The sequence below is a fragment of the Mastigoproctus giganteus genome, chromosome 14 (assembly GCF_048544385.1).
Source record: "Mastigoproctus giganteus isolate SK-2022 chromosome 14, ASM4854438v1, whole genome shotgun sequence".
NCBI classification, from domain to species: domain Eukaryota; kingdom Metazoa; phylum Arthropoda; class Arachnida; order Uropygi; family Thelyphonidae; genus Mastigoproctus; species Mastigoproctus giganteus.
The window spans coordinates 101,294,557-101,566,316 of NC_143588.1; the positions used below are offsets into that span (position 1 = coordinate 101,294,557).

At 37.0% G+C, this 271,760-nt stretch overlaps 1 protein-coding gene and 1 pseudogene across 1 annotated transcript; one reads left to right on the top strand and one right to left on the bottom strand.

The window, feature by feature from the left end:
- Positions 1 to 3,452: 3,452 nt before the first annotated feature.
- On the bottom strand, positions 3,453 to 203,644 carry LOC150075446 (uncharacterized). The gene is made up of 14 exons (XM_090388307.1): positions 202,687 to 203,644; positions 23,437 to 23,578; positions 20,393 to 20,460; positions 20,092 to 20,181; positions 19,003 to 19,173; positions 15,993 to 16,102; positions 14,787 to 14,901; positions 13,615 to 13,837; positions 13,198 to 13,262; positions 9,792 to 9,872; positions 7,179 to 7,370; positions 5,720 to 5,805; positions 4,411 to 4,522; positions 3,453 to 3,948 (listed from the first exon to the last, which is right to left on the bottom strand). Exons 1-14 carry the CDS (start codon positions 202,853 to 202,855, stop codon positions 3,824 to 3,826), a joined length of 1,749 nt encoding a protein of 582 aa, XP_090244433.1. The 5' UTR covers positions 202,856 to 203,644; the 3' UTR covers positions 3,453 to 3,823.
- LOC150075447 (small ribosomal subunit protein uS5 pseudogene) lies at positions 30,654 to 31,241 on the top strand (annotated as a pseudogene).
- Positions 203,645 to 271,760: the final 68,116 nt, after the last annotated feature.

A 271,760-nucleotide genomic window follows, 5' to 3' on the forward strand; every position in this document is an offset into this window, starting at 1 on the left:
GCTTTGCTTAACTTTCACTAAGAAAAATGAACGAGAGCCTGCCTTGATTTAACAGCAGTTATGAAAGATGGACTTAAAGGTAATATTAATTATTATTCCTTACTATATATGTGCTACTTTCTCTCTCTCTCTTGATTCACTGCGATTTTCTTTAATGTTCAATATCGAACTTTTTTCATTAATCATGTAATCTTGAATGGTGTCGCCATCTTTAAAAGATAGTGTATGGTGATCAACACATTTCAAGATTGGTGCATGTATTAGTTAAATATTGCTGTTAAACACGAATCTATTTCTAACATCCCTGACCTCTGAAAACTAAAAAAACAGGTCTCCTCTCCCAAAACCCTTTTGCCTTGGTTTTCCCTCCCAAAACATCTCTTTTGGGAGAGGAATCCATGCTTTTGTATTAGAGAAAGGTCGTATAAAGCATGTATGCAACTTTTACTTCTTTCTGCAGTTAACTTACTTTTCAAACAGCCCTTGTAAACACACGTTGTAAAGATGGAGCACGCTCTCCACCTTTACAACGAGTTATCTGGTTATTGTACTACTAACATATCTCAAAAGAGGGTCACAGTATCATTTATTTATTGGATTTTCTTTTTGTTTATCGATGTTAAAACGAACAGAGTTGCTCTTATTATCAAGTTTAGTCTGGATGAACAACTACAAACTTTTCGCTGAATTTCTACGAAAAGAAAAGAAGATTCAAGTATAATTAGTAGGTGAAGTTCTACTGACGATCTAAAGATTCGGTTATGGTTTTTCAAACATTTTCAAGTGGAGCTATTTATTTATTTTATAAAAATCAAGTTTGGGTTATTTTCTGAATTTCCACTTGATGATATTGGAAAGTCGGTTACCAAAATATAAAATTTGTGTCCAAGTTTGCTGATGCCTGAATCTTTTGAGAGATGTTGGTATTAACGTGCCCAAGTTCATTAAATCACTTCGACCATGAAACATTCTTTACAAAAAAATACTCAAACAAACACGTGCACATCAGAAAGTGTAGGTATTAATGGTAAAGTGTACACTGAAATATAGATCAGTCCAAAAAAATAGAAACGTATATTCTAATATCAAAACCCTCAAGCTTAAAATGAATTGACTTTTTTTTTTCGTTTGTAATTGGATATTTTGGACCTTCTCTCCAAATATCTGTCATTTGTAATTGCTGTTGTATAAATATTAATACCAGTTCCTTTTAACTGTGGAATTGTTCCCATAGAAGATCTGAGTCCTGCTGTTGTAGGCGTAGTCAGATTCGTGTAATCCTATTAGGTGTTGGGTTGCTTTCTGAGCTTGCTTTTCTGTTTAGATACACTGCTCGACAAAATTAACAGAACAAAATGTTTCCCATGGATATTTTATTGTGAACAATGTCGCAGAAGGCGAATATTTGATGGCATCCTGGCATACAAATTTCGAATATCTAATAGAAATCGATCAACCACCTCACAGAACTGCTTATGATTATAAGCAGTTCTGTGACTTAATATTTATGACTATAAAAACACGGTTTGGGACCACACCACTTCATTCCCGTTTTTTGGCTTGATCAGTGGGAGAGCCACATCTCCAGTACTCAGGATGGCAAGTCATCGTCTTTTAGATCATTCTTTGAGATGGCGTGGGCCATTGGACGACTTGGAGCTGGGCAGTCGCAGGCGGAGGTGGCACGTTGGCTTAATGTGTTGTCTCGGCAGCTATTTCAGGAAAGAGGGACCATTACAAGAAGAGCTGGCCAAAGTCGCCCAACGGCTACGTCAACCAGAACAGCAAGACGGAGCCCTATGATATCCTGCCATAAATTTTCTCTTGAGGTTGCTGCGGCCACAGGTGGAAATTTCCAATCGGACTGTGTTAAGAAGGCTCAATTGAAGTGGACTCTACGCAAGGAAGCCAGGGATTTGTGTCCCATTAACCGCAAAGCCCTGACAACCAGGGTACGGTTCTGTTCTCAGATGAGTTCCGTTTTGAACTATAAAACATATTCTACACGTTATTTCATCTGGAGACGAGGAATATGGTACCATCTCTCTAATATCAGAGAAAGGGACACTTACGTTGGAGGTGGTACTGTCGTGCGGGGCGGAATAATGGTCAACGGCCGCATCAATCTGCATGTTTTGGATAAGGGTACCGTAAGTGCGCAGAGGTACCGAGAACAGATCCTCGAACCCTATGTACTTTTTAGGGGTGCGGTTGGCCCAGATTTTCTTTCCATGCACGACGCCAATGCACATAGAGCTCATTGTGTTGGAGGAATATCTTGAGACTGAAGATATCTAACGACTGCCGTGACCAGCCCAATCACCAGACTTAAATCGAATCGAACATGTGTGAGATGCCCTTGGGCTTCGCATTGCACGCCGACAGCCAGTTCCTCAATCACTTGGTCTACGCTGGTGGAAGAATAAGATTTGTCGCCACAGAATCTTACAGATCCCTTATATCGAACATAGTTCACCGCTCTCAGGTCTGTTTAGACGTTGAGGGGATCATACGTCGTACTGAGGTCATGTGACCATATTCGCGACCATCAACCTCTGTACTGTGATATTTTTGGTAATTGCTATACAATATATATTTTTTTACCCTATAAATGTCCCTTATACTTGTCCGAAGTTTCTCGCTGATTCCTCATTTCATCGTTATTCTTTGGTACACTACCATACTAAATTTTATCCCCCTTCATTGCAAGCTGCATGAGTTACATCACCTTTTCTAAGTGTTCTGTTAATTTGTGGGGCAGTGTAGCAATCCTAGTATAATGTAGGTTCTCATATCTACTTGGCAGGCGTACTTTTAGTAATGTAGTAAATATTTAATGATAAACTGATGAAGGCCATGGGCAGTTTTATGAGAGGAAGTCGATCCTCTTCGGGAAGGACCCCCATAAAAAATTATCCAACTTAGAATCTCCATATAGCGTTGTTCCATGTTGGTATCTGATGACCACTGAGTGGCCACTTAATTAGGTACACCTAAATAGTGAATTAATCCCTGTATACCCTAAAAATGCCCAATTCGTCTTAACATGGACTCAACAATGTCTGGAAATCATCAGTGTATATATGAGTAGAAAAAAAAAAAGTGCATATACGTGTACTGCTTTTGAAAGTGAAGCATTCCATGAAAAACAATTAAAAAATCAATTCTCACCCAAATCTTTTGTTTTAGCAGACATTTTAATAGCAAACTTTTGCCAGCTGTCTCTTTTTAATATGAAAACCAACGGAATCGGCAGACTCTTCCTATACAGAATTTCAAGTGAAATTTAATTCAAACAGTGCCATCTATGCAAACATGTTGTTAACAACATTTCTGGCCAGAATATATCGTACACATTGTGTCAGAAAGCTGCAGTGAAGAAATTTTATATTATTATTATTTATTATTAATTTATTTTATTTTTTATTTTTATTTTTAGACGTTTATCCAACTGGCGTCTTTATGTTTTACATCTTTCTGGTTTCTTATGCTCCTTCGTGTTCGATCGAATCCTCGAGTTACGAAGGCTTTCTTTTTCTAAGTCTTGCGATGCGGCTGCGTTTGGAACTTGAAACTCGTCTGTCAGGGGTGGGTCGAGGGTGACAGCGAGAAGTGGTCCAGAGAGAGAGAAAGACAGAGAGAAAATATATATAAGAAGAAAGAAAGGTAGTAAATAATTGATAGAATATGGGTGGGAGAAGTAGGCAGAAAACTGATAGAAGGATAAATATAGACTGACAGATGGTTTACATACTCAAAGTCCGTACCTTCTTCAATAAAAATGTGCAAATTGATGGGCAAGTGAGCAAAATCACGGCGCGTGTCACCGTAGACAATAAACAGCAGGAAACAAAAAACACAACAACACGTTAATGAATAACAACTTGAGCACACTGGTCCAAAGGATGATATGGCGATCGGCGACTCCATCAATGTCCCCACACACACCTAAAGCAAAACAAAATAACGAATTAACAAAAAAAAAAGACATTGAAATTTGAATTTGTTGCTTAATTGCCAAAAAGAATGATAAAAAGACATTGAAATTATATTGGTTGTATAATTGGCCAAAAAGGTTAAAAAAGAGACATTGGAATTTACAATTTGGTTTCAAGATTGGCCAAATAAAGGTTATATTGGATTTACATTGGTTGAATAATTGACAAAATCAAGTCAGAAAAAAAGATATGAAAATTTATACTGATTGCATAATTAGCCAAAAAAGTTGGAAAAAGATATTTAAACTGAAAGACATTGAAGTTGGTTGCACAACAACCAACTTCCATTTCTTCCAAAGACATTAAAATCCAAACCCGAAATCTAGAATGTTTTCACTATTCATCAACAATTTAATTTGTTAATTGTATCATAAATACTAAATTATTGATTAATTATATAAATCCCACTAACCTTTGCTGGTTACATTAAACGTAACAATGCTGTCTTTTTCTACGTAGTGGCTACGTAGACACATCTGCGAATTTCCTGAGAGATGCAGGACCTTATCATTTTCAAGGAAAGACTAAAGAAAAGGAAAAGAATCATCAAATTTCCTCTTGAATAAACACTTAAACTGCATTAAAACTATGACAATCAATAAATTCATTTATTTGAAAACATCAGTAGTTTCCCGAAATTAGAACGATTTCATAACGTCCGTGTTTGGCTCAAACTCAATTGATGCCGAGTTAACCCCCAGGCAGGCTAGATCTGCACTATACCTCAGCTATTTACTGCATGTGGTAGCGAAAATAGGACATTAACTTAATATAACGCCAAAGGCCACTGCGTAATGGATCAGCTTTCCTTGCGGGAGAGCAAGTCAGTGATTGATCCAAAAGGTGTGGATTTTCATCCATCTGAATTATAGATATTCACTTCTCTTGGTATTAAATAAGCAATAGTAAGAGATGCGTATTGCGCAGAATATTTTAAATGCGACAGCCATATAATTCGCCGAGATTAATCAAATTATGATATTTTAATAGTATAAATAATATTGATATAACTATAATAAATTGTTGTTCTAGTTGGGTTTTAGGAACATCAGCGACTAGTCATATTTCCCCTTATGTACTGTCTGTAAACTGTGTTCTGTGGTCGGTTTTCTGTTTGCTGGACGAAAAACCCGAGTTTTCGTGAGAAAAAAAAGCACCCTCGCCTGAGATCGACTAACTCAGCCACATTGTGAAAAAGGCCCATACAAATTCCTCTTGTCATCGATGGGACTCGAACTCAGATATTTTTTGCCCATACACAGTTTATTCTAAGAGGGCCATTATAACAAACCTACTTGACACCATCTTCGACATGCTAAAAATATTCAACAAGAAATCCCAGATGGATTGTGTCTTGGATATCACACCTGCATGACTGTACATTCCAGCTCTCGTCAACATCTTCGAACTATTTTCATTTGACAGACAATTTTCTGATGATACTGGAAACAGTCATTCCTCTTATCGTCACGCACCAGAACCTTCAATGGCACACCTTTGGGTCCCCGGGTGTCCCCCAGGGAGGACACCTCCCTTCTACTCTTTCTGCTGCCTTTCCGAAAACTTTTCCTGGAGGACCTGAATTGTCAATCGTATGTTAATGATCTAAAATTCTTTATTGTTTCGGATGGTCCGAATTCAACGAGACACACAAACATTAGACTGAAAATAAACAGCCAAAAATCAGTACATATCTATGACAACAACAACAACAAACTTACTATGCAATATCTCCTAGTAGAACCTACTGCTGTGGCAATTACGAAATAAGTTCCATTTTCTTCCCAACTAGCATGACACTGAAATCCTATAAGAAATATGGAGTTCTTATTTACAAATAGTATAATTAATATCATATAGTTAACTTTATTCTAATATCTATTTAAATTTCGATTTTTTTAAAATGTTATGATCTAATCAGGGCCGGTTTATTAGCAAAATGAGGATACGCTACATCGGGCTTCGTGTTTGTAGAGATTTTATTTCCTACCTTATTTATATTTAATTACATTCAGTATAAATTTACAAATTTTAATTTTTAGTAACGAAAAAAAAACAATCAAAAATCTCAATTTGTTTCAAATTTCAATTAATATAAAATCATAATAAATAATAAATAAATACATAATAAATAAATTTTAGTTGCACATAATGAAATTTAAAGTTAGATGTCGCTGCTATCTATAATTGCGAAATTCAATAAATATACATTTATTACCTATTTCTCAGCGACATCTAGCGTGAAATATTACTACTACAACTAAAATACAAATTGTTGTTAGGAATTCTTACTTATACTACTGGAGATTTCTTAGGATTCCAATTTTTCTTGTCGCAAAGAAGCGAGAATTGCCAAAGCTTTACAACGTATTTTCCCCTTCTTCGTTCCCCCCCTCAAAGAAACCCAGTGAAATAAGTGGAGTATGGAATTAACATTTAACACCCACCATGATATTGCAGGCTCACCTTATACCGTAAGTCAGTTATAAAATAGCTTTCGCAGACTGACATATGACCCTGCTCTCGACAGCTCAAATCCTTGTATATCGGCAAGGATTACAGCCAGGTCGTTGATTTGACAGTCCTAAGTACGTGTCATTAATCTTTAGATGGTGGATTGATTCTATCTACAGAACACCCCGAGATTTTCATTATACTTATTTACTCATAGACGCGATGAAACAAGGATGAATGGATTTTTGTTTTTATTTTATTCTTTTTGACATCAATTGATGGTTTTATTTATTATCTATTTTTATTTCCACAAAAACAAGACAATAAAAAAGGGAAAGATAAATTTGTCTCAGATAATAACACGTGATTAGGTAGAACACGTGATTATTTCAAAGCGTGTTGTAATTATAACGCGAAGGTTTCTATTGTTTATTTAAAATTATATTTTTTTCTATAAAATTAATTTGATTTATTTAAAATAATTTTATGTAATTGAATAAAAACGTATATTATTAATCTTATTAGTTAATTTCGGTAAGTTATTTAGACACCTTTTTTAGTTTAATCTTTGTATATTGGCAAGATGATTAACAAATCATTTGGAATGTTTCCGGTTTTAGACATTTTAACTCTAAAGATTGAGGATTTTAGTTCGAGGTGTTTTTAAACATCATGAGGTATTTTTAAAAATCATGAGGTTTTAATACTAATTATTTTTATATTTACGTTTTCTTCTGATGTCTGATGAGCATCTTTCTCTTAATTCCATTCTGTCCAGAGCTGAGCATCCAGACGTTAATGTGGAGTCTTCCGAACAAGATGGCTTCTCTATAGCATCTAGATGTGTCATCAAAGATCGTGGACCTTCCATCGTATAAATACCTAACAGGGGACATTCGCCTACATCTGGTTCTGAAGCTAGAAGAAAAAAAAAAAAAAAATATATATATATATTCCAGACGATTGACGCTTAATATTTTGAGAACTCAATATATATTCGAAACATTTATACGATCTACTCCTAATATTTTGAGAACCCAGTATACAACTTTTAAAGATTTTACTAAACAAGAAAGAAAGATTGAGTTATATGGGAAAAAATCAAAAATAAAAAAAATATATATATATGTATACGAGACATTTAGACGATTGGCGCCTAATATTTTGAGAACCTAGTATACATTTTTACAGATTTAACCCAGCAAGAAAGGAAGATAAGAATTGAGTTAAACCTCAATATATAGGGGGGGGGAAGGCAAAAAAATATAGTTGAAACATTTAATAAGATTTTACTAAACAAGAAAGAAAGATGAGTTAAGCCTCAATACATAGGCAAAAAAAAAAAAAAATATATATATATATATATATATATATATTTGAAAAATTTAGACGATTGATGCCTAATATTTTGTGAACTGACTGCATAATTTTTAAAGATTCTACCCAACAAGAAAGGAAGATAAGAATTGAATTAAGCTTCAATATATGGATGAAAAAAATTATACATGAAACATTTAGACGACTGACGCCTATTATTTTGAGAACTCTATATATTCGAACATTTACGATTGACGCCTAATATTTTGAGCACTCTTACATATTTTAAAAAGTTTATTAACAAGAAAGAAAGATTGAGATTTTTGCCTCGATATATAGACAAAAGAAAAAAATATATATATATATTTATATATTAGAAAAATTTAGACGATTGGCACCTAATATTTTGAGAACTGCCTATGCAATTTTTAAAGATTCTATCCAACAAAAAAAGTAAGATAACAATTGAGTTAAGCTTCAATATATGGTTGAAAAAATTATATATGAAATATTTAGACGACTGGCGCCTATTATTTTGAGAACTCAATATATATTCGAAACATTTACGATTGATGCCTAATATTTTGATAACTCAGTATACATTTTTTAAAAGATTTTACCCAACAAGAAAGATTGAGTTAAGCCTCAATATATGGGTAAAAAATAATAATAAAATAAAATAAATAAATATATATATATTTATTTTTGACACTTAATATTTTCAGTACTCAATATACGTTTTTTAAAGATTTTGCCCAATAAGAAAGGAAGATAAGAACTGAGTTAAGCTTCAATATATGGATGAAAAAAAAAATTACATACTGTATATATATTCGAAAAGTTTTGACGATTGACGCCTAATATTTTGAGTACTCAATATATATTAGAAACATTTACACAATTGACGTGTAATATTTTGAGAACTGAGTTCTTTAACATTCTTGAACATTTTTAAAATTTCACACAACTGGAAAAAAATTGAGTTAAGCCACAATATATGGAGGAAAAAATAATAAAATAAATAAAAAAATATATATATTCGAAACATTTAGACGATTGACGTCTAATATTTTGAGAACCCAGTGTACATTTTTTAAAAGATTTCACCCAACAAGAAAGGAAGATAAGAATTTAGTTGAGCTGCAATATGCGAGCTAAAAAAAAAAAAAAAAAAAAATCCTTTAAGAGCCACATCAAACCCAATTAAAATTTAAATAATAGTTGTTAGGGAAAAAAATTTTCTCCTACTGTAGTAATTCAATTTTGCTGTAAGACAACACACAAAGATCCTTCTCTTAAAATTCTGCAAATATTTTATTTGAACCACATTAATGTAATACTCCAACATTTTATTATCTATTCATAACCAACTATAAAAAAAATGGTTCTCTCGAAATACAACCCAGTTTACTTAAAAGCGAAATGGAAGCAAGATAAAATCACCTCTCGTATGAACAGCAGGAAATCCATTATCACATTAATGAAACTAATGGAATCCAAAAGCAGAGCATGAATTCAATCGAAAAAGCATGTCCGATCTTATTATCAGTTTGTTTTCTACTTTACTTTATGCAAATACACCTGCAGAGTATACTTAAAAGGTTTTTGTGAAGAAAACCATAGAAGTATTATGAAATTAGTAATTCTACATTAATATTTATTTCCTTCTTTCAATCATTCTATTTCTCTGGATTTTATATTTTTATTCTACCCATTCTGACTGCTGTGTCGCAATTTTATGCAATTATTAATCAGTGGTTAGTGTGCAGGTTGAGGGTTCACCTTGTCGCTTGTTCGAACCTGCACGACGCGACAAAATGCTCGATTCATTGTTAGTAGTGATATAACCTAATTTTTTTTCCCACTATTAGTGAACTACATGGTCTGAAAGTTCGATAAATAAGAATATTACGTTTCTATTATGTTTTGTCACATCACTTTTGGGACACACTGTATATAACTGAATTTTTTAATGAATTATTATATACTTATGGGATTTTCAGAGAACTAATCCATACTTACTAGTGATAGTCTCGTAGCTTGTCATGCGTGGAGAAAAATAATGAACAGTGCAAGCCTCTGAGGCATGTGGGGCCAAGTTACCTAAAGATTGAGAAAATATATGAATATATGCTTAATTCATAATAATGAATATGTAATGTAAATATACACTACTTCTTAAAAATATTCGGAAGCTATTTGTTATTTTTAATTTCGGGCCAAGGCGACCAAAGTCGTAAGGTGTCAATGTACTGTGGTCGATTTCCCTTTTTGCTGGATGAAATATCCGGCTACAAAAATTCTTCATATTTAGATGGGTCTAGATCCAAAGCATTCATGACCACCGAGGATGACATATATCGGGATCTGGTAGGTCGAGAAATATGATGGAGTAGGATTGGCGAACGCCGAACACTGTGCCAACATCATTCGCAAAGATTTCAATACCAAATTTGATATCGAGCTTTGAGATATGAATAGTCCATAAGATTTTGCAGTATTGGTAGGGAATTTCAAGGGTTTGGTTTTCGTTGAACAGTTGCACTTAACAAGTCTCACATAACTTAACGAATTCTAAAATTCATTTGAGTATTAGATACAGTTCCGTAGATCCCCCTTGCTGTTGTACCAAGTTCTATGGAACAGTGAGTCTAACTACTCAACTTTCAAGTCTGATAATTGGAACAGGAGCTTGGATTCAGAGAATGTCCAATAGATGCTACAACTTCGGTACATCATCCCAACAATAAAGTTCGGAGGTAGTTAGTATCAATGTTGGAGGAGGCAAAGGATCAGTGCAACAGGAGACACTGATATTTTAAACAACTTCATGTTACCATTAAAAGTGCCATTTCTATGAAACTGGGCCTTCTTGTACCAACACAATAATTTTCTGTCTCATAAAGGCATCTGGTATGCTAACTTCATCGGGAAAGAGCATTATTATGCTCGAACATGAAACGCCCAGTTTCCAGAATACTGATATGAATCCAGCAGAACATCTTTAGAACAAGATGAACGAAAGACCACATGAACTCAGGTTTTTCGTCCAGAAAACAGCAAATCGACTATAGGAACACGCGCAATTTACAGTCATAATATATATATATATATATACGCCGCAATATGGCCTAAGTTGCCGGTGCGCCTAAAACCCTACGCCAATAAGAACAACCCTCATATGGTTGAAATGGAAATAAAAACCTTACCCGAGAAGATAATCTGTGCGGGTTATAACCACTTCCTCTCTACGGGGTGGAACAGATCCGAGTTCATATCCCGTCAGTGGGGCAAGGAAATACACTTCGTGGCTTTTGAATGGGCTCCCAGAAGAATCTGGCCCACCTTTCGGAAAAATCAAGTAGGTCAGAGTCTGGAATTGAGACAGTGCGAGCTCCATTGGGACTGGTCCACCTTTCCGTGGTGTGGACGAGTACACAGAATCACTTGATGCTTCTGGGTAGCCAAGAGGCCAGAACAACACAACAACAGAACACAAACAAACCTACATTACCCCCTTTTGCAGTGGTACTGTCCTTCACAGATATACGAGGTGGAGTTGAACTGACGTTCCAGGTGCTGCCTTTTACAAAAGCACATGTCCATGTCCACTTCATGGCGGAGTCAGTCGGTCTCAAGCGTGAACGGCAAGATTTTCAATCCACCGGAAACTCAGGTTTTTCATCCAGTAAAACAGGCAACTATAACACACGCAATTTATGGACATAACACGCGGGTAGATGAGAGCGTTTTCGGGTGGCCCTGCAATCACAGTTTCATCAGATAAGATAAAAGTATGTTTTCTTGAATCCGTGAACTAGTGAAGCATCAGAAGAGGCCAATGTTCCATCATATTTTTCTTGGCACATTCTCCGTTTGGTTCGACTCTATCCCCAACTCCATTAAAGCCAAAGTGGTCCCAAGCCTCATTAATTTATTATAATCCAGATACTTTTGAGAGAGTAGTGTATTCAAAATCAGTTACTGAAATGCTTCAAGTTAATCGCAACCAAAGTGACACTTTAATCAATACCGTATATCCGATTTCAATACCAACCTTCTGTCCCCGAATAAAAGAATAGATGCTTATCTAAGACACCGGAAGTACTCTTCAAACGGTGTCATCTTTTCGAAGGCACAATCGGCCCTCTTGGAGTTAAAACTGGTGAAAGTACCTTAAAGAAAATAAAAATGTAAAATAAGAAGAAGTGCAGGTTAGACTTTCCATTTGAATCGGCACTGGGTAATATTTTCTCAAGGTGCCTCCTCTTATCTTGTGCACAGCGAGTCGAACGAGCCCACCGCATGTTTGGGATCAGTAACGGCTTTCTGGAACGTCTCTTTTTTACGTCTATTCAAATCGATAGTTGCCATAAATCACGAACGCATGCAGACCCAGTGACAACCAGAGGCGTTGTAAGTCCATTGCACCCAATAGCTGAATGTTAATTTGCCTACAAAGTCACGTTTCGTATTATCTTTAGAACGATTTCTATTCTAGGCATCTTCCAGGCAAACCCTCCCCCCATCTTCTCTCTTTCTCTCTCACCCTCTCTCTCTCTTTCTGTCGGTAGATAATTATGAGAGATACGATTTTTAAAGTAATTTTTAACCTTCTAAGAGCTTTTCTTTAGCATCAAAACTATCTTGAAGCATTCTTAACAATTTCTCTCGCCCTTCTGGTCACATACGTCGTGATATGTAATAACTGGGAAGGATGGAAGAGTTTTTCGTTCTTTTCTTTAGCTTAGAAGAACGTTAAAGAATAAATTCTGAATATTATCAAAAATTATCTTTCATTCTTTCTACCTCTGACATCTCTTTTGAAAGAAGAATAAAGAAAATAATTGTGCCTAGCATTTTACTGTAGCATTTTTCAAGAATTTATACTTATAAAGTAGGAGGGGAAAAAATCTTTATCACTAAGGGATGTGGCAGAAAGAAATAAATAAACAGAAAAATTAAACTAAAAGGAAAGTGAGTTAAAGCTTTTTCTTTATTTCGATTGTACGTAGGAAGAGGCAATGGAAAACCATTTTTATTAAAAAATTATTGGTTTTAATTATTAATTGTCATTAAAAATGGAAATTAACGATTAAAAAGAATTAAAAATGCCAATTAATAATTAAATTTTGTTTAAAAAAATGAAAATTAATAATTAAAACGAATTACAAAAAAAGTATTTAAAATTAAATTGTTTACATTCACTAAGAAGAACACTAAGAAACATGATGTGATCTGAGCATGCGCATTGCTTCATTATTCGGAATGAAAGTTAAAATTTAAATAAATTTAATTCCTTTTGATTTTTTTATATTACAGTAAGATCTCTTTAAAGAATGGTTAAAATATATTCATTTTATGTAATATTTACAGAAATTTATGCCAATTTACAAAAATAAAGCGAAAATTCATATTTTTAATTTACCTCTTTGAAACTCGGTAACATGTGGCGCCCTCTTGTGTATCCGTAAGCACATATAACCACTATTGCTATAAAAAAATCAAAATAAAAACATTATTATTATTATTATAAAATGAAATTATTCTTTAAAAATATATTGATTAAGAAAAATTAAAGTGTATAGTTAATTTTTTATAAAGATATAAATAATTATTCATTTTAAAATAAATCAAATAATTTAATTAATCAAATAAAATAATAAAATAATTATTAATTTAACGTTTAATTAATATAACACTAATTTAATATCTAAAAATGAATAAATAATATATTTTATTATAAATAAGATCTTTACTTGAAACTTTTTTTAAGATAAAGGCGATTAAACGGTAATAAGTAAATTAATTGAAACGATTTAATTGGATTTGATCGGTCACTTACCATCCAGCAGTTGCATGAGCAATTAGTTGAGTGAAACTGTCTGTTTGATGCCCCTCGTGCGTGCAAACCACCCTCATCACTAAATTTCCGGTTTTGGATTCTGTTACGCGAAAGGAACTATTTCGTTGACTGAAGTTATAGGATTGTCTTCTGTCTAAAGTTGTCCAATTCCTCGTGATTGAGGTCCACTCTGTAAATTGACATCTGGCATGTGGATGGCTAGCTACGTCCACACAATAAAATGGAATAAATTTATAAATATTCGTTATCCAAAAAATATTAAAAAATATATTCTTAATTGAAATAATGAAAGGTTACATTAAAATGCATGTTATCTATAGATGTATTGGGTATTGGGACCCTAAGATAAAGACAAGAATTGTCTTTATCTTAGCGTCCCAATGCTTTTGACAATGTCGTATATTTGAATTCCTGGCCACTGCTAGCTCTGAAAGGTATATTATATACGTATTACAATTTTAGTATACAATAAAGACACCTGTCAAAGAAAGTCGCATATTTTAGGTCGTTCAAAAAAGAATCGCCAAGAAGTATAAGGTTGGGACTTTGTAAAACATATTGTAAAACTACAATATTGTAAAACTCACTCGTGTTTTTCTTCTTTGAAGCTTTCACTGTCCTATTTTTGAAGATTCGAAGACTTGCAGCTTTGGTGGTAAATAAGGCATTCAGCTTTTTTCCCTCTTTGCCAACAGAGCACCACACTAAGCTTCTCTTTGGACAGTTTCCTCCTTTGCAATTCCTTTTCTCATAACGAAAGATTTTTTGAGAAAATCCACAAAAACGAAATTTTCCCAACATTATTAAATTGGTCTTTGAAAAAGTAATCTTTCGAGACAAGACATTTTTCCTGTTTTGACTTCTATTTTCTGGGAAGTTGTTAAGGACACTTGTTGATTAAAGGGAGAGAATACAGAATATAATGTCACGTCTTTCTCTCAAGGCCATCAGTGTGTGCCATGAAAGTATGTAGTTTGTAAGGTTGGATTCTCCCCCATTAGTCTTCAATTAACGAAATACAGTTATCAGTATTACAGCAGCCATAAAAAGAAAAATTGAAATATTATCCATTTTATCCGGAGGTTTGTGTTTGAAAATGTATTTTATTAAAAATTATCTATTAACATCATTAAATTTTATTTTTCAATCACCTTTAGTGAGTTTCAGGGTCCTGGAACCCTCACTGGCTGTGAAGAGCCCGTCACAGGTTGCATCTCCCGACTGTGCTACTAAATACCCTGTATGGTCCTTTTGTTTTTCATAGACCTGGAAAAAAAAAAAAAAAAAAAAAAAGACAAAAACGAGGTTAGTTTGTATTTATACGCAGATCTGAAAAATGGTGTCAATGGTAAATATTTATTTATAGGAAACAAGGCGCAGAATAAACACCACATTTACAGCAATGTATTCTTTAAATCACTCCCTTGCCCTCTGTCTTTTTTGTGTTCTAGAATCCTATTGTGCTGAATAGGGCTGATTTCCATTCCTTGTAGATTGATGTTCAACTTTGCATTTTCATCTTCTCGTGTCATTGGGTTGTACAGTGAAAATTGTCTCTTTTCACACATCTGAGCAAGGCAATTTGCTTTACCACGGACTCTTACTTGAACCTCGTGAAACATTTTACTTTAATTTGTGTCTACATGCGCAGAAAGAGAGAGAGAGGAAAAAATAAAACAAGAAGTAAGACAGCTGAAAAATACATTTAACCTAGAAATCAAGCCTGTTTTAGATACAAGTGTCTGTGTATATATGCGCACGTTTCTGTTATTTCATTAATTAATCCTTCCCAGGAGAATAATTAACGAAACTGGAAGATGACACTTGCATTTCGCGTGCTAAAAATGCTCACTCAGTCTACTTTTTTTTCTTGCTACAGTGGATCTAATGCTGACAATTCTTCCATAAAGCTTGCACCGCCTCTCTTTGCGTGTTCAGAAACATTTCTTGAAAAATTCTCTAGAATTTAAGAAAACTCCAAGAATTACGAATTCGCTGTATTTTTCGCACGTCGTAATTACAATATTGAACATACAATTAAAAGAGAAAGAAAAGAAAAGGGATTAAAATCGTTTTTCTTTAACCAACAAGATTTCTGGAAGTTGCTACATTTAAAAGTGGTTTGATCTGCCAAAATAACATCGCTATAATTTCAAGTTTTTTAAATATTTTTGAACCCCAGTGTATGTTTATTCAACCTCACTTCAATGAAAAATATTCAATGATTAACGCTGTAGAATACGTATTGTATTAAATAATGGACTAGAATATTTAATATTATACAGTTAAATAATATATAATAATCTATATTAATTAAAGGAAATAATAAATAAAATTGAATATCTTTGTAAACTTACAAAGCAACGAAATTTGTCTTCGTCTGTTTTCGTCATCTTGTGTTCCAGCTTTCCCACCAGGTAGCGGGTCGATCCTTCTTTCCATGATGCAAGACATACCAGTTCTTCCACTAAATAAATAAATGCAATTTAAATAATTGCAATTAAATACAATAAACGTTAACCATTAATTCATCTGAGCAAATTCTATAATTTATTTGATTATAAATAGCGTACAATAATTAGTTATGTTATTTATCAATTCATTTAGAAAACCATTCTAAATTACTTTTACGAAATAATTTGAAGTAATTATGGAAATAATGTTATTCTTAAGTATACATTAATAATATTGATATATGGTAATGTAATAATATAATATTAATAATTATTATTACATTAATTATAATAATATTATTATTATTAATTCGATCGATTAAACACAAGTCGCTAGCAGATGACCTATGACGTCAAACCTACTCAGCGCGTGCATGGATGTAAAAGTTCTAAAGCGTATTACGTCACAGTTTGGAGATTTATTTATTCTCAACGAGATTGAAATGAATTTATAAAATAGCTTAAAAAAAGCTTTATTAAAATAAATAAATATTAAATATTTTATTACTCTTTATTTTTATTTTAAAGAAGAGATGAAAGACTAAAGAAGGCGCTGCAAGACAGACAGTGACTGTCATTATTATCGTCACCAAATAGTGCGCACATTCACTCACTCAGAAACAAAAACGAATGTTTTGATTGAGTTACTGAATCACAATCAATCTTGTCATAATAAATTTGCCTTTGTGCGATAACAGTGCGGGGGGTTAGAGCTGACATTTTCATTTGTTTAGCTTTCAGTCCAGATGCATTTACAAACTTCAAAGGATGTATGGAATGGTTCAACTCCGCGGAGCATGCGCAGAGCACACTCCAGCTCCGAGTTCTGTTTTCTGTAACATAAGAACTTCTAACGCCTCATCAACCTAAGTAGGTGGCCGTTTTAAATCTAATTTTACTCTTAGATACATTTTTCTTTCTGTTACATTTTTGCCAAAACGCATATAAATTTAAAAGGCTGATGTATAACATTTGTTAGCAAAATGGCAGTTCTGAATTTTTAAATGACCGTATATAAATTCGAGAAATGAAATTATGATCCAATTAAGATTATTTCTCGTGCATTATCCTATTATTCGGTGACATGCTGTGCATTAGATACGATTATTAACCCAGAATAAGAAAAAACAGAATTGAAAATGTAATAAAAATGATAAGGCAAAAGAATTTTATCATTTTTTTAATCTGAAAAAAAAAAAAAAAAACCAGCTAAGCTTTTAGGGGTGGAGAGCCATTGCTACTTTTCAGTGCTATATTCAACCGCAGGAGGGTTACCATTTTATACGGTTCGCTTATGGAAATATGTAGACTTCTTCTTCAGTGTGTCGTCTCTTTGCAGAGATTAGCTGTCATCTTCTCAATGGACGAACGTCAAGTAGACGCCCTAAACAAACCCTCATTATTTTGATCATACCACTCTCGAGGTTTACCAACCAAGATGTCCTTTTTTTTTCCCCTCGACCTCTTTTTTCCATTGATCTTGCCTTGGATTATCAATTACAACATCTTATTTTTAACATTCCAATCCTAAATATTTTAGTTTCCTCTCCTTAATGGTGTTGTTACTTCTGTCTTTTTCTTCATCCATCTCATGATCTCATCATTCTTTACCTTATCATTCCATGACGCTCTAAAGCCTTTAACTTATTCTGGGTCCTTTTTATCAGTGTTCAAGCTCCAGCTCCATTAAGGAGGGGAGAAAATACAGAACATCACAATATTATTGTTCTTAAAAGGAAGAGTAAGATCACTGCGCGATAGAAGGTTCTTCATTTTAAGGAAGGTTGCACGTGCTTATTCAATTCTTGAGCGTATATGGTTTGGTATTTTCTAGCTTGTAAAATGAACATGGTTCATATAAAGTGGAGGCATAAGAAATCCAGAGGCCGGCCCTGGTTGAAGATTAGCAACCTCCACCTCTTTGGGGATAATGTTGTCAGGTAATCTCTGAAAAACCAGACTGCTGTCGGTTTCATATATCCTCAACTTCCGGTACCATTTATCGCAACTTCCTGTTCCGCATCTATACAGTTCAGCCTATAACGGTTGCAAAATTTATTAAAACTCTAGTATATTAACTATAATGAAAACTGAGTGTAAATATCCGTTATTTATCATACAGTAAGCCCAGATAAGGGATTCTTGGGGGTGAAAACCGGAAATTTTAAGACACTTTTCTAGAATTTTAATAAACCTAAGTGCGGTAGAGCCTAATAATGCAGCATCTGGGAAATAGTACAACTTTAGAACGAGTTGCCATGGTATTGCATTAGTTCCATATACAGAATCCTAGGCGAGAATCCATGGTTTGTTTGTATAAATGCATCAATCCAAGAAGTGGTTTGAAAATACTCCCTTAATACAGGGCTGTCGTAAATTTTCCATATGCCAAACGTTTAAAAGATTCTTTGGCTTTTATTTCTGTGGTGAGAATATGCAAAAACCGTTTAATGTTAAAGTAGAAATAGAGGTTTTCAGTCTATTTTTCCGATTGTAAAATAACGGAGCTTACTTTATGTTCAGGCGTATCCATGACAACCACAAAAAAAAGAGGCTTTTAGTGAGATACGAGAAAACGTAAACTAACGCCCCTGTGTCACGTGTGGATAGCGTTCATGGCAGAAAGAAAATGTTACATTGATCGAGCGAAGTATTTTCAAAGAGCTATGAGATTCTTTAAATAACACCAGTTCACCTGGTATTGAATATGAACAACAACAACAAAAAAAATCGCTTTTATTCATATCTGTATAACAGATGGAAGAAATAGTAAAATCTTGAGTTTGTACACATTTCTTGTCGTCTGAAGTCGCTAAGCCGGCCGAAGTGGCTTCCGATTTTTGAATTTCGTAGCGAAACGTACCCAGACGAAGGAAAGAAGATTAAAGAAAAAGACATGGGGTTTGTTTCCTACCTCTGCTTTCTGAACCAAGAACATCTGCGCAAGCTTGAAAACGAAAAAGAAGATGGGAATCATCGGTACATGCATCGATAGACGAAACGGGATAGATGCAGTCTCCATGGCCTCTGCTGTATGTGAAAGTGTAAGGACCTCTGAATGGACAAGGAACTGGTGCAGTGTCCACTGAAAGAAATTAAGGTGTCGTCAAAATATTTCTTTTAAATTATTGAAAAAAATAATAATTTATGGAGTATTTTCCTATAAAATAATAAGTAAACTATTTTTAATTAAATGATTTAAAATAAAAGTCATACATTAGAAATTTTAAGTGATTAATTATAATTTAATTATACACCATACTGGTATAAATATGATTGCTGTAGTAATAAATATTTCTGTCGAAAACGCATGAAGAGGTGAGATCTAATTTCAGAAGCACTAAAAGTGCAATAGATGGCCCAGTATCTGGCTGACTGTATATTAACAACTATTCAAGATGGCGCTTCCTTGAATAGCTATTCAAGATGGTGGTTCTTTGAACAAAATTTTGTTCAAACGTGTCATTGAGTTAAGTAGCCTTTGACAGATGATATTTTGATTTCTCTGACCACGTTATCTCGGGTCAAACGTAATTTAGGTTAAAAAGGGCTCTGACCTCTGAGCTTGCTCACATTATAAGCATCTTCATTCGTAAAAAGTACCCACTATGGTTGATCAGAAGTAGTGGCTTCCACCTTATAAAGCTAAGATGGAAGCCACTATAAGAAAGCTAATAAACTGCCTGTCCTCCTTGAAGATATATTTGTTTAGCCATTTGCTATTCGTTTGGATAGGTTCGATTATTCGATGTCCAGAGGACTATTTTAAGTACTTTTCCATGGAGGCTGTAGTTGGACAAGCAGAAGTAGTAGGGTTCCTCCGATTTTTCATCCCATATTACATACAAATCGACTCCGTGCACATACGCTTGTGCCGATATAATACACAACGGATATGGTCCAAGTCTCTGTTGTACCTAAAACCTAATAATGGGCATAATCGAGTCATTATCGATTATGAAATTTTAAAAGAAAAAACGACAGTGGAAGGATTCGTACTTACATCTAAACATGGAAAATAAAAGTGCATCTCCATTGATTTCTGAGCAAAGCGATTCTAAATTTTGATGCTGTTGTGGAGGGGAACAATAAGCTAAAAAAAAAAAAAGTAACGAATTTCACCATAATTTACATATCAATTTAAAAAAGGACAGTTTAAAATAATTAAAATTTTTAAATTTAAATAAAAAAATGATAAATTAAACGTTCTGAATAATTTTTAAATATTAGAAATTAAAGAAATAATTTTTAGAAACAAAAAATAAAATATATATTTTTTAAATTCTAAAAATTCCATTACTTACTTTCTTTATATTGTAATACATTAAGGTGCTTCTCATGAATTACAACACATCGGTAACAGGGTTCAGTCCTGCAATTAAAATTTTAAAAAAATCAAAAATCAAAAATCAAAATACATTTCAAATAAATCATTAAAAGCATATAAGTAATACGAAAATAAAGTCAAATTTTCGAAATTTATTGCTGTGTATGATATATATCTTAAAACTATGTAAAAAAATTACTTTCATTAGTTTTAAATAAAAGATAATTATTAAAAATTAAATAAATATATTTAATTTATTTATATACCATATTAAATTGACTTAATAGTTCTATATATATTAAATCAATAGGATTTGTTGTTTTTGATGCTGTCGTCTGATCGTTTAGTGTCTTCTGGTCGCTTGCAACGAAATAAAAATGGAGTATTCGGTTCAAATCAACACGCATTCGCGCACTGATTATTATTTTTTTATATATATATTTTTTACGTTATAATATTTTCTTGTTTGAAATGAAAGGTTGCGGTTGGAGTAAATTAGCATTTGGGAGGAAATTACCACACAGAAATTCTTTTGTCTTCAAGTTCCAAACGAAACAAGAAAGTAGGGAAAAAAAAAGCTAAAATTATAGGGTAAGTGAGAGTCTGGAAAACGGATGAAGATTACGTGCAGTATATACAGGTCAAGATAATCGTACGAAACTTTGCATTGATTTTTCCAGCTTGAAAAAGATGAACAGAAGCAGAAAGACCCGAGCTTATTACTCAGACAAAGAGAGATAGATTTGTATCTTTGAGCAAAAAATACTTGGATCGAAAAAAGCAATTCATGCAACACTCGCAAAAACAAATTGGAGATAACGTGTTCTGTTCATCCTTCGGAAACTTGCATTAAAATGTAAAAAAAGAAAATAAATTAAAAATAAAAGGAATTTCAGTTTTAAAGACGATATACGGCCTATCTTTAAATCATATAGTGTAATGAGTTACCTTTGTTATTAAGAGAATACATAAAAAAAAAAAAAAAGAAAATATGTCTGGAAAATGAAGTTTTAGACACAATAAAACATCGATTACAACGTAAAGAAACTTAGCGTGCCTAAAATACACAATATAAAGACAAGAAAATAATCTCACATATTTTCGATCATTATTTTCAATACTTTCATTAAATTAGGCTTAACTCTTTCTCAATTCTATCTATGCAGCGCCATCATGTGGCTGATATTATTTTCCAAACAATTCAATGCTTATTTTATTATCTGTTATTTATTAAAGCAAAATAAATTGATAATTCTAATAGGTGTCGCTAGTGTTCTCTTCCACAGTTAAAATGGCATTCTTTTAAACATTGAATTCACTAAACTAAATAATCTCACATATTTTCGATCATTATTTTCAATACTTTCATTAAATTAGGCTTAACTCTTTCTCAATTCTATCTACAGCGCCATCATGCGGCTGATATTATTTTCCAAACAATTCAATGCTTATTTTATTATCTATTATTTATTAAAACAAAATAGATTGATAATTCTAATAGGTGTCGCTAGTGTTCTCTTCCACAGTTAAAATGGCATTCTTTTTAACACTGAATTGACTAAAGTAAATAATCTCACACATTTTTGATCATTATTTTCAATATTTTCATAACAATTAGACTTAATTCTTTCTCATTCTATCTATGCAGCGCCCTCATGCGGCTGATATTATTTTCCAAACAATTCGATGCTTATTTCATTATCTAGGATTTATTAAAAACAAAATAAATTGGCAATTTTTAGTAGGTGTCGCTAGTGTTCTCTTCCACAGTTAAAATGGTATTCTTTTAAACATTGAATCCATTAAAGTTGTTAAAATTAGGAGATATAAATTCAAAGAATAAGAAAAAAAAGAAATCGAAAATTAGAACACTTTGGCGAATTTAATGTCTGCTATTAAACTGATGCGTAGATACCGAAAGAGGATCTCGTTAATAATATCCAGCAATTTCTCTGCACGGATTTACTGAATTTCTGTATTAAGTGAATTCTAAATCCTTCTCTTTGGAATAAAGACGTTTACGCAAATTTTCAGGCAATTGAATCTCCTTGATTGCCATTCATGCAACAATCAACCTGGATCAAACAGCTTTCCTAAGAAGGAAATATATTTTACGAGGATTATCAAACAAACGCTTTTCTGGACATGAAGATCGCACAAAATGGACCTTTATTTGCATAAAAAGAAGCTTAGGCTAACCATTGCTATTATTTGTCTAAGCCGGTTGCTATAGCCAATTATTTTTACGCTGAGATTCAAATCGACCATTAATCAAAAGCAGAAATTAATTATTTTTATTAGAAAAATCCTTCACATTATCTCGAAAGCGTGAATAAAAGTGAAAGCGGGAGGGTGGGAAGTTATCGGAAAAATTAGCATGCAATTAATAATAAACAAAAAGGAAAAAATGAAGAAGAAAAGAAAACATTTGTGGCCCTCTCATGTAGAAACAACTGATATCTGGCCTTAGGGGTCGTTTGCGAAGGCAACTGAACCCGCTGATGGTTGCACTCTAGAGATTTGATCATGTTTTATGATCTGCTTCATTTATTTCCCTTTTCTCTCCCTACCGGTCTCGAGCGTCGCTAATAAATTACTCGCATTAATTAACACATCCATTGAACGGAAGCAACCATCCTCGAATAAAAATGTAAATAAATTAGCCGAGCTCAGATAAAGTTTCTTCTAATATATTACGTAGGAAATTATAGCAAAAGCGTTAAATGTTTGCTAATTGTATTTGAAGATAGAGAGCCAGTCGAGTTTGATTTATGAGCTTTCAAAGGTTCCTTTTTTGAATACCAAAATTGCTTTTTAGGTCATAACAATAAAAATTAGTCACGTGAAAAAGAGCGCCGTCTATGTCACTTGTAAAATATACACTTCAATCGCGTGACTTCTCGCCATAAAGTCGCTTTTCATCCACTATTTTGCAAATGAAATGTGGAGTTTGTTTACTTCCGGTATTTGCAATCCGACTCTCCATACATAAATTATGAAAAAAATATGAAATATTCGTACCTGCTTTCGATTAGAAATTTGTCACCTTCCGCTTGGCGGCATATTCCTTTGTTAGACAAAGTACCGTTGTAGATCCGAATTGGATCCTGCACTCCTTTTTGGAACCAGCTGCCGGACCAACGGGCAGGAAAAGAGCAACTATCTGGAAAAAAGAAAAATGACATTGGAGCAACGTTTACAGAATTACGTATCATTTCTTTATTTATCTCATAAGTTACTGTTTTTAAATTATTTACAGAATAGTTTTAGAGCTAGAACGCGTGCTGTTATTTCAAATTCAGTATTTCTTCTTAGGAAAGACATAAGTGGGCTACTTTATTCGTATTAGATACTCATTATTCCGCTTAGAGAGATGAAACTGATTTACATGCTTCGAATGATTCTTTCCATCAGATATCAGCAATATGTGCGCCAATCCATGAATTTAAAACAGTCGAAGAGCTTAGTTCATATGAAATTTAGTAACTTATTTTGTATAACGCCTCAGTGCTCTTCCTTGTTCAGTTTATCTGACTTGGTTCTACGACATTCAATAAAACGAATATGAAAGATAATTTTTTAACAATGGCATCGGATTGCAAACGTCTTATTTTATTCAAAATAGAAGGTTGAATATTTATAAACTATCAGTTTATGTTTATCCACGCGAATTTATTACGATTACCTTCAATATCTGATTTTGTCATGACACCCTAATCTTTCTCTCCTTATATACACCTATCAGCAATTTCTGAACTTGTATATCAGTTATTATAGGTTTTTTTCCCCAGTGCATAAATTGGTAGCATTTAAACGTAATTGCCACTTCTCCGAAAATACATGAGATATGTCCAATTATTTTGGGTCACTCAAGGTTTGATGCCCCGGCACTGAACCTTGAGAGACTCACTTATAATCTTGGCCCACTATGAAGAATAATCATTTTTAACAACCCTTTGCCTCCTGTCCTATAACTCTCCCTCAATCCACCTCAAGCCTTTTCCCTTAAACCCAACATGCACCAACTGTATTACCCCCGTGGGTAGCACAATTGGTAGAATCGCTGTCCTCCCCACACAGGGTGGAAAAAACCCGAGTTCGAGTACCGTCGATGACATGAAGGATTTTATGAGCCTTTTTCACGATGTGGCCCAGTTAGTCGGCCTCAGGCGAGGACTGCATGATTTTCTACCAGAAAACAGAAAATCGACCTCAGAACACACGCAATTTACAGACAATATACACGGAACAATATGGCCTTAGTCGCTGATGCTCCTAAAAACCCTACTACAACAGCACCAGCTGGTACAGCACCCGCCCATGTAGAACTATTAAGGATAATTGCGCACCCTCTGTTCAAATATACACTGCATGCTATCTCTGCAAAATAAATTCCTTCTATCAATGAGGGAGGGTCTAAAACTAATCGACAAGACTGGAATCATTAAATTCCTCTTGTTGTTGACTTTCAGATATTATAAATCACATTGTTCTGACTCACAAGGGAAGTGCCAGCAGTATTTCTAGTATGAGTCATGCTCTGACATTTTTGTTTCACATTCCCTGCATTTACACAAAAGGCTTTGCACAAAAAAGAAGGTTCTGACTCACAAGGGAATCGCCAGTAGCAATTCTTGTCTAACTCATATTCCATGATATTTTAGTGTCACATTCCCTGCAGTTAGTAGACAGGAAGGAGTCATCAGTTGTACTGTCACATCTTCAAATACAAAGAACAGTCTGTACAAAAATGAGGCCTCGATTCACAAGGGAATTGGCAGCAGAATTTCTAGTCTAAGTCATGTTCTATGACATTTTTGTGTCACATTCCCTGCATCTAGCAAACAGAAATGAAGTCATCAGTTGTACTGTGACCACCTTCAAATACAAAGAACCGTCTGTATAAAAAAATTGGCCCTGGCTCACAGGGGAATCACCAGCAGCATTTCTAGTTTGAATCACGTGCCATCGCATATTTTAAAGTCAATTAATTATCTATTCCAATTACCTACATTTTTTTTACGATAGTTATTGAGTTTAATAAATTTATCTAAATTCTTCAAATAATATTTATAATGAGATAGCCGTTAACTACTTTCACTCTATTTTCTTAAATTTAAGAGAAATAAGCACTTCTTATTTTGGATAAATTTATTTAAGAGTATTTCAATTTATTTAAGAGTATTTCTTACAAAATGTATATAAATTCGAAAGATATTTCATTCGTGTGGTTTCCGTTCTTTAGTGACCTTTGTAAGTGAACATAGATAACAAAACACTGATGAAGAAGTAGCGAACCATACCACGAAACGTACTTTTTGAATCTGTATATTTGAACCTTAGGATACAAATGCCGAGCATAATTTAAAACTTTTATTTCCTCTGGCTGCTATCCAGATATTTCCGATCAAGGATACATTGAACTGGGTAAGGTATATTTCTCCAGAAGATTACGAGAAAAGAAAAAATCAACCAGAATTTTTTTTATTATTATTATTTTGTTTTTTGAGCACACAGACAAGTGAACGAATAAAAAAGTTGAGCGACAGCATCTTACAGTACACATCTCCTAAGGAGAAATATCCCAAAGGTAGGCATCTTTCGAAATCACCATCGTTGATATTAGGGGATACAACTTCAACGTTAGATGTGATCAGGTTTCTTTACATTTCTCGCGAATCCTTATCAGCAATAAGAAACCAAACAAGTTCTAATAGTAGCGAAAGAAGATGCAGTGTGTCACTAGTCTCGTTTATCTCTCAATCGGTCTTCACCCAATAGCTTTTTGTCATTTGTAACGCATTAATTTTAAGATTTATGCATCGCGTGATTTGTTTATGTATGCCACCGTAGAACATTTAAAAGTGCAGAGATATCCCTCAAAGATTATATTCATTCTTCTTTCTTTTATTCGCTAAACAGATATACAAAAGATGAAGTGTCCATAGGTTTTTGGAGGGTACTATTTATGTATAAGAAATAACTGTCAGTAGATGAAAAGTAGACACTGATCCTAGACATTAGAAATATAATTTTTTTTAGCTAATAATATAAATGTAATTAAGAGAGGCATTTGAAAAGTTCATTGCCTGAGTATGAAGAGTTTATTTGAGGAGCCTGGTAACATGTTACTTTTGAACATAGTCCCCATTGGAGTCAATGCACTTTTGTTAACGATACTTCAATGTGTTGAATCCAGCTGCGAAGAAATTTTTCGCTTGAGTTTCCAAGAATGCCATGGTAATGACAGAGCAGGCGTGTTGGTGGAACATCCCTCAACGAGTTTTCCTCGGCGTTGTTCTTTGATGTTTTCACGCAGACGCCTCACAAGGTCTTTATACTATATCTCCCTATGATTGTCTGGCCTTTCTGAAGATACTCATCTGAGTATCTTCATACTTTCTGAAGATACTGATGAGTATCACTAGCGATACTCATCAGCCTCCCAAAAAACTGAGCGCCTTGCCAGCAGAAGAATCGGTTTGGCTTTCTTTAGAGGGGGAGCATAGCCGTGTTTCCACTGTTTGTACTGTTCGTTTGGCTGAGAGTGATGGCCCCACATCTCATCTCGTCCATGGTTCACATGCTCTGCAAGGAAATTTGCTGGATCTGTTTGAAAACGATCCAAATATTCACTTGACTTGAAAACTGTTATACATTTTTGAACAACTTTGAGACCCACTCACTGAAAGCTTTTTCATAATAAGAACCTCTTTATTATGTGGTACACACATTCAGAAGAAATGTCCAAGACGCTGGGAATGTGCCGAACTGTGACTCGTCGATTACTTCTCACCACATCATGCACACTATCAACAACTTCTGGAGTGATGGACGTTGCAGGTCTTCCACAGCTTGAATCATCTTCCCACATTTAAATTCTGCTGTCCACCTCTTAACCACTGTAGAGAAAGCGACATCCTCCCCAATGTTGTAACCTTATCCTCATGAATTGCCTTTGGCGTTAGTCCCTTTTCCCCCATCTCATTGGATGACTGCACGCTGACTGATTTTGCCTGTCTTTCCTCATTCACAAAACTTTTATTGACTTCGGGACCTGTAATTAAAAACAGACATTATTGAAACTGTATAAAACTTGTTGGCTTACAATTTGACGTGTTATATATTAAATACAGAAATTTTTGTCACCGTACCACTACCCTTTCATATTCAGGTCACGAACATTTGAAAAACGTCCCTCGTACTTTTTGGAGATCAGCTAAAGTCATCAAATAGTGTTTTATTTTATTAGTAGTAAGACTGTTAGAAGAATTCCTAAGGAATGTTTTGGTGATCGGTCAGATTATTATTAGTAGTCTAATGGCTATACGATGCAAGAGAGCACACTTGTCATCCATCTCCCAACAGAAAAGAGGAAAATCTCCATCACTCATACCTACCCCGTCGCCAAAAACGTGGCCATCGAATTCTGCTTTGAACTTTACCAAACTCTCCGCATCAAACACTGTAGCAGAAAATTTATTTATTCAAATGATCTATAATACTCTGCCCAAAGGTGAATTTAATGAGACCAACCTTCTGTTACTCCCCAAATTTTTTTATATTTGTGTCCTCTCGTCCTTTTCTCCTCTGCCAAAGAAAATATACCTCCCTCCTTCATTTTACTGATCCCATTTAAGGCCTTATATACCTTAATCGGGTCCTCCACCTGAGATGTTTCCCGCCTTCATACGAACACCAATTAGCACCCGTTATAAATCTGTTTGCCTTTGAACTCTTTTCACAGCTGTCCATCTTTCTTCAGTTGTGATCTCCAGGCCTAAACGATTCTAATTGGAGTCTTACCATCTTATATAGGACAACAGCCTCTTTTCTATTTGCGAAGGTAGTACATAACATAGACAGTATCCATGTCTGATCTTAAAAAAATCATTCTAAGATCTCGTCTGATGCATATGACTTATAAAATACGTTACCGATATCATAATCTTCATCGAAGATCATTGTAATCATTGTAAAGGTCATCACGATGACATTCAAACTTTATCAATATTCATCTGAAGCCAGTACGTTTTCAGAAAATTACCCCATTCCTTTTGAACTGCCTGATTCTCCACTTATTTCCAAAAGGGTACTTTAAGATCACGTTCCGTGACTTCTTTTTTTTTTCTGAACAAGCTGTCCTCATTTGACTTCTGGTTTATCAGAAGGATGATCTTGCTATTACGTGTAGAGCAAGATGGTCTCATCATATAAAGTAATGTACCTCTGGGTGCAATTGCAGAAAGCTTCCGTGCCTCAGAAATAAAAGCAGTGGATGTTATTTTTATAAAAGGGTTAAAGGTTAACACTGGCCACTTTAATGTAATGTTGGTAATGGAAAAACGGCCCTCTGAAGGAATTTGAAGTGCTCAGAATTTTTTAAATTCTAGATAATATAATTTAAAATATATTTCTTATAAGTTTTCTATTAATAAATTCAATTTCTTTCTTTTCATTCAAGTCATAACATGGAGTGTTCAAATCAGAAATGGTATGTCATTTATTAGCGATTTTTGTGTATTTTTAAATAATTAATTTCTTTAATGTGCAGTATCAAATCTGGTATTAGATAGGATTGCATTAAACCCATCAAGAATTTCTCCTGGTGTCTCCTAAATCAATTATTTTCCTAGTCAATAATCTGATTAATTAGTTATAATTTCTAAGAGAGAAGTTAAGCCTATTTTTACTACACACCTCCACCATTATTTATAAGGATCAATTGCATGTTCGTCTTAATAGAGTGACTTTTGCCTTCATCGGGGCAAAAAGCCAAGCTGACAGCTAATTGAATTTTAATTAAGAACACTAAACTTGTGAGATTAACAGGACAGGGAACATCGCAAAGGGGCGATCGATTTACATCTAGTGGGAGGAAGCACAAAAGATGCATAGGTGGAATCTCATAGTTGAGAGAATTGGTGTTAATCAAACAGTAATTAGTCAAGGACAAATACGTCTCTTGAAGTCGCAGACAGATGATGCTACAACAGATCGTTAGACTAAAGAGGGTTGTATAAGGAGAGAAGAATAAAAGAGCCTACAGATTCCTCGTTTGATAAAACGGCACATTGAACTGCACCAGCTTTTCCATCCACGAAGCAACTTGAAGTAATTCTCATATGAATCAAATTGCAATATTTCTAAGCTACTTTTGGTCCATATATCTTGAACTAAAATAGCTACGATCGACGTATTCAACAACAAAAAAGAAATCTAGTTTAATTTACATCGGACTCGCTTCTTAAAGCCGATGCAAGAATGGTAAACACGCACAAACATCATTTGTAATCCAACTATGCTCACATATAAAATCTCTCTCTCTAATAATTTCCATTTTATTGGTGTAATGACATTATCCCAGAATTCCCGCTGATGTAATTCGTCACGGTTCAGTTATACATTCTTCGATTCTTTCAAAAGATTCTTATCTCAGCTTTGTTATCTTCTTCCAACCATCCTACCTTCATCACATCCATCTCAGTCTCCTTTTCTATTCAGACCCACGCAAATGATACAAAAAAAGTGGGGGAAACACAGTCTTACCCATTTACGTAGATCTTCTATTGTCGACATTGCATCTGCTGTGCGAATACCCCAAAAAAAACCCGGCCCTTCGCCTCCATAATTAAATTACCCAAGTACAGTAGTAAGCAAATGTAATGGAATATAACAAGCCGTGTGCCGACAATAACGTAATAATACCCTTCTTGGAAGGTTGTCTTCAGCCTTTTAGTACAAAAGCTAACGTTAGCTCACCTTCTCAGACCTCAGTATATATATCGGCAAAAAAAATAGGAAGATATGTGTATTGTATATCTGATAAATCCTATACCCCTTGAGATGGCCCTAGCTAAATGGATATTAGCTACTTCGAAGATAACGGGACTTTGTTTCTGTTGTCCTATCCAGCTAGCTTTCTCCACTGTGATCTAAGATGGAGAATCTAAGCCTTTTTTTGTAGCGAACTAGAAGAGACGAGAATGTTTGTAAATCTTTAGATCAGAGGTTGTTAAATATAGTGTTTGAATATTTTACTAGTCATTGGGTAATGCCAAATCCATTTACGATCTCTTCCGGTTTTGTGTCAAACAAAAATCTTCCACCGATGTTTTTCTACTGATTTTGTAACTTTACTTTCCACTATACTGACTTAAATCCTCCAGCCTACATTCAGAAAAAAACTTTTTCTCAATAATCCTTTCCCCTGGGGGCCGTGGTCAGAGTCTACGGACATGGCCACGGACAAGGAAAGGATACCAGTAACAAAATTCGGAAGGCTTGTGAAGGATGGGAAAATAAAAACAATTGAAGATATTTATTTGTTTTAACTTCCAATCAAGGAATTTGAAATAATTGACTTTTTTCTTGGGTCCATCATTAAAAGATGAAGTGCTGAAGATCATGCCTGTCCAGAAACAAACTCGTGCATCAGAGAACCAAATTCAAGGCTTTTAAAGTAGCACTTGGAGACTCAAATGGCCATTTTGATCTTGGAGTTAAATGTTCCAAAGAAGTAGTTACAGCTTTCGGGATGCCATAATCTTGGCGAAACTCTCAGTGATTCCTACGTAGAGGATACTGGAGAAATAATACTGACAAGCCACACAGTTCCTGGCAAGGTAACTGGAAAGTGTGGAAGTGTTTTGATGAGACTTATACCTGCTCCTAGGGGTACAGGTATTGTATCTGCTCCTGTTCCTAAAAAGTTATTTACCATGGCTTGAATTGAAGATTGCTATACATCTGGTAGTGGTTCAAACTCGAACCTTGGGAACTTTGGTAACGATCTATGGTACGAACTGTTTGAAAAGTGCCATTAAAATGTTTCTGACCATATTTCTAAAAATGATGCTCGTTCTAACAATTCTTACAAACCAAGGTTTATTGTGGAAAAAAAAAAAAAATTATGATGATTTAGCAAACATATTTTATGGGTGCATTAAGTCTGTGCCTTTGGCATGACACTACTTTAGATGAGGCATGGCTTCTTCGTTTGAAACAGAAATACAACACTCAAAATGCTTCAAACGGCTTGCTCTTGAGCCTCTTGAAAACCATGCGTGGTTAACGATGCGAAAATATGATATGTTCCAAAGCTTATTTAAAACACGATGTTGCAAATTAAGTTCAAAAATTTCTCATGGTTATACTGCATTCAGAATTGATATCAACATATTTCAAAGACCGTGGAAAGACAGAAAAGTTACCAAAAGGTGTTACTTCTTCCAGAGCAAAGTGTTCGTGATACATTGGACAGTTGTTTGATGATTTCTTATCACATCATACGATACACTATTTTGTTTCACCATGCGTAATGTGGAAAAGACTTCAGTTCGAATCCTGTCTAGAAAAGAACCTTAATAGGTTTTTTCTTCGTCTTAATTACGAGTTAGATGGTCAACAGCAACATTGAATGGGTTTCCCCACTTGAAAAACCCTACCATAAATACACATGGTTAACAGGTACAATAAACTAACGCCTCGCGGTCTTTATTGCCTTGGCACTTAAAACAACCCAATCAATCTTTGTAGAATGGAATTAGATATCATCGAAAGATTGATTGGGTTGGGTTGAATTTCTGAAATATGCAATTGCTAAAATTTACACTTGAACAGGGAACGAATTATACCTACCAAGGCATTTTTGTTCACTTTTAACTACCGCACGCGACTTTGTAGAAGAAAAATAATTTCTCAAGGTGGGAGGAGCTTAATTTTTAGTAATCTATCAAACCAACCAAACTACAGCAGACATAAAACAAATTATAGATTTCTCTGACTAATTTTCGTCTCTTTCCCCCATCTTTGTGCCATACCTGTTAATCTATTTCTATTAGGGCATGCATATAGCGCTGTATAATCTGTTAATGGCACTCAACAACCCTCCCCTGTCTACGTATTTCCTTAAACACGAAATAATCTGAGTAAGGTCTCCGGTCGCCGACTACGGTCCCTTCCTGGTTAATAACATTCCGTGCTCTGAGAACACACACACACACTCACACACCTGAAATTTAGAATAAACGAATAATCACGCGAGAGAGAGAAGGAAGGGTAGAACTGCAAATACTTTTCTCCACCCAGTCAACTGCGACACGCATCTTCTCCATGACCCACCCAGTGCGGCAAAATTGACATCAGGCATGGTTTCCGTCGAGGGGGAGCTCTCTTTCCCCCCCGATAGTGGAAGAAGAGTCCCCCTTTACACGTCACTGAAAAGCTGACGCTGCATTTTTCAACCAATTCGACTTCTTTTTTTGGCCCTTATGCTATTAGATGAAGTTTGCCTGCCTAAAAAGGATTAGTAGGATTAGTAGCCCCAAACGGACTCTTTAGAAATGTATTTTTATTGAGTTTCTACTTCTTCAATCTCCTGTTTCGTTCACGGCCTCCAGTAAGCCCTAAATGCACGAGCCATTGAACTAGAAAGTTGAAACAGGAATTATTTACCTTTCAGTTTGTAAAAGAAACGGAACAGTGCTCTCCTTCTTCTTACTGTAGCTGGATGAAAGTACTTCGTCAGCTACATCGACTTATTACATTAGCCATCAATATCATGACAGCTAATTCTATGGTCGACCATTCCCTCTTACAGTTCTTTCAAAAGAGATCGTGATGGGTATTTCGGTCTTGTGTACACACTGATGTTTTCTTTTTTTCTCCATCTCTTGGAAGGTTAGATTTTTAACTCTTAATTTAAACACTTAGGGATTTAGTTTTGATCCCATTTCTGTTTTTTTCGTTAGATATTTCTTTTTTCAATAGGCTGTTAAAACGTCACACAGGAAGGTATCCATCAGCGTGTTGCACCAGGTTTTAGACTTTTCCAAACAGCACACTCGTTTCCAGTACTCCAGTGTCCAACCAGCGTGTTGGACACTGCAGGATTGGAGTCTAACCAATGACCAGAGCAAATTATCACTGCTCTAGCGTAGGAAGCTGTTTGGCTTTTTATGCTGCGAGTTATGAGGCATAGTATATTAGGGATGGGGTAGTCATAATTCAGTGATTACTAATGTACAGGGTCACCAAGAAAAGGTGCAGCACTTTGAATTACCTGTGCTTTTATAAATTAAGAATCTTTCATGCAATCCTTCAAGGAATCGTTTCTGTAATTTTTGAATGAGCCATGCCTGTAGATATTCTTGCAAGTCCATGTCAATTCGTTGCAAGACAATTCTTTGTTAATTCGGAACACTACAGTTCGGTTCACGAGAAAATTTGATGAAGGACATATCCAATCCAATATCATCCAGAACATAAAGATGACCATAGCATTAAAATATTTCTTCAGGAAACATTTCAGAATAAGGATCCGCATTCGCAATATTTTTGGTCTTTCCCGTCCTACTGAAAAAATGCTTCTTTCTTCCATTTTTCAATGTATTCCATCTTGCTTATAAAATTGTCCCTGTAGGGTGCGTCGCTAACTGGCTAACTCCCAAATGTCTTGTGTTTAAAGACACCAGAAAGGTTAGGTTTCTAAATTGAGAGTCGTCAAGAAAGATGCAACAGTAAAAACTGTTGCATCTTTCTCGACGACCCTCAATTTAGTAAAGAAGAGAATGGATCCAGGTGAGTTAAATAATCATAGTTCATTGTCCGATACAGATATATCCTTTCAAGCATCCAGTCCATATCAATGAAACAAAACGTCTGTGTCTAGTCATTCACTCACGTTGTGTCAATAGCTATTTTCAGTTCGACAAAAAGAACTGAACCAACACGAAGAATTGAAAACTGCGAACTAGTTTAAATATCACAATCTTGAAAAGAATCTTCTTGTACCATTTCTTTAATACCTTTAGATTTATATAATCTACTTTAGCTGTGATTTGTCTATTAGTCTCGATCTGTCAATATGAACTTTTTCTTCTCCAGTGTCGTTCGCTAAAGCTTTTTATCCAAAAAGAAAAAAAAAAAGAATCTTCGATTTTTCTTTATCAACTCTGGCCATATTTGCAATATTTCTACACCCGGATATGGATGTATATGTCGTCCGTTGAGCTTTTCGAAATTTATAAAAGAATTTAAGGAGGATTAGAATTGTCATTTTGAAAATCCAAATAAAATATCCCACTATGAAAAGATGCGAATGAACCCCACTACAAATTGAACAGTCTGGAACAATAGCTAGGTAACAGAGATTGTACCTCAACTACCAGACTGAAGAAACCAGCGAAGTTTTTCTAAACTTTTTTTTTTTAGATGGATTGACTTGTAAGGCATGGTTCCCCAGATGGCTACATGTATTCTGATCGCCACGCCCTCAGTGGAATCGTTGTGAGTGACCACGTACTTCTATAGAGTTCCTGGATTTTTCAAAGATCATCAATCATATGACCTGCTTGCTAGACTGACTGAAAGTGATAAACCGGCTAAGGGCTGGAAAAGTATTGATCGATCGAAGGAAGGGTGGCTGATAGACATTTCTAAATCTGATTGTCGGGAAGGAATCACTTCGGAGGTCATGTTTTATGTATAGACACATTTGCAGACCTCCAGATGACCTGTAGTGATGTTTATCTAGAGATATCTCTGCTATATTGATTATTCCTTTTGCTCATATCGAAGTCAGACTTCTATTGTTCGTAAAAGTATTTTCTGGGAGGAAAAAAAACATCAAGAAAGAAATATTTTCTTACCATTAAGATGTTTTAAAATAATTGTAAGGTTCTTAGAAATTTATATTTAACATATTCTATTCGTTAAGGACACCAGCAATATTTACTTAAATCAAATTATTCGATTTTAAGGGAAAAAACCGGGTTCGCCACTATCTGCTAGTTTAAAACCTGCTGGAAGCTTTAAATGTACAAGCACTGTTGTAAAAATGTACACGCACCTTTTGTACAGGCACTGTACAAGACAGATTTGCCTAAAAAAACTGTATGCCTAACTGTGCTGTATATGGACGTAAACGACGCCAAACATTAATATTTGCCCAAAGTACGCATTCTTTTTAGAAGAGAAAATTTATTTGATGAAAACCTTGATGTACAATTACCAAAATAAGTTGTTTCTTCAGGAGTCACAAACAACATTAGATTTTTCGAGCGCCATCTGCCGGTAGAAGTCTGTATATGAATAAACTCATTCCAAGGATCATAATTCAAGTTATTTATATTCGAATGTGAAATCTAGGAGACAGCTGTAGTGAAGATAAAAAATATTTTGGGTTTTTCTCAGCGTCATATATATATTAAAATTAGAATTACTCGGAAAAAAAAACAAAAACAATACAATACTGGCTTAGTAACCACCACTATAGCATCCACTTTTCTGAGTTTCGTATAAATTTTGAATATCCTTTTGAGTAATATATGGAACAGTCTCCCTCTCTCTGTCTCTCCTTTCTTACTCCTGTTCTCCTACTGTGCATTCTGCATATAAAGTGAAGCAGTTATTTCCATGCTTGATCCAACCGCATTTCTATCTATTTCTTTTCCCAGAAAAGTAAAATAACCTTTGTTTGCTACTCAAGGATACGTTTAACGCTACCATTCTTGTGCGCATGCGTTCAAATTGTAATATATATTTAAGTGCAGATCATATTTACCTTCAGAATTTATAAGGTGATCTTACATCGACCAATAAGTCGCTTACCTCTGCATTACAAGAAAGAAAATTGAGTTCTGCGTGTGGTCTGTTATTATGAAAATCAGTGGAGCACCAGCTGGGATTGACCCATTTAAATCCAGTAATGGTAAAGAGCCCACAAAGTCTATTAACTTGATGAGATCATATCCGAGTGGCTGTTTAACGAGAAATGGCTTTTATAAGAAAGAAGAGACAGTGTCCCTTGCACCAATTCTATTACCATTCTTTGGAGAACTCTATCTATTCGCTTGTAGCACTTTAAGAAAACATTTAAACCATCGATCAAATTCTAAGAAAACGGACCCATAATTACCGATAATCTCAACCGGAAAATTGACTTAATAAAATTTTTTGTACTTTCGTATATAATGGGAGCTCATCAGAACCTTTAAGTATTGGATTTATCACTTTATCAGGAACACGTTTATAAAAATCAATTTAAAAGTCATTGGAAAAGGAAGATGGTTTCTTATTTTCGAAGATCAAGATATCTGGTGAGAAAATTTGACAGGTGCGCATTATTACGTAGGTATGAGTATAAGATTATGGAAAATATAAGTGGCTAGCAAAAGAAATATCCTTAATGCACATAATAAAGCAATCTTCATCTTTACAACTAGTTGCCTCGCTGTTGCATCACTTTTAAACAAATGCCAGTCACAATAACCATTTGGCGAAACAATTTGTTTAACAGTAGTGCAATACCAAGCAACTCGCGATAAGAGAAAGTGTGCTCTCAGCATTAAAGCCGATGTATTTAGCAGGTAATTTAAACCTTGTCATCTACAAACCACAAGAGAGGATAATAAAGTCTTCATCCTTTTCATAATTAAAGGGAAAAAGATCCATTAATTATTTCATAATTTCGAAATAGATATAACTTTCTGATGATTGAGATTATTGATTAAAAATAATGCAATAACAAGGCAAATTGTCATAAAGGTAAGGTTTGCATTGAGCATTAAAACCTTTGCATTTACTAGGCAGTTTAAATCCTGCTGTGGCTTAATCAAATCGGCAGGATTATCGAGACTTCAATGTACACCGCTCGACAAAAATTAACAGAACACGTGGTGTAACTTCTGCAGCTTGCGATGATGCGGAACAGAATTTGGTATGGTGGTGTACCATAGAATAAGGATCATGAGGAGACAGCGAGAAACTTTGGACAGGTATAAGGGACATTTACAGTTGTATAAGAATTACCAAAAAGGTCACGTTACAGAAGTCGATACAAGATGCTCAAAAATTTGGTCACCCCCCAAAGGCTTGACAGCGGTGAACTATTCATGATGTAAGGGTCTCTATAAGATTCTGTGGCAACAAATCCCATTCTTCCACCAGCGCAGCCCTTAGCTCACCAAGTGACTGAGGTGTTGGCTGTCGGCGGGCAATGGATGCCCAAGGGCATCCTTCATCATGCTGGCCACGGTAATCGTTGGATATCTTCGGTTTCAAGATATTCCTCCATCATTTGAGTTCTATGTGCATTAGCGTGCATGAAAAAAGAAAATCTAGGCCAAACTCACCCCTAATTAAGTGGGGTACAACCGTTAATCATTATTCCACCCTAAGTGTCCGTTTCCCTGATGTTGGAGGGATGGTACTGCATTCCCTCGATGTCTCCAGATGAAATAATGTCTAGAATCTATAGGCTAAAACGGGACTCCTATTTTATTGTGAACATTGCCTTCGACTACACTGTTCACAATAAAATATTCATGAAAACATTTTGTTCTGTTAATTTTGTCGAGCAGTGTAGTGTAACAGTAATCACATCGGCTGACCTTCCTTCATATTCACCCAAGATAAGCTTAAATGAAAGTTCGAAATGTCACCACAATGTCAGGACAGATAACTCCCTACGCCCTTATATATATAATGCAACTAGTTGTTGAAAAAGTCAAATCCATACTAAACAAAGCAATTATATTTTTTTTTGGAGGGGGGTAAATTTGACTCCGCGACACGCCCTATATTTTATTGCTGCTTTCGTTGTCTTCCACCTGCCATATCGTAGACAGCACTTGTCAGGTAACAATCTAGTGCACTATCGTACGGAAGCGAGCACTATTTTTATCTCTAAGCTTAACATGACATTCTATTATTATTTCATGACACTCCCTGTCACAATTTATAGAAACCGGTTTTTCAAGTGAACTCTCTCTTCTAGAATTGGCTGAATAAAATACCTATCCAATAGTGGGATTGCTATTATTTTTTAATGAACTGGCAATAAAGGCGTATTCCCAACTTGCAACTAAGAAAAAATAAAATAAATAAAATGAAATAAAAAAAAATACACGCCAGACCGATGTGATGAAACCGTCTTGCTATTGTTTACGAAGAAAAGAGTATTAACAGTTAAAATTTTGATAAGATGTCATCCCTTAAGGATTTAGCTTATATCTCTTATAGCTGTAAGGTGGCGCTGCTGTCGACTTCCTCACTCAACTGAATACAATTCTGTTCTATCAACAAATAAATGGATAATTTATTTCATTTGAAGAAAGATAATTAATGCTGAATAGTTTCTTGTATTATATTTTTTAAAAGATATATTCTTTATATTTTAAATAATAAAATTGCGCTGATTTTGTTATTTAAAATTGCTCTCATTTTATTATTTAAAATTGTCTTATTTTATTATTTTATATTTATTAATTTCTAAAAAAAATAAGGTAGCGCTGCTGTCGACTTCCCCACTCAACTGAATGCAATTCTGTTCTATCAACAAATAAATGGATAATTTATTTCATTCGAAGATAGATAATTAATGCTGAACAGTTTCTTGTATTATATTTTTTAAAAGCTATATTCTTTATATTCTAAATAATAAAATTGCGCTGATTTTGTTATTTAAAATTGCGCTGATTTTATTATTTAAAATTGCGCTGATTTTATTATTTAAAATTGTCTTATTTTATTATTTTATATTTATTAATTTCTAAAAAAAATGAGATGGCGCTGCCGTCGACTTCCCCACTCAACTGAATGCAATTCTGTTCTATCAACAAATAAATGGATAATTTAGTTCATTTGAAGATAGATAATTAATGCTGAATAATTTCTTGTATTATATATTTTTAAAAGCTATATTCTTTATATTCTAAATAATAAAATTGCGCTGATTTTGTTATTTAAAATTGCGCTGATTTTATTATTTAAAATTGCGCTGATTTTATTATTTAAAATTGCGCTGATTTTATTATTTAAAATTGTCTTATTTTATTATTTTATATTTATTAATTTCTAAAAAAAATGAGATGGCGCTGCCGTCGACTTCCCCACTCAACTGAATGCAATTCTGTTCTATCAACAAATAAATGGATAATTTAGTTCATTTGAAGATAGATAATTAATGCTGAATAATTTCTTGTATTATATATTTTTAAAAGCTATATTCTTTATATTCTAAATAATAAAATTGCGCTGATTTTGTTATTTAAAATTGCGCTGATTTTATTCTTTAAAATTGTCTTATTTTATTATTTTATATTTATTAATTTCTAAAAAAAATAAGGTGCCGCTGCTGTCGACTTCCCCACTCAACTGAATGCAATTCCGTTCTATCAACAAATAAATGGATAATTTATTTCATTTGAAGATAGATAATTAATTCTGAATATTTTATTGTATTATATTTTTAAAAATCTATATTATTTATATTCTAAATAATAAAATTGCGCTGATTTTATTATTTTATATTTATTAATTTCTTAATAATAAGGTGGCGCTGTTGTCGACATTCCTCTCTTAACTGAATGCAATTCAGTTCTCTCAACAAATGAATGGATAATTTATTTTATTTAAAGATAGATAACTGATGCTTAATGGTCGGTTATTATATTATTATTATTTTTAAATTACATTTTTTTATTTTCTAAATAATAAAGTTGATTTAGTATCTAAAAATATAAAGTTTATAATTCGAATATTGTGTTAAATCACTGCTGCAGTTCGCATTTTGACTACAATTCACATGCGCAACAGATTACGTTTATGACAACAGTGGCGCTACCTACCACACAGACTTTTCACTCTTGCAATTAATATTTAAAATATTATTATTTACATTTTTAGGCATAACTCGACTACAAAATAATATTATTATTACCAAAATTAAATTGATTAATTAATATCGGGAAATTTATCGAATTAAATTACATCTAAGATCAATAATTACTTTAATTTATAATAGAAGTTTATTGAACATTATTTAGATATTATTAACTATTTTATTAAAATTAAAATGATATTTTAATTTCTTGGAGTTGATTGTTATGTATAGTATAAGGTGAAATAAATAGGGAATTTTTGTTGGCTTTAGATACCTGGTTAGTTGAGATATTATTTATCGTTCTTGTAATGGAGATTTATGGGTGACATTTGGAAGTTAGAAATGTCCTAGGCGCCTGTGCTCTTGAGCGAAATGGGTATGTGTACAGTGGTCCGCCAGCCTAATGGTAGCATTCAACACCTGTAAAACACCCCTTTCTGTGTTTCCCCGTTTGTATATTGCTGTTCCTAATGGTGGTAAGGACTCGACTTATTACTAGTGACAAATAAATCAAATTTGTGCTCTTCGCTTCCCTCTATATAGTTACTGTAGTGGGTTTCTCTCTCTTTCTGTACTCCCTCCCCACGTTTTCATCTAACTCTCCTACAGAAACAGAAGTGGACATTTGTCTTGCAAGTTGTCTAGACTACAAGCAGAGATGTCAAGAATTCCTCTTACATATGGCCACTACAAACATCCCCTCTCTCTGATCGATCAAACACTTCAACGCTATGTTCTCCCATGTGCACAAGGCGTGATACTATTTTGTGTCTCCTACAGCAGCCTTCCTCTAGATGGCGCTGATGTTGGAGTCCAGTTTGCATGATTGTAATCGTAATTGTTTGAACGCATCTTTAGTGGACGCTGAACGCGTACACAATCCAGAGCTCACGTCTGCTAAATGAAGCTATCTGCTGCCTCATGATATGAATGGTAAATGTTATGAGTCTAATTACGAGTCATGTTAAGACACTACAATTATCACCTCTCCAAGCCAGACGATGTAACTCAAACAACTTCTCAGACAATTACCATTTACGAGTTAATCGAACTGGGATTTCTGTGTTATTACAAACAAACAACACTCTTAGATTAGAAAATGAGTAATGAATAAATAATAGAGAGATAGCAGTCGATCCACAAAAAAACAAGAGAATATTAAAAGTTATTGACATTTTAAACTCTCCTGGTTTTCTTATCTAAAATTGTGTTGATATAATGTCGGTATTTTATTTAAAAGGCCTTAAACGCACATGATATTTTCTGATTGGAAATATATCCATGTCCCTTGGTAAAACTTGACTATAAGTTGGTAACTTTCTCTTGTGGGTAGCTCAATTGGCGGGACCGTTTCCTCCCAATACGGCGTGGAAAAGACTTCAGTTCGAGTCCTGTCGATGACGGGAGGAATTTTCATGGGTTTTTTTACAACGTGGCTGAGTTAGTCGTTCTCAGTCGAGGGTGGCATGGTTTTTCTCCCGGAAACTCTGGTTTTTCTTACAGCAAAACAGGAAATCGGCTTCAGAACATGCGTAATTTACAGACAATATACACGGAGCAATATGACCTTAGCCGCTGATGCTCCTAAAACCCCACTACAACACCAATTAGTAACTTTACAAAATGCCAAATTAGTACTATTATTAATAATGTTAATTAATGATAGTAATGTTGTTATATAGAACTATATTTTATTACTAAATTTAAAATAATACTTTAAGTAAATAAATTAAAATATCTAAAACAAATAGATGATTTATTTTTAAAATTTACTTAATTAATTAAAATTTTATTTAAGTAAGAAAAATATAAGTTTCTGCCCATAAGAAAAAGCTTATTTCTCATTACATTTTATTCCTAAAGGAGTTTATTAAATTTCTTTCTTAAATCCTTTAAGAATAATTAAAGGAAAGATCATTCCTTTAGGACTAAGGAATAATATTTATTCTTTTAGGAGTAATTATTCCTAAAGTTTCTTCATAGTTTATCCATATACACTGGTGTGCAAAACTTAAGGACCAACACGATTTCTAAAGGTTACAACCACAAAATCTTTACTTAAGGTACTCTTTACTGATGAGAGTAGATTCAGTCTCAGCAGCGATTCTGGACGTCTGCTAATCAGGCGAGAGGTTGGCACACGGTATAACCCCGCAAACGTCACCGAAAGGGATCGATATGGCGGTCGAAGTGTTCTCGTCTGGGGAGGCGTTATTTTGGATGGACGTACACAACTCCAGATACTGGAAGGCGGTACTGTAACCGGTGCACGCTACTGTACTGAGGTAATCCTTCCCCATGTGCGTCCCTTCCGAGTTGCCATTGGCCCCGAGTTCGTGTTTATGGATGATAACGCCACACCCTATCGCACTGCAGCTGTTGACATGGTTTTGGAAAGTGAGGACATTGTTCGTATGGATTGGCCTGCCCGTTCTACGATCTAAATCCCATCGAACACATATGGGACGCTCTGGGGAGAGGCCTAGCGGCACGTCCACACCCACCAGAAAATGTTCACCAGCTGCAGATGGCGCTGACAGAGGAATGGACGATGTTATCGCAAGAACTTATCAACAACATTGTTCTAAGTATGAATAGGCGGTGCAAAGCCTACATCGACATTAGGGGTGGCCATATCTCCTACTGAGGACCACCCCTCCCTTTGTTCCGTCTTTGACAGTGATGCATCTGTATCATGGCAGACAGTGCTATGTTGCCATTTTTGAATAAAGTCCCTCTGTACCGTTTTGTTTCCGTTGTTGTGTCGGTGTTGTTTTCTTCATCATTTCTGTACCTCACGAGGTTCATTTGGTATGCTTTTCCCTTATCCAGGCCACTCCTATGAGAAGCTACAGATGAAAACCTGACTGGTCCTTAAATTTTGTACACCATTGGATAATATTCATACATTAATATGAATATTTGTATATGAAATTTATTCCTTATTCCTCATAAGAATAAGTCATAAACTGTATTTTATTCCTTATTCCTATTAGGAATAAGGAATAAAGTTTTCGTGTTTTATTTCAGTTTTTTTTTGGGGGATGAAAAGCCAACAATTGAAGGTTGGATTTTGTATTTTTTGGAATGAAAAACCAACTACTGGAGAAAAATATTTTAAAATAATATTCAGTAACGAAAAATTATGGAAAGCATCAATCCGATTCTGTTAAATGCTTCTCGGTTCATTCAGGGGGCTTATGTCAGACAAGAGGGACTTCCTTTTCTTGTGCACACAACTTCAAATTTCACATTAAAATATAAAAAAAATCGAAACCATAACGTGCAATATTACCAGACTTCTATAAGGGAAAAAATCTAATCTCAATGATCTAATTCCTACTCTCCAATGGCAAACTGGGTTTGTCCAGCAATGGCTTTAACAATAGTTTGTGTTGGCACCAATGTTTATACGAGCTTTATGAAAAATTAGCGAAATATTCAGCATTTCAAATAATCTCTTTGGGTCGTTTGTCACAGAGAAAACTGAATAATTAAGAATACCCGGACACACTGTGACAAATGAGACCGATTTAATCCAGTAAACCTATAGGAAACGAACTACCACTATCTCGTGATTAATAATAAACATCATCCGCCCTGGTACAGCACACATGTGGATCATTGTACAATCCAGATTAGTCATTCACTTAAGCTGAGGACAATAGGTTGGAGACAATATTATTACGTTTGACACAAAGAAGGTGTGACAAATATGTTATACACGCGTGTATTAATTACGCATGCGCTATTATTATAATAGTTATTCGAGAAGGAAACTCGCTGGACATTTCTCTTCATCCGCTGGTAATCCATAGGTACAAATATCCTGAACTGTGCTCATGTGCATTACGTGTTAGTAGAGTTGCTTGTAATCATAGTAGATTGCCTGGCCAATTTATTAGGAGCAACACGCTTTCAGCATGAGCTTCATCCCACGGAAGAAGTGAAAAGTCATAATCAATTCGTCTTGCAGATGCTCAATTGGGCTGTCCAGGATAGATGCTTGACGTCTTTCTTGATCCTGCAACGACTCTTTAACATATTTGGGTTGTGGTTGATTACGTTATCAACCACGTTCCCTTTTCTTAGATAATTATTATAACAGCTGGTCAAAATTATCGAGGAACGTGTCTAACTTTCCCATTGCCGAGTGAATGGAGTTTTTGTTATGCAAACTCACACTAAATTTTAAGATGTTAGAGCAAGTTTAAAGTTTTATAACTGAATCTCACGTATAGCTTCTAATGAATATTTTGACCTATATACATTGAGGGAAGAGTTATTAGAAACCCAGCCAACCAAGGTATTTCGGTAGTCCTGTTCCAATGCCTTCTGCTGTGGATAAAATCTGTTATTTACTTAGAATAACAGATTGAAATTGCCTCTCGAGAGCTCTTTAGACTGGTAAGAAATATAACAAGACTAGTTATGTTTTCAGGGCTTAGAAAGGGATCTTTAAAGATGAGAAAAAAAAGTAAAAGAGAGGGAAAGAGAGAAATTCTCCATCTTTTTCTTCCAACAGAGTTGCTTTTCTGTTGTGTACGTTGTAATGCACCTGCGTCAGTTGCAAATTATTGGTTGCTATCCAAAAGGATGGCATAAGACCTTGACAAACAGATAAATCTCCATTTCAGAAAGACGGCAAAATGAAAAGTAAGTAGATGGATAGAACGTAAAGTAGACAACGAAAGAAAATACTCAAAAAATTAAGGGGAACTCAATTCGAGCTCGTCCACCTCTTTACCACTTAAAGAAGCATCTGCGAGTGATCACATGATCGCGGATAACTATCGATGACTCCTCTTCCGATATCACAGCTCCAAATCAGTTTTGCTTCGGTTTTATTTATTTTCTGCTCTCCTTGGGTATTCGCAAACAAAGATGACAAATGGCCTAATGCACGCGCATCTCCGTCATACTCCTCTCTCTCTCTCTCTCTCTCTCACTCTATCTATCTTTCTTTCGCTCGTTTTCTGCAAATTTATTGATTTCTTTTAATCGTCATTTCTAATGCGAGCGGTACATAGAAAAGTTTTTGTGGAAGCGCCAATAATTTTCCGCCTTCAATCGAATAAAAGTCATCGCGCGTGGGGGCCCCTTATTTATTTTTCCGAGCAGCTTTTTGAAAACAAAGTTTGATAATAAGGTAGGAAGAGTGTGAGAGCTTCTCAGAAACAGCGTGTTCCTTCCCAAATTGCCGTAATGCATTCATTTGATGTTTCGCGATAGATTTCGAAAACTTTTCATGGAGACACGGAAAAAAATCCGATAAAGGAAAGAGAGTCATTCTCTCTATCTCTCTCTTTCTCTCCCTCTCTCGCATACTTTATAATCAGCGTCATCCCACGTCGGTTGAAAAAGTCTTGAGTTCAAATCCCGTTAAGGCAGCAAATATATTTTTATGGGTCTTTTTCATAACGTGGCCGAGTTAGGCGGTTCTCTCTTTCTCTCTCTCTCTCTCTCTCTCTCTCTCTCTCTGTCCGTCTGTCCATCTCTTTCTTTTTCTCTTTCATCCGTCCATCTCTCTCTCTTATATCTTTTCATAACTCTTCTTCTCTTTCTCCCTCTATTTCATTTTCTGTCTTTTTATCCTCTTATTTTGCTGTTAATCTCTCTCTCTCTCTCTCTCTCTCGGACTTTCACCTCTCTCTCTTTCTGCCCATCTCTCCATCTATCTCTTTTTCTCTTTGATCTGTCCGCCTCTCTCTCTTTCATCTGTACATCTCTCTCTTTCATATCTTTTCATCACCCCCTCTCTCTCTCTCTCTCTCTCTCTTTCTCTCTTTAATTTTCCTGTCTTTCTGTCCATCATTACATCTCAATCTTCTTTCTCTTCCTTTCATTTCTATTTAATTTCTTATCTTTTTATTGCTTCATCTTTCTTTCGCTCTCTCTTTCTCTTCTTTAATCACTGTTTTTCTCTCAATCTCATCTCTCTCTTCTTATTACCTCATCTTTTTACTCTCTCTCCCTTTCTCTCTATGATTTCTTTTCATCTATCTCTCTTTCTCCATTACTCATCTTTTCATCCCTTAATTTTCTCTTTGTTTGTATCATTTTATCTTTCTCTTTATCTCTTTGTTTCCATCTTTTTTCTTTCTCATCTTTTCTCTCTCTCTCTCTCTCTCTATATATATATATATATATTTCTCAGCTTTTTATCTTTCTATCTTTTTTCTCTTTATATCTATCTTTCTATCTTTTTCACTTTCTCTTTATAGCTATCATTTTCTTTTTATCTTTTGTCTTTTCATCCCTGCTTTCATCCTTTTTATCTCTATCTTCTCTATCTCTATTTTTCATAACTATCTCGTTTTCTCTTTCTTTCTATATTTTATATTACTTTCTTTTTCTTTATATCTTAGTTTCTATCTTCTCTTTGCCTTTCTTTCTCTCTTTTTATCTTTCTCTTCCTTCTCTTTCTTTCTATATATATCTCTTCATTTTTTTTGTCCCTCTATCTTCTCCTCGTTCTATTTACTTTTTATTATTTTTAGTTCAGCTTTTCATCTCTCTCTGTCTCTCTCTCTCTCTCTCTTTGAAAGGCTACAATTTATGTGCGTGGTGAGGCTTTTCAGAGAATTTTTCATGCAGTTAACAGACATAATACACTAATGCTTCGTAGCCTTTGTTGCCTTGGTCAACTCTGAAGACTCATCCATGTTGAGTGTTCAGAGTTTGGCACATATAAAGAACCTCACGTGAAGTAGGGGTTACTTTGTTTTCACTTATAAAAAAAAAATATGATGACCAGGGCCCTACTGATTACAAAGATACAAATTTTATGAGCGTGAAAGTGTGGACAGGAAAGAGACAGAAATAAAATGAAAATGGATGAACTCAAATCACAGAGACCAGCCCATGTTTATTGTTTTCCTTTCAAATGTTTTATTGTATTTACCTTGAAATGCAGTGAACGTTTCCTGCGAAGCGTCCCAGAGGGTGTTGAATCGTGTTGGAGCTGCATGCTAAAGAAACTCGACCAAAGAAATCGTCAGCATCGCTTTGTCTTTATTTGACACGGATCTTACAACTCCCCTGGTAGGCAGAACGGATGGTTACACGGCATGCTCCTGCTGATATCGATATGTTTCAAGGTTATGGGCATACAACAGGGCGTCTGGTGCCTCAAAAGGTGTCTTTAGACTTTGACCACTATTTCCACAAATTCTATCAGTCTATAGTTCCGCATCTTCCTTTCCCTCTAACTCTTGCATCGATGGTCTTGGTAAATGTCCTTCTCCCATACGAAACACACTTCAATGTCTCTTTTGGTCTTTAGAAAGAAGGACAAAAGAATCTTAAAGTCTTGATTCCAAGAAGTGATCTAAACTAGTTCTTAAAAATTGTGCTTCAGAGTTAACTCCAGTGTTGTGACGCCTCTTAACACTCCTTGTTTAAGGGGTTTTCCCTGGTGGGAGAGCACATAATTGACGGGACCCGAATTTGAGTCCCGTCAATTACGTAAAAAATTTTATGGGTGTTTTTCAAAACGTGGCTGAGTTAGTGGGACTCAAACGAGGGTAGCATGGTTTCTTCTCCCGGATACTCTGGTTTTTCGTCCTTCAAACAGAAAATCGACCACAGGACATATGCCATTTACATATGCCTTAGTCGCTGATGCTCCTAAAACTCTAATACAACAACAACATCAACCAGGGATGTTTTTCTTCTCTTTAAATTTGCTCATATTTAGTTCCTAAAAAAGGGTGACAACTCCCTTCTTTCCAAATATCGCCCCATTGCCCTGCTCTTTCCAAGGCAATGGAAAGATCCATCAATCCCCCAACTCTTGCTCTATCTTGCCATCGTGAAACTGTTCATCTGATCAAAAACCACTAATACGGATTCCGTCTTCATAGATCCACTTTCATATTTTGGTTTCTGTTACTCAATTTCGAAAAGATTTCTTGGATAAGTTGCAGAACACTCAAGGTCGTCTAAGTAGCCTTCCATGTTACGTGATGCTTGAGTTTCCCAAGTTTCTGTACTTTCATTCATTCCTTTCATCTTATATATAAATAACTTTCTTTCAATGGCTGAAAATCAAGCTCAAATGATTTCGCTCATAACAGCGCACTACTTTCCACCCTCCAGTTTCAATAAAACTCAAATTCACTCCTTTTAAAACTCAATCCTTCTCTTTATCTTCGCAAAATAGCATCTCCTAATCCTATACTCATCTTCAATGACACTAACATCAGACAAGAATAAACATCTCCATTAGGGATTATCCAGACTTCTAATCCTTCTTAGCTAAAGCACATCACATATTTCTTCAACTTCATCAAAAAATCAAACCTCAAATCCACTCTACCATGGAATATCGTTCCCACATCTCTGGTGGTCCCCCACCAAAAACCTCTCCCAAGCTTCTAAACTCCATTCAAAAGAGAGCAAGTAGGCTACATATTTATCTTTTCGTTTATTCCAACTTTTCCTCTCTCTCTCTCTTTGTGTGTTTGTTTATATATTCATATATGTACAATTACCATCTGTTTCTCTATTCATTCCTTTCATCCCTTTATTACTTCTCCAGGCTCATTTCTTTTTAAAAAATGTGATTATTCTTTTCATTGCCAATAAAGAAAAGAAATTAATATTCGGTCTAGGCCTTTGAATTAATTTTTACTTTGTACTCATACCACACTCATGAAGATTCTCTTTGTATCTCCTTATTTTCTCTTTGACAAACAGACTAAACATCTCAAAACACGCGAATCCAACAAACAAAACCTTTAATATTTAAAGCTAATAAATTAGAAATCCCAAGAACTCTCTCTTTCTCTCTCTCTGTGTACCTTAGCTTTCTCTCTCTCTCTCCGCGTAGATATTTCACGAATAACCAACACAAAGAATTCTGACTTCAATGTCTGAAAACAACAATGAATTCATTGTATGATGGAAGAGTTCCATCCTCGATGTTCAGCAAGTCCCCTTTTGTTATACTAAACAGACAACTTTTCACATTCTCATATCTGACAATACGCTTTTGTGCACGATGTATACCCATGCACGTTCTTCACTCTCTATACCATAAAAAAAAAAGAAAAACCTCCCAAACATTATTACACACACTTCTGATTTCTATATTCGAAAACTGAAGTTATTCCATCAAAGCATGAGATTAAAACCTTCTTCAGCTAAAGCGAAGGTTTATAGTGTGAATTTTCCGAAATATTATCTGAAGATTTTTCACAGTACGCTTCAGACGTTCAAAGATCAATCCTTCTCGCTGTAGTATGAAAGAGAGAGAGAGAAGGTGTATTATCATGCTGATAATGCTGTTACGGCTATGTGATTGCATTCAAGAATTAATTCGATGCTTCTCTACCCATTTAGAATGGTATAATCATGGAAAGAAAGCGTCGAAGATGTCGAGAAAGACGAATTCTGGGTTATCCAATAATTTTGCTATGCAGTGTACACTAACCGTACTTGAAAGCCTATTTTACAATATTTAAAACGCTCTAATAAATCATCTTAATAACGGAATTGTTAAAGATCTTTTTCCATTAGGATGTATAGTTAAAAATAAAAAGTGTTGGATGAACAACGACCTCTGACGGGTTCTTCCTCACTTTACAACCATTCTTGTGGTGTTTAATCAGTTTAACTGATCCTAGTAGGCCTCTCGAATGGAGCTATCATCCATCAAGAAATCAAGTTTCCTGTTTTTTTCTTTGGTTTTTTCCACATCTACGAAACAAATCTTCCAACCCCCATTCCCGTCCACCCCCCGAGCGCTTACACAGTAAAACAAATGGTACTCTTCTCTTCTTAACTACACCCCTTTTAGTCCTAACCAATCCAAGAAGTCTCGTGAGATTCGGACCATAATCAATCAACAGAAAAGCATGTCGGTCATTTGAGCTTAGCTCATGTGTTTTAGCGAAAACAAAGTTAAACCCAATACAGTAGATCTATCCGAGGACAAAGTAAGTGTAAGGGGGGAGGAGGGAAAGAATGAGACAAGGAGGGGGAACCTGCAGAAATTTAGCGACGCGTTGTATCTAAAAAAATACCCAACAACAAATGAAGATACTTTTTGATTCCAATTAAAAGCACATTCAGCTGCAATGGAACCTTCCATCTACATCTAATAACATATTCAGGATCTGTGGCGCCACTATCAAAGTATTATCTTACAAATCACGCGATATTTAAATCATTCATCTACCCACCAGTTATGAGTGATCGGGAAACTTATCCCTGTCAACAAATACCGGAGGGGGGTGGAACTCAAGCGTTTTACGGTTAGCCACCCTACCACGTGGCTAATATCTATAATAATTAGCCAACTATTAAAGTCTGTACAAATTTTCAAAGGTCAGACGAAGGTTGAGTTGAAAGGATTAGTTTTAAGCGCTGTTGTGGTAGATTTAAGATCGCCTGTGTTTTGTTGGGACCCCTTGATGAGTAATTTCAAATATTGGTTGGGAATTAATAACCCAATCAACTATTTTAGCGATCTAATCGGCCATTTTTAATTCCTAGAACTCCACTCGACACTAGATGGCGCGCCCATAGTGAGTTCGTTCGTGGGGGGTTGTTCGTCCCGACGCCTACTAACATAATTGTCCGCTTGAAGTACGCATCAACAATGGGAATTAGTAGAAGGGGAGCTCCCAATTCGTTGTAAATATTCAGAAACTGCTTTTCCAAAGACGCTGCCTAGAAAATTAACCATTAATAAGATTACTGTTTCCATTACTCAGTCTTAGGAGAGCTAAAGGAGCCAGTTTTCACCAGTAGAAGCTAAGTTAATGGTAAGTTTCTAGTTTTCACAAACACCACAGAACCCCTAATAGCATTAATCCTATTACGCACGAAACTAATGTATTCTCATAATGTAATTATAACCAAGTAAGGTATACCCACTAGGATTGTGTGAATACTGATAGTTCCAGTGGAACGGAAAGCTTGGCTGGTCCCCTATGTAAGGAGGGAACACGGAATGAGTGTAGGTTCGATAAAAGGTATTTCCGCACACCGAAGTATACTTCATTTCTTAGCAGCATGGTGTGAAATACGAAGGGATGCTAATGTTTCACACATTCATTAGAACAAACGAATGGCCAATTAAGGGACCATTATTGTCTTGCCAAGATATCCTAATTCTCGGACACAGACTCTGTAGATTAATTAAAACTAAGGAAAGAGTCGAAGCTGGATGTACGAAGTACTCCTACGGTTGTCCAGTTATTCAGAAGCGTTGGATAGCATTTAAATGTCTCAGTTACACATCACTTAGATTCCGATACACACACCAACCATTAATGTCTTTGATAAGGTAGTGAGCTAGGAACAATAAGTCTTTCCAAGTTCCTTCTTAACACTACTGAATAATAAGTAGGCTTTTTAAGGAACTTAGCGAAACGTGTAACTCGATTTTATAATCCTAAATAAGATAAAACTATCTAGAAAAAACTAATAGCAGTCTACTTATACATCTGACCTTTCTTTATTAAATTATTAAAATCTAAAGCAAAGCAAATAAATAACGTAAAATTTACAATAATAACCATTATCTTTAATTGAAATTAATTTATCTTGGAAAAAGCTCAAAAATTAAATTTAATATCGAGTTTAGTTCGCATAACGGCCACCAGGAGGAATGTGGCGCATGCGCTGAAACTATAAACTTCAGAAATGTTGAATATTGACTGCCATCATTGTTAGACATTTTTGTAAATAAATGAAAAACGTGAATAGCTCCAAGGACTTCCTGATATATTTTAACTTTTAATCTATAACATTAATAATTGTTACCAGACATCCCTGGAATATCCCCGATTTTTAGAATGTGCCCTTATAAAGGTGATTTACACGAACTGCAAATCATCAGATACTTCGGACTAGTCTTTCCAGCTCAGTTCGCTTTACTGCCAGTTGGATTTAAATTTCATTATTAATGCAGTTTGCAGCAGAAGAAAGTTTAACTTAATAACGAGTTGCCTTGTACTAAACAGATAAGTCCTGTCCGCAGAGAACAGAATAATCCTCCTAATTTCAGGTAATTTAATAATTATTTATTTTCTAATTTCATTAATACGAGAGGTGATCATTTAATACACGGACTGGTGCAAGATCTTATCTTAGTTGTCATTATGTGAATCTTCTGTGGACCGATTGGATAGAAATCATTGGATACCTACCAAGTAATGGGTTGGCCCGCCTTTCGCCCGGATAAGGGCAGTCATACGTCGAGGCATTGAGTCCACTAGTTCACGAAAGCGTTCCACATGTATTTCCATTCATGCTTGTTGCATCGCTGTCCATAATTCCGACGCATTCCTAATTCAAGGATCCAAAGCTCGAACAGACCTTTCCACTGCGTTCCAAAGATGCTCCACAGGGTTTATGTCCGGTGAACTGGGTGGCCATTCCATGGTCGTAAAATTTGCGGAATGCTCTTCGAACCATGTTCTAGTCATCATAGCTCTGTGGGGAAATGCATTGTCCTGCTGGAAGAGTCCATTGCCCTGCAGGTGCATGATGACCATGAAAGGATGCAGATGGTCTCCAAGGATGGACACGTAACCTGGACCGTTCAGAGATGCGTCTAGACGTGCCAGAGGTTCCAACGTGTGCCTGTTGAACATGCCCAGACATTACCGTCCGTCCACCTGCCTGAACAGTTCCTTGTTGACACGACAGGTGCATAGCTCGGAGCGGTTTCTGCAAGATACGCACCTTCTTGTCCGCTCGAAATAATGGGAAACAGGACTTATCAGACGAGGAGACACGTCTCCAATCATCCAAGGTCCAGTTCCGATGTTCATTCGTCTAGTTGAGGGGTAGAGTCTTGTGTCGTGGTGTTAGCAATGGGACTCTGGTGGGTCGGCGGCTCCACCGCCCACAGCTCTGTCCACGATGAGATTTTATTCTGGAAATGGCGTATTCCCGATACGGTCTTGATACTGTCAAACGGGGTTAGTGCAATTTCTGTACCACCTCTGTGATGGACTGACCCATGCGTCGGGCACTCACTATCCTCCCACTTTTTAACTCACGACGTTTATCCATACTGACATCGAATGTCCACGTGAATTCAGTGTACCTATATACCTGTCAAACGGTGGGTTCGTCCACTAGGGAGAGGGGTGACCGCGTCGCGTTGCCCAGGAACCAGATATCTCACGAATTCTGTCCTTTCAGTGTACAGTGATTATAATCAACTCCCTCTCACACTGCATGTAAAATGGTTCAGTTCGAAAGCCATCAGTGAAGTTAGGAATTTTTATGTGCTTCTTTTCACAACGTGGCTGAGTTAATCAGTCTCGGGAGACGGTTGCATGGACTTTTTTCTTCTTCGGGATTTTCATTCAGCAAACACCGAAGAAGATACACAAAATCACCCCAGTGGCTCACATCTGGTGAGTATGGCCTTGGCACACCCAGTGTCCCGAGATGGATATTATCATTCTTCTCTTTCTTGGTGATTCCCTGCTAATTCTGACCTGTTGTTTCTCTCTCTCTCAATCAGAGTAACTTAGCATTTTTATACTGACACCTCAACGCCTTAGTTGCGTTGTTACTTCACACGCATCTAATCTAATTCGTTCAATTTATTTTCTATATGTAAAACGTACATTGGTACCTGATGGTAAAAATCCCATCCTTTACAACTAAATCCCTAGCTGGATTTTTTAAAACTGTTTCAGAATTGATAACCAACTTGTAGATAATGTTTTCCATCCCACTTACTTTTTAAGTAATTCACCATAGTCTTCAAAAAGAGTCTCGATATAATCCTAAATTATAAATATTCTCTACTCGATTGATGTACTCTAACAATAGGACAAATTTATAAGCATTCCATTAAGGGGAAGAGGAGGAGGAGGAGGAGGGGGGAAATAAATTGGAAACAGTCGATATTTTTAGATAATATCCAATCTGCTAAACGATGTAGAACTGGTCCCACATGAAAATACAAATGCAAGATTGCTACTTATCGGGTGTACAGCTAATCAATCACAGAAATGAACGTCTCTCCACAAACCTATCCCCAGCCAAGCTTTTCACCGACTAAATTGCTTATCTTCCGTAGATCGTATATCGTGCGGTACGGGTCGATACTAATGTTACGATGGCACAGAGAGAGAGGCTAATTAACGGGAGATAATACTAGGTATATACAAAGTATCGGAGTTAGACCAAATATATTGCCTTATCTCTCCAATATTTTGTATCGAATAGGACTGTTTGGTTAAAATATGGGGAAAAGACTTAGTTGAGTGTATTTCTTGTTTTTTTTTTAATGTGTTCTACCTCAAACAAACAAATAAAAGACATTTCTTTACAATATTTCTAATAAAACAAACCAGCTAAGTGTTTTTGTAAATTCGCATGCGCAGAGATGAACTCTTTAAGTGAAATGGAATCTGAGTTATTTACATTTCAATAATTTGCTAGATATAAGTATCGATGGTGGCGCCACCTGAGATATTATCAATTCTTTAAAATAAATAATACCGAAAATAAAATTTTGACTAATTCAAAATCGATAGTACCTGTATGGAAAATATTGTTGTTATTTTTCAGAAATAAATATAACATTAATTTATGTTAAACAACAAACAAAAAATATTTATTTGCAATCTTTGTAATAAAAAGAACCAGTTTTTTTTTTTTTTGTAAATACGCATGCGCAAAGGTTAACTCTGGAATGCAATCTGCTAATTTACATTTGCTGTAAATATGTATCGATGGTAGCGCCACCTGAGATATTATCAACTCTTTAAAATAAATAATGCCGAAATTAAGATTTAGACTAATTTAAAATCGATAGTACCTGTATGGAAAATATTGTTGTTATTTTAGAGGTAAATATAACATTAATTTATGGTAAACAACAAACAAAAAAAATATTTATTTGCAATCTTTGCAATAAAACGAACCAAGTGTTTTTGTAAATACGCATGCGCAAAAGTTAACTCTGGAATGTATTCTGAGTTATTTACATTTCAATAATTTGCTAGATATAAGTATCGATGGTGGCGCCACCTCAGATATTATCAACTCTTAAAATAAGTAATACCGAAAATAAAAAATAGACTAATTGAAAATTGTATATGGGAAATATTCTTGTTATTTTAGAAATAAATATAACAGTTAATTTATAGCAAACAACAAACAAAAACATTTCTTTGTAATCTTTCTAATAAAACAAACCAGTTAAGTGTTTTTGTAAATACGCATGCGCAAAGATTAGCTCTAACTGAAATGGAATCTGCATTATTTATATTTCAATAATTTGTTGGTCATAAGCAGAGATTGTGGCGCCACCTAAGCTATTATCAACTCTTAAATTAAGTAATGCAGAAATTAAATTTAGACTAATTAAATATCGACAGTAGTTGGGAAATATTTGTTATTATTTTAGAAATAAATATAACTTTTAATTTAATATTTTAAAATACTTTTGAGCTGAATTTCTGAAGTTTTAAATTAATTTAAAACTGTAAATTATTATGTACAATTTTTAAGAGTCGTATTTAAAAGTTTTTAATAAGAATTGTAAAATCCTCTGAATGACTTGCTGGATTTAAGAAGCGTCAGTGGTGCCACCTAAGATATTTTCTACTCTTAAAAGCATTAATGCAAAAAATTTAGACTAAAAATCAATATGTTGAAAATATCGTTGTTATTTAAAAAAATAAAATAAATATAAAAATTAATTGAATTTTTCGAAATATTTCTGATCTGAATTTCTGAAGTTTTAAATTAATTTAAAACTGCAAATGATTGTCTCAAATTTTAGGAATTGTATTATATTTTATTATGTAACTCGTACTTTAAATCAAATTGATCAACTGATTTAAAATAAAATTTATGTGACTAAAAATATCACATCCATTATATTTAATATAATATATAAATAGTTAATAACGATATTTAATATTTTATATGATAAAATATGAATTTATATATGATACCACGAGGCAATTTTCAATGACCATGAAAAATAAAAAAATAATAATAATAAAAAACAAAACAGTGAGAAGGATAGACAAACCGGATTACTATCTACAGTTGTAGCTCACTCATCTTAAGGAACTTCGGGCGTGTCAAATGATAGCGACCTTTCTTTCAATGTGGCTGTCAGACTACCGAAGGATTTCGCTAACTCTCTTGAAGCCTAACATACAGAGCGCAGGTTCGTACGTGTTAAGAATGACGCATTAGCACGCAGTCCTCAAACCGAAAATACCATGGTTCAGCGTGAAATATTTAAGATCTACGCTATTCACCTGATTCCATTGACAAATTACGACTATCTCTATTCATTTTGTGAGGTATTTGTCGCCTGTATTCATTTCAAACAATAAATTCCTTAAAATGTATATTCTCCCTAAATGCCTATAGATTGTTTTGTTCATATTCGTACACTTTGCTCAATTTATATAAAAGTAGTCTAGCTACTATCATGCTATAAAAGAACGGTGCCACAAACCTTTTAAAATGACCGTTAGGTTCAACGTAACCTTTGCATTTAAGGTAACGTCAAAACAAAAGGTAATTTGTAAGTACTGAATGAATAAAACAGTAAAAGTCGATTTGGAGTAGAACCATAAACATTAATTTGTTGATGCATCGGTTCGGACTGGTTTGGAAATAAAGATGTGGGATTAAATTTTCTAATTCAAAAGAACAGTGACCATGAGCATGCTTATGCAACGAGAGAATAGAAATTAGGGTTATTCTCATTCAAGATATATATGCTGTTGTCTAGAACTCTGAGTGTTATTGAAAATAAGCATGAGAGCAGCAGTCAGGACAGGGTTTCAAAAGAAATGAAATGAACTGCATTTTAATTAAGTGAAAGAAAAAAATTATGTTGTTTGTCATCTTAGCACGAGTTAATCATGTAGTTAATGAAATTAAGATAAAGTATACTGTTGTGCGGAGTGAGAATTTTGTATAAGCTATTTATAAAACGTAACAGATCTGTATTAAATTCCGATTGAAATGATAACATTCCAATAAGCTAATGAAAAATTCTCAAGTGGTGTAGCAATGTCTTTTTTCTTAATTTTATTAGCAAGCTATTCTTCTTACCACTGAAGAAGTGCCTGGAAAAATTAAGGAACTGGTGGAGAGGTGGATATTCGAGTTATTTTTGCAGAGCCCAAAGTTTCTCAAACTGGAAAGTATTGTGCTACCACCTGCAGACCTGTGGATAGGATTTTAGTCAGAGGATGGTCGTAAATATACGGGATAAAAAGAGTGAGTGAAAGAACTAAACCCTGCGGAATAATAGCTGAAAAGTGAGATGTCTAAGAGAACCGACTTGTAAAAATTAGAAGACAAACCATATAATGGAAACTTGCTTAGAAGGTTTTATGCCATTCACAATCGTAATCCTTAGAAATATTCAGAGCAACCTACTGAATTTCTTATAACTTTTTGGTGAAAGTTCGAAGAGATTCAGTCGAATACTCTAAACATTTCTAAGGATTTCGATTCCTCTGTGGATATATGCAACTATATACCCACAGATGAATAACATAGGTAAGAATATCACCAGTGGATCTACCCTGACGGAATCCCTATTGGCGATCGTTAATCGATGGAAGGTTTCAAGATAGTGCAAAAGTTGGTGATGGACTTTTACATCACTTTGGAAAAGGTTGAGGAACTAGGACGATAACTGGGAGAAAGAAATTTGTTATACTTTCTGGGAATTGGAAACATGTGGGTAGAATTTTACATAAAAAACAAACAAAGAAAGAAAAGAAAGTGGAATGCCGTCAGGACTTTTGGCTCTCTCTCTCTCTCTCTCTCTCTCTCTCTCTCTCTCTCTCTCTCTCTCTCTCTCTCTCTCTTGTCTCTACGGCATCAAGATTACTGGTCTTTCTAATCTCTGTCTATTGGAAAACCAAGAATGACGGTGAGTGGGCTGTGTTCTGTACTATTTCTTTAACATTAAAGTGAAAGCTGAATCCATAAGCTGATGTGTTAATACGAGTGGTCTATCAAAGCGTTTTTCCCCTTACTTTCTTCTGTGTATATGAACGCATTTTTATTGACTGTTCTGCTTGTTTATTTAGTAATATGTGCCAGACGTTTCACTGCTCTAACTCTTACTCCAATGAGCCAAAACATTATGACCAGCCAGTCGTTATGTAAATCGAAGCAAATGCAGGCGCCGATTTTTTTGCGTGAAAAAAAACACCTGATACTGAGCTCCATTAATCAGTGTTACTCTTGTTCTTCAGATGGGAAAGACAGCGGACTTAAGCGAGTTTAACAAAGGCCAAATTGTGATGGCCAGACGACTGGGTCAGAGCATATCCGAAACGGCACTGCTGGTGGAATGCTCACGGTCAACCGTCGTTAGCACCTACTGAAAGTGGTCCGAGGAGGGAAAACCCACGAATCGCCGGCGAGGTGTTGGAAAACCACGGCTCATCGATGCTCGAGGTGAGCAAAGGTTCTCCCAGATGGTACGTGGCAACAGAAGGGCGACACTGTGGAGCAACTCGCCGGTAATTGGAATGCTGGTGACGGGAGTAATGTGTCACAATACACAGTACATCGAACCCTTCTGAAAATGGGGCTGCGTAGCCTCAGGCCGCTCCGAGTGCTGCCAGTGCTAACCATGGTTCACTGGCAACACAGGGGTGCCTCCGTAGCCAGGTGGGCAGGAACAGCAGTGCGTAGCACATGCTTCTTGATTAGACCGGGGTTCGAGCCCGTGAGCCACCAAACTATGGAGGATGCGGAAAGGTCAGGGAATGACCACCGCATATCCCCAGAGCAATATGGCCTTAGTTGCTAATGCTCCTAAAAACCAAATAACATTAGAACGACAATAAAAACTGGTGACACTGCCTACAATGGGCACGCGAGCATCGAAACTGGACCTTGAGTGATTGGAAGAAGGTCGTCTGGTCTGATGAATCACATTTCCTGTTGCATCATGTGGACGGCCGGGTACGTGTGCGTCGTTTACCTGGGGAAGTGATTGTGCATGGATGCACCATGGGACAAAACTAAGCCGGTGGTGGCGGTGTCATGCTTTGGGCGATGTTCTGTTGGAATACCCTGGGTCTACTCACCCATGTGCCGGGCACTCTGACATCTACCACTTACCTAAAAAAGAAAGGACTCTCAGTAATCCAACCAGTATGAGGACGTCCAGATCATCGCAGAACAAATAGATGATATGGAGGACGGTTTGGAAACCGTCCGTTTGAAAAACATCAAAAGGACGGTTCCCAAACCAGAATGGGAAACGCGATCCCAGACAGAGACGAGAGAGCATCTGGGTACAGCATGTCAACAGAAGGATATGAGTGAAGACAAGCAGCAGGACCCACCGCTGGATTCTACACTGCCAGAGGGCATCGTTTACCAGAAGTCCCTCTTACGGAAGACAGCCCATGAAAATCTGTTCAAGGAAAACGCAAGTAGGATATCCACTAGCCTTAGGGCCCAAATAGTCACAATCTTCCACAAAATGGAAACAAGATTAGTGGACACGCATCGCGAATGCAAAAGATACCATCACGAAGCATAAAAAGAATGTGAGCAAACCAAATGGCACAGCGCGCTCCCACATATGCCCAAGCGCTGAGGATAAATATGCAGGCGTCACCAGCAGCAGAAAGTTGATCTTCCTCTGAGCAGCATTCATAGAAAAGCATGCCACAAGCGAGGCGGTTAAAATTACTGTAATAACAAAACGGGTAGAAGATCTAAAAACAACAAGAATAAAATCTGTCTGCAAAATAAGAAACACTGGGGTCATAATAGGAACCCTGACCAAAGATGCCCAGAAGATAATAATAAACCCGAAAATTCAGACTCTAGGCCTGGAACCAGCGCTCCCTAGAAGTAAAGGAATAGAATAGAATAGAATAGAATAGAATCTTTAATTGCAGCATGATATACATACAATTAGTCCCGTCACGGCATGGTGGTGCCAGGGGTTTACAAAGCATATTTACAAAAGAGATATACATGAGAAAAACATAAGTTACATCAGATTATTGGAAGGCAACAAAGCACAGTTTTACATTTTCAGTTCCACGAGGATTCCCTTCCTGTATTTTTTATTATTGACCACTTCTTGGAGGTCCCCGTCAATGGCTTGCAGTGAGGGCAGCATTTGCTTTGGCAGGAATCTGTCGGTTAGTACTAGCCGGTTACGGTTTGCTAGCAGCTGTGCTGAAGACCGGAGATAAGGAGGAGGAATGCGCCCAGAGCAGTGATCCCAGAAGTTTGGCTCTGTAATTTTACCGGTGGCCATCTTGATGGTGAACAGCAGCCTTCTTTCTCCGATGCAGGATCGGAGCCTGCGTAGTTGAAGGGCTTCTGCTAACTGCGTTGATCTGAGAGCTGGGGGAAGGTGGAGTTTGCTGTTGGCCCATTTTAGAAGCCAGAATTCGGCACTAGTATCATATATGATACAGACAAAGAACTAACATCAGAAACACTCCAGGAAGAATTCTACATAAGAAACCTGCAACAGGATCATTCGGAAGTCAACCCGACGACGCTATTAACACCACAGTACCAGACAAAATCCAGGTTAGGGACTGCTGCAAATTGGGTGGTGGTGCTCTCGCCGGCAATATGGAAGACCATAAACTGACACAACAGGGTTTTTATAAACTGGGGCCAGTCACTGCTACAATGAACACGTGACCGTCCCCAAGTGCTTTAAGTGTGGCCGATTCGGACATACTACACATACCTGTGTCCAAACCATTCCCACATGTGGACACTGCGCAGAAAAGGGCCACGAATTCAAGAAATGCCCTAAAAAAGCAGAACCGCCAACATGTGTAAACTGGGAGTCGCAACAAATGCAAGCGGATAATTCAATCAGGGATAACAAGTGCCCTGTTTATGTAAAAGCAAAGGGAATGTACCAACTAATACTGGACTATGGCAGCACGCCTTAAACACTATACCATCAACCGGGTTCATTTCGTCCAGCTAAATTCCCAAAGATCCAAGGCAGTTGCGGCACAGCTAACTAAAAAAGCTGATGAAGAGAACATAGGTATCCTGCTTATACAGGAACCCTACACCCACAGTAAAGAAGTCATGGGGATACCCCCTGAATTACAAAATTGTCCAAATAGATTGGTAAAATATATTGGTAAACTATAGATTGGTAAACTATTGGTAAACAAATAGCACGGTTCTAATAAGAAACCCTAACTACACGGTAACCAAGCTAACAAATTACTGTCCCCCTTGGGTGGTGTGCTCTCACATTGTCACAGTCCTGGGCGAATTCTATGCGGTTTCATTCTACTGCAGGCCAGGAGAGGATATCTTAACTACCACAACATATCTGCAAAGCATATGTACAGACTCCCTGAACGCAAAACTAATTATTGGTGCAGACGTAAACTGTCCCTAACCTGCATGCCAACCTTTTCCAGCACCATGGAAGAGGCCACAATAAATATTACACTGGCCATCAGATATATTGCTGACTACATTACCTTGTGGACTGTAACCGAAGATTGGACAACGTCGGATCCTAGAGCGATCACGTTCAACTTGAACCGATCCATAACCAGAACAACAAAACCAAGGCAAAAGCAATTTAGATATGCTATCCACAAAGCTGACTGGCCTATGTTCCAGGAGACACTGCGTATGACTGCCAATGCATTTGAAACGGATAGACTTAAATCTGGGTCAACATCAAACTATAATAACAAAACTAATCAGTGACGCTGCTGACAGAGCTATCAAAAAGAAAAGACCGATCCCAGGGGCAGTCCGCTGGTTGTCCCCGGAGCTCCAACAACTCAGGCAGGAGATGAACACCTCCAGGAAAAGCTTCCAACGCGCCAGGCACAGCTGGCTACTGCTGAAGTGAAGGCACTGCGGGAGCAATACCACGCAATCAGAAATCGATACACAGCTAAGATCCGGGAACGGAAGCAGCGTATATGGGGCACCTGGTCTCTCAGAGAGAAAACAATAATCCTTGGGGAGTGGTTTTTCGTGTGACCACGAACAAGCTTCCAAGAGTTGAAGTTATCCCAGCAACCAGGAAGCCACAGGGAGAATATACCTAGACGTGGAAAGACTACATTAATAACATCTTGGATGCCATGTTTCTGGAACACCAGAAGCCAACTGTCCCGAACAGCTGCTGCGATGCCACCAAAAATGTCACCACGGCAGCAGTAGAAGAGCCTTTCACCAGGATTGGTCTGGAAAGTGCAGCCGCCAAACTACGGAACAAGAAAACACCAGGCGTAGATCTCCTAGAGCCCAAAATCATAAAAAAATTTTGCTGAGGCCAATCCCGATCGATCAAATACTAAACCTTTTCAACAGATGCTTAAAAGAAGGATACTTCCCCCTCGCATGGAGGGCGGCAGTGCTCCGCCTTGTCTTAAAAACCCTACACAGCGACAGGGCCTCCTGGTACCCTATCGACCCATGCCACTATTGACAGTGTTAAGCAAGCTCCTGGAACACCTCTTGAGGAGCAGGAGTGCAAATCACTACACCAACTCAGGACTCCAATCGCCAAACCAGTACGGTTTCCGTAGAGGAATCTCAATTGTTGATGCCCTCGAGAACATCATCAAAGCAGCCACAATGACAAACAGAAAATACTTTCTTGTCATGGTAATGGATTTTTCCGGGGCATTTCATACCCTCTGGTGGCCAAGCGTCCTCGGCAGGCTCCGGGAGACTAACCTGCCAACCAATCTTTATAAGTGCATTGCTACCTACCTGTCAAATAGATCCATCACTATCACAGCCCCATACTGCTCAGTCTCAAGATCAGTACATAGAGGATGCCCACAAGGCTCTGTCCTAGGCCACTTCTCTGAAATGTGGTCCTGGACGGCTTCTTAAACCTCGATCTTGGGAATGCTAAGTCACAGGCTTACGCAGACGATCTTGTCCTGATGCTCGCCGAGGACTCTAGAGCTCAACTATAAATCACCGCAGACCAGGTGATTGCTACCCTGCAACAATGGACCTGCCAAAATAATCTGACAATATCCCCAACAAATACAAGTTCAATACTACTTCGGGGAACACTGGACATCAGGAGACCTCCCAAATAAAAATCCAAGGGAACACAATTAAATTACCAACAGAGTTAAAGTATCTTAGCGTAATCCCGGGCAAGAACTTATCTTTTACTCCCTGCATTAACTACATCCTGAACAAAGTTAGAAGATATTCCTCTCTCTTTGTGAGAATAACTCGCAAAGACTGGGGTCTGAGAAAGAAAACCGTCGCCGTCTACCATAAAACAGTCTTCCTGCCAATCATCCTATATGCATCTGGTGCCTGGTATCCAAAGCAATAACCACAACAAAGAGAAGAAAGTTAGAAACTACGCAACGATACATTCTGCTCACTACATCCAGAGCATGCAATACAATCAGCACCCACGCACTCCAGGTCCTCGTGGGCACTCTCCCTCTGCACTTGTAGGTCGTTCGTTGCAGATTCCTTTACTATATCTGCAAAGGACAAACTGTCACTTGCCTGATCTTTACGATAGACCTCACAAATGACACCAAAAGAGAAAAAAGGAGAATTACCCTGCACCTCCAAGAAACCTGTCAAATGCGATGGGAAAATTTACCAAAGGGTGCAATCACCAGAAAATTCGTATCAAAAGTACACTCTGTATATCCAATTTATCCGCACTGGCTCTCACCAGGACTATTAACCACTTATTTGCTCAGTGGCCATAGTTCCCTCAGACAGAAACTATCAGACTTTGGGCTAAGCGATACATCCCTATGCCACTGTCCACAAATAGAAACGTGGGAGCATCTGATGCACCACTGTGATCTATATGACGACCTACGCTGCTGTCTAATTACAAAAACCCACTACATGCTACTAAATGAGGAGGACCGAGTACTGGAAGAACACAGCTATAAGGCCTTAACCAATTTTGCACAAGACCTCTTCACAGGGATTTGTTCAAGACCTCTTCTCACAGGGATTTAAGACTCGAAGACTGGAACCGACCACACCCCAAGAAACTAGAACATTGAAGAGACAGACCCAAAGACGAAACTTTTCCCGAACCTGGAACTCACGAGCCAGAAAACTGGATAAGATTCTATCACATGGATACTCGGAAATGCCAGCCACTCAGGACGGAGCGGCTTCCCAGTAATCGTCTAAATGCTGACCTGACGTCATGAGACAAAAACGTGATCTCCGGCACCCACCATGGAGAGACTACATCCCACAAATGGCAGTTGCACTGAAAGACAGCTGACATTAGTATCAGTACCTGCCGGGCATCACCACCTTTGATGAGACAAACTGCTGACCAGTGCCATTTTGGAAATCTGAGCCGACTTCCTTGCCGTGCTCACCACTTTCTTCCTACCCTGACGACGGGTCAGGAGGGGACAGGCAACGGCCTCCCTGTCTCCTCCCTCTCGCCACCCCCTACTTTTCCCTCTGGTGGGGCATGCCCATGCCCCACCAGAGGGAAATGCAACTTAGCGTACACCACCCCATACGTTAAAATTCAGTCCGAACCAAAACTTTTTCGGTAAATATCCGCCCTCTTTTCATGCTCAGTGCCATCCCCTTGCAATCGAATTTAAACTGCGCTCGTGCGTTTTTTTTTTTTTTTAGGTCCTAGCCACTGAAATCTTAGGAAACCAGGTGGCAGGACCTGCCAGAGTGAACTTAGAATACTGGGTACCTGGTCTGCCTCCACGGGGCGAAAGTGGGGCAAAGTCGGGCCCCAGAAGAGATCTGGCGAATAACGGTACAAAAACTACACTTCCATAATCCATACAATTTTAAATCTCTGGTCTTTCCAGTGAACTGGCACACCCACATTGAAAGAAACGTGGAGATGGGGAAACCCCTGGTGCCATTAGACACTGAAAACACTTTACACACCTAAACATTATTAGTGACCAGGTACATCCTTTCATGGCAACGGTCTTTCCCTCTGGCGGTGCCTTCTTTCAGCAGGATAATGCGCCATGCCACACAACCCAGATTGTTCGAGAGTGGTTCGTGGAACATGAGGAAGACTTCCAGGTATTGTCCGGGCCTCCAAATTCCCCAGACATCAAACCCATCGAGAATCTGTGGTTTGTGTTGGAACAGCAACTCCGATCTGAGGCGTCTCCACCACGGACCTTACAGGAATTAAAGGATCTTCCATGCCTCGCCGGGTATTAGCTGTTTTGGCTGCACGTGGAGGACCAATATCATATTAGGGAGGTGGTCATAATATTTTGGCTCATCGGTGTATGCTTTTTTTTTTTCTTTTTTGTTACATAGCTGAATGTATGACAGAGTGGAATCATGAGAAAAGTTGAATATCAATCCCTTATCAAATTCCTGTTTTTTTTTTTTCAAGGCAAACAGCTAAGGACTATCCATGAAGAGATCTCTATGGGGATATCTACCCATCGTATGATTTTGTAAAATATAGTGGAAAGAGTTCAAATAAGGCTGGGAGAGCGTCCATGAGAGGAAAGAAGTGAGCGGCCATCCACATCTCACACTTCTGAATTCGTGGAGAAAATTGAATAGCTGATCCTCATTGACTGCTGGATAACAATCATATAGATATAATTCGCAATGACATGAATATAAATAGGCACAATGGATTCCTCGCTTGCTCACATATCTTCAGAAAAAAAAAAAAAAAAAGGGTAGGCATAATGTGATCAATTGATCACCATGTATGGTCTGTTATTTTATCCGATTGGTGACTATGGATGAATTGTGGCTATTTATCACTTTGACTCAGAAATAAAACAGGTTTCAACACAAAAATGGAAACATCCATCATCACAAAATCTCCCAAAAAGACCAGAATGCAACCATTTGCAGGGAAGGTGTTGTTGTCACTGGGAACAGATGGACATTGTTCTCACAAATTACCTGGAGAAGGGTACAACCATCAATGCACTTTACTACAGCAACTTACTGAAACAATTACATTTGGCAATTAAGGAAAAGCGAAGCAGAATGCCCTGCAAAGCCGGCTGTTTCTCCAAGATAACGCACCATCCCACACTACTGTCGTAACCACTGGTCATGCCCGGATGTTAGAACTTATTTATACACACGCCTTATTCTCTTGACTTGTGGCCTTCTGACTTCTTCCTTCTTCAGCAGCTGAATTCATTTTGATTTCACTTGCTCTTGAGAGAAGTGCCACTTCGGGTCAGGAATAATATAAGTTCTAAATCTCAGCCTCCTGGGACACATAGGTAGGAGAAAAACGTTTTGCTAACCCCCCTCGTAAAAATGTCAGGCATAATTTATTAAGGTGGCGTCTTTCCCATAATTCCATAGTGATTTAACATGGACGACAACTTACAAGACGTCTTGAACGTTACGACTTCTGCATTAAAAACGATGAAAATCGCAAATCCGAAAAAAAAGCAATTGCTTAAAATAATTCTTTTAAAAAACTACAAATTATAAAAAATATTTCATTTTCAAACTGAATACTGGAAACTATAATCAATAAACTGTTATGGCACTAACACATTACTAAATCTTTGGTGACTTTAAAACATAAAATGGACATAAAAATGTATTCATTGATAGAATGTCATCAGGAAATTTTGGTTTTACTGGCCATTCATTCATTGGAAAGGCGACATTAGATTCTCATAATGGGTTATTGGAGAATGAATGGCGCTTTTCATTCTATTATAAACCTCATTTCTTTTCTCATTTATAGCAATTTCCGGACTTGTTCAAGAGCCATATAAAGAGCTGTTTGTCACTGTCCATACGCAGAAAATACACACCTTTGCAAATTCGTCTTAGTCCCCCCCCCCCCCCCCCTAACCTCTCTTCCTTTCCCTACTACCACTCAGAAAACTGACCGTTATAAATAGCGGAACATAAGCTCGCTACAATCCGGCGCACGTGTGCAAAGGCACCCCACCCAAGCCCTTATCAGTAAAAGGTGTACTACACATGTACCGGCCATGTCATACCGTTGTAATATCCCATCGACCGCTTGTTTACGTGATAAAAGTCATTGCAGTATTCACTGGGCCTTGACTCCCGCACGCCACTTACCAGTGCGGTGACTCCAAGTGCGCGCACTAGCCAGAAAAGCACTCATGCGGACGGTGTGTAACACAAAAGAACTTTTATGAATAATCAATAACACCTGCTCTGGTTGGACGTCACAAAATATGTCTTTTTTAAGGCGGGGAGGGGGGGAAAGTTATGAATTGTGACACGAGACAACTGAGGGGGCCGTAAGAAGGAATAGACGAAAGGAGTTGGGTTGGAAACTATTTGGAGGTTTTGTGGGGATTCAATGAAACGAAAGCCTTTAGCACGATCTTCGTACAAAAGTGCATCTTTAGACATTCTTAAAGATTGTACGATTATAGTCGCCAGATTCGTTTTGGCTGGAGGAAAGAGAGAGAGAGAGACTCAGACGATATAAGCACGTGCATACCGGGAGTTCGTTTATCATTCGTGCAGAACCTTTTGGCATATTCTGCCAGCCGTGAATGAGATAAAATGTACCATTGATAGATGCTAGTCCCTTCCGAATACGTTGCTTGCTTATTGTGGATGGATTTGAAAATCGTTGCGCCGTTGAAGAGGGTTTGTAATGCATCTTCCCCCTTCGCCTCCCACATACCCCCTTCGCTCGTCCCTCCCCCTACTTTGTTAGGATTTACTAGAGGGAATGTTATACATCGTTTGCAAAGGAAGTAAAGTCATGATACAGCTATTGAAGGCAAACAACCGACCAAAATTGGATGTGCAAGTTGCATGCCAAAGCGAAGTCGCAACAGCTACGCATTTCATGGCTTCTGATTATAAAGACTTCTAGGTAGCTTCGAGATAGCCCAGGAAACTTATCTCACCCTTCGATAAACTGTAGTGGCTTAAAAGATACTTTTGTATAACGGTCAAAGTGATACGAGACTTTTCTACAGCAGTGAGTTACATATTTGTGTCTTTTATCAAATTCCGATCTCTTCGGCTCCTTCTTTGTACTTGATTTGCATAACTGTTCCAGTATTAAAAGCCCTAAAGCGAAACTATTTCACTAGTTGCACTTCTATAGCCATCAGCAAATAGAAAGCGAAAGATTTATGTATTGATCTCTGCATCTAGCGCTTGTCAACGATTTGATAACTGTTCAGTAATAAAAGTACATCTTTAATTTCCAGTAACTGAATTCATTTGGACAGCTTTTCTAAATATTTTAATTGTTTGAGTTGTATAACGATTTCGGTTATCTCTTGAATGATTACAGTTCAATTTAAGCTTAGCATTCCACACTATTTATTTTTACTTCAGATGCCTTTGATTGATTTAATTCTTTTATACCGAATATTGGCATAACAAAGGGCTATCTTCAGCTTCTTTTAGAGTTTTCCATCGCTGTACCCTCAGGTATAATTCAAAGAATTTTAAATTATGGCATCTTCTTATAGATTTTTACCCAAAGGCATAAGAAAAGATTAAACTTATTTTTAACAGAAAGCGGAAAATCTATTCTCCATACTTTATCGGATAATTGAAATACACGCTAACAGCAGAATAAATCTTAAAAGATTTTACAAAGATCCCTATAACCATTACAATCGATTACAACCATATGGAAACTGCAGTGTTACAGATGTAAAGGTATACAGCCATCATACTGCACTAACACCCGCTGATGGAGTTTTAAATAACTGGGGGAGCTGGCTTCCCCTTCTATTAGACATTCGCAGAATTACAAACTCTTATTTTTGCACACGAAACTGAGTTAAATCTCAATTCTTGGCGCCTTCTTCCTCTAATTGCTGTCAGCAAATGGCACCTACTTTCGCGTGCTCTAATTTCTAATATTTCTTCCTCCCCACCCTAACTGTTGTCGCCCGTTACGAGTCGCGTTCTCCTACCATCGGACACGCACGTGCACTTCACTTTAATCCTGCATATTAATTGAAATACAACTTCGTAATAGGAAATTACACCATAACAGGTAACCTCAGCCAAATTAAATCAATACCATCCACTGTTGGTGTTACCAACACCAAACATGCTTGTCAGGGAATTGTGAGCTTTAATGACAATAGACTGGCAGCAGCGTAGCGCATCTGTACCTCGCATGTGCACGTGCCTTAGGGCTTCCCACTCATTCACCGGTCAATCACTTCTGTAAAATTAGTCGATCAATTGCAGCCATATTTGGAGCTTCTAAATGATAGGAAAGAGGAACAAAAGCAGAGCTGGGAAAGAAATAAATGGAAATCTGGCTGGCAAAAGATGATTATTTCAACTTTTTTTTTTTTCCCTACCACAATTTATGATTCTCTTTCATATTTTCTATTCAGGTCATCCCCCCTATGGCTGTAATTTATGATGCCCACAACAAACCAGACCTCATAATTAATTAGCGGCTTTCAAATCGGCAACCAGCCCATTAAGGCATCTTATTATCTGAGGGCATAATTGCTATGCTGCTAACGATGGAAGCTTAATTTATGAAGACAACAGCCTTGGCATAGATATTGTGGGTAGAAATGCCACCTATGGTGTTCCTGACAACCTTATTTGACTAACTCATCAACAGGATAGGCTAACACGTGCATGGCGAGCAAGCGAATGAGTAAACGAAAGAGATAGAGAGAAAGAGGCAGGCCAGAATTAGAAAATTAAGGATATCCGGAGCCTGTTGTAGTGAATGTTTAACAATTTCCTTCAGGTAGTTAAAAATTAAATATGTTCAATAAATTTCGGATTCTAAATAAACTTCGTGTTCTATTCTGACTTCTATCTATATGATTAATGTAAGGTAAGCATCCATTCATAATAAACAACACAAACAACTGAATGCGCATGCTCGCCTCAATATATATAACTTATTTATTACTCTATTCAAATATATATTTCTTTTTTTTTTTTGGAAAATCTTTAAATATTCATTTTTAATTTTCTCTCATTTCTAATCTAAGTTAGCTAGATTCCGATTTTGGATTAAAAGAAAGAAAGTTGAAATTTCAAATGTTGTCATGCTTCGAAAATGGATATTCAATCTTTTATTGAATTGTTTCTTTTGAAAAGTGTGTTAAATAAAAGTTAATAGAAAAAGATTAATAAAACTCCTAATTTTATTATATATTATTTGTTATTAAAATAGATTAAAAGTTCCATTTTGTGTGAAAATGATGCAATATGCTTAAAAATAAATTGATGCTATAAAATTTAAATTAACATTGCGCTTTTTTAAGTTGTATTTTTAAGAATATCACAGTTTATAAACCGGTGCGCCCTCTAGTGTGATATTTTGGTCACTCTAAAAATAATAATTTTAAACCAATCAGAATTTAACGAAATATTTTAATTCTGCCAGTCAGACAAAGATCGACAAATACAATTACTTCTAAAAGACTCTTCATGTTTATCGATTTGGTTAACAAATTATTATAAAATATTTATAAAATATAGAAAAATATAACAGAGTTGTTATAATTTATAAAATATAAAAAAAAAAGATACGTAATTAGAAGAATGTCACGAATTGTAAACCAGTGCGCCCTCTAGTGTAATATTTTTGGTCACTTTATAAATAATATTATTCCAATCAGAATTTAACGAAATATTTTAATTCTGCCAGTCAGAAAAAGATAGACAAATACAATTATTCCTAAAACACTCTTCACATTTATAGATTTGCTTAACAGATTATTATAAAATATAGAAAAATATAACAGAGTTATTATAATTTATAAAATATAAAAAAAAAGATACGTAATTAGAAGAATGTCACGAATTTTAAACCAGTGCGCCCTCTAGTGTAATATTTTTGGCCACTTTATAAATAATATTAATCCAACCAGATTTTAACGAAATATTTTAATTCTGTCACTGTCAGACAATGATAGACAAATACAATTACTCGTAAACGACACTTCAATTCTATCTATTGGTTGATTAAATATATGCAGAGCCTGGAAGGAAAGAAAAAAGCAGGGATGTCCTAATTCGTACATCAAGTCAGTTATTGTTGTTAGCTTGAGTTGCTGATGGTTACTGGGTTTATTTCCCATGAGACATTTTGTTCATTTGTTCTCATTATTGCTACTACCCGGTCCTGTCTTGTCTTCAAGATTGCTTCGGCTACATTCACGAAGAGAGAGGGAGAGAATTTTCCTCTCTTGTTGTTATGCAACAAATGCTCTTCTTCCCATGAGGGATGTATTTGCTTTGATTACCTTTGTATGCTGTCAGTTGGCATTCTAGGATAGCATTCTGTTTGCCCACACACATACAGACGTAGGATTAAGCTTTTATAAATGAAACATGAAGTACGATACATAAAATCTAATGAAACGAATAGTTTTGAATTAAACAAAAATTTCCCTTCAAGTCAATGAGAATATCAGGTTAACTATAGTCTTCAGAACACCATTACATTCCACGTATCAACAAAACAGAGTTGGGTGTGCCCTCTGCTGAGACTGTAGCTTTTATATTTTGTATAATAATTACAAACTAAAATAGCTAATTGATATTTGGTCGTATTAAAACATAAAGTTTGAAGGACTGTCTTCCCCTCTCGTGCCTTAATACTCATAGCGAAAAAAAAAAAAAAAAAAAAACTTTATTCACAACGAGTTGCCATAGTATTGCACTACTTTCAAAAAGAAATTGTGTACCCCTGACACCGAAATCTGGTATTATGGAGCTTTTTAGCATTAGGCAATTGGTGCCTTTTTTTTTTTTTTTTGAATGTACCTGCTGACAGAAAATCCTGGCTACACCACGGAGAGTAGCCTTCAGTGAGGTAAATTGACTCAAACTAGTTCAACACTAGGGCAACTCGTTGTGAAGGCTTTTTTTTTTTTCTTTTATCAGTAACCCTCTTCATTTGTTGACCGCTGGCCGAAAAAAAAGTAGACATTTTTATGATTCATTTAATAATTACCGTATTTTTCAGACAATAAGAAACACTGGACTTCTTGGGGCAATTATTTTATAAAGCAAATTTTGGTGGAGGGGAAATATTTTATTGTAATACAAATTCAAAACCGCTTACCAATAAAGAATCTGTGTAGAACGAAGCTTTTACTCATTATTAATGATGTTTTGATCTGAATTTTCACTTTCTTCAAATTATACATCTTTGTCGTTTTGTGTAATGAAGACCTGATACTATTTCAAGAAAAATAGAGAACTGTTTTCGTTACACTGTTAATTGCTCCATTGAACATTATGGTATGACCTTTTAACCACACTTTTCCCAGCCACAGAAAGAGATAAAAACACAATAGTATATACCTCCATCTTATGGTCCGAAGATAAACATTATAAACAACTTGGGACCATAAGACGCCGGAAAGTTTTAGGAAATATTTTCCAGGAAAAAATTATGCCTTATAGGATGGGAAATACGGTAATCAAAATTACACTGGTGTGCAAAACTTAATGACCAACATTATTTCTAAAGGTTACAACCACAAAATCAAACAAAGCAGCCTGTGGCGATTTGCATAACTGTGGCCGTTCAGTAGAAAGCTGGTGCAGTGCAAAAATTTGAATCGTGATGAGTGGGCTCACATAAACAGATAAAAGCAGCAGTTAAGCGCAAATTACCGAATGGTGAGCACGATTGTTACAGACATTCGATTGGTTTCATACAGTGCTAGAGACAATGAAATGGCCAGTAGACAACATCTGGATGACTTTACCTGGTTTCGAATAATTGGGAAGCTTGAGGAAGGTCGAAGTGTGAAGAGTGTGGCTGCTGAGTTCGGTTTCGCCCATAGCATCATCTCACGTGCGTGGTCGGCCTTCAGAACGACAGGTACAGCTGTTCGAAGGACCAGTGGTGGTCGTCCACGAAAAACAACGCCCAATGATGACCGCTATATATTCCTACAGGCCAAGAGGGACCGACACCAGACAGCGGGCTCCATTACAAACCAACTGCACAGGACGCAGGATATCGCGGTTTACTGTGGCTAGGCGACTCCATAAAGGTGGACTGTTTGCCCGACGGCCAGTACGCTATATCCCTTTAACACCTGCCCATCGGAGACACCGTTTACAGTGGTGCATCGAACACAAGGACTGGACAGCAGCGCAATGGGGTAAGGTATTCTTTACTGATGAGAGTAGATTCACTCTCAGCAGCGATTCTAGACGTCAGCTGATCAGGCGAGAGGTTGGCACACGGTATCACCCCGCAAACATCACTGAAAGGGATCGATGTGGCGGTCGAGGTGTTCTCGTCTGGGGAGGCGTTATCTTAGATGGACGTACACAACTCCAGATACTGGAAGGTGGTACTGTAACCGGTGCACGCTACTGTACTGAGGTAATCCTTCCCCATGGGCGTCCCTTCCGAGTTGCCATTGGCCCCGAGTTCGTGTTTATGGATGATAACGCCACACCCTATCGCACTGCAGCTGTTGAGATACTTTTGGAAAGTGAGGACATTGTTCGTATGGATTGGCCTGTCCGTTCCACCGATCTAAATCCCATCGAACGCATATGGGACGCTCTTGGGACACCCCTACCGGCTTATCCACACCCACCAGAAAATGTTCACCAGCTGAAGATGGCACTGACAGAGGAATGGACGATGTTACCGCAAGAACTTATCAATAACATTGTTCTAAGTGTGGACAGGCGGTGCGAAGCCTGAATCGACATTAGCGGTGGCCATATCTCCTACTGAGGACCACCTCTTCCCTTTCTTCCATCTTTGCCAGTGATGCATCTGTATCATGGCAGCCAGTGCTATGTTGCCATTTTTGAATGAAGTCCCTCTGTACCGTTTTGTTTCCGTTGTTGTGTCGGTGTTGTTTCCTTCATCATTTCTGTACCTCACGAGGTTCCTTTGGTATGCTTTTTCCATATCCAGGCCACTCCTATGAGAAGCTACAGGTGAAAACATGACTGATCCTTAAGTTTTGCACACCAGTGTATAACTTATATGATTACATCTCTTCTGAACTAAAAATACTGTTGCTAATATTTTGTGCTAACTATTCTTCCCTGTTAATGAAACGATCTAAGCACTTCCTGCGACATACTAAGTGAACCCAAGACGTACTATGGTGCATTTTTTTGTTTTTTTTTTTTTTGCTCTTTTGTAAATGCTATCATAAACACCAGTGCGTCATCTATCGGCAGTAATCGAATCATGACGTAATGATTTCATTCCGATTCGAGTTTTTTAGGTGCTATTATAAACAGACCTTGAAGAAATCATTACCTCTCTCTCTCTCCTTACTAAAATATTCTTATTTTACTGACCACAACCCCATTACTTAGCTTCCCAAGGGGAATCTTTATAATCAGATATCTTTCCGAAATGTAGAATAAAAATATAATGAAGTTCCATGCAAACATCTCTATCAGCAGCGAAGAAATTTTATCTAATCACGCAATAATGTCTTTTGTCCCGTGATTGGATCATATCGTAATGCCTCGTAAGAACTTCGCTTACAACCCTTCGAGTGAATGACATTATTTACTTTCTTATCTCTTGCCCGTTCCAATCACTTAAATACGTACTTCATCTTTATTTCTTTTTATGTAACTACAGTTCCGTTTCGAAACGATAGTTTTTGTGATGTGATAAAGCTTAGCATGATGATTCCATGAGTTAAAATAGCAAAAATAACATATTAACATACTTTTCGACTATGAAACTCGCATTAGATCTTCCATTCGCAAGTGCAGAATTTCATTTAAAAAACCTTTTCTAAGAACACCCAATTCTTAAGAAATTAAATGTCATAGAACCTTAGACTAGCTTCACACATTAAAAAAAAAAAAAAAAACAAACTATTCTTGCTTTTGATCCGTCTGTAAAAAACCCATTAATTCCAATCTAAAATAAAAGATGGTTCTATTATTTTGATAGGGTAGTATACGCGTTAATTATTAGTACACAGTCTTTTAGAAGTTTACGAGGCTTTTTCTTTCTTTCTTTCTTTTTTTAGATACGTTTAATGCAACAGACAAGAGGTTTTAAAACATCAATAATCACATGACTGTACAGCTTTAGGTGTTTAATTATGAAACCTGTAATTAGCTCGCCTCAATTATTGGTTAGTGGGGAATCGATAAACTTCATTAATCACTGTGTGGTTTGAAAAAATATGTTGTATAACTTTAATTAGGAAATACAGCAAAACAAAGAGACCACACACTTTGTATTGTGCCTTCCTGCAGAGAAATTCATCAAGTTACAATTAACATTTATCGCCATGTAAACAGCGCCAAAGCAAATTAACCAGAAAGTCGCTATCGATCGAAAATTTGTTTTTTTCCCCCATTATTTTTATTCTGCTTCTTATGTAGTATTTGACTTTTTAAAAAAAAAATAATAAAACTGCAAAAAGCAATATTTTATTTCTTAATGGCATAATAAAGAAATGCAATAGTTGGGCTACTTCTTAAGGACATTTTTATTGTACCAAATACAAAACTGGATTCATTAGTCTCATCAATCATAATGAATTTTAATTGATAATTAAATGTAGCTATCAACACAATACTTTCATTAGGAGCATTTGCTTTTTGATGGTTGCTACGCTTGCGCTCCCTGGTGTCAAAAAAGCTTACAGGTAAATAATAAAGATAAATAAATTCCAAAAAATGATTTACAATAAATATCCTTTCTTATCAGCAGCCAATTCTTAAGAATATTTTTATTATACGATATGCAAAACTGGATTCATTAGTCTCATTAACCATAATGAATTTTAATTGTTAATTTAAAGAGTTACCAACGCAATATTACAAAAAATTTGCTTTGATGGTTGCTACGCTTGCGCTCCCTGGTGTCAAAAAAGTTTATAGGTAAATAATAAATATAAATAAATTCCAAAAAAATTATTTTACATTAAATATCTTCGTAGCAGCAGCCAATTCTTAAGAATATTTTGAATAATTAATAATAATTAAGAATATTTTTATTAAAGGAAATGCAAAACTGCATTTATTAGTCTCATTAATCATAATGAATTTTAATTGTTAATTAGAAGGGTTACCAACGCAATACTTTCATTACAAAAAATTTGCTTTGATGGTTGCTATGCTTGCGCTCCCTGGTGTCAAAAAACTTTACAGGTAAATAATAAATATAAATAAATTCCAAAAGAAATTATTTTACATTAAATATCTTCGTAGCAGCAGCCAGTTAAGAATATTTTGAATAATTAAGAATAATTAAAAATATCTTTATTATACGAAATGCAAAACTGGATTCATTGGTCTCGTTAATTATAATGAATTTTAATTGTTAATTAGTTGCAGTTATTAACGCAATACAATACTTTCGTTAGAAAACATTTGCATGGATTGTTTGCAAGTGCGCTCTCTAGTGTTACAAAATTACTAGTAAATAATAAATATCAGCAGATCTGTAAACACATTAATAATTCAAATGACTGAAAATATTTATGTATGTAGAGATTTTTAAACCTTATAAGCGATGTAGTAAATATCTGACGTATGGCTTTGCTTCGGTTTTTGAATCCTGGCAGGTGGCGCAGTGGATATAATATCGTCTACTCCACACCGCATGGAAGAAGTGACGACCTTTGGAATTTTTATGGCCTATTTTCACAATTTGGTGAGTTGATGTCAGGCGACGGATGAGGAATGCTTGGCTTTTGGGGATTGAATTGATGAAACTCTTCAGGTCGTCAACTAACTTCTACTGTAGTTGCAGTCTATTGCGATGGTAAACACGATATCCCATATCCAGGCCCTCGTAGGTAGCACAGTTGGTAGAATCGCCGTCCTCTCACACACCAGGTGAAAAAGTCCTGAGTTCGAGTCCCGTTGCAGATGTGAGATATGGCCTTTTTTCACAACGTGGCTGAGTTCGTTGGTCTCAGGCGAGGGTAGCCTGGTTTTTTTTCCTGGAAACTCGGGTTTTTCGCCCAGCAAACTGAAAATTGACCACAGAACACACGCAATTTAGAGACATATATACGGAGCAATATGACCTTAGTCGCTAATGCGCCTAAAACCATACAACAACCACAACCAATACTGGTCACTGAATCATGACCACATACTTAATACTTCGTAGGTCCTCCTTTTGCCCTCAGCACAGCAACTATCCGACGTGGCATTGATTCAACAAGATGTCGGAAGCGTTCGAGAGGTATGGCCAACCAAGCTGTGTGTAATGCGGTCAGCAATGCACGTATGGAGATGATTGGTGTATCCAGACGCCTGATATGCCTTTGCATAGAGTCTCACAACTGCTCTATGGGATTGATTTCCGTGGAGTTCGGATGCCAGTCGATACGATGGAAGTCAGAACTCAAACCATCTCTGCACAAGTGCGCGATTGCTCGGCGCATTGTCATCTTGGAAGACATAATCGCCATTCGGGAAAAAGTGTAACGTAGCGGGGTATACACAGTCAGCAAGCAGTTGACAATAGCGAAGACCACAGATACGTTGTTCCACATGCAACAGGGGTCCAAATTGCTGCCAGTGGAACATGCCCCACACCATACAACCGGCCTGATATTAAAATCTGATATCATGTATGGTGGATGAAGAGCCTCATGATATTCACGCCAAATCCGTACACGACCATCCACAGTGTGGAGTAAATAACATGACACATCCGACCAGCACACTTTCTTCAGTCTTCTAAAGTCCAACTTGCATGCTCTTTGCACCAGGCGAGTGTTTTACGCCAGTAAACCTTGATTAGGAGAGGATGTCGTAGGAGTCGTCTGCTGGTATAGCCCATACGTGCGAGCGTGCGACGCATGGTTATGACAGATATTGTTCCGGATTGGCCCATGTTGTATTGGGTAGTCAACTCTTCAAGAGTGCTGCGCGTGTTCGCCTGTACGACTCGTCGGACCCGGCACTCACCTCTAACATCAACCTTTTTCTGACCTTTGCAGTTTTGTCATCAGGATGTTGTTTGACCATTTTGACGCCAGTCCTGGTACACTTTAACTACGGCGGCTCTCGAACAACCCACCAGTTCAGCCGTTTGGGAAATCGAGGCACCAGTTCGTCGAGCACCCATACTCTATCCTTTTTCAAAGTCCAATAAATCCTTCCTTTTACCCATCACGCTCAGAATTTTACTGCCTTCTGAACCACTGACACCTTATCTATGCTACGTAGGTCGACTAACTTCGCACTCTCGTACCTCACGTCGTCAACGTGTCGCATTCAGTTTTCATGGGGGTGGTCATAATTCAGTGATCACTCAGTGTATGTCCAAACTTTAAATTCTGATCTAAATCTAATTCTTGTTTTTATTTTAATTCAACGAATTTTTGAGAACAAATATAGATAACTTGACGGATTTTTCTGTTGAAACTTAATTTCTTTTTTTTTTAATCTTAAAATTTGAAAAATATTTAAATTGCTGCCAATACGTTTTATTTTGAAGACAAAATAAAAAAGTTTTAACTCCAACTATTTCATGAACGTCATGAAATAGTTGGAATTAAATATCATCGTTACCTTTCGCATGAAATTAGATTAAAATGAATATAAAATTAAAATCGCGTTAAAATAAAGTGACTTGTAACATCTAAAGACGCCAAGTCCATACAGAGTAAAATAAATGGAAATTTTCTCCATTTGAAGTGTGCATTTGCAAATGTACAAATTACTAAATCATCAGCGGCCATTTAAACATGACTTCTATTGTAATGAATAGTTCCAGTCACCCAAAATGATGCAATCGATGTTTAAATTTTCCATTCTTAGAATCTAATCGTATTAGTGAGCCAGTTTGTTTAGTATTCTAAAGGAATGATAAAAGACTAAGAGAGGTTGCATAATTCACTTCTTTCTATCTTTCTCTTTCTCTTTCTGTTTCGTGTTGACCTCGATAGGATAAGCACTTTAGGGATCCATTTTGTAAAAGTCCAAGTGAATAATTCAAACAACCATGGACATTCACAAACCCTTCTTCCTTCTTTGATTTCAGCGATCCATTTATCCCACTTGGGCAATTACCTGATATCTTGCACTGATGAATTCTTTGATATAGAGGATTGTATTTAGAGGCATTTGTCGTTGATCACGCTAACTATCAAAAAGAAAGTTTTAGGAGTGTGTGTGGTGAGCTTAGTGGAGGTTTGCAAAATACCAATATAAGTCTAATATATACACACTAATCAAAAGTATTATAGCATTTACCTATAAAACATTTGTTTTATAGGTAAAAAACGGAGCAGACGAAACTCGAATATAGTTTCACTTTTGGTCCGATAGGGGCAGATTTTAAAAAACATAATTTGTGTTTTTTTGTACTAAATTCTTTGTTCTTGATTTAATGGGCTTATGATCTGCTGATAGGACCTTGTGTTCGGACTAGTGCGAGAGGTTTATGTGATGTGTTTGGGCTCGAACATGTCATCCATTTCCTGTTTGCTAGGTGGATTAGCTGAGATATAATTAGAGAGAGCAAACGGTGTGAGAGTAGGACGGGATGATTACATGTTTCATCGATTATGCCATCATTAATTAGCGTAATAGCATGAATCAGTGGGACGTTTACCTTCCTGGTTAAATTCGAGACTCACAACAGTCAATCTACGTCACAGGGACGCTACGGGATTGGCAAACATCATTTTACCTGAAAGCTCGCTATTCATCGGACATGGCAAACAGCATGCTGTCATCAAGGAGAGTGGCAAAGCCTTGAGATGGCATAGGGTTGTGATCATACCAATGTTTGCCAGGCTGGCAACAGGTGCAATACAGCAAAAAGAGGATTTATACTGAAGACGCCTACAGACGAAATTAATTTTGCATACACGCACACACACACAGAGGCAGAGATGAGGAGAATATTTAAGCTTCTAACGATTTACATGATAGTAGGCACGGGCTCCTTCTTTGTCAGATATATAAATGAAGTTCACATCGCCGACAAATTACTTCCTCGGAGGGATTAACCCAGAGAAAATAACGTTTGATTGAAGGTTGTCTTAATGAAAGTTCCTTATAAACGGATTACTTCCTCCTCTGTTGACACTCATGTACCTGTCAATAGAGGTTACCTTACAAGACTACTGTTTGGAGAATCCTTAGTTTAAGCTCACTACTCGGCAAAATTTTCCTAACTTCATTTTGTGGCCCATCTAGCGAATCTCCGATGATAACAGGACAAAGAAACTTTGATATTATAAAGATTGAGATCTTTCGAACGGATACAGATAAGTGTCTGGTATAACGAGACTAATACAATACAAGAGATGGAGTTCTCCGAGGCCTCGTGGCTTTAGTGCTCTAGATTTTCTGGCACAATTAAGTTTTTAAAAATCAGCCATGTTTTAAATTTTTACAGAGTTCTGCGTGGTTAACGGTGATTCATGAAAGCATTTATGATTATAAACTGTTATCTTATGTATTGGGTCTAGAGAGAGAGAAAACGAGTGAAAGAGAGATAGATAAAAGAAAGGGAACGAAAAGGCAAAAATAATATTCTTAAGCGATGTACTAAATTTCTGACGCATGGCTTTGCTTCGGTTTTTGAACCCTCGCGGGTGGCGAAGTGGATAAATTATCATCCGCTCCACACCGCGTGTTAGAAGAATGGGTGAGAATCTTGTCAATGACACATTAACTGTCTGCCCGTCAACGACAAGCAGACAGATAAAGAGAGAAAGAGAACGATAGAATGAGAGAAAAAGAAAGGCAAATAGAGAGAGATAAACAGAAAGAGAGCGATATAAAGAGAGAGAGAGAGAAAACGAGTGAAGGAGAGACTGATAAAGAGAGACTGGAAAGGGGAGAGACAGGGAGAGAACGAATGAAATGAAACAGATAAAGAGAGAGATCAGTACAAAGAGACAGACAGACAGACAGATAAACAACGAAAACGATAGAAAGAGGCAGGTAGACAGACAGACAGAGAGAGAAAACGAGCGAAAGATAAATAGAAAGAGAACGACTAGAAAGATAGAGAGATGGAGAGAGAGAGAGAGACAGTTAAATAGAGAGAACGATAGGAAGAGAGAGAACGAGTGAAAGAGAAACTGATAAAAAGAGAGAGAGAGAGAGAGAGATTGATTGATTTTTGATTTGGTAGTTGTTGGCGCATCGGCTTCTATGGCCATATTGCACCTCCCAAGGTTTTTGCAGTACTTTGATCCAAGCCCGAGGCGGGAATCGAACCCGCGACCTTGGGTTGCCGGGCAGGTACTTTACCCACTCGGCTAGCCCGGTCGGCTTAAGAGAGAGAGAGAGAGACAGGCAGAGAGAGAGGGGGAACGAGCGAAAGAGAGACAGATAAATAGAAAGAGAACGATTAGAAAGAGAGAGAGAGAGAGATTTGGTTGGTTGATTGGTTGTTTTGGGTTTTATTGGCGCATCAGCGACTAAGGCTATAATGCGCAATGGAGAGAGACAGATAAATAGAGAAAGAGAGAGAACGATTGAGGGAGAGAGACAAGAGAGACAGATAGAGAGAACGATTGAAAGGGAGACAGATAAAAAAGAACGAGAGAAGGAAAACGATAAAAAGAGAGACATGTAAAGAAAGAGGGAAAGAGACAGGCAAACGAATAAAGAGACAGGCAAAGAATAAAGAGAGATAGAACGAGAGAAAGAGGCAGGCAGAAATACTATGAAGGCGAGACATAAAGAGAAAGATACACTGTAAAGAGAGAGAGATATGGAGAAGAAGAGAAAGATAAACAGAGAGGGAGAGAACGAGGGAAAAGAGAGATTGATAAAGAGGAAGAAAACGTTAAAAGAGAGAGACAGATGAAGGAGAGAGCGAGAGAGAGAAAAACATAGAAACCGGGGAAGATAGAGAGAATGACAGCAAGACAGAAAGTATGTGTGTGAGAGAGAGCGATATTTGCCGCCGAGGTTTCATGTGCACTTTGCTATTCAAGGAGGACAGCAGAAATGCGCGAAAGGCAATCTGGATGCAGGGGTGCTACCTGCAATGAAAATTCCCTCCCTATAAAGTGATAATCTCGATACAACGGCTATGCGAACCCAACTATATTTCCTCCTGTCGGTAGCCGTGCGAAGAATAAACGTTTTCGTTACGAAGCAGCGGCAAAAGTAGCATCCACTGCGTTACTGATCATCTCCTTTAGCCTTTTCTGCAGCGGCTCACAATTTATGGCGGTATCATCCCCGTGCTCGGTGTGTTGGCGACAAGGGGCACGGGCTAAATTAAATTAGAAGCCCCGATGCACAGCCGTACTTTGGAAGTCAACGGGGAGAAAAAGGGCCTCCTAGCTCGGAACTAACGACTCTTCTAAATCACTGCGCCGTTTGCGTTTCGTATCCGGACTCTAACAGACAGACGGGGGGTCTTTATCGCTTCGCATAACCGTCTCCGAGATTAAGCTTCGACGCAGTCCGTTTAACGTGGGATGCTTCTAAAGCGTTCGCTAGTTGAATTTCGCTGTCTTTTCTCGAAAATGACATGTACGAAGCGACTCCGCCTTTTTAGGTCACACAAAAAGCTATTTTTACGTGCCTCTCGTTATCACCTCCCCAGATAATTAAACTTCGCATAGCCGACATTTGTATTTTTCTCTTCTTTCATTTGTACCATCGCGGCTAGAAAGACAGAGACATCTTTAAGGAATAAACAAAGTTTCTAATAACAAAGCACGATTTACTTTCTAATTACAAACCCCTAAAACGATTTCTCTTCAAAGGCGTTGCGGAAAGACTTGCCCCCTTAAACTACACCCCCTATGCAGTTATTGTACAATATTGCGCAACAAGTCTTGTTTTTTTTTTTGTTTTATTCATTATTTACTTTTCTCCTCTATATACCATATTGGATGTGATTATTAATTCGCCAGAAGCTGTAATGAAACGAATATTAACATATCTAATTATTCGTTTTTGTTTAATTATTTTGCAATTAACTCGCTAATTAAGGAGTTCAACGTTCTTCCCGTGAATATTTATTAGTTGAATAATGTTGACGCCTATTCTTTCTAACGTAATTAGATTAAATATTATAATTCGCCTAAAGAATAACAGCGAATGAAATATAAAAGAAAATCTGAATTTCATTATTATTTAACGCATTTTTACTCAATATCTCCGATAGGCGGCGCTGCAGTGTGCGACTACAAACAATAAATACTGTATAATTTGTGCTTGAAATGAATTTCTATTATACGCATGCGCTAAAAGTTTAATTTCTATTAGTATTTAACATTTTTATGGAATATCTCCGATAGGCGGCGCTGCACTCTATGCTTTATAAAGAAAAAAAAAAAAAATACTGTATATTATGTGCTGAAAATGGATTTCTATCAATCCTTCATATTTCCTATTATTTGGATATTTTAAATTTCTTGTTTTTGGTAAGCTGTATGTAGGGACAGACCTGGAAGGTATACACTGAGTGATCACTGAATTATGACCACCTACGTAATACTTCGTAGGTCCTTCTTTTGCCCTCAGTACAGCCGCTATCCGATGTGGCATTGATTCAACAAGATATTGGAAGCGTTCGGGAGGTATGGTCAACCAATCTGTGTGGAGGGAATTGGTCTATCCAGACACCTGATATGCCTTTGCACAGTGTCCCACAAGTGCTATATGGGATTGATATCGGGGGAGTTCTGAAGCCAATCTATATCCTGGAAATCAGAACTGTGTTCCTTAAACCATTGCTGCACAACAAGTGCTCGATGGCTCGGCACATTGTCATCTTGGAAGACCCCATCGCCATTCGGGTAAAAATGTAACAATGCGGGATGTACACAGTCAGCAAGCAGTTGACGATAGCGGTGACCACCGATACGTTGTTCCACATGCACCAGGAGTCTAAGTTCCTGCCAGTGAAACATGCCCCACACCATACAACCGCCTCCACCGGCCTGTACTTTTGATACCATGCACGATGGATGAAGAGCCTCATGTTGTTGACGCCAAATATCCGTACACGACCATCCACGGTGTGGAGTAAATAACGTGACTCATCCAACCAGCACACCTTCTTCCAGTCTTCTAACGTCCAACCTGCATGCTGTTTGCACCAGGCGAATCTTTTACGCCGATGAACCTTGGTTAGAAGAGGACACCGTAGGGGTCGTCTGCTGGTACAGCCCATATGTGCAACGCATGGTCATACCAGATATTGTTCCGTTCTTCTTCGTCAAGCGCTTGGGATATATCGGATACAAAAGAGATCATGTCATTGCAGCTGGAATATCCCTTGATAAATCCGTGAGAGAAATCCGACAAAGTTTCATAAATAACTGCTTCATTACAATGGATTCAATCATCTTTGAGAGCGTATTTGGTCTGTGTATTGGTGGTTGAGGATGGGTCTCCTTTTTAGTGGGATAGATTCCACTCTCAAATAACAATTTTATTAAGTGAAGGAGTGGCTTAACCAGTCTAGTTGTGCATTTTGTCCATAAAACAGCAAGAATACCAGCTGGACCTCGTGTGAGATTTATGATTACAAACAACAAATACTGTATATTACGTACCGGAAATGAATTTCCATTATACGCATGCGCTAAAAAGCTCATTTATTATTAGTATTTAACATTTTTCTAGAATATCTCCGATAGGCGGCGCTACAATGTACAATTACAAACACCAAATATCGTATATTATGTGATGTAAATGAGTTTTCATTATACGCATGCGTTAAAAAAAAGCTCAATTATTATTAGTATTTAACATTTTTTCCGAAATATCTCCGATAGACGGCGCTACAATGTACAATTAAAAACAACAGACTACATTAAGTGGTGTAAATGAGTTTCCATAATACGCATGCTCCAAAAAGCTGAATTATTATTAGTATTTAAATATTATCTGAAATACGTCCGATAGGCGGCGCTACAATGTACAATTAAAAACAACAAAAAGTGTACATTAAGTGTTGTAAATGAGTTTCCATTATACGCATGCGCTAAAAAGCTCAATTATTATTAATATTTAGCATTTTTTGTAATATCTCCGATAGGCGGCGCTGAAATCTGTGATTGTGAAGAATTAATGTATATTTCGTGAAAGAAATGAGCTTTGTTTGACGCGCAAGCGCAGTAGTGACTGCAATCTTGACATGGATTAAATTGTTTACATTTTGATAGCATCATTTTCTAAAATACAAAACGTGTAGAGAGAAAGAGAGATTGTGTCACCGCTTGATGTTTCTGCTCTTATCAGTGTCTCTGCAATCTGTACACTTTTCTGCGTCCATTACACACTATAAATCCCATTTGACAAACACAAAATCTCCCTAATTCCCCATGACAGAAGTCTGCGTGCCCAGTATCGCTATTTCCTTTATGTAGGTCTACTTGCTATTCTGTGTAATACATTAATTACTTACACCGCTACTATACGTATTGTATTCCAAGCCTTCTTATCTTTAGTACTGACGATTTTAACATTTTGGCAACATGGCACGACATGCAAGTTTTCAAGTAAGACACGCAAGGGTAAGTGATTTCTGAAATGGCTGCTTGTTGGGGTAGTGAATGCCTTCAACTCTGGTATGTTTGGTCGTTTATAAATTAAAGGCGTTGAGGGACTGGCTTAAATATTTTATCCCGGATCACTCGCAGATCTCTATTGCAGTCTCATTGAACTTTAATAAACGGGAGTGAATTATAGGCATTCTGAACGAGAGAATCTCAGAAGAGTGGGTTGAAAAGGTTGGATTTCAGTCTTTAAATAGAGCTGGTAATAAATATTACCACAGTAGGTTCAAAGTTCTAGCATTCTTCGGTAAATTGCAGATATTAGATTGCTTGATTAAAAAGGCCATATGTACAATAACCAATTCTTCTAAAAGAAAACTACCTTCAATCGAAGTACTTTTATCCGGAAGTGATGTTTTATTAGAAAAGCATTTCCGGTTTAAAATGATCGTGGTTAGAATCAGACTAAATTTTAAGCCTTTTCACTTTTCCTTCCTTTTCTTATATTATTTTTTCAATTTAATTACGATATAAGGTTTTCATATCGAGCATTCTTTGAGATTTTTAGTTTTGTTCTAATTATTTCACCTTAATGTATATTCTAATTTTTCGTATTAAATATTCAGTGATATAAATAATTTTGATATCATATATTTGGATTTCAGGAAAGCTTTTGATACTGCTGCACCTGGAAGACTGCTGTACAAATTGGAGAGGTATGGCTTAAGGGTAAGTTGCTACAATGGATAAAGAGATGGTTGAGTGGGAGAAGACAGAGCGTGGTAATCAATGGACACTTCTCTTCGTGTAGTAATACTGTTAGTGGAATCTCCAAGGGTTCGATGCTGGGCCCATTCTTGCACTGTTTTCTATATTTATTAATGATATTGATGAAAGTATATCAGGCTTAATGTCCAAGTTTTCAGATCAATCAAATGTTGGCAGGGTAGTTGAACACAGTAATCAAGGTATGCTACTGCAACAAGATCTAGAAAAATTCAGCAAGTCGGCTGAGACGTGGAAATGAAGTTTAATATGGACAAATGCAAACTACCGCATCAGAGGTTAACGTACTAACAGTGTGGTATAAAGGGTAGTGAAAAACGAAAACGATCTGGGGTATTGTGCAGTCAGACATGAATTTCTCTGAGCAGTGCAAATAGGCTGCCAGGACAGCTCATGGGGCTTTGTCAAAGATATACGGGAACTTTGCTAGCAGGGATAAGGAGGTGATTATCCCATTGTATGAAGTCATAGTCAAGCCACATCTTGAATACTGCATACAGGACTGGAGCCCTCGTTTTAGGAAGAATGTAGAGTTGCTTTAACGAGTGCATGGAACCGCAAAGAGTCTGACTTGAAAAGAAGGGTAGTCTTACCAGAGAGCCATCACTTCTGCAAATTGCAATATATGGAGATTAGGTAGCTTCGAAGTGAGCTGATTGAAGTGTTTAAGGCTTTGAATGGACTGAGTAAGCTCAGTGCTGATGAAATCCTTCCTCTTGCTAAGACTACATACATAAGGGGAGTATAGCTTCAAATTAAGGAAGGATATTTGCAGGATAGATGTAAGGAAATTTACCTGCTGGAGGGGCAGTTGAAGTGAAAAAAAAAGGCCGTCTTGGCCTTTTTTTTTTGGCTGATGCTGTATAAACTTACTTTGTCACTTACTTTCTTGCATTATTTTCCGCTAGTACTACTACGACTAACAATAATAATAATAATAAATGCAGACCAATCATCTGTCTTCCAAAAATGTTCAATGTACCAGCTGCATAACTAAAGAGATATCGGACCACTTGGAGAGACAGAACATCAGAAGGGATGAGCCGAGGAGCAGATGTAAGCAGATGAGCAGAGGATGAAACGAGCAATTGGCCACTTCCTAGAAGCAACCATGGCGAAATGGAGGGCCACCATCAAGGTCAAGAACATCACGACCATATCGATCCGCATCAAAAATGAATCTTCAAGGGAAATGATCTGGGTCCACTATGGTTTTTTTAACCCTCAACCCACTGTCCACCATGCTGCTCAATAACAATAAGTACGGATACACCCTAAAAGAAAGAAGGAAGAATCTGTAAACACACACACTCTCTCTCTCTCTCTCTCTCTCTCTCTCTCTCTCTCTCTCTCTCTCTCTCTCTCTCTCTCTCTCTCTCTCTCTCTCTCTCTCCTGATGTACATGGACGACATCGAACTGTATGCCGCAACCAAAAATCAACTTCAACAGCTACTCCGAATCACTGAAGAGTTCAGCACATGAGGATGCAATTTGGCCTAGATAAATGCAAGACCCATGAATTGCATCGAGGACATCCAGTCGACCAAAGCTAACAACTGAAGAACGGTGAAGAGAGTGAATCCATAACAGAGTGAAAGACCTATAAATATTTGGGATGCAGGCTCATCAGTTAGAACACAAGAAAATCAAACCCGTCTGACTGAGAACTACCATCAGAGACTGAAGAGCTAAAATCAAAGCTGAATGACTGGAACACGATTACTAACGTACTCCTTCAGGATCATAGATTGGACTAACACCGAGCTGTAGTAGATTAGGAGATCTACCAGGATAACGATAAACAAGAGCCACCAACAGCGCAACCCGAATTCGGCCACCGAGAAATTGACCATACCCCATAAAGTACGAAGGGGACTGACTGACTTTACTGAACAAGAGAGGAAGCGATTAAGAACCTGAGGGATTACTTCCAGGAAAACATAGCGCTAATATTCCAAGCCATGAGAAAGATAGACAAACGGACACAGTACTCAACCTTAATGGCAGACACTGCAATGACATCCATCAGGACTATATAGATAAAATGGCTTCCAACGCATGGTGTTTTACGAACTGGAAGCTCTTCCCTGAGACCGAAGGAGTCATGCTCGCCATCCAAGGCCAGATAATTTACACCAGAATTACAGGAAAATACATCGCCAAGGAATTCGGAGTAACAGATGACATATGTCGACGATGCCACCTGGCCCCAGAAACAATCCTCACCTCGGGATGCAGGGTAATCACACAGATGGTGTACACTCACAGACACGAGCAGATCGCCAGGATAATATATCAGAAACTAGCGCAAAGATACCAGTTGATCAAAGAAAGTGTACAATATTACAAGTATGAGCCCCAGGTCATACTAGAGATGCTTACCCACAAACTATACTGGGATCGCGCTATAATAACGGACATGACGATCAAACAGAACAGACCAGACATAACCCTCATCGACAAGAAGGAAATGGCTACCTATCTGATCGACACAGCGGTGTCCAACACCAGCAACATCCAGAAAACCAACGAGGACAAGATCAGGAAGTGCGCAGACCTAAGATAAGTCAAAGATATTTAGCATATGGAACAAGTAATGACCATCCCGATCACCGTGTCAATCACTGCAATGGTGCCAAAGAGCCTCCACAAGAACCTAGCAGCAATCGACCTCCCAGAGAACACTTGCATGGATGATAATAATAATACCAAGGCAACTCTTTGCTGAGCCAAAGCTTATCTTTCTACTGTGATAAGACTGCTTCATTAACTAGACAGTTTAAATCCGCTGGTCACGAAAACAAGTAAAAGAAGAACACCTCTGTGATTTATCCTACTATTTAAGTCAGACTGACTACCCATTGTCGGTACCCACTTCATTCTAAACTAATTTCATTGATGGCATTATATTGGCGCTTCTCCAATCTAAGAGAATTATCGCCCGTGAGTCTAATAAAGCCTTCATAATTAACCTCAATAGTCTTATGCATTGCCGCTGGCGATACTGTACTACTATGCTTCTCTCAAAATACAGGATGTATGCCAATTACCTGTAGTGGTATTGTTCCTAATAGTGGTGCAGCAACTCATTAAAGGATAGATTGATTTATTAAAGGTACATTTATTTTCATGTATAGCATTAGCATTAGCATTAGTAGAGGCATTTGATGCAAGAAAGCAAGCTTATGCAGCATCAGCCAAAAAAAAAAAAAAAAAAAAAAAGTAACATAAATAAATAAAAATAACCACTTCCACTTCACCCCTCTGTTCGTTCGAAATACCTGTCCAGCTGAGCCTTAAACTTATTTAGGCTATCAACTTCCACGACAAGGGATGGAAGTCTGTTCCACCCACCAACCACCCGCTGGCTAAAGGCAAATTTCCGCACATCTATCCTACATCTGTCTTTCCTCAATTTGAATTTATGCCCTCTCAGGTGATTTTTCTGAGCTAGAGGAAGAATCCCATCAGCATTGAGCATGCTCAAACCATTCAAGGCTTTGTACACCTCTATCAGATCACCCCACTGGTGCCTAGTTTTCAGACACTGTAATTTGCAAAACTTAAGCCTTTCTTCGTAAGAGAACCCCTTTGTCCCATTCACCAATCTAGTTGCCCTTCTCTGTACTTGTTCCAGCAGCTCTACATCCTTCTTGAAATGAGGCCTCCAGACCTGTATACAGTACTCTAGGTGTGGCCTGACCATTGCCTTATACAAGGGAATAATCACCTCCTTATCCCTGCTGGAAAAATTCCTGTATATCATTGACAATACTCCATGAGCTACTCTTGCAGCCCGTCTGCACTGCTCAGAGAACTTCATATCTGCCTGCACCACCACCCCCAGGTCCCTTTCATTCTCTACCACTATCAGTGTAGTACCACAGAGTTGATACGTTGCTCTGGGGTTGCTGTTTCCCATATGTAGTACTTTACATTTGTCAATGTTAAACTTCATTTGCCACCTCGAAGCCCATCTGCTCAACCTTTCCAAATCCTGTTGCAGCAGCATAGTGTCAGTAGTGTCCTTGACAACCCTGCCAACCTTCGTATCGTCTGCAAACTTGGACATTAAGCCTGATATACCATCATCAATATCATTTATAAATACAGAAAACAATAAAGGCCCCAATACTGAACCCTGAGGGACTCCACTAATAACATTAGTCCACGATGAGCAGTGTCCATTGATTACCACTCTCTGTCTTCTCCCCCTCAGCTACCCCTTTATCCACAGCAGCAACTTGCCTCCAATGCCACACTGCTCCAATTTGTGCAGCAGTCTTCCATGTGCAACAGTATCAAAAGCCTTTCTAAGATCCAAGTATATAATATCAAAGTTATTCCCTGCATCCAGTTCTTTTGTGACTGCATCATAGTATCCAATCAAATTGGTCAGGCAAGACTTCCCCTTAACAAAACCATGCTGTGTCCTAGCTATAACTGAAGTCTTGTCTAGATGATCCTGCAGTGCTTCTTTAACCAGTGCCTCCATTAATTTTCCGGGAACAGAAGTTAAACTCACAGGTCTATAATTACTTGTGTCAGCCTTTGATCCCCCTTTGTGAATTGGGGTCACATTTGCACATCTCCAGTCAATGGGTACCTCCCCTGAGTCCAAGGAAGCTCTCATAATTATGGCTAAGGGTTTGCTTACCTCCTTTGCTGCCTCCTTTAATATAACTGGATAGATCCCATCCACCCCAGGTGCCTTTCTTGTGTTTATCTTCAACAATTTCTCCTCCACTTTGCTCTCAGTTATTACAAGATTCTCTAGCTTACTGCTAGAGTTGAATACACCTCTGGCATTCCCCTCGCTGAATAACTCCTCATGTGTGAATGTCGATGCAAAATATTCATTTAGTTTGTTAGCTACCCGAGCAGGGTCATCAAGAGTTGACCCATCGATCTCAAGTGGACCAATCTGATTCATCCCCTTCCTTCTAGAGTTTACATAAGTAAAGAACTCTTTGCTGTTTTTCTTCGCATCCCTTGCCAAGGATCTCTCGTAATCTGCCTTCGCCTGCCTAACCTCCTTTGTAACTTGGTTACAGATCAACTTGTATCTATCATAGGCGTCCGTGTCACGTGTTAATTTGTATGTATCCCATGCATTTTTCTTCTCTGCCATATGCCTCATTAGTTCATCTGACAACCATTTAGGCCTAAACCTTGAACAATATTTCTTAGTTGGTATGTAAAGCCTAGTAGCTCCCACGATAAGTTCTTTGAATGCTTCCCATTTTGAATTTGCTGTTGGCAATATCATCAGTTGATCCCACTGTATAGAATTTAAATACTGTCTCAGTCCATTGTAGTCGCCTTTACGAAAGCAATAACCCTTCCCTTTACCCCTAATGGTAGTTACCTCTTTGAGTAACTCCCACTTCAGCACACTGTGATCACTGCCACCAAGTGGTTCATTTATCTGCAGATTCTTAATGCATGAAGAATCACTACTGATAATCAAATCAAGAGTATTACTCCCTCTAGTTGCCTCCCGAACATGCTGATGTAGAAAACAATCATCCAATAAATCCACAAAAGCCTTGCTACTGTGTGAGTGACCAGCCCCCAAATTCCAGTCAATATCTGGGAAATTAAAATCCCCCATTATAAGACTCTCTGATTTACTGGCCCACTCTATTTCTCCGAACAGTTCCTTATTATACTCATCAGAGTCATTAGGCCTATAGCACACTCCTACTCTCAATTTTGATCTCCCAATGCTTATGTCAAACCAAACTGACTCGACACTGCACTGTCCAGCGATCGGCTGGACAGTGCAGTGTCGACTGGCTTCACTTCCTTGGATTTTATGTGTTTTTTAACTAATAGCATAACCCCTCCTCTCTTCCTATCCTGTCTATCCTTTCTGTAGACATTGTACTCCCCGAATTCCAGTTCTGCATTTCTTATATCTGTGTGACACCACATCTCTGATATCCCAACAATATCTGCCTTTGATGTTTTGAGCAATACCTCAAATTCATCAAATTTATTTACTAAACTCCTAGCATTGGTGTACACACAAGTATACATGCACCTGTTCTTTTTCTTAGCTACCCTAACACAACCCATGTGTTTACTTGTACCCCAATGATTCCCAGCAGTCTCTGAAATATCCTGCATCTTATTTTCCAGGCTGCGGCTCATTCCAATAGAAGCAGTGCAAGAATCACTTTCACCTCTGCCAGTGGCTACTGTTAATCTATTAGTCCTTGTGTCCCCCCAATCTAGCAGTTTTCCGACCCACCTAACATTGCCTCGATAGCATCAGCAAACATTCTTGCACCCTTTCTATTTAAGTGTATCCTGTCCCTGTAGAAGCAGTCTCTCCTGTTAACAAGTACAGACCAGGCTGAAAAAAATTCTACCCCTTGAGCCCTGCACAATCTTTCCAGGGCCGAATTGATTGACAGGGCTCTCATCATATACTCCCTCCTATCGTGTCTGGGCAGAATTGCAGACACTTTCAGCATGTATAGCTGCTGAAGATTCTGTTCAATAAAAAGGACAGTTCCTTGCTGAAATGCGAATCCTCGTCCTCCTACTAGACAAATGGAATACTTCTGGTACATTGTCAGTTCTATGACTATTTATGCTGGTGGTCTAAATTCTTGGCTCTCTAAGAGTGGCAGACCATGTGCTAGGACAATTCATGGGGCTTTATCAATGATATACAGTAAAAAGCCAGCAGGGATAGCCAGGTGTTTATCCCGTTGTATAAAGAAATTTTTGAGTACAGCACACAGGTCTGGAGGCTTCATTTTTGGAAGGTTGTAGATCTGCTGGAACGGGTACAGAGAAGAGCAGCAATATAGTTCACCCACCAAAGACAGTGCTCTTTTTCCTTCTCATTTATATTCAAGATAGAGAGATGGAAAAAGGCCAACTGGTATGTTCTTATGAGATTCATGTCATAAAAATGGAGTACCTTGCATTTATCAATATTAAACCATAATTGCCCCTTCTCAGCACATCTGCCAAATAATTCTACCTCTTATTGCACCCTGCCAACATTTGTATCATCCACAAACATATAAATTAAGCCTGATATACCTTCATCAATACCATTAATAAATACAGAAACAGCAATGGGCCCAGTACTCTTCTTGGTCTAATCGGAGAACACTCCACCATCCTCTTGGACTAATCGGGGGACACTCCACCATCCTCTCGGACTAATCAGGAAACTCTACTCTTCTTGGGCTAATCACATTGGTTCAAGAATTGAAGTGCCCACTGTACTCGCTGTCTTCTCCGATCTAACCATCCCTTTATCCATAGCCACTCCCCCTAACAATACCTCGACAGCAACAGAAGCGTTAAATTAACCGGAAACTTAGTTTGAGAGATTGACCGGATACATAGCCAACCCTGTCAAGGAGATTTCGATACCTCTCGATAAAAACGGATTCCTCACTTCCAATAGATAGGAATCTTGGAGCTTCCAGTTAGTCATTTACATCACTTCCATTTGAACTTATAATTGTTTTAATGTCATAAAAAGGTCATTCAGCTCTATTGTTATAATCATAAATAAATAAATACGGGTACAGAAGCGAATATCAGATAAACCCTGTTTATACACCACATAAAAAAACATCTTTATTCCTTTCCCTCTTACTGAAGTTGTAGCTTAATTATAATCTCATTCTTATTTGTTCGTTCCAGCTTTAAATCGCGCGTAAATTAATTTTTATGTGGTCGTCAACGTCGACCTCGACTGCCATCGCACTCAGAGGGGCCAGACAGATCGGGGTCGAATACATTATCTTAATCACTTTCGCAAAGGCTAATTTCACCCACTTTCTTGGATTAGGCAATTTTCAGTCCCCCTACACACCGAAGATGGTAATAAAAATATTTGCCTGAAAGCATAATAACTGCTTCTGTCTCTCGCGTTGGCCATGGAGCATCCTCTACATAAGTGATATCTGTCAAATCTCTCTGTGTAAACAGGCTGCTCACCAGAAAGCCCTCATCACTCATGTCACAACCACATGCCTATCTACCCGCGTTTGTTGTCGTACTAATGGAGCGGAAATAATAGGAGATCCTTTCCTCCCCCCCAGTGATCACCATCACTAATATTCATTTAACCTGGAACATGACAGAAGAGTGACCTTCATCAGAAGTCTCCATTGAAGAGTGACTCCGTTACCCACGGTTGATATGAATAGGATGGAGGAGGGAGACGCAGATGTATCCAATGCTGATACAGGAGGCTGGGGAATAGATGATAAAATATGGTAGATCAAAGAGGCTGATGAATGCTTTTAGAGAAGGTAGTCCCTCTCCACCGAAAGACATTTTTCCCTCCCTATAATCTATAGTTTAATATGGGGGTAACACATTCCACGGTAACCCTACTCGTATCCATAGCAACAAAGCTATAATTGTTGAAATGTAACAACCGTCAACAATGGTACGGTAGTCATGGTAACAAAGCCGTAATTGTTGGGGATGTGACAACTTTCAACAAATGTATTTGCTTTGATGAATGTGCTTCTGATTGTCGAAGGAAAAGTGATAGATTGGTCCGGGGATTCCGTTCTATCTATAGGAATGCAAACACAGTGGGGGTGCTCGTGGTTAACAACTAAAGAAAGTACGCGTTTCTTGGCAGCGACGTATTCGAGGCTCTTTCCCATCCCCTCCCCCTTCTTCTTCGCTAGTCAAATACACGTGCTTGCATTTCTATCTAAGTCGTGTATTACACGCGGGCGCATATACATGCGCACGCACGCACGCAAAGGCCCCTGCCAGACTATGCCCACCAGATCATTTCATTTCGAAGCCGTTTCTGTATGTGACAGCCATATCGAAGTGAAAAAGATGTGGACGTCACATTTGATTCAAGGGAGGGTTGAAAAGGGGAGGGTGTTGTCCCGACCTCAGACTGGCTCGCAGAGAGAGGCACTCCCAACTCGCACTCACTCACACACGCACGCACGCAAACATACACAAGTGTGCACGTAAATAGCTTTTGAGTCCTGAAAGCGGATAAATCCATAGCTGGTACGGTTTATTTGTGGCAAAGGCTCTTCCACTTTTCAAATATTTCTCCATTTATCATTTACACTGCGTAAAATAGTGTCGAGAAAGTTCGCTTTCATTCCTGTTTCTCGTTGACAACTAAGATATATATTCGCCACTCGATATTTCTACGTGGTCACGTGTTTTGCTAAAACATGTCTGGAACGAAGTTCAAGTAAAAGCTTTTTTTTTCTTTTTTTGAAGCATTAAATGACAGGGTATAAATGATTGTTAGTAGTAGTAGCGTCCCGCTGTGGAATGTCGCGATCTGTAGAATATTATATAAAAAAAGTTTTATGGAAACATTCTCAACAAATGTTTATACGACTTATGAAAATGTAGAAAGAAAGAAAGAAAGAGAAGGGAATGAAAGAGCAAAAAAAGCAGAATGAGGCAGACAGACAATCGGCGAGAGGTGAAGGAACAAAAAGAAAATGGTAAAATAGAAGAACAATGGAGAGAAAAAGAGTGAAAGAAAGAGAGAGGTAAAATAATGAAGAAAGTACGAAAAGAGAGAGGGAGAGTAAGACACAGAAAGAAAAAGAAATGAGAGAATGAAGAGAATAAGACTGAGAATAAGAAGAGAGAGAGAGAGAGAGATAAAATAATGAGGAGAGTACGGAAAAAAAAGGAAGAGAGAGAAAGAGTAAGACACGGAGAGAAAAAGAAATGAAAGAATGAAGAGAATAAATAAGACTAAGAATAAGAAAATAAGAAGCGACAGACCAAGAGGAGAGAATTAAAGACAGAGAGAGCGAGTAAAAATGTGAGAGAAAGAGAGAGATAAAATAATGGAGTGAGTACGAAAAAACAAAGGAAACGAAGAGAGAGAGATTAAGACACAGAAAGAGAAAGAATGAAGAGAATAAGAGTAAGAATAAGATAATAAGAAGAGAAATAGAGTGAGAATGAGAGAGATAAAATAATGAGGAGAGTACGAATAAACAAAGGGAAGGGAGAGAGAGTGAGGGAGTCAGACACGGAGAGAAAAGGAAATGAAAGAATGATGAGAATAAGAGAATAAGAAGCGACAGAGAAAAAGTGATCAAGAGGAGAGAATGAAAGAGAGAGACGAAATAATGAAGAGAGTACGAAAAAACAAAGGAAAGAGAGAGAGAGAGATTAAGACATGGAAAGTGAAAGAAATGAAAGAATGAAGAGAATAAGAAGAGACAGATAAGAAAAAACGAACATCAAGTGGAGAGAATGGAAAAGAGAGAGAGCGAGAGAAAATGAGAGAGAAAGAGAGATATGAATGAATGAAAAGTGTAAGACAAAGCAATAGAATAAATACCAAGGGGGTGGGGGAAGAGACAGAGAGAGAGAGAGAGAGAGAGAGAGAGATGCAAGAATGAAGAGAATAAGACGAAACAGAAGAATGAACCCCAAGAAAGAAAAGAAAGAAAAGAAACCGAATTAAAAAGAAAGTGAGCGAGAAAGAAAGTAGAGAGAGAGAGAGAGAAATGAAAAACCGAAAAGAGTGCGACAAAACAAATGAGAGAGAGAGAGAAATGAAACAATGAAGAGAATAGACAAAACAGAAGAATAATGGAGAGAAAAGAGAGAATTAAAAAAAGACAGAGATAGCGGGAGATAAAATAATGAAGCGAGAACGAAAAAAAAAAAAAAAACCAAATGAAACATAGAGAGTGAGAGCCAAAAAAGAAATGAATGAAAGAAAGATAAATAATAAACTGCAAGGTAAAAGAAACGAAGCTTATGTCACTTAGTTAGCTTAGCTCACTTATTGATATAACACAGTACGAAAGTATAAACCAGAATGACGTAGGAATTGTAACACTGCAGCCATCTTAATGGATAAAGATGTGTTCATTAAACTACACTGAACACTAAAGTTTCCACTGGACTTCGGTAGGAATGAGTAGAGGAAGTCATGCTTCTGTGTAGCTTACCACTTTGAAGAGGAATTGTTTTACTTTTTTTCCCCCGATCAGTACAGTTATATTCGATTTGGACCCATGTTTTTCCCTTAAATTCAGTAAAAAAACCAGCCTTTGGAGACTCTGCTATCAAGCTACAACAGTGTAAAAAAGTTTCATCGTCAAATACACCAATGTTCTAAGTTAAGATACCATTTCTCCCAAACCCTTTAAAATTGCAGCACTCTAAAACTCAATATTCTCCAAAATTTTCATGATTCAAACGACTTCCGCAAGATGGTGGTTAGCGTTATCTCAACAGTAAGAGAGTCAATCTAAATATGCGATCAGAGTGCACACCACCATACTAAGAACGGAAGATCCGGCAGCCCCTGTGTTGCACTCCCAAAAAAACTGATAAGGGTAAACAATACATCTTGTAGGTAACTCGCTTAAGAGCAACGTCCCACTTCTTTGTCCCAAAAAGATCTAAAAATAAGCGGGCAATAACGAAATTAAATTGGAAAGTAAAATGAACTAATTATATACAGTTAATTAGCCAGTGTTTCTAAGGCGTCACGTTTAATAAGCGTATAAGTTAGAAAACTGATAATGGCAGAGAAAGAGAGTCGCACTGAGAAACCTGGCTGCAAGCAAAACTTTGCGCAATTAAATTACGCTTATCTGCATATTAATTATTTTAAACGATACAAAGTGAAAAGCTTTAATTATATGTGCTAAATTAGCAGGAAAAAGTAATCGTTACTAATTACATAATTGTGATATTAGTTAATATTATTCTCGCTGAATTAGAAGAGGAAATTAAACGCGTTATTGACCGACAACACCACCAAATAATAAATAATATTAATTAGAAATAATATAATTTATTTGTTGATACGAATATTAAATATTTATTTATTTATCATTTTTGAAATATATTCTGAACAAAGCATTTTACGTAGGTGGCGCTCCTACCTACGAATATTAAAATTTTCTATTTATTTATTTTCTGTTTTCTGAACATTTTGCATAGGTGGCGCACCTACCGACTAATATTAAAAATTTATATTTATTTATTAGCATTTTTGAAATATTTTCTGAACAAAGCATTTTACGTAGGTGGCGCTCCTACCTACGAATATTAAAAATTTCTATTTATTTATTTTGTGTTTTCTGAACATTTTGCATAGGTGGCGCACCTACCGACTAATATTAAAAATTTATATTTATTTATTAGCATTTTTGAAATATTTTTTGAACGAAGCATTTTGCGTAGGTGGCGCTTCTGATTAGTCATTGAAAACGACTGGATGAAATTTACGAATATTAACAATTTCTATTTATTTATTTAGCATTTTAGAAATATTTTCTGAGCATTTTGCGTAGGTGGCGCTTCTGATAGTCATTAAAAACGACTGGAATGAAACTTTACAATTTGTTACGATGATTTGTTTGTTTATTTTTAAAATCAAATGATGTCATTTCCTGAGTGCAGTTTCCACTCATGCGTAGAAATATGCAATGGTAACGTTAGAATGAATCAGTAAGGCTTAAGTAATGTTGTTTCGGAAGCACCCGAATTCGCAAAACTGAAACATTATTCTTCCACATTCATGAGTCACAGTCGTGGATCCCGAAATGTCTAAATCAACGCTGTCATGTCCCATGTGCGACATTATAAATGTTTTCGGGATTAGGCATTCTGTGCGCAAACTTGGCAGCAAGCCCACTACGTTTTTCATCCCTCAGTGGGTCTGCGTTGAAACCAAACTCCAATCTCTCTCATTTCCCCCTCTTCCTTTATAACGGTGACGGCTCCCTCAAAACGGGAATGTCATTATTTAGAATCGCGTGCTCTTGTCGATCCCCCCCCTCCCTGTGTGTTTCCCCCTCTTACTTTCCCCCTTTCTCGAAAACATCGGATTACAGCACTCTTTGATAAAGTTGCGCAAAGAATTGACGACAGGAAAATAAATTTTTCTCTGCAGAATCAAAATGGAAGTGTGATGTTCAGATTTTTATACAGACTTTTGCATTTTTTTAAGTTGTTTATTAATTAAATATTTTTTTAGGAACGATTTATTATTGACACAGTAAATTTTAAAGTACGTTTAAAATTCGCGCATTAATTTCTCTTTTAAAATTACATTTAAACTAAAACATTGGATATTCTCTGCCAGCTTCCAGAATTATTTAGATTACCAGAAAGTTCTATAATTTGCATATTTATATTCTATAACAAGGGCAATTGGGATGATCAATTGGTAGTTTTATATACTGCCCATATTATTAATGTCGATTGTATTCAGAGATATTTGAGAGGGGTTTGTTAATCACCAAAGAAACTAAGGCTGTGAGGCGTCAGTATATTGTAGTGTACGTATTATTCGTTTTGTTTGCTGGTCAAAAAATAAAACAGAATGGCACTAATTCAGCTACATTATGAAAGAAAAAAAATTAAAAAATTCTTCGTCCATTAACGGGATTCGAACTTGTGATGTGAGGCAGAGAAAGTAGGGTAGATCCATGCAGGACCGGTGATTACTGTTCGAAGATTTTTTTTTTTTTTATGTAAAACATAAAATAAATTAACATAATATCTGGTATCACAGGAACGATAAAATAATTAGAAACCTTTAATTTAATACCAAGTACGGTAATTGGCAAAATTGTGGCTTGTACTAAACGTGCTCCAACAATAACACCTTTCTAAAAATGGGAAAGACCACTTGATTTCACCATTACCAGATCGACTATGAACTCCCTGGATTTGATACCAACGAACTTTCATATACATATATGACAGCTGATATTTGCATATCGTATGTTTATTAACTAACACCAATTGCAAAAGGCTTCTAATTTTTTGGGACAGTTAGTGTTTCATAAATAGGACCCAGCTAACTGAAAAAAAAAAAAAAAAAAAAATTAGAAATGCCTTTGTCATGCATACGAAGCACGAGTCGAAGGATGACCAATAATTGGCAAACGGAGATTCAATCTTATTTAAACAAATTTATATAATATAATTTATAATATGTATATGTTATGCATTATTTTTACCACAAATTATGTTGCTACTAATTAATAGTAATTTTGTGGTGGTCAATTAACAAAAGTGTAACCAAATATATTTGGTACAAATTTTTCTGGATGTGCTTAATAATTTGGCCAGTGATAGTATACTTAGAAAATTGCAGCACTCAGAAAAATGAATATTAGGCATTCATTTTGTGCATTTTAATATTTTTATATAGGCAATGGAGCGTATAATTATATTTAAGGAGATTTTTAGTACAAAAAAAGGGAGGATTGTGATTACAGTTCTTATTGAATTCTTTTCAATTCAGTCAGTGAGTTTTCAAATATCTTAAAATTTAATCTGTGCTTTATAAGTAGTGTATTATGGATTAATAAATCAATGGGACAGATTTTCACAGCTCCTACAGTAAATTCATTACATCACCCTAATACGAACTGTAATGGCGCAGTTAACTACTATTGGTGTTGGCACGATGCCAACTGCATGACTATCACTGTGTAATGTGATGTTCACTAAGGTTTATTTTCATATGTCTTTAATCGGAAAGAATTAGCATAAAAATTTTCTCAATCGAATTTTAATAAACATTTGTGAGGATTTTTTGATTACTTTGATAATCAGAATTATTAAAGCGTCTAGTGGTTATTTATGCCAACAGAGTTCCAAACATTAAGCAGCAAAAAGAAAATAATACTTTGATGGGATTATTTATGACATTAAAATGCCAAATCTTGAAACAAAACTAGTTTTTCTGTGATGCTATTAAATTCCAATTTACATAGCAACGCATCTCTTTGATGGTGTGTTGCTATGATGTTATTTAAATACCCATAATGCAACATTTAAATATTTCGCTTTTTTTGCACTTAGAAAATAAAAGAAGGTGTCTAAATAAATTTTAATTATTTAACTATATATTTAAGAAAATGAATATTAAACTTAAAAGAATAATGGTAAATTTCATTTTACAAATTATTTTTTAAATAAACCGATGCATCTTTTAGCGATATATCGTTTTTAATTTTACGAACTTGTGTGACAAGACACCATAACCCACGTGAACAAAGGTTAATCAGCCATGGCGTCATTCTATTAATTTATCAATAAGATATTATCGTATAAAAATAAAATTTCCTTGTTCACTTATATAAATAATTATTTAAATAACTGCGCTTATTATATAGACAATTTACGTAAAATAAAATTTTTATAAGGTTAGAATAAAAAATAAAATTGAAATTTTAATGAATACGAAATTTAGTCAATTAAATGAAACCAGAAAGATTTACACTATATCCATTTGAAGGTCATTTCAATGACACATTTCCTGCTTTCGACATTAATGAATGTCTCATACGAAGGTAGGTTTAAAATTATTTAAATGATTAAAATTTTTCTTTTTCTTCTTCTTCTGAAAGTGCTTTTAGTAACACAGTTAGGAATAGCTGACAGAGTTGTTTTATATATCGTATTATTGAATCGCATAAAGGGATTGAGAGGGAAAGAGAAGGAGAGGGAGGGGAGGAAGCAAATATCGCGAAGTCAATGATCTGGTAGATGGTGATGAAGATATTTAGAGTGGGTGACGAGCTGTGCTGACAGAAAACACACACGGAGGAGAAAATATTGTAGCGAGACACTGCATGAGATTTAAAAGGAAAACTCACTTCCCATGTGACCTTTCGCTCAATAACTTTACTTTCGCCATAAATGCCTTCCGAAAATCGCTGCCATCACAAGAACGCTTTCCTGAGCACTGAGTTGATTCTGCAGTGGAGTAGCAATTTTGAGAATGACAGAGAAAAGAAAAAGTTTTGAATCTCATTGCGATCATAAGGTAGCTTCTCTAAGTATCACAATAGCTACGTGTACTGGCTTTTCTTTTCTTTCTTTCTTTCTCTCACTGAACTTTAATGTTTCGGGCGGCTCCTGTGTTATTATCTAAGGAGAAATATCTTAAAAGATCATCCGGCATCGATGTCATACGCGCACTACGCAAAGATAACATAAAACGAAATCACACGAGATATTGTACGATGAAGTGGTCCCTCTCTGCAAGGATCATGCCCGTACCTAAGTCCTTGCACCAAAACGACACCTTATTTGTAATATATTTTGTTTCGCATGTTTTGACTTTAAACGTTTTGTAATGGCTATTTAAAGCTGCTTTTTTTTTTTTTTTTTATAAAGTTGTCTTCACAATACTCTTGTCAAGTTGTTTTAAATTTTCTTAAATTATGTTTTTTTAGCTTAGTATAAACAAGGTATAAATATTAATATTTAATTAATGTGTAGTCTGTTTCACTAAGATTTAGATTTAAGTAGCAGACGTTATTAATGATGAATATACAGAGAGAGAGAGAGGGGCAGACAGATAGAGAGAAGCAGACTAACAGTGATAAAGAGAAAGAGAGGGAGAGAGAAGCGACGTCGCTAATAAAGAGAGAGAGAGGCAGACAGAATGGGAAGTAGACTAATATAGTTAGAGAGAGAGAGAGAGAGAAAGAGAGAGAAATGAGGAAAAAAAAGAGAGAAACAGACAGAAAAAAGCATATAGACTAGAAAGAGAGAAAAAAAAGGACAGAGAATTAAAGAGAGAAAAAATGGAAACAAGGAGTAAGAAAGAAAGACATACAGAGTGGGAAGCGCACTAATATATATAGAGAGATAAAGGGTGAAACAGACAGAGAAAAAAAAGAAGAGAGAGAGAGAGAAAAAAAAGAAGAGAGAGAGAGAAAAAAAAAAGAAGAGAGAGAGAGAAAAAAAAGAAAGAAAGAGAGAGAGAGATAATGAATAAGAGAAAGCGAAGGAAAAAGAAAGACACAGAATGGGAATCAGACATATAGACTAGAAAGAGATAAAGAAGAAAAGATAAAGAGAGAAAACTGGAGAGGAGTAAGAGAGAAAGGCAGACAGAATGGAAAACAGTCATATACAACCAGAGGAAGAGAAATAGAGAGAAACAGGGAGGAGCTCAAGAACGAAAGAGAGTGAAAAAACAAAAGAGAGAGAGAGAGAGAGAGAGAGAGAGAGAAAGAAAGAAAGAAAGAAATATTGAAAGAGACAAAGGTAGCGGTAGACAGAATGGAAAGCAAACTAATGCAACTAGAGAGACAGACAGACAGACAGACAGACAGACAGAGGGCAAAGATCGCGGCAACGAAAGGGGGAGTGAAAGAGAGAAAAAAGGAGAATAAAGAACGAACGAAAGAGATAGACGCCGAAAGAAAGATAGAGGAATATAAGGAAGAAAAAAAGAAAGCAAGAGAAAGAGAGAGATAGACAGACAAACATACAGGAAGGGAAGCACACTAACAGGGCTACAGAGAGAGAGAGAGAAAAGCAGAGGCAGAGAGAGAGAGAGAGAGAGAGAGAGAGAGAGAGAAAAGCAGAGGCACAGAGACAGACAGACAGACAGACAGAGGGATAGATCGCGGCAATGAAAGGGGGAGTGAAAGAGAGAAAAAAGGAGAATAAAGTACGAACGAAAGAGATAGACGCCGAAAGAAAGATAGAGGAATAGAAGGAAGGAAAAGAGAAAGAGAGAGATAGTCAGACAAACATACAGGAAGGGAAGCACACTAACAGGGCTACAGAGAGAGAGAGAGAAAAGCAGAGGCAGAGAGAGAGAGAGAGAGAGAGAGAGAGAGAGAGAGAGAGAGAGAGAGAGAGAAAAGCAGAGGCACAGAGACAGACAGACAGACAGACAGAGGGATAGATCGCGGCAATGAAAGGGGGAGTGAAAGAGAGAAAAAAGGAGAATAAAGTACGAACGAAAGAGATAGACGCCGAAAGAAAGATAGAGGAATAGAAGGAAGGAAAAGAGAAAGAGAGAGATAGTCAGACAAACATACAGGAAGGGAAGCACACTAACAGGGCTACAGAGAGAGAGAGAGAGAGAGAGAGAGAGAGAGAGAGAGAAAAGCAGAGGCAGAGAGAGACAGACAGAGCGAAAGAAAGATACAGGAAAAGAAGGCAAGAGAAATAAAATGAAACAGAGAAAGGGGGAGAGAAGAAAGAAGGAAGAAAGAAAGAAAAAGAGAAAGAGAGAGTAAGGCAAACAGAAAGGAATACTGAGTAATATAGCAAAAGAAAGAAAGAAAAAGAGAGAGAAACTAAAATATTGAATTATAGGAATAGAAGTAGACGAGGAAGTTCTCTTTTCGTACTTTTGAAAAAGTCAAGTACCATCAACTTGATGGTATTCGATATAAATCGCTCCCAAGTGTCGTCAAATGCTTACAAGCAGTCGACGAAATGAGGAAAGATAGACAAAATCAGTCCATCCAATATTTGGGGGAAAAGGGAGTAACACCAAAAGCAAACTAGAATATGATTACAACACTGGAGGAGAAGGAGGAGGCCTCTTCATATTCCATGGTTAAGTAGTGGAAGGTAGAATTTAAACGAATGAGGGAGAGCCTCGTTCCAGATGACCCACTCTATGGAAAACCTGCAACGTCCATCACCCCAGAAGCTTGACAGTGTGCATGATCTAGTAATGAGTGATCGATGACTGACAATTCAGTACACTACCAGAATCATAGGCATCTTGTCTGAACGTTCCTACCACGTAATAACATGTTCTCGCTCTCAGAAAGGTGTCAGAACGATGAGTCCCAAAGTTGTTGACAGCAGATAAAAGTAAACACAAGAGTTGTCAAGTCAAGTGAACATTTGCATCATTTTTAAGTAGATCCAGCAAAAATCTCCTTGCAAGGTTTGTGACCATGGAGGAGACGTGGGTCCATCACTTTCAGCCAGAGACCAACGACCAGGGTATCTTTTTCTGTTCCACCAGAAAAAGCCTGCTCACAAGTCTATCATTGCCATGACTGCACTGATCGAGTGCGACTTTGAAATGTTGGACCATCTCCCATATTCACAAGATCTAGCACCATCGGACTTTCACCTATTGACTTAATTTGAAAAACACCTGGCTGGCATCCATTTTGCAACCGACAGTGATGTCACTGCTGCAGTAGATGCAGCCTAGAGGCCCAAGAGAAAACTTCCTTCGCAGCTGCAATCAACGCATTGCTGCATCGGTGGAAAAAGCCTATGGACTCCAAAGGGGACTTATATTGAAAAGTATCACATTACCAATCCTGAAATAAACTCTTCTTACTCAGGCCACGAACTTTACAAACCGCCCTCGTATACTAGAAAAAAAAATTATTTAAATTACCTTAGTAGATTCCATAAGTTAACAAGATTAATCCAGATTGAATTTTTCCTAATTCAATACTATTATTAAATCGCATTGAATTATTAATGACACGTAATGTACTAACACATCAAGTGACTCCAATTAGATTATTTCATTCGAATAGACGTAATTATCTTAATATAATCTGATCCATCTCAGTGCTTTTAATCAAATTTTTAAAAATTAAATCTGTTTTTGTTATTTATTTCGTCTTATCTTCAGATCAATTAATAGTATTAATTAATAATCTGGAGACCACTTACACATCCCTGATTATTTATTTTGTTGTAAATACGAATAGAAATAATAGAGATAGATTAGAACTTTAGTTCAATCTCGACAATTATTAACCTCTATTAATATACTCATACATTTCCTAAGTTGACATTCTTCTACCCTCCCTCTCTCCTTTGTTAAGCATCACATCCCTGTCAACATGTAGAATAATTCTTTCCAGAGTGTACGAAAGAAGAAACGTACTTCGCAATTTTCCATTAAACAAATATGACAGCGAAAAATACATATCTCGTCCTCGTATCCAACCAGAACACCTGCTTAGGGCAATGTCATATTCTGGGTGGGCACTACCGAGTTTCCCACGTTTTATACAATGTTTGCTAAACGTCTCTGATACAACACCCATTTTCTATACTGGATTACAAAAAAAAAGCGACACTATTTCAAAGAAAACTGAATAGAATGATAGAGCCTATTGAAGTTAGCACTATTTCCAAGAAGAGAGAAAGAACGGGGAGAAAAAAAAAAAATGGGAAACGCAGAACAAATTCAGAGAAATTCATTTTTTTGTTTGTATAGAAAGTCGTCCTTTGGACAAAGAACGAAATTGGAAAAGTTAGATGGCAGTCAAATCGACAAAAGTTTGCTTAGCATTATACGGTACACTTGGCTTCGACATCCCTCCCTGTCATAGATTAAGTCTATAAGAAAAGTGTCGCGGAAAGATAAACAGAAAAAGGGAAACTAAACAGAAGAAGAAAATCAGTAACTGAATTCCTGGAACGTAGCTCAACATCAACTAATAATGTAATGGCCATTACGTCATCACATACCCGGATGAAAGTTCTCACTTAGCAATTATATTTTTAACTGATACATTGTATGAAAGAATTCCTTAGGTGTATTAAACAAATAATTTTTATTAGCTTTAAGTTTAATATTTATTTGATACTTTCCTACTCTTTATTGTAATTATAAAGTTTCATTTCTTTTTCATATAAATTAATTTAATTTGTAACGAATTTATAGTAAATATGCATAATTATCTACTCTATGATGTATTATACTTCCCTTCAATGTGTTTGGATTACTTTTATGATAATTTAAGTTTTAATTTAATTAATAATTACAAAAATCCTATAAAATTAAGGTAATCATTATTATATTAAAATCACTCTTGTATCATGTTAAAATTAATAATATAGCTTATTAGGCTGTACGCCTATATTACTATACATTAGGGTGACGTTTTGGGTAACTCATCGATACCCATCATCAGACCAAGCTGTTGGTCTGATGATGGGTATGATATCATGACGTAATATATCACGTGATAAATTTTGGTTTTAGTTGATTTACACAGGACCGTTGTAAGAACTCTCAGGCCTCCCCAGCGAATTTCCAAATGTGGCCCCTATTCAGTTTAAATTTTGTTTTGTCAGTCATGAGAATGGTTCCCTCAATAATAGGATCTACATGACATCCACTGCTTCTGTTGACCGAAGTATTAGAGCACGTGATGTGCAACGACTCCAACCAGGTGCGGTGTGGGTCAATGCATGTCAGGTTGACCAGAAGTGCTCAATAATGGCTGAGCGTTCTATGTCCGCTAAGCCAATGGCTCTTTTGTGTTCTGAGATACGTTTTCCGAGCCTTCTGCCAGTTTCTCCAACATTGCAACCAGTGCAATACAGGGCAAGAAATGCGGTTGACTAGACCACTTTGTAGTAAGGTGGGAACCCGTGTTTTCACTCTAGAGATGAGGGATCGCAATTTGCTGCCCAAGAGCTGTGTGCACTTTATCCCATGAGATTTCAGGACCCTAGAAACCTGCTGTGATGGGTTCGGGTAGTATGGGATAAAGGCGCTCGCGGTGGAGTTATTACCTTGAATGTTCCTGTTGGTCGCTACATGGTCACGTGCATGTAGGTCAAGATTCATCTTGACCTATTTGCACATGTCCACGAGCAAGATTCATCTTGACCCTAGCCATCTTGGTGCACCTCTCATCTGTTGAACTAGTGTGAGTCCAGGCGCGAGTTAACAAGGTCTGGCAGTGCCAAGAAGGTGGCTTGGCTACGCGTGTGTGCTGACTGGTAGTTGGTAAATTGGCCAACACACATTGGCTTGCGATAGACTTGTTTTCAAGCGCGTACCCTCACGTTGGACAAGGGTATCTAAGTATGGTAGGGTATTGGCCGAATCTAGTTCGATGGTGAATTTTATGAAAGGCAACAGAGAGTTGAGGTGGTCTAAGAGTCGGTCGCTCGAATCTCTGGGGGAAACTACAAACACATCATCCACATAGCGACGTCAAAACGTAATGGGATCTGGCATACTCATAAATGGAGGACCTTCCATTTCTTCCATTGCGATGTTTGCTGTGACTGAACTAACTGGGGAGCCCATGGCCGTGCACCTGTTGGTAAATGGAGTCGTTGAACATAATTGATCCACTAGTTAAGCATGGTCTGAGAGTGGTGGAAATGGCATCTGATGTTAGTTCGGCATCTCTGGTCCTATTGCCAAGGATCTGGTCATTATCCAAGAGTTTCTTGGCACATGTGATGGCAAGCTCGACTGGAATGGAAGTAGAAAGGGACGCTACATCAAATGATGCCATGATTTGATCTTCTGAGATGGTCACAGCAGGTTTCTAGAGGGTTCTGAAATCTCATGGGAAAAAGTGCATACAACTCCCGGCAGGAAATTGTGATCCCACATCTCTAGAGTGAAATGATACATATCACGTAGCGCCCTCTACTAGTTGATTTATATTTTATATTATACTTAATTACCATTTAATGATGCATTTAACAGAGTCTCGATAATCCGAAATACACAAAACCATCTCAGATTACTGAAATATCGGTTTATAATAACTGATAAAATTAAAAAGGACATTTTGCAATTTTTATTAAAATTAATAAAAAAATTAAACAAATGAAATAAATTAGAATAAAATTAATACAAATATTGCACTATTTTAAATGGCATTTAAAAGTAATGCAATATCAAGGCAACTCGTGGTAAAGATGAAGTTCTTTCTACTCTCTGTATTACAGCAATTTCACTTATTGAGGAATCACAATAGGTTTGATTCCTCTTTTTGATAGATCTGATTTCGGATAAACGGGAATGCGGATTATAAAGACTATTAAATTACTTATTAAATTCCTTTGTTAGGTAGAAAAAATTTATAAATTACTTTTTCCCTAAATTTACTAGAGTTTATCCTACCGAAGAAATCCATACAAGAGTTCAGACCCGGGTTGGGTAGAATTGCCAAATTGGAGCTAAATAAAGGTTGGGAGTTTAGAGGTTGTAAGTTCGACCACATTAACTTCAAAAGGGTTGAAACCTAGTATTTTGTTTCTCTGATATACACTTTAAATAAATAGTGATTTCTTTCTACATTATTGGTGCAGTGCTGTTTATTATAAGCAGTGCAATACCGAGACAATCCGTGGCTTTGCTGTAATTCTAAAATAATAAAAAAATATTGATTTCCAATAACTTTAATTTAAAATATTTAAATTTAATATACTTATTTTAAAATAAAAAAAGTTTTAATATTTAAGTCTCGTTTACTTAAACTATATTTACTACGCACTTGCAGAAAAGGGGGCCAACTATCAGACCCTGGTTGAAATGATGGAAAGCGATGTCAACACCTACACCGATGATTTATATTAATACGTGCTACCGATCAAATACGAGGCCACTTTGATGGGTCATACGTCTCCGAAAAACGAATAGGGGTTGGGGGGGGAGAGGGATGTGTTACCCTTCAAAATAACAGTTAAGCCTAAAGAAAATCACAGCTTTGCAGTAATCGAAAAGCGAACGCACGAATTTCCATTAATATTTTGACCCCAACAACCTGTGACAGGATCCATTAGTGGGTGAAAAGAAGCGGTAACGTTTTCCTTAGAGGGGGGAGAGAGAACAGTAAGGGGGAGGGGGAGGGGTCGACGAAAGTGTGTATCGGAACATAACAAATGTCTGGATGCGAGTCATAATTAATGGTGCGATTTCCCCTTGTCATCTGTTTGTTTGGGATAAATCGACTAAAACTCATCACGTGACAAATGTTTCTGTCGTAGTGGTGTAGATGGAGCTTTACTCTCGTACCCAAGGTGCTCGAGCTTCGAATAATTCAACACTCCAGGTTCATCAACTGCTTTGTTAAATAAATGCGCTCTCTGGGCAATCGAAAACGGGACTTTGCCTTAAGGAAAGGGGGCCCTTTACTTTCACCAGTTATCTCATTACCCCTCTCTTTCCCCCCCCCCCCTTTTTTTTTTCTTACTTTCGCTCCCTTCGAAAATTGTCTTATAGATTTCTCGTTGGAGATGTTAATTGTTCTTAGCAAGTTCTTCTTTTGCCCGTCAGCGACTGAATAAATTTTGTTCAAATTCTTGGCGAATTCATCGGAAAAGGGCGAGGGCAAATTATCTATCGTTTTTGACGCATGCGCACTTTCACCACACACAAACACACACACACGCAGACTCGAGTATCGTTAAAAGTCCCATTCCTAATTAGTAATCTTTGAATCTACGATTTATTTCTGAATTCTCCCAACCCACCCTCTTCTTCTTCTTCTACCCCCTCCATTCAGCTCTTCTTCTTCTTCTCCTCCCCCTTCCTTCCCCCTTCAGCTTTTCCTCGCGTTCTTTGTAGCGTGCAATTAACTCCACTTTTGCATAATAAATGAAGCTGTCTCTAATTAGCACGATGTAATAATTTTCCGTAGGAATGAATCTCTGTGGTTTCCCTCCCCTCCCCTCCCTCTCTCCCTCCCCTTTTCGGAAGATAAACTCGCTGATTCGTAAATGCGAGAGGGGAATCGGACTGTTACGGAATGCGGACTTCGATGTTGCCGATACGTCTCTTTAATAAACATACGTACCATTCAAATGAACCATAATGCTGGAACGTTTGTAAATTACCGTATTTGATGAGTATAAGACGTAACTCGATTTTTAGAATTGAAGGAAATATTTAGCGAATAAGTACAAATGAAGAATTGAATAATCACGTGATGTCGAGTTTTAAAGATTGTAGGTGTTCGTTTGCTCGGTGCCTTCTTTTTTTTGTGTATTTTGATCCTAGAAACCCTTTTGTTTTTTAGCTTGCCTTTTTACCAAGGGTTGACTACACAGCGATTACAATGAAGTTCTGCGTACTTCTAGAGCGCATGTGAATAACGGGAGCGCCACCTAGCGTTCTAATATTCAGATTCCTTTTTTTTTTTTTTTTTTTTACATTTTTCTGGTTGACCATGGTGTGTGTAAGGACTAGCTATGTCCAACCTTGTTCGTTGCGCCATTGAAGGGAGTAGTAATTTTGAATTTTTTTTTTTTCTTTTTTAAGTGGCATCATTAGAAACTTAATAACTATTTTTAGTATCCTTATAGACTGGGTCTTACGGCGCATGTTTGAATTAACTGATGGTATTAGAGATTACAACACAAACTGTATGAGGTATGTGGAGAGAACGAAATTTCTGGTTATAAGAAGCAGAAAATGTTTAGTATTTGTTTTTTCTTTGAAACATCTGTGTCTTATACTCGTACCAGTACGGTATTATGATGGATTGATCAGAGGCTGTAGAAGCAGAAACTGTTTAAACTTCGCTTGTGAAACCTGTGCTCATTCAATCTTCACAAAAGCTAGAACATTTAGAGTTAGAAAGGAGAGAGAGAGAGAGAGAGAGAGAGAGAGAGAGAGAGAGAGAGAGAGAGAGAGAGAGAGAATGATAAAGTGAGGCCTAGAGCAAAAGAAAGACAGAGAGATACTGAACGGAAGAATAAACAGATCGAGAGAGTGAAAGGGCAAGAGAATGAAAGAGGGGAAGTGACAGATAGGTGTAGACAAAATAAGGAAGGAGTGAGAGATGGAAAGAAAATTATACAGTGGGGCATATAAAAAAATAAAGATAGAAAGAGAGAGAGAATTAGTGTGGAACGGATAGAGCGAAAGTCAGATGGAGAGAGAGATAGAATGAGATCAGAGAGAGAAAAAGAAAGATGGATAGAGCGAGGGACGGAGACTGAGACACAGAGAAAGAAAGAGACAGAGAGAAAAGATACACAGAGAAAAGAGAGGAGTAAAAGAAAGATGGAGATAGAGAATGAGACACGCAAAGAAAGAAAGAGGGAGGGAAAAGAAGAAAAGGAGAATGAGATTGAGATAGTGGGAGAGAGAGAGAGAGAGAGGGGTTGTGTGACGTGGGTAGAAAGAGATATAGAAATGGTGAGACAAAGAGAGAAAGAAAGAATGAGAGAGGGTGGGAGGGAGGGAAGAACAGGCCAGACAATCACCCACCCCGTCTCTCTCTCTCTTTCTAGACCAGGACGCGTCGTTTGCATCCGTGCCAGATGGCTTCTGGTAGAGACAGAGAGAGAGAGATGAAAAGAAAGAATAAGAGAGTGGGAGGGCCGTGTCAGTTGAGACAGTGTTCTTCGCCAGGAAGTGCGTTCAAGATGGCAGACCCCTTCTTTCTTCGCCCCTGAGCATCGACACAGTTCCCCGTATTGCGAGGTGGGAATGGGGTTGCGGCCTTGGGTCGTTGCTTAAATTGGTGGGTGCCGAACATCGCGCGTGGACCTTCGTCCGTTCTTCCGGCCGTGCATTCGTCGGGTGGAGGCGCCATGTCGAAGGTTGCGCGTAAATTGTCGGCAGTAAAATGCAGCGAATGTGGCGAAGCTCCCTGCGGAAAGATGTAGAGATTTATTAGACGGAAAACCCGCCACAAACCCGCACTAACGAAAAGAAAGCGCGTCTCCCCCCCCCTCTCTCTCTCTCTCTCGCTAAAACGAAGCCGCTCACGTTAGTTGATGCTAATCGATTTACCCTCGGGTTGCCAAGGAAACATAAACACCTGCCGTATAAAGACAACACGCCGAGGCCCGCTGCCGCTGCTCGTGTCTTTTTCCGATTCGGAGGACTTTCACCCTCGCGAAGACGACGTTGGACATCCCCTGAACTGGGCGCGTTCCCCCACTTTGGATACGGGTACTTTTGCCGCTGGTCTTCCCGACATCAATTTCCCTCCTCCGTGGCGCGCAGTGTCCCTCCTCCTCACACTCCCCTCCCCTCCCCCCCCGCCACGCCAGTTTCTTCCAACGAAGGTTTTTTCTTTTGGTGCTCCGTATTTGACGTCACTTTTTGCCACTCGCGAGGATTAATTGCGCCGATAAATTAATTAACGCCATTACGAAGTCCATTATTATTGCGAGCGGCTAACGATGGACGCTCCACCTCTCCCTTCTCCTTCGCGAAGGTGCTCGCCAGCGAATCCCCCAGAACGCCCCTGTGGTCCGACAGCGAAAGTGAGAAGTTTTGCGTGGAAAACGCGAATGATGTTTTTTGGCTTGGACACCCTTCCACTGCATCACCACTCCGCTTTTCTTCTCTCATTCGGCTCTCACTTTCTCCTCTTTCGACTTTATTCCCTCTTTCTCTGCTTCCTTCAATCTCTTTCTTTCACTCTGTTTTTATCAATCCTCTTTCTCTCTTTCCTTGATTTTATATTTTATTCTCTTTTTCTTCTTTCTTTGTCCCTCTCTTCCTCCTTTCTCTCTTATTGTCCTTCTTTTTCTCTCTCTCTCTTATTATCTTTCATCTTCTTTCTTTCCATCTTTTTCTCGCTATCTTATTCTCTCTGAATGTATTTTACTTTCTTTCTTTCCTTCTTTCTCTCTCTCATTGTCTTTTGCTTTCTCTTTCCTTCTTTTCCTCTATCATACTTTCTGTCACTTATTGTCTTTCTTTCTTTATCTTTCTCTCTTACTTTCGCTTTCTTATTCTCTCTTATTGTCGTTCACGTTTCTTTCCTTTTTTTCTCTCTCTCTATCTCGTTTTCTGTCTCTGATTGTCTTTTACTTTCTCTCTCTCTCTCTCTTTCTCTTTCTCTCTCTTCTGTCTTATTTTATTTTCTTTTAACTTTCTTTTTCTCTCTCTTTCTTATTGTCGTTCTTTCTTTCTTTCCTCTTTCCAACCTCTTATTTTCTCTTGATTTTTATTTTATCTCACTTTCTTTCTCTTCCTCTCTTACTTTCGCACTCTTATCTTCTCTTATTCTTCTCTTCATTTCCTCTCTTTCTCTTGTTCTCCGATATTTTCTCTTATTTTTATCCTTGATTCTCTTTCCTTCTTTCTCTCCCCATGTTTTGTCTGATTCTCTCTTATCGTCTTTCATTTTCTTTCCTTCTTTCTTTCTTTGTACTTTCTCTATCGCTTTCTCAGTCTCTCACCCTTTCTTATTCTCTCCTATGTTTCTTTCTCTGCTTTTTTTTACAATTTCTTTCTCTCTCTGTTTCAGTCTCCCGTGTTATCCAAATGTGTATTTTTTCTCTTATTTTTCCTTCTTATTTTCTTACTATTTCTCTGTTTCCTATTTCCTCTCGCTTTTATTTTCTTTTCTGTCGCTCCGTTTCTTGTTCTCCCTCTCTTTCCTTTTCCCATTACCTGAGAATGGGAAAGGGAGAGAGAGGGAGATCTCAATCTCTTTCGCTATCTCCATCTTTTTCTCTACATATTTGCAACTAATACTCTCTCTCTAGTGTTTCGTTCTACTTTCTTTTCCCTTCATCCCCTCTCTCTCTCCCTCTTAATTCCTCTCTAAAACTTTCTCTCTCTCTCTCTGCTCACTTTCTCCTCTCCTTTCTCTGATCTTTTTTTCTTTCCCTTCTTTCTACCTCCAAATATGTCTCTTTTTCTTTTCATAGATGGATGATGTCACAGAGAAATATTATCCATACTGCATCGAGTGTGGCGCAGGATCAAGTCACTCGCGTTCAGGCATTAGGCAGAGGGGTCGGTTCGAAAAGTTGGAGACAGTCTCTCGAGCAAGACAGTGGAGCAAGTGGCGCTGGCCCCAGTATGGCTACCACAAGAGAAGGACGAGACCATCCAGCCCTACCAACTGGAAGTGCTTCCTGCACAACTGCGCTAGTGACCACCCAGGAAGGAAGAAAACGGCAACGCATGAAGTGGAGCATTGAAATGAATAAGTACATCATGCGAGCATACTATGAAAAAATCAAGCAGGACGTGAAAGATCAAATACAAAGAATATGATCAATATGGAAGCAGAGGAGCAACAGCATACCACGGAACCAGAGGAAGAACAGCAAGAAGAAATACAACCCAGAGTAGCTGAAGTGGAAAGAGATAAAATCATACTATCTAGAATAGCAGACGAGTGGAAGAAGGCCCTAACAGAATTCGGAGGAATGGACCCCCACAAGACCCCTCGTGATACCTAATAAAAGAGGCCAAATAAAATCTTGTGGAGAGTAACAGACCACCTCAATCGGTGGTCTGTTACTCTGGAGGCTATCCACACAACCATATACTGTGCTGCCACTAGGGTTAATGGAAAAGAAACGAGAGACCAGCAGCAGAAGAACCGAAAAGAGAAGGAACCCCCAGCTTGGGAAAGAAGACTTCAGCAGAAGATAGAAGAATTAAGAGTCAACATAGGTCAGTTGACCGACCCAGTACCAACAGGGTAGTAGAAGTAAAAATTGATTGGAAAGGTGAAGAGCATCCTCAAGATGCTCTTCACCTTTATTTCCAACATTTTATAGGAAGAAAAACATTTAAAAAAAAGAGAACCTAACAACAGATCTGTCACTTAAAATATCGGAACTGCAACACAAAATCACAGCTCTTCAATCACGATAAATAACCATAATCTACTCATTTATATCCATCGGTAGAAAAACAAATAAAAAAAGGAGGGGGGGCGAAACTTCTCCGTATCATTTTACCTCCGCTACGGTAATGCAATCGCCGTCACATTCCTCCCCGAAAATAGAAATGTATCGAAGACAGAACGAAGAAAAAAAATTAAATGTATATTAACTGTACGCCAGCATGGCAGTCTTTGAAATTAGTTTTTTCTCCAGTGGATGAATTTTTTACGAAAGTTGAAAGGTTTTTTTCTCCGCATTGTGCCACTGCGTTTCTTCGCCGGCATGGCCACATCAGTTGAATGCCTGAGCGGCATTCATTAGGGTTTTGTAATTATTTAAAGCGAAGAACGCTGTATTTTCCATTTACCGAAAACTGAATTAGAAAATGGCTTTTCTATAGCTTGTTTAATGACTAGCGTCTTTCCTTTCATCAATTCATTTATGTGGAAAATAAAAGAGGAAGTCCGATGTCTGATATCCCCCCCCTACTTCCTCTAATGGATCTATTAGGGGTACAATTAGAAAACTCAACCAATTTAAGGATACTAATAAAATAATTATTTTTATATAAATGTTATTCGGTAATTTTATGGAGAAAAACTTTGACCAGATGGAAGGATTTTTTGGGGGGTGGGTGGGAGGGATGGGGAAGGGGTATTTCGTTTCAGCGACGGAGGCTTTCCAGTCGACTAAATATATTTATTGAAGTTCTCATTAATTCTGCACTCGGTACGAGGAATGAGGTTTGTTTTTTAATGGAAAAATATGAAGAAAGATTTGGCGAATGTGAAATATGAACTCGGTGGAAAGTTTAGAAAATAGCAGAAAGGGGGAAGATGGATATGAGGATGCTGAGAGGAGTAATGGAGATGTTGGTAGGTAAATATGTCAAAAGCCGGCATGGAGACAGGAGAAAACTGAGAGGGAGTGGAAAAGAAAGAAAGAGAGTGAGGAAGGTGGAGATAAATAGGAGGAAAAAAGAAAGGAGAAAGTAAGAAGAGGAAAGATTAAAAAGAGATGATGAATAAAGATGGAGGAAATATAAGTTAAAGAAACGGAGGGAAGGAAGGAGAAAGAGAAACGAATATATTTGAAAAGAAAATGCGAAAATCAACAAAATAAGAAGAAACAAAAAGAGAAAGAAGACGAACATCAGAAAGAGAAAAACAGAGACCAAAAAAAAAAAAAAAGAGAGAGAAAGAACGAAAGAAAGAGAGACCGAAATATAGATGAGCATCAGAAAGAGAAAAACAGAGACCAAAAAAGAGAGAGAAAGAACGAAAGAGAGACCGAAATATAGATGAACACCAGAAAGAGAAAAACACCAATAAAAGAAGAAAGAACGAAAGAGAGAGAGACCGAAATATAGATGAGCATCAAAAAGAGAAAGAGAAAGAGAAAGAGACCAAAAAAAAAGAAAGAAAGAGAAAGAACGAAAGAGAGAGAGACCGAAATATAGATGAGCATAAAAAAAAAGAGAAAGAGAAAGAGACCAAAAAAAAAGAAAGAAAGAGAAAGAACGAAAGAAAGACCAAAAGAGACCAAAATATAGATGAACGTCAGAAAGAGAAAAACAGACAAAAAAAAAGAGAGAGAAAGAACGAAAGAAAAAGAGACCCAAATATAGATGAACAGAAAGAGAAAAACAGGCCAAAAAAAGAAGAGAGAAGGAGAAAGAACGAAAGAAAGAGAGACCGAAATATAGATGAGCATCAGAAAGAGAAAAACAGAGACCAAAAAAAAGAGAGAGAAAGAACGAAAGAGAGACCGAAATATAGATGAACACCAGAAAGAGAAAACGAGACCAAAAAAAGAAAGAAAGAGAAAGAACGAAAGAAAGGCCAAAAGAGACCAAAATATAAATGAACGTCAGAAAGAGAAAAACAGAGACAAAAAAAAGAGAGAGAAAGAACGAAAGAAAGAGAGACCGAAATATAGATGAACACCAGAAAGAGAAAAACACCAAAAGAAGAAGAAAGAAGGAGAAAGAAAGAGAGACCGAAATATAGATGAGCATCAGAAAGAGAAAGAGACCAAAAAAAAGAAAGAAAGAGAAAGAACGAAAGAAAGACCAAAATATAGATGAACGTCAGAAAGAGAAAAACAGACCAAAAAAAGAAGAGAGAAGGAGAAAGAACGAAAGAAAGAGAGACCGAAATATAGATGAGCATCAGAAAGAGAAAAACAGAGACAAAAAAGAGAGAAAGAACGGAAGAAAGAGAGACCGAAATATAGATGAACATCAGAAAGAGAAAAACACCAAAAAAAGAAGAAAGAAGGAGAAAGAACGAAAGAGAGAGAGACCGAAATATAGATGAACATCAGAAAGAGAAAAACACCAAAAAAAGAAGAAAGAAGGAGAAAGAACGAAAGAGAGAGAGACCGAAATATAGATGAGCATCAAAAAGAGAAAGAGAAAGAGACCAAAAAAAAAGAAAGAAAGAGAAAACGAAAGAAAGACCAAAATATAGATGAACGTCAGAAAGAGAAAAACAGACCAAAAAAAGAGAGGGAGAAAGAACGAAAGAAAGAGAGACCGAAATATAAATAGACCGAAATTGGACAGACCAAAAGAGAGACAGAGAAAGCAATAAAGAGAGATGAAGAGAGAATAACAGGGAATTAAAATAAGGTGCAGACAGAAAGAAAAATTGTTGTAGTTGAAAATGGAATGCAAAAATGAACTAAACAAAAAGAGAAAGGAAACGAAGGATAAAAGGAAAGTGAGAGAGTGAGAGAAACCGAAAGAGGGATAGAAAAATAAATAAAGATGGAAGAAGAGGGAGAGAATTAAGGATAGGGAGTAAATCGAAAGAAAATAAAGATAGACAAAGAAGGTGTGAAAAACAGAGGAAAAGAAAAGTTAAAAAGAGACATAAAGAGAGGAAGAAAAATAAGGTGCAGACCAAAATGAAAAATTGTAGTGAAAAAGGAAATGCAAAAATTAACTAATCAAAAAGTGAAGGACAAAATGAAAGAGAAGAACAGAAACCGCATGAGAGACCGAAAAAAGAAATAAAGATAGATGAAGAGAGATAGAATTAAGGATAGGGAACAAAGTTAAAGAAAATATATAAAAATAAAGATAAAGAAAGAGAGAGACAGAGACAGAAATAAGAATAGATAAAGAAGGAGTAAAAAACAGAGATAAAGAAGAGTTAAAAAGAGACAAATATAAAAGTAGAAATCAAAATGGAAAGAACGCTAGAGAAAGAGAAAAACATAAAAAGAAAAGAAATATTTAAACAGAAAGGAACAAAAGAAAAAATGGAAAGAAATTTAAATAAATACTTTTACTATTTGTAGTGGCAAATGATGCAAGAAAGCAAGCTGATATAACATCAGCCAAAAAACAAATCATCATCTGTCCATCCTCTCCAATGAATAATTTGTCCAGTTCTTCCTTGAAATTATTTAAGCTGTCCACTTCCACAACAACAACAGATGGAAGGTTGTTCCAACAAACAACCACCCGCTGGCTAAAGGCAAATTTCCACAATCTAATCTGCAACCACCCTTCCTCAATTTGAATTTGTGCTCCCTGATGTGTTGGTTCGACCAAGAGGAAGAATCCCATCAGTATTGAGCTTGCCCAATCCATTAAATTACTCTAGGCTTGCTGCTATCCATTTGTCAACCATCGTTTTCAAGTGGCCCAAAGTGGCCAAAGATTTCTCGTACCATCTGATAATTTCGCAGCAATATATCTGACTAACGAGATACGTATGCGCGTACAGAAGGACCGACCAACGGATAGAATGGTGAGTTTGAAAGAAATAGAATAAGAACATACAGAAAGGCAAAAGTGGAAAAGGAGAGGTACTGCTGATCTTTAACAGAAACAGTTAAGAAGGACAAAATGGAAAAGGAGGTAAGAATAGACAGAAAAGGTGAAGAGATTTCGAGAAAAGAGCGAGAGCCTTTTCCTGTAACGTGCACACCCGAAATCCGGGTTGAAAAGAATCGGTAAAGTAGGGAGAGACGAGAGAAGGGATGTCGACTGAAATGCAGGAAATTGGGACCCTCAATCAAGGGTTTGTGTCAGAAAGACACACCTGCACAACTGATGGAGCTGGGCGTAGTACACGCTATGAAATATTTCATGACGCTGCGCTCTGGCAGTGCGTGCTCTTCAGACATACCATTTGGACAGTGAAAAATACTCCGGGATTTTCGAGCATCCCCATTTTTGGACTTTATCTCAAACTACTCCAAACAAAAATTAATCATTCATTTCCACTCTTCGTCGGATGCCAATTTGGGCCCCCTCCCTCCTTTTTGTGCCCATCTGTAGATGGGCACTGTTTAATTTCGCAATGCGAAAGAAAAAAAGTTTAAAATACATCGGCGTGCTTTTGATTTATTTGAGAATTTTACTCGAAATGGATTGCTTTGTTATGTATGAAAACTGAAGAATTTTTAGATGATTTTGAGTAGCTTTCTTGTGTTTAAATTCCTGATTTGATTCTGTGGCAAAGTCAAAGAGAATTGATTTATTGTTTGATCTGAACTATTGCTTCTGAATTGAAGTATTTAAAAGAGGACGCCATCCTTGATTTGTTTTCAGAAACGATCAAGATATACTCCTGAATTTTGTAGATATACTGATGTATTTGAAAATGGATACCATCCTTGATTTATTTTCGGAGCCCATCAAAATAAATCCAAATATAACGTTTTGATTAATCTGAATTAGATGCAACAAATCAAATCAAAGATTAAATAAACAATTCAAATGAAATTATTCGAAATAGATTGTTCCAAAAGATTGAAAAAAATCTCTTGATTGCTTTTGAATTGAGGTTTTTAAAAATGGACGCCCCATTGATTTATTTTTGGGATAAGCAAAATAAATCAAGATATACTGTTTTTTTTTTTTAATTTGAGTTATAAGCAAGAAATGAAATCAAATATTATAAACAAATCAAGTCACAGCATAAAAACAAATCAAATCAAATATTAAGTAAATTAAATATTAAATTAAATATCAGGTTAAATATTAATCAAATCAAATAAAAGGTTAAGCAAAACGAATCAAAGATTATAAACACAAATCAATTCAAAGATTAAGAAAATCGAATGAAATAACAAATAAGGAAATCGAATCAAAGATTATAAACAAATCACAAACGGAATCAAAGATTATAAATACAAATCAAATCAAATAAAAGCTTAAGCAAATCAAATCAGGTATTAAATAAGCAAATCGAATCAAAGATTATAAACACAAATCAAAGCAAAGAGTATTACAAATGGAAATAAAAAACGCAAATCAAATCAAAGATTAAGCAAATAAAATAAAAGATTATATACACAAATGGAATGAAAGATTAAAATCAACTCGATCAAATAAACAAATCAAATCAAAAATTAAATAAAACACCAAATTAAATAAAACACCAAATCGAAGATTAAATAAACAAAAACAAATCGAAGATTAAATCAACAAATCAAAGAATAAATCAAACCAAAATTAATTTGTATTTCTCAGCTATGAACTGTAGAATCTTGTTTTCTTCTGATGTTAAGCCAAAGAGAATTGGAACGTAACGCAAATCAAAGATTAAGCAAATAAAATAAAATTAAGCAAATTAAATTAAAGATTATATACACAAATGGAAGGAAAGATTAAATAAACAAATCAACTCGATCAAATAAACAAATCAAATCAAAAATTAAATAAAACACCAAATCGAAGATTAAATAAATAAAAACAAATCGAAGATTAAATCAACAAATCAAAGAATAAATCAAACCAAAATTAATTTGGATTTCTCAGTTGAAAACTATGAACTGTAGAATTTTGTTTTCTTCTGATGTTAAACCAAAGAGAATTGGAACGTATGTTTTGTTCTATTTTGAAAAAAAATATATTAATAAATTTCCTAAACGTTTGAAAGAAATCAAATCCCTCTTCGGATCAAGAACATCTAATTCTCCAATTTGGGCACTGCAGAACCCTCTGAGCCCATCGATTTTCTTGTACTGTATAAAAAAAAGCAGCAAGTAGGCTCTTCCTCCTCCTCCTCCCTCCAAAAAGAAAATATTTATTCATATATTTAAGGTCTTCATCTACAGCGGTACAAGTGTTTAGGGGTATTGTACTCCCACAATGCTAATTTCTTCTTTCTCCGCGGTATACTTCATTACAATATGCACGCTCTCTAATCCCGCACAATAAAAACGAACGAAATTTTAGTGGCGATACCGAGAGAGAGAGAAAGAAAGAAAAAAAAAAAGCCTTCAATGTCCACTTTTTACGAGTGTTTGCAATCAAGCTTCCAGAATAGCTGCGAGCATTATCGTTGGTAACTTCCACTGTCTTCTGAGGCTGGTTTATAGGCTCGGGATAATTAGCAAAGACTATTTCTTGCTGTTGGAATTAAAAAACGAGTCGTTTTAAAAGAAAGGGGCCGCTCAAGCTGCACTCGATTATGGCCCCCTTGTGAAAGGTTACTGCAAACACTTTTAAGTGAGAGCCACCACGAATAATTAGACTTTGCTAGTGAGGCCGAAGTTAGCACGTGATAAAACCCTATGGCCGGCTTAATTTAATATAATCCGCGATAAAGAAAGAAAATATCAAAGAATAAGGGCCATAAACCATCTCTGTTTTGTTCCTTATTTGCTATTCGCACCGCTTTATCCGAGCTAATGGTAAATCCAACGATGGAGTTAATATTATATTGGCACGCACGCGCACTTCGCGCTCATAGTACCAAGTTGGGGCTTTAAGATTCTGAACATCTCAGACGATGTCTGGAGTTGAGATTTTTTCCAGGAAGGATTTTATTTCGTGTTTCGGGGCTTATCTGAATATTTGGGAGCGCTGATCGATGAGGGGTGGCTTCCGGAAGCCAGCCAATCAAACAAACATACCACTTTTAGCATACATGGTACTTGTAACTCCGTATACTTGAGACGAGGGAGAAGCCGTCTCTACAATCGATATGCAGCCTTTCTTTCCCCCCCCCCCCAACGTCTCTCTCTCTCTCTCTCTCTCTCTCTCTCTCTCTCTCTCTCTCTCTCTCTCTCTCTCTCTCTCTCTAAGGACTTAGAAGTAGCAGAACATAAAGTAAGCCTAGGCCCAGAAACGCCGGATAGAATTCCAGCATAGCTACAAAGTTTACAACTGTTCTACGAGAATGGAATCGCTGGCTACACTGCCCCAAAACAAATAAAGGTACAGTAATCCGGTTATAACGAACCTCTTGGTGATCATTTTGTTCCGGTGAATATCTTTTAAAATTATTTCAAAAGACTCGTTTTGCTTAATTCAATTGAGTCACGAGTCCTTGTACGCAGTGGACCTGGTCTGATGGTTGAGTTTGGGTTTGGAGAGTATGTGCTATTCATTTCGAGCAACAGCGTTGAGTTTTAGCATCAAAGGGCATCAACGTGGCTTGGTATATTGTCATTCTGAACTCTATGGAATCCTGGACTCCATCTGGAACTTGATCTTCCAAGTTCCATGATAAAAACAACATATTTCTTCCAGATGACTTTGAAGACAGAATAAGAGGAATCCTGGACTCCATCAGGAACTTGATCTTCCAAGTTCCATGATAAAAACAACATATTTCTTCCAGATGACTTTGAAGACAGAATCAGAGCAAAGGCACTACTACCAACGTTGATTATGCGATGGTTATTGCGTTGTAGGGGATGGTAGATTCCAGCTGCAGCTATTAGCAGTTGGTTGCAATTGTTCCAAGAAAGGACAATCGGGACTTTTTGGAGTTTTGATAGTAGATATCCTCAATTCGGATTCATGCGTTGTCCATCATATTTCCTCCACAATAGTTGCATTTCCAGAAGTCTGATGGATCAGGTTTTCGCTTATTTTCAATTAACTATACATCGTTTGAAGAACTTGCTTCTTTTTTTTAAGTTCCCCCCTATACTTTTGGTAACTTAGTGTAAAAGAAGTAGTTACGCATAAAAGTTTGGTAATTCAAGAAAGTTTGTCATCGATGGGGCTGAAAAGCAATTTCTAAAACGCGAGGCAGTAAATCGCAAAGGGGAAGACACGATTCTACTTGTTCAAATGTCCGTCCGTCTGTCCGTTGTGCGTGCATATCTGTCGTGTAACAAAAAAGCGACCATTATCTCTTCTCTCTCACCTAATATCTACCTTCAGTTCGACTAATAATAAAACCGCACCGGATTCGTGTTAACAAAGAGACTTTGTTGACTGTATCCAGGCAACGAGAGCAAAACAGCTGACCACACTCCGGGCAATAATTCATAAGGCTGTTGTTGCCGAGGAATAGCGGGTCTGCATAATGCAAGACGACCCATATTTCGATGTAATGACTCCCGATCACGATAATCCACTGCGTAGTGTCAAATACAAGACTCTATTTAAATATTTACTTTGCAGAAGGCAGAGACAACCAGGACGACACTGCCAGATACTGACTACTTTCCAAGTCACTGCATTAGGGGACGCTCTTTAAAAATACAATTCCCACTGCAATTGCAAACATTACTGTCTGAGAATGCACACGTGTCGATCCCTCTGATGGACTTCAATTACAGTTTGGTGTTTGTGGTTTTTTTTTTTTTTTTTTTGGAGACGTTTCGTTTTTTTAGTTTTTCTACCTTCTTCAGGGGTAACTTTTACTTAATTATATGAATGAGTGGAAAAAAATACTGAAATTACCATTTTTTTTTTGTTTAAATTGCAGTCGGTTTCGATCTCATTCTTGTAACCTTCTTCAGGGAAAGAAATATCTGCTACATTCGGAGTGAATTGAACACGCATGCTCGGACCACCACCTAAGATTATATAGAATTCTTTTCTCTGTTCCGAGTTACAAGAAACGATATTCATTCCACATTTCGATTGAAACACCGAATGGATAGAGTAACGTTTCGGATGGAGATTTTAATTGCTTTCTTCAGAAGAAAATTGAGAAGCCAGTTCTGAATGATTCTGGCTTTTAATGGAGAGCATGATGATCCTTGACAGCCAAACAGTTGTGCTTACAAGGGGAATGATAGGACCTTGCAGTGTAATCCCGAGATGTGGAATTCATGCGAATCTCCACGATGTTCAAATATACTCGTCGGTATTATTACGTGTGGGAATGAAAGAGACACAGAGAGAGAGGGAGAGAGAGAGAGAGAGAGAGAAGGAGGACGAAATGAAAGAGACAAAGAAAGGATGAGGAGAGAGAAAGAATGAAAGAGAACGAAAGAAAAGAATGAAAACGACAGAAAAGAGAAGGAATGAATGAAAGGTAGAAAGAGAGAGAGAGAGAGAGAGAAGGAATGAATGAAAGGTAGAAAGATAGAGAGGGAAGGAATTAAAGAGACAGCAAAGAGAAAGAAATAAAGAGAAAGAGAGAGCCAACGAAAGTGAGAGGGATAGAATGTGCATATGCATATCTGTGAGAAAGAGAGAGAGAGATAGAAAAACAAACAAAGAAAGAAAGAGTGGAAAAAGAAAGGAAGAATGAATGAAAGAAGACAGAAAAGAGAAAGAATGAATGAAAGAAGACAGCAAAGAGAAAGAATGAATGAAATATAGATAGAAAGAATGAAACAGACAGCAAAAAGAAAGAGTAAAAGAAATAAAGAGATAAAGAATGAAAGAAATAGAAAAATAATGAATGAATGTAAGATATGGAAAAATAATGAATGAATGAAAGAAGCAGAAAAGAGAGAAATGAAAGAAAGACAGAGGAAAAAGTGGGAGAAAAATTGAAACAGAGAGAGAGATAGGATGTACATACATGTTTGCGAGAAAGAGAAAAGGAAAAGAGAAAGAAAGAGGGCGAGAAAAGAAATAGGTAGAAAATAGAAAGACTGAATGAAAGAGACGGTAAGAAAGAGAGAGAGACAGAGAAAAGAATGATTGAATGAAAGAGGCAGAAAGAAAAAGCGTGAAAGAGAGAAAGGAAAAAGAAGCCAAGACGAAAGAGCAAGAGAGAGAGCGATGGAATAATATGGGCATCAAAGTGAATTTTATAAGATCTTTATAAGATGACTTGTGAGCTGTTTATGAAAAGGCTTTGTGTTTGTTGGAAAAGCGGATAAATTTAGAGTGGGTTGGGAGGATTCGTCCAATTTTCGAAATGTGGTAGACATGATGAAATGGTGCGCTACCACAGTCCGGATTGAAGATGAATCCTCATTTTCTCTCGCTGGACAGCTTCCGATGGCTGGATGTTGCCGAATCTTGCTCAGTGTTCTGGAATATCGTGAAAAGGAGCAACAGGACTCAGAGGCTGCGATGCAAACACCACATTCGACCCACGGATTCGTTGTCAGAGAAATACCAGTAGTTGAAAATGGCGAAACGCTGATCACCCAGTGGATACTGTCAGCCGGTTTGTTGTTTTATGCAACCCACATTTCGAATCCTGTTGTTAGCTTTCTGGATCCATTCAAATTCTCGATCACGCATCTGTGCACTCCAGTCGAACTGCGCATGACACCTGTGACCCCGTCCACAATGCCGAAAGTTTATTTTCAAATGTAGATCTGCAGTTAGGATCTGGGCAGATTGCAGAGTAGTATCGATCTCCTTCAAGAGAGATCCTCTGGCGAGGGTGTACACTTGTCCGGAGCAAAGATGGCACCCTTGTTTTATTCGTGTGCAGTGCGATAATATCGCTAAGCCATTTATTGATTTTTAGGCAAAAGTGGGCGCATTTCACGGCCACTTGTCTGCTCGATGCATCCAACAGTTCTTAGGACTTCGTAATGCCATTTGCATCCTACTACACCAAACGGTTCTCCTTAAAGGAAAGTCGATAGCGGTCACATTCTGCAGACGACATTTGTGATCGTTTGAAACAAACCGAAGGAGATACAGAAAGACAAAACAGTCGTTAATAGACTGACATAGAAAGAAGCAACAGAAGATAGATAATTACGTCGATCAATTGACTCTAACGTTCCAATAGCACTCTATAGATCTTCATCAGGGGCACTTTTGCAAATAGAACGAGCCGTATCACAATTAACACTCCTCTGAGTGCCGAAAATCTTTACCTTTACACGTAGTGGCGTTTATAACCACTCCTACCACAGACGTAGAAGCAATTACAACAAGCGCCACCTTGTCTGCTGACTGAGATGGACTGCACTTTCTTTCTCTCTCTCTCTCTCTCTCCACCAAGAACAGAAACGCATTGCGCTCGAGCTTCGAAGACATGTGAATTACAAATTCTGAACCTATGATTCAGGCGAAACGCACGCAACACGGTGTGCAGGTCTGTTGGAGTGTTTTCCCGGCCAACGCGCTAGTCGCGAGACATATTGGAAAATCATTAATGAAAGGCCCTCGCCAGCGAGAGAACGCTGGGGTAAAACGTGAACGCTGCTGTCCATTTATCAAGTGCAGGCACCCAGTAGCGTGACTGAACAATAGGTTCATACATCAAATGTACCACAGTCAGCGACTTAGGTGTCGCTATCGTACCTTATCCCTTCCAAATAGAAGTGTCTTTTGCTACTACAACGATCTTTTTATCTTAACACGGATTACTTGATAGCAGCCGAGATAGCGGTTAAAATGTATCTGTCCGATTTGACCTACCGACATTGTATCCGTTAGCATGTAAAACGACAGGCCCTCATTTCAAAATGGCTGACAACCCTCGTAAAGGGTTTGTTAGCCATCAATAGTAAAAACGCACTCGATGAATTGCTATACAAAAAGCTTTCCCATTCGAGTAAAACAGTCATGTGACGCAACAATGAAAAAGGTTTCAGCTACGCAACAATTAAAAGTTGTCACGAACCCAACAATGAAGGAAGTTTCGCGAAGGCATCAATTAAAAGTTGTCACGAAGCCCACAGAAGATAAGGTTTATCAGTGACGCAACAATTAAAAGTTGTCACTTTAATGTGACACTAAAAGTTATAAAGAACCCAACAATTAAGCGTTATCGCAAACCCAACAATTATAGTAGCGATCCCAACAATCAGCAAAGTCTCAATGACGCGTCAATTAAGAGTTATCGAACTCCAACAATTAAAAATTGTCACTAACCCAACAATGAACAAGGTTTCAGTGGCGCAACAATTAAAAGTTGTCACTTTAATGTGACACTAAAAGTTATAAAGAACCCAACAATTAAGAGTTATCGCAAACCCGACAAAGTTGTCACGAAGCCCACAGAAGATAAGGTTTATCAGTGACGCAACAATTAAAAGTTGTCACTTTAATGTGACACTAAAAGTTATAAAGAATCCAACAATTAAGCGTTATCGCAAACCCGACATTATAGTAGCGAACCCAACAATCAGCAAAGTCTCAATGACGCGTCAATTAAGAGTTATCGAACTCCAACAATTAAAAATTGTCACTAACCCAACAATGAACAAGGTTTCAGTGGCGCAACAATTAAAAGTTGTCACTTTAACCTGAAATGAGTCTACAGTTGTCACTAAAAGTTGTCGCGAACCGAACGATCAGTAAGGTTTCAAAAGTTAACAAACCCAACAATTAAAAGTTATCACTAACTGAACAATGAACAAGGTGTGACGCAGCAATTAAAAGTTGCGGGAACCCGATAATTGGTAGTGTTTTGCAGCGAGACAACAATTACAAATTGTTACTGTAATCTAAAGTGACACTAAAAGTTGTAGCAAATCCAACAATTAAAAGTTATCGCAAACCCAACAATTAAAAGTTATCGCAAACCCAACAATTAAAAGAGTTGTAGCGAACGCAACAATCAGCAAGATCTCAATGACGCGTCAATTAAAAGTTAACGTACCCAACAATAAAAAATTGTCACTAACCCAACAATGAACAAGGTTTCGTGACGCAACAATTACAAGTTTTCACTTTAACCTAAAATGAGTCTACAGTTGTCACGAACCGAACGATCAGCAAGGTTTCAAAAGTTAACGAACCCAACAATTAAATTTTGTCAAATTTTTGACACAACAATTAAAAGTTTAATCTAAAGTGACATTAAGTTGTAACGAACCCAACAATTTAGAGTTATCGCAAACTCAACAATTGACAGTTGTCGCGAACCCAACAATCAGCAAGGTTTCAGTGACGCATCAATTAAAAGTTGCCACGAACCCGACTGGATAAGGCGTTTCAGTGAAGCAAAAATTGAAAGTTGTCACTTTGGATTCTCCATCTTCCTTGGCCGCTGATGACGTCTGTGCTTTTTGGACTTCGGCGCTTTTGTCCCGGTTGCTCGGGGCACAAAACACGCAAGACGGTTCTGTAGACATGCTTCCTTCGTCTTCTCTTATTTTTTCTGTCTCTCTCTATGTAGGCGACAGAGCTCTCTCCTTCATAGCTCAGGCTGATGGTCAGGCTTTCTCTGGTGCACGTTCTTTCCATTCTCAACATCGTTGGGTCAGTGATGGTACTCATCCCTTAGCAGCCATAAGTTCATCAAGCTGATGAAGACTCTTCTTAACGCCCTTCTTACGCTTTATCGTACTTGGACTGGACAGTCCGTGTGGAGCCCCATTACCGTTCCTCTGATGGTTTATGGAAGCTTGACATCGTCTGTCATCGCAATAACTCAGTCTTCATTCTGGTGCCCAAGTCATGGGACATGGGTCTGACCTGGATGTGGCTCACCGTCTTAAGGCTCGATACTATGACTCCAATTACAGCCTCAAACAAGTAACTGCCAAGACATTGGTCCTCCTCCCGTTATGTCCATCATTACTGTGTCCTTCCGTGGTGTGTGGAGTCTTGCCTCCCTGTTCTCTACTTTGGGAATCACTGCTTCTGATCTGAAGATCCTCTCCATCTGTGCCCTGCAGGGGACTCGTGTGTGCTGGAGAATGCACCAGACTAGGACCTCAGTTGTCACCTTGATGCGTCTATTATTCATTTGTTCACCCTATGATTACCTTCACTCGTGTATTTTGCATTTCTTCCCTCTACCATCATTCTGGCATATTCCTCATAAATTTATTTTGACTACTCCTGTACATGAATTCGGAAATTTTTAATCCTCATTTGTATTATGCGTGACAATAAACAAGATGTTCTTGGCCTAACAATAAACAAGATACTGCTGCATTCAACAATTAGATGATTTCAATGACGTAACAATTAAATCATGGAACTTAATCGTATGCTTATTTCGAGGGCAGATGGAACTCTTTTCTTTTGCAATTTAATGCAAGGATTCTTTAAATCTTTGAGGTTTGTTTTCAATTTCTATAACGTTTCGTCTGCATGAAGTATATTCGTAATGTCTGATTATTTATTCTCTTCATTATTTCATTGAAATAGATAGAAAGATAGATAATCTTCCTATCGTGGGATTAGGGCCCTGTATATTTGTAAGGAGCCTTGTACTCGCTGTGATTCCCATCAGAACGATAGATCGTGAGAAAGTGCATCTGGGTTATGATTTAAGACGGGTGCTTCTTCGAAATACGCTTCGTAGATGAATAAGTTCGTGAATGGCTGGGGTGGGGTGGGGTGGGGCGCCCATTCATTCCTGGGAGAATGAGTTTACAGGAATAAGTATAAGTGAAAGTTGAATGAGATTATAATAGCCTTTTATCATCTTCGTGAGTGATAGATGGTAACAGTTCCTTCCGAATAATCGAATGAATTTGATATCTAAAAGTGATTAAATATTATTTAACATTTTATAAAAATGAAAATAAATATTAGTTACTTGTTTATTATTAAAAATAATTAATGCTAACTAGTGATATATAAATAATTAAAGTAATTTAATATATTCCTTCTTCTGTACTCAGCGAAACGATTCCATCAGAAATTATCATAAAGGACCAAATGGTACACAATATTCAGTTGATTATGGAACTTGACATGAAAAGCAGACGAAGAGAAGCAATATTCAGTGAAATCTACACGAAAAGCAGACGAAGGATAAAAATGATCAGTAAGAAGTGAAATGAACATGAAAAGCAGACGAAGAATAACAATGATCAGTTAAGAAGTGAAATGGACATGGAAAGCAGTTAGGAAATGAAATCGACGTGAAAAGCAGATGAAGAGTAACAATGATCAATTAAGTGAAATGAACAGCAGACGAAGCCAACAATCATCAGTGAAGAAGTGAAATCGACATGAAAATCAGATGAAGAGTAACAATGATCAATTAAGTGAAATGAACAGCAGAAGAGCAATAATAATCAGTTAAGAAGTTAAATCGACCTGAAAACGCAACAACAATGTGGTTTATTTTGATAAAAAGAAGAGCAGACGCAGTCGTTTCTCAACAGTGTGGCTAATCTTGTGCATATCTGTTCGTTTGGTTCAGATAATCGTGTAAAAAACAACAAGCTATTTAATAAAATTATTTCGAGAATAAAAATATCCTTAAATATTCAGTTGATTATGGAACTTGACATGAAAAGCAGACGAAGAGAAGCAATATTCAGTGAAATCTACATGAAAAGCAGACAATGGATAAAATTGATTAGTTAAGAAGTGAAATGAACATGAAAAGCAGACGAAGGATAATAATGATCAGTTGTCTAATGAAATCAATATAAAAATCAGACGAAGAATAACAATGATCAGTTAAGAAGTGAAATGGACATGGAAAGCAGTTAGGAAATGAAATCGACGTGGAAAGCAGATGAAGAGTAACAGCGATCATTATGAAGTGAAATTGACGTGAAAAGCAGATGAAGAGCAACAATGATCAATTAAGTGAAATGAACAGCAGACGAAGCCAACGATCATCAGTTAAGAAGTGAAATCGACGTGAAAAGCAGATGAAAAGTTGCAATGTTCAGTAAAGAAGTGAAATGGACATGAAAATCAGATGAAGAGTAACAATGATCAATTAAGTGAAATGAACAGCAGACGAAGCCAACAATCATCAGTAAAGAAGTGAAATGGACATGAAAACGCAACAACAATATGATTTATTTTGATAAAAAGAAGAGCAGACGCAGTCGTTGCTCAACAGTGTGGCTAATCTCGTGCATATCTGTTCGTTTGGTTCAGATAATCGTGTAAATAGGAACAAGCTATTTAATAAAATTATTTCGAGAATAAAAATATCGTTAAATATCCATAATGTGTTCTTCAACACACCCTCCATCATAACGTATTTGACAATAGGCAAAAGGTAAGGAGCGTTTGTGTGGCTGACTCTGTAGACATGCCCAATCGATAAAGCGCATTACAAATCGAGGCGTAAAACTTGCATATATTGCATTTGCATACCGCTCCCCCTCCCACAAATCTCTGTAAGGGAAAAGAGGGGGGAGAGGAAGGGGAGGGACGCAGTACCTGTAGTGAATACACGACAAGAACGTTGAATGTAGGAGGTCATCTTTGCGCACATTCGGCCCCCCTGGAACAACGCTCCGAATGTGCTCGCGTTCTCCGCCGGTGTTCTAAGATTTCTAAAGAGCAGAATAAACAAATCTGCTCTCTTGCTGCCGTCTTCTGTCTTTCTGTTGCGTGTTGGCGAGTTGCGCCCTTAACCAAATGTAATGCATGCTAATATCCGAATCACTGGTTCTTCCAATTTTTTTCGTTTCTTCCCATCCGCCAAAATAGCACAACTAATGCATTTTTCAGTTGCCAACCCTTCATTAAACTGATCGATAGGGTGGGTTAATCTACAAAAGCGATTCAGTCAGCACGAAGAGCCACACAATGAAACATGGTCCAACCCACTGGCTACTCCAAACACAATAAGGGATACTGTTACTGCGTGACACCAACTTTTATCCCCATTAATTCAACTCTGTGTCTTAATGCGCACAATTTTCTTTTCACCATGGGTTACTTCCCAGTGTTTTCACAGAATTTTCATATTTTTTTCCACCAATTTTACGAATAGGTGGGTTCAGGAATCATTTCTATTGTTTTCTATTGTTTTCTATTGTGCTACATTAAGTTTGTTTTTTATTGTGCTACATTAAGTTTGATTTCTATTGTTTTCTATTATATTTTCTCCAATTTTTGATCCCATTTTGACTAAATCTAAATTTTTTGCGTTTTTTTTTATTTTATTGTGAGTATTAAAAGACAAAAATGACATCAGAATTAGAAAGCTACGTATAAGTGCGCTGTACAAGTATTAGGACTGATCCTTAAACTTTCCCTGTAGTCCAAACTTAAGGATTAGTCCTAATACTGACCATTACGCATATAACTGCCATTACTCTAGAAAGGGAAATGCCCATTCTCAGATAGAGGGGTGTATTGAAAGGTCAATATATCAAACAAATCATGATGAAATAAATCTTTACAATCAATTTGATTTCTATATTTGGACATTTAGATCTTATTATTAGGAATTACAACGCGAAATACATCCAGATGGAAGCTTCTTTAGAAAGAGAAAAATCCAAAGCAAAGACAAGAGGGCAAAGAAATCCTTGAAAGAGTCCTAGCACAAACTCAACAGAAATTCTTTCTCCGGGAAATAAATTCGTCGTTTATTGTTCTCCCACGTGCGACGGGCGTTTTGGGGTTCGCAAATATTTGCACAAACGGTTTAAGTTACGGGCGAGTGTGGAAAGCTGATTTATCACCGGCATCCCACCCACCCCCACCCCACCCTGCAAACACACACAGCGAGAAAACCAAGCGTATTGATTATGTCCACAATGTGCCGCCAGATGTCACTCGCAAACAACATTATAATACCTCGTATAGAGCGCTGTCAAGAAGTACTTAATTAAAAGATGACACGCGCATACACACGCGCGCGCGCTAAGGGACGGCGTATGAGTCCCGATCAAAACAGCACACACACACAAAAGGAGGAAGAGACACAGTTTCATTAGCTACACTCTTCTAATGATCGGCTAATCTTTCAATGTCTGCCCGTTACCTTCTTCATGGAACAGTTTAACAAGGTTGTCTCTTCATATGTCACCTTAGAAGTGTGGCTACCGAAGGTGGACTGTCTTTTGTGTTTACCATTCGCTGGAAAGTGAACTTCCGGCGGCGATAAAATTGTATTAAAGACTTTATCTCGTTGTTAGCTAACAAAGGTAATTCCTTCTTTGCTGATGGCAGACACCGGCCCTAACAACGGTTTGTTTATAAGGCTGCAAGAATACTAATTGCTCGATGTAATTTAATATTACACGTTAACTCTGCGAAAATCTCAAAATGGTTTGTTCTTCCTTTATTGCGCGATGAAACATGAAGTACTTTAATTAATAAATGTTAATCAAACTACCAAGATGAGACTTAAATTAAAACTCTTCTCGTAATTACTCACTTATCTGGATAAATTCAATTATTTACTTTAATACGGTAATCTTAGATGGATTACGAGCAACAATTGCGAAAAAAGATAAATAAAATATTTATTTTTATTCGTTTTTTTTTTTTTTTTTTTTTGGAGTAAGTTGATGTGAATTGTTCAAAATGGCTGGTGGCAAAAGAAAATTCTCAACAATAAAATGTACGTTTCACTTAAGTGGATTTCGCTTTCATGTTTGCGATGCGTGAAAATTAAAATAATGAAAGCTTGCGCAGAAGCAGAGATGAAATGCAGAATTTTGCTTTAAAGAGAAGCGTGCGCATGAATAAAATGTATATTTCAATAAAAGAGCATGTGAAATAAAAAGATTTACCTCGTTTTGAAGAAAGTTTTGCATAACTTACATTATTTGAATTTTTAACAATTAAATAATAAATACACCATACTGAAGTATACATTTCTAATATTAAAATATTGCTCAGATGAAAGTAGCCATCATTGTTTAATTTTTTTTTTTTTTTTTTAAAAGCAATTTTCGTTTTGTTTGAATGCTTCGTTTGGAATCAGTGATTGTTTTGGTTTGAATGTTTCGTTTGGAATGAATGATTGTTTCGTTTGGAATCAGTGATTGTTTTGGTTTGAATGTTTCGTTTGGAATGAATGATTGTTTCGTTTGGAATCAGTGATTGTTTTGGTTTGAATGTTTTTTTGTGATTTTCGTTATTTTTAGCAATTTTACTTAACCAAATTAATGAAATGAAAGCATGCGCAGAAGAAGAAACGTAAATTTGGAAAAGAAAATATTTCGCAGAAGAAGAAACGTATTAAATTTTGAAAAGAGAAACTTGCACAGATGAAATGTACATTTTGATTTAAAAAGCCTGCGCAAAAGCAGAACATGAAATGAACATTTTTGCTCAAGAGCGAAGCATGCGCTTGAAGAAAATGTACATTTCGATAAAAAAAAAAGCATGCACAAAAAAGAGATTTACTTTTTTTTTGTGTAAAATTTGCATAACTTGAATAATTTACATTTTTAACAATTAAATAATAAATACACCATTGAGAAGTGTACATTTTCGATATTAAAACATTGCTCAGATTATGCTAAGTAAGGTTATTTTGTTGGTCTTTCCTTATTTGCATAAATTATACGTAAGCAAACAAATGAAAGCATGCGCAGAAGATGAAATGTACAGTGTGATTAAAAGAAAAGCTTGCCCAAAAGCAGAAGATGAAAGCACACTTTTTCTCAAAAAAAATTGGAAATTCATGCTCAAAAGAGAAGTGTGCGCATGAATAAAATATACACTTCAATAAAAAAAAAAAGCTTGCGCATCCAAAGAAATTTGCATTTTTAACAATTAGGGCTTATTTTTAATAAGTATCATTAGAAAGTTTTCTACACTTCACTGACCCATCTGCAACTATTCTTTGCAAGGTGTGGTTTTTTTCGTTTTCTTTCTGATGCATGATTTAAAAGAGAAAATGATGGTTATTTTTCAATCCAGAAACATATTACAAAAGAACGTATCGAATGTGTTGTGTAGGATACGTTTTAATCTTTAATAATTCGTAGCGAACGAAAATTCAAAAAATCTCAAAGGAGGGTTATCGACAAAATTAGATTTCGTAAAAAAAAAAGAGGGGAGAAGGCATTGAGCAGTTGACAATAGACACACATTTCTTTTTTTATCAAATAGGTCTAGGTAACTTCACCAAACTGGGTGTGGCCATGACTTGTTCGTCCACTTAGGAAAATGAAACCAGCTTGAACAAGAATTTGTCCTCTTACCATGATTGAGATTCCAATAATGGTCATTGTAAAGACCGTACAGGTACAGAGATGGGAGGGGGGGGAATGGATCACGAGTTGGAGTACTGTTTCAGTCGAAAGCTCACACATTACCAAACATGGTGAACCAGCTAATTAACAATGACCCGACCCGGTTTCCAGCAATGTTGTTCAAACAGCTATCGATGAAAAAAAAAAAAAAAAAAACGTTCTATCGCGCATGCGTAAAGAAATTTTCAACCGAACGTGCCAAAAAAAAGCAAAAGATTAAAATATATCCACGTGGACACGTTGAACACGTTGTAAGTGATTACGTCTGGTGCGCGCACTGGTTCAATGTTCAACGAATAAAAGTCGGTTGTTCGGGAACAGCAAAGAGAAGGTACTTAAAAAAGAGTTTACTTCTATTAATTAGCTAATGAAAGTGGTGGCAAAGAAATCCCTCAAGTAAAGGAAATGGCTAACGGACGTCCATTGGAAAGAAGCTGACAAAAGATGGTAAAAAAGAGCATCACTCAAGCTGAGGTATGTGAAAAGAAATGCTGAACAGATGGAGGTTTTCTGGCTGGAGAGATCATTCATCACAGTAGGCGAAAGAAACGAACAACGTGTACTGCGCAAGGGAGTGTGTCTGCTAAATCGCTATATTTACGACCGAGAACTTGGTCAGAAGATCTTCAAGCAACTTACCTTATTTCGCACAAGAATGAAGAACAAAGAGAAGAGAAAAGAGGATGGAGAAAAGAAACAAGGGTGATAAACGTGGTCCATTCCAATCTGACAACCACATGCGTGCTGTGCCATTCGACGCATTTTCCGTTATCTCTTTGTCTCTCTTTCTTTCTCTCTTTCTCCCATTTTTCTTTCAACCGCCGTTTTACTCGTTTCATTATTTATAGTGACACATTGCCGTGATTTAAGTAACCTCATCGTTTCTTGATAGCCCGAGCGAAATAAACTGCACCGGAGTTATTTGCCTTTTTTTTTTTTAAGGGGGGAAATGGAATAGTACTTTTATTTAGGCTTAAGAGCCTACAGTTTTCACTGGTCAGTCGAACTTGTATATTACAGAAGAAATCGACTGGAAAAACCAACAATTTAAACGCTGAAAAACCGCAAGCGCACGCGACGAAATCGACAACAAATACCCAACAATGCAACACTAAACCTCGCGAAAGAAATTTACAGCAAACACCCAACAATATCTAGCGCGCGTGGCCAACAATATCTACCGCGCGCGGCCAACAATATCTAACGCGCGTGGCCAACAATACTTTTTTTTTAAAAAACAAAATCAAATCGCGTGCACTCAACTCGTGAATTTATCGCGCATGCGCGCCAGTAAAAATCCATCTAACAGCGCGAATAAAAATTCGAGGTGTAAGTGGATGGAATTGGCGGAATTATTCGCCTGCTTCCATCTTCTGCCAGGAAACCCGACTACAAAATTAATGATTCAAATCCTTATCACTGTGTTATACAAAATAACGTTAGCAAAGTTATGGAGTTGGGGGTGGGGTGGGGTGGGGGGTAGATGAGCTGGCAGTAAGCAGTTTCTTATCAGCGGTTCTATTATAGGTCTACATGCTAAGAGGATTGGGTCGTTTATCCTCTCGCGCAATATAATGAAGTTTAGCGAGTATTTTTGGTTATTTGCCGCTGCCAGGTTATGAAGTACATTTTGTGCGCGTGCGTTCGTCATTACTCATTCTGGTGGAAGGTTCCTTTCTCTCCTTCAATGACTGACACAGTCATCTGTTTCATACCCTTACGGTGACAAGGGATTGCATCTCGCTCATTAATTTCGTGTCTCACAAGCGAGTAGAACGCCGGGCCCGACTTCATCCTTTTCACACGGGAGACAAACATTGCAGACGAAGTTAGCGAGTTGACAATTACATTTCCGCATTATATTTAGAATGAATAAGCTCACCGTGGCTGTTATTAACTCATTTAAATCTACACTCAGCTGAACATCCCCACTTAAAACGAGTCGAGTATCGTATGCGTATTAAGGATGACTCCTTGATTTCTCGAAGCTGCCCGGTATGGGGGGGAGGACGGGGTTCTTTGTCGATTCTCCGCTTGTTTTCGTCCTCCGGCTCCGTCGTTTTACTTCCACGTTTGCCTCTATTGTTCCAAACGACTACCGTTCAGACGATGGTTCCAGCCAAAGAAATTGCTATTGAACAATGCCTATTGTTTAACTTTATTATTGTTATAATTATTATTCAAGTCCCGAAAACCTATTGTTTCGAAATTAATAGCATACAAAAACTGCGCTTACAAAAAATTACTGTTGTTTTATCTATTGTTTATGTTTATTATCATCAAGCATCGTTCGAATTGACTATCATCAAACTATTGTTTGGATCGACTATCGCTTATGTTATAATTCAAATTGACTATTGTCTAGACTCTTCACACTGTTCACTGTTGTTTAAACTGTCTATTGTTTAACCTATCTTTTGAACAAAGTTTAAAGCAATGAATCTTAGACGCTGGCCAAAATCTACCATCGTTGGTACTGATTCGAAAACTAATTGTCATTCTGGCTGTTTTTCAAATTGGTTACAGAAATGTTCAGATCGACTATTGTTCGAACCATAATTCAAAGAGGATATCGTTAAACTATTGTTTCAGAAATGTATATTGTTAAACTATTGTTTCAGAAATGTATATTGTTAAACTATTGTTTCAGAAATGTGTATTGTTAAACTATTGTTTCAGATATGTGTATTGTTAAACTATTGTTTCAGAAATGCATATTGTTAAACTATTGTTTCAGAAATGCATATTGTTAAACTATTGTTATAGAAATATTCAACTATTGTTCGAATCGACTATAATTGAAACTATTGTGTAAACTGGATGTCGTAAAAGTGTTGTTTAAATTGGCTATCATTGAAAGTATTATTCAAATCGACTCTCATTCAGACTGCTCGCCAAAATAACTATTGCTGGGATTGATATTTAAGAAATGACGTTTGCTCAATTATTCAGACACTCGCACTAGAAAATTACTATTGTTCAAATTGACTATCAACCAAATTGTAGTTTTTAATATTCGTGATGCTAGGGACAGAGAACCCCTTAGTATTGTTCAATCTGATTCGAAACTAGCAATTTTTACTCAAACTGATATTGCCATTGAAACAATAACGGCTATTGTTTAGGGATTATGTTGTTGGCCGTCTCATTGGACTGGTCTGTATTTGACTGTCCTTGTACACTGCAGTAGTTTCTGCTGGCTTTCTATCTCGAAGCTGAGCTGTTCAGCCACAAGTACATAAGTACGATTCTTCTTCTCGTATCGCTTCAGGTTTTTCATCCCACAAACCGAAAAGAAATGATCGAATTTTCCACAGTCAGTCCAGCTGAGTTTCTCAACAATAATTGATATTTTTATTGCTGAACTCAGCATTTCATTTACTCCAGGCAATCAAAATCGAAAAAACAATCATAAATCAAACAATGAAAGCAATAAAAAAATCATATAACCAATCAAACAAAAATTCATAAAAATCAAATGAAACGATGAAAAATCAGTAAAAACGATCAAAATTCACATAAAAACTATCAAAAAATAAAAAATCTAATGGTAGCAATAAAATAATCAGAAATCAAATAAAAACAATCAAAATCCATACAAACACGATCAAAACAATAACAACTCATGTAAAACCAGAAGAATGATTTAAAATCACATAAAAACAAACAAAAACAATCAAGAATCAGACGATAGCAATAAAAACAATCAAGAATCAGACGATATAGCAACAAAAACAATCAAGAATCAGACGATAGCAATAAAAACAATCAAGAATCAGACGATATAGCAACAAAAACAATCAAGAATCAGACGATAGCAACAAAAACAATGAAAATCATACAGACGCCACAAGAACAATAAAAAAAAGTCATAAATACGATTAATAATTAAAATCTCACATAAAAACGAACAAACAATCAAATATCAGATGATGCCAATAAAATAATCAAATTAAAAAAAATCACGCATATACGATCAACAGAATAAAAAATCATACATATACAATCAGAACAATAAATAATTACATATAACGAGAAAAATTAATAAAAAATCACATAAAATGAACAAAACAATTAAAAATCAGATCATAGCAATAAAATAATAAAAAACAAATAGAAGCGATCAAAAATCATACTGTGCGCGATCAGAACAATAAAAATCACATAAATAGAAGAATGATTAAAAAATCATATAAAACGAACGAAACAATCAAATAATCAAATAACAATCAAAATAATACATACACGACCAGAACAATAAAAGGAAGTCATATTACCATGAATTATTAAAAACTAAATATAAAAACGAACAAACAATCAAAAATCATACATATACAGTCATAACAATAAATGATCATATAAAACCAGAAGAATGAATTAAAATCACATAAAAACGAACAAAACATTAAAAAAATCATACACACACGATCAGAACAATAAAAAATCATATAAACGAGAAAAACGATTAAAAAATCACGTAAAAACGAACAACACAATCAAAAATCAGATGATGCCAATAAAATAATCAAATAAAAAAATAAAAAATCATACATATGCAATCAGAACAATAAATAATCACATATAACGAGAAAAATTATTAAAAAAAATCACATAAAAACGAACAAAACAATTCAAAATCAGATCATAGCAATTAAATAATAAAAAACAAATAGAAGCGATCAAAAATCATACGGTGCACGATCAGAACAATAAAAATCACATAAAACAGAAGAATGATTAAAAAATCATATAAAAGGAAGAACTAGAACAATAAAAGGAAGTCATGTTACAATAAATAATTAAAAACTCAATATAAAAAACAAACAATCAAATATCAGACGATACTAATAAAATAGTGAAATAAAAACTAAAAAAACAATAAAAAATCATACACATACGATCAGAACAATAAAAAATCATATAAACGAGAAAAACGATTAAAAAACACGTAAAAACGAACAACACAATGAAAAATCAGATGATAGCAATAAAATAACCAAAAATCAAAAGCAATCAAAATCATACATACTCAATAAAAAAGTCATATATACGATAAATAATTAAAAACTCATAAAAACCAACAAAACACTCAAATATCAGATGATACCAAGAAAATAATCAAATAAAACAATCAAAAAATGATGCATATACAATCAGAACAATAAATAATCGTATAAAACTACAAAAATGATTTAAAAAATCACATAAAAACGAACAAACAATCAAAAATCATACATACCCAATCAGAAATCACATAAAACGAGGAAAAATAATTAAACAATTCACATAAAATTGAACAAAGCAATCTGAAATCTGAATAAGAACAATCAAATCGATCAGATTATTGGAAAAAGAAACAAAATGACGAAGTGGGAAAAGCGAAATAAATAAAAACAGAAAACCTTTTGCAAAACTGTAGTTTTTCGCATTGTGGTGCCTATAAATAACATTCTTGCCCAGTAAGTATTGAACAAACTCCGCACAGTTGTACACCAACTTTTTCATTCGAACAAAATGACCGCGAGTTGTTCGCAAAAGTTGACGCGAAATGTATTCACGGAGAAACGCCGCAGTTTCCATGTACGCGGCGTCGGAGGGAAATCAAGCAAAGCATGAGAATTTCTCGCGCTTAAACACAACGGCCCCTTCCCCATCCCTCCCCCAACACACACACACGGCCTTTCCCAACACGAGAGTTTATTACGATTATTAAAGTAGCATCTGTTCAGACCCTCCCCCGACGCATAAGACTGTTAGAAAGCGAAACCCGAACACCCATCATCGTCATTACTATTACGGAAAGGATAGAAAGAAGGGACCGGGAGATGCAGAAAAGGTTAGTTTGCCCACACTCTTAGGTCTGCATGCAGTTAATTGAACGTGCAAATACGGAGGAAGGTCGCTATAATTCCGAGCCGCTGCAGAAAAGTTCGCGGAAGAGCAAAAGTTGGTTTCGTCTGAATCCCGAGGTAATTTGTCACTGCAGCCCGGCCTTCCCTTAAGCCCGACAAACAGCGCGAAAGGCAGAGAGAGAGAGAACGAACATCTGCATAATCCTATGTGCCTTATCAAGGCTTGACATTTGTTATGATTTCCACACGGTTATGTAAACAGGCAGAACATGAGAGAAACTGTGTCTTGCGAACCTAAGATGATCAATAAGCAGAAGCACTTCCTTCTTATCAAATTTCAACGTTTGCTATGCTCCCCCACTACTTTGTTAAATTATATCAACGGCTCGAGAAACTTTGGACACCTTCGTACAAGCCTAGACAAATAGACGCGATACCCAGATCGCCAACCCTCCCCACCCTCCCATCTCGGTATGCGAGCGTTATTAACTAGATTTTGAAATTGCGCCACAGTCAGATGCATTGGGAAATTATTGGACTCTCCCGTGCGCTCTGTTGAAATAGTTTCGCCCCCCCCCCTGTGACGCTCAAATTTCCGATGGATTCGTCTGCTTAAGAATTGTCTTCCTCACTGAGGGCGATCCGAACGATTTCTTGTTTGGATAATCACTCTAAGTGCCAGATAAACCAGCCTTCGACACCCTCTCTTTGTCTCCAAAAAAATTATTAAATCTCTTTGTCTGCACCTAAAACAACTATTGTTCGAACTGATGTTTAAAATTACTATTGTTCGAACTGATGTTTAAAATTACTATTGTTCGAATCGACATCAGTAGGCACAATGTTACGAGCATTATCATTTGAACCATCGTTAAATTACTATTGTTCAAAAAAATAACTATTGTTCAAAACATTCCCCTCATTCAAACTATTGTTCTAAACACTCCTTTATTGCCCCTAACCAATAATCTTTTAACATATTCTTCAAACTGACTGTCTTTGGAAGTATTGTTGATTATTACCATTTTTAAACTATTGTTAATCTTTCTTTTGAACAATAAATGGAACCAATTATTGTTGTTAAAATCACTCGTTGATTTTAACGACAAGTGATTATTGTTAAAAGTGGACACCTGCATGTTTCAATGAACCATTTGTTGATACAATCAAAATTACGTATCCTCTCATCTGTGGACTGAATTACATCTTCTTCGGTAAAAACCGAACCAATTTTTGTTAACAGAGAGGTATTTTGGTCCATTCCTCCTTCAACATAGAGATCAATTCAACCAATGATTGCCCATTCCTCCTTCGACATAGAGATCAATTCAACCAGTTATTGCCGGCCCGGGGCAGAAGCCAACATCCAAGTTCATCTTAAAGATGCTCAGTGTGGATGAGGTCCAGCTCTAAGCGGGCCAATGTAGCTCTTCCATATCGATATCTTCTAACCAAGAAAAGAGCCCCCATAGTGCTCGCTAATATGCCATCCTAGGCTAAGCTACTCTCAGCTTTTTCAATCCTATATTATATGTCCACGTCCTTATACGATGTTGCTCGTATCCATCGTACACAGGTCAATATCGATGTGTTCTCCACTCTTAGAAATCTCGACTGAATCCTCTTTGGTGCATTGACTTTTATCATTTATATTTCTTCCAGACCGGCTCTGGTAAATCTGCTTCATATGGATTCTGGGTCCGTTTCATGGATTCTGTGTTTGCTTCTGACCGATTCTCAATTATTTCTGGTTGAGGAAAGTTCATTTGCTCTTCATTTTCTCACCGTTCATTTTGTCCCAGTAAACCCTCCTGCGTCGATTATCTGGTCATCTCGTCTTTTGTGATGAAATCTGCTTTTCAAACTTATCCTGTGAACTATTGATAAAATTGCTATCATCCATCCATATTGTTTGAATCGACCTTTGTTGAATATTGTCCCAATTCATTATCGTCCAAGCTATTGATTAAACAACAAATTGCTATCGTTGAATTATTGCTTAAAATTTGTCCATTGTCCAAAATATTGTTTAAAATTTGTCCATCATCCAAAATATTGTTCAAGGAATTATCCATCATCCAAAGTATTATTCAAACAAAATAAATTTCAATGAAGTTGCTCATCGTCCAAACTATTGTTCAAGAAATTGTCCATCGTCTAAAGTATTGTTCAAGAATTGTTCATCTATCGTCCAAACTATTGTTCAAGAAATTGCCCATCGTCTAAAGTATTGTTCATCTATCGTCCAAACTATTGTTCAAGAAATTGTCCAAAGTATTGTTCATCTATCGTCCAAAATATTTTTCAGTTAAATTGCTCATCGTCCAAACTATTGTTCAAGGAAGATTCGTATCGTGCAAACTCTTGTTCAGATTCTCTGTGATATATATTGTTCAAACCTAATATGGTTCGAACTGTTGTTTAAGTTAACTCTCACTGAACAATAAAAAGAAGGCATTAATTTCCCACATTTTATTATATTTTTAATGGTAAGTGGTTGCCAAAGCCCTGTCTCTTAAGTAGCTTTCAGCAGACTAAGTACACTGATTTCATACTGTGGAGGCATTTTCCCGAGTTACCTTGGTATTGCACTACTCTAAATGAACGTATTCTTCCAGTGGAGAAGTATATTATTGTTTTTTCAAGTTTTTCCACTGCCCAGGCTCTAGTTTCGACTCTGTTGTTATTTTAGTTATTTTATTTTATTCCTTTATTTTTTCTTTTATTTTTTTATTATTTATTATTTTGCAGTTTTTATTATTTATTTTCAGGTATTGTTATTATATTATTTTAGCGAATATTTAATTTTTACGAATGCTTATAACCAAATATATCGTTTTTAAATTTTTTTCTATTGTTATTGTGTATTTGTTCTATTGTTTATAGTGTTATATTTATATTGTTACATTTCCATTGTTCAAATTGTAATTTTTCCATTGTTTCTATTGTTATATTTCTATTGTTTGCATTATAATTTTTCTATTGTTTATATTGTTATTTTTCCATTCGTGATTCTTAGTGCACTGTTCTCATGCTGTACAGGCATTTTCCCCACGAGTTGCTTGGTATTGCACTACTCTAAATAAAACACTGTTTCCACTGCTCACACTCTGTTATTATTTTAATTATTTTATTTTTTTTTCTTTTATTGTTTTTCTATTTTATTTTTGATTATGTTTTATTTTATTTATTATTTTGAGATGTTGTCATTATATTATTTTAGCGAATATTTAATTTTTATGAAAGCATATAACCCAATGTATCTTTTCCAAATTGTTTCATTGTAATTTTTCTATTGTTTATATTGTTGTTTTCTATTGTTTATATTGTTGTTTTCTATTGTTTATATTGTTGTTTTCTATTGTTTACATTGTTAACTTTCTTATTGTATCATTTGATTGCTTCGACCATGTAAGTTTCATTTCTATTGTTATAAACAGCTTATTTCGGCAGCAACAATGAAATTAGAGTGCGCGTGCTACCATGGTGACAGTTTTGTTGAAATGGACAGATTTTAACAGCTGCTGCTTGAAATTGATTTTAATAACATTGTTTACATTCTGCGTCTTTTGGTACTACGTTTTCGGTGCCAAAATAACTAGATTTTCTTCGGGTTGAAATTTCCAAGTCCATTTTCTTCATTTTTTTAATAGAGAACTGCTATTTTTTTTTATTTATTTATTTTTTTTAATATAGAGGACTGCGATAGCATGATTTTCGAAGAGAAAAAAAAAAAAAAAGAAAAAAGACAGACGTAGTTCGCTAGATGCATCTTCATTCTTTTTTTCTTTTCTTTTTTTTTTAAGAAAAATTAATAGCTACATCAATAAATAGCTTACATTTTTCTTGTGTAAGAATTACGTTGGTTGGTTGGAGGCAGTTTTTAACCAATGTTTTTTTCTTTTTTTTTTTTTTTTTTGTTTCCAAGAGATGTGACATTTTGGCTTCGTTTTTATTTTCCTGATAAGCTGCAGTTACTTAGACGCTTACGATAGGAGGGGTGGTTTTATTCAGCTTTACTCGTAAGCGACGTGTATGGTCGAACACATACCAAAAACTTCAAACAGCCCCAAAAAAAAAAAAAAAGGGCCGAAACCCGAGGTGATAAATTGTCTCGCGTCACATTCTGTTACTCTCATTCCACCGAACAAACCTATATTCACTTCATCTCTTTATGTATGACCAGATCTATATTTATAATCATTTCCTTACACCATGTATTGGGGGGAGGGGGGTTAGCACGTGCACGCATAGACAGCAGGAGCCATGATTAATGACTGGGCCACATTTTTAACGAACGTGGCAATTTACAATACATTTTCACACGTGATTTCGCTGTTTCGAGGAGGGGTTTCAATGCCTGGGGGAGGGAGGGAGGGAAGGAAGTGGAAGTAATCGAATGCAATGACGACTCCGATTACTATAGTTCCAGCTGGGGGTGGTGGTGGTGGAGGGGGGAAGAGTTAGAAAAGTTCTCCGATCCGAACGCCACAATTACTTTTACTGCTGCTTCTAAGGACTGCCCGTAACCACGCGGCCCTGGAGGACGAGGGGGAGGGGGAAACAGGAAAACCGGTGGCGTATCTATAAAGAACGCGAGATGTGGGCGTGTTGTGAATATGTAAATGATGCTCTACTTCTTCGTGAGGAGGATCTAAAAATCATTACTATAAGCTTCTATTTCCACTTCCTCTGTAGTGCGCTCTGGTCTCTGGCCAACCAAAAAGAACACACCTTCCTAAGAATGCATCTGTTTCGCGAAGAGGAATGTCGGTTGCTTTAAATGGCCCGTCTAAGAAGATGGCTGAAGATGTAGTGGATCTGGCGGTTTTTTATTGGTTGATGACCATCTGCCAGAAATTTCTCTTCGCAGATGGGCATTAGTTGATAATAGATTCGTGGTCTTTCTTTAAAATCCCTTATGAATAACAGGTCTTTTGGTGCGGTTATATGGGATCCGACCCCAATTTCGAGGGTTGGTTTAGTTCCACTTTCGGAGTGGGATGAACTCAGATGGACAATGGGGTCTGAAATGTTTTCTCGTCTTTCAGATGGCTCATAATCGTGTTAGTGGACATCAGCAGCTGTGGATGGCGTCCCTAAATTACGTATATTCGGGTTCGGGGAAGTGGGTGGGGTTAATGCTTATCGATAATCTGTTTAGCTACTGGAAATGTTTCGACCAATGTCTCTATTTTTATCGAATTTCGAAGAGTGGATTACTTCCTCTGGGCCTTCCTGCCGTTCCCCCAATATCTTTAATCACTGGATTTCTTCCCCCCCCCTTCCTGTTTAATATCTCGTGCTCTGGCAGCGGTCGGCTGATGGCCCTCTGCTTTGGTCACCCTATGGTAGATCGACTGTCTCGTGGACGACCCCTATAATGAGCATTTCTGGTTGGATGATTGGGGTTGAGTTAGGTCCATAGATTACTTTGTGTGGGAAGAATTTGATGGGAGTATCCAAGGCGACTAAGAGCATGTGGTGTTCATTTGGTTTGGAGCCGGCGATTGGCTGTTGTCGTAATTGTGGGGTGATGACAAAAACAAAAATGAAAAGATTTCAAACTGGACAGACGCGTAAAAATAAAGAAAAAGAAAGCATGAAATGAATGAGAGAGATAAAACAAAGAGAGGGAGAAAGAAAGATTTAAATCGATGAGAGAGAGAGAGACAGATATTGAAATCGCCAGAGAGAGAGAGAGAGAGAGAGAGAGAGAGAGAGAGAGAGAGAGAGAAAGACTGAAATGAGAGAGAGAGAGAGAGAAAGAAAGACTAAAGTCGTGAGAGAGAAAGAGAAAGAAAAAGGAAGACTGAAATGAGAGAGAGAAATGAAGCATGAATGAAGAAACGTAAGAATAAAGGCAATCAGAGAGAGAGAGGAAAGCTGAAAGACAATTAGAAAGATAGAAGGAAAGGAATAAATAAATAAAGATGATAAAAGAAAAAAATACTGAAAGACGGAAAGGAAGCGTAAGAAAGAAAGAGAGAGAAGAGGAAGAACAAAAGAGAGGGGAAAAGTAAGAAAATAAATAGGATAGAAGGGGAGAAAGAAGGCAGAGAAAGAATGAAGGAAGAAAGGAAAAAAAGGAGAGCGAGAGAGAAACGCTGAAGGTGAAAGGGGATAGGTAGATAGAGAGCAAGCTGAAGACACAGAAAGAAGGGGAAGACAGAAAGAAAGGAAGAGAAATTAAGAAAGGGAAATAGAAAATAGAAAGAAAATAAAAAGAAGGAAGGAAAATACAAATAACAGAGAGGGAGATAGACAGAAAGAAGAAGAGAGAAAAGATAGAAAGAGCGAAAGAAAGTGGTTAGAAAAAAAGGGGGAAAAGAGAGAAAGAAATTAATAAATGTGGAAGGAAAAAAGAAGGAGAGAAGAAGACAAGGAAAGAAGCAGAAAAAGAGACAGTAAGGAAGGAAAAATAAAAAAAGAAAGAAAGAAGAACACCATAAAAAAGGGAAAGAGACAGACAGAAAGAAAGGGTGAGAAAAACGAAAGAGAGAGAGAGAGACAGAAAAAAAAGAGGATAAAAAGAAAGGAAGAATAAATGAAAGCAACAAATGAATAAATATGAAAGGGGAGAAAGGAAAAAGAAAGAGAGAGGAGAGAGAACAAGCGAAGGTGAAAAGGTTAGAGAGAGGAATAGGAGAGAGAAAGAGGGAGAGAGAGAGAGAGAGAGAGAGAGAGAGAGAGAGAGAGAGGAAAGAAAAGAAGAAAGGAAGAGAAAGCAATGTGGCGGGGAAAGGGAGGGAAAAGAAGGAGATAGAGAAAAGAGGGCGTAATAATAAAGAAAGAAGGAGGGAAACATCGAGTACCTTCATTGAGCATTGTTGAAAGGAATCGGAGTGAGTGATGGAAGGACTGCGTTGCACACCCACCGAAATAATCGAAAACTCCGCATTGCAATTGGCCTTAATCACTTCGATTTGAGCACAACTTTTTCCAGTTGCTACTTCTCTCTCTCTCTCTCTCTCTCTTTCTCTTTCTCTCTCTCGTGCTCATATGCCACAAGGAATTTCCCACCGGCCCTTCGTTTCCATCTTTTATCCATTACGTTATGAACCGTCCGTCCGTCCGACCGCTAATTCTTGCCGAAAACACACCGCGCTCATTCACGCGCCGGATGCGCACGATGTTGCCAAATAAATCCAATTAAAGAATGCAAATTTTTCGAATTAAAAAACCAAACGAAACTTGTATAGCACCAATCGAAGCGTTTTTGTCACAATAAAAATATCGATTCTTCTCTCTCTCTCCCCCTGTACGTCATTAAAAGAGAGAAAGAGAGAGAGAGAGAGAGAGAGAGAGGCAAAAAAAAAAAACAAAAAAAAACGGTGACTGCCTTTCGTCGTGTTGAAAGTGCCAATTATTTCCCATTGGGGAAGGTCGGCCGACGGTGTCAGCGCATTCTGCATTTCCGGAGTCCCGAATCGTCTGTCAAAAGACTGGGTTCCGTTAGAATGGGCGAGCGTTCCATGCGCCCTTAGGTTTGTTTAAGACTCCCCCACACACTTCCCCATCTCCATTCCCCAAATGTCTGAAGGCAGCGCTCAATATGTCAAGTAAATTTAAAAGTACTCTCGTCCCCTTTATTTAAACGACGATAGCAACCAAAAAAGAAAGAAAGAAAGAAAGAAAAAAAAACAGGAAATTCCTCATTACATAAGAAAGCAATAGAAGCTATTGAGATTCAATGGAGTTAGGCTTAACATGTTAAAATCCTAATAAAAAGCCCATTTTCACTTTAGAAAAATATCTTTCAATGTAACCGGCGTCTTTATTTATCCATTTACGTCACTTCCGGTTGGAAAAATCCTCGAAGAATCTTTGTGTATGCAATTGTATTAATTTCCTCTTTTCCCATTCGTTCTTTTGCTTACAGCATCACTCAATATTTGTGTCTCTTCTAATAAGTCTTCTCGTTACTTGTATCAAATACAGATTTCTGCACGGTTCATTAACGAACAGAAGGAAAATATTGCGTTCGTTAGATATCCTTTCTTCTTCTTTCTATCCTTTCATCTCTTCTGTTCAAACAAAGATGTCATCACCTGTATTGCTTTTCCAATTCCAGTTCCGTGTCACTGTTCCATTTGGTGAAACGAATAAAGGTAAAACAGTTATATCGATATTATATGTATATTCTTAGTTGTGTGGTGTGTTATTTATTTTTATTATTACACTACAAATAATAAATGCATGCTCATTATTTTAAAGCTTCTTAAAATCGTTTTATTATTACATCTAATTTATAGATCCAACTATTATTATTATTCTCTTTTCCTGCATTTAAATGATGTAATCAATCCACTACTTATGGATCACTCCAAGTGGAAACTATAATGGGATTTAGCCCCTCGTGCAATTTCCGATTGCAGAAATCGATAACCAGTGTATCCTTGACCATCCCTTGCACCCCTCACTAAGTCTCCCTTATTTTTCTCCCTTAAAAACACACTATACCGTATTCTAACATAAAAACCAACTGCGCATGCGCCAACTGAAACTCTTAATTCTATTGACTTTTAAAAATATCTGTAATTTCTTTTTTTTTTGCCAAAATCTTTTAAGTTTTTAAATAAATTTTGAATAAACTTTAAGATTTAATGAATAAATTTAAAGCAGAACACAATTAGTATAACCGTATAATAAAATTAACGGAATAAATTACAAATTCGCTTTTAATAATTAAAACATAATTAAGGGATGAAAAATACGTTTAAATCACAAACGAATAACAGCTAAAAATACATCTTTCTTAATATTAAATAAACTCTGATAATATTGATGCAGAAGCCGGCTTTAGAAACTTTTATTCGCAATAAACTATAGCCGAGAAGGGGAAGTTCACTAACTAATTACAGAGTTTTCATTAGTGATGCAAATTAGAGAGACGTTGGAAGAGGCCTGCTTGTAGTTATTGATGCTGGTAGATAGCTTGGCCAGTGTAGGGTGACAGATATTATCCATAATCCTTAAGTTCTTTTTCTCCAAGTCGTTGTAGAGAAATGTGGCTGGTAATAAGAGACCTAATCGGACAAGATAATGACGTAGAATTATTGGTTTCTGTTTGTAGACATGTTATTACAGCAAATTAGGTTAATGTCTTGTTAAAAATTTGGTCATTCTAAAGCCAACGATTATCAAAGGCTTGCTGAATGAAGAACAGATGGCCGGATGAACCATGTATAATTTCATTAGCTCTGACACTATAAAATGTGCTCTGGAAAAGCATGCACCATAAGCAGATCTGAGTCGGATATTAATTGAGTAAGAGAAAATGGGGGCAACATAAGGGAAATTGAATTCATCCCCCGGCTTTGCAAGCTTAGGTAGTTAACTGTAATCTATATTTTCAGACCAACTAAACTTCTCAACTTAATATTAAACTTTAAAAGTAAATTAACGTTGGTTTAATTAAGAGACCGATAAGGACAAAGAGTTTATATATATTTTACTTATTTAAATGTAAATAAAGCCGAAAAACCAATCATATAGATTTAAATTTCATTGTGAAAAGAGATAAAGAAAAATAATTTTCATAAATTTATACGCTGTTGTATCAAGACTTGAATTTTAACAATCTTTTCGCTTTTCTTATATAAATCTTTTAATCTGAGACACAATCCTTAATGTATTTCTCATTTGTACCTCTTCCTTCCGAATAATTAATCATAACATTATATTTAATTCTGCCAACAGTAATTTTTAACCCTACCACCAACATTAATCGTGTTTATGTTGCTTCCTTCTTTCTCCATTAAAATGTTAGCGAAAATTAAGCTTTATTTCATAATTGTTTTCATAAGAAATTGTTGGAGAAGGAATCTTTGCTTGGTGGTTTTAAATCCCAACGGTTTTTTTTTACACTCAAAGTACTCACAATAATACAATTAAGGTATTGCGGATATAATACAGTAATATCACAACTTTTTTTACGTTCATATATTAAATTAAGTGGAAAACGCCTCTAAAAAACTTATAAAGCGTATTTCCATAGAGAATGAACATTTCATTGTGTACACTCGCGAAAAAAATAATTCATAATAATGCTCTTATGAAGGATCACGCAAAATACAGACCCAGTTGCTTTGGTGGTTAATTCAAGCAAAAAAAAAATATCTAAGGCAGGAAAAGTAATTTAAAAACTATTGAAAAAAAGAAGAAAATATATTATCATTCTCAGCCTGCATGCATACATGCAGAGAAACCTACGATGACGTCTACACTGCCCTACAAAAAAATTAGAACTCCTCACTTAACTGAGCTCTCTAATTTTTGTTAAGGAAGTGTACATTTAGTCTCGTTTGTTATTAATAACCAAAATCCTGCTATCTGTCACTTTCTGAGGGGGCATTGTATCCTAGAAAACTGTTTTCCATTAATAGTCCGAAAGAAAATGACATCATCCGGTTGATGCCATATTAGAGATGAAAAAACATTGGGCTAAACAATTTACAGGATCAGAGAAAAATAATAAATCTTCTAAAATGAATGAATACGATGAAGTAGCTGTTCCCTTGACGGGCGTATCATTTGGTGCTTAACAAATGCGTTTATTTTAAACTCCATCTATTAAAAAAAGAAAACAGACAGCAACCGAAAGAGAAAATATTCGTTGATAAATGCTCTAGCAATCTTCTTCATCACTTGCATGTCTTCTTGTTCCGGAGATGTTCATTTACATTAGTTTTGTGTCCTTCCTCACATGAATAATTCATTTTTAGTGCATAGTAGATTTACGCTATCTTTGTTGGTGTGTCAAATATTTCTGTCATCCGTACAAGTGTTAATATAATTGATGGACCCCTTACAATACACGTGGGGGAACTGCATATGAGCGAAAACAGATGGAATATATTAATGTAACGTTATTATCTCTGAGGTTAGCTGGAAAATATCCGCCCATTGGCAGAGCAGTCGGAATTTTCTCCCCACAAATTTTACTTTATTTATTTTTATCTTTGTGTACTACGTGTTTTTGTTTATTAGGCAGTAAAAGAACATTATTGTGGCTCTTGACATCGAATAAGTAACTTTTTTATATTCTCCCGGACTGTGTTTTTCAGTCCGGAAACTAACTACGTTTTTCTAATTCTATTTTTATAAATTTTCCAATTTCTCATTAACATCGCATTTATCAGCCGAATTTCTATAATAAGTAAAGATTCATTAAGTTTAATTTGATGTTCTCATCATCCAAAAGTGTCTGATAAATCCACTCGATCTGTTCTGAACAGATTAGCAAAAAGAAAATTAGAAAACTGCACATAATCTTTAAAAGTATTTAAAGCCATCTACAGAGAGAGGAATGTTAATCAAGTATTGTATCGCTGACACAGATGGTAATTTCGATAAAGAAGGCACTTCTGTACTTAAGAAGCTCAAGAAATTTCTTCTTAATCATGTACTTAATCGAATCAGGCTGCTTGACTTGTTTCTATAAAATAACTGTCATCATGGGAGAAAGCTGAAGGGGAAAAATTGAGAGGGAGATTAGTCAATCCCAGTGGAAAGCCAGTGATTACTACTAGCTATTCAAATAACCATAGGAAAATAACTTTCTGGAGATGCAGAGTTTTCTATTGAAAATAAAATCTCAATAGAATATATGCACGTATTTATCGCGAAGCATAGATCTACACTTTTCATAGCAATTATATTGGTTATAATATCAAGAGAATAAAACGTAAACTTCGATAAAAAATTCTTACAACAGAATAACAATGAATATTTATAGCCTAATTAATATTTATATTTATTAATTTCACAACAAGCGACGTGGCTTTAATTAATTAATGTATCCTAATACATTTATAATGATATTATATTGCTGTAAGTGTTTTTCGTGATGCTAAGAATTAAGGGGAGGTGGGAAGAAGAAAATCTTAACAAAATGCAAAGAGCTTTAAAGTCTGGCATTCTGCCCATAAATATTTTCTTTTATAAATTGCCCCTTTAAATGCAACTTGAATGTATTAAAATACATACAATCTCTCAAAAGAAAAAATAAAAAAGTTTTCAAGTACTGGAGAATTTTAAAATGTCCTCTTTATTTTCAGAATAACAATGATCGATTTGTAAATGTAAAATTTATAAATCTTTAAACAGTTTAAAGTTTATAACTGTAAATATTTCACTTAAAATCCAAATTATTGAGGTTGTTTTACACTAGAAGTACTTTTACAGGGGAAAATGAAGAGTGTAAACTCTATTGGCAAAATGCCAACAAAATAATACGTCACAAACCGGAACTTAAGTGCCGCCACCTAGTGTTAGATCTTCTTTTGTCTTAATAATTACATTATTTGCATTTTTCATTTTTAACCAAGTTAACCTAAGTTACTCGTAATATAATTGACAAGATAAAATTTAATTATCACATTTAGCTCGGGAATTTATAATAAAATAAATAATTGTTGGCTTTGGCAACAAACACGAATTTATAATTTTCCTTTTAATTAAGCTTATAGGATTAAATTTGTAATTTTAATGGAGATGCTGTCGAAGAGGATGAGGATGAAGTTTTAAAAGATTCTAAACACGTAACTATGTGCTCATTTAAAAACCTAATAAAGGTTTAATGTGTTTTTCTTTTGTTGTTTGTTTAAGAGTGGTGGTTAAAAATAAACAACCGAAGTTCCTAGCAATCATACAAGGGGTTTGTTTGGAATGAAAATAAATTGGTACCATTTGCTAATTGACCATTAAAGTTTGGTTGAATAATTAAGCTAGAAATAGTGGAATTGTTTACTGTTTCATTAACTCCAATGGGGTGGTGGTGGTGGTGGTGGTAGGGAGGATTCTACTATTGGATAAAAGATCATGTATCATAAAGGGGAATCCGGACAATCAAACCATAAAGAGTCACTGAGCTGATAAGTGGACTTAATACTTTGAGGTATTTTTGTCACAATGAATTTGGCTGAGACCGGATACTTCGATCTTAGGAACAGGGGTTGGGGGGGGGGGGATGTTTACGACGTCAAATCTGAACACCACGTTCTGATTTCGTTCGGCTGCAAGAAATCCGTCATGGGCAGACAGCAAACATCAGTAACCATGGATACGGCACTACTCAGCAAATTCCACTTGTTAAGGTTTATTTTAAGATAGCAGCAAAGTAAACAATAATTACTCTGAACCTTTTTTTTTTTTTTATCGAATGAATTCGGTCGGTTGGAATTGCGTGCTCACACAGTCTTGTTCAATCTTCATCTTTCCACACATTTTGCTCATCTACTCATATCTGCTATTCCTTTCATTTTCAGCGCCTCTCTCTCTCTCTCTCTCTCTCTCTCTTTCTCTCTCGTAGGTGCTGTATAGCATGCATTTCATACAGGAATTTTAATCAAAAGAGCAAAAACCATCACATGTATTTACAGTTTCTTTTCTTTCTTTCTATTTTTTCTGTCATTCATTTTTTCCTATTGTTTATTAGTCAGTTTGGCTCGCTCTTTCTTTCCTTTCATCCTATCCACTTAATTTTTTTGTTTGTTTTTCTGTAGCAGACTTTCTATTTATCCATCTTTCTCTATCTCTCCTTGACTTCGTTCATTTTCTATCCATCTGTCTGTATTTCTCTCTCAGTGAATTTATTTTTCCACCACCTCTCTGTCTCTTGTAAAGAATCAATGTCAGTAACGTCTTGGCTACACTTAACATACTCTGTAGCACTATTGGTTTCGCCACTTGTTTCTGGTTTACAGAGATTTTGGTTCGAATCTCATGGGCTGCTGGAAGAATTAAAGGCCTCTTCAAGTCAGAGGGCTAATGAGTTGATCTTCTTAGGAAAACGAAATAAGATTAACAAAGATGTCAACGTCTTACCAGTTTGTTCTACAGCGATCTTGTTGGGCTTAAATCGAAGGTGAATAATACTTCAGCATCATGTTATTCTGCTCAAACTAACCGTCCATCACACTGACATCATGCTAAGGGAATTGTTCCTCTAAAGATGCATTATTAAACTACATCAGTACCATAGTGACGTGGTACAGTCGCTTTTAAAACCTTTTCCTATTTGGGGACCATTTTTAATGTTTTCCAGCTTATAACAGCACATATTCAAGATTTCACTCTTCCAGAGGTGTGTTCCTTTGAGCAAGAGGTCACTGAACTCTCTCTTGCATCTTTAATGATAGAGAATTTGTGGACTTTAGCAGATCTGTGCAACTCTTGTTGACAAAACGTTCTCTGTACTGACATCTGTATGTTCCTGAATCTTTTGAGTTAATCTTTGGCAGGTTCGTGGACGATTTAACTGGACAATAAACTCAAACTGTTCAGAAATCTCCCGTTGTCATATAAAAGGGACCTTCTAAGTTGATTTGCATCTTTATATATATAAAGATTATGCTTTTTAATTAGTTATAAATCTGATTAGCTTGTTAAAATTCTAAAAAAAAAAAATCTACACTACATAACAGAGCATTGGTTTTCAAAATTATCTGTCATTCTTTTTAACCCTTGACGGAGAGACTTTAAAGACCTCAGGCTGATGGAGAAATTTAAAAGAAAAGAACACCTGAGATTGCATCCATAGATGATGAATTCTTCAGGGTCTTTGACAGTGGAGGGCAGAAACGACAGTATAAAAACCAGACTATCGATACCTCTGTAGTGTCAAACGTATAATAGGGCGGTCTCTCAAAGCGCGTTTTTTTTTTCTTTGATTAAAAGCTTAAGATCAGAAAGCACCCTACATATCATACATCTTACATGCACATCCAATTAATCCCATAAAGAGGTGTTTTTAGAAAGATCACAGACTTTTTTTTGTAAAAAATCGAAGTATTTCTTTAAAAGTGTAAGAGCTCAGCTTTTATTTGAAATAAGGAAGGGAGGGAGAGGAAGAGCACCGAACGTGAAACACTAGAGGGTGGCTAAGAAGGTAGAAATATCTCGCCTTTTCATCCAATACTTTCTTCCACTACTGAAGAGGAGAGCTCGTCTCGCTATATATAAACTGTGTTGGAGCATGGACAGAAAAGATAAGAACAGGGGAAAAATACTCGCAAAAAATAAAAGTTCATGGATGAGGGAGGGATTGGATCAAAGGAGAAGAAGACGAAGAGAGAGAGCTTCAGGTATTTATATTTACATTTTTAACACGTGTCAAGATCTGTGAAGAGAAAACGCATTGAAGTATTGGGAGATCGTAGGAGGAAGGATGCTGTATCGTCAGGGATGGACTGGTAAATATCGACCATGTACTTTCAACAGACGCCACGATACGGACGCTTTGAGTTATCAGTCCCACGAGAGGTTGTCACTCCCTGCTCTGTGACACTAAATATAAATGACATCGCCATTTTAAAAAAAAAAAGAACTATCTTTTGCTTCCCTTAACGTTTTACGATCTTTCCAGAACTTCTGCCACTTCCTCCCCCTCCACACATCCTCCCCCGACAACAACCCTACTTGAAATAACCTCTCGAGTCGCACACTTGAAAAGCATACTGTAGCGGTGGCTATTCTAATCATAACACCGAAGTTGTAGCTCGCTAGCGAGACAGCTTTCAGGGGGGGTTTTCTGCAAGGTCTGGTGCTATACTAAAGAAAAGAAATGCTTCTTACTTCAGTAAATAAAGCTTGCTTGTATTTCCTAAAGGAAATACGAACTGAACCACGTTAGGTCTACAGGGAAATAGTCTAAATGTTCCGTGTCTAGAGGTTACTTCCGAGGAAACATCGCTGGAGCCGGGTGCAAAAATTTAGTGTGCGTAGGAGGGCTGAATAAGGGGGCTAGTGAATAAGGAAACTTATTTGTTGACTTCGATAAATAATATATATCGGATACGGGTGAAATTCTCGCGGGATCATTTGTTTAAGAAGATCGTCGCGATACCAAAACCGTTCGAAAGTCAGCACACTTCTGTTAATTCAAAATGGTATTAGTTTAATTTTAATGCATTTATTATCTCGTGCAAAGATCTATAATCATTATTATACATCCTTTGTCGAGTTGCTATCAATTTTTTTTTTTTGAAGCTCGAATCACAATTTCCATTCTTTAAATATGCTAAAGAATTACCGTTCCTCTTTGACTCAATTTTCCACGCTGAAAGGTCACTAAACTACAATTGCCTTGATATTTCTCTTCTAAGTTAAAAATACTCGCAGCATTTTCTTTTTCTTTTTTTTTTTTTTCCTAATTACCTACCGGGTCCTCCGAGAATATCCACTTCCCAACGTTCCAGTCTGCCAGGAAACCGACTTAATCAGTAAACGTCGTACATTGAATATAAACCTTCAGGCTTCTCCCGGACAGAGATTTGATCAGTGTTAAAATCACGTATTGTTCTAAATTAGTTCACTCAGTCTCCAAAACACGCCCCTTTAACTTTGCAACGCTTGGGAGCCTAACAGCAGACACACGCAATTCAGGTAGGCCCCCATAGGAGCTGGCGTTTTATCGGATTTACGTCAGGGGATTTTTGAGAAGGTCATGGTAAAAATAAAAAAAAAAAAAAAACATGTCAAGCTTTTTTCCTTCTCATTTAAACCTCTTTACTGGATTGAATGGGTTAAGTTACAAAAGCTCGTTCTCTAAAAGCACGTGACAGAAATTGACAAGTTTCGTGGTCAGCGCTGCGCAGAATCACAATTAAAACGCGGGAAAAAATTTTTAAGGCGGGAACAAAACTTAGTGAATATTAATTTAGTGTAAACAATAAATAAAATTTTAACTTAAAAATAAATAATTTATTAAGAATTTTCTTTTTTTTTAAATTTTTATGCAAGATTGAGTGAAAAAAACTCGTTCTGTAAGCACGTGACAGAAATCGACAAGTTTCGTGTTTGGTCACAACTGCGCAGAATCACAATAAAATGCATTGATGGCGCGTATTTTTAAGGCGGGAACAAAAATAGTGAATATTAATTAACTAGTCTAAACGATAGATAATATTATAAACTAAAATAATTCAATACTGAAAATTAAATTTATAATTATTTTTTAATCTTTATACAAGATTGAATGAGTCAACTTACAGAAAACTCGTTCTGAAAACACGTGACAGAAATCGAGGAGTTTCTTATGTGGTCAGCACTGCGCAGAATCACAATTAAGGGTGTTGATGACGTTTGTTTAAAGGCGGAGTCAGATGATGACGTAAAATTACGTCAGATGATGATGTATGTGAAGCGATAAAAATAAAATACTGTAGTTGCAATTTTAAAATATTACAGTGATAATAAATATGGATAATAATAATTAGTATATTATGTAGAATAATAATTTTGATTTAAGTGGAATGATCAGCATGTGAGCCGAGCGCCATCTAGCAGCAAGTGGACTATTCAAATTGTTTTTAATGGAAGAGCTAAAACTGTGACATGTGAAACGATAATAATTATGATAATAAATTGGAATAATGATTATAAAATAATTGCAATTTACTAGTTTTTATTATTATTTTTTTATTTAATAATTTTCTGTATATTCATCTAATTTTCTCTATATTAATCTAAGATAATAATTATGATGATAGTAATAACCAAAATGATAATGCTGATTATGATAATAATTAACGAGATCATCATATTGATTACAACAATAATAATAACAAAGATAATAATTATAGTGATAATAACCAAGATGATAATTATAGCAGTAATAATAATAAATGATAATAAATTTAATTCCGAAATTTCGAATTTTAATTTACCTTATTTGAAGAGATTTCTGTTGCAACTACAAAAAATAAGATAATAATCCAAGAAAATGTTTATGATGATAATAACAACAACCATGATAATAATTACGATGATAAAAGTAACCAGGATAATAATTATGACGATAATAATGACTGGAAAATAATGCTCATTTTGATAATAATAACCAAGATAATAATTTTAATGATTGCTATAATAACCAAGACGATATAATGATATCATCTTGTTTCACAACTATTATTATACTAATAATAATAACTGTGATAATAAACCTAATTTCTTAATTTAGAATATTAATTCTTAATATCTTATTGAAAGGGATGCCTGCTGCCACTATAAAAATTAAGATATTAATCCAAGATAATAATTATGAGGATAATAAAAACTAGGGTAACAATGCTTATTATGATAACAATAACCAAGATAATAATTTTAATGATTATTATAATAACCAAGATGATAATTATATAGTAATAATAATATATAATTATATAAAAATAATAATAACTGTGATAATAAATCTAATTCCTTAATTTCAAATATTTCGAAAATTTTAAAATATTAGTGATAATAAACATGAATAATTATTATATTGATAGACATTCCTCCTGAAAGAGATTACTCCTGCAACTATAAAAATGAAGATAATATTAATTATCATGATAATAACAACCATGATAATAATTATGATGATAATAATAACCATGAAATAATTACGACGATGATAAAAGTAACCAGGATAATATTTATGATGATAATAAAAAATAGGAAAAAAATGCTTATTATGATAACAATAACCAAGGTAACAATTTTAATGATTATTATAATAACTAAGATGATAATAATGATGATAATAAACAAGATGATAATTGTATAGTAATAATAATATATAATTATATAAAAATAATAATAACTGTGATAATAAATCTAATTCCTTAATTTGGAATATTTAATTTTTTTTTTAAATATTACAGTGATAATAAACATGGATAGCAATAATTATTATATTGAAAGAGATTCCTATCGAAAGAGCAAACTATAAAAATTAAGATAATATTAATTACAATGATGATAATAATTATGATGATAATAACAACTAGGATAATAATGCTTATTATGATAACAGTAACCAAGATAATAATTTTAAAGATGATTATGATAATAACCAAGATGATAATTATGATGACGATAATAACCATGATAATAAATCTGGATAATAATTACGAGTTATAATTATGGGGTTCGTCCTAACCTATCTATAGTAAATATGCTGAATGTTTGTAAAAGAAAATTTATTACAGCCATAAAAATTGTTACAAAAGTTTTGATTTTCGAGCATAAAATGCCACTTCCCTGGCCAATAAGGCTGTACCGCAGACGATGGTACATTTTTGCACACGTCTTTTAGACTGGTGATGATCGGCACCAGTTTTTCGCTAATTATTATTTGTTTCCATAAACAGCAGTAAAATGTTTCGAAAATGAACAACTCCTCCAGAAACACATCGGTAATTTTTGCAACTTTTTTTGGATTCTAATGGGGGGGTTCGTAATTTGTGCCAGGCTCCTAGGGAGTGAGAGAACCTCCCCCTTTGCCAAGCCGACGGAAGTAGTGCGCATTAGCGACTGTTGCGGAGGATCAGTTTCACCTGAGACAGAAAAAAAAGGTGATCTGGCCAAAGTAGAATTAGTGGTGTCGATCGTGAGTTCTAATGATCGCAGTCACGAGGACCGGCGCGTTAAAAGTGGCGCCATAAAGTGTGTAAGTTGCTAACTACCCGCTGAGTTCCCACTAACTTTAATAGCTTCAGGTAACGCTAATTTTCGGTTCTTCGTCTCACAAGGTGTGATGTCAAATGTGATAGATGGAAAACGCATAAAATAAATACCTGCTCGTGCGTGCAGATCCTCCCAGCTCGGATTCCATTACAGTGTGTGGTCAGGGTACATTAACCCTTCCCGGGGAGCGAATAAAATGCGCCGGCCTAAGGGAATGAAAAAACTAGAGACAAAATCGCAAAGATGGAAACTTCCACTCACACAACTGCCATCAGGAGGATGTTTTAGATCGGTCACAGCGCACAGAAGAGAGAGAGAGAGAGAGAGAGAGAAGAGAGAGAGAGAGAAGAGAGAGAGAGAGAGAGAGAGAGAGAAACAGAAAGAAACAGAGATAGACAGCAAAATGAGAGAGAGAGAGAGAACGAGAGAAGGGGAAAGAGAAAACTAAAGAAAGATGTAAAGTGGGAAAAGAACAAAGAAAGAGAGAGAGAAAATCCAGAAATCGAGAAGAGGAGGGAAAGAAAGAAAGAAATAGAGAACAGAGAGAGGGAGAAAAGGAAATAAACAAGAAAAGGCAGAGGAAGTGCGAGAAAGAAAATACAGTAAGAGAAAGGAGGACATGGAAAGGGAAAGAAAGAAAGAAGTGGACGCAAAGAAAGAAAGACAGAGAGAGCGATATGGAGAACAGAGAAGGAAAGAAAGAGAGAGAGAGAAAGAAAGAGAGGGAGAGAGGGAAAGAAAGACATAGAGACAGAAAGAAAGGGTGATAAAGAAAGTAGAGACAGCGAAGGCGAAAAAGAGAGACAAAGAACAGAGAAAGAAGAGAGAGAGAAAGAAGCGGGAAAGAAAGAAAGATGTAGAGAGATAGAGAAAGAGGAGGAGAGTGAGAGAGAGAGAGAGAGAAAGACAGACAGAAAGAAAGACATAGAGAGAGGAAGAAAGAAGTAGAGACAGAGAAAGAAAGACATATTGAGTGGGAAAAGAAATAAAGAAGAAGCAGAGAGAAAAACGGAAAGAAATCGAGGAAAAGGAAGAAAGAAATAGAGTGAAATTAGGAAGAAATCGAGAAACAGAGAGAATGAGAAATAAGGAAGGAAGAAGAAATAAATATTAAACAGGAAGAAATCGAGAGAAAAGAAGAAAGAAATCTAGAGGAAAAACAGGAAGAAATAAAAAAAAAAGAGAAAGAAATAATGAGAGAGAAAGAAGACAAAAACAGATAGAACAATAAAAAAAAACAGGTGGGTTATGCCCTGTGGGTTAACAACTCGTTCTATTTATAATTCAGAAAGAATATACATTTATGGAACAAAATACTCGACACCGACGTAACTTTGCTCAAAACATTTCAAGTTCCTATACGTTTTAACAAGTTTTAACAAGTTTGAAAGCTCCATAATTGGTTTCTTTTTTTCTGTTTTTATTGTGGCCTGGAATTGCAATAAGATCTTCTACGTCTGGCTTCATATTTCATCACATCCGGAGCAACGCATCCCCGTTAATTTACATAAAATCAAAAATGTTTAAAACAGCATCTGGTGAAGACGCTACCAGTAATGCAACATTTTTGGGGTTCGACTGTTAGTTTTAATTGAGAGATCTGCTTAGCTCTTTTAAGATGTTTCCACGGCGAAAAATTTCAAATGAAAAGCCTGAAAACTGTGCGTGTAGGAACGACATCACCACGGATGACTCACCACAACAATCGGCCAGCTCACTATCCACATTTTATGGGCTCTTTCACCCGTCACCGAGTTAATCAGTCCCACGCGTTGGTCACATAAGCACATTACAGAACAGTCCACTAACGCCGCGACGCAAGGCTCTTCAACAGAATTTTAGAATTGTAGGTACAATTAGTTTGGCGCTAGTAGAACCTATCTAGAGAAAGTTAGAAACAAAAGCGCCATCTGTATCCCCCAACGATACATCTTTCCCTTTTTGTCAGAAGTGTGTTATAAATTTTCAGTTTAATGTCAGAATATTTTGTTTCCTTCTCTTCTTGACATTTTTGCTACCAACTTTTAATTCAAACAGAGAGAGAGAGAGAGAGAGAGAGAGATCCGTTTACAGCGAATGGCAAGCGCAGGGAGGGCAGGATAACTGTGCCATTTCTCTGTTCCTTCCCCAGTGGACATAAGACACACACCAGGCCATCAATAGAAACCAGAAGGCTAATGGCACAATCAAACTGTCACATGGTGACACCTAAACTACAGTTTCTTGACAACGAAATGATTTTCCCTTTTTCGATTTTGAGATATCCACTGCCTCCACGAATACCCACTTCAAAATGCGTGTCCCCTTACAAGGAACGAGACATCGTTGCAGAACTACGTCACAATACAAAACCGCTTCTTTCCCTTCCCCCCTCCCCCCCGTTGCACATTTGTCCACCCTCTATTTTTCCAACCTTGATCGAACTATTCTCGTACAAAAAAGCAGACGACGTAGAGCGTTCAGGTATGCAATCGAAGCAGACGAAACATGAGGAGAATGCAGAAGACGGAATATACAAGTAAATTACGCGAGGATGCTCTTTTTCTTTCTTTCCTTCTCTCCTAGCAGATATAAGGAACCTTTCAGTTTTTACCCCAGCTCTTAATAGTAATGATTTTATCTCAACTGCGATTAAAAACGTTACTTAACTTTTTACGCGACGTGTATTTTAACTTGAATAAAATAAATTGGCAACGATTCATAAAATCCTGTTCCTCATAATTTCATTACGTACAAAAACATCACATGAACTTAATTCCCTCTCTAACCCGATTTAAATAGCTGCCATGTTCATAATAGTTACAGTTTTAGCCGCCAGGCGAGTTACAGTTCAAGTTTCAGCCACCAGGTGAATTTCGATTTCATTTTAGACACCACGTGAGCTTTATTTCAAGTTTTAGCCACCGGCTGAGTTTTAGTTCATGTTTTAGCCTCCAGGTGAGATTCAGTTCCGGTTTTAGCCACCAGACAGAGAGACAGAGAGAGAGAGAGAGAAACACAGAGACAGACAGAAAGACAAAGAGATACAGAGAAAGAGAAAAGAGAAAGAAGGAAAGAGAGAAAATATAGAAAGAGAAAGAAATAGAGAGAAAGGAAAGAAAAGAAATAGAGAGAAAGAAGGAAAGAGTGAGAGAGGAAGAAATAGAGATGGAAAGAAAAAAGTAGATACAGAGAAAGACAACGAGAGAGAGAGAGCAAGACAGATAAAGAAATAGAGAGAGAGAGAGAAGAGAGAGAAATAGAAATGGAAAGAAAGAAGTAGATACAGAGAAAGACAAAAAGAGAGAGAGAGAGCGAGAGAGAGAAAGAGCAAGATAGATAAAGAAATAGAGAAAGAGAGAGAGAAATAGAGATGGAAAGAAAGAAAGAAGTAGATAAAGAGAAAGACAAAGAGAGAGAGAGAGCAAGACAGATAAAGGAATAGAGAGAGAGAGAGAGAGAGAGAGAAGAGAGAGAAATAGAGATGGAAAGAAAGGAAGAAGTAGATACAGAGAAAGACAAAGAGAGAGAGAGAGAAAGACATATATAGAGAGAGATAAGAGAGAAAGAAGGAAAGAGAGAAAAAGAAAGAGAATGATGTAGAGAGAGAGAGAGAACAGAGAAAGAAGGAAAGAGTGAGAGAGGAAGAAATAGAGATAGAGAAATAGAGATGGAAAGAAGAAGTAGATACAGAGAAAGACAACGAGAGAGAGAGAGAGAGAGCAAGATAGATAAAGAAATAGAGAAAGAGAGAGAGAAATAGAGATGGAAAGAAAGAAAGAAGTAGATAAAGAGAAAGAGAGAGAGAGCAAGATAGATAAAGAAATAGAGAGAGAGAGAGAAGAGAGAGAAATATAGATGGAAAGAAAGGAAGAAGTAGCTACAGAGAAAGACAAAGAGAGAGAGAGCAAGACAGACAAAGAAATAGAGAGAGAGAGCAAGACAGACAAAGAAATAGAGAGAGAGAGAGAGAAAGACATATATAGAGAGAGATAAGAGAGAAAGAAGGAAAGAGAGAAAAAGAAAGAGAATGATGTAGAGAGAGAGAGAGAAAGAGAGAACAGAGAAAGAAGGAAAGAGTGAGAGAGGAAGAAGGAAGGAGCGAGAGAGAAAGAAATAGTGATGGAAAGAAGTAGATATAGAGAAAGACAACGAAAGAGAGAGAGAGAGAGAAACAGAGAGCGAGATAGAGAACGGAGAGAGAGAGCAGAGAATGAAGAAAAGAGGGAGAAAGAACAAGAAAAAGAGAGAAATATAGATGGAAAGTAGATATCGAGAAAGACAGAGAGAGAGAAAAAGAACACAGGACAAAGAGAGACAGAAAAGTAGAGAGCGAGATAGAGAGCGGAAAGAGAGAGAGAGAGAGAGAGAGAGAGAGAGAGGGGGAAAATTTCAGGTCATGTTTTAACCAGGTGAGGTTTTAGTGTGTTTTAGTTCATGCTTTAGCCGCCAGGTGAGTTTTAGTTCCAATTTTAGCCGCCAGATGAATTTTAATTCACGTTTTAGCCAGTAGGGTAGTTGTAGTTCAGGTTTCAGCCACAGTGTAAGTTTTAGTTCAAGTTTTAGTTAAAAGGTGAGTTTTTATGAATGCTTTAGCCGCTAAGTGAGTTCTACTTCTATTTTTAGCCACTAGAAGGGATTTCTTCCAAATGTTAATTTTATCAAATTGCAGTAGACTTCGATTATCCGAAGTAGTTAGGAAATATATATTTCCTAACTACAGCCTAACATGTTAGAACTTGTTTTTTCATGTTTGTTGATGAGCTCAAGTTTTCCTTGAACAGAAATCAAAATGGGTAGAAAAGTTGATATAATCCTAATCCTCAACAATTCAATGTAATACAAAAGCGTCATACGAATTCAAATTCCGTTTACTCAATTTAAATAACTGATAACAAACAGCAATCCATTTACGCACGCGTACTAACAGCTATAATAAACGTGAGAAAAAGCGTCTTTATTCCATTGAACGGGTCGAAAATACCACGAAGATAAATCAAAGATAAAAATAGAGGCATCCGAGACTTTTTTTCTTCTCCTTTCAACGCACGATATTTTCCACAGAAATTGAAGCTCGCTCTTTCAGTTCCTTCCATAAGGTAGGGTGAAGTAGAAATAATACGATGGCCACACCTGTCAATCAACTGTGCAGACAATCACCACAGAAACAAACACTCAACCCTCTCTCGAACACAAGTCTTCGCTTCTGAGATTTACAGACACAACAATTTTCTTCCAGCTCGCCTGCGGCCAACTTTTCATCTCATTCGTGAGTACCCTTCTGAAGAAATCTGCTCCGCTTACTACAGTCCAGGAGAAACTAATTTTCGGATGCAGCCATGTCCAGAGATGTTCATCCTTCTGGAGGGTCTATAAACGCTACACTTACAGCAGACCTTGTCGCTTCCGGCTTCGCCAATCAATGACGATGCTAGCGTGGCCCTTACGGTCAACAATCTACGAAGGTCACACTTTACTTCTACCAGGAGATGGAGGGGGGGGATACGCGACAGCGCTACCCACACGCACCACAGCGGGGTGGAGGGTGGACGGGGGGATTTGGCAAAGTGGTCCACGAGCAATTAACAATCTTCCAGTCGCTAACTAGTTGGTAGGATTGTAGACGAGCCGTCTGTCACACGAGAACGGGACCCGACAACAAAAGAGATTGTAATGGGTCTCATTAGAAGGTGAGGGGCTCAGACAATAGGATCGGAGAGATGTTGTAAGGAGAAATCCCGACAGATCGATGGCACTATTTCCGGACACGAAATGTGACATCCCTCTGCTCACTAAGTGCTTGGTAGCTATTGAGGAGAGACAGAAAACTGAATTACTGGCGTTTATGCTCGTCACTGTGTAGATCTCCGTATTAAGGGGTAGGGATGGAGGGAGGACGGGAGGAGTTGGGTCTGTAATACGCGAACGTCCCTTCGCTGGCTGGTCGCAGTAAAATAACTTGCATAATAGCTTAATCTGATTACAGCGCGCGCGCACAATTGACAGCCCTGTTGGGTATGCGCAGAGATTTGTGCTTTTGACTTTCGCTACTTAAATAGATTTTCCTTTTAAATAATTACAAAACCCATCTTCTAATTTCTGTCAGTGGCCATGCTCGTTGACTTGCTGTAGAAACAAAGTTGGGGCATGAAAAATGGTTGTAGATTGCGTGTTCTGTGGGCGATTTTCTGTTTGCTGGATGAAAAACCCTAGTTTCAGGGAGGAAAAAACCTTGCTACCTTCGTCTGAGGCCGATTAACTCAGCCACGTTGCGAAAAAGAGCCATAAAAATTCCTCTCCTCATCCGACGGGACTCAAACTCAGGTCTTTTCCACCCAGTGTGGGGAGGATGGTGATTCTACCAACTGTGCTACCCACGAGAACGTCCCACTAGAAGCAACTTGAAACATCCTTAAAAAGTGCTTGCCACTCAGAGAGTTTTTCAATAATCCATTTAGCTATTACTCTTAAGAAACCAACAAGAATCTCCCATTATGGTTGTATCCCAGCAACCTTGGTACCACTTTTCAATGATGGATCCTGATGAAACCTGAAGTGGAAGGAATAAATTGAATTTTAAAACCCATTAGACAGCCTATATGTTTATAAAATTGCAATAAAGTTAACACCAGAGATTAAAAATTATCTTCCAGGAGTTTGAGGACCAATTAAAATTCCTTATTTCAGTTTTGCATCTTATTCAGGGATCACTTCATTATCCATCATGTGGTTTCTCGATTTTCGCTGCACCATACGAACAGCTAAAGAAATACTTTTACTTTTTCCACTCAGCCACATCTGCAGATCTGTGGCCCAGATAATGGAGCGCATATGTGGATCCATATTTCGTCCTGAACACCAATCTTACAACCAAAGTACAAAGAATACGTACATTTAGCAATACTGTCGATTTTCTTCCTCTGAGTTTTTAGCTGTGAGTCCTCCACACGAGTAGCAGAAATTACGAGTGTCATTCAGGCCCTGGATGAAAACCAGATGCATTGTAAAAATTAAGAATTTTAAGCATTTTAAGAATACGATGCTGGCTCAGTTGAAGGAAGAAAAATTCGTTGCCGAATAGCTGTCTCCAGCACATCCCACACATTCTCAAATGGACTCACATCAAGTGAATATGGGGGCCAGGGAAGGTGGTGGAAATCCGTGTAATGTTCTTCGAACTATTCTTGCACTGTTTTCACAATGCGCTATTGCACTGTATCCATCCATAAAGTGGCCATCACCTTCGAGGTAAAAGTGTCATCAGTATTAGCATTAGTAAAGGCACATGATGCACGAAAGCAAGTTTACATCAGCCAAAAAAACCTTCTTATTTCACCCATCCACTCGCTCCAAAAGTTTATCCAGTTCTGCCTTGAATTTATTCAACCTATCAACTTCCACAACAAACGATGGAAGTTTGTTCCAGCAATTAACCACCCTCTGGCTTAAGGCAAATTTCTGCACATCTATTCTACAACTCTTTCCTCAATTTGAATTTATGCCCCCTTAGGTTCGTATTCTGAACAAGTGGAAGGATCCCATCAGAATTCAGCGTGCTCAACCCATTCAAGGCCTTTGCCGGAAGAAAAACCCAAATTTACAGGATGAAAAACACGCTACCTTCCTGAGACCGACTAACTCGGCCACGTTGCGAAAAAGGTGGAACTTTTAACAATCATTATTATTAAATAAGAAAACGATGGAAGGATATACGCTCAATCTATCAATTATTTGAAAATATAAGCATTCATCACTATTCACGCGTGTTTAGCAGTCCATTATCAGATAATAATTATAGAGGTTCCTCAATAAATGTATCTCTAACGAAATACTCGGGGCAAATGTAGAGAAACGGTTCATCTGGATGCATCCTCATTCATTTTGTCTTGAAAGTTGGCTTTCATCCAGGACAAAATGGCACGCTTTCGCGATAAGACGTTGTAACGATCTAGGAAGCCCCGCTGTTACCATCTCAAGTATGCTATGAACTTAACTGCATAATAAATTGAAGACTCCGACTACAGTCATCAAATCTTTAAGCACCCACTCTGACATGTGTCAAACTGCGATCGCTGTCAACTGCTATCACTCACTCTAATTGGTGTCTCTCCAAATGTTCGTAGAAAACCACAGTTGGCTGGATAGAGCCTTGTAGTGAATCGTCCACCGATACACTACCCCATCTAGAAAAGCGAATCGTTAAATATTAATAAGCAGTAACGGGTCTCATTAGCGATCTTAGAAGTAGCATCAAGCTAGCCAAGCGTTCAACACACTGCCTCTTCCAAACACGGACTAATGCCATGGCTTCGTAATTTGAACAGGCGTAATGAAATTATACACTTCCAGCAGAAGGAAAAGGTGCTTATTCATCAGTGAACAACTGTGTTTTCTTTCTCGGATAAGAGGTAATTTGATGCTGCATAAGAAGTTTATTTAATGCTATCCCAGCTGCACGAGAGCAATTACTTCTAACCTTTAAGTGGCCAACGCAACCTGTCTTGCTGGTGCCCAGGGAATAATCGGTGAAATCCCTTCAACTCCTGATTAACCCATATTTATTAAGTGTCCCTTCTTCTTTGCTGACTGCTTCCATCAATTCATTTATTAATTAAAAGTTAAATCTTCAATTGCTTGCATATACCATTAATACCCAGACTCCTACATATCTACAAAGAGTGGTTGCCAATTAAGTTATCGTATTACTGTCTGCAATGTCCACATAGACCTCACAGTTCATGGTTTTGTCCAATAGGATTCAGTCCACCAGGTAGCTTTTTTTCGGGCGTCCTCCACGCTTTCAATTGTCTATGGTCAAAGAACGGGGACTTACTCCAAGGTCTCAATGAGGGTCTTTGTGTGAGGCGACAATATCCAGCTGCTTTACGATTGGAGGATTCTTTGCAGAGCTCTCATGTCACGTTCCATCAACTTCAGGGATTTTCAGGGTCGTTTTGTGGCTTCCATTTGCAAATCACATCACCAATCGTTGAACTTGAGATCTTCTTCACAACTTGGCTGAGTTTAGCATCTTTGGATGGTGATAAGATACCCCAGACATCATGGCGATTGATTATTCCAGCAAGGATTACAGTCTCCCCTCAACTTTATCATTCTTTTCAATTGAACAAGTGCTGACGTCACAACGAGTTGCCCTAGTACTGCAGTATTTTCAATTTACCATTTATTTCAAAGATGAGGGTGAGACAGATACCACTTGTGTGTCTTAACTGACAGCTGATGGACATATCAGCGGTCTAATGTGGAATATATTTCAAAGGGCCAGGCTCACCCCCTAACCTCCTCCCCCGCGTGTCGAGCTACTAAGTCAAATATGCTTTATTTATGAACGAAAACAAGTCCGGAAGAATCAGCTGTTTGAAGACAAACTGCACTTCCCCGTGTGTCACAAATCGTGTTATGACGTATAAAAGAAAAACAGTGAACGCCGAACGTGACCAGGATGCCGAATGCCCTCCCCAGTGGCAGCAGACGAAGTTAGGCATTTCAAAGAGCGGCAAAGCTGCGCTGAGTATTCGGACGGTGTTTCCACTCGAATTCGTTATACACGGAGACTTATCGGACACCCCCCACCGTTCATGGTCATATTCGGATTAAGGAAAATAAAACCCAATGCACCATGGGAGAAATCCATTCACGGCACACTCCTTCGCTCTCCTATTAATATTGGAAGTGGAGCGCACGGCCGCATTCTGGATGGAAATGCAGAAGCCCGCTTATGACCTTCGCACTCTCCTGTTGAGGTGTCAAATCCGACACTGCCAATAGTTGCGCATAATGTCTGGATTCCCGGAGAACTTTTGAAGCCTTATGTGCTCCTTGATCCATTACGCATTCTTCATGCTCCTATTCACCAACCAAAGGAGCCCATTTTCTCTCTCTCTCTCTGCGCTATCCTACCAAAAGTTAAGGGATATTTGTACTTACGAACAAAACCTTTCTGGTTAAAAGATATTCGATTGGGATTTAGATCGGTTCACTGTGCTGGCCATTGCAATGCTCCTATATATTTTTCTGCACAAACCATTCGCAATCCTTAACTTCCGAAACTACAATAATTCAAAAAAAAATAAATGTTAAACAGTTTTAATTCTGTATTATTCATACTATTTAATACTTTTTATAAAATTAGTTTTATTCGTTTGCAGGTTTCAGTAAAATTTGCTCCCAGAAGCTAATTTCGCATTTTTTATTATTAAGAACTTTATTCTTAATAATGGTTCAGTGTATGTTATTATTTATTATTAGAATAGAATATTTGGTAATTAAGGACCATGTGATGATACCACGTGACTTCTTACATTTGCATACCTTAAGTTTAATTATCTATTGATACTACAAAAGATTTCTAATTTTACCCTCTGGTGGGATCGGGGGATTTAGGGTTCAGCCACTTACCGGCTACATAAGGTTGCCAGAACAAGAGCAGGCATCTCAACATCATAGTCCAATAGGTATAACCACCGCAGTGTTGAATCTTTATCCCAATGGACATGAGTACTTTCAAGATGGCAATGCATCCATCCACCTCATCGAGCCCTGGTGGGTAGCATGCTTGGTAGAATCGCAGTCCTCCCACACCAGATGGAAAGACCTGAGTTGGAGTTCTGTCGATTACGTGAGGAATTTTTATGGGCATTTTTCACATCGTGGCTGAGTTAGTCAGTCGGTCTCAGGCGAGAGTAGCATTGTTTTTTTTCTGCCGGAAACTCGGGTTTTACGTCCAGCAAACAGAAAACCCTACAACAACACCACATCGAAGAGCGCTTTGAGGAAACACGTGGAGAAAGATTTAAGGTATCTTCTTCTTGGCGTTATAACCTAGGATGGGTCTTAGCCTTCTCGATGTTCCACCAATAATCCCCCCAGAAATCAAACTTCTCCAACTGCTTATTCTCATGGTCTTTAAGTCCTTTTCTACATCATCCATCCATCTCTTTCGTGGTCATCCTCTCGCCTTCCTCCTCCTCCTCCCTGTAGGTTTCCATTTCATTATACTCTTAGTATCTGCTGTGAAAGTATCTGAAGTATCTGCTCTGGCCATGTTAGGCCACTGGACTCCTGGAACTGTGGACATTTTTCAACACCTTGTTGAGTCCATCGTCGAAACAGTAATTCCAGCCAAATGTTCAACATGCTGTTAGCTGATGTTCCTAATAAAATGGCCAGGCAGTATACATAAATAAGTAAGGTCTTCCTAAAAGACCCACTGTATTTTTTTACGTGCAATCCGACCCTTTCTCCCATCCTCTCTCTCTGTATTCTTCCTCTTTCTTTTTTATTTTTGGCCCAAAGCCACTAATAACACGAGTTCCCTTACAAAGATTCTTTCATTCTTTCCCTCCCATTTTCCTGAATGATAATTATACAAACCAACTGATCCACTTATTGGCTACTACCCTAGTCAACGTCACAGTACCTTTTTCTTTCTATTATTATTTTTAAGCTCATATTCAGTTATCTGTAACGATCCGTGAAGTACTTTCCCATTTATAGACCCACAGGTAGACGTCCCCGGGTCCCCTTGAACAGGTGCAGGAAGGTGGAAAGTATGAGGAAAAAATTATACGTGAAGGGAGGGAAGATATTGAAGGAACAAGTTAGCTTTTATTGTTACTTTTGCGACATAAAAAAAAAAAGTGAAGTGCATGTCTGAATAGGGCATTCTCTCTATCTTTCTTTCCTTCGCTTTCGGCGAAGGCATGTAGTCGAACTAACGTCAAGATTCCTTTTACGCATTTTGGTGCACTTTGTATTCCATCATGAGCACAAGGCTCATTCTTTCTTGCTGAATGGGGACGTGTCGTATTTCCGTCGACCCCGGGAGAAGACAGGAACGAAATGTCTGTGCAGATGACTGTGTGACCTGAGCGCTATGAAAGATTCTAAGGGTAAAAAAGGTCTGTCCTTACATTGCGCCTCTGTTCAATATAACTGGCCAAAAAACCCTTAGAGAACATCTTGGCTAACGTCTTTCTGCACTAAGGCAACAATTCAAAGATAAAACCAGCTGCTGGTAAATATCTACAATAGTCCTGATTACCAGAGAAAAGTTTTTTGATTTCTTCGAGGCCAATTGACAAATATCTTTAAAAAAAATCAATTTTTAAAGCTGTTTATTAATTAAAACCGAGAAATTTCGAAAAATCCACATCTTTTGAGCCAACTTTCGAAGCAGACGACAAGTCTGACACACCAGACGACAGAGTGTATCGCGCAGACGACGAATATAACAAGCAGCCGACAGAGGATTTCCTTAAAGGTATTTCAACTACGAAGACCTAATAACCCGGACTACAAAGATATTTCTAGAGGCAGAGATCTACATGATTTAGCACAACAGAAGTTTAACAAGTTAGGACATGTCAAAGTAAAAAAAAAAAAAAAAAAAAAGATAAAATGGATATCTCCATATTTATCCTCATCATTATACATAGATTCTGACAGACATATTTATATGACAGGAATATACGAAACTAACAATTTAATGAAACGAATACAGCGCCACCTTTCGACTAATTTCCACTGGTTTTTATTTTTTATTATTTTTTTTTTTTATTGGAAAATCGTTAATAGGTTGCGAACATGCCAGAAGTAAAACGTTTTTGATTGTCTAAATCATAGATTTTTTTTTTTTTTTTTATTTGCTAGGAACAGATATTTTCTTGAGTTAATGGACCACAATCAAAAGAAAGAAGTATGAGGAGTGATGATTCTTTAAAAAAAAAAAAGGGAAAGAAAAAAACTGTACGGCTATCTTCCTTATCTAGATGTATCGAAGTTCAATATAAAGTGCATCTTTCTCTTCTCTCTCTCTCTCTCTCTCTCTTGGTTGTCTCAATCACTAAGACTTGAAAAACAGATTAAAAAACCTCAAAAGAGCAAAAAGATTCTTGAGAACGCTGTATAAAATGAGAAAAACATATCCGATTTGTGGAACACATGTGGTCGAAAGAGTATTTGGAAGAATCCATGATTTAATGTCACGCGCGTGAAAAAATACCCCGTATGATTTCTCAAGAAATATTAATCTTTCTTTATAAGATTTATTATAATTAAGAGAGTTGGCGTGTTATAATATCATAGGGCATAATATCGTGCTACAAAAAGCGTGGATCTCATATTGCAAAGTCACCACGAGTTGCCTCGGCATTACACTTGCATTAAATAAACAATTTTATCTGCAGTCTACTTCTTCATTATTAAGAAAGCGTAAAATATGATGGTTATAATTAGGCCATGAAAATGTATTAAATTCTTTACACTCCTCTTATAATATGTATAGAATTATTCGATTTTGAAAAATATATTTTTTTAATTTAAAATCTTTATATATAAAAGGGTTTGTGAATAGTTTTCTATATTGGGCGATATATATATTTGAATGTTTAAAATTTGAATTATTAATAATCACTAATTAATAACAATTAGTAAGTAATTAGTAATAATACTAATAAATATGAGTAATATAGGTACTAGCTGTTTTTTTGTGATGTAATTATTTTTTTTTCCTTTTTTTGTAATAAAGGTGGCGCTTTTATTTCTTGAGATGTCATTTATTTTGGTCATGTTTTTTTTCTGACATAGGTGGAGCTGCTGTTTCTTATATATCGAAATTAAGTGTGAGATTCTGTTTATGCTATTGATATTTCATGATTATTCATTAAATTATTTTAATTTGACTGTAGGTTATTATATTTTTTAATTTTTGGATAATTTTTCGTGATAAAAAAATCATGTGCGATTGTAGCGTCTGTCCAAAGAAAAACTTCATTTCAATGACATAAAAAGGAGAGAGTTCGATTAATTAAAATAAAATATAAATTAAAATAATATCTATCAGATGTATTAAAACGATTATGAAATTCGTTATTCTAATGTACTTTTGTGTTTAGTTTCTACATAATTTTAATAAATGTTAAAATTTTCAATGAAATTGAAAAACGCCATTTAGTTATTTATATAAATAAAATACAAGTAATATAGGTGGAGCTGTTATTCATTTTAATGTTTTGAATAATATAGGTGGAGCTGTTCTTTATTTTCATGTTTTGTATAATATAAGTGGAAATAATATTATAATTTTCGTTCTTTTTAAATGTAGGTGGAGCTGTTGTTGATGTTTTCTTCATGTTTCGTGTAATATAGCGAGCTGTTTTGTAATCTTATTTATTTTATTTTGTTTTTAATATATAGGTAGAGCTATTGTTTCTTGTAATATTATTTATTTTATTTCATTTTTTAATATAGGTGGAGCTGTTGTTTTTAATGTTATTTTTTCATGTAATATAGGTGGAGCTGTTTTGTAATATTATTTATTTTCTTCGTTTTTTAATATAGATGGCGCTGTTGTTTCTTGTTATTTTCTTCATGTTTTGTGTAATATTGGTCGAACTGTTTTTAGTAATATTTTTCTTATTTATTTTCTTCGTTTTTTTTTAAATTATAGGTGGAGCTGTTGTTGTTTTCTTCATCTCTGTAATATTATTTATTACAGAGATGAAGAAATTATTATTTATTACACCATTATTAAGAAACAAAAGAAATTTTGTTTCTTAATAATGGTGTAATATTAAGAAACAAAAGAAATTTTGAAACAAAAGAAATTTTGTTTCTTAATAATTGGTGGAGTTATTGTTTCTTGTAATATTATTTATTTTCTTCATTTTTTAATATAGGTAGCGCTGTTGTTTCTTGTAATGTTATTTAATTTCTTTGTTCTTTAATATATATAATTAAATAATATATTATTATTTTTTTTTGTGGAGCTGTTTTGTAAAATTATTTTCTTCGTTTTTTTTAATATAGGTGGAGCTGTTGTTTCTTGTAATATTATTTATTTTCTTCGTTTTTTAATATAGGTGGCGCTGTTGTTTTTGTTGTTATTTTATTCTTCTTTTATGTAATATAGATGGAGATGTTTTGCGATATTTTTTATTTTATTTCCTTTTTTTTAACATAGATGGAGCTGTTTTTTCTTGTAATATTATTTATTTTCTTTGTATTTTTAATATATATTTTATTTTGTTTTTTAATATAGGTGGAGCTGTTTTGTAATACTTGTAATTTTCTATAGTTCTTTTGATATAGGTGGAGCTGTTGTTTCTTGTAATATTATTTATTTTCTTAGTTATTTTAATGTAGGTGGAGCTGTTGTTTCTTGTTAAAATTAATTGAGGCTTTCTGTTAATTTCCTCAACATCTTTTTGATTCTTAAATTATTTTTATTAGACTGTAGGTTATTATATTATTTAATTTTTCTTTTTAAATCATTTTTTATGGACAAGACAAGTCGATAGCATTCACAAATAATCATTCCTGGTAAAAGCAAAGAAATAAATAAAAAAAAAAAATCGCCCAGCCTCTCGAAAAAAAAAAAAAATTAAATTAAGCGTCTAGCTCCTCTTAAAGGATGGGAAAGGATGCTTTTAAAGCAGCTAACCAAAGCTGTACATTTACTACTTGAGCGTTCGTTAAAAATCTTTGAGTTGCTCTAATGCTAGGAAAGGTTTAAATCAGGACTTGAGAAGAGCAAACACTTTCAAACAACCATCAACCTCTCGTAATTTCCTCCCTCCCACCCACACACACACACACACTGAAGGAGAAAAGCGAAAACGCTGCAGATTTCTTGATGACAGAAGCAGCAAGAATAAAATAAAGTAGATTGAAAATCTGCTTCATTTCATCAATGATGAGGAACATTCCCACCCGTCTTTCGTTCTACTCTCTTCACCCATTCTTCTCTTCCCCCTCACCCACCCACTCCCAACCCTAACTCGTTGCCACTAGCAACTAAAGAAACGTAAAAAAACAATAGAATAATATATTTCTACCCTCAGGAATCGAATAAGGCGAATTTGTCTTCAGCTAGAGTTGAGTTCTTGGTCTGCATTGGCAATCGATATAAGACATCGACCAGAACAGGCTATTGCTTCCTTTAAATCCTTTATCTAGTGCTGCTGCTGCTGCGGAAAAGACGCAGGGGTTGAGAAAGAGAAGGGGGGGGATAGGGGTGATTTGCTCGGAAACCACATTCCGGTGACATACCAATGCTTTTCTTTGCTTGTCTCTATCTTTCTATCTTGTCTCGCTTATCGCTTTGGTGTGAACTGAGGGAAAGTTTATGACGCGGACATGGCTGTTTTGCGTTATAGCAGATGGACGAACATTCTTGGAGAGGACAGACGCTCAAATTGACCCCGTATGGCATCGGGGTACGATCCACCCACTTTGTAGCTTACAAAGCGAAAAGTGTGTCGTTTGGTCGCGTTTTTTCATTGGATTTTTTTTTTCCAAAGGTGTCCGCTTCGATGGAGTTTGGAAATTGCAAGTTGGGCTTAAGGCAAGGGTCGTAGGGGGAGGAGGGGGTGATTGAATGTGATGCGGAAATAAGAAGTCGAAATCGTTGCGAAGCAACTAACTCGGCATTGTCGACGCCATTATGGAAGAGTATTTCGTCTGTGATGTTTGGAGAAAAGTTTTATATTCGTCGATGGTGGGGACCAAACGATGGTCTATTCTTCGTCTGCTTTTAATTGTTAGGGAAAAAGCCGAATGGATTGTTAGATGGAACTAAAAAGAGTATTCGCTTCCTTAATTTTGAAATTTAGGTTATTGAAAGAGCTGGGGTTGGAGAATATGGAAATTCCTCCGATTGCCTCCCCTTCCCTCCCTCCACTGTGGTGACATCCCCATTTGGGTATCGTATTCGCAAAAGGACGGCGTCTCCTCTTACAGCTGTGACTCGGGATTAATTAATTACGGGTGGCCATGGGCTATGCAGCCCGGCCTCGCTCTGCCCGCAAATTACGTGGCCGGCCATGAACCTATCGGAAAATGAATGGCAGCCGTTCGTTCGCACGTTCATTTAGACGCGCTACGGGGGGGGGGGAACCTTTCATTTAAATCTGTGCGGATTGTGGTGCGGGAATTACCTGCGTTCACCTGCAATAACAGTGGCTTCCGCGTGGTAGAGCAACGCCCAACCACTCACTTTGTCCTCCTCTACCTTTCCTTCTATCATTAGCGCATGGATATGCAGCAGATTTACAAAACTCTCACTCTTTCTAGTTCTACTTACTTTCTTTCTCTCTCGGGCTGTCTCTTGGCATACTACTTTATCTCACTTTTCATCGCTCAATTTCTTCTCTATCTTTCTTTCCTTTCTTTTTCTCACTCCTTTTGTTTTTCTTCTTCATACCTCTATTGCCCCCCCCCCCCCCTCTTTTAATTTTCCTCTTTTTGTTTCTCAATTTGTCTCTTAATTTTTCCTCCTTTTTTCTAACGGCACGAGCTGTCCCAAACATATCTCAAAACCATACCACGATACCACCTCCAGCTGCTTGAGTTGTAGACGTTCTGGATGCATCTTCTTGGGGTTCACGCCACCCTTCCATTGGGGCAAGAAAGTGTAAATCAAGACTCGTCAAATCTTGAATGTTTTTCTACTGTCCCATAGTCGTTGGTGGTACTCCTCCAGTGGAATCCTTTCTTGGACTTTCTGTCACATTTCTTCCTTTTAGAGCTGCATTCTCCTTTTGTCTTCCACTAGCTGTGCACTTTTCAGGTGGTTGCCTTGGATGCATTTAATTTCCTTTGTTTTCTCAATGACTCCTGCCAAATATGCTCCAACAATTTGTGAAAATCAAAAAGATCTTCCCATGACCAGATCGACTGAAAAGCATCAGGAAAGAGTATAGAATTCATCAGAAATCAAAGAACTTGTTATCATACCATGGACAACTTATATTTGCAAAGTTTATCTGTTGATGCAATTGTAAAAGGTGTCTAATTTTTTGCCCAACGACTGTATAAATACATAAAAATTGATCCAGATATTTTCTGAACTAACATCATATTTGTAGTATAACCTTTGATGGCCATCTTGTCCAATGCATCTTGGGATAAAGCGATACAGAGCCATCTACCATTTCTTTTGTGAACTAACCTCGTTTTTTCTCTAGTAATATAACATTAGACGGCCATTTTCCAGTGCATCATGGGATAAAGCAACACAACGCCATCTACCGTAACTTTCGTGAACTTACCTCATATTTTCCAGTGCATCTTGGGATAAAGCAACACAACGCCATCTACCGTATATTTCCTGAACTAACCATTTTTTTCACTAGTAATTTTTTAAGCAAATTCTAGACGGATTAACTTTAAAAATATCATCAGTTACAAAAAAAAACTTTATGAAGATATTAGCGCATCCCTGTTAGAAATGAAGACACAAGTTTGCTAATAATTTATTCTTCACTGCCAAACATGGCCGTTCTCGGTTATTACAACCTACTGTTTAAAACAGTTCGCGGTTCCAACACTGGAAATATCTTTTTTACGACTTGAATCTCTTAGGAAGCGGCTGCCTAAGTGCATGCTCGACAAGGTCTAACATCCCCGCAGTGACAATTTATAACCTAGTTAGGGGGACTGAAACCTAGAGGCTGTCGGAAGACGAGTGGACTCTATTTATCTGAGGAAGGCACGAAAGATAAATCAGTCTTGGCTTTTAAGCATCCTCGTAAGAAACTAGTTTCGGTTCCACAGAGCGAGACGGAGACCTGAAACGCCAGTAACCCGAATGTACCCTAAGAAATCTCAAATATGTGCCTTTCTGGGCAAAATGATACAACGTTTCAGATTGCTTAAGCCATCTGTTCTGCGTTACAGCTGACATGCGCTCACAATGAGAACGTAACCACTTCCTTCCTGAGCATGAAGCATGCATCTACCAAAGTTAATGTTAATTAACAAGGGGTGGTTATTGTTCAAGAATAAAGTACGGCTATTGCAGAAAGGTATTAGAGGGGTAGTCGACAAATTCCGAGCATTTAGGAAGGGAATATTCTTCTCTGAAATGTTCTGCGTGGCCATAACTAATATTCGAGGTCCAATTTAATTTTTCACGTTGTCTCTTTTAGGGGTTCGGTTTCAGGGGCTTTTAATTAGAATGCACAATTAGAAATTCTTTATGAATGCCACGTGAAGAGGGTTAAGATAATGGAGGTGTTGAAAAGGAAGTAATATTTTGAACTCTCGGTCGTATGAAACGGAGATGAAGTTAATTGACATCCGAGTGTGGTTTATTTCGTTTCCGGGATTGCATTTGTACCTGGGCACACCTTTATCTGCTCTGGAGAGGTGGAAACTGTTGGGAGTAATGGAAAATTCGTCATTTAGGTCTCTTGAAGTCTTTTTATTGCACCCAATTAAGATCTCTGAGATGAATATTGTTGAGGGAGGTTGTGTGGTGTATGATTCGGCGTAGGGAACTGTGGCTCACCTGTGTGACATTGCTTATGTTGTGGGGATGTTCAACAAACTCGTTTATAAGGTCTGATACTTGTAAACAGTCAGAAGACTGCTCAACATCTTAAAGTCTATAATTTACTCTGCAGCGTGTGAAAATGAGAGGTTGAAAGATCAGGACTAAATCATAGATGTGGTAGAGTCTCCAATTTAATTTGAGTTTATTCTCTTTGTCTAGAAAGACTAGAGGGGAACGAGGGGTCCAGCAGCAGTTATCAGTACTTTAAACTGTATCGGATTGCTGCTTCGAGTGGTCTACTGGACCGGTGATCATCCGTTTCTGTTTTTTTGGATGAAAAGTGATAATTTCTTGGAGAAAAAGGCGTGAAAAATCCATTAAATCTCTCTTCATCCAGATGAGGATAACATTTCTCAATTTCGATGGTTGATGGGACTTAGGTACAAGCGCTTTCCACACTGTGGAACAGAATACCAAAGCTATCCGCGGTGTTACATTCGAGGGCTCTGGGCAGGCCAATAAGATTCTTCACTCCTGCCTTTATTGTCATACTGAAACTATATAGGGGCCATCCCCTTAATTCGGGGTACCTTTTTCTCCCACGCTAGGACCCGAATAGATTCCGACTGCCAATGTGTTTTCCAAGTTTATTAATATTGAGTTGGAGTGTGAAGTTCCAAAGAATATGCCTCCGATAGAGAAAAATCCATCTCTAATCTCTTCGTTGTTAAGGTAACCCCAGCGATAAAAATCACATGGGTTTAAATTAAAGGACATTGAAGGTCATTCCACTCCTTTGCCATACATCTCAGGGTAGTGGTTATAAACCAGTCTGTTGTCAAAAATTCCATCCAGGACCGGCAATGAAAAGTGATGAATTTTAACTTTTATTCTTCATCTCGTACCTCTAAGACCACTCTAAGTCTATTAAAAAGACTTTAGAATTATTTATATCTGTGTGGTCGCTTTATAACTTCGAGTTCGTGTCCTTATTATTATTAAGATTCAATACACCGCGGATTATGGCAAGACGGCATCCATAACGATTCTTGGAAGTGCCTTTCATGATGGGAAGTGGATAAGTTTATCTCAATGCTCTTTCTGGAATGATCTAAGTCTGATTTATAAAGATATTCTCTCCCACATTAAGAAGATGTGTTTGGAATAGATATTGAGGGGATAATATAGATGCAATGGCCAAGATAGTAAGGAGTGTTGCGGATAAATAAGAAATGGATTTTTCTTTAGTTTAAGTACACTTATAAACCAAGAAAATGGGATGATTTAAAGGTAAGAACACAATTGAAAGAAATGACACTCATAAAGAGAGGGGAAAAAATTGCACCATCAAATAAACGGAAGATAAAATTAAGGGAAAGATTTATTATCTAAATGGAGACTAAAAATAAAAGGGAAAAAGAGAAGGTGAGGAAGGTGGTGGGTAGAAAAAACACAACAGAAAGCCTTCGCGGTTTATATATGGTAATTTCGACCACGTGACCTGTTTTAGTAATGTATTCTTCACCTGGACTGGAGATCTACCATTTTATGGTGTGATGTGAATCTCTGGGTGTAGCAAATTAACGTTTCCCATTTGAACCCTTTTGTTTTGGTCCCAGTCTAGTTATCAATCACACGAATATAATTCGCCGCACTACATCTGTATGTGTGTGCCCTTACAGGGGTAAGGGAGTGACCATTTCTCGTTCATCAATCTGTCAACATCCAGTTCTCTTCCTGAATTTTAACTTGCCCACAGCCTACGGGTGCAGAATAGCAAATGATTCATACCTTTACATTCCCTCTTTTAAGTACGCACGAGTCATAACAGCCACCGACAACAGGCACGGCAACTGCGCTAATTTATATCAACCTTTCTCTGTCTGTAACTCTCTTTGTTTCTGCCTTTCTATCTATCAATTCTCTCTCTCTCTGTTTTCGCATAAACTGCCCTATCAGAGTATTGGAAAATATACCAAATAAGTCCGTTGTTGGTTTTGCCATACAATAGACACTTACTGAAGGCAGACACTGTCTGCATCGATACGTAGGTCACCTCCACTACTGCTTATAATGCACCCGCTGTACTTTTTAAATTAAAAGCCATTTTTGAAACTGCCTGCGTATATCCGGATACTTTTGGTCACGTAGTTTATATAGAAGTAGATAAAATTTCATTTTTAATAATTCATCGGGCTATATATTAAATAACCGTCTGATGTCAGTGCGGTACCCAACCCAAATTCATCTGAATAAATCTCATTGAGAACCCCCCTAACTTGCATTAGTAAGTCTATGGGAGCCATAAGGAGTACAATACATTAAACTAATAACAGACGCCTTGGAAATCAAGTTACCTTTTGGGATTACACCTCCCTTTGATAAGGATTCACAGACGTAAAATCTAAGACAAGATGGTCGGGTCCAGCCAAAAATAATAAAGGAAAGTTTAAGTGAAATGGAATACGTTGGTAAGTCGTGATTATGCATCAGAGAATTTAAAATTGCTTCGGCATCCACTTAAAAATATTACACTTGTACGAAATACAGGTGGATTGGATTTTATAAAACAGTCAACTTCGAGATTATGGAGTCTGTAATTCGTAGCGGGGCCACGTAGTGATGAAGAAATTGAAAATAATCTTGTTGGAAAAGGAATATCATTGTAGCATCCTAATTTTGTTAGAAATATCCACTAAAACGTATCCAATGGAGAAATAAAAGATTGTACGAAGGAAGCACGAAAATACTAATACTAATCATATCCAGTGACGTCACACAGTAGATCTCTACTGTAAAAGTTTTTTCATTCAATCTCTTATGATCTTTTTCCCATATTTTTATCTTCTGCATCTGCTTCATATAAATCCTCTCCATCTTTCTCATATAAATCCTCTCCATCTTCTCCCATATAAATCTTCTCTCATATAAATCTTCTCCATCTTCTATCATATAAATCTTCTCCATCTTCTCTCATATAAATCCTCTACCATCTTATCTCATAGAAATCCTCTACATCTTTTCTCATATAAATCCTCTCCATCTTCTCCCATATAAATCTTCTCCATTTCTCTCATATAAATTCTCTCCCATCTTCTCTCATAGAAATCCTCTCCATCTTTTCTCATATAAATCCTCTCCATCTTCTCCCATATAAATCTTCTCCATTTCTATCATATAAATCTTCTCCGTTTTCTCTCATATAAATCCTCTCCCATCTTCTCTCATAGAAATCCTCTACATCTTTTCTCATATAAATCCTCTCCATCTTCTCCCATATAAACATCTCCATCTTCTATCATATAAATCTTCTCCATTTTCTCTCATATAAATCCTCTCCCATCTTCTCTCATATAAATCCTCTCCATCTTCTCCCATATAAATCTTCTCTCATATAAATCCTCTCTATTTTCTCTCACGTAAATCTTCTCTTCTCTTATATAAATCTTCTCCATCTCTCATATAAATCCTCTCCCATCTTCTCTCATAGAAATCCTCTCCCATCTTTTCTCATATAAATCCTCTCCATCTTCTCCCATATAAATCTTCTCCATCTTCTATCATATAAATCTTCTCCATTTTCTCTCATATAAATCCTCTCCCATCTTCTCTCATAGAAATCCTCTACATCTTTTCTCATATAAATCATCTCCATCTTCTCCCCTATAAATCTTCTCTCATATAAATCCTCTCTATTTTCTCTCACGTAAATCTTCTCTTCTCTTATATAAATCTTCTCCATCTTCTATCATATAAATCTTCTCCATCTCTCATATAAATCCTCTCCGATCTTCTCTCATAGAAATCCTCTCCATCTTTTCTCATATAAATCCTCTCCATCTTCTCCCATATAAATCTTCTCCATCTTCTATCATATAAATCTTCTCCATCTTCTCTCATATAAATCCTCTCCCATCTTCTCTCATAGAAATCCTCTACATCTTTTCTCATATAAATCCTCTCCATCTTCTCCCATATAAATCTTCTCTCATATAAATCCTCTCCATTTTCTCGCACGTAAATCTTCTCTTCTCTTATATAAATCTTCTCCATCTTCTCTCATAAAAATCCTCTTCATCTTTACTCATATCCAATGAAACAAAGATTGTAAGAAGGATGCATGGAATTACGGATGCTGATCATATCCAGTGACGTGGCAGAATTTTTTCATTTCACCTCTTACGATCTTTTTCCCTCTCCATCCTCTCATATCCAATGGAAAAAAAGATTGTACGAAGGATGAACGAAAATGCGAATGCTAATCACATCCAGTGACGTTACAGAATACATCTCTACTGGAAATATTTTTTCTTTTCACCTCTTACGATCTTTTTCCCATATTTTTATCCTCTCTATCTTCTCTCATAAATTCTCTCCATCTTCTCTCATATTCATGCGAAAATTTCTCTTTCATTACTGAACATTAAAAAGAAAAAAAACAAAATTGCGTGGCAAACGAAAATTTTAAAAACCCCACGCAATGTTCCTTACACGTTAATAATTTCAAATTAATCCCATAATCCTGAATTAACATCTTTATCAAAAGCAATCCGTTTATTTTACATAATCAAGAATTTTCTTTCGTTCTCCTGAGCAGATTGTTTCTTTTTTTTCTCTCAGTACATCCACAGTTTCACTTAATTAGCCGACCCTTAAATAGCGAATGAAAACGTGGTGGGGACCTTGAATGAAAGCCGAAAGAACACAAGAAATTGGACCCCCTTACCTCATTACACATCGCTGATGTTAATTCGGTACCTTAAAAGAACCATAATTCCCCGAATATTACATACCCTGATAATTAAATCAACTTTCTTTTCCAGCTGAAAATAGAAAAACTCCTTTTATCAATGCGTACATCTGTGCTCCTTAAATTGGACCCTTCCGGTTAATGTGGAGCCTTTTTTTTTTCCTTTCTCCTCCTCAGCATCTTCCATTATGGAGAATGTCTTAGGTATAAAGTGTACATATATTTAATAGAAAAACTTTGAAATTAGCTACGTATTATAAAGCCTTATCTGATCATGTAGGATTAGCCTTCAGGAGGGGCGCCTACGTTACCCTTTTTTGTTCTTTTAAAAGTGCTAAAACCGACTGAGCCTTGTTCTCTCCTACCTTTCAAACAACGTAATGATATTTGTCATGCACGTGCGTTCTATTATTAAATGATAGTTGTAGAACTAAAAAAAAAAACATTCTCCTACTCTCCTACGTGTAGAAATAGGAGCAAAGACCAGTTGGTAAGGCTTCCTGTGTAATTAGCGTCCTGGGTGTTAAAAAACACTCTTTAATTTCGCCTATGCGGTGGCCGGCTACACGCCACGTCATGTGATGTGATGGGGTCCCTTTTTTTTGTCCCCACTACTGCTATGGCAACCATAACAAACACTTCCAAACACCATTAGGTTTATTTGACTACCAGCATTCGTCATTGAAATAGGAATTTTGTCTCCATTACATCTACAACCTATTGTGTGTGATGTCTGGGTGTACAATTCATTGTCTGTCTCCTTTTAAATCTATTTTTAGAACTTTTTATTTTCGTGCCTTTCTGTGTGTACAGAGAGTTAAGAAAAGTGTCTTTATGGTCAACCTCCCTCCTTTTATTTTAGTATTAAAGACAATTTATACGAATATATATTCACTCCACAAAATATTAGAAATCTTTTGTAATTGGTCAGAGCAGATAATTAAACGTATTCTACACAAATCTAAGTTGTCACTTGGGCTTCATAGAATAGTCTGTTCATGGGGGTTGTTGTTGTTGTAAATTGAGTCTGTTCTGAGATCGAGTTTTCGTATGCTGGATGAAAAACACGAGTTTCTAGGAGAGAAAACCATGCTACCCTCGCCTGAGATCGGCTAACTCGGCCACGTTGTGAAAAGGATCCATAAAACTTCCTCCAGTCATCGACGAGATTCGAACTCGGGTCTTTTCCACCCGATGTGCAATCATGAGGATGATTTTTATGATTTTTCAGAAAGGGTTATTGGCTGGTGTGTCGAAAGAAACCATCTTTAAAGGGTACAATGAGAGAAAGAGGGTAGCAGAGTTCATAGGATCGCTGTCCACCCCACACCGCGTGGAAAAGACCTCAGTTGGAGTCCCGTTGATGAAGTTGGGAATTTTTATGGACCTTTTTTCACAACATGGCAGAGTTAGTTGGGTCTCAAGGAGGGTAGAATGGTTTTTTCTCCCAAAAACTGTTCGATGAACATTCCCAATATTTCCAACACCTACCCTGTCCATCTAATTCTTCAGATCTAAATCTATTTAAGAATGTCTGGGATGTGTTGAAAAGGGCAGTATGGCTCTACAGTTCTCTACCGACCATAATGCAGCAGTTGAGCAATATCCTGATGGAAGAATGGTCAAATCTGGTGCTGGATTCCTGTAGACACTTGCTGGAATCCTTGCCATGACCTTTATCGGTGTAATTTGAGCAAAACGTGATCCTACTAGATATTGAATAAAGTTTATAATTTTTGGCTATATCAGTGTAATAATAAAATAAAACGGTTCAAGCATGTTGTGACAGGTTTAAACATGTTTCATCAGGAATTAGCAATATTCATGTAATGCGCCAGCTGGCATGCTTTTGAAAAGTTCTTTTGAAAAACCCTACAGAGATTTCTAAAGGATACTAAATCAATTAAAAATAAGGAACCAACCAACCAACCAATTATCAACGCTTAGGTACAATCTAAACCAATCGATATCGACACCAAATCCAATATTCAAAGGAGAAAAATCCATTAAAGAAATTCTGCTTTTCATCACTTTTCGTTTCCTACCAGCAAGAATATAAAAGGAACACGCAGCCCATTATAATGTGGAATCAACAGTTGTCTACAAGGGATTGCTCTAAAAATTGCCCTTAATCAGGTTAGATACTTCAGAGATTTGCCCTCATCCAGGAATACACAATATCCTCACAGAGTGTTTTGTTATCCACGAATACTGGCTCTGAAAGAAAGGCTCGCGTCTTATTAGTTTAGTGGTTTGGGAATACTTTCGTATTAGACTTTATTAAGAAAGCTTAAAAATGCATCTGAATTTTTCATTTGCCCAATGTTGGGTAATCTCACTTGGTTGCTTCAGAAGAATCTACTTAAGCAGCAATTACGACTCTTACTTTTGGAGCGACATTACCCCTGATGTTTCCATTATCATCCTCCTGATGTCTGGGTGAGTTATATTACGTTAAAGATTCGTGACCTTTCTGACGAGCTCAAAAAAGTGCGAAACAGCAGTTTGTTCAGAAATTTAGCCAAGTTTGGACTCTTTGCCAACATTCCCAACATTCTGTTATGAACTTCTTATGGTTTATGCTCCTTAGTAGTCAAAACTGAATCTAGTAACTTTGGACTAAAGGGCTACTTTTGTTTGAATTACAGCCCACGCACGTCCTGGGTTCCATTCCACTAAGCGTCTGAGGCAGTGTAGCTCCAGATTAGACCATTCTTTCATCAGGATATTGGTCAGCAGCTATATTGTGGTCGCAAGAGGACTGCGAAACCCAATTTCCCTTTCCAGCTTATCCCAGCCATTCTCTGCGATTCAGATGAGGAGAAATAGGGAGATGTTGAAACCAGGGAGATGTTGAATATCTTGGGAATGTTCCTCAAACCATTCAGATGCAATTTTTCATGGTGGATAGTCGCGTTGTTGTCTTGAAAGAATTCATCTGAATCCAGGTAAAAATGAAACTGCTGGGTGAAATTGGTCCGATACAATAGAGCAGACTCAGTCTGTACCAGCAGAACATACCCCTTACCATTGTACTCCACCAAGAGGTAGTCTGGTTGCATAGCTTCATGATTTCACTCTTCCATTGGGGACTAAACGACCATGACCTGACCTTATTGGGTAAGTATAGAACCATGCCAAAAAATGTGGGCTTGGCAACCATGTATCTTAGACGGGACATGTTTGAGCTTTGTGAGGCTCTGAAAGAGGCCAGAAAAATTAATGAAGGCGGAAATTTCAATGTTGTAAAAATTTCCAGAACTGGAGACCATCGACTCAAATTACAGGGAAGAGGTTTAGACTAGATTGCAGGAAATTTTCTTTTAGCCCGCGAGTTGTTGATTGCTGGAACAAGTCGTAGTAGCAGTGACATGTGATGAAAGAAAGCAAGTGTATTCCTTCTAAATGTTTGTCGAGTTCCTCCTTAAATTTATTTAACCTACCAACTTCCACAACGACAGATGGAACAGTTTGTTCCATTGAGACTCCTCTGACCTCATGATCATTTTCCACTGTCACACAATATTGTCGATTTTTGTGCACCACCACGACCACCAACAACGTCATTCTGAATATCGGAAAGATCACCTGTCTTCCCTGTTACCACATCGTCTAAGGATCCCAGGAAAGCGTACCTGATACCAAGGAACTCGTGATTATACCACGCCACAACTTTTAATTATCAGATGAAGCCAATTGCAAAAAGGTTTCCAATTTTTTGTCCAGTAAGTGTACATCATGTATATAATACCAATAATCTCATCATCCTGGTTTATTTATTATTTAGAAACTTTTATATTAAAATTAATATTAATATTTAATTTATATTAAAATTCATTTGCAATATTAATTTAAATTAAAAAATATATATTTATTTTCTAATAATCTATTAGTATAAATAAAAATATTTAAAATTTAATTATACACGTTTTTATTTAAAACACGTAATTGAGAACTCGCTGATTTCTTTGCAATTGGAAATGAAGGCCAATAAAAATGAAGGCCAGTAGTGCACATGACGTAATAGGATTAGTACATGACGTTTTATGACGTGTAAATATGTACATGACGTATGTATATGACGAGTTAATATGTGAACGACGTGTGTGACGTATTAAGATGTGTGTGACGTATATGTATGACGCGTCAAGATTTAAATGACGTGTATAAGATGAGTACATGACGTACGTACGACATGTTAAGATGTGCGTGACGTATATACATGACGCGTCGCTGATGCACATGACGTGTGTATGACGTATATTATACAAGTAAATTTTATGTACATTTTCATTGATTTTAAAACTCATCTTCTATAAAATACGTTTGTAAATTAATTAAAATTTTAAGAAAAAAATTTATTTCTAATGTACTCTTTTATTATCTCCCAACAATTGTAACACAAAATAGGGATAAATAAATTATTATGAATAATGAAATTTTAAAATTATTTATACACTTTTTCTTTTTAAAAATATACTTGAAAACGCATTTCTTTATTTGTCTACCTGGAGAAATGTTAAGAATTATTCGCCTTAACAACTTCCTGGTTTTATTACAACACGCAGGCTTTTGTGAGGAGTTCCAAATAAAAGAGTTATTGCTTAGAAGTGCTTCGTCAAAAGAAGAAAAGAGAACGAATCTGCGCATTTGCTTAAAATAGATTTCAAGTAACCTTAACAGTCCTTTGCGATTTCATCGATTCTTAAACCACTTTTGACTCGTACGCCTTTCTGTCACATGGGATGCTACTTCTTTTTCTTTCTTTTTTTTTTCTTTGCGGTGGAAAGTTTCCAGTCAGTCTTTTCAGTGAGCAAATGCAAATTTTAAACCCCTCATCACTCGCCCCATCTTTCCCACAAGAAGCTTTTCCAGTATGAACTGATAATAGAGATCGCATCAGTTTTGTGAAAAAATCCAACGTCAGACATCGTTTGCATTTTCTACCCCTAGAGGTCGCGCACGTATCTTTATCAAGTCATAAGCATAGAACACAAAAGCCTACCACAGCTGTAAATCGAATCAACAAGATGTTTCCCCTCCTACTTTTGGGGATATATCCACCCATTTGAAAACTGTACTCATAAATATTAAACAGTTCATCTCTCGGGGGTTTGCAAACTCGAACAAGACGAAGATGATAAACTTGCTAGTTTATTCGTTCTCTCGACTATGACACTGACGAATTGATGTCTTTAGAATTTCAGACGCATGTATTTATTCGAGTCTGTTTTAGGTCAAACCACTCTTCTTCTTCTTTTTTTCTTTTTTTTTTTTTTTTTTTGGAGATTTGTGCCAATGTGGTTTTGCATTGATATTGACGTGGTGCAGTTACGCTGTTTGAAATATTTAAATTCATAAATAAGTCATGCGCGGTGAAGTGAAACCACGTGAATTTGCGATTGAAAAATTCATCTGAAGAAGAGCTGGTCTCTTGATGAACGGATTCTGTTTTTAAGAAGTTGATTTATCTAATTAAAAAGCAGAGGGCGCTTTAAAATATTCATATAAGTGTATTTAAATTTTATTTTAAAAATTTATAATAAAGGTGGCAATATAAGCATTTTCCATCTAAACGTTTTAGTTGTTCGCATATACACTGCCCTTCCATAAATATACGGACGCCTGCTTATTTACAGGAAAATTATTTGAATATTTCTTAATTGTACAGTTAGAGCAGGGTATAATTGAAAACTCTATCGAAGTCGAGATTTATAAAAAAAAGATTGGAAAGCAGTTAGTACAACAACCAGATTTTAACGTGCCATCTTAGTGAGGCTGTTAAGTGTCTTCGTAAGAGGGCCATATTCCAGTGTGAAATGGTTTCTCCATCAAGGCAATTCCAGGCCCCATATGACTAAAATTTTGCAGACAGTGATCACTGGCATAGGTTCCGAGGTTCTGCCATATCCCCCTTATTCAGCGGACTGAGCCCCGTGTGATTTCTTCCTCTTTCCACGTCTGAAGAAAGCTTTGAAGGGCAACTCCACAAAGTGTATAAGTTATTCTGGGAATTGCTATTCCCCAAGCGTAAGACCTTTCCTTTAGCTGCATTCAAGCATAGCTGCCAATTCTCTGACCATCTTTGAAGTCTGTTGAAGTCATTGTGAAGAAACGCTGCTCGGCCTTGATCATGGCGTATTGTTACTGCGTACGCCGAATGGTCAGCGCAAGGGTACATAAGTACACGTGCCTCGAGTGACCGTGGTTCAGGCCCGTGACTGCTAAATACGGTGCTGTTTCTTGTATTCTCTCTATCTTGTAAACTTTCGTGGTCGTCCTGGGGGTATAAACAGAAAATTTATTTTAAAATATGTAGTCGTCTGCAAGACGAATTAAATAATTTTAATATCGTATTTAGATTTAGGTGGTTTAGAAATATTCTAGTTAATAATCTTAAATCTGAAAAACCTCCCTAGATTTAAAAAAAAAAACTTTAAATTTTTATTTTATATTTTATGTATTTTAGATTTTTAATTTTATCTTGAAGGCTTCATACTTGAAGATAAATAAAAACAAAAACAAATAGAGGATTCCTAAAATCGAAGAGTAATTGTCTTTTTCTATCCTCTACGCTGGGGAAACTCCCCAACCTACGATTTTCAAAAGTAGGTTCAGACACCCTACTGCGCATGTCTGAACCTGGAAAACATAATTTCGCAAAAGTAATCCAATTATCTTACATCCATTCGCTATCCACAACCCCCTTCTTTTGGATAGAAGTCTTTTATCCTCTCATTTCTGTTCCCTCTTCTCCCCCTACCCCCAATCTGGTATATTCCCTCTTCTGGATGACAAATACAGATGACGAGAAAATGAGAAACTCACCCCACGTGGGGCACGAGCCAGTAAGTTGTCAATTTCAAAAGTGCCCGTTGCTAAGTGATTGATGTCCATTTCACACTTTGATCGTCTGCACTTTCGAATACTCGTCGGTACCAAACGATTTTCTTGTAATTAAAAATTCGTCTGAATACGAGAAAGAGTTCTTTTGTCTTAAAAGGGGGGAGCTTTATAAACACACAACTGTGAAAATACGCATTCAGAGGAATACAATAACCCTCTTGAAGTGGCTCTAACAATGGCTGACAGTGTGACGAAGTAGTTCCAGCCTTCTGTGGAAAGATCCCATGGGGATACTTTCGGGACGACAAAGGAACTTCGACCTCCCTTGAGAAATACTGCGTAAAAGGGAAAATTCTCAAACAACTCGAACGAATTGCAGACTTTGTTGAAATTTTCAATTCTTATGAGCTCGACAAATAGCCAATTATAATATTTATTTAAATAAGTAACATTATAAGTCAAAGTGAGTGCGAACCCGGTTCTATTCTTGATATCTAACATTCACAGTTTATTTATTGGAAAACTCGCAATTCTTAATCAAAATTCTACTAGCTCAGAACTGTGTATTTAATTCAAAAATTATTTTAAATTCAAAATTAATTTTCTTACTAATACTGAAATATTTATTTTCTTTCCATATTTAGAATTTTTTTTACGCTCCCATTGATCGAAGCAAACATAATGCTAAATCCAAAATGGCAGACTTTGTTTAAAAATTTTTAGATTCCAAAATGGCGGATTTGTTGAGAAATTAAATTCAAAATGGCGTCCTCCATCAACAATTCGCTTCTTCACAAATTCTGTATTAAAGTAGTGCAATACCGAGGCAACTCGTTGTTGTACGTTTAATGGAAGTCTACTGGACATGGTCTTCTCCTCAAAATGGCGAATTTGTTGAGAAATTATGTGGTTCAAAATGGCGTCCTCCATCAACAAAATTCTTAATTTAAATCTAAAATAGTATAAATCCTGAACTGTTTGCTTCTTTGCAAATTCTATTTGAAAGTAGTGCAATACCGAGGCAACTAGGAGTTGTACTACTTTAATGGAGATGGTTTTGTCCTCAAAATGGTTGATTTGTTGAGAAATTAAGTGGTTCAAAATGGCGTCTTCTACCAACAATGTTCTCGTTTACATATATTTGCTTCTTGACAAATTCTATTTGAAATTAGTGCAAGACCAAGACAACTCAGTGTTGTATATTTAATGGAAATGAACTGGATGTGGACTTCTTCTCAAAATGGCGTCCTAATGTTTATAACAGTTTAATACCAATTTTACGTCCACTTGTTTAAAGAGGAGAATTCGTTTAGCGTCATATCTTTCAAGATTTCAACTAGGGAATTCCACCTCATCAAATAATCAACTCATTTCACGTCTTATAATTGTTTTGTGGACACACTGAAGTTAGCGTTCTAATTAGCGGCTTTCTTTGACTGGGGAAAGTTGTTTTTTTTTTCTGCGCGCGAACTAATTAAAAGTTGCTGAATTTAATTTATTATCGTAAGTTTGGAAGCAAAAAAAAGTACTTGCTCGACTGATGTACTACATCTTAAAAAAAAACCAGAGAAAACTCAAGAATATATTCTTCAAAACCCCAACAAGACACACGCAAGTAGAACACAAACTATCATCATAGTTCCTGATCTAGTTGCATACGATTGCAGCCAATCGATTTTTTAATTAAGCACCTATCAGAAATTATGTGCATATTGCTTGAATTAAGAAATCCTGCCAAGAAGTTTTTTGATGATGCCGGCACGTTTCTTTGGTTAAAGGAAGATTTTTTTCTTTCTTTCTTTCTTTTTTGTATCGTGTGTTTAAGAAACGTGGAGAGGAAGAAAAAAATTGTTCGACAAATGCACTTCGGTTTATAATAGCCCCATGAAATGAATATGAATTAAATTATACTTTCAATCTATCTTAATTTCTTGGGTAAATAATTTTGACAAAAGAAAAAAAATTCTTTGTATTAACAAGGGCCGGAATTATTTACCGGGCAATTTTATGCATTTTCTGAAGGCAATTTTTGTGAGGAAAATTTTATTAGAATACATTAAAGTTTGAAGATTGAAGAAGTGAACGTGGCAAGAGATTATTCTTCGGAAGAAGCTAAACACCAAAATGTTTCTTGATTATATACCATTACAAGGAATGTAATATCTTCACACATCTGCAGCTTCTGTCTTCCTAACAACAGGATCTAATCCGGGGTGGAGGAAAAAGCCGTTGCATACTGATAGCTAAAATTGCTCTTTCACTCATCTTTTCCATCCACAGGTCTCTTATTTAATATTTATGCACATATTTATTCATTACCAATACAATAAATATTGTTCGCGCGTGGGGTGCTGTGTACATTAATAATCGCCTTACTGGCACCATCTTACTCTCACAAGCTGCATTCTCCTGCTGGCTCTAAGCTCGTGGTTGAGCAGCATCTCTAGGAGAGGAGGTAAATTGCGTATCTGATATTACTTCAGATGGTACGATGAGTTTTCTTAGTGAAAATCCAAATTATAGGGGTGGAGGTTTAGATTAGGCTAAAAGGAAACAAAATAGTAATAGTTAGATTCATATATTTAGTAAACTGATAACAAAATACGGGGAAAAAAGCAGCGACTTTTATGAGTGAACCTAATATTGCCATATTGCCTATTTATTCCTCCAATCAGTGCATGACAACAAGCATAATATCCAGTTCTTCAGCTATGGTATATAGATAGACTATATTATATATCTGATAAAAATAATTAAAAATTGTCGGATTTCTATTGGTTGGATTTTAATAAAATTATGGACGGCTCGACAAATCTTTCTAAAAAAGCCATATTTAAAATTTAATGGAAGTCCATCCAATGGGAGTCGAGTTATTACCTGCGGACGGACGGATGGACATGGAAAAAAAACAATAGGCAGTTTACGCATGTGTGCTACAACTTTGTGCTTGTAACTTTTACGATCGGCGCAGCAGTTCCAGTTGGAGCTATGATCAATAATGGAAGTTCAGAAATTCGTAAGCCATCAGTGAATTAAGGTATCAAGATTCTCCATGCACATGGCCTTCTGCTGTCATTCTTTTGAAGATGTCAATATAGCGCGGATACCGCTCTTTTACACCTGAGGAAACTCGATTAACGATTTTAACCGCAGACTGTACCATCTAAAGAAAAAGAAAAATGTCATATTTTTTTTTAATATGAAAAAGGCATCGAGGGTGAGTTACCAAACATTTTCGAAACGTTTGTTTCATAGTGAAATAAGGCCTAACAAAACCACCTGCTTATCTGGTGGATGTCGCCACACTTAAGTTTTTACGCAATCGGAATTTCTTACTCCGTTTAGCAGAAGGAGACTAACAGACAGGCAAACCAAAAGATTCCAGTAGCAGCTTTCGCGCTGCACGCCTCAATGATTCTTGCTTGCGTTTCCTCTGAGATTATTGTTAGAGCACATGACGTCTTTGAAAAAGAGGAACAATACAAAAAGAGGGGGAAAAAAAAAAAAAAGTACAGAAAAAATCCGTTACGCGTCGCTGAGTGTAAATGCGAATTTATTGGGGATCTACGTTTGGCTCCAAATTCGCGTTTTTGAGATTTAATGCGGCGCGTTCGTGAAGGAGAAGAAATAATATTACGATCGGTTAAAAAAAAAAAAAAAAAAAAAGGTCTCAAATGAATAACCACAATGATACGAAAAATCTGAAAAGTATAAATTAGAAGAGAATTTTCGGCAGAGAGAAAGATGAGATAAGAAGAAAAGAGAAAATTAGATAACCTAAATAGAAAAAAAAAACGGTAAGTAGCTGTTTAGAATGTTCATTGTATTATTTAGGATATTTAGGCCTAAATTTGTGGAAAAGGCAGATGGAATGTCAGTTTAATTTATTGTTGTAAGCCGTTTGCGTTTTTTATTGTTTAAAAATTAGGCCTAAATTTGTCGAAAAGGCAACTAATGTCAATTTCCTTCATTGTTGGAAGCCATTTACAGTTTCGTATTGTTTAGAAATGTAGGCCTAAATTTGTGAAAAAGGCTGCTAATATCGATTTCGTTCGTTTTCAATGACGTGGTGCTTGGTTTTATTAGCGAAAATTTTATTTAATTGCTGCCAATAATATTTCTGTACTCCTTCGTGGGTTTATTCCGTGAAAGGGCTTCTGTAACCACCCTTCAAAAAGGGCAGCGTTTATTGCCACCATGCATTACACTAATCTGTTCTTTAAAGAAGCCAGAGACTGAAAAAAAGAGAGAAAGAGTTCATCAATCCTAAATGTCAGTTGCAACAAATGTAGATGACGGGTGGGTAGGAGGGTATATACGGGTCATCAAAAGCGTTTTTCTAACAGTTTATCTCAAGTAGCACCAACTTCCTGACGTTAATCTTCTTCCAGTCAACACCTGCCGCTGAGGATTTCATGCAAAGTACGCTAATTAGCATAGTACATTATGGTAATTAACGAATTTCATTGTGTATTCGATCCTGCCCACAGTAGATTGGGCATTAGTATTCTTTAACAGCGGGAGACCTCTTAAGAGAATGGAACTTCATCCCATTTCTACCAAACTACACAATAGATGTGTAGCCGAGATGAGACACAACATCTTAGCAAACTTCCGGACGGTTCCAACAGCTTCGTCACCTAACTGTAAAATCACTTTGCCACCATCTTGCTTGACGCTTGGGGATTAAGCTGTCTTCAGAGTTTGGGGAGGTGAAGGGTAGAAGGACTAATCACACAGATGCCTTAATTATGATCCATGGAAGAACGTGGGAGAAAAAATCGGTAATTTCATCATCGAAGTTGTTCAAGATTAGGCAACTATTGTATTCCTCTTTTGTATACATTAACCGCTGCCTAAAGGTCTGTAAGAACTAGAAAAGATTTTTTAATCGGCCAAACCATGTCCGGACTGGTTTGGGAGAGAAAGAGCGACAGATGATAGATTAATTAACCTCTTTTGAATACATTCTAGAAGTCTGTGAGAGGTTATGGGGGGCACTGTCCCAGATATAGCAATAATATTCCATGGTAGGGATTATTTGAGGTTTGTAGAGTGAGCAGCCGTTTGGAAGAAAAGTAATTCCCAGAGCGAAAGAGAAAACTCAGTTTTTTAGATGCAGAGGAAGCAATATTTGTGATGTGCTTATGCCAAGAGAGAAAGAGATTAGAAGTCAGGGTAATCCTTAATAGAGATATGTGATCTTGTCTAGCGATCCGAGTATCATCGAAGATGAGCATAAGAGCTGAAGACTTTTTTGGGGAAATGAGAGAAGACTAATTAACTAAGTTTTCTTGGCCGAACAGGAGAATTACCTGTAGATCGGCATTTAAGGAATTGGTGGTGGATATTCGAGAAGTAGAAGCTGTTTGTGCAGGGAAAGGTTTTTTTAGATTGGAAGGTGGAATATAGTTTGCTATCATCAGCTAAACGATGGATAGGATTTCCAGTCACCGGAAGAAGTTCGTTAATATACAAGAGGAAAAGAGTGGGAGACAGTGATGAAACTTGGAGAATACCAGCATTGCGTAGACGTTAGAAGACCGTTTACCAACACCTGCAGTGGGCGGTTAAAGAGAAACTAGATACCCAATTGCAAAGAAACAGTCGGAAATCCATAAATTGGAAGCTTGTTTAGAAGACCTTTATGCCAGACACGATCAAAATCCTTTGAAATGTCGAGCTTCTTCAGTTTCATCAATCTTTTCCATCAAATTTGTCCAAAGTAACATTACCCAAAATATCACTAGTTGATCTCCAGCTTCAATAATCTAAAATTACTTAAAGAATACAAAAAAAAAATCGGTAATTTCTTCGAAGGTATTCAGATTAATGCATGTCTCTTCGGAATAGATTTATGTAAATAGTTCATTACCCGCTGCCTATAACTATAATTGCCTAAAAAACTAAGTAAACTATAATTGCCTAATAAAATATGCCTAGTAAACTATAATAGCCTAAAAAATTATAACTGCCTAAAAAACTAACTACCCAGAAAACTATAATTGCCTAAAAAACTATAATTGCCTAAAAAACTAATTACCTAATAAAATATAACTGCCTAATAAACTATAATTGCCTGACCACTAACTGTCTAAACTACAGCTGCCTTACTATAAACATGGTCGCAATAAAATTTCTATTTAGAAAATCCAGTCGATGACGTCATCATTACGTAATCTATCACTTTTGTTCCACCCAGTGTAGAATAAGATAGCAGAAAAAAGGTGTTTGAGTAAATTTCTAATTATTGATTAAAATAATTAAAACTAATCACTAATTACCTTCAGAAAAGTAATCAAATTTAATTTTTCAGTTTATTTAATAAAATTAAAAATTACTCCCTAATAAATTACATAGCAATTTTGGATTTTTTTTTTTTTTTCGAAATTCATACTAGCAGGAAACGAAGAATCACATGACAGCAGAGACAAATCGCGCAGGCGTATTATAACTCTCGTAGCATCTCTGAAATCAGAAACTCTGATGCATCATACGTTATAAATATTTACAAACAATCAAACACAGAAAAAAAAATAGGAAAATATGGTAATTTTCTGTAAAATACGCTAAACTGGTTTATGATTAACCCAAGACATTTAAACCTTCAAATAAAATGGGTTAATTCATTTAAAAAACATTCCACACAGTGGAAAATTTCACTGCATATACAACAGATGCAGAATGGAATCTTCATCCGGATGCAGAATGGAATCTTTATTCGGAAACACGTGATATTTTACCTACGGGGTCTTCTGTAGCAGTCGGTGTTTAGATGCGTTCTGGTGCAACGGATGTCTGTGCCTTGCAGCAGTTCAACTTTCCGATTGCTTTTTTTTTTTTCTTAAAGGGTTGAGAAGAAGATTCAGCGAACCATACAGTCGTCAGGACAACATGTTGCTAAGGTAAGAAGTATTTTCAAATGATCCGACTTAGCGAACTGTCAAACACTCTTATTGGAGCTAACATCTGCGAGAAGTAATCGAATAGTCTCTCTCTATCTCTCTCTCTCAGTGCGCTGCTATCAACAATAACATGTTCTTGACGAAGAGCTAACTTAACTCATCATTGCACTCTGAAAGTAGCTTGGGGAGAGAAAAATTGAAGCCCTTTTAACTTCACGAGTGTCTCTATACGTGTACGTAATCTTTAATAGATGCTCTCTTCGCTGTTGGATTCAGTTTTTAAAGAAATTTTGCCCCTCTAGATGTTTCTGTGCAGTTATTGGGACTATCGGTGATAATGCAATAATCCTCCATCCAGTCCATCTCATGCCCTCTTGGAGTTTTACATGTTTGCTTTGATTAAATGTGTTCGTCGATTTACTGAAGGGGGTTTCTTCCAGTCGTGGGTGTGCCTCCTGTGAACAGATCATTTATACAAAGTTGGTAATAATGGTGAGGAGGAGAAACAGCTCTGTAACAAACTTAGAATACTACTGAGGAGTTGATTCCCATCTTATTCTGAAGGCTGTCTCTCCATGACACGCCCAATCATTATCTTTATAATTCTGGATCAGAGAATGTTCTGACAAGACCGCTTGAATAAATTCGCAGGAAGAGACCCGAATTGTGGAAGGATGGTCTCCATCAAGACAATGCTCCAGGGCACACTTATGCTCTCTTGGGATTTTATATGTTTACGCGCTCTCTGTTAGTGGCCAAAAACAAATCCATGTGTGTGTGCGAACAACGTGACTAGATACAAATGGTTGAGTTGCGATGTTTCCACCAGCTGTTTTTTGTGTGTCCAACTCTTTCTACTCTCTAGCGATTGGACGTACGTTGCAAGTGGCAACGTACTCTTAGCACGTCTCCTATGAGAGGATCTAGGCCCTTTTCTCATCCCATTATATCCCAATTATTTGTCATTGATTGCGCATGGATTTTATATCCTACTTTTCACTGCCATTTATACGTCATGTGACCTCTGGATTAATCCGCCACCTTTAAGAGTGAGTTATGTGAGAGAGGCGGCATTCCTTCCTTGTAGTACGGAGGCCACACCTCGACCCCTGCTTACGTTGATTCTCTCCTAGCACCCAGAGTGTTCTAGATGCATAGGTGCTGTATTTCAGGACTCGCACATGGAGATTGAACTCAGGGTTACTAACAGTCCCACCATCGTGAAGGTCCAAGCACAGGATTTGGCTGTCACAGACCCACTGGACTTTGCCGAAGTTAGGTCCACTTGACTTGTCTGTCACCCAACCATCAGCTTCATCAGCGTTTTAGACTCTCAGGTAGCAAGCAAAGCTTGACATACCTGAGAGAATGTCTGTGACAGTCTCAAGGACCATATTTAGAGCGTACTGGATTTTTTCATCCTTTTCCTACCATTCTCTCAATCTTTCTCTCTCTTCATATATGTCTATTTTTATCTTACGTCCATCTACACATCATCCTACTTCACTATCCATCTATCAACACATACAGGCGTTGTGTCTCTCTAATTATCTAAATCCACATCACTCCCAATTTATCCCAACCTATAAATCTTCCTAACTTTCCTGGTCTATACGTCCTTCACCCCCCCCCCTCTCTCTCTCTCTCATTTTATTTTAATCCGTTAGATCTGCATTTTTCTTCCTCTTAGCATCACAATCACTCCATTACACGCTGATATTTAAAGAATTAACGGCTTTTATTTTATACTTTTACTAATTGGTGAAAACGGTTGTCCCTAACCGTTAAGGCCTTGACGAATCATTGGATACCAGAACTTCTTCTATCACTCCATCTAATTACGCACTCTTCCTCCAAATAAAAAAGCAGCACGAAAAGATTTCATCAAAAGAAAACACAAAACCTAAATCTAAGGTCATTGATAAAGGCTCTTGTTTCACATTCGGAAATGAGCTAGCCAGAGAGAGAGAGAGAGAGAGAGAGAGAGAGAGAGCAGAACACACTACGCTTTTACGTATGCGAAATTGCATCTCCAACTCTACAAACATTATCGACTGCTTGCAGAGAGATTTTGGCCTCCTCACTGCCATTCTGTGCGCAGGTGAAACGGAACAGTTCGTGTCGTTTTGCTGCTTCTAACAGTCCCACTCATCCACTCCTGCATCGACAGCCGACGCTCTTAATTCCCCTGTCGACCTTCGACGACACTTTGCTTCCCACTCACGTGGTCAACGGCGTTCGTGGTCACATGGCTCCTCCGAAAGCGGAACAAGGAAGAGGAGAACTTAATTACACAAGAATCTTAAATCCTCGATCGACGTAAGTTCCTCCAACTAACAAACTTGTCTTGTTCGGGATAAACATAAGACTTAGATTTAATCAGAAGCTTTTTATTTCCCCCCTCCACCTTCTCTTCGAATTATTACCAATAAAAATCGGCCTTAGAAAATATTCAAATATCGATATTGATTAATTATTTATCGCATTTTGGTAATCAGAAGGATGAGGCGAATAGAAAGCAGACGATGAAGCAAACAGAAAGCAGACGATGAAGCAAACAGAAAGCAGACGATTCGTCACAATTCTACAATTGTTTTAACTACTCGATTGTTGTAAGATGTCGATTTCCTCTCGAGATGTACCAAGCAATCGTCTGCTCGTGGAACGTGCGCGTGACCTTGATAATGGCGAACAAAGTCCATTTCTTAGTTTGGTTAATGTATTTGTTTTTCAAAGTAATTAATCACATCTGGCAGTTGAACTATTTTCATTTGTCAACGAAAATTTCACTGGCTTATTCATCAACAACTTCATTCTTTCTTTCTTTCTGTTTTTTTGTAATGTGCCATAACTTCGATAACCACTAGACCATCATGATTCATTAAGGAGTTTGATAAATGCTTTTCTTTCTCGAGTTTATTCCTGGTTCGCTTTATGTTTTGCTATTAAAAGCTTTTTCAAATGGACTGTTCGTGATGAATACTAAATATCAGTCAAGAAACCCCGAACAAATTTCGTGTTGGCGCGAATGCAAATATGCCATCCGGAGTCTATAAGAAGTTATTTAATTACAGCGATCTCTAAATGACGTATCTAAAAATCCGGATATTAAATAGCATGAAAACACTTCAATTTGAAAAGTTAAACCATTTCCTGCTACCAGTTTAAGTAAAGTAAGAGAAGAGCCAATTTTCTGAGAAAGTGTGTGCGTGGTTTGATTTTTTTCCGCCAGATAAATGATGCACTGCAGATAAATGAGAATTCCGACAGGAAGTATAACGAAAAAATATAAATGAATCAGCTATTTTGAACCTTGTCTTAAAATTTACCAGTATAAATATTATTAAAATACAAAAGAAAATGAAAAATCATCAAAACGCATAAAATATTTCGTTATGAGTTTTTTTAATAAACTATTTCGCGGGTTTAATGCGCCAGTTTATGATGTCTGATATTTAAATGTATTGTAATAGCAGAGCGGTCTGTGTCGTTAAAAAAAATTAATTTTCTAGAAAAAGTTCATTAATTTAATTATTTTACTTTTTTAAATCGTATTAAGCGCACCAAGAGTCTCAAAATTATCAATTTTAACCACTAAGAACTATCAATTGTTGTCATCTACCATAAAACGTCACAAAAGTCAATTTCAGCACGCGCGTAACTATTATCAATTGTCGTTTTCAGCACGAGCGTAACAATTGTCAATTGTATTCACCACGAGCGTAACAAAGATTACTTTTTGTCACTTTCAGCGCGCGCGTAAAAATTATAAATTGTTGTCGTTTTCAGCACGAGCGTAACAATTATCAATTGTTGTCGTTTTCAACACGAGCGTAACAATTACTTTTTTTTGTCACTTTCACCACGCGCGTAAAAATTATAAATTGTTGTCGTTTTCAGCACGAGCGTAACAATGATTACTTTTTTGTCACTTTCACCGCGAGCGTAACAATTAATTGTTGTCATTTTTAACACGCGCGTCTCTTACTAATATTGTTGTCATTTTCAACAATAGTGCAACGGCTCTCAACTGTTTTTTTTTTTTCTCTTTAATTATTAATTTAATTTCAAATATAAATGTCAAAATATTTATTGTTTCTCCTGAAATAAATTTTTAATATTTAGCGATTCTGAGATCGTGTAGATTTTGATGTACTTCCATTAATACAAAAAAATTTTAATTTCATTGAAAACAGAATAAAGCATAAAATTTCACTTACCACAGACTCCAGTGACGAAAGTCAAAACTATAAAAGCAGCTTGGGTACAAGTATCGAAAAGTGATGATCGGAACACACCCCTTGGCACTCTAGAAGACCTCCTGTTTATCCTATCTGCTATTTGACAGGTGACATCTGTATTGCCAGATCCCAGCTGGAGAGGTGGCATTGGTCTAGAATTGGGGGGGTTTAGAAAAACCGGTATATAAAATCCGCAGAAAAAATCCTGAAGGGGAAGAAGAAGAAGAAGAAGGTCAAAGTTGAGAGGTCATCAGCACGGGCCGGCAATTGGAAACGTACCGTGTGTGTGTTTGCTTTCCACTCGATAAACGGAAGGAAAAAACAATCATTTCAGCCCCAGTCTAATTGCTTCATCTTTCTTTAGAGTAGAGGGGGGGATCCTAAGAAAGAAGGTGGAAACCACACCACCGCGTTCATACGCACACACACACACATACACACCGACGACAGCACGTGCTACTTAAGAAGTTTAGGAGTCTTAAAGGACACGATTGCTGACACCTCGTGATTTAACATCTAACGACAGTATCCAGGGCTTTCTCCACCCCTTTAAAACTGTTCCCCCCTTTTAAAAAAAGAGGCGTTTTAATTTTCAAAAATACACCAGGGTTGTTTGGAACGCGAAGTCCATGGCTTCGACGCAAGGTAACTCAGCTATCGACACTCCACGGCGGTACGCTGAGTTCGTTGGGCTGCCCGCGGCGCGTTCTAATCCAACAGCGTCCCCGCGAGCAGAGTGAAGCCTGAATCACGTGGACTGGCTGACACCAATGCTTCATAAAACTTGGGGGAGAGTTGTCTGAGAGCGCCCTCTACAACGAAAAGGAGTATTTTTAAGCGGAGCCCGTCTTGTTTCCTCAATGGTTCTATTCGGTGAAAGAGCTCCACAGATATCAATATATAGTAAAGGAAGTCGACACTGCTTCTTTTTTTTTTTGTTTTACATATTTCGTTACCATAGCAACAATGGCGCGAAGTGTTGCCCATAAGATAGCATTTACCTACGAGCGATATTATGATATCAGAGAGAAGAAACCGCTGTGGCATTCTATGTAATGTCGAGAAACGAAATTTAGGCGCTAAATGGGGATTTTCGGGGGCCCTTACGCCACGCAATGAGAATGGATGAATATGGAAATCACGACGTTTCGTGTCTGGATTTCTCCTTCGACCTCAGCAAAGAAAGCTGAGAGCTAAATTTTGATGATATTTGTTCCATTGCAGGAAATTTATACGAATATTGGAGTGGATGGAAGTACTGCATATGCGTTTCCAGTGGATTTTTGAAATAACCCAACCTGTTGTGGAGAATCCCTCGTTTCTTTTCTGGTCGTGGAGAGCAAGATTTGGTGAGGATTTACCATCTCCTCCACCTATAACGAGTGAAGGAAATGTAAAGTAGATTTACAGGCACCTTTTTTTTTTTTTTTTTTAAATCCTTAAATTAATATTTAAAATAAATAATAAATAGCGTGTTTTTAGAAAGATTGTTTGAACAATAATTCAGTTTAAAATTTCATTTTAAATATCTTTTGGATTTCTATATTAAATGTTTTTCTTTAAGATTTTAAAAGTAGTAATAATTGGTATTATAAAACTATAAATATAGAAAGTTCTTGTATTTTATTATTAATTTATAATAATAGTAATGATAGTACAATTAAATGTAATGAAATATTTCAATAATAAATAATTATTATTATAAAAATTAAGCGTACATTTGTACGTTCATGTATGACCACTTTGCGGGTTCACAACGTTTCTGGACTGTGTGACGAATCCTGTCATCGGACCCATTCAGGACAGAACGAATTTTGGCTTTTACTCTCACTATGCAATTAAATATTAATTGCAAATGATGAATGAAGTAAATTAAAATACCACAAATGTCATGAACCAATTACTTCGAGAACAATTTCTGAGCATTTCTCTCTCACTCTCTTTCTCTCTATTTCTCCATTTATAATTTTCTTTCTTTCTTTCTGTCTATTACTCTCCCTCTCTGTTTATCCTTCACTCTTTCTAATCCTGTCCATCATTTTATCTCTTCTCTTTATTTCTTTACTCTTTCGCTCTCTCTTTCTATCTCTTTCGCTTTCTATTTCTTTCCTTTTCTCTTATTTTCTTTCTATTTCTTCTTATTATCTTTTAATTTCTGTTTCTTTTAATTTCTGTTTCTTTCTGTTTCTATTTCTTTCCTCCTCTATTTCTCTCACTCTATTTATCGATCTCTCTTTCCAATTCTCCCTATCTTTTAATCTTTTCTCTCTTTCTTTCTTTCTTTCTTTCTTTTCTCTTTTGTTCTATCTTTCTATCTGATTCCATGTCTTTCGCTTTCTATTTCTTTTTTCTCTTTCTCCTATTTTTTTTTAATATTTTGTTCTTTACATTTCTTTCTCTTTCTATGATTTTTTCTATTCCTCTACCGTTTATTTCCTCCTCTCTCTGTTTATCGTTCTCTCTTTCAAATTCTCTTAATTCTTTTATCTTTATCTCTATTTACTTTGTTTCCTTCTTTCTTTCTTTACTCGTTCGCGCTCTCTTTCTATTCTCTTTTCTGTGTATTCCATTTTCTATTTCTTTCTCTTCTTTTCTTTCTGTTGTTTTCGTCCTTCTATTCCTTCTTATTATACTTTCATTATATTTCTTCTTATTATTTTCTTCCCTCTACATTTCTTCTTATTATTTTTTATTTCTATTTCTTCTTATTATTTTCTTCATATTTATTTCTTCTTTCTTTATCTTTCTCTTTCTCATATTTTTCTATTTCTTTCCCCCTTCATTTCTCTATCTCTATTTATCGTTTTGTCATTCTAATTCTCCTTATCTTTTCTGTTTCTTCATTTCTTGCCATCTCTCCTTCCCATTTCTTTATGCATCTCTTTTTCATATATTTCTTATATTATCATTCTCTTTATCTTTTCTCTTTCTTTCTTTCTTTCTCTTTCCATTTCTTTACGCTCCTCTCCTTCTTATATTTTGCTTTCGTTCTCCCACTTTCTTTCTATTTCTCTCCATCACTCTTTCTTTTACTGCTTTCTCGTTACTTTCTTCCTCTCTATATTTTCCCTTTCTATTTCTTTCTCCTTCTGCTTTTAATTCTCTCTCTTTCTTTTCCCTTTCTTCCTTGCTTTATTTCTCTCTTCTTCCTGTATTTCTTTTCTCCTTCTTTCTCTCTTTCTTTTCTTTTCTTTCTCTCTTTCTATCTTTGTTCCTCTATTTCTTTAGTTTTTCTTTTTTATATCCCCCCTCTCTTTCTTTCTTTCTCGGTTACTCCCTCTTTCTCTCTCTCTCTCTCTCTCTCTCTCAGACACAGACACACACTCGATAATCTTTTATTTTCCTTTTCCAAAGGAACAGAAGATGTAAAATAACGTATTCTTAATAGAATAGTAAAGGCGCCGTTCAAAAATGAAATTGGTTTCTTGCATTGTGGCAGAGCCGATCACAAAAAGCGCTCATTTGGGGGTGAATGGGAAAAGTGTTGATACGCACTTAATGAGTTCGTACTTTTCTGTATTTTATCACAAAAGCAGTTTATTTGCCCCGAGACTCTTCTCTTCAAACTGTTTTATTATTTTTCTCTACATTTGCAAAGTTATTTAAATATAAATGGAAAAACGATAATTGAAAATCGCCTCCTTCGCACACTTCGTCTCATCAACAGGGCGACCACCCTTCTAAGTTTTATTTATGCCCAACATTTTAATAATTATCAATTTTAATTAGCAATAGTAATCAGTCAGTTAATGAAAAGCAGTCTAACAACAAACTAATCAAAGATACGCATTGCCCCTGAACTAGCACCTTTCCTGCATAACCCCAGAGTAATACAGAGAAGCACCCTCTCAGTGGACTAAATCCAATACATTATACATTTATCAAAACCATTCTTCAACATAACATTGGCCTGTTAAGGATTAAACCCCCCCCCCACCACCACCACCACCACCACCACCCCCAGAAACACAGTGTAATATTCGTCTAAAGTCCCTCTCTTTCTCTCTCTCTCTCTCTCAAGCGATCAGGTGGCGTTGTCAGTAGACTTAGAAGTCGACGAGGGAATGAATGAATGAACAGAAAACGGGGAATTGTTAGTGGGTTTACGAAGCTCGCGACCTTTCTGCAACCAAGTCAAGGGTATTACGCTTTGCAATGTATTAGGGAAGATTCTCTGTGTGGCTTATATCTGGGATCATTAAAATACCTTCAAAATTCAGACGCTTACAATAGATTGCCTTTAGAAATGATGAGGCTCCTATGGATTGCCCTATAATAACCTAACCTCCTACACGCCTGGAAAACTCCTACGTTTTTATTTTTCTGAAATTTATCTTTTGTAAACAACGTTGTTTACTAATTTAAATTTATAAATAGAATGAATTTATTTCGGCATTTTATATCCTCTCATTTATTCAAAGATTCCTCCAGAAATAGAAATCCCACCCACACAATCGTTGGACTGTTGCCCGGGCAATTTAAAAGTTATAAATGATTACAAAAGATGAGTTCATCCTTCATACCTTTCTGGAACACGCGAAGGTATTTTTGGACACGTGAAGTCGTAAAAAGCATGTGTATTCGGCCAAGATACTGCATGTCCTCTTCAGATATGATGACAGGAGATGAAGAGCCGAAGTTTTACAACTAGGATAAAAGAAGTTGAGAGAAAACATTACTACGCCTTCAAAAGATTTGTCATCTAGTTGGAAAGGACCAACTTTGAAAGAAACAGGACGTATATGTCATGGAACATTTTTTATTCTTATGGCTTGGGGGGTTAGCAGTTAGGAGAAGCTCCCTACATGATAAAATTGAGGGAACAAATAATAGGGGAAATTTTTAAATAGGCCAGTTGAAAAATCTAACGTTGATAACTTCTCATCCCAATAATCACTGATGAATTCTCATCCAAATAATGGCGCATGCGCATTATCTTGAAGTCATGGCAACCAGATTTTTATCTCGATAGATGCAAACTTGTCCAGGATTTCAAACTTTGTTTGCTGTGATTTATTATAAACAAGAGATAAACAATTATTCTTTGAATTGGTGTTTGTGTTTATTATCTTTTAAACGAACAACCTTGGGGCCATTTATGAACAAAGTGTGCGTATTTTATTATTTTAAATCACGCGCACAAAAGGTAGTCTATAACGCAATTAATTTTCAACTGCAGGGCAGAATAAACAACATTCGGTGTTTCTGGAAATAAAACAGGTAAATAAACAATTAGAGCAATTAACTTCAGTCAGCGAGGTGTCATAGGAGGTTGGAAAGAAGAAGAATCTTGTAGTTCATTAATAACCCTCACGCGCACTTTTAAATTAATTATTTGCCACCTGCTGTTGGGACTTGGAGCATCGAGAAATAAAGAAGGACCGGAACACCACCATTAGGAAGGAGTCTGTCTTTGAATACGTCATATATCGCCTTTGTAGGAGCTCTGGGAAATATTTACTGGTCGAAAAATGAAGTGGGATAATTATCGAAGAGGCTGTCATAGAGCGGGTCTGATTTTTATATTCAATTGCGAGTAAAATATGAAGAAATTAGCGAATTAATTAGCTAATTATAATTTTAAAATCGCCTCTAAGTGATCCCATCCCAAAACTAATTGCACACCTCTTAAAATGAATGGCTTCGTCCACGATTATTAAGTAATATAGGACGAACGAAACCATTCTTTCTAAAGGGGGAAATCTGTCATATCTCACCCCAAAACTAATTGCACACCTCGAAAATATGAATGGTTCCGTCCAAAGATTGTTAAATAATATAGGATGGACGATTCCTAGAGGCGAAACCATTCATTCTAAAGGGGGTAGTGTCATATATCACCCAAAACTAATTGCACACCTCTAAAAATGAATGATTCCGTTCAACGATTGTTAAGTAATATAAGACGTCCGAAACCATTCATCCTGAAGGGGGGTGGCGGATCTCATCCCAAAACTGATTGCACACCTTTTAAAATCAATGGTTCTGTCCAACGATTATTAAGTAATAATAGGATGGGCGAAACTATTCACTGTGAAGAGGAAGGGTGTCTGACCTCATCCCAAAACTAATTGCACATCTCTTAAAATGAACAGTTGTGTCCAATGATTGTTAAGTAATATAGGACGGACGAAACCATTCATTCTAAAGGAGAAGGGTGGCTGATCTCGTCCCAAATTAATATTGCACATCTCTTAATATGAATGGTTCCTTCCAACTAATGTTAAGTAATACAGGATGGACGAAACCATTCATTCTAAAGGGGAAGGGTACCGGATCTCAACCTAAAACTAATCGCACACCTCTTAAAATGAATGGTTCAGTCCAACGATTCCTAAGTAATATAGGACGGACGAAACCATTTATTCTAAATGGAGATGTGTGTTTGATCACATCCCAAAACTAATTGCACATCTCTTAAAATAAATGGCTGCTCCAACGATTGTTAAGTAATATAGGACGAACGAATCCATTCATTCTAAAGGGGGGAAATGTGTCATATCTCACCAGAAAACTAATTGCATACCTCTAAAAATGAATGGTTCCGTCCAACGATTGCTAAGTAATATAAGACGGCCGAAACCATTCATCTTGAAGGAGAGGGTGGCGAATCTCATTCCAAAACTGCACATCTCTTAAAATGAATGATTCCGTCCAACCATTCTTAAGTAATATATGATGATCGAAACTATTCGTTCTAAAGGGGGGGGTGTGGCGAATCTCATCCAAAAACTAATTTCATACCTTTTAAAATGAATGGTTCCGTCCAACCATTGTCAAGTAATAATAGGACGGGCGAAACTATTCACTGTAAAGGGGGAAGGGTGTCTGATCTCATCCCAAAACTAATTGCACATCTCTTAAAAACCTAAGAAACCTTAGGTTTTACCTATGAAACCGAAAGAAAATTCTAAAGGCGAAGAGGGTCTGATCTCTTCCCAAACTAATATTGCACACCTCTTAAAACGAATGATTCCTTCCAATGATTGCTACTTAATATAGGACGGACCATTGTTAAGTTATATTGGACGGACAAAACCATTCATTCTAAAGGGGGGGGGAGGGTATTATATATTCTTAAAAAATGCGTAACTGGTATTATAAAAATATTAACTATTGATGGAATTAATTTTAATAGTTGAAACAAATAACTTGGGGTACTTAACCATTTGCAAGCAAACATCCAAAACTGATAGGAAACAAAAATTCTTTCTCGACCTTATGTAGGTTTGGAAATGAAAACATGAGCTAGTGTTTGATATAATTAATTCGTTATAGCGGCACACGTGGTGGTGCAAACGCTTCAAGTTGCGTTCGTTTTATTAAAGTCTTCAGAAATGTCTTTAAGTCAGACCACACTATACATCTTCGCTGCGCTTATTGAAAAGTTTTGTGAGGGGGAGGGGAAGATAGAAGAGAATGTGGACACGTCTTTCGTTTGTTTTATCATAAAGGATGTCAACATAAGAAACATATTAATGCTCAACTCTACACTGAAGTGTAAACACTTCACGTCAAAGTTTGTCGAGGCGAGATTCTTTTTTTTTTTTTCTTCATCTATTTATCTTGCGAACAATTCTTTACCATACGTAGTACCCGGTTGAAAATAAACATAATTATGTACTAATTAAAAAAAACCTTCATTCAGTCTACTACTCCGATTATATGTCTTATTAGGCCCTCGCTAATTCTGTATTTAATAAAATTGAAACAGCAACCCACTTTAAAAAGAAATGCCACTAATTTCTTCACTTTTAACACTTAATTAATACTAATGATTGCCTTTTAGTTATTTTTAATTTATTGGAAGATTTCCATCATCTTAGTGTTTGAGTGCTTAAGGCGGTGAATTCAAAGTTTACCAAAGCATTTAATCTTGATATTTTCTTAAAGAAAACCTAAAATTCCCTCAATATATGTGCTAGAATTTCAATTTCTTCCACTCCATTGGGTCCCTGATTAAAGTGTCCCTCTAAGAAATAGCTTGTCTTAAATTATTCTCTTTCTTTTTTGTCTTCCATTACTGTACATCCACGAGTACTAAAGGATCTTCTCTTATTTGCTTAAAACAAGAAATTTAAGAGTATCGTATATCTTAGTTTTCAATTTATTTCCCTTGATGATAGAGAGAAGACGTAAGACGTTGCTGAAGAGAAAATTGAACTCACAGATAATGTTCTGTTTGTAAAAACAAAACAAAACAAAAAAAATAGAAGTGTTATGGTCCACCTGATAGGGCACCATCAGCGCCTGATAAGTTGGCTTTCAAGATGGACATCCACACTTAGATTATTGCTAAAAGATAATCAAAATATACACTACCTTACCAAAATATTGGACGACGTATCTAATGGCACGCAGATTCGTCAATCTAAGTTTCCTTTTTTCACGTAGAAGTATTTTTCTTTTGGAATTTTTGAACATCTTCCAGGAACAAAAAGAAAGTGTTAAAAGTCTGCCTAAAGATCGGTGAAGATTGCCAGATTCTCAAAAGAATTCTACAGTGATAAACTCCGAAGTGAAAATATATCAGAACCTGTGTGTTGCAGCTTACCTCGAGATGATGGTTGTCTGGGGAGAAATTAAGTCTCTGCCCCCTATGTTCGATACCCCGTATAGCTAGAGGCCAAAGAAGGAGGATAGATAGAGAGAGAAATGCTTCGAAAACGTTACCCAAAAGAAATCAGATGTTCTAACATGTACATGGTCTGAAAACTTTGCCCCTGCACGATATTTTAACCATCCTAATGCGCCAATTCTTATTTAAACAATATTAGGGTATTTTTTAAGGATTAAGATGATAACTGGAGACACATTTCCCCCAGTAGGACTCTATTGTTCACGCTGGTTGTAGAACAATGCCCCTGAAAGCAGACCCGAGCCGATATAAAAATTGGGAAGCCCGAAATGTGCAATAAAGGATACTTTGAGACGTACAGCAAAAACTTTTAGTCGGTCTGGAACATATAAACCAGGAGGGTGTGCATCGGATTGTACATTTGTCCAACCGGGATCCAATCTTTAAATGTACTGCGCTAGATACCAATAGATTCGGAATGTCTCAAAATACAAGGCTTTCTCCACTCATCTCATTCTTTATTTCTATGGAAACAATTGTTAAAAGTGTTTCTTCACAGTGCCAGGTACGTTTACAGGTTCGGCTGACCACTAAGGGAGCGCAGGGAAAGAAAAGGGGGGGGGGGGCAGCAGCCCTCCTAAAATTGCATTATGTAAAGTAAGTTTTTTTTTTTACCACTATTAAAAGACAGATTTCATTAGAGTGCCCGGAGATTCCATAAATTTCATTTCATAGATAAATAACTGCACATTATTTTTGGAAATTCCATACTGTAAACAGGTACACTACCCTAATAAAAGATAGAACCACTCCTATATCTGAGATGGAAAAAAAGTTGGAAAATTTATCACCATAAACATATAATGATTAAAATAGTTCCCATAACTAAGTATACCTGAAGGATGGAAGCTTTTTTTGGTATTCCTATACTTTTGGCAAGCCAGTGCATATTAATAAATATCTACTAAAATGTAAACAATAAAAAAATAGTAAATTTCACATTTTTAATTGCAAAAACCAACTGTACCTATACTTTTGGTACGCCAGTGCATATTAAAAGTATCTATTAAAATCTAAACGAATAGTCAATTTCGTTTTTTTATCAACAAAAATTCGACCTAGTTATTACTAAAACCAAAATCGACGATACCTATACTTTTGGCAAGTCAGTGCATATTAAAAATATCTATTAAAATCCAAACAATCAGAAAATAGCAATTTCATTTTTTAAAGGCAGAAAACGACGGTACCTATACTTTTGGCAAGCCAGTGCATATTAATAAATATCTATTAAAATGCAAACAATCAGAAAATAGTAAATTTCATATTTTTAATTACAAAAACCAACTGTACCTATACTTTTGGTACGCCAGTGCATATTAAAAGTATGTATTAAAATCTAAACGATCAGAAAATAGCAATTTCATTTTTTAAAGGCAGAAAACGACGGTATCTATACTTTTGGCAAGCCAGTGCATATTAAGAAATATCTATTAAAATGCAAACGATCATAAAACAGTCAATTTAATTTTTTTTTATTGGCAAAAACCGACGGTACCTATGCTTTTGGCAAGTCAATGTATATTAACAATATCTATTAAAATCCAAACGATCAGAAAATGGTCGATTTCATTTTTTTTTTTTTTTATCTGTAAAAATTTCCACCTAGCTCTCGACTTATTAAAGCCAAAAACCGACGCTACCTATACTTTTGGGAAGGTAGTGCATATTAACTAATGCACAGTTTAATCTGTTAAAATTCAAACGATCAGAAAATAGTCAAGTCAGTTTCACTTTTTTATCGGCAAAAATTCGGCCTAGCTATTATTAAAACCAAAAAATAGTCAGGTCAAAAACTAGCCTGCCAAAAGTATAGTACCTATACTTTTGGCAGGCTAGTGCATATTAATAAATATCTATTAAAATCCAAACGATCAGAAAATAGCCAATTTCACTTTTTATTGGCAAAAATTAAACCTGGCTATTATTAAAACTAAAATCCAATGGTACCTATACTTTTGGCAGGCCAGTGCATATTAATAAATATCTATTAAAATTCAAAACCAATACTTTTGCCAAGTCAGTACATATTAAGAAATATCTATTAAAATCAATCAGAAAATAGTCAATTTCACTTTTTCATCGACAAAAATTCGATCTTGCTGTTTTTAAAACCAAAACCTGACGGTACTCATACTTTTGGCAAGTCCGTGCATATGGCAATATCTACCTATATCCAAACGATCAGAAAATACTCAGTTTCATTATGTATTCACGCGCCAATGCTCGCGCGATCAAAGCTTTTATTGTTTAAACTTCGAAATTGACAATCTAAATAAATTTTAATTGTTGAGCCTTCGTCTGCTGAGCAACGCGTCTGCGAAATTCACATTTCGAATGGCGAAATAAGACGTGGAGAAAGCGCATGTACAGTAATTTATGGGCGAAGAATAAACGAAATTCATCTGTTGTCTTCTTCATCAACTGTGGGGGAAATGTCGTCTGCTTAATGAAGCACCAGAATTTTGGCCGGCACAAAAACTTCTCACCCACTGTAAGCTGTCTTAAGCTAATGTTAATCTTATTAAGGGCCGACTCCTTGTCAATTTATGTTTCCTAATTTGTGTTAAAGCCGGCTTCATTTTGCTGCAACTTCTGTTTATATCTGTAATGCGTCTGGCAGCCGAACTTAAAAGAAAAATAATCAAATCTAGTTTAATTTCGACCCGCTAGTGTCGTTGACCCCTTTCTTTCGTTCTATGCTAAGCCTCTAATAAATATTGCAACTTCGCTCTTTTTTTCCTCTCTTTATTTAAAGCTGTCTTTTTTAGCCTCGAAACAGATACCTCTTCTTTCTTTCTTTCTTTCTTTTGTTTATTTCTTTCGCTTATTACTTTAATTCAAACGATGAATTAGTCGTTCTGAAAGTATTTTCAGACTATATTAACGTGAACCAGTAGTTGTAGCTAGTTGCTACTTATGTGACGTCACGATATGGATTTCGTGACGTCACATAAGTATATTTTATTTTAAATACTGTGGTCTGGAAATATTTCAAAAATTTGGATTCAATTATTCAGAGAAAAAAATAAATTTTTTTTTGCTGTGAATAATTTATATATATATATATCTTTACGTACGCTTCGCCACTACTTTATAAACAGCCCTAGTATTTTAGAACGATGTCCATTACTGCTTTTAAAGCTATTCTCACTATCGTAATAACACTACCGACCAATTAAAACTGAATTTCTAAAAAATTCTGCTTTTAGTTTTCATTTTACTGCATCTTTATACATTTTTATGTACATTCGTAAACTACAGAAAATGTTTGTACAATTGTGTACTATACAAAATGTTCGTGTTTAATTTTATCTAATGCGGTTGGTATGCAGGAAGCAGCAGATTATTCCTTAGAAATATAGCTTCAAAAACATGTTTTCTAAAAGCAACTTCGCCACTACTTTACAAACAGCCCTAGTATTTTAGAACTACGTGCAAAAAGTGAATGTCTAAAAAAATCTGTTTTTAGTATTCATTTCACTGCATGTTTGTACATTTTATGTACATTTGTATGCTACAGAAAATGTGTTTTGGGTTTAATTTCATCCAATGCAATTGGTATACAGGAAGCAGCAGATTATTCCTTAGAAATATAGCATCAGAAACATGCTTTCTAAAAGACACATCGCCACTACTTTATAAACACCCCTAGTATTTCAGAACGATGTCCATTAGTACTTTTAAAACTATTCTCACTATCCTAATAAAACTACAGACCAATCAAAAGTGAATATTTAAAAAATTCTGGTTTTAGTATTCATTTTACTTAATGTTCGTACATTTTTATGTACATTTGTACGCTACAGAAAATGTTCGTACATTTGTGTACCATACAAAATGTTTTTGCGCTCAGTTTTATCCAATGCACTTGATATACAGGAGTCAGTAGATTATTTCGAAGAAAATATAGCGTGAAAAACATTTTTGTACCTTCTACACTACTTTACAAACAGCCCCAGTATTTTAGAACGATGCCAATTACTGCTTTAAAAGCTATTCTCACTATCCTAATAAATATGCCATTTTTAAAATTGATTTTACGAACTGGAGTAATAAAACAATCATTTTTTCTGCATGTTTGTACATTTTGTGTACATTTGTACGCTACAGAAAATATTGTGATATTTGTTTGCTCTAGAAAATGTTTTTTTGTGTTTAAATTTGTATTATGCAGTTGATATACAGGAGGCAGTAAATTATTTCAAAATATAGCGTCAAATACCTTTTTTTGTAACAGACATTCGCCACTACTTTACAAACAGCCCTAGTATTTTAGAATTATGTCCATTAACGCTTTCAAAGCTATTCTCACTATCCTAACATAACTATCCAATTAAAAGTGGATTTATAAACAAAAATTATCGAATATATAGCGTCAAAAACTCTCTTTGTGAGAGAGACCGTGCCACTACTTTTCAAACAGCCCTATTATTTTAGCATTATGTCCATTAATGCTTTCAAAGCTATTCTCACTATCCTAATATAACTATCCGATTAAAAGTGGATTTATAAACAAAAATTATCGAATATATAGCGTCAAAAACTCTGTTTGTGACAGAGACCGTGCCACTACTTTACAAACACCCCTATTATTTTAGAATTATGTCCATTAATGCTTTCAAAGCTATTCTCACTGTCCTAATAAAACTACCGACCAATTAAAAGTGAGTTTCTAAAAAAAATTCTGTTTTTAATATCCATTTTACGACCTGGAGTAATAAAATAATCATTTTACTGCATGTGACCAATATGGAAGGATAGAGAGAAGAGTGCTTTTTTTTTTCTATCCATGTACTTGAGTTTTTCATTTCATTATGTGTATGATTGATTGCGTCATTAGTGCTAAGTAAGCAATTAGAGGGAAATTACTCGCATTATTTTATCGGTAATGAACAAGAAATGTTCCCGCATAATCTCGTACGAAGTGTCTGTTTTCATTAGTGCATAACCAGACCAAATTCTCCTAGCAACGTCATTCAAACGGATTCTTCTATTTTGTGGTCTTCTCCTACCACGTACAACTCTGGGTGGCTATCACTGAGCTAAAACGCCCTTTTTTGAAACTCAAGGACATTGAAAGGGCACGAGATTAAAAAAAAAAAAAGAAATAGAATCAAGTGAAGTACTTAGCCAATGAAAGATGTCACATTAGAGGAGGAGACGCGTCTCAGTTTTGGGGTCGAAAAAGGAAGTAAAAGATTCTTTCATCCCAAATATAATTCGTAATGCATTATCTATTAAATGATGAAACTAAATCTACTTTTTTATTTCTTTCTGTCTCTCCAGAATATTGAACATCTGAAGCGGAATCTTTAAAAAAACTTCTCCACTACTTTACAAACAGCATATCGATTAAAAACTATTTTCGAAGAAAAGATACAGAGTCGGTAATTTTTATAATTATTCGAGAACGCGAGTACTAGTGCTGCCATCTGTTGCCAGATTTAGAATTAAGGCACGTCATTTATTTTATGGAAAAATGCCGATAAAAAATTTATTTTCAAAACAATTTACAATTTTAAAATCAATTTAATTTTTTTAATTGTAATAAAATAGCCAATTTAAATTTTAAAAAAGAAAGTAGCTGAAGTTTAGACTTTAAACTTAGTGGATTAAAATAAAGTGTCACCAACTATCATCCCTCTTTCGAAGTCTTTCAGATTAAATTTACAGGTTTCTTAAAGGAATTCCCGAAATTGATCCAGTTATCTTGAATAGAGAAAGATCAAATCTTAGAAGGCCATATTCCTGAGACTCTCTCTCTCTCTCTCTATCTATCCATCTATCTTTCTCTCCAGGGAGGGGCTGAGCATGAAATCAATGTCTCTGTCAGTTAGCGAAGAGAGCGGAGATGATGTCATAATGCCTGTCCCGCTCTATTGATTCGTAGCCGTCCCTTCGCTGAGTTGACGTCAGGCGGTGTCACCTAACGTCTTTAGGGGTTAGCAAACCCCTCTACATTCTGGTGGAGCACACAACGGATGTCAATGAAAACGCTGAGTAAGATCGCAAATAAGCAAATTAGTTTGACTAATAAATTCCCACAGTTTACCCCTCTACCCCCCCCTTAAGTTGTAGGGACTGAATAGGGAATGGGGATGGGGGGGGCTAAGTCAGCTTGTTTGTTGATAACTTCGCCCAGCGATGCTGCGGACAGTTATCGTTCCGCGTGAATTAACGAAGACAACGCCTAATAGGATCTCTGATCTTGCTGTCGGAGCGATTCTATCACGGGTTGAATCTGTTGAACACACTGTTCCCGCGAAAATGAAAGTTCAGCAGATTCATCCCCTCTCCCCTCCATCTCTGTCCCTATATCATCTGTATTCATTTCAAAGATTCGATTCTCGTCCTGATGAATAATTGTGGGCTTCCACACACATGGCTGAGTTAGTCATTTCTGGTCAGATCTGTTTTTTTTTTTTCTGATGCACCTCCAGAAACTTACTGAGCGCGCATATCTTAAAAAAAATCATCTAGTGCGAATATATTGAGAGCCCAAGGTATCGATTAAGACTAAGAATGTTAGTTTAAGAGAGTACTGAGGAAGAGTTGGATATATTGTACTCGAAACGTTAACTGGTGTATCAATATGTAATATATAGAGAAAAAAATTGTTTACACCGCTTATAGTCTGGACCAAGGTACCTTAGATTACTTTTATAAGAATTTCATCCTTCTTTATTTCTAGGGTGGCTACGGGTTGCCGAACCAAAGATCGATGCTGAAGAAAGAGAAAAGATTGTTGCCAGGTTACAAGTAAGACCAAACCGGGCGGATTGTACGAACGTCAAAAATAGTTTCCTCATGTTTACACTAAAACAGTGTGAAGTTACTTGAATATCTAAGACGGAATATCTAAGAGATTATAGGACTATTTTTTTTTTTCTTATTTACTTCAGAAGAAATTGGACAAAAAAAAAAAATTCGCTTTTGTAGAAAAACACGTGGATGGTAAAAGGAGGAGTTTTTTATCCAATAAATGATTTTAAAAAAAAGCCCCCTTTGGGGTGGGGGTACTCACGTATAAGGCTGTTGGACTTTGTCAAAGGAATCTTTCTCGAGTTTTGCCAAAGGAAAACGCATGATCGCAAATATTTGTGCATTTTTAGAGAAAATATCGAATTTTGAATTAATTGGAACTGTTAGGCTTAGTGGGGGTGGTTCTCTGGGGGTGTTTATGTAACTTTAAGCGCGCAAATATCCCCTTAATTTTACGTGCCGTATTTTACCTTATCGTACTATCCCGTAAATGTTTATTTATGTTCTTAAAAGATGAATACAACCACCCTGATTTGTAATCGGTTTTCGAATTCGATTCAGTTCCTTTTGGAGAACTGTTAACGAAGCTGTGAATTGGGTTGAAACCGTTCCGACTGGTTTTCTCCTTCGCGGTGTCATTAATCTTGTGGCGTCACACCCCCCCGTACGCGTCCCCCCTTCGCTACTGCTCGATCCCTTATATCTTTAAAATAGGGATGTACAACGTCTCGGACAAACGAGTCCACGGAGCGGATCAGTTTCGCATCGAACATCCCTTCGATCAGCGGAGAGCGATAAACGGCACAATTGGTACGACAGAAGGATACGAGAGGGGGGGGCGAGGATCGATCGGGGCGAGTTTCTTGCGTTTCCTGTCGGCAAAAGCGGCGACCAATAAAGCGAGACCGACCGCATCCTCCCCGCCAAAATTTAATGCTCTTACTGGCGAAAGGGGGGGGGGTGTTCAAAGGAAGAAAGAATCGGAGAGAACGAATGAGAATTACTCAACCGAATGCCTTAACAGGAAAGATAAACAAAGATGGAAATTTAGAGAGAGAAGAGAAGAGAAGAGAAGGAGGGGAAAATGAAGAAAAGATAAGGAGAAGAGGAAAAGAGAGAATGAGGGATGGAGACAAGGAGAACAGGAAAGGAGGAGATAACAAAGAAAGGAAACAAGGAGGAGGAGAGAATGAAGAAGACAAGGGCAACAGGAAAGGAGAACAGAAGACAATGAAGGAGGGACAAGAAGAAGAGAAAGAGAGAGAGTTATAGCAGAGGGAAGGGAAGTTAAAACCGAAAGAGAAAAATAGAAAGAATCACAGTATGGGAAAGAAGAGGATAGAAAATATGAAACAGAGAGAGAGAGAGAGAGATAATAACAGTAAACGGAAATGACAGCGACATTGGGAGAAAGAATGGAAGATATAGAGTGATGAAGGATGAGGGTCAGAGAAGTGGAGAAAGAGAGAAAGAGGAACAGAAAGAATTATTACGTGGGAAAATGATGGAAACTTTGAACGGGAAGGAGAGAAGAGAGAGAGACAGAAAAAGAAAGGATGACAGTAGGACAAATGCCCAGAGAGGAAGACTGAAAAATAGAGAGAGAGAGAGAGAGAGAGAGAGAGAGAGAGAGAGATGGAAAGAAAGAAGAAGATGAGAGATTGTATGAAAGAACGGTGGAAGAGAGAAAGAGGGAGAGCGGCGAACAGATGGGTAGAGAAAGAGAGATAAATACAGAGAGAAATTGACTACAGAGACAGGGAGAGAGAGGAGAGAAAGAGAGAATTATATCAGGAGAAAATGATAGAGCCAAGAGAAGTAGAGAAAGAGAGAAAAACAGAAAGAATTATAACGTGGGAAAAGTATAGAAAACATGAAAGTGAAGGAGAAAGAGAGACGGTAAAAGAAAAAACGAGAGAAACAGAAAGACAGAAGGAGAAAGTGTATAAAGGAACGTTGGGAGAGACAGAAAGAATAACTTTAAGAGGAAATGACACAGCGATATTGAGAGAGAGAAAGAGAGAGAGTGATGAAGAGCGAGAAGGACAGAGAAGGAGAGATAGAAAAAGAGAAAGAGAGAAAGAATTATAACATGGAAAAATGAAAGAAAATATACGAGAGAAGGGGAGAGAGAGAGAGAGAGAGAGAGAATAAGACTGAGAAACAGACAGGAGGAGGAACAGAAAGGGAGTGAGATTTAAAGATGGAAGGGGAGAGTCTACGAAAAAACGGTGGGAGAGACAGAAGGAATTAGAGTAAGAGGAAGTGATAGCGAGTGGTATTGAGGGAGAGAGAGAACAGTGGCAGAAGGAATGAGAAAGTAATAAAGAGTGGAAGATAGGACGAGAAAGAATTCGGGAAGGACAGAAAAGAAAGAGAGAAAGATGAAGATAATTGAAAAGTTTAAGAGAAATGAAGAGAAGGGGAGACGGATAGGGAAAGACAGATAGGTAGAGAAACAGAGTAAGGAGAGACAGAAAAAAAGGGAAAGGAAGAGAGAGAGAATTATGGAAAATGAAAATTGAAAGGAAAGGAGAAAAAGAGAGTGAAAAAGAAAGGGCCGCAGGAGAAAGTGGAAGAACGAGAGTAAGAGGAAATTAGAGTGAGTGGTGTTCAGAGAGAGAGACTGAAGAAGAAGAATGAGAGGAAATACAGTGTGAAAGAGAGCGAAAGAAGAGAGGAGAGACAGAAAGAATTGCCACATAACAAAATGATATGAAACGGAAGGAGAGAGAGAGAAAGGACGGTGGAAAGACAGAATGGCATAAGCCGAAATTCTCTGAAGCAAGGTGGAGGAGAGCAGAAAAGAAAAGGATAGAGAGAATGTGAGAGAATGGTGGGAGAGACAGAAAGAGGAAACGACAGAGAGTGCTCTTGAGAGAGAGAGAAAGAGTGACAAAAACATTGAAAGGAATAAGATGATGAAAAGTGAGAGAGACAGAAGGAGAAAACGAGAGAGGAGAGACAGCAATGGCGATACTGATATTAAATGAGAGAGTAAAAGGGAAGGAGAGAGAGAAGAAGAAAGAGAGAGAGAATAAGGAAGAATGATAATTAATAGGAGCACGTGACACCGGAAGTGAGATTGAGAGAAAAATATAGAGAGAGATTGAAAACGATAGAGAGAAAGTGAATGAAAGAGCAATGGGAGAGACAGAGAGAAAGAAGGTTCGGAAGCCAAAAAGAATGGACGAGTGAGGCAGAGAGAGAGAGAGAGAGAGAGAGAGAGAGAGAGAGAGAGAGAGGGAGAAACAGACTGGCTGGACAGCTGCGTGTAAAAAATGAAAGCTCCACCAGACGGAGCCACGGGTTAATGGCGCTTATAATTGAAAATCGTAAAAAGTTGATAATGACACCGCACGCTGCGGGGTTGGCTCGTCCTCCCCCATTACTGCACCAACAGACATCACGCCGTCTTAAAACATACGCACGAACCCTTCCGACACAATCCGCAAGCAGAAGACGCCCAATCACTGCCGAAAACCCGAAAGGGCAAAAACGGAAGAAGAATCGACCAATCGAAAATGAAATGCGAAGTTTGCAGGGAGCGCCGGTAGAGGGCCACGTGGAGAAACTGTTGACGAAACCAACAGACCCCGTTAGCAGAAGGGGGGACACGGTGCCTCCCCCGCGTAATGGACGAAGATCAGGAAGTAGGCAGTGACGTAATTAAAGACGCGTAATTGCGGGCCACGCGCAATTAAAACAAACTCGCTTCGCAGACGTAATTAGTTCGCATTGGAGACGCGGCAATTCCGCTTTTTGCGGCACCGGCGAATCACAGTCGCCACCCCGGAACGATCCCGCAACCCAAATATTATTTCGCATTAACAAGGGCCTCCCCGTGCCTTTTTTGCGACCAAATCGAGGCTCAATCCTCGCTTGCTTTTCTAATCGCCCTCCTTTTTATTTCACCCGCCCTAAACGATACCCCACCCCACCCCACCCCGATCTCTCTCTCTCTCTCTCTCGAATTAATGCTGCGGTGGGATTCCGCTTTTATAATTGCACGAGCGGCAAACGAACTCTTCTTTGAGCGCCGATCTTCGTCAGGTTTTTCTTCGTCCGGATGAGGGCCGGGTCGGATGCCCTTACACCCACCCTCCCCTCCTCAATAAGCGAGACATATGAACCCCGCTTTGGCGAACGAGGAGGGATATTTAACTGGAACGGATGGAGAAGCAACTAGATGCGATGCCTTGTCCTTGAGGTATCATCTCTCTCTCTCTCTCTCTCCGGGAACGCCGTTCTGACGGGATGTCCTTCATTACGGGACCAGTCGGCAGTAAAATGAGGGAAGTGCGATTGGGCGTGTCGTGATAAGCGGGCTATCAAAAGAGAAGCGTTTAACATTCTTTCTCTCTTTGCTGCTCCTTCCATTATCTCCCTCACTTACTCTTTGCATCTGTCTCATCCTCAATCTCTCTCTCTGTCTCACAAACACATCATCATCACCATCCCTTTCCCTTATTCTTTATTTATCTATCTGTTCCTCTCTCTCTTTCTCTGTTTTCATTTCTTTCTATATTTTTCTCTCTCTCGTTCTCTATCTTTTTTCTTTCTTTCATTCTCCCTCTTTCCGTATTTCTATTCCCCTCTCTCTCTCTCTCTCTCTCTCTACACACACATTCTTTCTCTCTGTCAACCTGGGTCTCTCGTCCAAATTTTTCTCATTCTCTGTCTTTCTGTTTGCTATCATATCTTATTATTATCGCTATACCGTTTTCACTTTCCCTATCTGTCTCTCTTTCTTCTTTCTTTCTCTTTTTCTTTCCTTCTGGCTCTCTTTCTTCTTTCTTTCGTTCTTTTTGTTTCTTTTTTTCTCTTTGTATCTATCCTTCTTTCTTTCTTTTTGTGTCGGCCTTTCTTTCTCTCTCTCTCTCTCTCTCTCTCTCTCTTCCCTTCTTTCTCACTCTATATTCTTTCTCTCTCCTTCTCTCTCTCCCTGCGATCTTCTTTTGTATTCATTCTCTCTTTATTTCGTTCTTTCTTTGTCTGTCTCTCGTGCTTTCTGCCTCTATTTGCTATCATTCATCCGTTGCTTTTTTTTCTTTATTTCCTTCTCTCTTTGTTGCTATCTCTCTTTAATTTTTGGGTCTATTTTTCTTTCTGCCTCTTTTTCTTTCTTTTCGTCTCTTTCTTTCTGTCTATCACTCTTATTTTTCTCTTTTTTTCTTCTTCTTTGTTTCTACCTCTCTTTCATTATTCCTTTCTGTCTCTTTCTCTTCTTCATTCCTTTCTTTCTATCTCTCTTTTTCTTCCTTAACATGTCTTTCTTTCTCATTTTCCCTTTCTCACCATCATTTTCTCCTATTCTTTCCCCCATTTCCCCACACTTCATCATCATCTCTCTCTCTCTCTCTCTCTCTCTCTCTCTCTCTAACAGGAACCAACTGTTCCACATCAATACTGAAAATCGATAGTCCCAATGACCAAGAAAGACAACCACAACACGGCCACCAGACTCATTCTGGACCCTCCCTAGCATCCTTGTGTGGTAGACAACCACTGTCGCCGTTCACAACACCACTGTAAGCAAATACATCTGTTCTGTTCAAGCACGGTTTAAATAGTGCATATTAAGATGTCCGATTGTCTAATATTTTGGCACAGCAGTGCACATAAGATGGAGAATCATAGACTATCATGGATAGCCATGTTGAAAGTTAATAAATTTCAGCCTTCGGTGGGTGTGAGAAGAATGAGTTTTTTTCTTCTCTGCTACGCCATCCACACTTATTTTATCGCAAGAGCGATGAAATAAGTCGTGGATAAAGATTTTTTTCCTTTAAATTAAGTACTTCTTTTTGCGTCCAAGTATTCCTCATATTAAAATTGAGGAAGAATCCCTTGCAGGAGCAGAAACGTCTGATTGGCTGACTTATCAGTGAAGATCGCACTTTTAAAATATTCGCAAGAGGTGACTTCCAATTTGTTTAATCCTGCACTTTTTTTTCATATAAAAGTCGAAGATTTTTCTGACTTTTCATGGGGAGGAAGAGAGAGAGAGAGAGAGATTTTTGAAGTTAATCCTTCCTACCTTTGATTGCGTTCTACTAGAAATGAAAATGATTTTTATTTTCGTAGTAATATTAAAGAGCATGCATGATCTAATCCGTATTTCCAATAAGGTGGTAGCATACTGAAACCGGAGAATTATAAGAAGTCTCAGAACCCGTGTACCGGCTCATCCCTTTAAATAAACAAATCACGTGATTTCAATTTTTCATTATAACTCTTACTGGAATACGTACATAGTTGATATCTACACTGAGTGGCAACTGAAATAGAACCCACTCTTAGAACAGTGGGGGAAAGAAATGTTCAGAGTAATGAAAGAGGAGCTCGCTAGTTGGATGCAACTTAAAATGTACCACTTCCCAAAATGTGGCCATAAAATCACGCACGGACCGGACAGGAAAAATGAAGTCACCACAATCGGCTATTATAACAGATTTCATAAAAAACAGAATGACTATTTAACAGCTACACACCTTTCATTAGGTTTATTGAAAGGACATTATAGTTTTCCCTAAAACATACAGCTTTCGAACTCTGCGAGGATCTCCACTTTTCCTCAAAAATATTACTTCACCGATAAATTTTGCGTCATCCACTGTACAACAGATTGCGTGCAAGATTGATAAACATTTCACAGCCACACACCTTTTCTTAAACAGAGGTGCTGTTTATTTGTAATGAAAAAGGGGACAACTCGTGGCAATCCGCATCACCACACCTTCCCCCCACCTCTCTCTCTCTCTTTCTTTTGCAAGGGCATTGTACTTCTCAAAATTTTTGCTTTCGAACACTGCGAGGATCTCCACTATGCAGTTAATGGATTAAACGATGAATTTCGTTTTGTCTACTGTACGTAAAAGAAGTTCTTTTTCCATTCAGCAATGTCAGTATTCCGTTGATTAATTTAGTATTCGTCTGTGTGTGCTTTTTTCTTCTTTCTTTCTCTCTCTCAGGACCCTTTTGCCCGCGACATGTTTCCTCCAGCGAGCCCTACTGTAATGTCATCAGTACATCACCGTAGCCGTTCTTTCTATTTTTATGCCTCGATATTAAATATTTTTCATTCCTCTGGCATGAAAGGTTTGCTTTGAAAAACGAACGCGACCCCCGCGGAGCTAACCCCCCCCCTTTTTTATAGTTGTTGCTCTTTACCCTGATGATCGCCAGGAGAATGTCACAAGTTCATCCAGCGTTCCAATGTACAATCGATTTTTTCCTCTTTTTTTTTTCATCCCCCCCCCCTCCTACTCGTTGTGAATTTATTTGAAAACAAGATGGAGTTTCGCCCCATTTTCTTCAACCGGCCAGCGATGTCATTGGTCGCTGAGGGGAGATTTAGCTAGGACGACGCTCTGCCTCTTGTCATGAACTCCTCTGGGGTCACTTATAGACTCTAGTTTATAGGGGATGCCTCTGCGTTCTGAGCGCCTTATAAAAAAAAGAGAAAGGAAACTGCTACTCTTTTGCTCCGTTTTTTTATACGCACGCGAGCTTAGGTCGAACAATTACGGAACACGATAAATGCTCACCTATTTTATAACATTAAATTTTCATAAAAATTATTCTCTCTCTCTCTCTCTCTCTCTCTCTCTCTCTCTATCTGACCTGCCTGTTTAACCTTTTAAGGGCTGTCATTTACCACTACTTTAAAATGGCCCGTGTTCGAAATCACTAAAAAGTCACTGAGACCTTTTCATTTGGTAACTAAGTTTATCTCAAAGTGTAGCATTATTTTTTTTTATATTATAAATGAAAGTCAAACGATTCAGTCCACCCATAACACGTTTTTGAAATCATCTCACAAATACCACCATGGTTAAATTCAAGTAACCAACATTTACTTCTTATCCGAGTCCATTGCAACGAAGTTCATTCTCTCCGATTTCTTATAATGAAGTAAATTCTATCAGAGACTCTCATAACAAAGTGAATTCTCTCCGATTTTCTTATAATAATCAAGTGCACCATATCCGAGTATCTTATAACGAAGTGCATCATAGCCGAGTCTGTTATAACGGAGTTAATTTTGGCCTGAGTATTAACACGAAGTGCACTACAGGAGACTGTTATAACGAAGTGCCTTCTATCCGAATCTCTTATAACAAAGTACATTCTGTCCGAGTCTCTTATAACGAAGTGAATTATCTCCGATTTTCTTATAATAAAGTGAATTATGCCCGATTCTCTTATAGCGAAGTGGCTTCAATACGAATCTCTTATAACGAAGTGCATTCTGTCCGAGTCTCTTATAATGAAGTGCATTGTGTCGAAGTACGCACTATTCGAGGTTGTTATAACAAAGTTCCTTCTATCGGAATCTCTTATAACGAAGTACATTCTGTCCGAGTCTTTTTAACGAAGTGAATTATGCCCGATTCTCTTATAACGAAGTGACTTCTATCCGAATCTCTTATAACGAAGTACACTCTGTCCGAGTCTCTTATAACGAAGTGCATTATGTCCGATTCTCTTATAATAAAGTGAATTATGCCCGATTCTCTTATAGCGAAGTGGCTTCAATACGAATCTCTTATAACGAAGTGCATTCTGTCCGAGTCTCTTATAATGAAGTGCATTGTGTCGAAGTACGCACTATTCGAGGTTGTTATAACAAAGTTCCTTCTATCGGAATCTCTTATAACGAAGTACATTCTGTCCGAGTCTTTTTAACGAAGTGAATTATGCCCGATTCTCTTATAACGAAGTGACTTCTATCCGGATCTCTTATAACGAAGTACACTCTGTCCGAGTCTCTAATAACGAAGTGCATTATGTCCGATTCTCTTATAATAAAGTGAATTATGCCCGATTCTCTTATAGCGAAGTGGCTTCAATACGAATCTCTTATAACGAAGTGCATTCTGTCCGAGTCTCTTATAATGAAGTGCATGTGTCGAAGTACGCACTATTCGAGGTTGTTATAACAAAGTTCCTTCTATCGGAATCTCTTATAACGAAGTAAACTCTGTCCGAGTCTCTTATAACGAAGTACACTCTGTCCGAGTCTCTTATAACGAAGTGCATTATGTCCGATTATAATGAAGTGTACTCTTATAATGAAGTACACTCTGTCCGATTCTCCCATAACGAAGTACACTCTGTCCAAGTCTCAAGCGAAGTGGCTTCAATACGAATCTCTTATAGTGAAGTGCATTCTTTCCGAGTCTCTTATAACAAAGTGAATTGCGTCCGATTCTCTTATAACGAAATGCACTGCGTCCGAGTCTTATTAAAAAGTGTAATCTCTCCCAGGCTCTTATAACGAAGTACGCACTATTCGAGGTTGTTATAACGAAGTACTTCTATCCGATAACTCTCTTATAACGAAGTACATTCTGTCCGAGTGCAGTGCATTCCGTTATAGGACAATTAACTTCGTTATAAGATACTCGGATATATGTACTTCGTTATAAGTGATTTGGATAGAAGGCACTCCGTTATAACAACCTCGAATAACGTCCAGTTCTCTGATAACGAAGTGCACTGCATCGGAGTCTCTAATAACAAAGTGCATACTATCTCGAGCTCTTATAACGAGTACGCACTATTCGAGGTTGTTATAACGAAGTTCCCTCCATCCGAATCTCTTATAACAAAGTACGCACTATTCGAGGTTGTTATAACGAAGTGCCTTCTATCGGAATCTCTTATAACGAAGTACATTCTGTCCGAATCTCTTATAACCAATTGAATTACGTCCGATTCTCTTATAACGAAGTACCTTCTATCCGAATCTCTCTTATAACGAAGTACATTCTCTCCGAGTGCAGTGCACTCCGTTATAGGACAATTCACTTCGTTATAAGAGACTCGGACATAATGTACATCGTTATAAGTGATTTGGACAAAAGGCACTGCAGTGCCTTCTATCCGAGTCTCTAATAACAGTGCATTCTATCTCAAGCTCTTATAACGAGTACGCACTATCCGAGGTTGTTATAACGTAGTGCCCTCAATCCGAATCTCATAACGTAGTGCCCTCAAGTGTCTTATAACAAAGTGCATTGTATCCGAGTCTCTTATAACAAAGTGCATTGTATCCGAGTGTCTCATAACGAACTGCCGAGTTCCTTATAACGCAGTGCGTTGTATCCGAAGCCTCCAATATCTCCCGCGTTAATAAGCACTCAACGAAGCGCAATTATCCACTGAACAGAGCTTCTGATCTCTTCCCACTAGGGGGCGCTTCCTGCCTACCGGCTAATATTTATACCGTTGTCGCGTGCAGCAAGTAAAATGATTAATGACTGGCTATTTTTTCCCCTTTTTTTTCCATTCATTTTTTTTGCCTATATTTTCACGGACCCTGGCTTCTTCCGCCCTCCTCCGTCCCCTTTTACTATCGTTCCGCTGTCTTCAGATGCCGTCGCTGTTAACGGAAGGTTGATTGCGTTGTCAGCGTCTTCCTAACCTTTAGAAATCAGGAATCGGTTATGAAGAGGGCGACACAAATGGAAAATAACCAGAAAATCTGCGTAGCGACAGATGTTTTTTCCTCCAGATTTTTTTCTTTTTTTCTTTCTTTCTTTTTTTTAAAAGGCCGATGTCACGCACCTGCAGCTGCTCCTCTTATAATAAGGGATACAAAACTTCCCTTTTTGTTGTCGCCTAACTTTTTTGCTTCATTATTTCCAGCGAATCGCAGTTCTCTCTTTCTTCTGTCTCTCGTACTTTTCTATTTATAACGGCGTTCCCAATTTCGAATCCCGGCCCTAACTTCTACGCGCAACCACAAAAACACTATTTGAACAGTTAAGCCCGAGTTATTTACACCACTGGGCCAATGTGTGAAATTGGATATTCACTCTGTCTCCAAGGTAATAGTAGATCTTCAGCCATTTCCTATTCCTTTGATTTGTAAATTGAATTCTTCCAAAACTTCTCAATTTAAACGGTGCCGTGAAAATTACATGTCGGAAGGGGGAAGGCCCTAAAGGGGGGGAGGGGATGAAGATTTCTTAGGTGATATTTATGCGCGACTTTTTTTAGTTTCATGATTCCATCTGCGCTTTCTCTGACGAGTTTAAGGAGAGCAGATGCATAAGTTCGTCATAAACGAGGTTCGCTATAACCGTTAAGCTATTCAATTATCATTTTTATCAACTTAGGTTCGCCATTCGGGTCAACGCTGCATTTTAAAACGCAGATATTCGTTTGGAATATCTTATTTATCAGACGAAGAGATCGTTGATTTAATGCCGGATAATTAAACTTATAAACACCACGGTTGAAGTTACGACTGTTTTTTAAATACCTTTAAAATATTTTTAAATGAACCTGAAAAATCTTGATCTTCAAATATTTTCTAATACAAACATTAAAAAACTTTCATAAAGCACGTCGGAATTGCCCTTCATACCACTAAAATTTGCCTTAATACCTTTAAAACCATTTTAAGGTATTAATACCTTTAAAACCTTTGAGATTAAATTCTTAAAACCACCTTTGAAATAAAAACTTTGGAATTTCTTTAGCCCACTTAAAAATTAATGCTGGAAAATTAAAATTATAAAAACCACAGTTTTTATAATTACGACTGTTTTTAAAATACCTTAAAATACCTTTAAAATTTTTTTAAATGAACCTTAAAATCTTCAAATATTTTCTAAAATAAACATTATAAAATTTTATAAAGCACGTCGGAATTGGCCACTAATACCTTCATGCCACTAAAAGCTTTAAAATTGATGTAATACCTTTAAAACTATTTTAAGGTATTCATACCTTTAAAACCTATGAAATTAACTTTAATTCTTAGAAACGCCTTTGGAATTTATTTTGGCTGGAATTTCTTTTGGGAAATCTTTAAAATAATTGCTAGAAAATGAAACTTATAAAAACCACAGTTACGACTCTTTTTAAAGTACCTTAAAATACCTTTAAAAACATTTTTTTAAATCTTAATATTCAGAAAATTTTCTAAACTAAACATTATAAAATTTGATAAAGCACGTCAGAATTGGCCTTTATGCCACTTAAAATTTACCATAATGCTTTTAAAACCATTTTAAAGTATAATACCTTTAAAACCTTTGAAATTAATTTTAATTCTTTAAAATACTTTTGAAATTAAAACTTTGGAATTTCTTTGGTGCAAGCTTTAGCCCACTTAAAAATAAATGCTGGGAAATTAAACAGAGTAGAAGTGATAACTGTTTTTAAAATACCTTTAAATTTTTTTAAAATTAACTTTAAAAATCTTGATCTTCAAAAATTTTCTAATACAAACATTTAAAAACTTTAATAAAGAACTTCGGAATTGGCCTTCATACCACTAAAACTTTTAAAATTGACGTTAGTACCTTTAAAACTCATTTTAAGGTGTTAAACCGCAGTTGAAGCTAAGACGGTTTTAAAAATACCTTTAATTTTTTTTTAAAATTAACTTTAGAAATCTTGATCTTCAAAAATTTTCAAAAACAAACATTTAAAAACTTTAATAAAGAACTTCGGAATTGGCCTTCGTACACTGAAACCTTTGAATTCACCTTAATAAAACATTTTTTTTAACGGTACAGTACCTATAAAGACTTTGGAATTAACTTTTGAAATTTATTCTTAATCAAAACGATCAAAGCAAAATGTAATCAATACTGTTGAAAGAAACCAATTTTAAAATGAGCAAATGCAAAAGCAAAACAATCAAAACGAACAATACAAAAGCAAAACAATCAAAACGAACAATACAAAAGCAAAACAATCAAACCAGATCACATATCTGGAAAACAGATAAAAGATAATCGTCTGCAAATGGAAGAAGCGCAGTTTGTAAACCCATTGTCGAGATAATTTCATTATCTGGTGGCACGCGTGAATATGGTTAAAATGATTTTTTGCAGACGCTTAAGCATCTCGAGACACATTGTTGAAAATCCGTTTGAAACAGAAAGTGTCTCGTAAATACACTAATGGAACAGCACTCAGCTGCAGCTCTTAGGACACTGGAATTAGGCGGATTTCTCCATTTCGGATCTATTGGTTGGTAGACATCGCAGAATACAATGATTATCTCTCTCTCTGTCCGTCTGTCTGTCTCTCGGCACCGGCGCACAATATTTACTGCATACGGCTTCGCGGGTTATTGTATAAATCTTCCGGGGCACTTAAAGGGAGCGCCTCCCAATGATCGAAAAGCATCCATAACATTAAACTCGAGTATCTCACGAGTGACAGACGGGTTTATTGTCATAGTTACCGTTGCAACGCTGTTCGGCTCGTTCTCTAAAACGATCCGCGATAGAGGGAGAGCCGGACTCCCGCGCTACACGAATAATGACACGCCCCAGTTATATATCTCCCCTCCCAACGTATAGTTAGGTCACCGAGTTTAATCTGTTGTGATTTCGAGGAACAGATAGCTCTATAAATATATATTTACTTTTAAAGCCGCTCGTGCAAAATTCCGCGAGATTTATACCCGCAGCTACACTCGGCGGCCGGGAAGAAGGTAAACTGTAATTCTCCGTAACGCCGTAATTAACCCGCTGAAATATGAATGTGGCGGATAAAACTTCGCATTTCGTAGCCATCTTGTCCATTACGTTTGAGTTACCACTCGCTGCAGACGATTTTAATAGAATCCGCGAAAATTCCCATTTGTCGGGCCCAAATATCGAAAATTTATTTGCGATTAGGCTTTATTGCGAACGTACATGCAATTTCGGAGGGGGGGGGCGATATCTAAGGCGCGTGACACCCGCCAGGAGAGGTAGAAAACAAGCTAATTGGTTTCCTCAGCAGAATATTTGAAGAAAAGACATGTATTCTCAGCTAACAAGTGTTACTAACACGAGAAAGCAACCGCCAAATTAATCATTGTTGAAAAACACGTCTATTTCAATATGTGATGAATTAAACAGAAATGGATTACTGGCAGACGAGTGTATAAGCGCGAGCACATTGTTGGCCCAAAAAAGTAGATTTCATTGTTTAAAAACCAGTTCATTTCACACTTCGAATGAGGCAGACGAAACTGAGCGTAAGCATATTGTTCGCTCAAAAAGTTAAATTTCATTGTCAGTTTCGCAGATCAGGCAGACGAAAGAGTATAAAAAAAATGTAAGCATATTGTTGGCGCAAAAAGTAGATTTCATCGTTTAAAAACCAATTCATTTCAGATGACGCAGACGAAACTATCAGCGTTAGCACATTGTTGAAGCAAAAATAAAAATATATTTCATTATCAGTTTCACAGATGCGGCAGACAAAAGAGTATAAATGTAAGCGCATATTAAGTAGATTTCTTCGTCAATTTCACAGATGAGCCAGACGAAACAGTACAAATGTAAGCATATTCTTGGCGCCAGAAGTAGATTTCATTGTCAATTTCACACATCAGGCAGACGAAAGAGTATAAATGTAAGCATATTTTTGACGCAAGATGTAGATTTCTTTGTCAATTTCACAGATGAAGAAAACGATAGAGTAGAAAAGTAAGCACATTGTTGGCGCAAAAAAGTAAATTTCATTGTTTAAAAACCAGTTCATTTCGCACTTTGGACGACGCAGACGAAACTATCAGCGTTAGCACATTGTTGAAGCAAAAAACGATATATTCCATTGTCAGTTTCACAGATGAGGTAAACAAAAAAGTATAAATGTAAGCATATTAAAAGTAGATTTTTTTTGTCAATTTAACAGATCAGGGCAGACGAAAGAGTATAAAAGTAAGCGCATTGTTGGCGCAAAATGTAGATTTCATTGCTTAAAAACCAGTTAATTTCGCACTTCGGACGAGGCAGACGAAACTCTCAAAAAGTAGATTTCATTGTTTAAAAATCATTTAATTTCGCACGTCGGACGAGGCAGACGAAATTGTCAGCATGAGCACATTGTTACCGAAAAAGTAGATTTCATTGTCGATTTCGCAGATCAGACAGACGAAACTGTCAGCATGAGCACATTGTTACCGAAAAAGTAGATTTCATTGTCGATTTCAAAATCAGGCAGACGAAAGAGTATAAATGGAAACATATTATTACCGCAAAAAAAGTAGATTTAAGTTTTTAAAAACGAGTGATCGTAGCAGGAATTAGACAGAAGAAAGCACATTATTAGCTCAAAATTATAGATTTCATTTTCAATTTCGCAGATTAGAATTAAAAGCAAAAGAAAGAGTATTAATCATATTGTTGGCACGGCAGATAGATTTCATTGTCAATTGTCAATTTCACAAATGAAGCAGATGAACAAGTGTTAATGTAAGTACATTGTTGACGTAAAAAAAATAATTCCATTGTGAATTTTACAGATATGAATGAGGCAGACGAAGTGTATAAATGTAAGCAGACTGTTGAGAAAAAAAACAGCTTTCATTATCAATTTCACAGATACGAATGAGCAGACGAAGGAGTGTTAATATAAACATATTGTTGGCGTAAAAAATAGATTTCATTCGCAGAATGAGCAGACGAAACAGTGTTAATGTAAGCATATTGTTGACGAAAAAAGTAGTTTTCAATCCTATAGAGGCAGACGAAAGAGTGTTAATGTAAGCATATTGTTCAATCCTATAGAGGCAGACGAAAGAGTGTTAATGTAAGCATATTGTTCAATCCTATAGAGGCAGACGAAAGAGTATCAATGTAAGACTTCGTTGGCGCTAAAAACAGATTCCATTCACAGAAACAGGCAGACGAGAATTCGAAATTTATTGCCAAATGAATCAGACGAAGTAGACATCGGTTGGTAAATCGTTAATAAAAAAAAAGGTTAATTCGATAATTATAATCATAACATTCGAAAGAGAAACTTAATAAAGATGTATTTTTATTCGTTTTACATAAACGTGTGATTAACACGGATAATTAATGCCATCTGGTGTTAATTAAAAGCCCTTGTTGATGAATGCTAATTAATCACTTCGGCGTAATAAATCAATCGATAATTTACACATTTATGGCTTCTGCCACTTCCTCTAAGCATTTCAATCACTTTGGACGTGGAGTACAAGTCAAGCCAGTCATTGCCATCCTTATTATTCTCCGCTAATGCCACGGATTGCCACTTGCCGCACTTATTGACGGAATATAATTTATCGCCGCCGACTGTTCTCGTCTGTCATTAAGGGCCTTTTTAAAATGTACCCGCCTTTGTTTGAGGGGCTGCCTTTGTGTTAATATTTATGGCATTTCGATGTTGCGGTGTCTACAACAGCAGTTTTATGGTCGTCCGTATCTGACGTCGAGACTTGTTTATCGATGTACATTTATGACGATCATATTCGGACCCATTCGCCCCCGGCCTACCCCCCCCCTTTATTTCTTTTGGAAGTTTTCTATAACCCTTTCATTCGACTAATTCCGAATGACTGGACAGTGTTTTTATTGTTAGCTGGTCAAGCGGGATCTCTGGTCATTTCATTTGAATTTTCTCCTAGGCGAGTAAGGCTATGAGGCGCGTGTCCGTAAATTGCGTGTTCTGTGATTGTTTTTCTTGTTTTGTGGGATGAAAACTCCTCGCCCGAGATAGCGCAGAAGGATAGTGAATTATTATATATACTGCGTTCCTCACATGGAGGATCATTATCTTCTGCTAATGTACACTAGAGTCCAAAAGTTGTACAAATTGAACTTAATTGCCTGTTCCAAAAATTAAGTTAAGAAACTTGAATAAAATTCATGGCTTGTTTATTCTTGTGAATTTGTGCCCAGACAACTGAGGACATGTGGCATGTGTCTGTAAATTGTGTGTGGCCTCAAGCTTGTTTTCTTGTATTCTGGGATGAAAAACTCCTAAAGATTAACTGTGAAAATTTCGAGGTTGAACCTAGGGTATTTCCATGTGGTGTAGAAAGATACTGATTATTATGTATACATTGTTCAAGGACGATCGTTACTTTTGGCTGAAGTCCAGATTATGGGTACACCTTGTCACCGTGCAGTAATGGCCAAATTCAGGACGGATTCAAGCAAATCAATTTTAATTTTTGGTTAGTGAAAAAAGGTTAGGTTAGTTTACGCCAATAATTCGGGACGGATTTAAGCAAAAGAAGCCACTTCCTCCAGAGGTGTTCCCATTAACTGGAGTATAACCTTACTTTCTGATAATGTACAGTATTGTCCAAAAAAAAGTTGAACAAATTCAACTTAATCGCCTCTTCCAAACATTAAATAAAATTCTTGGTTTGTTTGTTCTTGAGTATTGGGTCTAGGCGAGTAAGGTCATTAGGCATGTGTCTGTGAATTGTATATTCTGTGTTCCGTTTTCTTGTTGTCTGGGATGAAAAACTCCTAGACTGAGATTAATTGTGAAAATTCGGAATTTGAATGTAGGATTTCCATATGGTGTTTATTGATATTGACCTCTGACCATTATTATATGACCTGTGCAAGGGCGATCGCTACTTTCTGCTAATATACACTAGGGTACAAAAGTTGAACAAATTTAACTTGCTCGTCTGCTCCAAAAATTAAGTTAAAATACTTAAATAAAATTCATGGCTTGTTTATTCTTGAGAATTTGTGCCCAGACAAATAAGAATATATAGCACGTGTGTGAAAATTGTGTTCTCTGGCTTGTTTGTGGGATGAAAAACTCTTAACCCGAGTCTAACTGTGAAACACCGGGATTCGAACCTAGGACATTTGTATACAGTATTGAAGGAGGGTGATTATTATATGCACTGCGCAAAGACCATCGTTACTTCTTGGTAATGTACAGTAGGGTGCAAAAAAAAGTGGAATTTTGGAACATATCGCCTGTTCCAGAAAAATAAATTTAAAAAATTCATGGCTTGCGCCTCCTCGAGAATTTAGCGTCCGTGGGGTTCATGAGCAACTTATAAACAAAAATATCACCACAGCGGTTCCAGAACTTGCATTTTCACTCTTATAAACCAATAAACTCCACATCCACACCACAAGAATGTCAAAGACGTTGTAATTTGGAGATTTTCAAATAAAGTTTGTAAGTGACATTTAAGCCTTTTCGGGTTGGTGTCGTTTAAAGGCTTATTCGTTGTTGAAAATGTCTTGATTATACTTCACCGGCAAGGATTGCATGTAAAATTTAATCGAGAAGTTAATGGTTTGGTTTAAAATCCATATCACCATTATTATCTGGTGCAATACCCATTTAACAAAGCACTGAGTAATTAGCGAAACACGTCCAAGTCCGCGATGTCTGTGGCAAGGAATATTAAAGGTATTGCCTGATGACAATACACGCCAATCCCATTACGTGTAGATTATGTCAAGAGCCGAGGCGGTCCCACAATGAATGATAATGTTTTCTTCCGAAGTATTATGCAAACTAATTTGTAGAACACTTTCATTACATCGAAATATTAATTAGTAACCAGAATGTTGCAATCGCTCGTGACGCAAAAGGGTATTTGTTCTATAGGAAGGCAAAGTTAGACTTTAATGTAGTCCATTGGTTTACATGGTGACAGTTAGGCTTAGCGAAAGTTAAGCCTAAACAGTGATTGTTATAAATTAAATGATTTTATAGTCTAATTGCTTTTATATTATACAAATCGGGTTGTTTCGAGATTAATAAGCCCATTGTTCAACGTGCAAAACGCCTCCTAGCGGTGTGATGAATCTGAACGTACGAAAATCAGACGAACATCCACCCATCGTATGTGTACGTTAGACACATGGCAGAGAAACCTCCCAGAGAAATGTGGTTCTGTAGCTGTTTCGCCACACCAAATAAACGTTTGATTGCTCAGGCGCACGCGAAAGGTCGATTAGTGTTAGGTAGAAATTGCTTAAATCTTTTGTAGGATAGAAGCCCCAGAGAAATCGCCAGGAACACGATTTTCCTTGTGTGCTGAGAAAAGGGGACAAATTCCTTAACTAGAGTCGATAAGAAATAACTTGGCGCTTTCAGATCTATGGGAAAAGACGTGAATATCCAGACGATAATAAGAAAACATGGCAGTTAGGCTTAGCTAAGCCTAATGTGTATAAATATCGAAAACTAAAGTTATAATCATTCATTTGAGATTTTATAAATTAAAAATGTATTTTAATCATATTTTATACTACTTTCGGTAGATTTTTATCATTTAATTTTTTTTAAATTTTATTATTTTATTTAATATAAATAAATACTGTTGTAATGTGTTCTTTGAAAGATTAGCTTCTTTTGGAAATAGGTGAGTTATTTCGAATGTCAAATAAATTCTGGATACAAAAGAATTGTCATCTTGTACCCTCATACTTATTCATCACTCTCTCTGTCTCTCTTTTGTTGACTTTTCTTTCTTCTGCTGCAAAAGTAAGTGAAACTGCGCTCTTTTATATTTATACCTCAAAGTTTTGTTTACATTTCCTGTCTCCTGATGTCAGCTAACGACCCATATTTCCTCTTGACCATGCACCTTGTTTTCCTAAGATGATTGTGCATCCCAACATGGGGAATTGGACCACTTCCAAGACATTCTATTTACATCGTGTGACGTCCCATCCTCCAGTAAACAAACACAAAGAAAGTCCAAGAAAAAAAAAAAAGGAAGGGAACATAAAAGAAAGATAAAGAACCAGACAACAGATTTAAGAAGAAGAAGAAGAAGAAAAAACACAAGCAAAGAGAAAACGAAAAAGGCAGATGACGTAACAGTTGGAGAAAATATTCGAAAAATTAAACGATTGTGAAGAGACAACGAGATCTTTTGGCTCATCAATATATCAATTTGTTCCGTTAAAAGAGCAGAAGACAAAGTAAAAGCATCGTTCATTTCAGTAACTCTCTAGTCACGTGCAAAGCTTTCTCCCGCCAAATAAACAGCGTTTGTCCAGTGTCTTTGCGTTTTTATGGGTTTTAAAGATGATATCTGCTAAAATGGTGCATCCAGCGACCCCCCTTTCGAAAGATATGATTTCTCCATCACTGAAGACGCAAGAGAAGTGGGGGGAGGGCGGCGAAACGTCCTCGCCAAAAGCTAATGTCGGTACTTAGATGTTCAACTGTACCGATAGGAGTATACGAGGGCCTCCATTACCTTCGCATTCCATGCCCTGAAGTGTGGATGGAGTCATTGTGCACGAGAGGGCATATCACCTTCTCTATATACTTTAAGCTTATCTGCGCGAGCCACCAAGTCGCTAGCGCGAACGCTGCTGCTGCGCGCTATGGACCCTGGTGTTTTTAATTGCCTCCTTGAAACATATCCGCTTAAAAGCGAACACCCCACTTCTGATAGTAAGATTAAAATAATAGCAACTTCACTCTATCTAGACGTAAGGTCTTTCAAAACTTTGTGTTGTATTAGGCCTAGCTAAGCCTAACATTAATTAGGCCTATTAAAAATGAAATATTAATTTCACTCAGTTAAGTTTAATTAACATTAGGCCTAGCTAAGACTATCTAGGCCTATCTAAGCCTAATATTAATTAGGTCTAGCTAAGAGTAATTACGATAATTTTAGACTAATATCACTTAGGTTTAACTAAGCCTAATATTAAGATATCAATATGAAAATAATAGCAATTTCACTCTATATAAAAGTAAAGTTCTTCAAAACTTTATGGTATTAGGCGTAGCTAAGACTAATATTAATTAGGCCTATCTAAGCCTAATATTAATTAGGTCTAGTTAAAACTAATATTAATTAGATTAATATCGATTAAGTTTAATTTCATTTTGGCTACGATAGATGGACATTTTTTTTAGATGTTCGCCCCCCTCCTCCCCTTTTTTTTTATCCCCAACCCCCGACAATTTTACAAGTTTCCTCGTGCAGGTCTTTTCTTGACCCCTTTTTTCTTCTTCGATATTACGCTCACCTAATTTTGTTGCTTGTCGTCTGGACGTCAACGCTAGGGTCCTATTTGTAGCGTGATGTATGATCGGAGTTGCAGACGACCAAAGGAAAGAAAGAAAAAAGAAATTCGATAGTTCGCTTCAATTCTTCCGCCACTTTCAACTGACCGCTATGACTTGTCGGCAATTCGTAGTGAGTGATGTGTGTCACCTGTCGAGTTGCCGTATTTGGCCCAACAGTAAATAAAAGTTGTCCAAAAGTTTCGCCAACCTTGTACATATTTTAGGTATCTACTGAGGAAGACGGTGGGGAGAGGGAGGGGGGGAGGGTCACGAAATATCGTCAAATAACTCCTATGAAATACGAACGTTCTTTCGGCACGCGCAACATGTGGAAGGCGAATGTGACTCGAGAGAAATTCTCGTGCCAAAAATAAGAGGTGGACATTGTTTAGAAACAATATATTCATTGTCTTTTGCTCACATATTCTTTCTTGTGTTTTGTACACGCTAGAAATAGTCGATTTCGTTTTTTGGGATAAAAAGTTGTAAACATCTGTTGCCAATGTCTCCGGTTTTGCTCAGTACTTGGAAAGATGGTCACAAATGTGTTATTTTTTCCAAAGTACATTTTGAGTTTATTTGGAATGAACATTGTCGAATATTCCAGAAAAGGTGTAGGAAGAATGTGGTAGAATATTGTAGATGATTCTAGTGTTCTGCAATAATATAAAATGTGTGGTAAGTGCTGTGACTTATAAAATTGAACACCCACCATTCAGAAAGCGTTTCTAGTGTACGTTTTGAGTGTTTCTTAATAAACATGGTAAGAAATAAGGAATTGAGTGTTGGTAAAGAAAGTCCAATTATAGCTGTGTATGAAGAAAGTTATTCCATGAGAAATATTGGTTGTACAATCTTAGGGGCATCAACGACTACGGCCATATTGCGCATTATATACTGTCTGTACATTGAGTTTGTTTGCTGGAGGACAATCAGAGTTTCTGGGAGAAAAAACCATGCTCTCCTCTCCTCAGACCCACTAACTCAGCCACGGTGTGAAAAAGGCCCATAAAAATTTCTCTCGTCATCGATGAACTCCAGTTTTTCTGGAGTGAGTAACATCGTTAGTGGTAACAAAGAGCAAAAACGCTGAAGTGTCAAAGGGACCAATCGTTAAATCAAAGAAATAGAGAGACACTTATGGAGATAAAGAGAGAATTAAGGAGAGAAGGAAAAAGGGGAAAGACAGAAAAAAGTAGGAAAGAGAGAAAGAGGGAAAAAATAGAAGGAGAAAGAATGAACGAAAGCAAAAGAGGAGGAGTAAAGACAGCAAAGGAAGAAAGAAAGAGATAAAGAGAATTATATATGGAGAAAAAGAAAGAGATGAAGAGAAATGCAGAAAAAGAGAGGGAAAAAAAGAGCTAAAGGAAGTCAGAGGAATGAAAATGGCAGAAAAATGAGAGAAACAAAGAAAGAGAAGGGGAAAAAGTAATGCAAAGAAGAGAAAGAGAGAAAAATACTTATAGAAACACAGAAAGACAAGGAATTATAAAGAGAGAAATGGAAAAATGGGAGCGAAGAAAAGAGCGATAGAGAGAAAGAAAGAAAATAACGAAAGGCAGGGAAAAAAATATGAAGACCGATTCACATAAAGAGAAAAACACAAATATAAAGACATAAGGAGAAAGGCAGAAATAAGAGAGAAAAAGAGAGAGAAAGAGAAAAAGAAGGCAGATAAATAGAGAGAAAAAGAGACAGATTCAGAAAATCTAAGGAGAAACATATAGAGTCATATTTCGATAGAAAGAGAGATAAAAGGAAAGGCAGAAAATGAGAGAAAACAAAGAAAGAAAAAACCTAAAGCAAAGAAAGAGAGAGAGACTTATGGGGATAAAAAGAGAGATAGAAAGAAAGTGAGACAAAAAAAAGTAGGAAATAAAGAGAGAAAGAGGAAAAAGATAGAAGATGGAGAAAGAATGAACGAAAGCAAAAGAGAGGCGTAGAAGAGAGAGCGAAGAAAGAAAGAGACAGAAGAAGAAAAATTAATACAAAGGCAGAAAAGGGAAAGAGGAAGAAAAATATGGAGACAGAGCCACATAACGAGAGAGACAGAAAAAGAGAAAGGCAGAAACAAGAGAAAAAGTAAGACAAAAAATAAAAATCAGTGAGAGAGAGACAAAGATAGAGAGAATAAAAAACTCAGGAAACAAAAAAGATAAAGCGGAAGCAAATGTCACCGCAAAAATAACGAAAAGAATGAAAATGGGACAAAGAGAGAACGAAGAAAGCAGATCGGTGTATGCAAACGCAGCAGAGCATTGAAGAAAGTAAGTTTGGCTGAGAAGTTTTCCAATCTGCCCGCTATCACAAAACACTTCCACGTGATCTTACTGTTCCCATCCATCCATCCATCCTTCTATCGCATCGCAGCTGGGACTCTGCACGAAATTTCCACAAGTGTCCACGCACTCTTTAAAAAAGAAAAAAAGCCGAACTCATATCGGGGCCGACTAATTCCCGGCATTGTCCTTTACGTCTGATTGGAAAGCAGACGAATGAAAGCTGACCTGATTGAAATCGTCAAAAAAGGAGATTTTTATTTTCGTTTTTAAAAGATCAATAACCCCAAGATCGGATGACTCGGACGTCTATTAAAAACTCTTCTTTCATTTATACGCTCAACTTTCTTTTCAACCCCAAACTTCCTTCTTTCACAATCCCACGCATGCGCGCTGCTGCCTTAAAAAAAAAATTCAAAAAAAAAAAAAAAAAAAAATCGCGCGACTTACACGTGCCAAAAGACGCGACAATCGTAACTCGCTCTCATTGTTATCGCTGCCAACAATGACTTCTGTACGCAAACGACATTATCTATCGCGTTATTACTTCCCTTCCCCCCCTCCTTATCTCGCGTTTAAAACTGGGATTTACATTGTCAAAACAGTTAGCGGATAAGCCGACCGGCACGTGCAAAGGGCCCCCTCTCGCTCGTCCTACGCCGTAGATAAATGCGTCGCTGTTGAAGTGAAAGCGCGCGCTCCGAAACCGACATTACAGAAACAAACAGTGATGTAATTTAGATACCCTCCCATGCGGAAGGGTAGGTTAACCGAACACGAAATGCGAACGCACCGACGACTGCAATTTTGATATTTATGCGCATGTCACGGAATGAATGTGGCACTGAGAAGTTGTTTTAAAGACATTTGTTCGAAACTGCTGCCACAGAGAGAGAGAGAGAGAAATTTTAAGCGCGCGCATTTACTTCGAAAATTGTTAGTTTAGAAAGTAAACGGTCTTTCTCTTCTGACACACACACACACAACACTCCAGCTTGATAACGAGTTGCCTCGGTATTGAGTTATTAGAGGTAGTCTGTAATATGTTAAGATAAAGAAGTATTATTTATTTGAGTAGGGGGGGGCGTGGCTGCCAAGGTGCCCGACTCGGGCAATGTGGGATAGGATTTAATGATTCACATGATATGATTAGGAAAGAATGGAAACACATCTGAATTGCTGTCTCGGACCCAGAAACGGGCTCACTATTTCAATATGCAATTCTTTCCCACTTACACGTGTTGCCTAAGTACTACACTACTTTAAACAGCTTTTTTTTTGTGTTGAGTTAGGGTCTATTGCAATTAGTGCATTACCAAGGTAACTCGTTTGGAAGGTGGAGAGTGCGCTGTATAGAAGACCTGCAAGTTGGTATGGGATTTAATAGTTCACATGACGAGATTCATGGTGCGATGGGATTTAATGGTTCACATCTAAAGGGAAGCATAACTAAATTGCTCTCTCGTGTGAAGAAATACCTCCTCTGGGCTCTCTGTTTGAATATGCAATTCTTCCTCACTTACAGGAGTTGCCTCAGTACTGCACTACTTCAAACAACTTTTTTTGTGTTGAGTTATTAGAGTTTAATCTGCAGGGTGGAATGGATGGGATTTAATGATTCAATTCAACCAATTTAATGGTTCAGTGCTTAATGGAGTTAACGGGATTAATGTGAACCATTAATCCCAACAATGGAGTTAATGGTTAACATAACGAGATTCATTTGGGATGGTATTAAATGGTTCTTATGATGAGATTCACGTTGGGATGGGATTTAATGGTTCAATTCAACCAACTTGATGGTTCAGTGCTTAATTGAGTTAATGGGATTTAATGGTTCAGTTAGGGTCTATTTCAATTAGTGCATTACTAAGGCACTCGTTTTGGGGGTGGACGATGCGTTGTATTAAAAGAAATTGTAAGGTGGGATGGGATTTAATGGTTCATATAGAGTTAAAAAGAAAGGGAAGCACAACTAAATTACTGTCTCTCTGATGCAGAAATATCTCCTCTAGGCTCACTATTTCAATATAAAATTCTTCCCAACTTACAGGAGTTGCCTCAGTACCGCACTACTTCAAACAGCTTTCTTGTATTGAGGTAGGGTTGATATGAAGTAGTGCAATACCAAAGCAACTTGTTGAGAGGTGGACAGTGTGTTGTATGCTATTTACAGAAAAAATAATAATGCTTTTTTATAACAAGACAATTGATTTTTATATTTATCAATTATTGGGCATTTTATCAATTATTGCGCAATTATAATTTTTATATTTCTTAATGCGCACAATATGCACCTGTACTTTACCGGAAACAGTTTAAAAAAAACCGGAAATGCAATAACCGCCATTTTTCTCTGCATAATTTTAACAAAGAGGTGTAGTTATTGTTATCTGTATTATAAAGAAAATTTTATTAAAAAATAAAAAAATATTTTATTAATTACATAGATTATTATTATTTCCATTATGTTTTTAAACAATCTTAAAATATTAATAAATATACATTTAAATAAACTTTATTTAAAGTTTAAATTTCACATTACATTATCAAATGATATTAATCTGAGGATCATTTAAAAATCCAAATACAATAATAATTACTTAAATATTATATGGACTTCTGAATAATTATTTAATTAATAATTAAGTATTTATATTTTATATTTGTTTGCATAGCAGGACGCGTTTATCACTTGCTCATAACATGAATGTAAATAATAAAACGTAAACATGGCCGCCATCTTGTTTCAAGATGGCGGCTCTCTTATAAGCACTGTTCGTCTGTTCCATTAGAACTTTTGTGTTTAGTGTGGTACCAAACGCCTAAAAAACTACACAGAGTATACAAAAATTGTGGTATTGTGTACAGTACAGAATATATTACAATTTTAGTATATTTTGTACAGCAGAACATCTTTTGGTATTGTAACAGGAGTCTGGGGACATTCCAAACGAGTAGTCTGAGGCAACCTTTGCTCGACTGTACACTGGTGAACTTCATAATGATTGATGAGCAAGATTTCTTCTCTGCAACGAAATCATTCTACGGAGGGTCTAGAGTGAGGTCAAACAGTGATGTTGCGGTAAGAGCCGATCACATTTTGTAGGCTCCGTAATCGGCAGACGTCAGAGAAGTAGTCTGAGTTAACCATTATGGCGATGACACGCTTTGAAGATTGATAGCTCTGGAAGACAGTTGCTAAGAGACAAATCGGCCACCCATTATGGGGGGGTCGAGAATTGAAAGTTGAAGAGGGCGCTTTTTAATGTGCCAAGAAAACAAACAAAAGAAGAAAAAAGCTATTCTACTTAATGTTGTAATTTCGGGAACGTCTTATGCTAAATAGGAGAAAAAAACCGAAAAATACTCTAATAGGAATTAAGCGATAATTACCGTGTGCCTACTGTAACGCCTTCTAGCGGTAACGTTAGGTACCAAAACGAAAAATTCTTTCTAGTATTACAATTCGATATCATGTGCCCTCACTTGTTACTATAGTCGACAGCGCCCTCATTCGTTGTGGTCAATAACTACTTTGAAATGAAATATACCACGTTCCACTGCGCCCTCTATGAATAATATTTAAACATTGATTTTTATGGATTTGTCTTCAAGAACCATAAATGATACCAACAAAAAATTAAAATCCCGAAATACTTCTGGACGTAAATTAAATTAAGCCCTCTGTTGGTCGTATCTGGAACTAGAAATAAGCGCAATAAGTTTGAGTCCTCCAAGCGCCCTCTACCGGTACCAGATGCCATAAACAAAGAAAATTAATTTCCAATAATCCATTGTTAACACACACACTGAAAAGTCATTCAGACGTGAGCCCAAATACGTTTTATATAAAGCGCCCCCTGTCGTCATTCAAATGAACTAAAGCCATAAAATACTTTCTCTTAATAATTCACATTTTCTTTTTATGAATGAAACCTTTCAAACACCACTGCATACGTTCATGTGCAAAGCGCCCTCTATCGTCGTTCTAAGGAACTAAAGACATAAAATACTTTCGCATGTTCTCTGTTTATGAACGAAACCTTTCAACCACCACCATTTACTAGGCGCCCTCTGTCGATATCTTTACGAACTAAAAATTTGTGAAAATTTTGCGCTCTGATCGTAATTATCAGAGCTTGACGCATTCATATATTAGAGTGGTAATCAATAAAAGTTAATTGTTGTTTGTCTTCGGAAACTTTTTAAAACATTTCAAACTAAACGAATAATTAGCGAATCTCATAACTCAGAAAGTGCGAACTAATTTCTTTAATGTGTTTATTCATTATTATGAAGACGTATGGTCGGTTAAAAAAGAAAAAAAAAAACTAATGAATTTTCAAATTATTGCAATTTATAACATCTTGATGACTCGGTCAGACACGTCAGCTTTTATCATTAACTTAAATGACAACTTTGTCAAAAGACAAAGGTTGATCGATTATTGAGATAAATTTTTCCGCTTTACTCCCACGATGGGAATTGCGATCCACAGAGGATAACACACACCCGACAACCATCTATATACAGACGTTGTTAAAACTTCTGCACGTGCAATGTTTATTTGGAAATGACGCGACACCGTTAACGTGGCGCGTGACACGGTCGTATTGTTGAAGCACGTATTGTTGAAGCGCGAGTCGCGTTCGTTTTCAACAATACTCGGATTTAAGGTTGATTTTTTTACGATTGTTGTTAGCGCGCGCCATATAATTATCGCGTTCATTTCATTGTTGGGCTCGAGCTACTCTCGAGGTTTGTCCATTTCTGTTTGCTTTTTTTTTTTTATGTTCGTTTCCGCGTTATTGGGTGGCAGACGTAAAAGAGCCAATTCTGACACATGCGTAAACAGACGATTACTATTCTTTTCGTTTTATATTTCGACCTCGTGTACTTATTTCATTGAAAGCGAGACTCGTTACCAGAGGGTTGGTAATAAGCTGCATATTAAATGATGAAAAGCCGATGGAAAGGCCCACAAATATTGTTTCTCGTATAATAACGAATTCTAATGGTTAGTGATGAACCTGATTATGGCCAAATAATGTAATTCGAACAAAATGAAACCCTGAAGATGCGAACTTCCAGTACTACACATACCTACGAACAATCTCTCCTGTGTGTCATTTGACACGTCTGCCGTAGCGGTGTGTGCCGTATGAAATCACTCATTGGGGACTTCTTAAACGCAATCCACTAGAATATGAAACCTGAAGTCGGGAAATTTATGACCATTACATCATTTTGTATGTGAGTGAAAGGTGGATATGGCATCAGTAAGAGAGCGGAACATGAATTAATTCTGCCAGATATTTCTACGGATAGGTTGATACGGCACGAGATGACAATCCACCTAAATGAAGCTGGAAGTCTTTATTTTCCCCAAAGCACAGAAGATACGGATGGAAATGTAAAATATTATTTAAGTTAGAGAGAAAAGAGGAATGAATCAACCATCACACTGTGAGGATAGACAGCGATGGTCAGAGGGAGATGAAAAGATACGAGGTCCAACAGATGGCCATTAAAATTTTCATGAAATCAGTCCCTTAGTTCCTAAAGTGCCCGAAAGATGGCGATTAAAAATTGAATGAAATTAGTTCCTAAATTTCCCAAAAGATGGCGATTAAAAATTTGCGTGAAATTAGTTCCAAAATTGCTCAAAAGATGGCGATTACAAATTTGCATGAAATTAGTTCCTAAATTTCCCGACAGGTGGCGATTAAATTTTACATGACAGTAGTTCCTGAAATGTCCGACAGATGGCAACTGAAAATTTGCATTAAATCAGTTCCTAAAATAGTTGACAGGTAGCGACTAAAACTTATGATTACGTATTAGTTAATTTGAAGTATTTTATTTTTGATTTAATTTATTTATATTTATAAAGGAAGTTTATTTACTCTAATAGATATTTACTGAAAATAGATCTTTGATTGACTGATAATTAATTTTAAAAAGTGTCAAAATGCATTTTCTGCAGTTTGGGTTGCTCGAGTTTAAAGTCAGCACCTGTTTTAAGAATAGAAGTTGGAGCTGACGATCAAAGTGAGCCCTTCATCAACTGCAACCCCCCCCTCACACTTTTAAAAAAAATGAAACCTGCTTGTCATTAATTTTGCTGCAAGCAAGAAAGTTGGGTGATTAATTGGAATTCTTGCTGACAAAACACTTTCTATGGTAGTACGCAGCACTCTGGCATAAACTACCCACCTACCCCCTTCTTCTTTCTACCCCCCTACTAAAAGATGAGCACAATGGGTCACGGTGAGTGACCTGATTTTACAGTGTTCGCTGCTCCTGATGAGATCCTAAGTGGAAGACATTTTTATAGATCCGCTGAGAGATTTGCAGATACCCTACTGTCCAAAAATAATAGCGTCTTACTCGTTATTGTAGGATCCAACGAAGGGTGGGTTTAGCTACTTTAAACAACTCAAGGGACATCGATCCCACATTAACTTTAAAAAAAAAAGCATGAGCCAGTATTATGTAAGTTAAAATTAGACGATGAAATTGCCATCTTTTGGGAATTTTAGGAACTAATTTCATGAAACTTTTAATGGCCACCTCTCGGGAAATTTAGGTACTAATTTCATGCAATTTTTAATCGCCATCTTTCGGGAATTTTACGACCTTAGTAACTAATTTTATGAATATTTAAATGGCCTTCTGTCAGGCAATTTAGAACTTATTTCATGATAATTTTTAATCGCCACCTATCGAGAATTTTAGGAACTGATTTCATGCAAATTTTTAATTGCCATCTGTTGCACATTTTAGAAACTACTTTCATGTAAAATTGCCACCACTCGGGAAATTTAGGAACTAATTTCACTTAATTTTAATTGTCCTCTGTCGGACATTTTAGGAATTACTTCCATGTAAAAATTTAATCGCCACCTGTCGGAAATTTTAGGAACTAATTTCATGCAAATTTTTAATCGCCATCTGTTGGACATTTTTGGAACAATATTATATAATTGACCATGAAAATTCATAATTTTTCTCTTGAAGTAAAACTGATTTCTAACTTATCCTGAGTGAAGTCTGAAAAGTAAATCAACTCATCCTTTTTATGATAAGTGAGCGGGTTATGATTTGCTGTTCTTCGTTCCTTTAAGATGTGACTTGCCGTGCCTATTAAAAGTTCCGAATACAAGTTTGCCTCTTTCTAAGTAGAATTAATCTATCACTTTGAAGATTATTAAAGCAGAGAGCGGCGCTTGTGATCAGGAAACTAAATCCATCCCGCATCCCCCCTCCCTTTTTAATAAATATCTCACTGATGATGGATGGCCCAGATTCTCCCCTCCGTGGAGAAGTGAAGCATATATATGGATTGAAAAATCACTTTTTGCTTTCTTAATGTTATCTTCGTCTATGATAAAGAGTTCTCGACTCCTTAACTGGGCATCCAGAGCAGGATTATAATTGTGGGATGCAGCTAGAAAGATAAAAGAATCTTAAACCATCCATTTCTGATTTTAATATATTTCCTTTGTTTTGCTGACATCTTAGGCTTAGTTAATAGCTTCCTAAGAGAATGGATACGAGTGAGGGGAGGGGGTTGGGGGAGACTTCACTACTTTAATGGACCCTTTTTTGCGTGAGGAATTTAACTAAATACTGATAGCTACTTATAAACGCCTTTAAGAGCAGCGAGGATTGCTACGAATCGACTTTAATCAGTAAATAGCGCATTATGGGAAAAATATAGTTCCAGGAACCCGGATGTTGGCTTTAGGGCACTCGAAACACGCTCAATGCGCTTGCAAAAGAAGAAGAAATGCTATTTTGAGTGGCGGAGATGTCTGCGGTGACTCGAACAATGTTTTCTGTTCTGTCTGCGAACAAAGTATCGACGTTGAAAAGCCAAGCCACCCCTGAACGAGAAATAAATCCCGAGAGATAAGTGTTTGTTGCGAAACTCAATGACAGTTTCCTCCGGTTATAAAGTCTTGGGAGGAATTTAAAAAGATGTTGTTACGCGGATGGAGGTCTTCTGATGGGTATTGGATGCCGATACCATTTCCACGTGTCCACAGACGTCATTGAGCGAGGCAATATTAAAAGATTGTGCGCATTCTTTGTCTAAGTGCGGTAGGAGGACCGGCAAGGGCCACAAGGAGAGGGGGGGGAGGGCAACGAACGATGGAAACGGGATATAAATTTCATTAAAATAGTATCAGTGGGAACGGATATGTCAAACTGATAGAGAGGGTGATGCGCAAATCACGTGATCGATCTATCTGCTGTAGTCAATAGGCACGTAGTATACACACCTCACGAAAACACAGCGGTTCTCCTTTCGTTTCTCTCTCTCTCTCTATCCCTCTTTATCTATTTATCTATGTTCTCTCTCTCTGTTTCTATTTCCTGCTTCTTTCTTCCTTTCTCCCCGATATCACTGTCATACTCTCTCTCTCTCTCCTTCTTTAACTCTCTCTTTCTCTCTCTCTCTCTCTCTCTCTCTCTCTCTCTCTCTCTCTCTCTCTATCCTTCTTCATCTCTCTCTTTCTCTCTATCCTTCTTTAACTCTCTCTCTCTCTCTCTCTCTCTCTCTCTATCCTTCTTCATCTCTCTCTTTCTCTCTATCCTTCTTTAACTCTCTCTCTCTCTCTCTCTCTCTCTCTCTCTCTCTCTCTCTCTCTCTCTCTCTCTCTCTCTATCCTTCTTCATCTCTCTCTTTCTCTCTATCCTTCTTTAACTCTCTCTCTCTATCCTTCTTTATCTCTCTTTCTTTCTCTCTCTCTATCCTTCTCTCTCTCTCTCTCTCTCTCTCTTTGATTCTCTGGGGTCTCTTTGGTCTCTCTCTTTATCTCTCTCTCTCTCTCTCCTCCATCCTTCTTTATCTCTCTCTCTCCTCCATCCTTCTTTATCTCTCTCTCCTCCATCCTTTATCTCTCTCTTTGGTACTCTGGAGTCTCTTTGGTCTCTCTCTTTATCTCTCCCGCTATCCTTCTCTCTCTCTCTCTCTCTCTCTGTGCGTCTCCTTTTTCTATCTATTATCTACCCCTCTTTCTATCTCTCTCTTCCCATCTCTCCCACTCTCTCTATCTATCAATGTCTCTCTTTATCCATCTGTTATTTCAAACGAGTGAGACGTGGCACAAGCACAGTACCATCACAGAGAACTTCACCAGCCGCGATTTATTCTTATCTGACTACACTGCACTTCCAAAAGTATGCGAACTCCATCCCCATTCTTTATTGAATACTGCTCATCAATTTCGGGCAGTAGACAACCAAGATCCGATTCCACCCTTTTTACAATCGTACTGCCCCCTCCCTGAGAGTACCAAAAACACCGTCCCCCATAGTTGGACACTGGTAAAATTTGCAAACAGTTTCGCAAATCAACTTACGTTAATAATAACCATCTAATCCATCCAGTCTCTCGAATGATCGGCCCCTGTTACTGTGCACGCATGCGCCGTTCATCGGTGAAGTGTCTTGTGTGAGTGGTGTTTGCGCGTAGGAGGGCTAAGTTTACCGGGCTCCATTCTGTGGGTCCTTCATCGCAATCCAACAGCACTCCATCTGCCCTAACTCCATTAGGGGCAGCAGCCAGCTATGCAAATTGGGCCTTCTCTAGTACACAATGCAATTATGTCTACTGCACACTTGACCTATCAGTCCGTGTATCTAGTTACGGAGCCAGCAACGTCACCCTAACTACGGGGCTTGTCTTCCGGTGTTATGTAAGTAGGTTTGATGCCGAGAGTTCATTTAAACATATTACGAAGTGCGCAACAGAGATAAACCCCTGTGGATGTCGGATGGTGAGCAGATCACCTAATGAATGGGTGAGAATGTGAGGATCCACTTACGCTGATCGCCGTTGCGGTCTTGTACACTAATCGCGAACCTCCCCCTTAATTCTCCGAACATTCCTCTTCGCTTCCTCCATCTTTAAAAACCTCATAAATAATTCAAAGTACCCATTACACGTTATACAACAGAAGCCGCGGGTGGAGTGACAGACGAAAAGGAATCAATCACCCTTAAAAAGAAAGCCGTAAACCCACACCTTCCCTAGGAACCCCCCTTAACCACCTGAAACCACCTCCCTCGTAGTCCAATCAACCCGCGAAAAACAGCTCTAATATAAAAACATATTAATCAAAAGCAGCCGACACTTCCAAAAGAAAAAAAAAAAAAAGCATACGACAAACACAAACCCAATTTGAAACGTGAACAGTCCCGTTCCCAAGTCGCAACCCATCCATCCATCTTGGAGTGTGGCGCCTAATTTGGAACCGGTTTATAAATAAAAAAAAAAATCGGAAAAGTTAAGCAAAAGACAGAAAGATTAAAGTACATTAAAAAATTCTGGTCTCAAACCCACCAGGGGGAGGGGGCAGGAGGGGAGGATAGTTACGTGGTCGTCATCAATCACCCCCTACTACGGCACGTAAGGTGAAAAGTCGCATCTCCGGAACTTTGTCGAACAGAAGATAACTTAGACAAGCTAGCAGACGACAGAGAGAAAAGGGGCCGTATTTCCCCTCTATTTCGAGCACCGCCAGCCGATAGCTGCACCTAGTTCAGACTGCAATCTAATGAATCAGTAGGAGCAGTCCACGCTGGCACAATACCGGAATCAATGATAGTAATTGGAGCAGGAAAAGGCCATCATCCAAAGTGTCACACGTTGCTCCAGATAGGCTTTGTATTATCTGTATTGCTCTCAGCACATGCATAGTCTGTTAATGCTGGCCGGAATAATTGGCCCCGATATAAATGTCTTTCTACACACAGAGTCTAATTACTCACAAAAGATTTTCGGGTTGGCTTGATGCATCCCCAATTACCTATTCCCATATAAAGGTAAATGCGTACATGAAGTCGCAGTCAGTTAATTCTCATAGCACACATTAGCATTCCACGTACATCTGCTGCTAGTTCACTTACGTCTTTCTCTTTAAGTAATTATTCCAATGTCACCGCTACCATTCCTTTCGATTTATGCGTCCCTAAGATTAAAAGGACTACGCTACCTATCGGAAAACGAAGCCATTTGTAAATATTTACGAAATACTTGATAGGTGGCGCCACCGGCACCATACGACACGCATAAAACTTAAACAGACGACATTTTTAACAAAATAATGGAAAAATATATTTCATAGGTGGCGCCACCGGCACCAACCGACCTTCATAAAACTTAACAGACGACTTTAAAAAAAAAAAAAAAGAAAAACAAAAAGACTCTTCAGGTGGCGCCACAGGCATAAATCGACCCTGATAAAACTTACTAACGACATTCATTTTTAACAAAAAATCGTGTTGTATGGAAAAATAAACGAATCATAGATGGCTCAAGTACCCTGATGAAACTTAAAAGCGATTTTTTTAACAAAAAAACGTCTGCTTTGAGGCAAAAAGTCATAGGTGGAGCCACCGGCATAAACTGACCCTGATAGAACTCAACGGACGACTCTTTTTTTTTTTTTTTTTAACAAAAATTCGTCTGTTTTATGGAAATGTTAACGCGTCATAGATGGCGTCATCGGCACCAAACGACCTTGATAAAACTTACGACTTTTTAAACAAAAAATCGTCTGTTGTATGGAAAAATAAACGAGTCATAGGTGGGGCTAATACCCTGATAAAACTTGAAATATGATTTTTAAAAAAAAAAAAAATGTCTGCTTTGCCGCAAAAAATCATATGTGGCGACAAAATCACAAAGTTTCTCCTTTACTTTTTAAACAAAAAATCATCAGTTGGTATGGGAAAATATAAGAGTCATAGATGGCACCATCGGCACCAAACGACCCTGATAAAACAGACTTTTTTTCTAGCAAAAAATCGTCTGTTGTATAGAAAAATAAAGGGGTCATACGCGGCGCCAAAAGGACAACAAAAGACCCTGATAAAACTTAGAAGACTATTTTTAACAAAATTATCATATGCTTTATGGCAAATAGTCATAGGTGGCGCCACCGGCACAAACGACTGGAAAACGCGTATTTGAACAAAAAAATCGTCCGTTGTGTGGCAAACTACTCATATTCGTCTGTCAGCACTTTCAGTGACGAGGTTGGGTCCCCAGTGAACCCCTTACTCATCAGTCATTGTATTTGGGGGTGGGGGTCCCCTGAAGTAATCATCATATATTTCCTACGTGTAAACATACCGTGGATGTGGGATAAAACAAAAGGTATCGATTGCCTCCCGGTGCCACAGGCAACGGAGTTCCTCCTACCTTGTAAACCCCTCCTCCCCCATCCCAACTTCTACTCTCTCTCTCTCTCTCTCTCTCTCTCTCTTTTCAATCGATACGATGTGTTCTTAAATCAAGCAATGAACAAACGCTGTGGAATAAAACACCCTCACCAATTTGGTCTATTTAAAAATAAGGGGGAGAGGCGTTTATTTACCTTCCCCACCTACCGAAATACTCGCTAACCCCCGTAATATTTTACAAAATTAATGTTTGATGACCCCAAATTATCGATAAATATCGCTCTACGACAACCCAAGTAATAAACCACTTCGTAACAATCACTGTTAAGATAACAATCGCTTTAAGCAGCTGTCGTCTGCTTTACAATAACAATAAAAATAAAATAAAAAAAAAAAAAGTACATTTCCAACAATGGGGCTCGCGGTTACCATAGTAACAGAAACCGGCTAAAGCAGTTGACCATGTTCATTTCAATGTTGAGCGCTCAGTGTGTGTCTGTTGCGTCATTATCTCGTGCAAACGTGTCTCGAGGGCAGCGCAAGTGACAGCCAGACGCTTTAACACGTGTAATATTACGTGTTATTTTAATGGATGCCTTAATTACTGCAATGGCTTTCAAATGCGGGCATTATTTCTCTCCCATTCGCTCTATCTTCATTTCGTGCGATGTTAAAATGTAACGCTTATAGAAAATGAGGTTAGAACATTGTCGGATTTCTGCGCATATTACAACAAGTAGGGCGAGGTGTGAGTGGGGGGGGCGGAAATAAGAGAAAGACTGTAAAAGATGCGTTGATTGGAACATCTGATTTCCCCTAATATAATAAAAAAAAAACAGATAATCTCATTAATATGCTAATGTTCACTGAAGAACACGTGAAGTGAAATGTACGCAACAATACTATTAGCCTAGGCGGTTGCTATGACAACTGTAGACACGTTCATTTCGGGTATCGAAATAAGAGAAATTGTTCCCCCGCGCTCAACAATACTTTTTAGTAATGGTCATTGTTGCGGTGTGTAAAAACCACTTTTCTAACAATGCGCTCGCGGTTACCAAGGCAACGGCAGTTGGAGGTGGTGGTGTCTCGTTCATTTCGGTGTCGGATTAAAAACTTTTTAATTTCGTCAGTAATGGCGAGAACGGTTACTATGACAACTGCTTTTGCCGTTGTCATAGTAACAGCTTTTAGTAGTAGTAGTAATAATAATAATAATAACGTTGCGGGAAACAATAAGATGGCGCGCCGATCTTAAAGAAATTTGAAATCTTTGTTTAGCGTTTTCGTAATTAGCCGATCGCTTTTAATAGACGCGCAGAAGAAAACGTGACTTAATTGACGGTCGAGAACAAAAGACGCGGCGAAAGATGGTCGCGCGGAAAGGGGGAAAAAGTGGCGATCGGCTGCATCGGCAGTGGGTGTGGGACGGAGTGTAGGCGCGAGATAAGTGTAAAGTACACGGCGTGAGAAGACGATAAGGCAGAGCACGGACAAACCCTTCGATAAACGCACGAGCCGAAGAAAGGGAAAGACACCAATAACGACAGTTATATACCGGCGTGCGCGGCACAAGAACAGCTAGCCACGTGCACTTTCTTTCCCGCCCCCCCCTTCCCGTCTTCGAATTGATAAAGAAATTGCGAAGATGTAATGGCAGCGCGCGATAAACCTTCGGGATAAGATCTCGGTGGAGGCTAACGAGGGGAGGTTAGCAAATGAGGACGCGCGTGCATCTGTTTATTCGGCTCGTCCGCAACTGCTAACGGCTCCGATGGTTTCCCCGATCCATCAGGGGTTGTGTGTCGTGAGAATACACGCGGTCACTGCCACCCTTTCTCTTTCTGTCTATCGCTTTATCTCAGATCTGTTTCCATTAATTCTCTCTCTCTCTCTCTCTCTCTCTCTCTCTTTCTATCATTTTCTCTATCTTCTTCTTGCTTTCAGTCTCTTTTCTCTTGTCTTTCTCTCCCTCTTTCATTTCTTTCACTTGATTCTCTTTCTATATTTCCTTTTCTCTTTTTCTTGCTTTCCGCTCTCTCTCTCTCTCTCTCTCTCTCTCTCTCTCTCTCTCTCTCTCTCTCTCTCTTTCACTGTATATCATTTTCTCTCTTTTCTTGCGTTCACTTCTCTCTTTCTCTTTCCTACTCGCTGTTTCTCTCTCTTCCATTTTTCGTCTTTCTGTTTTCCTTTCCCTCTCTTTCTCTCTTCTCCTTCTCGTTCTATGTCTTTTTCTTTACTATTCTCCATTCCCTTATTTGCTCTTTTGTTTTCTCTTATTTCTCTCTCTCTCTCTCTCTCTCTCTCTCTCTCTCTCCTATCTGCCTTTTCTTTTCCCCACTCTCTTTGTCATTCTCTCTCTTTTTCTTCATTCCCTTTTCTTTATTTCTGTTTCTCGCCTTTTCTGCCTTTCGCGTTTTCTTTCATTCTTTTTCTCTCTTTTCCTTGTTTTCACATATTCTCTCTCTCTCTGTTTCCTTTTCCGCTTTTCTCTTTTTCTCACTCTGCTTTTCTCTCTCTCACTCTCTTCTTCCTCTCTCTCTATATTTCATTCTTTTTTTTCTCCTTTTCTTCCTTTCAGGCTCTCTCTCTCTCTCTCTCTCTCTCTCTCTCTCTCTCTCTCTCTCTCTCTCTCTGTCTTTTTCTCTAATTTTCTCTCTCTATCATTCTTTTTCGCTGTCTATTTCACTCTAGCTCTTTCTTTCTCTGCTTCTCTCTCTGAATCTATTTTTCTCTTTCTTTTTCTCACTCTATCTCTCTTTTTCTCTATCTCTGTTTATAATTTTTTTTCTCTCTCTCTTTCTCCCACTGTCTTTTTCTCTCTTTACCTCAATTTCTCTCTCTTTTTCTCTGACTCTCTATCACTCTGTCCTTTACATATACTTCCCTACCAAAATATTAGAGTGTTTCCTCCCCTCCCCTGATTTCAGATCGTAACCAAGGAGAGGCGCACTAAGTTGCTGACGCTCACGACGGTCCCGATTCACGGGCATCTGCATCCTCACTTCAGGTCAGATTGGCAATGTCAACCGCGTTTACCACAACTTTAACGACACCCCCGAGGTACTACACTCCCTTATAGGCGACCCCATAACGCACGCAGACGCCTGAACTCCGGATCCTCTAATAAAGTGGTATCGCAGTGTAGTCGCTGCCATCGGAACAGTATTTGCAATTGAAACCACACTTGCACATGCGCACATCCTCTTGCACTTGCACACGAATGAGAAAAGTCTCTTAGCTCGGACTTCCATCGCAAACGATCACCCCGAAGTACTTGAAAACCGACCTCACCCCAACCCACCCCACCCCACCCCCTCATTGGCACCTTAAGAGGAAAGCGAACTCCATTAGTGACACTCCGAAACTTCTCGTGAGCTTTATTTTCAGAAAAACCCCGTTTCCGGTTTCTTCCATCTTTCTTTCTCTCCTTCCCTCTTCCATCGCATATTAGCACGTGTAAAAGTGCGCGATAATTTAATCTCGCGTGGCTTTCTTTCTTTCTCTCCTCCAGCAGAAGTTAGAAACTTATCATATTCTTGGGCCATCGGAGCCGGTTAATCTCCCACCATCTCTCTCTCTCTCTCTCTCTCTCTCTCCATCATCATCCCGCAGAATTATATTAGGAGCACGAGCAAACACTTCCGCGGACAGACCATAGTAATTAGTGACATTGGCCACTAAAAAATTAGTCGATCGTTTGGAAGAAAGATCCGGGCATCAGTTTTCTCGAAGATGGGGGAGGGAGGGAGGGGGAGAAGAGTATAATTACTGTCCGTCTGTCACGGAGCGTTTGAATAATATCTGAGCGAATGAGAAAAGTTTCTTTTCACACGCGATCGCAAACCTCGTCTGCCATCTGAGCGGTTACTCGAACGCTAATTTCTGCAAATAACATAGAATTCGGAGAAGATCAAACTTTTTTTTGATTTTTTTAAAATAAGAAAAATGCGCGTTCTTTTCTTCCCAAATTTATCTCTTCGATTCATCCATCTTTCCCTCGCACATTAGCGGTTTTGAAAAACAGTTCTGCCGACAGTCATTAGGAGGAGACAATTCATTTATAATTACGAATTCTACCACCAGATGGCACTCTTTTTCGTTTTGTTTTATCTCACGAAAGGACAAACGGCAATATTCTTAAGCCGGATTCTGGCTGTCTTCAGTGGAAACAACTTCATTCTATAAACAGCAGTCCTGATAGCACACCTCCGAATGGTGCCCCATATACATTGAATGGACAATTTGTCTTTGAAATCTGGCAGGATGGGACCATGGACTCATTTTTACTGTTGGTAAGCAGTCATCTGAAAGTCTCAATCTTGAAGTTGAATGGACAATTACCTTTCACATCTGTCAGGATGGGTCCATGGACTCATTCTGTTATCGTATGAGCTCCATTATTTAGTAGTGACGTCATAAATCCACCATTTTTAAGGGTTGTTTTTGTGAGACTTTTAAAAGGATTGATGCTGATGAAATAGGTTGAATCCATGATGCATCATTGCTTTTTAGATGATGAAAGGAGATATTGGGAACCATGGTAGCACAGGGTTCAGTGACAGACACCGCTTGGTTGTTCTAAGTCATGGATCGTTCCTCTCATTGCTCTTAGCATAATGACCATGTCTTCGGTTTGTAGAAAGAAGAGAGCAGCAAAAATGGAAATGGAAACCGAAGATGATGATCTTTATGATCATCATTATCTTCGGTTATGATATTTTTTGTCTTTAACAACTAACGTTTGTGTTTTCAACAAAGTCCCTTCCCTCCCGTTTCGTCCCTGTGTTGAAGAGTGGTTGGACGAGAACACCAGAGAGAAAATAAATGTGAAGTCGTAGGTAAGCAACCACCCGACAGCCCGGATCTGTCATTCCTGATTTATTTTTATCAGATATTTGAAGTTGGTTCTTTACCGAAACAGAACTAGGCCTAACAACCAACTGGATGAAAAATCATTTTAAGAGAGTAATTCTTGGCTTGGACGGACCAACAGACAAGGAAAGTTGTGGTTCATCTGACGTAAATAAATAAATTTCTCTATGACAACGCAACTAATTAAACATAGTTGTTGCACTTCCCGATAGAAGGCGCTGCAGTCAATTATGGCTAGCCTAACGACTGTATCTTAAACGTGCTACCAGAAGTATATTTATTCTCGAAATAGAGAAATTCGTCTGCAAAGCGAAAATTATTAACAGAAATCAATATTTGAAACAGTGAGATCTGCACTGAGACTAAATTCAACTCTGTTCGCAATTTATATCCCCTTTATCTCCAGGGAAGTGTATTAGCTCTGGTAGCCACTGATCTTTAGGGGAGCAAACACCTGTCAGAATCATTGGTACTGCTTCATTTAACGTCACAACACCAGATATGGCTTACCCAACCATCTGCTGTGCCGAATCACGCCAGAGAATTCAACTGCATCTCAACATGATCCTTTTGCGTGCTGGGCCTCGCTAAGACTAATTTCCATTACCGGACATGGGTTTCAATGCAGCTGTTGCGGCTAGTTTACCCTAAAGAGAACGAGGCAAACATTCTCTCTCTCTCTCTCTCCCTCTCTCGACTTATCATCTCCCCACTGCACTCAGATAGTTTGTAGAGAGATGGATAAACTTCTCAAGATTCTAAATGATTAAACAGTGGCGCACGTATCGTGACTGACAGTGAAAGAGGGCGAGAAACAGCGTAAAAGGTCGGTAGAAACAATTCGAAACATTACAGGACGTCTAATATTTTGGCAACGTAGTGCATTTCCTCAATTTATCGCATTTTTTCTCGTACGCGTGCACGCGAATAAGTGTAAAGCTGCTTGTGGTGTAGCAGTCCCAATATCTATAATCAAATATACACTGCAGTGGAAAAATAATAGGCGCTCTCGTTGTATCAATACTTTTGGTAACTTAGTGTAGATGCTTTCCTTCTTTTTTTTCTGAGAATTTTATGCACGGAGGACTGTTCTAAATCACCAAAAGATCTAACCGTGACTGGCAGTGAAAGAGGGTGAGAAATACCGTAGAACCAATTCAAAACATTATACTGTGCAGGACGTCTAATATTTTGGCACGTTAGTGTATTTCCAGCAATTATTGCATTTTTCTCATACGCATAAACGGCAATGTGTGTAAAACTGTTTGTGATGTAGCAGTCCGAATATCTTTGATGAAACAAATACACAGCAGTGAAAAAATAATAGACGCCCTCGTTGTTCGAATACTTTAGTGTAGCTACTTTCCTTGTTTTTCTCTCAGAATGAATTTTACTCAAGGTGGATTGTTCTTAATATGTAATGTGCAGGACGTCTAATATTTTGGCACGTTAGTCTATTTCTAGCACTAATCGCATTTTTCTCGTACGCGGGCACACGAATGAGTGTAAAACTGCTTGGTGCAACAGTTCGAATATCTATGATCAAGCAAATACACTACAGTGGAAAAATAATAGGCGCCCTCGTTGTCCCGATACTTTTGGTAACTTAGTGTAGCTACTTTCCTTGTTTTTCTCTGAGAATTTTACTCAAGGTGGACTGTTCTTAATCACCAAAAGATCTATCGTGACTGACAGTGAAAGAGGGTAAGAAATACCCTTGAACCAAATCATGTTAAGAGAGTAACTCTTGGCTTGGACGGACCAACAGACATTCGCAGAACCTACTATATAATGTGCAGGACGTCTAATATTTTGCCAAGTTAGTGTATTTCTTGCATTAATCGCATTTTTCTCGTACGCGGGCACACGAATGAGTGTAAAACTGTTTAGTGCAGCTGTTCGGATATCTATGATCAAACAAATACACTGCGGTGGAAAAATAATAGGCGCCCTCGTTGTCCAAATACTTTTGGTAACTTAGCGTAGCTACTTTCCTTTTTTCTCTTTGAGTATTTTGCGCACGTTGGACTGGTCTAAATCACCAAAAGATCTTCTAAGAGGATTTTTTCTAATATATTCGTTCTCTCAGGATCTCTGTGCTGTTTATTTGCATGCATATCTTTTGGACTGCGCGTGTATGATAGTAAGAAGTCATCTAAAAGTCTTTGTGAGTATCCCACCTGTTACCGGGGGCTATATTTATTGCCCTATAAATCTCTGGCGTCCAAAAAAAGAGAAAAGATCGCTCGCCAAAGCTCAATGTTAAACGGGTCACTTCGATCCCACGGATCCCGATGACGTATGGTTTATATAGCGGAGGAATTCTAACGGCCCACAGGTTCTCTTTTTATATTTCTCTTTAAAGATCGAGACTTATAAATTCGACTTTATCTCGTACGTCATTAACCACCAATCGTTGTCTTCGTTGGCGTTCTCTTCTTGGACAGCTTCGAAAAATTAAAAACCCGAGCGAACTATTTTTTTAAAAAAAGTAATTATGCTAAGCCACATTATCAGTCGATTTTAAATCATAACTGTCATTCATTAAGCTGCTTTGTTGGTTAGCAATCTCTCTCTCTCTCTCTCTCTCTCTCTGTCTTTCTCTCTTTCTATAATCAGAACAATCAGCTGGGTATAGATGTCGCTCTGGTCGCTCAGCTAATTACTTGTACTTCGGGTTATTTATAATTACCAGCCGCGTGTGACAAAGTAATTAATGACGTGTTCAAAATATCTTTTACACCAATTACTTTCCAGGTGTGAGAAGAGGGGGGACACGGCCAGTTGGTGGGGGGAGGAAGATGAGAAACGTTTTTATTTTTGTCCTTTGACGAGAGACTTCATAAAGGAGAAAAACTTTTTCAGCTGCAATGCAGAGTTTAAGGAACAGATTTTGTGAGCGTCATCTTAAAAGGGTCTGTTTCGGTAGCCGATTGTGTAGCGCTAAGGAATGATGGGTAATGTAACTATTAATGAGATTGGTACAGCTGTTTGATTTGTTTTCGAAAATTGGCTTTTGATTTTCCTTCATCGTTTTACTTACATTTTTAAATTTTATATTGTGATCGCTTTCTCTCACTCCCTTTTTTTTTTTTTTTTGATACTTATATTTTGAATTGGTTTCAAAACTTATATTTTCGAAATTTGTATTCTCGTTTGTTTTCAAGATCCGTATTCAAAACATTATAATGTGCAGGACGTCTAATATTTCGGCATGTCAGTGTATTTCCAGCAATTATCACATTTTTCTCACAAGCAGAAACACCAATGGTTTATTTTCAAAACCAAAATCAAAATTTAAACGAATTTTGTTTCGTTTCACAAAAACTAGTATTTTGGTTTGTTTTTAAGATCAGTTTTTCTAATTTCTTTCGAAAAATATATTTTGATATTTTCATTTGAATTTTTATTTATTTATTTATTTTATTTTTTCTTTTATTTTTTGGTGTTTCATTTTCGATTTCGATTTATTTATTTTTTTTATTTCGAGTTTGATTTAATTTTTTCCTTTTTCTTCGATTTTTATTTAAATTTTTATTTTTTCATTTTTATTTCGATATCCATTTGAATTTTTATTTATTTTTATTTTCATTTCTGTTTTCAATTCATTTTTACTTTTATTTTTTTGGTGTTTCATTTCGATTTAAATTTAAATTTTGATTTTTTTTTTTTTTTTTCATTTCGATTCCGGTTTAATTTTTTTTTTCGATTTTTATTTAAATTTTAATTTCTTAATTTTCATTTCTATTTTCAGTTCAATTTTTCTTATTTTTTTTGGTTTTTCATTTCGATTTTGATTTAAATTTTGATTTTTTTTTTTTCATTATGATTCCGGTTTAATTTTTTTTCGATTTTTATTTAATTTTAATTTTCATTTGAATTTTGATTTTTTTTATTTTCATTTCTATTTTGAGTTCAATTTTTCTTTTTTATTTTGGTTTTTCATTTCGATTTTGATTTAAATTTTTATTATTTTTTTTTTATTTCATTTAAATTTTGATTTTTTAATGTTCATTTCGATTTTAGTTTATTTTCAAAACCTTTAGTTTAGTGTGCTTTCAAAACTTACATTTTGGTTAGTTTTCTAAACCCGTATTTTGTTCTCAAAGCCCAAATTTTGTTTTTTTTATCTTAGAGGCAATGATCAAGAGTGAAATCCAGAGACAGACAGGAAGCAAGAAGGATCCATGGTGTCCTATCGATGATGGAACAATATCCTGTACAGATAGTAAGGTCAAGTCATTTAGAATGCTTTGTCCAAGTATGGAGAACTTATCTGAAAAAGACATTGAACTTGTTGAGAAGGTCCAAAGATGAGCAACTCACATGGTGAGGTCATCAAAATGGGCGATCTTTTTGTACAAGAAAAGACCTTTTCGTTCAAGGAAAGACTTCGATTGTGTGGGCTTCTGAGCTTGGCAACCAAACACCTCAGAGGGGACCTGATTGAGGTTTATAAGACTCCAAGAGGAATTAGTAAAATGAATGAAGGCGTAATTTTCTCTGTTATAAATGATTCCAGAATTAAGGGATGTGGAGGTTAGACTGGATTGCAGGAGACTTTCTTTTAGCTAGTCAATTTGTTGATTACTCTTTGTTTATGTTCCACTTGGAACCGTGTATCAATTTAAATTGATGTCGCTACTACGCATGCTCCTTTTAGTTTGTGTGTATATAACTTCTTCATTATTCATCCAGTAACTTCTGCAATGCCTGTGTTTCTGATTACGTATAAAAGCCATCAGAATATTATTAATGCATGATCCAAATGCTCTTAAAGTAAATCTTTAAAAGCTATAAAGATAATTTATAATGAATAACTTATATTAGAAATTGTATTCGAAATATATTCAAATATTTCGTATAGTTTATTATTTCTGGGAGTGCATTAGTCTCTGAGGGAAACATGCCAGACTTTCTACACAAAATGTTTGAACTGCCCCCGCAGAAATATTTTCTCGTGGAAGGCACTCCAATCTAACAAAACCTTCCAGAACAAAACTATAAAAGGAAGAATATCAGACATCCCTTCCGGTTTCCAAAAGAAAATATGATTATGAAATAAGATAGTGCACGAGAGTGGAGTGTGCCTTGCCCGGGTATAAGAAATGTTTTCTGCGCCTATTTTTGCGAGTTATGACAGAAGTCAGAAGAAAACAGTTGCTATGCGCAGCTTTATGACTGCGTATGCGGGAACATATACACCACCCCCCCAAAAAAAGCAGCATCCAGACGTGATTTCATAGTCCATTGGGCCTACACGGATAAACAAAACTGATAATGCTATACAAGCTGAGAGCGCATGACTAAAATTACGTATTGTCCTGCACATGCGCGGACATACAAAGTATTCGTCATTTTTACTGGTTGTTTACATGTTCCCTGGACCCCCCACATTCAACTGATTCCAATGGGATTGAGATCGGTTGAATGTGGAGGCCAGGGAAGATGGTGGATTCCGTTTCATGTTCTCCAAACCATTCTTGCACGATTCTGGCACGATGTGCTGTTGCATTGTCATCCATAAATTGGCCAACACCTTTGGAATTAAAGTGTAGCATTGCTGAGTGCAGTAGATCTGATACAAAATTAAAGTGCTCCTTGGATGACATTCGGCCTACCACGGGTATTAACAGACCCAGTCAGTGCCAAAAAAACATTCTCCATACCATAATACCACCTCCAGATGCTTGGGTTGTCTTAAAAAGATCAGCAAGGTCCATCGCTTTGTAAGATTCTCACTACACTCTCTGCCTACCATCAGTGTGCATGTTATTCCCTGTGCATGTTATCATTGAAATAGAGCAGTCTTGGGCTTAGTTGAATTCAGATGTTATTTGCTTCAACTGGATGTCCAATTTTCCCCTTCAGTCCTCCTTAGAGTGCCTCGCTCTTGAACAATTGTTTTTCTGCCACATTTATGCCTTTGAGATGGAAGAACCGCTTGCTTTCCACTCATTAAAAAAACCTCTGAAATGGATGCTTTTGAGAAACCAGTTATGTCTTTCGTTTCTAGAATTGTGGCTCCTGCTAAACGTGCACCAACGATAAGAGCTTACCCAAAGTCTGACAGATCACTTGTTTCCCCATTCTGTCTTCAGATTACTGCAATTTTTATACCCAACGGTGCCACATGTTATCCGCCCACGTCACAGTTTCTTGGTCACACGTCATCATCTCAAGTCACAGTTTCTTTGCCACAAGTCATCATCCCCACGTCACAGTTCCTTTACCACACGTCATAGCCACTTCACAGTTTTCTTTGCAACACGACATCACCCCACGTCACAGTTTATTTGCACCACGTCATCGCCCCACGTCTCAGTTTCTTTGCCGTACGCCATAATCCTCACGTCACAGTTTTCTTTGCAGCACATCATTACGCCACTTCACAGTTTCTTCGCCACAAGTCATAACCCACATCAGCGTTTTCTTAGTAACACGTCATCACCCACGTCACAGTTTCCTTTCCAGCAAATCATCACTCCATATCACAGTTTCTTTGTCACACGCCATCATCCCCATGTCACCGTTTTATTTGCCACATGTCGTCACCCAAGTCACAGTTTATTTGCCACACGTCATCCCCACGTCACCGTCTTCTTTGCCACATGTCATCACCCTCACATCAGTTTTCTTTGCAACACGACATCACCGCTCGTCATTTTATTTGCAGTAAATCATCACCCCACGTCACAGTTTCTTTGCCACACGTTAGTTGTATTTACAACACGTCATTCACCCACGTCACCGTTTTCTTTGCAGCAAATCATCACCCCACATCACAGTTTCTTTGCCACACATTATCTCCCCACGTCACCTATTTCTTTCTCACACGTCATACCCAACGTCACAGTTTCTTTGCCACATGTCATCACCCACGTCACAGTTTCTTTGCCACACGTCATCACCCACGTCACAGGTTTTTTTGCAGCAAATCATCACTCCACATCACAGTTTTCTTCTACGTCACAGCTTTTCTTTGTATGTATTTGGATTTCTTGTCCGTGATTGTCTTAATACAAAGATTCGTATTTTTCTGGCCAGTGCGTGTATTTCTGATCAAAATAGCATTTTATGCTTTTTTTAAAAATAAATTATCAAATTCGTATTTCTGGTTCATTTTTCACGCGTTCTGTTCCCTATTTTAGATATTTTCAGTTTGTTTTAGAGAATATTTACATCACATTTTGATATTTATATTTTTCTATTATTAAAGCCGGTTTCATCTTTGTCACTTTCAATGGACATTTTGACACCAACCATCCCCTATTGCGTCGTGGAAAAACTTCCCCCCCAAAATCTTTCTTACAAGAAAATCCATAGAGATCGCATTATTTCGACTTTAGCACCATCATGATCCCAAATTGCCCTTCACTCTTTCAAAGGGACATTACTTTCAAGTTAGTTCCACACTGAATGTTTACAATGGGCAAAGGGTGCCAAATGGGTCCTCGTAAAGAGAAAAAATAAGAGAAAAAATTTAAGTAAACACTGTAAATGGTGTCGGACAGGAAACTGCATTCCGATAAAATGCATTTTAGAAATTGAAGTGAATTTTATTTTTGGTACATGACACGGAAAATATCTCCACACACTTCCATCTCTAACAGCCTGTGACTTTCAAGAGACCATGAACATGGCGTCTCTAATGATAACAGCTCTCTCTCTCTCTCTCTACCTTTATCTATCTATCCTTTACGAGCTGACTCGCAGTATAAAGAAAAGATTTCTTAAATATTTGAGAAACAGCAGACTTCAGTTCATTATCATCAGCAAAGCAACGTCCACGTGCGTTTTTCTTGAGGTGTCGAAACAGGAAGTAGTCACTGGAGCCAGATCCGACCTGTAAGGTGGATGAGTAAGTTGCGGAGAAGTCATGGTCTCTCAAAGCAGCAGCAACAGCATGTGACCTCTGCACTGGCGCGTTGTCCTGAAGAAACAGCACAACTCTGGAAAGTTTTCCATGACATTTTTCCTTTATGGCATCCCTTAGGGTGTAGAATAAGGATGCAAATGACTCCCCAGTGATTGTCTGCTTGTGTTCCAAGTAATAAATGTACAAAATTCCCTTAGCATTCCAAAACATGGTGGCCATAATCTTGCTAGCTGAAGGTTGTGTCCGATATTTTTTGGGTGAGGACATTCCTTGGTCTCAGGATCCCTTCCATAAAGCCTAAATTCTCCTCACAACACCATACTCTGAATTGCTTCTGCACACGGGTCAGGAATCTGGAGACCCATCTTGCACTGACTTTAGTCATCCTCAAATATTCACGGACAATGGTTATAACTGCTCCCTCTTATATGTCATATTCCCCTAGATATTTGGAGCACTTTTAAAAGTGTCATTCAGTACAAGGGTTTTCACAGCTTGGCACATTTCCAGAGTGATCACTGTCACTGGCCTTCCTGGACATGGATCATTTTCAATGGTCTCTCTACTCCACTTGAATCGTTTTGAACAGAATTTCACGCGGTCCACTGAAGGTGCACTGTTGCCAGTACAGCCACCATCCTTTCATGAATGGCATTTGGTCCATTTCCTTCTTTGGTGAGACACTCGATGACTGAACGATGCTCCAAATTCAACAAATCCACAATTTCATACAGGTGTCTTCCTTCTTCCTGCTACAGCAGCATAACCTAAAAACAAAGTGGGATCAAAAATTAGCATGATTCAAATTGAGATATATAGGAATCAATCCTGTACATTGATTCCAGATATATATCTGGAATCAATGTACAGGATATATACCTGGAATCAATGTACAGGAGCAATACATCCTGTACATTGAATCCAGAAAGTATTGCGACGAGCACAGTGGTAATCCTTCACGCATGTTGTTGTGGATGACAGTGCTCATCAATTGAGTTGAGATCGGTTGAGTTCAGCAGCCATGGGTAGACGAAGAATTCAGTGTCATATTCCTGAAAACTGCCACTAATCTTCCGGGTCTTGTGGCATGGCTCATTGTCTTGTTGATAGACGCCGGATTCATCTGAATATGTTGTCATCGCAAAGGGAATGTACTTGTTCGGTGATTTTTGTTTTTTTTCTACAATTTATATTTAGAATTTTATTATTTCATTAAAACACCAATATAAATATTTCCTAAAATTTATAAAAGAAAAAATTATGAATTTTTTTCTACATTTAGCCAAATATTCGGAGATGCATCTCTGTACACGACCTGTTAAAAAAAATTTCTGTACAATATTTTTTTTCTATTTTTTCACTAATTTATATTTAGAAATTTTAATATTAAAACGTCAATATAATTTTCCTAAAATTTATATAAGAGAATAATTTATGAAATTTAACCAGATATTCAGGGATGCATTTTTGTACGCGACCTGTTAAAAATTTTATTCTGTACAATAATTTTTGTTTTTTTCTACAATTTATATTTATAATTTTAGTATTTCACTAAAACACCAATATAAATATTTCCTAAAATTTATACAAGAAAAAATTATGAAATTTTTTCTAAATTTAGCCAAATATTCGGAGATGCATTTCTGTACACGACCTGTTAAAAAACTTTCTGTACAATATTTTTTTTTCTATTTTTTTCACCAATTTATATTTAGAATTTTTAATATTTTATTAAAACGCCAATATAATTTTCCTAAAATTTATATAAGAGAATAATTTGAAATTTAACCAGATATTCAGAGATGCATTTTGTACGCGACCTGTTAAAAATTTTATTCTGTACATAAATTTTTGCTTTTTTCTACAATTTATATTTAGAATTTTAGTATTTCACTAAAACACCAATATAAATATTTCCTAAAATTTATACAAGAAAAAAATTATGAAATTTTTTCTAAATTTAACCAAATATTCGGAGATGCATTTCTGTACACGACCTGTTAAAAAAAAATTTCTGTGAAATATTTTTTTCTATTTTTTCAATTTAGAATTTTTAATATTTTATTAAAACGCCAATATAATTTTCCTAAAATTTATACAAATATAATTTATATTTTTGTACGCGACATGTTCAAATTTTTATTCTATACAATAATTTTTGTTTTTTTTCTATAATTTATATTTAGAATTTTATTATTTCATTAAAACACCAATATAAATATTTCCTAAAATTTATACAAGAAAATATTTATGATTTTTTTTTTTAATTTAGCCAAATATTAGGAGATGCATTTCTGTACACGACCTGTTGAAAAAGTTGTTTTTTTTTGTACAATAATTTTGTTTTTCTATTTTTTCACCAATTTATATTTAGAATTTTAGTATTTTATTAAAACACCAGTATAAATTATAAAAAAACTATTGTACAAAAAAATTAAAAAAAAAAGAAAAAATTATTCTGTACACGACCGATTTCTTTCTTAGTTGAATTCCAATGGTTTATGAAATCCTGTTTTTTTTTCTTTCCAAATTTTATTCATTCCTTGAAAAGATAATTAGCGCCATCTACCTGCTCGTTTCGAAAGAATCCTCATTAATCATATGTTCAAAGACATCAACCAACCGACTCCAGAAAAAATCTTTAATTAAATGATTTTTTTTTTTGGTCCACTTAAAACTTTAAACCACACCACTATTTTTCATTTAGAACAGGATTTTTAGGTCAAAAAATATGAGGGAGTTTAAATAATTATTATTGCGTTTTTCCTTCGCAGAAAATGAAAAGAAAGGAAAATTAAATGTCTGGCTTTTTACTTCTTTCTGAAAAGGTATATATTACAAGTCGAATGAAGCAAATCTAAAGGGGTCAAAAGGGTCAAAAGTATTTTTGGAGTTATAAAACTTTTCTGAATCTCCATGATTATTATAAATGAAGGACATTGAAGGTCACTACAGTTCTCTAAGGATTTTATTATTTGATTTTTCACTAAATACTATTCAAATAAGTTAATCATAATCAACATCAAAGTGTTCCCTAAAGAATGGACTTCGGGGCAGGAAAGAGGAAGATATCCGAAGGTGCAAGGTCGGGGAATAAGCATTTCAAAACCACATTCGTGGGCACACCTCATTACAGAATGCGAGGAATGGGCAGGAGCATTATTGTGGAGCAGGTGCACACCTTTTGACAGCTTTCCTCGTCTTTTTCTTTTTGACCAGCAGTAAAAAACTCCTCTTGCTCTTCGTGGAACATCGACAATAACAATTATTGTCGATGTTCTATTTGCCAGGTTTTAGTGAAATTTGGAATGGCTGGACAAATCTTTTTATATGAACCAAATATAAAATTTCATGAAAATCTGTTCACTGAGTGTCTACTTGTTACATGCGGACGGACGGACAGACAGGTATTCTAGTTCTTACATGCTTCGGATTTAAAGATGGCGCGAACTTAGGGGTTTATTTTCCCTTATATTCTTTCGATAACGTAGAAAACAGAACAGTTTATAGTTGGCAACTATACCCTCTGCTACTTTAAAGAAAAAAAAAATTTAAAAAACAGTTTGGGAGCTTTCTTGCCACTTCTAAGGCAATAGAACGAAATACGAACACGAAGAGATGTTTTTAAAAACTGAGTCCTGTGTTCTAATGTGTTTAGAAATCGCCCAAGTTACAAAATGTACGTTTTTTTTTCCTCTTTTTTTGCCTACCCCTCCCACATCTTCCCTCTATGCTGCAGCTCATCCATCTTAGGTTGATGTCATCCACCTCAACACTATCCCTTCTTTTGGTAATAGAACTTACAATTTCTTTTTCTCTAGGAGGAGAGTGGGCTAAAGGAATCGGAAAGATTACTTGCACTTTAAGACGTGCTGGAAGAATGATAATGGATAGGCAATAATCGTGGAGAAAAGGCAGTGCAGGATTTAGGGACCAGAGCCAATGTTTCTCATCAATCACTTAAATTGGCCTTATGCAAACTGCAGCCAACAGTTAAGGAAAACACCAATGGAATGCCTGGGAGATCAATCTCACAGCGCCATCTACTGTCCAAACAGGTGACTCGATAATGGACGCAGAATTTCGCCGATTAGGTGTGAGAATGAAGAAACTGACAGTTTGGAGTCTGCGCAGTTGCAACCAAGTCACATGCATATCGTAAACCAAGAAAGAAGGATTGCGATAGACAGAGAGACTGAGGGAAGTGCCCGAAGACAGATAGATACATAAGCTAAGCAGTTAGCTAAAGAAATCTTGTTTTGTGTACAGTAGTTGCCAAAAAAAAAATCGCAACACCGAAAATTTAATATCAACACTTCAGTTTGACATGGAGCTTATAACAGCTTTCGATTATACTCTGAGGGAGGTTACATGACAAGAGGAGTAGATTTTATTGTAATGGCAGTCACGATCAGTTCACGATTGTTTATGTTTGTGGGGTCGCGCAAATGGGATGCGATTGTAATCAATAATAATTTAATAATTAATATTCTTGGACTGGATACCAATGGAAAATTGTGCTTAGTAGTGACGAGTCACAGTACATACTACCTGCCGGACTGTATCGTCCCGACAGTGCAATTTGGCGAAGACAGCGTGATGGTCAGGGATTGTTTTTCATGATTCGATCTAGGGCCATTTTGGAACAAAACCATAAATGTTCCATATCTTAAAAATCGATATATGAATGGCTGCAATCTGATTATTTTTCAATAATCACATGGGCACAGGCCACAAAAAACGGGGGGGGGGGGGATTCCCAAATCCACCTTAACTTCCTTAAGTTAGATTTGACAATTTTTAGGTAAAGTGAAAGCACTCCTTTGAGGTGTCCACTGAAAAATTCGTAACAATAAAAATGATGAGCGAGTTAGAAGGAGAAATAGAGAGAGAGAGAAAAAGAAGAGATGATCCATTACCATCTCTAGAGACATTCCGAGATGCGAAGGGATGAATAGAGTATAAAATCTTTTCTCTTTATTCTTCCATAACAGCATAAATGTTATCTGCAGTGCCATTCTTTGTTTATTTGTGTAGGATGGAAATAGAGAGAGAGAGATGGAAAAAGGATAGACGATTGTAGAAAAACCTTGATCTTCCTAGAAGTGGTTTTGCCCAGTTTACTTTCAATGTGATGCTGAAAAGAGAAATATGTGCGGGTTAGACGATAGAAGAGGTCAACGGATGATTGATGATGTGAGGATATGATTTGGAGATAGATGGCGACATCTTTAGCGCTGTTAAAATCCTTCATATTTCTCAACTTCACTTAAAACAGATGGGAAGGAGATTGATGTAAAACAGCAAAGAAAATTCTGTCAGTAAAACAAGCTGGGAGGTAGTGAAGGTTTAAAAAAATCAAGATAGGCCAAAAAAAAAAGCGAAAAAAAATATAAAATGGGCCCCTGAAGAAGGACTCCTTATTTTTAAGAGTTCTGGTAGACCTTAAGATCTTTAGAGCATGTTTTTCACCTCGATACCAACTTCTGTACATTCTCGTTCATAGAAATTGTAGTGATTTCGACAAAACTTTGAATATGTACAGTAGGTCACAAAAGAGGTGACAAATAAAAAATATATATTTAATTGTCAGAAATCTTTCATTTTTTTTTTTTTTTGG

What these genes read in the sequence shown, in the direction of transcription:
- LOC150075446 (XM_090388307.1), bottom strand. Translation starts at nt 202,855, where the DNA reads ATGCCACCTCTCCAGCTGGGATCTGGCAATACAGATGTCACCTGTCAA. An exon ending in TGTATTACAATATAAAGAAA is followed by an intron (nt 20,182 to 20,392) that starts GTAAGTAATGGA and finishes TTTTTTTTTTAG; the next exon opens with CTTATTGTTCCCCTCCACAA. An exon ending in ATCAGACATCAGAAGAAAAC is followed by an intron (nt 5,806 to 7,178) that starts GTAAATATAAAA and finishes TATTTCTTATAG; the next exon opens with GATTTCAGTGTCATGCTAGT.